The sequence below is a fragment of the Lissotriton helveticus genome, chromosome 10 (genome assembly GCF_964261635.1).
Source record: "Lissotriton helveticus chromosome 10, aLisHel1.1, whole genome shotgun sequence".
Classification (NCBI taxonomy): domain Eukaryota; kingdom Metazoa; phylum Chordata; class Amphibia; order Caudata; family Salamandridae; genus Lissotriton; species Lissotriton helveticus.
In genome coordinates this window covers 545125922-545374847 of record NC_136071.1, presented here as the reverse complement: position 1 = coordinate 545374847, position 248926 = coordinate 545125922, and the positions used below count along the sequence as shown (strand labels likewise).

Below are 248926 nucleotides of genomic sequence, written 5' to 3'. Positions count from 1 at the left end.
ATATAAGGTAGATATAGATATACTACATCAAAGTAAGGGGTGATTACACCACCTTAGCCAGGCTGTATGAGCAGACCTGTGGTGTCAGTTTGGAGTCCAAACTGACGCGCTCTAGTAGCGCTCTAGTAGCGCTACAAAAGGGGAACTTTGTCCTCCACTCAGGGATAACCATACTGCTACAACCTTTTCCCTCTTGAGGCGGAAGCCGGGAGGTCTCCCTTCTATTCTTTACACTTTTAGCTGTGTATTTTAACCTGCGTGGTATTTTATTTTACTTTGTGTAAATTTGACTTGTGCTCTGCTTGTGCTTCGCGCTTGATCCAATAAGCGTTCTGTTGCCAGCAAAAGACTTCCTAGCGCTCTTAAGCGCCTCGTTTGCCCCCCTCACCTTGCCTTGGGTATTCAGACCGCCCTCGGCCGAGTATTGACGCCGAGGGCTGGGATCTGATTTTGGACGCCATCTTGGGGGTAGGACTCTCCGCCCTCGCGCTCTAGTAGCGCTACAAAAGGGGAACTTTGTCCTCCACTCAGGGATAACCATACTGCTACAACCTTTTCCCTCTTGAGGCGGAAGCCGGGAGGTCTCCCTTCTATTCTTTACACTTTTAGCTGTGTATTTTAACCTGCGTGGTATTTTATTTTACTTTGTGTAAATTTGACTTGTGCTCTGCTTGTGCTTCGCGCTTGATCCAATAAGCGTTCTGTTGCCAGCAAAAGACTTCCTAGCGCTCTTAAGCGCCTCGTTTGCCCCCCTCACCTTGCCTTGGGTATTCAGACCGCCCTCGGCCGAGTATTGACGCCGAGGGCTGGGATTTGATTTTGGACGCCATCTTGGGGGTAGGACTCTCCGCCCTCGCGCTCTAGTAGCGCTACAAAAGGGGAACTTTGTCCTCCACTCAGGGATAACCATACTGCTACAACCTTTTCCCTCTTGAGGCGGAAGCCGGGAGGTCTCCCTTCTATTCTTTACACTTTTAGCTGTGTATTTTAACCTGCGTGGTATTTTATTTTACTTTGTGTAAATTTGACTTGTGCTCTGCTTGTGCTTCGCGCTTGATCCAATAAGCGTTCTGTTGCCAGCAAAAGACTTCCTAGCGCTCTTAAGCGCCTCGTTTGCCCCCCTCACCTTGCCTTGGGTATTCAGACCGCCCTCGGCCGAGTATTGACGCCGAGGGCTGGGATCTGATTTTGGACGCCATCTTGGGGGTAGGACTCTCCGCCCTCGCGCTCTAGTAGCGCTACAAAAGGGGAACTTTGTCCTCCACTCAGGGATAACCATACTGCTACAACCTTTTCCCTCTTGAGGCGGAAGCCGGGAGGTCTCCCTTCTATTCTTTACACTTTTAGCTGTGTATTTTAACCTGCGTGGTATTTTATTTTACTTTGTGTAAATTTGACTTGTGCTCTGCTTGTGCTTCGCGCTTGATCCAATAAGCGTTCTGTTGCCAGCAAAAGACTTCCTAGCGCTCTTAAGCGCCTCGTTTGCCCCCCTCACCTTGCCTTGGGTATTCAGACCGCCCTCGGCCGAGTATTGACGCCGAGGGCTGGGATCTGATTTTGGACGCCATCTTGGGGGTAGGACTCTCCGCCCTCGCGCTCTAGTAGCGCTACAAAAGGGGAACTTTGTCCTCCACTCAGGGATAACCATACTGCTACAACCTTTTCCCTCTTGAGGCGGAAGCCGGGAGGTCTCCCTTCTATTCTTTACACTTTTAGCTGTGTATTTTAACCTGCGTGGTATTTTATTTTACTTTGTGTAAATTTGACTTGTGCTCTGCTTGTGCTTCGCGCTTGATCCAATAAGCGTTCTGTTGCCAGCAAAAGACTTCCTAGCGCTCTTAAGCGCCTCGTTTGCCCCCCTCACCTTGCCTTGGGTATTCAGACCGCCCTCGGCCGAGTATTGACGCCGAGGGCTGGGATCTGATTTTGGACGCCATCTTGGGGGTAGGACTCTCCGCCCTCGCGCTCTAGTAGCGCTACAAAAGGGGAACTTTGTCCTCCACTCAGGGATAACCATACTGCTACAACCTTTTCCCTCTTGAGGCGGAAGCCGGGAGGTCTCCCTTCTATTCTTTACACTTTTAGCTGTGTATTTTAACCTGCGTGGTATTTTATTTTACTTTGTGTAAATTTGACTTGTGCTCTGCTTGTGCTTCGCGCTTGATCCAATAAGCGTTCTGTTGCCAGCAAAAGACTTCCTAGCGCTCTTAAGCGCCTCGTTTGCCCCCCTCACCTTGCCTTGGGTATTCAGACCGCCCTCGGCCGAGTATTGACGCCGAGGGCTGGGATCTGATTTTGGACGCCATCTTGGGGGTAGGACTCTCCGCCCTCGCGCTCTAGTAGCGCTACAAAAAGCTCCCCCTTTCCTCCGCGCAGCGGACGCGTACTGCGGACGCGCCGGACCTGCGCCGGAGTCGCGCCAGAGTCCTGCCCGTCTGCGCCCGTCAGCGTCCCGGCGGCGTTTGGCGTGGTAGGGACTTCTGCCTATTATGCTTTCTTACTCCGCGCAGGAGCTCCACTCCCTGCGAGCCGTGAATGCTGCCTGTCATTCAGTATTCCCAGGCCGGTATAGGGGTAAATATAAGTGCCCTGTTTGTAATTGGCATCCTACCAGCAACCTCCCTTCTACCTGTCTTATTAAGGATTGTAGCATTAAACATCTGTGTCTACTCCTTAATACGAGGTCGCTGCATAGACACACTCAGGAGATCTTTGATCTCCTTTCTACGACCAGTCCAACTTGTCTGATGCTCACTGAGACTTGGCTCAACGAGTCCTCCCATCCGGACATAATGGCAGCCATTCCCTCTGACTATATTATCCATCGACAAGATAGAGTCAGGGGAAGAGGGGGAGGTGTCGCCCTAGTTGTGAAAAAATCTTTTTCGTGCACGGTCACGCACACAAACACAATCACAGGGGCTGACTCTCTCGCCTTTACCCTGTCCCTATCACCCCAGCAAGCGGTGAAGGGTCTTGTCGTCTACAGACCTCCGGGCCCTGTGGGATCGTTTTTTGATGATCTCCAGCAGGCTCTGTCTGTTCTTGCTCTAAGATCTGAGCAGTGTCTATTGGCTGGAGATTTTAATTTCCATATGGATGATCCTCAAGACCAAGATGCTATTAAGCTATTGGATATTACATCTACTCTGGGCCTGTCCCCCTATATCTTTGGCCCGACCCATGACAAAGGTCATACACTTGACCAGGTCTTCTCCACTTCACCTATTATGGCGGTCACACTTCTGCCGGTACTATGGTCTGACCATTGCCTCGTCAATTTCGAAATATCTGCCACTGTGAAACCAACGGCCATTGTTACGAGGCTACAGGGCAGCAGCTATAGGGCGTTCCATCGGGTGACACCAGATCTGCTAGCTCAGGCTCTGGTGGATCATCCTCTGTCCTTCATGGGTGATCTGGATAATGACCTTGAGAGTTTGCAAACCTGGCTTCTAGCTAGATTAAATGAACTTGCCCCTGTACAGCCACCTAGATCTGCCACCCAACGGATTTCGGCCCCTTGGTTTACGGAGGAACTGGCCCAATCCCGTAGACAATGTAAAGTCGCCGAACGGGCATGGAGAGCCCATTATGATACTGAGGCTAAACAGATCTATAAATCAACGATGAAATCCTATCATGACTTAATTCTCCAGGGCAAGAAATGCTACTTGGCCAAAAGAATTGAGGAAGCAGCAAACTCCTGCAAGGAGATTTTCTCAATTGTTCGAGAATTTACCACCCCGCGCTTACCCTCAGCCCAGGACGCCCCGGCGGAGACCTGGGCCAACACCATTGCTAATTTTTTTACCACCAAAATTAGGCAAATACAGGACTCCTTTACTCCTAGACTAACGGCTGATCCTCAGATTCTGCCGGTCGAGACAGTTCCTCTGCCGACTTCGGGCCCAGTCTTGCTAGACTTCCCGCCCCTTACGGTGTCCGCATCTTTAGCTTTGATGAGGAACCTTAAATCGGGCTCACCGCGCGACCCGTGTCCAGCAAAATTTCTAGCGAGAATGGCAGAGGTTGTTAACCCCTTAGCCAATCCCATCCTTAACCTCTCCCTGAGTCAGGGAGCTTTGCCTCTTCCTTGGAAACAGGCTATGGTTATTCCTCTCATTAAGAAGCCTAACCTGGACCCAGAAGTGCCATCCAATTACAGGCCGATCTCACTCCTTCCAGCACTTACCAAGATCTTGGAGAAACACGTCCACAGCGTGCTCTCCAATTTCTTGGAGTCGAACGAGCTGCTCCATGAGTCCCAATCGGGCTTTCGATCGAACCTAAGCACCGAGACGGCGCTCCTGGAAGTCTCTGAGACTGTGAAGGAGGTGCTGGATACCGGAGGCAGGGTGATGTTAGTTATGTTAGACCTGTCGGCGGCGTTTGACACCGTCCCCCATGAGGATCTCCTCACTAGGCTACATGACATCGGTCTAGGGGGGACGGTGCTCAATTGGTTTCGCTCCTTTCTAGCCAACCGCCGACAGACGATCTGGGTCCCATCTGGATCTGCCGAAATGCCGCCATTGGGAGTTGGAGTTCCTCAGGGCTCTGTATTGAGCCCTACTCTATTTAACATCCTCATGACCCCTCTGGCGGCACTGGCGGAGTCCTATGGGGCCCGGATCGTCTCTTATGCTGACGACACCCAGCTTCTGTTTACCTGCCACAAGAGTGAAGATTTCGATGGGGAAAGTATCCGTGAGTGCCTTGGGGCTGTTTTTAATTGGTTCAAACGTAACAGCCTCAAGTGTAACTCGGATAAATCCGAGATACTATTCTTCGGATGCCCATCGGAACCGGATTGGCATGGTTGGTGGCCCGCTGACATGTTCCCCCCAGCTCAGTCATCTAAATGGGCGAAGAACTTGGGAGTTAAAATCGACAATGAGCTTTCGCTCAAATCCCAGGTGGCTACTCTTACAGGAACGTGTTTCGGGATCCTCAGGATGCTCCGAAAGTTTTTTCCCCTACTTTCTGAGGAACATCGGAGGATAACTGTGCAGGCACTGATAGGATCCAGATTGGATTATGCAAATGTCCTGTATCTGGGTCTGCCAGAATATCTCTTACAGCGTATGCAGGTGACCCAGAACGCTGCTGCACGAGCGATTTTTGGCCTGCATCGCCGTACTAGTGCCTCAAATTTACTTCTATCCTTCCATTGGCTTCCTATACGGAAGAGGATAATGTTTAAGGCTATGACCCTAGCCCACAAAGCCCTGCATGCCAATGGTGCAAAATACCTCCAGAAGAGGCTGGATTTTTACCGGCCTGCACGATCCTTAAGATCGGAATCATTGGCTCTGACGGTGGTGCCACGTATAAAGAGGGCCCGACTGGGCGGTCGGTCCTTTAGATTCCTTGCCCCTCAACTTTGGAACTCCCTGCCACTGTCTCTGCGGGCTACATCTAACTTACTTGCCTTTAGGAAGGGTCTAAAGACTTGGCTGTTCTCTGGTTAGTGTGCTTTCCCCTCTTAGGTTTCTGTTTCACTGTTATGTTTTCCAGTCTCTTTCAAGGTCTGGAGCACAAAGCGCCGGGACACTCCTTTGGAGTAGCCGTTGCGCTATAAAAGTCCCATATAACATAACATAACATAACCAGGGGCGGTACAATACATGCTGCAGCCACTGGTAGGCCTTGTATGCCCCTATGCCCTGGGTACCTATTATACACTATACAGGGACTCACAAGGGTGACCCAATAACCAATCTGCTATCAACCTAAAGTACATGGTATCAATTTAGAGAGGGAACAGCTGGGCTGTGGGCCTGATTATCAGGACCACACCCACACTAAAGTCGAATAACCAGAAAATCACAGCAAAAAGTGGGGGTGACCATAGGAAGCAGACCCTACTCTCCTACAAATTATATTCCCATGCATATGCAGATGTGGCATGAAAACAGACAATGAAGTTGTTGGCCATCACAAGAGCAACCATCTTCCGATCACACTACACTGGGAATGGGTAGGATACAGAACATGGAGTGCTTAGACCCAATTTAGTTATCTTGCCCCACTGTTTTGACCAATAACAAGCGGAATGATGGTTGGGAGGTCGTCTCTAAATCTCATATTTGAGCTTTATAGCAATGTCTCTAGTGAATTGAAAGGTTTTGAGCATCAGACCTTGAATCCCTTACAGATTATGATTGTTCATAAAAGCCTTTTTAACAATCTAGGGGGATCTATTTATGAAAGACTGTAAACACAGCAGGGACTCGTGTAAAATTGCTAAGAATGATTTGTTAATTGCTGAGGAGTAACTAAAGAACAGAGATTGTAGCATGGAGATTGAATATGGTAAAAACCTCAAAACCAGTAAAGTCTAGTGGGAAGCCAGCAACTGGGATGAATTGTTGGTTGCTGTTATATAAAGGCATAACAAGCGCTTTTGGCACCTGGTTGCACATAATGGGTGCAGAGTTTTCACTCACACCTACTGTCATATTGTTCCGGAGGAGAGGGTTATACCCTTTACAGCCTTTTATGCAGACAGACGTTTAGTTGAAGATATAACAGACATTCCTTATGTTGTTCCTAATGATACATTTGATGATGAGAAAATGCCTTTTACAAAAGACGAAAGTAATGCTGAAAACCAAGCACAGAAACCAGGAAAGGCACCCGGCGTGGAGAAAGTTCCAGCTGATTTTCTTTGCTCTGAGCCCAAGATTTGGGGACCGTATGGGCACTCCCTGTCAAATGCTGTATTAGCAGGGGCCCCTGTCCTGAGCTCTTGGAAAGGAGTTTTAATCATCCCCATATTCAAAAAGGAAGATGTGCTGTTCCCGGGAAATTACAGGCCTATAAGCCAAATTGCTAATATGCAAGAAGTGTATTGTAGACAGATTTTGATACGGCTATAGGAATGGATGTCCTCGATTCAAGTGTTGTCCCATCTTCAGGAAGGATTTTGGCAAAATATTAGTTCAATCGAACAGATAATGTGTTTTTATCCATTAAATGGAAGAATGTAGACATTAATCAGTAGTCATAATTTGTTGCATTTGTGTACCTCCTTGCTGCATTTGATTTTGTCATGAAGGGAAAGCTTTGGGAGGTCTGCAAAGCATAAGACTTCCCTTGGGTCTACTGTTTCTTACACAAGCCCTGTACACAGAGAATTTGCAAGACGTAGTTGAGGAGGACTGGCAATGGAATGCCAGTGGATATTCCCATTTGAAGAGGTGTCAGCCATGGGTGCATTTTGCCCCCTACCCTCTTTCTTCTATATAAAAATGGATCTTTTTGACTGCAAAAATGATTCACCCAAAATGGGGACACACAAAATATCGGGACTTCTTCTCAGTGATGTTACCTTGCTTCTTTCCAAAACTGCAAAAAGGGAATATCTATTCTCCAGGGAACGCGTAACCTGTTTGTGAGGACCAGGGTTTTAAGATTAATAGTAACAAAACCAAATATATGATGTTTAGAGGACTAACTTGGATTACTTTGACTCCATCCCTGGTGAACCTTCCTTTCTCCACAGAATCTGTTTTTCCTGGATCCCAGTAGAGCCTAACTGTGGAAGGCTCTGGAAGTGAATGCACAGGACACTTTCTACTTAGTAGAGGCCTCCTAAACGAACGCTACAGGCTCTGGCAATCCTGCCGGTGTTTTTAAACTGCTTATTTTGCACATCGCTTTTAAAGATTTGCATTGTTTTGTGTACCTGTGCTCCCGGTGTCCCAGATCCGTCGCGGCTTTTGCTGTTTGAGCGGAGGGGTTAACACCATCCCTACGAGCGCCTCACTTCCTGGATTTAGCAGGGTCAGCGATATAGGGCCATTCTACCACTGTTGCGGTCCCGCCCACTTTCCCTTTATTGCAAAGTGCGCCGAGCGGACGCGCGCAGTAGAGACCTCCTAAACGAACGCTACAGGCTCTGGCAATCTTGCCGGTGTTTTTAAACTGATTATTTTGCACATCGCTTTTAAAAATTTGCATTGTTTTGTGTACCTGTGCTCCCGGTGTCCCTGATCCGTCGCGGCTTGTGCCGTTTGAGCGGAGGGGTTAACACCATCCCTACGAGCGCCTCACTTCCTGGATTTAGCAGGGTCAGCGCTCTAGGGCCATTCTACCACTGTTGCGGTCCCGCCCACTTTCCCTTTATTTCAAAGTACGCCGAGCGGACGCGCGCAGTAGAGACCTCCTAAACAAACGCTACAGGCTCTGGCAATCCTGCCGGTGTTTTTAAACTGCTTATTTTGCACATCGCTTTTAAAAATTTGCATTGTTTTGTGTACCTGTGCTCCCGGTGTCCCTGATCTGTCGCGGCTTGTGCCGTTTGAGCAGAGGGGTTAACACCATCCCTACGAGCTCCTCACTTCCTGGATTTAGCAGGGTCAGCGCTCTAGGCCCATTCTACCACTGTTGCGGTCCCGCCCACTTTCCCTTTATTACGAAGTGCGCCGAACGGACGTGCGCAGCGGCGCGCCGGTGGCGCACCAAAGGCAAGTCCGTCTGCGCCCGTCCGCTCCCGGCCGACTCCAGACGCCAGGTACCCTGCCTTTTTTTTCTTTCTCCTTTTCTCTCCCCAGCCCTTTACCGCCCTGTCCTGCTTACCTGCAATGGGCATCATTCGCTATACTAACCAGTAGCCCCACTCCTTAAATAGAGCCAGGGAGACCACTATTGTACCCCACTATGCCTGTAATAACATTTGAGAAAGGAGAAAGAAGACATCAGTGGTAAAACGTTCCGCTCCCCAGCCTCAGTCTAATCTACTTTGCATGTACTGCAATGCTAGATCTGTGCCTAAGCACGCCATGGAAATATGGGCACTCCTGGACTCTGACAGTCCGGATATATTATTCATCACAGAAACCTGGTTACAGGAGTCCTCCTCACCCGATATCGCAGTTGCTTTGCCTCCCGCCTATAAAATACACAGGCTTGACCGCTCAAATAAAAAGGGAGGCGGAACGGCGCTAATTTATAAATCCAACATCAAGCTTCACACCAATGACTCCTATTTAGAATGCTGGGGCGAAATGTGCATTGCCACCATGACTATAGGAAATCAAGAGTCATGGAAAGTGGCTCTTATCTATAGACCCCCAGGAGCCAAAACTCACTTTGTGGAGAAGCTCGTGGAAGCAATAGCGCCCTACACTCTAGCAACAGAGAATTTCCTATTATTAGGAGACATTAATTATCATCTGGATCAAACCCTTGACCCCCATACTGCTGATTTTATCACGAGCTTTGACGCCCTACAGCTAAGCCTACTCCCGACAGGCCCAACACATACTGCGGGACATGCATTAAATCTTATATGCACAAACACCCCTAAAGTCAAAATTATGCAGATTGCCCCAGTTCTGTGGACTGACCACTATGTTATAAAATTTAACATCACAGGCTCTCAGATCGAATCCCGGAAAACCACTCAAGTAAAACTGAGCAGACCATGGAATAAGATTACCTCAGAATCCTTTGCTGCGCACTTTTCCCCTCCCACCATCCCCGATGAAACTGACCCTAACACAGCTGCCAGGGAGCTGGAATCCGCAATCATTTTGGCGTTAGATTGCAGTGCCCCAGCACGAGTGTCAAGACCTCCCAAGAAAAACTCACCTTGGTTTACGCCAGATCTGGAACAAATCAAACACGCAGTCAGGGTAGTTGAAAGGAAATGGCACCAAACTAAAGATCTGAGGGATAGGGATCAGTAGAAAGCTGCACACAGGCAGTATATGAAAGGAATCGCCGAGGCAAAGAAGGCATACCTTGGTAATAGGATATCTCAGGCGGCCAACTCACAGAGAGAGCTCTACAGGATAGTGAAAGAATTCACCAATCCCCATGCCAGCCAACAGCCACTCAACGAACCTAAAGAATGGGTGGATTCCGTGGCAGCATTCTTCCACGAAAAAATCAACGAAATCCATAAACGTTTTCCTCAGTCACCTCCCATTTGTCAGACTACTGTCTCGCCCACTAACAGTTGCAGGGACCCCAAAAATGGCATTTCTACATTAAGGGAATTTTCATCATGCTCATAAGAAGAGGTTGAGACAACCTTACACCAAATGAAGTCTGGAGCCCGTAGAGACCCTGCTTCTCCTCAAATTCTGTCAAAAATTGCTCCTGTTCTGATCCCTGCCTTAACGAAAACTTTAAACCAGTCCCTATTACACTCCTCTGTTCCATTACATTGGAAGGAGGCCGTATTAAGACCTATTTTGAAAAAACCTTCAGCCGATCCTAAATCACTCCCTAACTATCGGTCCATCTCACTCCTTCCCCTGTTTGGGAATATTATGGAGTCCCTAATAAACAAACAACTTAAAATACATCTGGAGACTAACAAGCTCCTTGACCTCTCACAGTCGGGCTTCAGGGCATTCCATAGTACCGAAACTGCCCTGCTCGAAATTGTGGACAATATAAGAATGACACTGGATTCCAACCAGTCTGCCATACTGGTCTTGCTCGACCTATCCGCTGCCTTCGACACCATCTCGGATCTCATTCTTTTAGAACGTCTTGCTGAGATTGGTGTTGAGGACTCCGCATTATGCTGGATAAAAAGCTATCTGACAAACCGGTGGTCCAAGGTCCAAGTTGGTGCTCACTCCTCCAACTTTTATGACAATGATAAGGGTGTCCCTCAGGGGTCTATACTGAGCCCTACGCTCTTTAACCTGTATGTGTCCCCTCTCGCAAAGGTTATACGAGCACACGGTTTTGGGACCGTGTCCTACGCAGACGACACCCAAATATTGATTACAATTAATCAGAACCCAGACGTAACTAAACTCAGATTCAAAAATTGCATGGTAGACATTCATGACTGGATGACTAATGATGAATGCGGGAAAGACGGAGGTCCTGCTGTTTGGAAGGGCCGATAAAATCAGGTACATTGATTGGTAGCCAGCCTCCCTTGGTCTATGCCCCTCGCCCAAACCCTCAGTGAGGAATCTTGGGGTAACAATCGACAACAAGCTGTCCATGTCTGATCACATTAGCAAAGTAGTAGGCACCAGTTTTGACCTCATGCGTAGTCTGAGGAAAATCTTTAAGTGGATTCCCCTCTCAGCACGTATGCCACTAGTGCAGGGACTCATTGTCAGCAGGATTGATTATGGGAACGCACTTTTGTCCTCAACAAATACCACCCTGCTGGCACGCCTACAGGTTCTACAGAACACCGCTGCAAGGCTGGTGCTCGACCTTCCCTCTCGCACCCCTGCACTACCCTGCTTAAAAACCTTGCACTGGCTCCCAATACAAAAACGCGTTAAATTCAAACTATGTTGCCTCGTCCATAAATCCATCAATGGGCATGGCCCGGCATACCTAGAACAAAAGCTTAAGGTCTACCACCCGGTGAGAACACTTAGATCATCCAGCAAATCTCTCCTAAGTGTCTCCAGGGTACGTACGGCCAGAAACGGTGACAGAGCTTTCAGCAAAACAGCTCCTGAAGCCTGGAACTCCCTGCCCCTTCAGATTAGGATAGAACCCGACTACCTGAGATTCCGCAGACAGCTAAAAACATGGCTTTTCTAGACCTGCCTTTGCCCTGCCTGGGTCTCTGCTAGGAGGTTTTCTCTGCAAGCTCTCTGAGACCTTCGGGTGATTTATGCGCTATACAAATGTAAAAAATGGAAAATGGAAATTATAGACAAGAATTGATGTGCTGAACCCTAGGTCAGCCGCTGTTGGGAGTGTTTCTTTGGTTTCAGGATCTAGGGATTAAAAGTAACAAAACCAAATATATGGTGTTTAGTGCACTCAGAAAAACCAAGCAAAAGGTAGAGCTTGAGGGTGAAACATTGGGCAGGGTTAATGAATTTGACTATCTGGGTGCTAAAATAAGTGATTCTCATAGATGACAGCTTCAGATATAGAGAATCGTATACTGGTCTTAAAGCAAAGGAAAGGGTCCATGTTAATGTTTGCGAGAAGGGTACCCACTTTTGCTGTTTCACCTCCTATTGAGATATATGCGTCAAACCTGTGGAGCAGTCCTGTATGGGGTGGATCTGTAAGGCCACTGTAATCTTATTTTTCTTGAAAAAGATGTATATGCTTTTGAAAAGTCCCTATTGAGACTTCCCACCAGTGCCCCTATGCTCCCAATAAGATTTGATATGAATCTTCAGTCTATCTCAGATATAGTTGACTTGAGACCAATTTTATATTGGATCAGGCTGTGGACAAATGAGAAGCTGGGTCCAATAGGGATTGTGTCAGGGAATTAATCGAGGGCCAATCAGCAAGCAATATCCCTTCGCTACTATATATAAAAACATGGCTTATGAAGATGGATTTGAATGATTATTGTTCACATCCCACTGCATTGACTTGTGGTGCCCGCAAAAAGTGGAAATGAGTTATTGGAATATTGTGTCAGAAGCAAACTCATCCATTGTTAATTCGGGCAGTCTGGTAAATTCCTAAATGATGTTTAAATTTGTACCTGAATTTGAGTAATTTATGAATTTTATAACTAACCCTATTGTCCGAGCATTTTACATAAAATTCAGACTTGGGCTGCTACCCTTGGATTTGCTTTACTTGTTTTTGGAAGAAAACAGAAATTATATTCAACACATGTCCCATGAGTTGTACACCAATCGAGCATGATGAACACGTCTTATTTTTCTGTAAAGCCTTTGTAAGGCAATGTTCACAGCGGAATATTCCACTTTAGCGATTGTTGTCTTCTTTAATCGCCATACAGCTCTAAGAGTAGGTAAAACAAATACACATGACTGTATTGTTCATTCAATTTCAAACTATTTGTCCTCAATATAGTACATCAAGATGAAAGCACTGAAATAAGCGGGTTTTATAGAAGCATACTTGTATATGTGAGAAGCATTTTTAGATATTAGTATTCTTAATGATAGTTTGTATGGTTTCATGTGCAAGTATTGATTTGTTTACCTAGCCTTATTAGTATGCTATCTGACAACGGACTGAGCATTCATTAGCACAAAAACCTTTCATAGACTATGCCTTTCTGACAACTATGGATACAAAATATTTTATTTATGGAACAAATTGTATTTTACAGTACATATAATGTGACTTTTGAATGAGTTTATCTTGTTTTATATTATTGTTTTATTTGTACCTTTTATGATTCAATCAGGGGAAAAAATAAAGAAATCATTAATTTTAAATTATTGGGACATTATTTTTACTAAAATATAATTAGATTACTTTTAATTAATTCGATACATCACTGATTATTGATGCTGAATAAAAAAAATATTATTTTTTCATTGGGTGGGAATTTATTTTTTCTTTTACCTACATGATAGCCTTATGTCCCCAGTCAATCTTTGATGCCCCCAGTCACAACCTTTCCAGTAAATAGAGGGTATTACTGTTGGTAGTAAATTACTGTAGGTTTAACTCACCCGTTCTCGTGCAACTTCACTCCTTCAACTGGAACTTTTGAGATTTTTATTCGAAATTCTACAGGAAGCAAAACAAAGGTCCAGCCCCCACCAACTCAGATCTCTGAATTTAGAAAATATATTTTTCCTAGGATAACCTCCAATGGTCCCCATAACCTTGCAAGTCATTTTGGGAATTATACACTCTCTAATGATGATCCCAATATTTGTTCAGTGCAGAAATGTGCTGATTATTTGCCAGCGAACAGATAAATCCTCTGTCTCTCCAATTCAATCTTTATTTTCACCACAGCCTTAGCTGTGGTATTTCAAAGTTCCAACCTGAATGACAACCATTCTTACAGACAATTAACCAAATTCGATTTTTTATTAGGAGCAATGATTTCTGCTGCAAGCAAATCATATATGCAAGAATAATTTACTTTTTATAGATGGATAGACACAACATCATTGCCATTTCTTTAAATTATGCATGCTTTTAAAATGAACTTCATTGACAATTTATTCTGGTGCCTTGATCAGGGTATCACTTTATAATTTCAGATATTTCTCCACGTTTTGTTTCATTTGAGGGCTGAGGCTCTTCTCATCCATGGCCTTCAACAATACATCTTCATAGTACTTGAAAAGAAAAAGGCAAGAAAGGGTTCAACACCAATTACAAAACCATAGTCTAGTTAAATTAAAATGTTCTTTGCTTAATAATATTCCTTTGGATTTAAATCTGCGATTGAGCATTTTATCCTCACACAACCAATCTCTTCAGATTGTCTGAATTTGTTTATATAAAAATATGCAAATTAATATACAGGAGCTTCACAATCCACTGATTGCGCTGGTGCTTAGACTCACTGAAGTACATCAGCAGGTTTAAAATTCTGTAGTTGGATATCAAAAATAGGCTTCGCCTGCACTGCGCTTGTGATGTGCTTGTGAAATCTCTTATATTTAATATATCTTCAAAGAGGCTCTTATCTGTTCTCCAAAATCGAATTACTGTGTTCATTCGCTTTTGTGTGGAACTTTTTTTTTGTTAACTGCCTCTGTCTGCACACATTTACGATACTTCTACTAAATGTGTTCACACTGTTTAAGCCAAATTCATTGTCAAGATAAGATCCTTTCCCATGGAAAAGGTAGACAGCTTCTAACAGTACTCTGGAATGCTTGATTTGTATTACTTAGTTGTGTAAAGCAAATGCTTTAGGCTTAGAACGTTTGTGGCATTTCCTATTCATGCCTCAGTACCTTTCTTTGCACTTTGTAGCCATTATCAGATTGATTTTTTCAACCTAACAGATTTGGTCATTATGATCAAATCCTAAATGTCTTAATAAACATTGCAAGTTAAAAATAAAGTTAATATACAAGAGCTATGTTATGTTTTACTACTAAACAAGCAGCCACAAGTGCAGTTACCTTGCAGAGAACAGGGTCATGATTTGAATGGTGCAGCAGGTGCAGGTGCACCAGCAGCACTAAAAGTTGTCAGATCTCCTCTAAACACATAATACTGCTATATGTGACTACTAACAGGCAGTCACAATTGCAGTCATCTTGCAGTTAAAAGGGACTTGATTTGAATGGTGCAGCAGGTCAGAGGCACCTGGGCCAAAACCTCCAGGGACCCCATTAAACCCAGATTATTACTAACATTTCAAACTGAACAGGCAGTCACAAGTGCAGTTACCCTACAGACAACAAGGTCATAAATTCAATGATGCAGCAGGTGCAGTGACACCAGAACCAAAAGCTCTAGGCACCGCATTAAACATCTAAAATTGCGAAGTTATACTACTAAACAGACAGGCACAAGTCCAGTTACCTTGCAAACAACAGGGTCATGATTTGAATGGTTCAGCAGGAGCAGTAGCACCGGGCCCAAAAGTTGTCAGAACTCCTCTAAACACCTAATATTGCAACATGTTATTACTATATAGGCAGTCACAATTGCAGTTACATTGCAGTTAAAAGGGGCTTGATTTAAATGGTGCAGCAGGTGCACTGGCACCGGGCCAAAAGATGTCATAACCACACTAAACACCTAATATTTCAATATTTTATTACTAGATAGGCAGTAACAAGTGAATTTACCTTTTAGGCACTAGGGTCATGATTTGAATGGTGCAGCAGGTGCAGTGGCACCGGCCCAATAAGTTGTCAGAACTCCTCTAAACACCTAATATTGCTATATTTGACTAGTAAACAGGCAGTCAAAAATACAGTTACCTTGCAGTTAAAAGGGGCTTGCTTTACATGATGCAGCAGGTGCAGTGGGACCGGGACCAAAAGTTGTCATAACTCCACTAAACACCAAATCTTGCTATATTTTACTATTAAATAGGCAGTCAGAAGTGCATTTATCTTGCAGGCAACACAGTCATGATTTTAATGGTGCAGGAGGAGCGCTGGCACTGGGCCAAAAAGTTGTCAGAACTCGTCTAAACACCTAATATTGCAACATTGTCTATACTAATATAATAAAGAGAGAGCCCAAACCTTTGAGGCGGGTAATCTCAGGAACCACAGCACCAATCACAACACCCAATACAGCGTTGGAAAGGGCAGTTGCAGCAGAAGGACATAGGCTATGCAGACGCCCACCATATACATTTAAAAGGTAAAAGAACCGTGCCAGCAAAGTAGTCCCTTGTGGACGTGTCTGCGTTGTGCTGTGGGCGTGTCAAACTCTGGGGGCGTGTGGTACGTTCCGCCCTACATGCCATGTCTCATATCGTGTGCTGTGGGCGTGTGCTGGGGGCGTGGGCGCGTCCGGGGTGCGAGATTACGGGGGAAAAAAAGCAAGCGTTGTGCCCAATATTTCATTATTTTTTCTTCCCAGGTTCTGTACATTCCAGCTCCGGGTGTCCACCCTGCTCCCTTTAAAAACCCCTGCACCCCATAATCATAACCCACCCTTACTCCTTAAAATACCCCAACACCCTTAAACACTAACCCATCTTAACCCTATAAATATACCCTGTACCCCAAAACCCAAACCTATCCCTAAACCCTAAAAATACCCCTGTACCCCAAAACCCAAACCTAGCCTTGAACCCTATAAATACCCATGTACCCCAAAACCCGAACCTACCCCTGAACCCTAAAAATACCCCTGTACCCCAAAACCCAAACCTAGCCCTGAACCCTAAATATACCCCTGTACCCCAAAACCCAAACCTACCCCTGAAGCCTAAAATACCCCTGTACCCCAAAACCCACACCTAGCCCTGAACCCTTAAAATACCCCTGTACCCCAAGACCCAATCCTACCCCTGAACCTTAAAAATACCCCTGTACCCCAATACCCAAACCTAGCCCTGAACCATAAAAATAACCCTGTACCCCAAAATCCAAACCTACCCCTGAACCCTAAAATACCCCTGTACCCCAAAACCCAAACCTAGCCCTGAACCCTAAAAATACCCCAATACCCCAAAACCCAAACCTAGCCCTGAACCCTTAAAATACCCCTGTACCCCAAAACCAAAACCTACCCCTGAACCCTAAAAATACCCCTATACCCCAAAACCCAAACCTAGCCCTGAACCCTAAAAAAACCCTGTACCCCAAAACCCATACCTATCCCTAAACCCTAAAACTACCCCTGTACCCCATAACCCAAAACCATATCTGAACCCTAAAAATACCCAAACACCCCAAAACATATACCACAGTACCCCAAAACATATACCCCTATACCCATACTTACCTTATCCAAACATTAAAAAAACATGCTTTTACCATTCATGCATTTACAACGAATTTCGTTGTAAATGTATGCTTGGTAAAAGCATATAAAATGTAATGCCATGCGTTATAATGGCATTGCGGAGTCATGGTACTTTCGTAATGAAAGTATGCGGAGTGATGGTATGCGGAAAGAAAGTTGCGGAATAATGGGTGTTTACCCTCCCCGGTAAGTACATTGGTGGCACGGCGGCCCACATCTCCAGCAACATACTCATATTTTTTCACCACCGATTTGAAAAATGCACAGGTCTCTTTCATTGATGGCCAGCACCGACATACACTTTTAGACACACCTCCCGCCACAAGTTCTAGAATTGAGAACTTTAGAGCTGGGGAGCTACGTACGAATCTCGGGATCAGCTCAACATCCTGTGATTCCAGGCAAACGGTTTTGTCTTCCCGTGCCTACCACAAATATGTGTTCTTCTGTAACGTAAATTGTGCTCATGCCATGTTGTCGAGTTCGCGCTATATAATATTGCAAGGAAAAATAAGGTAGGGAAACTCGAGTTCACACACTACTGAACGCGCACTCTTAAGTGCATCAGCAGTGCACTGTGAATCGGAGTGTTTCACAGGCCTGTCACAGATAAGAAATGCTATCAAAACGAAATCCTACAAAGCAATATACTACTGGCCGGCAGCAATTCCTACCCGGACAACGTCGGGACGGGCTGCTAGTATTACTATATAGGCATTACATTGCAGTTAGAAGGGGCTTGATTTGAATGGGGCAGCAGGTGCAGTGGCAGCGAGCCAACATTTCTGATAATTCCACTAAACACCAACTATTGCTATATTTTACTACTCAATGGGCAGTCACAAGTGCAGTTATCTTGCAGGCAATAGGTGATTATTTGAATTGAGCAGCCGGTGCAGTGGCATCGGGCCCAAGAGCTCCAGGCAGCCCATTAAACACTGATTATTGCTATATTTTACAACTATACAGGCAGTTACAAGTGCATTTACCTTTAACGCACTAGGGTCATGATTTGAATGGTGCAGCAGGTGCAGTGGCACTGGGTCCAAGAGTTGTCAGACTCCTCTAAACACCTTATATTGCTATAATTGACTACTAAATAGGCAATCACAAATGCAGTTACCCTGCAGTTAAAAGGGGCTTGATTTAAATGATGCAGCAGGTGCAGTTGCACCGGGACCAACAGTTGCATTAACTCCACTAAACACCAAGTATTGCTATATTTTACTATTAAATAGGCAGTCAGAAGTGCAGTTATCTCGCAGGCACTAGGGTCATGAACAGTGCAGCAGGTGCAGTGGGACCGGGCCCAAAAGCTCCAGGCACCCCACTAAACACCAAATATTGCTATATTTTATTCCTAAACAGGCAATCACAAGTGCCGTTACATTGCAGACAACAGCGTCAAGATTTGTATGGTGTAGCAGGTGCAGTAGCATTGAGCCTAAAGTTGTCAGAACTCCTCTAAACACATATTATTGCTATAGTTGACTAGTAAACAGGCAGTCACAATTGCAGTTACCATGCAGTTAAAGGGGACTTGATTTTAATGGTGCAGCAGATGCAGTGGCACTGGTGTCAAAAACAATAGGGACTCCACTAAACCTGGATTATTTCTATTTCTAAATGTTCCTACTAAACAAGACATTCACAGTACATTTGTCCAGCATGCAATAGGGTCATGATTTGAATGCTGCAGCAGGTGCAGTAGCAACAGGACCAAAAGCTTTAGGCACAGCACAAAACACTTAATATTGCTATATTTTACTACTAAACAGGCAGTCACAAGTGCAGTTACATTGCAGACAATAGGGTCAGGGTTTATATTGTGCAGCAGGTGCAGTGGCACTGGGCCCAAAGGTTGTCAGACCTCCTCTAAACCTCTAAACACCTAATATTGCTATATTTTACTACTATACAGGCAGACAAAATTGCATTTATTTTGCAGGCACCAAGGGCATGATTTGATTGGTGCAGCAGGTGCAGTGATGCCGGGCCCAAAATAACTCCTCTAAACACATAGCATTGCTATTATGTCAATGAATTCTATTATTTCCCTTTTTCATTTCATTTTTTGAAATATTGCTATTACTTACCCACACTTTACCACTAGTAACAGCACAATATATTGCCTTTTTGCATATAAACAAGTCATGTGACTTTAGCAAACTTTTTGCAACTTATATTGAACAACTACTCAGCAAGCTACAACTTACAACAAAAAACAGCTTCTTAGTAATCACATGGGAGCAACCAACTTCATTTACCAATGCTTGTTTTAAAAATGCATTTCAAAACCTAATAGGGATGGCACACCACTCCCTGCCCCTGAAGGCGTATGAACAATAATGAATGTGCCATGAGAGAAGAGCCGTACCTGTGAAGATGGTGGCCAATCACATAACAATTCATTTTTTCTGGCTGTCTTACTAGGTTATAACTTAAGAGTTATTGTGACAGACTGAATACATCACACACCCACTATATTAAATAGTAGTATCAGGTAACTTCCTAAAACCTAGTGGGTTCACTCAATTTTAAACAAAAGTTTTAGGGACATGGCTGCCCAGATAGGAGAGGGAGTTTAAAATGTTTTGTTATCCTAGACATTATTTTCTAAATGTTTACAATATAGTGCATCTGCAATGATATATTGGATACTGAGCAGGGCCACATACAATTGTATGTCTTCTGCTTTGCAGTGGTATGGATTGTTGTAACTTTGTTCCCTTGTTCCCTTGGACAGACATCCATATTTCCAATTCAGGGTCATCACCCTCCCTCTAAAAACTTTAACCAGGAAATCGACCCCAAATGGTAACTGTAAGAACTTTAAAGAAACCATTGGCCATATGCTCTTTGCTTGCCCAGGATATAGTGCACCTGGCCAGAAATGGCTCCTACCCCTTTGTAGGCTTTTAGGGATCAGTAGCAGCTGGTCTGTACTGAGAATACTAAGGACAGACCCAAACTCAACCTACACCTGTGCAAATGGGACCTTACTGGGATGGATGTGAGTGATTAGAGCAAGATCTAAATGAATACATTTGTTTAGCTTTATTTTGCATCATATAACACTGGTTTTAAATTGTGATTAGCAATGAACTGTGTTTTGATTAAGGCCTCTTCTTGGTCGACCTTCCTCAAATTAAGTTGTCCTCCCATTCTTATTTTCCTTTTTTACCTGTTGAGCTCTTTCCCACTCCCACCTATTTCAGTTTTCTTTCCTTACGTGGATCATGATTTATTGTATCCTATTCTTTATGTCATCTTGTTGTGGTGCATAAAATACCATACAAGTTGTTCATTTGGCCATTAATATTTTACTGTGGCTATAAGTATTTGTATTGTGTTTACCTTTTATGTGCTGATATGACTAATTTGTCAAATAAAGCTTGCCAAACTGAAATTGTAACTTTGTATGCATTGCAAAGTGACATGATTGCAAAGCTTAAAAAAAAGATGAGGTAGGCTGAACAATTTCCTGCAGATAAATGTATTTTCCTTTCCAGTGACATCAATTCCTCAAACTTCCAGAGGTAGGGGAATAGATATTATATAGTCTTTCGCCTTTGACCTTAAAGACAATACAGGAAGTGACATCATATGAAGTTTGACCCAGATTATTTCCAAGAAAGTACGTCACATGACCTGAACTCTACAATTAGCATTGCTGAAGTTTCCTAATAACTGCATGTAACAACACACCACATACAAATGTCTAATTTAGCTAAGACCTATATTATGGTGCTGACTTGATCTTTTGAAGATCTAGGGCGTAATACTTGCCATGAACTTTAAAAGAAGATTGCAGCTAGTATCCATTTTTTTCAAATTGTGCTATGTGTGCCTCAATGTATTATTTATTAACCCATTATTGTGTTATAGGTGTCTGTCATGCTAAGACCTGTCTCAAGTATGCCAGCACCAGTTTTTAGCCCTCGGTGTCTCCATAAAATAATAATTACCTTCAGTAAGTACCTTCAATATGAGACCAAACCACTGTGAACCTATCCGGCTGCCTTGCGCATTCCAGCAAATGGATAACCTCAAGTTGCCTGAAATTACACAGTGACAAAACAGAGGTAATTGTGGTCAGTAATACCCCCATCCCTCTGGGGCTATTTAATTTGACGGTCATTCCCAGGAGACCGTCCATCTCCTTCACCAAAAATCATGAGCTTGTGAGTCCTTTTGGATAAAGATCTCCCCATGCCCTGCAAGGTGAAGAAAGTTGCAGGGACTTGTTTTGGCCATTTCAGAGCTTTGACGAAGATGCTTAAATGGTTACCTGGTGAAACCTGAAGAATAGTTATCCAAGGTCTCTTACTCTTACAGTTGTACTACAGTAATTTGCTTTACCGAGGCAGCACCGCCTGTGTCCTGAAGAGGTTGCAGACTATTCAAAATGCTGCAGTTTGTGTTTTGTTGTGCCTTCCAAAATGTCAGTCTGAACGCCTGACCTTGGCCAGCCTTCACTGGCTGCCAGCAAATAAAACAATTAACTTTAAAGCCCTCTGCATTGCACACAATATAAAGCATGCTCAGGGGCCTCATATCCTGTATCCTCTAATTGTTTATTATAGCAATGCACAAGATCTGAGATCAAATACCTATTTTCTTTTGATGGTCCCCAGGATACTCCTGGACACCAATACATATATTCTGTAAAGCTGCATTTGCGGGACACAGCTTTGCTGATCCTTTTTCCCATTGCAGAAGAGGGAACTTTAGTGCCCTATTCTCTTCGCCCACATGTACAATGATGATAGGTTGCTGGAAATCAGGGAGTTTTGTGCTTTTGTGGAAACTATAACCATATTTTTCCTGACGTATGTGGTCATTTTTGCCAAATTTCATAAAGTATGACCTGGTTTTCACGAATAACTATATCTTCATAGCATCAACATCACACCCTGTGCAGTTTGTGGAGGGAGAAATTCTTATGTCTGATTTGTATGGATCTTGCATCCCCTCAACCGACTTAGGGAAAACACTTGAAGATTTCCCGCCCTAGAGAACATAAGGTAATAAGGTATGTGCTAGATCCTTTATTGAAAATACACAATTTAAATTGATATACTATAACAGTCCATACAAGACTTATTTGCTGACCCTGCATGTGTAGGAAGTAAACCTGGTTACTAGTGAAAACTTCCATAATTCTGGTAATACTATGGCAGTCAAGCTGTGAGCATCTGAACAGAAATTACATATAAGCTGTCAGAACTGACATATTTTGCATTGACATCCACCTCAAATTCTATTTATTAGGGATAGTCCTGGTCAAGAAGCTTGGAAAAATGAGAACTACATTGATATTGCTGAATATTATACTTGTGCAGGGTGTATCGTTATGAATGGTAAGCTAGTACTGGGCCATCAAAATACCAGTATTATCTGGAACTGCGTAGGTGAGTACATCCAAAGTGTAACTTTAGATTACAAGGTCTTTGTTGAGAAATGGGAGGAGGACATTAAAGTGTCTGCGAAGAGCAACAAGGAGCTTACTGGATAGCTGATCTGACAACCACCTGCCATAAATAGTGGATGGAATACATCGTATTCCATTGCTGTATATTGTCAATCCTGGAAGCTATGGAGATAATACTTCTTCTGATTTTGAACGTATGTCTCTCGTTTGTTGCAATTCCAGTGTCTGTGTTACCTTCTGTGTGGAACATGTGCCATATTATTGTGAAAACTGAAATGTGAACTGCTTTTACATCAGATGTGTTACACTCCTTTGAGGAGCCTTAATACTGAACATAATGAAGTTGGAAAAGATGAACAGTAAATTGCACAACTACTTGGTACCTAATTTAGAGCAAAACAAAAAACAAAAAATGGTTTGTTTATGCCATGCACTGCCGGTTTGAGTCATTTTCAGGTTTGATGGTTTGTGCCCCTGTGAGAAACTGGGTTTTTGGTAGAGTTGAGTGAAACCCTACTCAAGCAACAACCACAGCCCTCCTCAGGATGAACCACAAAGAGTCACCAAATTAACATATGCTTACCCTCTGGCAGCATGGCACAAAAGCAGTCAGACTTAACTTAGAGGCAATGTGCAAAGCGTTTATGCAGCACTTAAACAAGGATAAAGTGCAAACACAAGACAAAAAAATCCCACACGAAGTTAGAAAAATAGAGTTACATTTTATATATTATCTGACACCAAAATGAAATCAATCACTAAAACCAGAGGTATGAAATTTTAAAGATTTCAGGTGTGTAAAGCACTTAAATGCACAAAGTGCCACTTATGCTTATCTTGTAGTGTGAGACTAGATAAAAAAACATGTTCAGGCCGACCGTGATGGAGCGCAGGTCAGATACAAGGACCAAGTATGGTCCGCTGGAAAAGTTACCTGGGAAAGTCCAGAGTGAAGATTTCCATTCATGGGGAAGAAGGCTACGAGGAGCAGGGAGAGAGTTCCAGATGGGTGTCACTGTAACACAAAGTACATATCTCGTGTTGCTGATCACTGCTGGTGGTCTCTGTAGCACAAAGAATGAGATTTACCGGAGCTTATCGTTGGTGGATATTGGTGGGAACGGGCCCGTTTGGGATCTTGAGGAGCCCTAAACGTCAATATTTCTCCTTTTCTTCACGGTGGAACTCAACTAAGGCCTCACCCTGGGTCCAGGACCAGTGAGACACCTCTTGGGGATCAGGAAATCACTCCATCACGTGCTTGCAGGGCTCAGGCAGGTCCAGTTGTATATCCAGGTGAGACCAGTTGCAGCAGGTCTGCTGGGCAGTCTGCATAGAGGCCTCTTGAGCTTTTGGTATCGCTGTAGCTCAGAACCGGGAGTCATTAAGCTGACCCTTAGAGTCAGTTCTGCCTGAGATGAAAAGTGCAGTCCCAGTTTTCCATCGCAGCAAACAGGGCAGCCTCAAGAAGCAGGGCAACAAAGCGTCAATCTGTAGTCCACAGATCCAAGAGTTTACTGAAGAGTGGGTCTGTGAGTCCCCTTGTTACAGCGGGTGCCCATTTTGAATTGGGAGAAGATTCTGGAGTTTCTCCCTACAGAGGTGTCTGGACTTTCCTGCCTCCCTGCCCTGGTCCCAGTCTGTCTGGGGGGGCACAATAGGCTAGTGTGAAGTCTGCTGATGTGACCTGAGCCAGTGCTTTTGATTTTCAATTGTGGTAGGTGAAAGATTAAATTCCTTCCCATCCTACCAGAGAGAGCCTATCCTACTAACACCATGACCCTCTATTGTGATGCTGTCTTGGAGGAATACACAAAGACCAACTGCCAGCTACACCTTGAGATGTGACCCAGAAACAGGCTTAGGACAAGAAAATGCCAACTTTCTGAGAGTAGCATACACAAAATGGGCAAACCAATGGACCCTTGGAAGCTTGGGTAATGTACAAGTTCAGGTAAAGATGCCCTCATGGGATTATTTTAGAAATTTTTATTTTTTTATAATTTCCCAAAAATAATTATCTAGAACCCTGAATAGTGGCTTCTTAACAACAAATGTCAAAGTAAATTGAAAATTATCCCGCAACATAGAACTAAAAAAAATTAAGAAAACTCAACTGAGATACAATTCAATATGGGTGCCACAAAGATCCATAACATAATTTTGTTAGTCAAAAGTTGGAAGAACAAATAAATCACCATAGATGAAGCTAGTGTTAGTAATGTCGGTAAGCATGAAAAAGTACATTTGCTTTGATAAGGTATATTTTGGAACCTTAAGTTTTTGACAATATAGCTTGAATTAGATATTGCTACAGAGGTGTACAATAGTCATCACATTTCAAGCGTTTTGTGGGATGTTCTTAATAAACAGACTATTCCTGTAACTGAAAAAATATCAATCAAACATCAGAAATATATGTATATATAATAACTCTTGCTCAAAGTTAATAGGGGTAGCAATATCTCTTCCGCGGTTCCCATTGATATGGGAGTATTGCTGGCCCTTATTTATGAGTCGTCTAAAATGCTAAGTGGACTAAAAATAACTGTACATAGTATCGAGGAAATACTTTTGATCAAATGAAGTTCCTCATTAAGATCTTTGCAAGAGATGGCTCCCATGGATAATATATAGATTAGAGTTAAATACATCCAAACCTGAGGTATTACATAATAGATGTCAATGTGTGCCACTCTACAGCTGTATTGAGACCTTTGTTTACATTTGCTGTACTGCAGATCCAATGATTTTCCTTGATTGTCAATACATGTTCAACATTAGGTTTTCTAATACAGGGTTTCGCTACTTCGATAACCCACCATAGCATTTCTTTTTCACCATGTTTGTACTTAATGTAATGTTCAACTAGGGGGGCCTTCTCCACTTTGCAACGTATTCTGAACTGATGTTACAGAATACGTTTTTTTACTTGTTGGGTAGTCTTTCCTATGGAGTGTGGACCACAAGGACACGTAATACAATAAATTACATTGTTTGTATTGCAGTTGGAAAATTGTTTCAGTATAACCTGCTGGCCATTAATCTGAGATGTCTTAACAGTTTTCATAGTGTTGCATGCTGCACATGTGTTGCATTTATAATGCCCCACTATGGGTAGTCCTGAAAACAAGTTGTTCACAATGGCTGGTAACAGCGCACCAAATGCATGCACTAAATGATCTCGAAGGTTTGAACCTCCTTTGAACGCAAATAATGGTTGTTGTTTAAATTCAGGTAATCTGTTGAGCAACGTCCAATGTTTTTTGAGTATTTTCTTGATTTTTTTGGAATGAGTTCCAAAAGTGGAAACACATACCAATTGTGGTACTTTAGTTCATTTCCTGATCTCAAGGAGGCCATTTTGATTGTTATACCATGCTCTTTCAAGGGATCATTTTAATAATCTTGCTGTATAGCCATGGACTTTGAGTTTATCTTTAAGTTTTTTTGCTTCCAAAAAATAGTCCTCCTTTTTGGTACAGTTCCTGTGTAACTGACAAGGTTGTGTCATGGATCTTTGTGGCAGCCTTAACTTGACTTTCCATCTCGTTTTGCTCGATTTATCTATCTTGATTCACAATCTGAAGCCATTTCACTTCTTCCTTTTCGACTAAGTTCAAATGGCCACCGTTGTCCTTATGTGTTAACCCATTAATTCTTAACCCTCCATATTTCGGTGAGTCCTTTTTCATTTTTTTTACTCAGTTAAGATGGCCGCCATCATCTCCATTTTCCAAAATAATGGCGTGCCTTTTATATACTGACGTTCTGCGGTCTGTTTTTAACTTTAATTTGTATTGACATCAAAAATATGCATGCGTAACTTCCAGATTCATTTTTAACTTTCTCACTATTCCTTCCGTTTGTATGATTTTGACCAGACCAATATGGCGGATAATGTTCAACAAAGACATCAGGCTCCTACACTTCCATTTTAGAATGGCCCAGAAGTATTTATACTTTTCCGCCAGGTGATCTTTACCTTTAATTTGATCCTACAAAGTGCAGACAATGAAGATGCCGGCAACCTATGACTAAGTATGTGCTAATGTGGGTGTTCAATTCATCAAAATAGCCGTAAGGGCGGTAGCGTTACTGTTCTTTTTTCTTTATATTTACTTTTCAGTGCAAGAGTTGCCCTCTGTGATGCAGATAGAAGAGGGTCAGGGCAAGACAAAATTGCACCTATCCTTAGTGATTTTTTTTATCTAAACAGGCATGGTGCTACATACCGGAGATCCAAAACCCCTAAATCTCCTAAGACACGGACTGTCTCAATTTACCATAAACAACACACAATGGTCCAGCACTCTAATTTTAGTTGAGATTCACAACAAGTAATTAGTTTTATATACACATTTGTAAATCACATTTCGTCAAAGGAATGGCAGTTCAGCTGAGTTGTTGTCATCAAATTCTTTATTCATAGCTTCTTTTTCAGCAAGATAAAAAGACCGTAGCCAATGCGTTTCGTCCCCTCGGACTTCTTGTCATGGCTAGGTGGAGATAGGTACATGGGGCACATACACAGGACACTGTATGAATGAATGGGTACAGAACTACAGCTCCCAAGCTCTCACTGAAAGGCTGGCTGTCGCACCTGACTGCTGGTACATAAGGCCCGCCTTTGTTTTGCTCGGGGCTTGTCACTCGAGTATTTCCAGTGTAGGAGAAATTGCGTGAAGCAGCAGAGTCAGACTAGCTGCTGAACTTTGGAGTTTGGTGTACCTGTGGCATCCTCCTTCTGGACGGCTGCCTTTTTTATTGATCGAGACATTTTCCCCAGAGAAGCATTGCCGTACTGCGCCTCAAGCGCCCTGGTGCTGTTAAACCCCCCGGAGCAGTGAAACACCTTACTAAGTGCTTGGTAGGCGTGTCTGTGACGCGCTCGATAGGATCAAGCACAACGGAAGGAACTGTAAACGATACCGGGCATCGTACGCTCGATAACCAAACACAGGAGAAACGCTGCAAGCTCTGAGCAGCCTTATTGTAGTGGGGCTCCCCTTCGCTTCCTGGAAGCCTCCTGAGTGAGGTTAATTCAGTGCTGGTGAAGCGTTTCTGTATTCCCTGCCTCAGCTATGCCAGGTTCGCACAGGAGAGAGAGAGAGAGCGGGGAATACTCCTCGCGTCATGGAAGCCTCCTGAGTGAGGCTAATGCAGCGCTGGTGAAGCGCTTTAGTTTTCCTTACCTTAGCCTTGCCAGGTCCGCTCAGGAGAGCAAGAGAGAGCGGGGAACAAGTCCACTTGAAGTTTCCAGAACTATTTCAAGGCTCTGAGCAGACGTATGGAAAGATTATTATTATTTTATGATTCTGAATGCAACCAGAAACATTCAGGAGCTGATGCCAACAGGAAGAGGATTCCTTGGAACGTCAGAGAACATTTTCCATTTCCAGAGGATTATCTGCAGTAAGATAAGTACCTCACACCTTGACTGTATAATTAAGGGTTGCTTCCTTGTTATAAATACACACCAGGCAACTCCCACGTGGAACAGAAATGTATATTTTTTATTCTTTATTTTTGCCTTTTGTGCCTTTTCTGTTGGGAGATGTGCAGCTGCAATATGAGTAAGTACATGACACATAGAGGAATATTGTGGTTAAACATATAGGGGGGAACTTCATATGTGTGTAGTGTGTCTCACTTACAGGGCAGACAGGGTGGATTGTAGGAGAGAGGTCTGCATATCCCGAAGACATCCCTATTCTGTGTTAAGCAGCTGCAACGTTATTGTTTCTTTTGTCTCTTTTTTCCCTTTACCCTATGTTGGAATTATCTGTGGAGTGTGACATATATATATTCACGGGTATCTCCATTTAGGGGTACAGATTAATTAGCCTCAACCATCATTCTTGCTGTATCCGGCTGTAAAGGTTTGTGTTTAACCTTCCTCTGTATGACAGTGATAAGCCCACGGTAATCTACGGCCCGAACGACCAACACTGTTCTTACATCAGTGTTGGAAACATTGACTGCCCTAAGGATGGAGGTAGACGCTTTCAGGGGTGAGAATTTAGAATTACGACATGAAATGGGCACCATGAGACGTGAAGTTGAGGTTTGTCTCGCTCTAGCCCTACGGGTACACCGGGGGCCCAGTACATTATGAATTGGACACTACCGCCGCCAGCGTCTCATGATGCGGATGCAGGGCTATCGACTCATAGCTTGGGAGGGGGCGCAGGTCCTTCCACCATACAGGTGATACAGCTTGCACAATTACCCTTAGCTCCTCCTGAAAGGTTATTTGGGGATCCAAAGAAGTTTGGTATTTTTCTGGGGCTGTGTAAACTACACTTTATGTGCAAGCCAGTAGTGTTTCCCACTGACCAGGCTAAAATGGCCTTTGTGATGTCTTATCTTGGGGGTAATGCAGCTCGTTGGTCTTTTCCCCTCATAGAGAGAGACGACCCTGTCTTGCGTTACTTCGACACCTTCTGTGAGGAAATGTGCAAACTGTTTGATAGGAAGACACACCAGCTCTCGTTAGACAGGGAATTGATTACGTTAAAACTAGGTACTCAAGACTTATTACCATACATCACCACTTTCAATAGGCTTATGGCTGAAACGGACTGGCCTATGGGGAAAAGGACATCTTTGTATTATCAAGGATTGAGAAGTGAACTAAAAGACGTCTTGGCTCAGGTGGTGCACATGCCAGCCACCCGTGAGGAACTCATTGACCTCACCGTTCAATTGGACCATAGACTCCAAGAAAGAAAAGGAGATAGACAGTGTACTGAATCTAGTGGGACAGAACCCATGCAGATAAGTGGCAAACAAGATCCACTAAGTCAAGATAAAAGAGAGCGAAGGCGGAGACAAGAGCTATGTATGTAATGTAGTAAACCTGGGCACTTTCTCAAAGACTGCAAGGCAAAAACCAAAGCAACCTACAAAGAGTTAAAAGGGAATCGGAACGTGCCAGTGGTGAAATACCTCCTTGAGAACTCGGAAAACTAAAGTGCCCAAACAAGTTACAGATCCCTTGTTTGAGGCCAGCAGATGAAGAGGCCTGTCCAGCTGTGGTCAACTCATTCCAAAACACAGTGGCCCATATGAACGTATGTGTTTCATTGGATATACCTGGGGCAGGACTTGTGCTAGTACATGCCCTGTTAGACTCAGGGGCTATGGGTAACTTCATCGACCAAAGTTATGCACAAGAAATCGGTATACCTTGCGTAAAGAAGAAGGTCCCAGAACTAGTAAAGGCTGTAGACGGTACAGAGCTGACATCCGGCCCTGTACGATACCACACCCAGCAGAATCAAATGCAGGTGTGCATGAACCATTATGAGTACATCCAATTTGATTTAATAGATGCCCCTCATTTCACTCTTATATTGGGCATGCCCTGGCTTACACTGCATGATCCCTTCATGCAATGGGCAGCTCGGACAGTCACGCTGAATTCCTCAAATTGTATGTATTCCTCATATTGTATTGTATTGCTGTTTTTAAAGAGTGCCAGAGCCCTAACTTCTCTGCAACTACGATGGTCATTGTTTTTTACGGACTTTGACTTTGTGATCAAATACAGACCAGGACCACAAAACGGGAAAGCTGGTGCGCTTTCTAGACCCTTGCCTAATCCAGCAGTCAGTGCCGATCCTGTGGAAGAACCGCCCATCATTCTACAGAAGGCTTCCTTTCCAACAGAGACAATAGCCTTAATCACCACTGATGACTTCTTGAAAGAGGTAATGAAACAAATTACTGGCCTCGATAAAGATGCATGGGTCATAGAAGAACCACAACATCATTCTGTCAGGGATGAGTTGTTATTTCATGATGAAAGACTGTACGTTCCTGAAGGACCACTCCAGCAACAGGCCTTACAATGGATCCACGAGATGACCTTGGGCGGACACATGGGAATGCAGAAAACACTACAAACCATGTCTCGTTACTTTTGGTGGGAGTCACTTCGGAGAGACACTGCAAGAAACATTTCCGAATGTTCTATTTGCACACAAGCCAAAGCACAGCATCAACGACCCAGCAGTTTACTTAGACCTATACCCACACACCAGCTCCTTGGCACACGGTGTCCATGGACTTCATTGTGGAGATGTCTCTTAGCTCTGGCCATGACACCATACTAGTGGTCATTGATCATCTGACCAAGATGGGCCATTTTGTTGCTCTAACCAAATTGCCTACCTCGGCAGAACTGTCTTCTTACAAAACATAGTTCAACTACACGGAATCCCTTCAGTCATCATCACAGACAGAGGGACCCAGTTCACCTCCAAAATCTGGATAGCGCTATGTAGGGTCATGAAGATCTATGCCTGTGTGTCTACGAGTTATCATCCACAAACAGACGGCAAAACAGAACGATTGAAACAGACATTAGAACAATACTTGAGGTGTTTCACATTGTTACAAGAAGATGACCGAAGCACACTCTTGTGGACAGCAGAGTTCACCTACAACAATGCAGATCATTCTTCTTTAGGATGTTCTCCCTTCTTCTGTCTCAATGGTTTTCATCCCAACATGTTACCCTTTGAACGTCCTGTGGCCTCTAATCTTCCTTCTATTCAAGAACACCATGCAGACCTTAAGCTAGTATTAGCCAAGGTCAAAACACACCTAGAAGGGGCATGAAGGCGGGATAAACAAAAAGCAGATAAAAAGAGAACACCAGAACCTTGCTATGAGGTAGGAGGTAGGGTGTGGCTTAACACCAAACACCTGAAACTTTAAGGGAACAACAGGTTGCAGCCAAAGGTTGTAGGCCCCTATCCTATCCACAGAATAGTAAACCCCGTCGCCATGAGACTAAAACTTCCCCCTGCTTGGGGAATTCACCCAGTGTTCCACGTTTCCCCTTCTTGAACCCTGTCTCCAGGGCACCCGCTTACCAGTGAGACCACAATGTGAGGAAATAGATGGGGAAGAGGAGTATGAGGTGCAGAGCATTTTGGATTCCAAATACATTCGGGGACACGTGCATTATCTCATTGTCTGGAAAGGTTATGGCCCTGAAGATCGCTCATGGGAACCAGCAGCTAATCTACAATGCCCTGCTCTTCTGAGGCGCTACCATTCACGATTTCCCACCAAAGCTGGTGGATCACCGAGACGTCCGTCAATGAGTGGGGGTACAGTCATGGCTAGGCGGGGATAGGTACATGGGGCACATCCACAGGACACTGTATAAATGATTGGGCACAGAACTTCAGCTCCCATAACTCTCAGGGAAGGCTAGCTGTCGCACCTGACTGCTGGTACATAAGCCCCGCCTTTGTTTTGCTTGGGGCGTGTCACTCGAGTATTTCCGGTGTAGGAGAAACTGCATGAAACAGCAGCATCAAACAAGCTGCTGAACTTTGGATTTTGGTGTACCTGTGGCATCCGCCTTCTGGACGGCTGCCTTTTTTATTGATTCAAGACATTTTCCCCAGAGAAGCATTGCTGTACTGCGCCTCAAGCGCCCTGGTGCTGGTAGACGTGTCCGTGACGTGCTCTAGAGGATCGAGCACAACGGAAGGAACTGCAAAGGATACCGGGCGTCTTATGCTCGGTAACCAAACACAGGAGAAACGCTGCAAACTCTGAGCAGCATTATTGTAGCATGGATCCCCTTTGCTTCCAGGCGAGAGGTCTACTTCTCCCAAAGACATCCCTATTCTGTGTTAAGCAGTGGCAACATTAATTTTTCTTTTGTCCCTTTCTTCCCTTTCCCCTATGGTGGTATTATCTGTGGAGTGTGACATATCTATACTCACAGGTATCTCCATACAGGGGAATGGATTAATTAGCCTCAATCATCGTTCCTGCTGTATCTGGCTGTAAAGGTTAGTGTTTAACCTTCCTCTGTATGACACTTCTTCAGGGCAAAAAACACATTTTCTTGCGGTGTGTGGTGAATTCATTCATCGGTGTGGTTTCTCCTTTTAAAATCTGATAAAATCTGATTGTATCCGAGATTTCAAATGCAGTATATGACATTTATTTTAAATTTGATTGCTGAATTCTCATGGTAGGGCATCAGTCAGTATCACCCGTCCTCCGTTTTATTTCCTGATTTTAGACGATCGGTCGGCCGGCACGGTAGCGTGGCTTAGTCCAACGTTTTCTCTACTGTGCAATTACTGGAGTGGGAATAGCAAATTTTACCCTTCTACAGTCCAAGACTTTCCTGACTGTTGCACCGACTGTAGTGGGAATAGTACATTTTACCCCTCCTGGGTGCAACGCTTTCCCTACTGTTGCAATGACTGGAGAGGGAATAGTAAATTATACTCCTCCTGAGTCCCATGCTTTCCCTACTGTTGCAATGATGCGAGTGGGAATAGTACACTTGACCCTCCTGAGTCCAACATTTTCTCTACTGTTGCATAGACTGGAGTGGGAATAGGAAATGCTACCCCTCCTGTGTCCAATGCTTTCCTAAATATTACACAGACTGGCATGGGAATGGCCATTTTTACCACTCCTGAGTCCACTTTCCCTAATATTGCACCGGCTGGAGTGGGAATGGTATATTTATTTTTCTAAAATGTAATAGTTTGGTTAGTATTGTTAAAATTTATATTATTATGTTTTCGTGTAATTAATTTCATATTTTTGGATTAGCAAATGTGCTATTTGTAAGATATTTTTAGTAAAACGTATTTTTTTTGGATTGTTTACTGTTTATATATAATTAAATTGGCAATGTTTTTAAATTTGTTCCAGGTTAATTGTTATGGTTTTTATTTTTATATATATGCAGGTGTGTGTGTGTGTATTACCTACTGGCGGTCGCCAGTAGGTAGTTATAGTTAGGACCTAGGGCCAGATGTAGGTAGGATTGATTTACCGATTCTTAATTACCGAATTTTACCGATTCGGTAATTAAGAATCGGTAAATCTGAGGGGTGGGTATGTAGGTATTCCAGATGTGCTGGAATACCGAATCGGAGAAAATCGGTATTTACCGACTCGGTAAATACCGATCGGTAATGCCCATTCATTCCTATGGGCTTTGAAGCCCATAGGAATGAATGGGCATTACTGATTACTGATTTCACAAGGGTGCAGGGGGTGTCACTTTGACACCCTCTGGCCCCCCCAAAACAGGCTCGGGTGCCATGTGGCAGGCATACATGCCCCAAGGGCAGGTCTGCCTGTCATATGGCAGAGGTGTGCATGCACACATGTGCATGCACACCGGAATCGGTATTTTACCATCAAATTGGATTTGATGGTAAAATACCGATTCTGTAAGGCTTGTGGGACTCAGAAGAGTCCCACCTACATCTCAAATTTACCAAATCGGTAAAAATACCGATTCGGTATTTTACAGAATCGGTAAATTTACCGATCGGTAAATTTACCAATTCTGTAAAATTAAGGGCCCTACATCTCAAAATCCAATTACCGGTCGGAACGGCCGAATTCGGCCGTTACCGACCGGTAATTGGCCACCTACATCTGGCCCCAAGTTTCCATAGGAAATCTACAACATTCTATTTGGAATAACTTTAGCACCGGTTGACGAATCTTCGCGAATTTCTCCAAAAATATGGCCTGCTCCGCTCCGCTGCTTCCCTGAAAGTTTGGGGGTGATTTGTGAAGCGGGGGCTGAGAAAAAAGGGGGGTCCAAAAACATGTTTTCCCCATGCAATTTTCCATAGGACCTTTAGCCAGGGCAACAGCCTGAATGGCCTAACAGAATTACGCCAAATTTGGCAGAGAGGTAGAGTTCGGCTCGCAGATCACCCTTTTTGTTAAATGGTGTAAATCCATTCAGTATTTCCTGAGAAAATCAAAAGTAAAATCATAGATATATATCCGAAGTTGTACCGTACGCGTACCGTGAGAGGACAGTACTCGTACCATTAAGCGCACGAGCTACATGGTCATTGGCTGTCAACTGTCTGTCAACACTCCAAACCAGGAAGTGTTGGCAGGCATCTTGTGCCTCGGTAGAACTGAGGCACAAGAGAGCTGTGAAACAAACGTGTAAAACACGCAAAGGGGGCATGGTAGAAACACCCTGACCCCCTAGGCCTGCTCAGGGGGTCCCACAAGGACCCCCAAGGCCCAAATTTTTCTTTAAAAATTTGCGGGGTACGCGTATGTTACGCGTACGTGATGTAAAAGAAAAAAACGCCAAAGTTGGCTTTATTCTTAATTAGCCCCCGGGGAGCCAAATCCCGGGGGCAATTTTTTTAATGTAATGGGGGGCCCTGAGCGGTCCCCCTGCCCTGGGGACTGCCACCCCGAGGCTTTTTTGAAAAGTATGCGGAGGGGCTCACGGCCCCCCTCGCAGTCCCGTGGACCGCCACCCCCCATGGCTTCGATTTGTTTAAAAAAAAACAAATGCTGTGTGGGTGGCTTAAGCCCTCCCACTTGCCCCGGGGACCGCCACCACCCTGGGGCTCTAATATTGAATATAGGGGACCACCAACCCCCGGGGTTTTCAATGTTGGGAGGATGGGCCGCGTGGCCCCCCTCCTTGAACCTTTGATGGCCCTGGGGACCGCCACCTCCCAGGGCCGCCTCCTGCAGTATCCAGGGATGCCTACCCCGGGACACTGCTGTTTGCTATGGTAGGGTGGGAGCCTCGCGGCTCCCACCCTACCATAGCAAACTGCTTTCCTATTTGAGATAGAGCAGGAAATCTTCTCTCTCTTTCAAATAGGAAAGCAGATTGCTTTTCATCAGAGAGAGCAGCATGTTAGCTGCTCTCTCTGACGAAAAGCAATGCCGGCTCCCGAAGGACGCTGGGAGCCGGCTGGGACCGTGGGGGCTTTTGGGCTCCCCCCACGGTCCCCAATGTTATATTTTAGCCCCGGGGGATGGGGTCCTCGGGGATTATAAAAAATTAGTAATAGAGGTTTTTTTTACGGGAGATTTACCGTACGCGTACCATGCACGTACATACGACGTACGGTGCAAAGTCTGTAAGTCGTCCCGTTAACGTACCTAAGCAAGAAAAATAAAAATATTTTTAGATATTTATGAAGTGTATGTGTTTACATGTTGGGTGGCTCTAAAAAGAGCCCTTGTGTTTATTGCGATATTTTAGTACCTACAAGTAAGTACCGATGCAGAGTCTAAAGTTCAAGAGGAAGACTCTGTTCCCTTCATTTGTAAAATGTACACCATCTCTCCTATAGATGCCATGGATATTGAATCGCAGATTATTATGGTAAATGGACCCCATTTTATAGTCTCGGAGAAATGCAGAAACAGATTTATTCACATGCTTCCTAGCTTTCTCAATTTGTGGACAAAATTGATTGGACCAGTTCCATTTTTGCCTTTGACATATATTAGAATAGACAAAGGTAGTTTGGGGGAAAAGTGACATCAGTTCTGTAAAGGTGTCCTTCATAAACATTTCCAGACCTACCGCAGTCAAAGTGCCTAGGTCATTGCCACCACAGTGCACAATTATGAGGTCAGGGTGTTGGAGATGCATAAAGGATTTCACCAATGGTATCAATTGGTGCCATTTTAACCCTCTCTGTCCAATCCATTTAATGTCTACATTTGGTAAACCTAGGTCTTTTTGAATTCCTTTCTGTTCTGTGTAGCTTTCACTCCAGAAAATATAGCTGTGTCCCACAATCCACACTCTAAGCATCTTGAAGAGAAGTTTGGATGCACTCAGATAGTTTCTGTAAATGAAAGGGCAGTTTGAAGATTTTTTTTTCTAAAATGGTGGATAAGTGGACTTTTGAAAAAAACAAAGAAGTGATTGGTTGTTTGAAAAGTTATTAGCTACAAAACTAGGGTGCAATTTTCAGTTTTTTAAAAGCCTGTTATTTATTGGTTACGAAAAAGTGCTAGAAAAGAACATTACTTAAGATAAGCTGGTATATTGACAAGTCAAGCACACTTGCTGTTTTGATTTGCAACAGTGTATGATGAACTTTTCACCTGTGTTCTCAGTTAGGTGTTCCCTGAAGTGTTTCTATGGTAACTGGCAGAATGTGGAATGGGGGAAGGGTTGAAAGTTTTGTCAGTTGGAAAGGGTTCAAGAGTTCAAGCAATAGTATGTTTCATTTTTATTTAATGTGGGAATAAATGTGATTTGTTATTTATTTGTATATGTGTGTAGATTGAGTGTGTAGATGGACAGGAAATGTTTGCTGTTTGCTATAGGAGTTCCTGACCCCCTTGGGTTGCTTAGGGTGTTTTACAATGATCCCTAAGGTCAAAATCTTTTTTTTTCTTGCTTAGGTACGCTTACAGGACGACTTACGAACATCGCACTGTACATCGTACATACACGCATGGTACGCGTACGGTAAATCTACCGTAAAAAAACAAAACATCTATCACTAATTTTTTATAATTCCCGGGGACCCCATTCCCCGAGGCTTTTTTAAAAAAAAAACGAATTTAAAAATACCTGTGTGGGGGGGCTTAATTCCCCCCCACACACCCCAGGGACCGCCACCTCCCTGGGGCTCTAATATAGAAAATAGGGGGGTCCGTGACGGACCCCCCAGCCCTGGGGGAGCACCAACCCCGGGGCTTTTGAATGTTGGGAGGGGGCCCCGCGGCCCCCCTCAATGAGCCTTTGATGGCCTTGGGGACTGCCACCCCCCAGGGCCGGCTCCTGCAGTGTCCCGGGGTGCCTACCCCTGGGACACTGCTGTTTGCTACGGTAGGGTGGGAGCTTCGCGCCTCCCGCCCTACCATAGCAAACTGCTTTCCTATTTGAAAGCGAGAGCAGGAAACCTGCACTCTCTTTCAAGTAGGAAAGCATATTGCTTTTTGTCAGAGACAGCAGCATGTTAGCTGCTCTCTCTGATGAAAAGCAATGCCGGCTCCCGAAGGACTCGAGGAGCCGGCTGGGACCGTGGGGGCTTTGGGGCTTCCCCCACGGTCCCCAACGTTATATTTTATCCCCGGGGATTATGAAAAATGTGTAATACCTGGTATATTTTTTTTTACAGTATATTTACCGTACGCATACCAAGCGCGGACGTACGACGTACGGTGCGAAGTCTGTAAGTCGTCCCGTAAGCGTACCCAAGCAAGAACAAAATCAATTCAAAAAATATATTTTACAGATATCTATCAAATTTATGTGTTTATGTGTTGGTTGGTTCTAATGAGACCTTTTATCTTTATTGTTACTTATAAGTTAGTACTTATGCATAGTTTAAACTTGTTGAGGAGCAGTGTTTTATAGAGTGGTGAACTTTTGACCTCTGTTGACAGTTCACTTTTGCATCATCTGTTGGGGGTAGGGTGGAAAGTTATATTAGTTGGAAAGGTTTGACATGTTGAACCAATAGAAATATGTGTTTTTGTTTTGAATTATTGTGTGAAGGAATTTGATTTGTTATTAATGTGTATATATGTGTAAATTGAGAGGGAAAATGTGCCATTTCATGGTTCTGCTGCAAGCACTGAAGCAGAGAGATTCTGTATAAGAGTATCTGCTGTGTGAGTGGCTTTCTTCTTAGTCTACCAATCAGTTTGAGAGGTGAGTTGATAATTTGTAAGGGACTGTATGTGGTGTATTTTATTTTTAGTAAGAGTAATGTGTTTCTCCTTATAAAGTTTGTAGAATCATATTCTGAGTTTTTCTGCATTTGGATATATATTGTGATACAATCATTTGGTAAGATAATGTGTTTAGTGAGTCACCTTTGTGCAATAATGTGCTGTACTAAAAAATGTAGAATGTGTGCAGACACTTTATTAGTTATAGAGTAGTTAATAGTGTTGTTTTTTTAGAATTAGGCTTGTGTTCTAAATGTACAATTTTGTAGTCAGTATACATAGACTGCTGCATACACTCTTAGGCAGATTTACAAGACCTTTGGGCCTCTTTTTTATTGTATTGTGTCACATTTTTGGATGTAATGTTGGCAAAAAAGAATGCAGCAAATTGGTAATGTATTTGCAAAATGAGTCAGGGCTGTCCACTGAAATGTAGTACTTATATATGTGGAGTGTGTTCAGTCACTTAATCATTTTGGTGTAGTATATGTGTTTTGGAAAAATGTATAGTTTTAAATATTTTGTCTAGAATCACATTGAGTGTCTGTGTACATTAAGGAATTATTGTTGCCCCTTTTTGAATAATCTCTAATGTCTGTCCCCACTGTCTACCTCTCTCTGTTTATAGTGTCTCCTCTCTTCTGATGTTTTCCCTATTTCTTTATTCTCACTTGTCTTTCCTCATAGTGCTGCTTGTTCTCATAGTCCCTCCAGTCCTCATAGTACCCCTCTCCTAATGCTCCCCTTTCTTTTTATTCTCCCACATCCGACCTCTTAATCCTCCCTCTCTCTTCATACCTCCCTTTTAACAATTCCACAGTCAGTGTACATAGACTGCTGCATACACTCTTGGGCAGATTTGCAAGCCCTTTGGGAATCTTTCTTGTTCTATTGTGTCACATTTTTGGATGCAATGTTGGCAAAAAATTATGTATCAAATTGGTAATGTATTTGCAAAATGAGTCAGGGCTGTCCACTGAAATGTAGTACTTATATATGTGGAATGTGTTCAGTCAGTTAAACGTTTTTTATTGTACTAAATGTGTTTTGGAAAAATGTGTGATTTTAAATATTTTGTCTAGAATCACACTGAGTGTCTGTGTACATTAAGGAATTATAGTTGCCCCTTTTTCAATAATCTCTCCTGTCTGTCCTCACAGTCTACCTCTCTCTGTTTGTAGTGTCCCCTCTCTTCTGATGTTTACCCTGTTTCCTTATTCTCGCTTGTCTTTCCTCATAGTGCTGCTTGTTCTCATAGTCCCTCCTGTCCTCTTAGTCTCCCTCTGTCCTCATTGTCTCCTCTGTCTCCTAATGCTCCCCCTTCTTTTTATGCTCCCTCCTCTGACTTCTTGATCCTCACTCTCTCCTCATACCTCCCTCTTAACAATTCCCCAGTCAGTATACATAGACTGCTGCATACACTCTCGGGCATATTTACAAGCCCTTTGGGCCTCTTTCTTATTGTATTGTGTCTGTGTACATTAAGGAATTATAGTTGCCCCTTTCTCTATAATTTCTTCTGTCTCTCCTCGCAGTCTACTTCTCTCTGCTTATAGTGTCCCCTCTCTTCTGATATTTCCACTCTTTCCTTATTCTCACTTGTCGGTTCTCATAGTCCCTCCTGTCCTCTTAGTCTCCCTCTGTCCTCATTGTCTGCTCTGTCTCCTAATTCTCCCCCTTCTTTTTATGCACCCTCCTCTGACTTCTTAATCCTCCCTCTCTCCTCATACCTCCTCTTCACAATTCCCCAGTCAGTATACATAGACTGCTGCATACACTCTTGGGCAGATTTACAAGCCCTTTGGGCCTCTTTCTTATTCTATTGTGTCACATTTTTGGATGTAATGTTGGCAAACAATAATGCAGCAAATTGGTAATATATTTGCAAAATGAGTCAGGGATGTCCACTGAAATGTAGTACCTATATATGTGGAATGTGTTCAGTCACTTAAAAGTTTCAGTGTAGTAAATGTGTTTTGGAAAAATGTATGGTTTTAAATATTTTGTCTAGAATCACACTGAGTGTCTGTGTACATTAAGGAATTATAGTTGCCACTTTTTCAATAATCTCTCCTGTCTGTCCTCACAGTCTACCTCTCTCTGTTTGTAGTGTCCCCTCTCTTCTGATGTTTACCCTGTTTCCTTATTCTCGATTGTCTTTCCTCATAGTGCTGCTTGTTCTCATAGTCCCTCCTGTCCTCTTAGTCTCCCTCTGTCCTCATTGTCTCCTCTGTCTCCTAATCCTCCCCCTTCTTTTTATGCTCCCTCCTCTGACTTCTTGATCCTCCCTCTCTCCTCATACCTCCCTCTTAACAATTCCCCAGTCAGTATATATAGACTGCTGCAAACACTCTTGGGCATATTTACAAGCCCTTTGGGCCTCTTTATTATTGTATTGTGTCACATCTTTGGATGTAATGTTGGCAAAAATAAATGCAGCATATTGGTGCCGCTCGTAGCAGTGGTTGGACCTTTGCTTCCTTTTTGCTTGCCACAGGGGAGATTACCGCGGGACTCCAAGGACCAGGAGCCCCGCAATTGACAACAGCTGTGCTCCGGCCGCCGCCTACATCCCTGCTCGCGGCCCCCACACTTTGCAGGCGCCGCTTGTAGCAGTGGTTGGACTTTTGCTTCCTTTTTGTTTGCCAAAGGGGAGATCACCACGGTACTCCAAGGACCAGGAGCCCCGCAATTGACAATAGCTCTGCTCCGGCCGCCGCCTACATCACCACGCACGCTCCCGGGTCCGCAGGACGCGCGCGGGCGTGCGCCGGGCTAAGCCTGGGCCAAGGGCGGGCCCGTTTGTGCCTGTTGGAGACCGGGGAGGCTGGGCTGGGCCCCCCCTCTGAGATCTGCCACTCTGCACGACTGGACATCTGAAGAAGTAAGTGGACTAGTCTCCGAGAACTATTTGTTTTCTGTTAAGATGCCTGCCCATGAGGGAAAGGGGAGGAAGGTCACAGGCACTGGGTATGTGGCCGGGACATTGGACCAATTCATATTAAGAGATTCATCTGCTCTGGAACATGAAATGGCAATCACAGAACGGCGACTCTCCATAGATCCAATTTTAAATAAACGATCATCCCTGGGGGGCCTATTGAGTGTGCGAACCCCAGATAAAAATCTACAATTAGCCCCTACTGTTTCAGTACCAATTACCAGTATTTGTGAACCACAGGCTTCGGATATTGGAGCATCTAATTTAGTTAATGTATTGGTACAGATAGCTCCCTTGCCGAGTGGCCTAAGTCTTGAGCGGAACAGTGGCCCTGCCACACGAGCCATGGATGCTGGTAAAAGACCATTGCTTCCCCCAGAACAGACGCAGAGCATAATTGCCAAGAGGAAGTGTGGGGGAGCCCAATTGTAGGGAAGAAACCCAAAGGCTTTCAAACCAAACAAATGCAGCTCTTCGGCAACAGTGGTTTCTCCTGCCTCGCAGACTGTACAGGACAGTCGTGTTCCTGCCGGCCCATCGAATGAGAAAGACAACAACAACCGTGCACCCCAGATAGATGATGCCTACTGGCAAAGAATTAGCGGACTCATTGCCTCCTCCTTGCAACCTATAATGGATAGACTCTCACTACTTGAAAGTACACTGTTAAGCATGGAAGAAATTATGGTTTCTAATGTTGATGACATTAAGAATGATATTAAGAATATTGTATTGTGTCACATTTTTGGATGTAATATTGGCAAAAAATAATGCAGCAAATTGGAAATGTATTTGCAAAATGAGTCAGGGCTGTCCACTGAAATATAGTACTTATATACGTGGAATGTGTTCAGTCACTTAAACGTTTTAGTGTAGTAAATGTGTTTTGGAAACATTTATGGTTTTAAATATTTTGTCTAGATTAACACTGAGTGTCTGTGTGCATTAAGGAATTATATTTGCCCCTTTCTCTATAATCTCTCCTGTCTCTCCTCACAGTCTACCTCTCTCTTTTTATAGTGTCCCATCTCTTCTGATATTTCCGCCTTTTTCCTTATTCACGCTTGTCTTTCCTCATAGTACTGCTTATTCTCGTAGTCCCTCCTGTCCTCTTAGTCTCCCTCTGTCCTCATTGTCTCCTCTGTCTCCTAATGCTCCCCCTTCTTTTTATGCTCCCTCCTCTGACTTCTTAATCCTCCCTCTCTCCTCATACCTCCCTCTTAATAATTCCCCAGTCAGTATACATAGACTGCTACATACACTCTTGGGCAGATTTACAAGCCCTTTGGGCCTCTTTCCTGTTCTATTGTGTCATATTTTTGGATGTAATGTTGGCAAAAAATAATGCAGCAAATTGGAAATATATTTGCAAAATGAGTCAGGGCTGTTCACTGAAATGTAGTAGTTATATATGTGTGTTCTGTTACTTAATCGTTTTAGTGTAGTAAATGTGTTTTGGAAAAATGTATGGTTTTAAATATTTTTTTGTAGAATCACACTGAGTGTCTGTGTACATTAAGGAATTATAGTTGCCCCTTTTTCTATAATCTCTCCTATCTCTCTTCACAGTCTACCTCTCTCTGCTTATAGTATCCACTCTCTTCTGATGTTTCCCCTCTTTCCTTATTCTAGCTTGTCTTTCCTCATAGTGCTGCTTATTCTCGTAGTCCCTCCTGTCCTCTTAGTACCCCTCTGTCCTCATTGTCTCCTCTGTCTCCTAATGCTCCCCCTTCTTTTTATGTTCCCCCCTCTGACTTCTTAATCCTCCCTCTCTCCTCATACCTCCCTCTTAATAATTCCCCAGTCAGTATACATAGACTGCTACATACACTCTTGGGCAGATTTACAAGCCCTTTGGGCCTCTTTCCTGTTCTATTGTGTCACATTTTTGGATGTAATGTTGGCAAAAAATAATGCAGCAAATTGGAAATATATTTGCAAAATGAGTCAGGGCTGTTCACTGAAATGTAGTAGTTATATATGTGTGTTCTGTTACTTAATCGTTTTAGTGTAGTAAATGTGTTTTGGAAAAATGTATGGTTTTAAATATTTTTTTGTAGAATCACACTGAGTGTCTGTGTACATTAAGGAATTATAGTTGCCCCTTTTTCTATAATCTCTCCTATCTCTCTTCACAGTCTATCTCTCTGCTTATAGTATCCACTCTCTTCTGATGTTTCCCCTCTTTCCTTATTCTAGCTTGTCTTTCCTCATAGTGCTGCTTGTTCTCATAGTCCCTCCTGTCCTCTTAGTACCCCTCTGTCCTCATTGTCTGCTCTGTCTCCTAATGCTCCCCCTTCTTTTTATGTTCCCCCCTCTGACTTCTTAATCCTCCCTCTCTCCTAATACCTCCCTCTTAACAATTCCCCAGTCAGTATATATAGACTGCTGCATACACACTTTCGCAGATATACAAGCCCTTTGGGCCTCTTTCTTGTTCTATTGTGTCACATTTTTGGATGTAATGTTGGCAAAAAATAATGCAGCAAATTGGAAATGCATTTGGGAAATGAGTCAGGGCTGTCCACTGAAATGTAATAGTTATATATGTGGAATGTGTTCAGTCACTTAAACGTTTTAGTGTAGTAAATGTGTTTGGGTAAAATGTATGGTTTTAAATATTTTGTCTTGAATCACACTGATTGTCTGTGTACATTAAGGAATTATACTTGCCCCTTTTTTCTATAACCTCTCCTGTCTTTCCTCACAGTCTACTTCTCTCTGCTTATATTGTCCCCTCTCTTCTGATATGTCCCCTCTTTCCTTATTCTCACTTGTCTTTCCTTATAGTGCTGCTTGTTCTCAAAGTCCCTCACATCCTCTTACTCCCTCTCTGTCCTCATTGTCTCCTCTGTCTCCTAATGGTCCCTTCTTTTTATACACCCTTCTCTGTCTTCTTAATACTTCTTAGGATATAGTAGTAAATAGTAATATGCATGGTGTCATATTTTTGTGTCTAATATCACACTGTCTCTCTGTGTACATTAAGGAATTATATTTGCCCTTTTTTATATTTTGTACACTCTCTTATTATACTTCCTCTTTTATCCTCTTACTCCTTCCTCTCGGATTATACTACCTCTTTTTTCTTATTTTTTTCTCTCTCCTTATACTTCTCTTTTCTCTTCTTATTTGCCTTTCTTTTTGCATAGTTCCCCTACTCTTCATATTCTCTCCTGTCTTCATTTTCATCTCTGTCATCATAGTTTTGACTGTCTCCTCATAGTAGTCTCTCTGTCCTTATACACTCAGTCTTCTCTTATATTTATTTTTTCTCCACATTTTTGTCTCTGTCTCTCTTTACATTCCTTCTTCTTTTTTCATATATACTCTTTTTTCATTATATATTCTCCCTTTCTTCTTATTCTCGCTCTTCTTTGCACATACTTTACAGTCCTTTCTCTTATTTTTGTTTTGTCAGTCAGTCAGTCAAGAAGCTTTTATTCGATATGCAAGATATCTTATAAGCGTACACAAAATACAGTAAGTACAAAGATAAAAAAGACATTATTTTTAAAAAAGTATTTAGATGTACCTTAAAAAGGATAAAAAGACATGTGATGTCGAGATAAATTAGCTAAAAATGAATTAAACCGCAATTGACAATCTCTTGCATCGGATCAGCCAAGACTGCTTTAAAAATTTAGCTACACCACAAACAATGGGAGGGGAGGTGTCCGTCATTAGGATGCGCAGGGCTACTAAATAGCTACTCGTGCCCATATTGCGACAAAGAGGTTTAAGCCAAAAACTCCTAGATTTAGCATAGTCGGGACACTCGAACAGGATATGTATAATGGATTCTATCCTGGTGGGACAGCATGCACAGAAAGGAGACATGTGCACACATGATTTCCACTTAGACACCAGTGCACCGACTGGGAGGGAGCCCACTCTAAATTTAAAATACAATGCTCGATCAAATGGAAGGGTAATAAGGTCCAGATAGGGCTTGTAAACCACAGTATCCTTTACTGTTAAAAAAGCAACTGTGGATTTACAATGTCCGGAGTTTGTAAGTAGCTGGTCCTTAACCCAATTCCAATACAGTCTTTTCAGGACCTCTTTTGGTGGAGCCGATCTAGATAACCAACAATTCCCCAGTCCCATTTCCTCCAAAAGTTTTTTGGTGTCTCTCAGCCACTTGATTTTTGCCCAACCACCCAAGCTCATTATCTCAGCCAACCCTTCAGCATACGATTTTAACTCTTCGCCCCTCCAGATGCGTGCCCATAAGAGGAGTGGGCGAAGGCGGGCTTGGTCTTTTATGTTCTTACAACCTGTGTCCAACAGTACAGGCACTGTTGGCGTACTTGGTGGGATGGCGATTAGGGATTTCAGGAGCTTACTCTCTGCTGCTGCCAAGGAATCCAGACAGCAATGCCCCCACAGTTCAGCCCCATACAAGGCTGATGTTACTACCTTAGCCTTGTAGATGTCGATTACTGGGGCAAGCGACCTCCTGGGTGATGCCCGGAATTCCCTCAGGAGGGCCCCTCCTACTCTCTTATGGTTCAATACCATCTTAGCAATGTGGGGCGTCCAGTTCATTCTGTCCGTGATCCGAATTCCAAGGTAGTCAAATTCGGATACTTTTTCCAAAGCGACAGAATTGAGAGTGGGGGGGCGGCCCAGTTTCCTTGGAGGATTTAGAACTAGGAACTTAGTTTTGTCCACGTTGATTACTAAGCCTTTTGCACCGCAGAAGTCCTGAAAACGAGTTAGCAGTTTCTGCAGGCCCTGCGGAGTCTTTGATATCAGAAGCGTGTCATCCGCAAAGAGCAAGGTGGGGATCCTCACTCCTCCGAGACAGGGGGCGTCGGCTGGTTCTTGCTGGAGATATTCCACCACCCCATTCACATATAGGGAGAAAAGGGTGGGGGCCAAAACGCATCCCTGTCTCACACCCCTAGACACTGGGATTTTCTCAGTTAGCTCTCCATTTCTTCCCCAGCGGACCTGAGCAAAGGTATGAGTATGAAGGTTTATAAGGAGGGACAGGATGTAAGGAGGCAATCCCAGTCCGTATAGCACCCTCCATAACTCCTCCCGGGGAACTAGGTCAAAGGCAGTCCTCAGGTCTATAAAGGCCAGGTATAGGCTGCCCTTGCCTAGTTCCACCACCTTCCACCCAAGGAGTGCCAACCTAAACGCCTGCTCAATCGTCCCCATTCCTGCCCGGAAGCCTTCCTGAAAGTCTGATAATATTTTATTTTCCTCCACCCAATGAAGGATCCTCCCAAGTATGGCTTTTCCTGCTATCTTTTGGGTGGAGTCTATAAGGCTTATGGGGCGGTAGTTTCCCGGGATTTCTCTGCATCCTTTTTTATAAATCGGGACCACCACCGCCCCCTTCCAGGAATCGGGCACTGGCCCTCCCATCATAATGTCATTGAGGAGTGCTGCAATGACCCTTCCCCATACCACTGGATTTGCCCGCATAAGATCCCCCGGTAGACCATCTGGGCCTGCTGCCTTGAGGGGGGCTACCGACCCTATTACCTTTTCAATCTCTAAAGGTGTAAAGAGGTTATAGGTATGGGGACCAGATACCACTGGGAAGGTTGCCCTGTCACTTAGTTCCCCATCCGCCGGGAGGTATAAAGCCCCAAAATGGTTTACCCAGCTTTGAGGGGGGATACTACATGGTCTCATAGTTTCCTCTGGCCTGTTCCGGGAGCCTACTAGGTTCCAGAATCCCCTAGAGTCTTTACTTTTGCTAGCAAGGAGTAGGTCCTCCCAAAATTTCTCTTCCCACTCCATCCTAGCACTTTTAAGGGAACTATTGTAAGCCTTCCTAGCTTCCAGTATAGCACTATGGGATTTATGCTTCACTGCCTCTACGAGCATTGTTTTGTGTACCCTGCATGTTTGCGTGTACCAACCATTACCCTGCTTTTTCCCTCGTTTGTTTCCTAATTTAACAGGGGGGATAGTAAACACATTGGTAAGGGCCTCTACTAAGGAGACAAAGACCCCACTAGCCATACCCACCCCTATCGGGAAAGACCCCAGGTTTGACTCAGCTTGATTTAAAAGGGTTAAGATTTCTCCAACTCTTTCCTCAGAGAGGACCAGTTTAGCCCATTTTAGGCGCCTACCACAGAGAGAGAGCACAGACTCATCAGGTGGAGCTACTACGGGATTAAGGGGACCCTTTTTAAGAGAACACCACCACTGGGCCAAGGTCAAGGAAAGTGGGTTGTGGTCACTATCAATCGTTGGGACCACCACCATATCCCTCGCTTGGCTCCAGAGACACACCTCTAGTAAGATATAATCTATTCTAGAGGTGTGTCCTGGTCTATTGTATGTATGAGCCCCCACCCTATCTGAAGATGTCCTTCCGTTCACTGCTCTTAGATTTGATTCAAGGGTCAGGGAATATAATTGTAGCGCCACTTCTGTCCATCTCCTGATGGGTAGAATCTCTAAAGCTGGGATCCCTAGTCTAGCATCCTCCTCATCCTGGTCTAGGGCGACATCCGAGCCTAGAGGCTCGAACGTGCAGTTCATGTCTCCTGCGACCAGGATACATGACTTGTGTGGGGTTATGTTCAATAGGGACTCCAGGAGAGATAATACAGAGGACTTCCTCCCGCCCTTAGTTCCTCTAGCGTACACATTGTAGACATTCAGTATAATTCGTCCCCTAGAGTCTCTTAAAGTAATATTTTGAATGTCCGGGGAACCTGTCTGTGTTTCCTCTATTTTACAGTCAAGGGAAGCTGCTACCCATATGAGCAGACCACCCGAAGGGCGTCCTCTCCCTGATTCAGAGGATAGGGCAGGCACACAATAGGAAGAGAATACCACCCTATGTACCGGGTCCAAACTCCAGGTCTCTTGAAAAATGCATAAGGAATGCTCATCCACCAAGGCATTCCAATCTGGAAGGGCCAACTTTCTTGCGATCCCTGCGATATTCCAGCTGAGAACCTTAAAGACCTGGTCCGTCACAGCTGGTGTATCGCCGGTCGCAAGAACACTACTGGCCGGAGACCTCACAGAAGGAACATGCAGAATACAATCAAGAGGAGTCGGCAGAGAGACTACCGACCCACTGTCGCTTACTAATGAGGGAAAAGCTGTTCGTGGTGGTGACCCTACCCTAGGGCCTATTCTGTTAACTGATACCATATCTGTATCTGCAATTTCCCTCGTGTCGCCCTCCTGCAGTCAACAGCTTCCTGGGCCCTGCGGGTTCAACCCGTTGGCACCAGGACCCTCAACCCTTTGAGGGTCCAAATTTTGGCAAGAGCCAAGAATACTAGGACCCTCCCGAGGCGGCGTGGCAATTTGCCTGGGGTAGAAAAAAGTTAAGTCCACTACTTTAACCCCTTGTGAATCCATGCTTTTTATAGGACCACAGATGGAGCTCACTACTCTGGGATCTTGGAAGTTTATTATTACACAGTCCCCCTCCTGTGTTTTTTTCCCTTGCCCTATCCACCCTACTCTGCGGACACTTAGAATAAGCCCATCCACACCGGTCGAAATAGGCTTGTTTAACTTTAGCCAGTGGATGCACTTATTTTTAAGTGACTGGTGGTTTTCCAACTGGCCTTCCTTCAGAGGGGGAACATTTACCAGTACTGCAACATAAGGTTGGCAATCTGGGGGGAGGTTTATGGGGGGGATCTGACGTCGTAAGTTAGAGCGGACCACTGTGGTAACAGCTGAGGTGGTAGTTAAGGGTGCAGTTTTGGGAACCATTCCTGACACTGATCCCTTAGTTTTGTCTTGTTTGCCAGGTATTTGACTATCTTTAGGTTTACCCTTACTTGCCAAGGGCTGCCTTTGTAGAGTTTGCTTAGGTGTAGATTTCGCAACCCCTATGGGCGTTGTCTTTCCCTTGGGGAGAGGCCCCACTACAGGTGGGGTAGGAATTTTAGGGACTTGGGCTCGCACTCTGCTAGGTTCGATCTCATTTGACCTGGTAGGGGAATTAGAGTCTACCTGTGGTGACGAGGAAGCTAGAAGAACTACCTGGGACGCACACCCCTCTAGGCCAATATCCTGGCTGTTACTTACTCTTTTTTGGTGTTTGAGAGTGGTTTTAAGTGAATAAAAACCATCTAGGGTTGATTGCTCCAGTTTGTCTATTCTAGCCCCCAAGCCCTTAACCTGAGTCAGCAAGGGCATCAAGAGACTATTTACCCTCTCCAGAATGGAATCAATAGTCAAGGGAAAAATAACTGCGGGGGCATTATCAGTACTATTACTAGGGGGCGTAGAGTTATTTGAACCCGTTTGAGAGGCTACAGCACCCCCATCCGCCTCCGCCTTATCCTCTGAGACCAGCCCCATTCCATTATTCCCGCCCTGGCCAGAAGGCTTTTTTGTTTGTTTATAGAACATGGCCTGTCTCACCTGCCTTTTCTTATTAGAATTGGCTGCCTTTTTAGTTTTGTCCCTTTTCTTTTGCTTACTTGGCTTGTGCATCGATGGCACCCCTTCTGAATTTACTGTGGTAGGGACTGGGGTTATTGATAGTGGTGACTGAGAAGCACCATTAATTGGGGGCATAGGTGTTACAGGTAAAGGTGGTACAATAGAGCCATCCTCCTCCTCAGTACCACTAGGAGGAAGCATGGCCGTATGCTCCAACCTATCTATGTTTCGCCCTAATTCGAGCAATGAAGGGGGGTCAATAGGGCAACCCTGGACAGCAACATGGAGGGCACATTGGTCTCGCTCACAAGCCGGTGTCAGTGCCTGTGCTATGGCCCCCAAGGATGAGCGTCTAGAAGGAAGATAGACCTCAGAGAGACGGCGTTCAGAGATAGCAATTTCCTTGTCTATGACTGCCGCCACTCTAGTTATAAAGCGGTCCATAGTTCCAATTACTGGGCTCCCACCGGCAGCTCCCCTTTCGCACTCACTCCTGAGTAATTTACCTGAGCGAGTAGACATGATAAGGGGCAGACAACCCTAGTGAGCCACACAAAACCGCCTGAACTCGGGGATGGATGACAGAGATGTGGCCCAGCCCTGCCTCCTCCTGCCCCGGACGGCCACAGACGGCCCGCCCTCTGCCCGGGCTCCGCCCGGCGCTGCCCGCGCGCGTCCCGCGACGCGGAGGGAGTGCCTGGACTTTGTAGCGCCTCCGGGCGCGAAGACAGCGGGAAACAGGAAGTGCGCGCTAAGCCCGCTGGGAGCTGTAGTCTCCTGCCGCACTGATGGAGTGATGGCGGCGAGACCAACAGCGTTCCCCACCCAGAGACTGGCGCTGCGTGCAGGCGTGCTGGCAGGTAAGATGCTCCTGGCTTGTCCCCCGCTCCACCGAGGGAGTGCCTGGACTTTGTAGCGCCTCCGGGCGCGAAGACAGCGGGAAACAGGAAGTGCGCGCTAAGCCCTCTGGGAGCTGTAGTCTCCTGCCGCGCTGATGGAGTGATGGCGGCGAGACCTACAGCGTTCCCCACCCAGGGACTGGCGCTGCGTGCAGGCGTGCTGGCAGGTAAGATGCTCCTGGCTTGTCCCCCGCTCCACCGAGGGAGTGCCTGGACTTTGTAGCGCCTCCGGGCGCGAAGACAGCGGGAAACAGGGAGTGCGCGCTAAGCCCGCTGGGAGCTGTAGTCTCCTGCCGCGCTGATGGAGTGATGGCGGCGAGACCTACAGCGTTCCCCACCCAGGGACTGGCGCTGCGTGCAGGCGTGCTGGCAGGTAAGATGCTCCTGGCTTGTCCCCCGCTCCACCGAGGGAGTGCCTGGACTTTGTAGCGCCTCCGGGCGCGAAGACAGCGGGAAACAGGAAGTGCGCGCTAAGCCTGCTGGGAGCTGTAGTCTCCTGCCGCGCTGACGGAGTGATGGCGGCGAGACCTACAGCGTTCCCCACCCAGGGACTGGCGCTGCGTGCAGGCGTGCTGGCAGGTAAGATGCTCCTGGCTTGTTTTTCTTTTTATACTCTCCTCTCTCTGCTCACACTTCTTGTCTCTTTTCTTATACTTCCGACTCTGTCCTGATATTCTTCTATTTTCCTATTGTCATATTTCTCTCATCTATATACTATCTGTTTATACTCCTTCTTTTGTCCTCATATTATTTCCTCTGTTTTTGTACACCCTTTTTCTTCTTATGTACAACTTTTTCTCACATTATCCCTGCTCTCTATTGGTACTCTTCTGTCTCTTGTTGTATTCACTCTTCTTTCTTTATATATATTTTTGTCCTCATACTAGTGCCAGTTTTCACATGTTTCTTGTTTCTGTATATACTCCTTGTCTGTCTTGTTATACTGCTCTCCTGTGTCCTCACAGTCTGTTTCTTTCTTCTTATACTGTCCGTTCTCTCATCATACTGCCACCTTTGTCCTCATACTCCTTCTTATCTCTTCATACTTTACAGTCTTTTCATAGTCTCTTTATGCCTTTATACTGCAGTGTCTGTTAATATTCTTTTTTCAATTTACGTTTCTCGTTGTCTCATAGTCCTCTTTCTCTTTTTGTAACTCTTTCTTTTTTCATACTCCCAAGTTTGTTGCGATCATTTCCCTTCTCTTCTTATAAGTAATATAAGTAATATAATAGTGTATTTAATATATTTATGTTTCTAAAGTGATATATATTTTTTATAATAGATTATTTTGATCAACACTGTAAAAAAGTCATCATGCCTACAGAAATTGAAAAGAGGAAGAACAAAAGAAAGCACTTTATTTAAAGAGAAGTCATCTACAAGATTTACCTGAACAAGAATGTGTTAATAAAAAGAAAAAAAGTCCTGGTAAGAAAACTAAGGGACCGACTCTAGAATACCGAATTTTACCGATTCGGTATTCTAGATTCAGTAAATGAGATGTAGGTAATAATGCGGTAATTTTTACAGAATCGGTATGATTTGGTAATTACCGAATCGGTATTTACCGATTCGGTAATTGCCATTGATTCCTATAAGCCTTGAGGCCCATAGGAATAATAAATAACGATTCGGTAAAATTACCGAATTGTCAAGGGGGACAGGGTGTCACTTTGACACCCTGTTGCACCCCTGATTTTGGCTTGTTTGCCATGTGACATACATCACATACATGCCCTTAGGGCATGTATGTGTGCCACATGGCACAGGTGTACATGCACAGATGTGCATGTACACTGGAATTCGTTATTTACCACGAAATATTATTTCGTGGTAAATAATGAATTCTTAAGGGCCTGAGGCACTGTTTTCAGTGCCACCTACATCTAGATTTACCGATTAGGTAAATTTACCGAATCGTTAAATTTACCGAAAAAATTTAAAATTTAAGGCCCCTACATCTCAATCTCCAAATACCGGTCGGTAACGGCTGAAATCGGCCGTTACCGACCAGTATTTGGCGACCTACATCTGGCCCTAAGACTTTTCTGCGAAAATTGTTAAACACTATGAGTAGTGTGCAGAAAGACAAACATAGTATTACTGTATCTGCATCTAAGAGGAAAGAGAAGAACCATGGATAATCATCTGTGTATAGCAAAAAGAGGAAAAACCAATATAAGGAAATAAGGAAGAAGATGTTTTATAATAGAGCATTGACTAATTTGACTAAAGTCGTAAGGAATTGTAAAAAAAAACCTGCATTTTATTGGAAAAAGAATTGTATTGAAAAAGTTGTTGAGAAATCTTTTGAGTTGAAAAAAAAACTTTTTGTTTTAGTCATCAATAGAATTTGATCAATAGATAAGCCAATCCCTTTAATGAAGGCCAAAAGTAAGTGGAGAAGAGTAATTAACAGAAGGGATTTTTCTGAGGTTTTTTGGGTGAATGGAAACATAGTTCAAGTTCTGAGCCTTTTTTTAATGAAGAGAGTTATTTTCAGAGTAATGATTTGTTCCATGCAGTTGATACTACTGGTCGTGCTTATGAGGCTAAAAATGGCTCTCGTATTGAGAAAGAGAAAATTGTTCCTAGAAATGTAGAAGAGGTGTTAGCTGAAGACATTTTAGGGAGACGTCCTAAAGGTCCAGTGTACACTTGGAATTGCAGTAGTATTTGCAGTGTACGGCAGGAATCTATTGATTTTTTACGCAATTTCCTACATAACTATACATAGAAAAGTGTGAAACAAAAGATTAAGATGTTGCAAGAACTAGACCCTTGCAAAGTGAGAGAAAATACTGGTTTTCAAGGTCATTCTCTTGCTTGTCTTTCTAAAAAAATATGTTGAAGTTGTTTTTTACCATTTCAGAATGTTAGCAGTACATCATACTGAAATGAGGAAATGAGTGCAAACGTTGTATTAATGAAAAAGTCCAGCGCCAAGAAACCGTCCGGTGAATGCCGCGCTTTATAAGTAATTTTTACATTACAATGTTAAAAAAGTTGAACAGTGCTCTTTTGCGTGGATCTGTATCAGATGTAACGAGCGTGTGTGATGAAATTCAGGTTAGTTACTTTGGTCCTGAGGAACACAGTGCAAAAATAGATACGTTAATACAAGGAAATGTGGAAGAGAATGTACAACATTGTAGTACAGAAAAATTTGAGCAAGAAATTTCAAAGTTCAAGGTGATTTCCGGTGAAACACCAAATTATTCTTGTATTTGTTGTCGACGTCCTCATTATAAAAATAAGACAAGGACTGTTGATTTGTATTTAAAATGTGAAAAGTAAAATAATAAGGAGTGGATAGAAATTGCAACTTATTTGTTGGTAGAGAATTGTTTTGATGTGGGTTCTGAACAGAGTATTTGTAAATATTGTTATAACAAGTTAGACAAGAATAAAATGCCTGCTAGAGCTGTGCATAATAATTTTGAGTTGGTGAATATTCCTTCAGAACTGATGGATTTAAATACTTATGAGTCTATTCTTATTCAATGTGTGCATCCTTTTCAGGCTATTGTTCGTATAGAGCCTAAGACAAGGAAATTGCCTCCTTCAGATTTGCAAAGAGGATTAAAGGGAAGAGTTGTATATTTGCCACTAGATTTAAAGAAAAATATTGAAACAAGCGGTGTAGAAAATGTAGAAGATGAACCTTTAGTTATTCTTGTTGATGGCGTTCCTACTAAAAGTAAGAAAATCTGGCAGGAATTAGTAGATGTTAGGAAAGTGAAAAAGGCAATATTGTATCTGGTAAAAAATAATCAGTACTATAAAAATGTGTATTTGGGAGAAGAAGAAATACGTTTAGAAGAAGATACTGACTCGTGTACTGGACAAATTGTAAAAGTGGATGTGTCCAGAACTGAAGAAATCTACGAACATTACAGTGTTCATCGACTGCATTCTAAAGAAGTGATGGAAGATACTATAGAGTTATTCCAAATGAAAGAAGAAAAGGGAGGTCCCATTAGTGTATGGGAAAAAAGTTTGGAAGCTCGTTGTTTCCCTCAGTTGTTTCCCACAGGAAAAGGAGGACAATATTATGATTGACCTGTGCAGATTCCTGCATCTGAATACCGGACATTAAGATTGCATGCAGAAGATCCAAGATTTCGACAATGTATTCCGTATTTGTTTCATCTTTTGTTTGAGAGTGATTTGATTGGACTTTCTTATGTAGTAAATCATATATTGAAAACAGGTGTACATCTGCAAAATGTTTCGGCAAAGGAATTTATGGATAAAGTATACCAGAATGATAATGTTTTGGAATCTCAGCTAATTAATCTCATGGCATGTCAGCATGGTACTAATGAGTACTGGTACCGTCGTCATGGAGAACTTAAATGTATGCTAAGGAACTTAGGAACTCCTACATGGTTCCTTACTCTAAGCTGTGCTGAATATGCTTGGATTTATTTACTTCAATTTCTTCGAGAAGCAATATACTAAATATTGAATACAAGACACCTGGAAAATTGTGCTCTTTGGATCCAGTTAATGTATGCAGGTATTTCAATCATAGATTTGAAGCTATGATGTCTTTTATCACCAATAAAAAAAATCCTCTTCTTAAAGAGGTTCTGGACTTCTTTTGGAGAAAGGAGTGTCAAGCAAGAGATGCTCCTCACATACATATGCTGATATGGATCAAAGATGCTCCGAAATTTGGAACAGACTTAGATGATACTGTGTTGTCTTTTATTGAAGAATATGCTGCATGTGATGTACCCAAAAGTACACTAGATAAGGACTTGAGACAACAAGTCTTACGATTCAAAGTCCATTGTTTTGGGAAATACTGTTGTCGAAAGTACAAATCTAAGGACAAATTCTACACCAAATGCCGTTTTGCATTTCCAGGACATGTAATATCGAAAGAAAGAGTGAACAGTTTTATGTCATCTTTGCGACATACTATCACAAGAAAGTCTCCAAAAAATACCTACAACTTAAGAAGAAATGAAGAATCAAAATATGTTAATGACTATAACTCAGTCATTTTATCCATGTGGAATGCTAATATGGATATTCCATATGTTGCGGACAATTCCATTGCTGTTGCTCGATATGTAACATAGCAGATAACGAAATCAGAAAAGACGGAATTGAAGGAAATGTGGGAAGAGATTTCTCACGAGAAGAGTTTAAGTAAGAAATTATATACTTACAGTTTGAAGATGTTATCTCATCGAGTAATCGGAGTGTATGAATGCTCAGATCGTTTATCATCTGCAAGTCTATACTCCAAATCTAGAAGAATCATTTGGTTGAGTCTGTCCAGCGCGACATTAAGGGAGTGCGCCCCTAGGACCCGGCCCTCCCGGTTCCCGCCCCTTCCCGCATCAGTCATTGGGCGGGCGGATCATCGTGAGGCCGCCGACCACCCAAGTCCTTCCGGGCTCGGGTGACGCACGTCCGGTGGGGGCAGAGAGGGGGCGGAGACTGGGGCCTATTTAGGGGCCCGGGTCAGTGACCTCGGTCTCTTTGTCCCCCTTCTCCCCACATCGGACTGCTGGGCTCGCCTGCGATCGGCGCCTCCACCCTCTATCCCTAGCTTAAGTTTTTAACTAGTTTAGCCCCGGATTCCTGATCCGGATTGTGTGAGGAGGCGCGGTTGGCGGTGGGGGCGAGCCGGCGGCGATCGCGGAGCACGGAGACAAAGGCGGCGGGTGTCCATCCATCGGTGACGCGGCAGGGCAGGTAAGGGGTGCGTGTGGCTGGGAGGGGCTCGTTCGTAGCTGCAGGGAGCGGGAGCAGCGGGGCGACATGAGCGCTTGAATTTAAGCGGCCCGGATCCCTTGTGGCTGCGGGCGGGGGCCTTCGAGTGCACGTTTTTTCTCCTGCCGGCTGTGTTGGGCACTGGGGGAAGGCCAGCAGGTGGGGCGCGAGCACAGCGCACTGTTTGGGCGGGAATTTTAGGTTACAGGCAGCACTGCGAGGGAATATACAGCCCCGGATGGCGAGTGTAGAGGAGAATGCCACCCAAAAGATCGCGCCATAAAAGGAAGGATAGCGAGCCGGAAATCGCCCAAATGTTAAAACTGATTTTGGCAAAATTGGGCAACAATGCCCACGAGAGTAGTTATGAGGACGAGACGGTGCCAGAGCAACCAGCACCAGGAGGGACAGGGCGCCCGCGTAGGGAAGGGGTAACACCCAGGGCCGCTGTCCCACCATTGATAAAAAAACCTAGGGTCCAGGGCAAAGCGAAGAAAGTGAGCAAACCCAAAAGAGACAGGGCTAGCGATATTGACCAGTAGGTCCCGCCCCCATGATCCCCTCAAGCTTAGCGCTTTCCCCGCCAGCGACGCCATGCGTGGACCCAGTGAGTAATGTGGCGGTTCCCCTAGTGGACCCAGTAGGATCAGCGCTGGCCGAAATTAGGGAAGCTTTAAAAGTATTGGCCCCAGTCCAGACTCCGGTGCAGCAACCAAAGATGGCATCACCGAATCAAGGCGCGGATCCCGACCCGACAGTGGAGATTTTGGCTACGGTGGCCTCCCTGGTTAATCAGCTAGCAGCGCCCACAACCCATCCCATAGTGGGTAGTGCAGCAGTGGCTCCTTGGGTCCCCCCGAGATCGGCAGAGCAGGACGATCTGGGTAATATTCAGAGACAGTTAACCCTCCTGGTTGAAGCGCGAGGCAAGGCCACAGTGGCGTCAGAACCTAATCTCCCAGCGGTCGCAGGCCCGCAGACACCCATAGGAGGTAAGACTGGGGGCGAGGCAGGCAAGCCTTTGGAGGGTACTAGCGGTGTGAGTATTGTTCAGGGCAATGTGTTGTCTCAGCCTGGGGCTTTAGCCACCCACGTACCTAGCGACATGAAGGAGAAAATTTGGAAGGGTGAATATGTGGATATTTTTGCGCTCATTCGACCGAAAAGACGGGATGTGGAGTACAAAGAGAGAGAGGGAAAGGAAGGGTCTTTCCGTGATAGGAAACCAAGGGTCGAAGAGTCCTTCACTAATTGGCTGAGCGGCTTTCATGTATATACAACAGTTATGTTGGAGAGGAGGCCAGAGCTGGCAATTTCCCTGGTATTTTAGACGGCCCACGCCTCACTGGGTGGGACATCGTGATTAAATTACGATAGGGACTTCAGGTGGGCGAAGGCGGCTAACCCGAGTATAGGGTGGGATCAAGTGGAAATGAATGTTTGGTTGGAGAGTGTCAACAACAGAGAGCATCACTCCAAGCAGCCTTTTCGGACATCTCAAGGAGGCCCGGGGGAGAAGAAGGGAACGTGCTGGGCGTTCAACAAAAAGATGTGCACCTGGCCCACGGGGCAGTGTAGATTTAGGCATGCCTGTTCCTTTTGTGGTCATCCCTCACATCCCGAGTTTAAGTGTGTCAAGAAATCAAGCCAACGGGGAGGGGGTGGAGGCAAAGATATCAAACCCCTGCAGCCTTAAGCTGCCCACACCCGGGGACATTGGGAGACTGGTTTTTTGGCTTAACCAATATCCGGACAGGACAGCAGCCAAAGTTCTCTTCCTGGGTTTTTCTGAAGGTTTTCGCATACCAGCGCAGGGCATAGCTCCAGTGGGGCATTGCAACAATTTGCTTTCAGCGCGAAGGCATCCCACAGTAGTGGCACAAAAAATAGAAAAGGAGCGCGCCTTGGGCCGGGTAGCAGGCCCCTTTTCTTCCCCCCCTCTGGAGGGGTTTGTGTGCTCCCCTCTGGGAGTAGTGCCTAAAAAGGAGCAGGGACAGTTCAGGATGATACACAATCTCTCAGCTCCTCGGGGAGCGTCAGTAAACGACGCCATCGACCCCTCCCTGTGTTCAGTGACGTACTCTTCGTTTTATTCAGCGTTACAGAAAGTGAGGGACCTGGGGCTATTTTGGCAAAAACAGATATTGAATCATCTTTCCGCCTACTACCCGTGCACCCTAGTGATTATCAGCTACTGGGGTTTCAAATGAATCACCAATTCTATTATGATAGGTGCATGCCAATGGGGTGTGCCATTTCCTGTAAATACTTTGAAACTTCCAGCTCCATGCTTCAGTGGCTATTCACATTTAGAACAGGTTATGAGGAGGTGGTCCACTACTTGGATGACTTCATGGTCATGGGCCCGGCTGCCTCTGAGGCTTGCGCCGGGGCCCTGCGGAAGCTAGTGGCCTTGTTCCAAGAGTTCGGGGTTCCCTTGGCACCGGGTAAGACAGTGGGCCCCGCCACATGTATGACCTTCCTGGGCATAAAGATTGACACTGTGGCGGGAGAGTGCAGGCTCCCCCACGACAAAGTACTGGCCTTCTCCCAGGCCATTGAGGCAGTGCTGGTAGGACCAAAAGTGACCTTACATCAGTTACAGGTGCTGGTAGGTCAGCTCAATTTTGCACTGAGAATCATTCCCATGGGGCGCCCTTTCTCTAGGTCTATCGCCAGGGCTATGGGCGGGCTGTCACACAAGCATCACCGTGTTCGCCTGAGGGCAGAAGTTAGAGAAGATCTCAGGGTGTGGCGAGAATTCTTGAAGGACTTCAATGGAAAGGTGGTGTGGCCCGCTCCTCAAGAATCTAGTGCAGAACTGGGCTTGTTTACGGACTCTGCAGGCAGCAGTGGATTTGGGGCCATACTGGGACCCTCATGGTGTGGGGCACAGTGGCCTTCAGAGTGGCATGAATTTGGTTTGACTACAAACATAGCCTTCCTGGAACTGTTTCCAATTGTGGTAGCGGTGGCAATATGGGCTGACCGATTTAGGAACAGGTCTGTGGTTTTTTGGTCAGACAACATGGCAGTGGTAGAAGCCATCAACAGACAGGGTGCCTCGTTCAAACACGTTTTGAGATTGTTAAAACATCTAGTGTTGGAATGTTTGAAGTTGAACTTGAATTTTAGGGCTACTCACATACCTGGGGTTGATAATCACGTGGCTGACGCTCTGTCTCGTTCCAAGTTGCAGGACTTCCGGAGATTCCACACGCAAGCGGAGGAGCGAATGACAGTGTTCCCTTCGTCACTGTGGTCGATTAGAGCCCCGCGTTAGCGGGGCTGGTAGGTGCTTCACTGAGCGACAGCACTAAGAGAGCATATCAGCACCATTTCAATTCATACAGGTTGTTTGTACTACGAGCGGGCATCACAGATTTGTTCTCGCAGGAGGCGGTATATGGCTTCCTGCAGCTCCTAAGGGATCAGGGCAGGGCGGTGTCCTATGCGAGGGCGCATGTTTCAGCGGTAGGTTTCTTCGCTAAACTGGCGGGGCGGAGTGACCCGAGTGCCTTCTTTGTGGTAAGGAAGGCTCTGACAGGATGGACCAGGTTGGAGGGGCCTTGGCGGGATTACCGGAGGCCCCTAGATGTACCAACCTTATCTAGCATCTTGGTAGCCCTGTCTAAAGTCTGTAGTTCCCAATTAGAATCTGCATTATTCAGGGCAGCCTTCTCTTTGGCCTTTTATGGGGCCTTTAGACTGAGCGAGCCGGTGGGGTCCTCTAGGTTTGACCAAGGGAGGGGCTTGCAGTTCCGTGACACCTCCTTGTCCCCGGGGGGCCTGGAAGTCATCCTGAGGAGGTCCATAACTGACCAGGGTGGTAAGGGGTCTATTGTCAAATTGAGCGCGGCCCCTGGAGTTTTAGCTTGTCCCGTAGCCCAATTGCGGGCATATTTAGCTTTGCGCCCTTCTAAAGGGGGGCCGGCCTTGTTCATACATGAACAAGGCCACTGTTTGTCCCAATTCCAATTTAGGGCAGTCCTGGGTCTGGCTTTAAGGGAGTTAGGTCTGGAGGAAGCAGGGTACTCCTCTCACTCCTTCAGGATTGGGGCAGCTACCTTGGCGGCAGGGGCAGGCTTACTAACGGGCACCGTGAAACAAGTGGGGCGCTGGGCATCCAATTGCTTCAGGATGTACACCAGACCAGACCTGTTGTGACTGACGGTGTATATGTTGTTGAAGCTGGTTGTTAACTTTTCTATTTCCATCCTATCCAGTAAAGATGCCCGCGAAGGTGGTGTGGGTACTGGGGCACTCGTTCGTGCGGCGCACCACGGTGCGGTTGCGGCAGAGGCGAGTTGTGAAGCCGGCGGACTTAAACGGGACGGAATTCCTGTGGAGGGGCGTTGGGGGCTTGCAAATTCTGCACCTAAGACGTCTGGTGGAGGAGCTCAGAGAGCAGGAAGGGCAGAAGATCCCGGATTTAGTAATCATCCACCTGGGAGGAAATGACATGGTTGACCGGGGGCGCCTGGTGGTCAAGGAGGCATTACTGACCGAGTTGGCATGGTTAGGGCGGATCTTTCCGTTGGCCAAAATTGCATGGTCTTGCATGATTCCACGCAGGACCTGGGGCCCTGGAGTGCGGGCTAGATCGCTGAACGTTTCAGTTAGGAGACTCAACGGGGAGTTGGCCAAGTTGTGCTCAGAGAAGGGCCGCTTGTGTCTGATTCCTCACAGGATGATCTCTGGAGAGGCAATGTACCACCAGGATGGAGTACATCTGTCGGACTTGGGCACTGATGCCTGGATCAATGGATTGTGGTCTTTTGTACTAAACGCAGGTGGGGAGGGTGACAGACCTAAGGCCCTTGGTCACCCTTGTGGCGGTAAAGAGACCTGTGAACACTGACATTTACTCACACGATGGATGGGAGTCCGCCCTGCGTACTCCCTAGGCCAGCACTGAGGGGGGGCGATGGTAAGCTCTCCGCTTGGAGAAAGGTGACCACCGGCTGGGGAGGCTAGGGTGACAGGTTTCGAGCCTCCTGGGTTATTGGGCAGCCTGGTGGTCGGGGGGGTGGGCACCGGAATGGCGGACAAGGATTAGAGGTGGGGCGCACCAGTATAGGGCGAAGGTGGGTTGCACCTGGTGCAGGATGCCCCCCGTTGTGCTGGTGGTTTGGTACAAATTTAAATGTCAATTTTAAATGTCAAATTTAAAAAGTGTTATTATGTTTTGCTAGTTATGCAATGTTACTTCCTTGTCATGTTTATGTGGTATGTTGATTAAACATGGCCTTTTTAAACCCACACAAATCTCTGTCTTCGATGTGCATGTGGGTTTAAGTGTTGAGGGGCAGGGGCGGGGACATGCTGGGGGGTCCGGGGCCTATAGGTCTTGCCGCAACTCGAAACGGAGTACTTAAATCTGTACAAGAAATTGAATATTTAGCTGAAAAAGAGCCCGAAAGTACAGATATTGTGAAAACAAATATGTTGGATACATATTATCCAAATAGAAGTCATCATCTTGAGAACGTTTTTCTCTATGAAGGTCTGCAAAACTATATTTTTAAACAAAATATTACAGAAAACATCAATAATGGTATGTATGCTGTGATTGGTTCTGATGGTTGTTTGGTGAAACAAAGAAAAGGACATTTGATTAATCACCGTAAACTGAGTTGCGAAACACCTGAAAAAAGGACATTTTACTATTTAGCTCTTTTGCAACTTTTCAAGCCATGGCATTCAGAATTGGAATTACTTGGAGATTTCGAGAGCTATGAAGATTCCTTCAACGCATGTAAAGATACTATAGAATGTCCTGTTTTTGCTAATTATGTGAAAATGTTAAACAACAAAATTGAACAAGAAGCTATAATTGCAGCTGAGATTGCTAGAGACAGTTCTCAAGACAGTCAAACTTCTCCTCTGTTGAGTCAGGATCCATTAGGAGAACCAATTGTTCAAAATGAAGCAGCAACAGCTATGGAAGAGGTGAAAACAGCAATGTATCAAGCTCAAGGATATGTAACAAACTTAGGAAACATGGAAGAACAACTAAATGTTGAGCAGAAACAAATATATGAGCAAGTGAGAGAACAGATTCACCATGGATTACTTCATGAGAAAAAAGAGTGCTCTTGCTCATCATTTGAACCTATCCAAATGTACGTGAGTGGACAAGCTGGAACAGGGAAAAGTTTTATAATGAAATGAATTTCAACTTTTCTACACAAAACAACTGAGTCACATTTGTCTTGTGTTGTCACTGCTCCAACTGGGTTGGCGGCACACAATATTAAAGGAATTACTTTACATTGTTTATTAATGCTACCAGTAGAGCATGGAAACAAATTGGAATACTACAAGCTATCTGGAGAAGCTTGTTGTGAAGGTTCAAGAGTGTTGAAGAAAATGAAACTTCTCATTATTGATGAGATAAGCATGGTATCAAACTTAATGCTTGCCTTTGTGCATTTAAGAATGCAGCAAATTCTTAAAACAGAGTATGATGTATTATTTGGAGGAAAACACATCATAGTTTTTGGAGATCTACTACAGCTTACTCCTGTAAAAGGACAACCAGTGTTTAAAACATTGGTGCATGAAGATACCAGTAAGTCTTTGGGAAGCATTGGAAATGTAAACATTTGGTTATATTTTGAGTATAAGGAACTTTTTAAAAATATGCGACAGGCAAATGATGCTGATTATGGAACTATTCTTCAAGATATAAGAATTGGAAAAGTGACAGAACATGGCAAAGAAGCTTTACAGAGACGATTACTTTCCAATTTGTTTCCAAATGAAAATATTGTTCCTGAGAAAATATATATGAGAATTGCAGAAAATGCTTAATGCCAACAGTGCATGAATGTTCCATATTCAATGAAGAAATTATAAAATTGGAAGCTATTGATAAAATAGGACATGAAGGAATCACTATTATTTTGAATGAAAAGTTGAGGAGGAAATTGGATTCTTTTGAGAAATCAATAAGTAAAACTGCTGGTTTAGAAAATAATTTGTATGCATGTGTAAACTGTAGGGTAATTTTACGTCGTAATTTGCATGTGGAAAAAGGTTTAGTAAATGGAGCAATGGGTAAAATTGTTGAATTTGTTAATTATGTAAATAGAGATGGGATTGAATTTTTGAAAATCAAATTTGATGAAATTGCTGAAGTACAAGAATTTAGTCATTGTTCAGTTGAGGTTTTTGCTTGTAAAAGATATGTATGTACGCAGGAAACAGTTTCCTATTTCTTTGGCATATGCGGTGACTATTCATAAATCTCGAGGTTTAAGTGTAGATAATGCTTTAGTGAATATTGGAAGTACTGTGTTTAAAGAGGCTATGGCATATGTTGCTTTGTCTCGAGTGAGAACTTTATCTGGATTGTACTTGATTGACTTTGATGAGACAAAGGTTACTGCAGATGCAAAATGTGTGAAAGAGTATAATAGGTTAAGAAAAAAATATGCACCCTATTTAGGTCAATATCCAGTATTTGAAAAGCGTATGGTAGGTAGAAAAAGAGGATTTGAGAATATCTGTAGTGAAACTTTAGAGAAGGGAAAAAAACAAGATGAAGTTGTGACTGCAAGGAAAAAGAAAAAGGACAGTGTTGAAGAGAATATTGGTTATCGGTTTGAAAATAGTTGTGGTTTCAACTGCTATGCTAATGTAGTTGTTAATGTTGGTTTTTTTCTTGAAAGTTTGCAACAGCAAATTATTGAATACCGGGAGGAGAGATTCTGTTCATTGTTGTATTCTGTTTATGAGAAATCTAGTAATGACAGTAGTAAAATACAAAGTGTTTCTGATATTCAAAATGTTTTGGACATATGTTCTGGTTCTACTCAATTTACGCAGAATATTCAGCAAGATTGTCAGGAGGTTTTAATGTTTATGCTTGGTGTATTAGAAGATGAAGGTATAGATATTGAAAACCTTTTTGGCCTTTCTTATAAATGGCAACATAACTGTGAAAATTGTTTGTTTACATGTACCACTAACATAGACACTGGAAGTATCATATATTTGACTTTACCAGACTGCGAATCAGTGTCTTTTAACAATCTAGTTAGAGGAGCAAGTCAAAACATGGAGTGTAGACAATGTAAATCAGAAATGTCATCAACATTATTAATAGAAAGATATGGACAGTATGTAATTGTAATGCTGCAACGTTGTAGAGCTGATGGAAGAAAAGTGAAAACTTTAATTAGAAATGTTGTAGCTACTCAAGTATCAATATCAGGAAGAACCTTTGTAGCTGTTGCAATTATTTTTCATGATGGACCTTCTACAACATCTGGACATTACACTGTTTATTTAAAATGTGTGAAAGGTTGAATACATTGTAATGATAGTCAATTAATTTTTAAGCAACGTTTGACTAAAGAGTTTACCAAATTCTTACCTAATATATTTAAAGCCAAAATTTTAAGAACAAAATGTGGCATTTCAGGATTACTGCTGTTAAGGTAGATTAATCTGGTGTTGTAGAGTATTTTGTAAGTGAGGGTGACACACTTGAAGGTGATCCTCTTGTTGATGTTGAGGCAGTGTAGGTGTATCAGGTCGTGGGTGATGTGGCTGCAGCAGGGGACATTTTAGATCAGTCAGGTGGAGGTGCTTTGGATTTGTTGTAGTCGTTGTAGGTGTTGGGTGGAATTCTTGTGTAGAGTGTGTTGCCACAGTGTAGTCTGCTGCTAATGAGGGCCTGTGTTACTGTTCTTCTTCTTTTGGTTAGTATCTACTTCTAAATGTTGCGGAGCATGTGGAAGGTGTTATAGCAGTATGAGGAAATGCTGTAGACTTGTTTACACATGTAGAGGGAGGAGTTGAGGATGAATCGTAGGTTGTGTACATGGTCAGCAGATGTTGGTACTGTTCACAGTGTAGTTGGCCAGCAGGAGTCATCTGAAGCTGAGGGGGTGGGTCTGAGGATGAGTACCTTCATGTTGTGTGAGATCAGGGTTAAAGAGCTGCTCCTTATCCAGTTGGTGACGTCCTTAATTGCGTCGTGGAGGTTGTTTTTTGTATGTGGCTCCTTGGTGAGGAAGAGGATGAGCTGGGTGTCGTCGGCGTAGGAGATGATGTTGAGGTTGTTATGGCAGGCCACTTATATGAGGGTGGCCACGGAGATGTTGAATAGCGTCGGGCTGAGCAATGAGCACTGGGGGACGGTGCAAATGATGTCAGTGGTTTTGGATCAGGAGGCTGGAAGGCAGATGCTCAGGGTTACTATTGAACAACTTTCAAACTAAGAATTTTACACATACTATTTGGACATGAGGGAAAGTATCTGAAACCATTAAGGACTTTTTGTTGTATATTTTGTCAGCATGTATTTGTAAGTAACATTCTTTATAATGGAAGAAAATTAATTATAGTGTTTTGTTATTTTAAGATTGTTTGACATACCTCATAGTTACGTAAGAAATTGGTCTTAGAAAAAAACATTTAACATATGTTTTATTTCTATTTTTTAGATTGTTTTTGAGATTGTTATTTTTTTTTTTTAAGATAATCTTCTTGATTGTCTTTTTTTTGCCCGCTGTTATGTGATGAGTACTATTGAACTCACTGTTTCTAGTGAAATTCAATATATTCAGTAGTCAAGTAGTCAAAAGGTCTTTATTTCGATATATATCATAAAAGACAATGTACAACAAGCATAAAATACATTTCATAAAAGGTTAAAACAAATAAATACAATTCACGTTAAAACCAAGATAAAACAGCATTAAATTAGCCAGGAAAAGGCCATGACTACGACATACAACAATACACAATTACAAAACAGATGGCGTAAACACTATGTCTCAGTGACTAAGGTTACGGGAACGTATATACCAGGCCCAGCTAATAAACTTTGCCACACCGATAACAATAAAGGCAGTAGTGTCCGTTTTCAAAATCCTACTGGCAGCAATAGCAGATCTAGTGCCCAACGAACAACATACTGGTTTTAACCAGACTCTTCTGGGTAGTGTATACTTTGGGCAGCAGAATAGTAAATGTTCAATAATTTCTACTTCCGTTACACAAAAAGGACATTTATCACTACTTTCTGGGTTCCAAGAGTGTGTTAGCCCACACACAGGTAGCGAGCCCACTCTCAGTTGGTGATACAGTTTCCGGTCATTTGGCTTGGTTATTATGTCCCAATAATCTTCGTATCTCGGGAAATCCTTAATAACTAGAAAAACCGAAGTCATCGTAGAACCCCCCACTAAAGATAGTCTCTTCTCCATGATCCTGCGCCAGTACATTTCTTTAAGGATTTTTTTTGATGGGAAGGTGGCACTAGCTGGGTCTACCCAAAGGCCCTCCAGTCCCAAATCCTTCAGTAGCGCTCTAAGAAATGAAAACCATGGAACCCTATAGGCCCCCTCTATGCCCCTTACTTCAAGAATAGCCTCGGCATAGATAGATAGTTCAGGTGTAGTCCACAAGCGCCGCCAAAACGCCAGTGGTCTATATCGAACTACATCCTCTATAGGATTAAATCCCAGGTCATACTGTAGGGGGAGGCAGGGCGTGGATTGAGGAAGGCCAGTAACCATTCTGAGGAACTTGTTCTGAGCTACCGTCAGTCTTGATAGATCACTGTAACCCCACAATTCTGCACCATATAGGATAGAGGGAATTAATTTTGCCATGGGTGCCAGGGGTTTAGTTAGAGAATTGGAGTGCTCCTTTAATATGGCACCCCCAAGCTGGGCGTGTTTAAGGGACAAAAGGTCCAACTGAGGCTTCCAACTTAGGTTCTCACTCAACGTGACGCCCAAGTATGTAAAGACCTCTGTTTGGTCCAAGATAACCCAACTCATTGTTACCTTTGCCTTAACAGCTCTAGAGCCCCGTAAAACCATGAATTTCGTCTTTCCAACATTCACCTCCAACTCATGCTCGCTGCAGAAAAGCTCAAAACGAGACTGTGCTGACTGTAGGCCCTGCCTCGTTTTGGAAATAATGAGCGTATCGTCAGCGAACATGAGGAGGGGAATTTTCCTCCCAGCAAGAGAGGGAGCGTCCGTCGGAAAGTTAGTGAAATAATTGGTCACCCCATTAATAAACAGTGAAAACAGGGTGGGGGCCAAGACGCACCCCTGTCTTACCCCCTTGGCAACCTCAAATCTATCAGTAACCTCGCCTGGCTTACCCCATCTGACTTTAGCGAATGTATTCGCGTGCATGTTAATAAGTAGAGTCACCTGCTCTTTTGGCATACCTAACCCCAATAGAACTTCCCACAGCTTGGTCCTTGGCACTAAATCAAAAGCAGACCTAAGATAAACAAAGGCTGCAAACAAAAGACCCCCCCTAAAAATACCACCTTCCAATATAATAACATAAATCTAAATACCTCTTCTAGGGTCCCCATGTGCAGACGAAAACCTGCCTGTAGGGGCGTTAATATATCATAGTCTGATATCCAGCACTGGATTCTACCTAGAAGGAGGCGGGCCACAATCTTTTGAACAGCGTCAATAAGACTGATGGGTCGATAATTAGCCGGAACAGAGCGATCACCCTTCTTATAAATAGGAAGGATCTCTGCCCCAACCACGATTCCGGTACACTTGCTCCTTTCGCCAGAGCATTAGCTAACAGAGTAATGTAGGGGACCCAGAGGTCCTGATCCTGTTTGAACATATCGGCCGGAATACTGTCGGGACCCGGTGCCTTGCCACCCGGGATAGCCTTCAAGACATTCCTTACTTCTGTTGGGGTAAAAACCAGGGCATCCTTGCAGATAATAGGTGGCAAAGTGACAGTGATGTTACAGTTCACTTTAAATTGATTGCCATAATACAAGACCCATTCCTTTGGCTCCACAAAATTGGAGGGGACAGCATCTTGAGGGCGATTGCCCCATTTAAGATGGTGCCAGAATTTAATCATGTTATTGCCCTGACATGCCTCCAGCAGTTCCCCCGCAATGTGCCTCATCCCAATTCCTCTTAGCCGAGATCTGGGCAGCTTTATATGTGGCCCTACATCTACGTATTGTTTCCTGCACTCTTGTTTTTATGGCTGTATGCAACGTTTTTTGGGTCTGTCTACATGCACTATCAAACCAAGAGTGGGTTCTCAGTTTTTTACTTCTAGTACTAGGTGTAATACTCTTAACAAATATTGATTTGAGATTTGTGAAGAGGTCACTATGTAGGGTGGGGATATTAGCTATAAGCTCAGACTGTTGCCCAAAACCATGGATTTTGGCCAATGTGGCCGTAAGCAAACTCTTAATTCGAGACATAGCCTCCTCATTTAAAACTATTTTAGGCCAACTAACCCTTCTTTCGTTATTGGCTAAGATAACCTGTGGCAGGGGGGTTTCAGCAATAATAGACTCAACAAAACTAGTGTCTTTAATAGAGAGGACTAAAGGGTTGTGATCACTTTCTCCTCTACTTACGACCACCATGTCTATCAAGCCAGACCACATTTCTAGGTTTACCAGAATATAGTCAATGCGAGAACCAGACCTACCATTGTCATAAGTTACTACCCCTAACCTATCAGACTGCAGTCTTCCATTAACTGCTCGCATACCCTGATCCAATGAGAGACCCTTCATGAACAGGGCTGCTTGGGTCCATTTCTCAATAGGCGGGATTTCCAGCCCCGGAATACCCCACACTGAATCCTCTCCCTCTGAAAGCCTCCCATCATCCAAACCCAGAGGCTCAAAACAAGTGTTAAAATCCCCCATCACCACCCTGTTAAAACTCCTAGGTAGGGAACTCAGGAAGGCCTCCAGTACACGTGCAACCGGCGAACATTTACCCCCTTGAATACCCCTCATATATATGTTCACAATAATTATATCCAGACCCTTTGTAGAGCTTACCCGGATAGCCATCATGTATAGACTATCCATCGGGATCTCAGCCATTGTCACCCCCTCGTGTTGCCGAACCCAGATTGCCAAGCCTCCCACAGGTCTACCTCTAGCGCCCTTCACCGCTGGTCTAGAAAAATTTAAGAAACCTGTACGAAATATCGGTAGTGTAGCCCAGGTTTCCTGGAATGACCAGATATCTGATTGGTCAATAAAGCTTCCCCAGTCTGGAAGAGCGAGTTTGGATTCAAGGCCAGCTATATTCCATGATGAAACCTTTGCCATATGCAAAACCTGTTTGAGGGGCTCCCTTGGGCATGCCACAGAAATAGGGGTGGTAGGGCGAATTGTACTAGGGATAGGGGTGGAACTAACGGAAACAAGTAAAGGGTCCTGATCCAGCTTCAGCAAAGTTAGATCCCCATCCAACCTCCTAATAACAGGGGTGTGACTGCCCAGTTGCAGGGATTTGTTAAGCACCTTCTTCAATGAGTAGGGCATAACGTCACTGCAAGACCCTTCTGTATCGATATATATATATATTCTGAAAACAGCAAAAAAGGCAAATGAAATGCTTTACAAATTATTTTGTGTTGTAAAAGATGAATTGCAACTATTTTTTTGTCTTCTACAGATGCTAATTTTATATAATTTAAAAAAAAAAAATATTTTGAAGGTAAGTATGAGTAACTGTTAAAAATGATCGATGGGATGTACTTCTACAGAGCTGAAGTAAGATAACATGGATGGAGAACATAAATATGTAAAGATGGTTTGTATCTTTTAAACACATTTGAAGCAATTAAAAAAATATATATTCTGAGTGTACCTATATTATTTGCATTTTATTACAACACATCTACTACTTTGGAACTGGTAAGGTGAATAGATATATTGTACTTTTTTAGTACTGCATTTTATTATAATAATATGTAAGAAAATGTTATAACTAAAAATTCATAAAAGGAATGTTATATATATAATCTTCTAAAATAGTTGAGAATGCTATTTGCATAATATTTTTTAAAGGTCAAAATAGTTGATAAAGCTAGTTTTGCATTATGTAGTAGGAAAAACTTTAAAATGAAGTGTTTATGTTTTTCTACAAGGAACAACAACATAAAAAAATTCATTATGGAAGAAGAACAGAACAATATAGAAGACAGTTTCGAAATTTCTAACACTCTCATAGAGGAGCTAAATAAACCTTTCATGGGTAGCGAGAATGAAGATGAAAATATTGATACAGATATCAGCTGCGATTTTTTAGATGAAACATTGGATGATGATTTTGTGCAAGCATTAGAGGACATCGAGTTTCATGATATGACTTTTGAAATTGATAATCAAGAAAGTGAAATATCAGATGAAATCATGTTAGAAGCTCTATTAAATTATGTAATGTTACAAGAATAAATTTATGATTACAAATTAAAAATGGTTTGAGAGACTCTTCTTGCAGAACTGTAATCATTCAGCTAGTATTCAAGTACTCATGGTGCAAAGTGGGCCTTAGGGCATGGACTGCTTCAAATCTCTATAGATTATGTATGCACTCTTCTATGCATCAGCAAACTTGTCTTTTATAGCTTTTATTTCCATGTCTATATCCTTTCACTTCCAGCAAAGTCTTTGTGATTGCTGATTCCATATTTTAATGAGCTATTGTGCAGAGTGTAGTTATCTATGCACTGTAGTAAAAATTAACCTATTTTAAATTCAGTCAGGCATTCTCCTTGCAGAACTGTAATTATCCAGTCAGTACCCAAATAATCATGGAGGAAAGTAGGCCTTAGGCCATGGACTGCTTTCAACCTGTATAGACTATGCATGCAGTCTTCTTTGTACTTTCAAACTAGTCCTTTATAGATTGAATTCCACAGTCTTTATCCTTACACTTCCAGCAAACACTATCACAGTACTGTTTCAGTATTGTACTGAGCCATATAGCAATATATGCTTGTCTATATACTGTAGAAAAAGTGAAGCAGTTATACATTCAGCTACACACTCTCCTTGCAGAATTGTAATCATTCAGGGCCTCATTTATGAGGCTCCTTGCACCATCGGAACGTCACTTTTTGTGATGTTCTGTGGCACAGCTGTCTGCGTGATATTTATCAGGCAGCACTAAGGCACTTTTTTTGGTGTACTGCTGCCTGATTAATACCAGCCCCTTTAACACAGTGTTCTGCGTTAAAGGGGCGTGCAATGGGTGTTGCTGGGGGCGTTTCCAGCAACACCCATGGCCTGTGGACACTGACCAACATTTCCAAGAAGACGTAAATCTGAGGCAGTGCCAAAAGCTTATGCCTACCCAGGGGAGGCGTAAGTAAGGCGCAATGGGGAAAAATAGTTTTATTTCTCCTCGTTTTTTCTTTTTCTATGTGTGCTGCATTCTGCAGCACACGTAGAAAAAGGAAAAGTCTCTTGTGATTATTTTTGTAGAGAAAGGTTTCCCTACCTGTACAAAAATAATCATCCTTGCAACGCAGGCACCCTTGCACCATTGTGTAAAGGTGTCTGTATTGGTACAGGCAGACCATTGTGCGCCAGCGCAAGGGATAAGGACAGGAATGTGCATATCTTATAGATATGGCGCATTCCTGACTTTTTCTTTTGCCATAGGGAAACGCAGCAGGAAGGCTTGCTGCACTTTCCCTAGGCAAAATCTCATAAATGAAGCCTATGTCAGTAGCCAAGTACTCATGGTACAAAGTGCGCCTTAGGGCATAGAGTGCTTCAAATCCCTATAGACTGTGCATACACTGTCCTATGCACCTGCAAATTTGCCTTTTATATGTTGCATTCCACAGTCTCTATCTTTACACTTCCACCAAGCACCCTGTTACTCTTGGTATAGTTTTCTAGTGACACATTGATCAGTGTGTAGTAAGGCATTCACTACATTAAAACAGTAATTAGTAGATGTACAATAAGTGGTACATCCCCAGAGATATGCCAGTTATTGGGCACTGTGACATCACTACCACAGATGCACCGTATTTACAATGTGGTGCACTATGAGGCAAAAATGGCACAGATATGTGATGTATCTGTGCTGTGAAGATGGCAAATTGCTTGACTTGCGTTGGAAGCGCAATGCAGCTCCAGCAATGCTTTTTGAACCCTATGCTCATAATGCTGTGTCAATCCTTATACCTGCTTCAAGCAGGTGCAGGGTTTGACACAGTAGAAGCCCAAAAGTGAAAGAATGAAATCTTATAGATTTCACTTAGTCACTTTTAGGAGGCGTTTCTGCCCAAGAACACCCCCCACCTCCGCAGGAAAGCCTCCTTCTGGCATAGGGCTTTACAATGTGATGCACCTTCCAAATGCATCACATTGTAAATACCACACACCATGGCACATCGTTTGCTCCACTGCTGCGCAATGGCTGTGTAAAAGAGGTATAAGGGGGTTGTAAAGCTGCCCCAACACATACAAATGTATCCAGGCAGTTTCACCAGTAGTGCAAATTGAAGCATAGACGTGTAACATATTTATATGCATATGTTACATTCAAGTTCTTCGGAGGTACTACAGTATACTATAGCTAAACACCTTATAGATATATGCTGTAGCACTTCTTTATAGTTCTGCACTTTCACAATCACCATACACTACTAATGTATTCATTCATTCATTTATGAACTACACATTCATTCTGACAAACTTTTACACATTAACATAGAAATATAGTTCTTTCTTTGACCAGTGAAGGTAGTTCTGAAAAGAACTGTTTTTTTGTCTTTTTAGTTTTGTCTTGTTTTCTATTTTTTCAACACGTTTTTTTATCTATTTTTTTTAAACCAGAAAAATTTAACTTTTTAAACCAAAAAACTGTGGCCCAGGAACTAAAAGGTAAAAAAAGAAAATAATTAGCGAGTACAGTTGTGGTTCCTCTTCTTGCGAAGAATCAGTTCTATGGATTGTTCTCCATAGGCTATAAGTTTGTTGCAAAAGTTACAACGAATTGTAAGGTCTCTAAATTCAGGTCGGATATTTGGAATCATAGTGCTTGGTGGTGCACTTGATGTACTTGGAACAGCAGAGCCCAGCTCCTCCTCCAATCTTCGGGTTACTGCTCTAGCCCAATTATTGGGATGTAAATTCTTTACATGGTGCACCATGCTCGCAGTGCCAAATTAATATTTCTTTCTGGGGTCGCTCATGGACAAAGTAGTTTCACATATCTTACATGTGACCTTAGGGGCTGCTCAGGAACAAATCCTTCCTCAGAAAAGTGCTCAGAAGATGATTCCAAGAATTGAGACATGGTGCAGGTTCTTTCTGACTGTAGCTCCACAGAAGATATCCTTCTCCTGAGAAAGTCAAAGAAGAATAATTAAAATGGAAGGGGTCTTTCAACAGTTGGAATAGGAAGTATTATGAACCAATCAAATGTCTTCTTTTAAAGTCACATGGCTTTGCGTACTCGTACGGTGCACTTACGGTGCGCTTACGGTGTGCTTACGGTGCTCTTACGGTGCGAGTACGTACGACGTACCGCCGCGATTTGAGTAAGTGTTTTTAAAAGTAATATACGCTTATTAAAAGTTTTAAAAAACTTGTTTCATGATTATCTCAGATAATGTCTTCCCTTAATATGTACATTAAATACATAAATATATGTTTTTGAATAATTAGAAACCTTGCGAGGTGCGCGTACGGGTCGAAATACATGACGTCACGCGGAAGCGTTGATGAGACGCGCAACATCATAGCGTATCCATAACGAGTGCGTGAGTATGCGCAGAGGACGATTTACCTTACAAAGTATGGTGCGATTACCGTACACGTACGGTGCGATTACCCCCCCCAAAAAAAACTATTTAGCATTTAATTTTAATATATTGAAAAAGAAATTAATTAATTAAAAAAAGAATTTAGTATTTTTATTATTTTACATTAAAAATAATATTAAAATAAAATAAATATAAATATTTATAATAACAATGTAAGAAATTAGAATAAAAAGAAAGAAATACAATAATTAATACATTTAAAAATTATCATTTAAAAAACCTTTGAAATTCACTGAAAAAACGATAGGTTTCACACACGTTATAGTTAGGAATTAGCATTTAAAAAACCTTGCAAAGTCATTGAAAAAACCATAGGTTTCACACAAGTTATAGTTAGCTGGACATTTCACTCATACAAAACCATTGAAATTCCCACGTTATAGTTAGTTCTATAACTCGCGCGCCTGCAATGCGTTGCTGATGACGTCACATATTACATCACTCATGACATGGTCAGTGACATCACTCATGACATCACTGATGACATCTCAAATGACATCACTGATGTCTTGAAGGTTTCGGGCTGATTCGACACACGGGGGCTGAGAAAAAATGGCAGTCCCAAAACGTGTTTTCCCCATGTAATTTTCAATAGGAAATTTTAGACACAGCTTCAGCCCAAACTGCTGAACGGAATTACACCAAATTTAGCAAAAAGGCAGGTCTTGTTTAAGAAAAAGCCCTTTTTGTTTAATAGTGTAAATCCATTTAGTAGTTCCTGATAAATTTAAAAAAGAAAAAGTTTTTATATCTAGGGATGCGGTAGAATCGCGACCCCTCCCGAGCACGAGCTTCACTGTGATTGGCTGCCAACACTCCATGCCAGGTAGTGTTGGCAGCCATCTTGTGACTCAGTAGAACCGAGTCACAAGAAAACAGTAAAACAAAGTTGAAAAACAAGAAAAGGGGGCAGGGTAGAAACACCCTGACCCCCTATGCCTGCTCAGGGGGTACCAAATAAGCATTTTTTTTTATTTCTGCGAAATTTGCGCTGGGGTTGCGAATCCCGCCGAAATTTAGAAAACAAAAATGAAGCGCGGACTCCTGCGATTCATTTAATTGAGGCCCCTGGGTGGGCTAGGTCCCGAGGTCATTGCAAAAAAATATTAGTGGGCCCTTTGGGGCCCCCGCAGCCCCGGGGACCGCCACCTCCCCGGTGCTATGTTTATAATATGCAGGAGTGCACGCAGCCCTCCCAGCCCCGGGGGCTTTTCGTAAATATTCATGGGCGCACACAGCCCCCCGCAGCTCCAAGAAGTGCCACTTCCTGGGGCTTCTTTTTTTAATAAAATATGCGGGAGGGCACACAGCCCTCCTGCAGCCCCAGAGACTGCCACCCCCTAGGGCTTGTTTAATTTGTGAGCGGCCTCCAAAGCCCCCTCAGGCCCTGGGGCCCGCCACCCCAGGGCTTTTCGCAAATATTCGTGGGGTGCGGGTAAAGCTGAAATATGTTTTATATATATTCCAAGGTGTATTGAAGAATGAGTGGGTGTAGAAGTGTCTGGATGGAGGATTTAGTAGGTGCGTGACTGACTGTATAAGTGAATGATTAAATGTGTCTTACTAAATGCATGGGTTTCTGTCTCAGTCTGTCTGTTGTAGTGCAAGATGCTTAATGGGTTGGTCAGTAGCTACATGAGTGTCTATATAGGTTATTGATTGGTTGTCTGAGTATTTTTTGGGGAGATTGAGTGTGTGCGTGGGTGGGTGGGAGGTGTGTGACTCTGTGCATAGATGTGTGAGTGGTTGATTCACTGGATGTATGGGTTTAAGAGTGCATGTGGAAACAGCTGTATGGGTGCGTGAGTGTGTGTATGGATGTGTTGGTGAGTGAATGGATGTCTCAGTGGTACATGTCCAAGTAACTACATATGTAAAAGGCAGTGTATGTGAGAGTTGAAGTATATAAATAACTCTACGTGACAGTCAGTGATTGTGAGACTGGCTGTATGGATGAGTGTGTACTTGTATCACTGATTATATAAGAGAGTAAGTATGCCTTAGTATCTGTATGAATAAGTGAAGTGTTGTGTGTATAATTGTATAGGTGAGTAAATGGAAGTGTGATTGATTATTAGCATGACTGACTAGGTGTGTGAGTAACTGAATAGAAGAGCGGCGGTGTGTGAGTGTCTGTATAGGTGTATGAGTGCATATGATAGTGTTGTATTGATGAGTGACTGCATGTATGAGTGATTGTATGGATGAATGAGTAGATGTGTGTGTAGACCTAGGAATCAGTGAGTGCATATGTAGTAACTGGTATTGGTGTGTCAATGATTTATAAAATGGTAGTCAGTATTTTTACAGTGGGTGTATCAAAGGTGTGAGGAGGTGCATCAGATTTTCACGTGGATGATGTCATCAGTGATGTCATCAGTGATGTCATTTGAGATGTCATCAGTGATGTCAATAGTGATGTCACTGACCATGCTATGAATGATGTAATATGTGACGTCATGAGCAGTGCATTGTGGGTACACGAGTTATAGTTAGCCTAACTAACTATAACTGTGGAATTTCTATAGTTTTGTAAGAGTGAAATGTCCAGCTAACTATAATGTCCCTGATATATATATATAATTAAATACTATTTAAATATATGTAATTACCATTATATTGATGTTAAAACTTAGAAAGTTTTACTATTTTTAACTATATATATATATTTACAATATAAGTGTGAAACAAGGTTTTTTTTCAATATTTTTGGCCTTACCATGTATATAAAAGCAATATCTTTACACAATATTTATATCACAATATTCAGGGCTTAGATATTATGTTAGTGAACCACTCTAAACAGCTCTACTCTACAGCACTACAGTTAATGTCACTACACTCTACTGTACGCTATTTCAGTGTATGCTACTAAAGTGGACGTTATTCCAATGTGTGATAATCCACTCAACGCCACTCCCTACACACATCTCCTCCTTACCATATTCCAGTGTATGCCAACCCAATTCACCCCATTCCACTCTACTCCACTCCACTCTACATCACTCCACTTTGTGCTATTTCTCTGTGTGCCACTGCACTCTATGCCACTGCAATAGCAGTGTATGCCACTCCAGTGTATACCACTGTACTCTATGCGATTATAACTAGGCATGGGCGAATTTTGTGGATCGGTGATCTGCAAATTCACATGAAATCGGCACCAAAATCTGCAAATTTGCGGATTCCGTGAATTTGCGGATTTTTGGGGCCGATATTCAAACATCTGCACACCTGTCCAGCCCACAATTGTTTTTTGGCTGATGAATGGGTTACTATACTGAATTTGAGCTTCAGCTAGGGCACCTCCTTTTTTTTTTATATCTGTAAGTGCTTCCTGTTGAGGTTTAAATTTGTGACAGGAGCATCGTGCCAGAATGAACCTTGCCCTTCATATTTAATTATTTATCCATGAAGACACCACCGTTTTGTGCGATACCTCTACTCAACTGCAGTACTTTACTGCACAGCAGATGAGGAGAAAGAAGCTCCTGGACACAGGAACTGCACAGGGATTGCGCTCGCGAAAGTGAAGGATGCACTTTGCTTCCTTCACTTTCACGAGCACAATCCCTGTGCATTTCCTGTGTCCAGGAGCTTCTTTCTCCTCATCTGCTGCTCTGATCGGTCTTTGACCTTTTTTACACACAAGAGGCATGTCAACTCGCATACTTGTATGCGAGTTCACATGCCTCTTGTGTGTAAAGGTCAGAGACCAATCAGAGCAGCAGATGAGGAGAAGGAAGCTCCTGGTCATAGGAACTGCATGGGGATTGCGCTTGTGAAAGTCAAGGATGCATTGCAAAGGCCTCCATCCAGCATCACAGCTCATTTTCGACGGTAGATGTGGGGAGAAAGCACATCTGTCCAGCCTCAACAAAGCTCACAATTGTTTTTGGGCCGATGAATGAGTTACTGAATTTGAGCTTCAACTCGGGCACCTGCTTAGTGCTTACTTGTAACTATTCTCTGACCCTGCCTGACCTGTTTAGGGTCAGGACAGGGTCAGAGAATAGTTGCAACTAGCAACTCGGGCACCTGCTTTATTTATATATGTAAGTGCTTCCTGTTGAGGTTTAAATTTTGTGACAGGAGCATCGTGCCAGAATGAACCTTGCCCTTCGTATTTATTCATACGCCACCGTTTTGTGCGATAGTACCTCTACTCAACTGGAGTACTTCTACTGGCTAATCAGTAAGGGCTACCTCGTTGGGTAAATGTATAGTGCTTTTCCTACACTACAGCTGCATAAAGTGCCAGAAGAGTTCTCTCCACTGATCGGTCTCTGACCTTTTTAACACACAAGAGGCATGTGAACTCGCATACTTGTATGCGAGTTCACAACATGAGGAGAAAGAAGCTGCTGGTCATAGGAACTGCATGGGGATTGCGTTCGTGAAAGTCAAGGATACAGAGGCCTCTATCCAGCATCAGAGCTAATTTTCGACGGTAGATGTGGGGAGAAAGCACACCTGTCCAGCCTCGACAGAGCTCACAATTGTTTTTGGGCTGATGAATGCGTTACTGAATTTGAGCTTCAACTCGGGCACCTGCTTTATTTATATCTGTAAGTGCTTCCTGTTGAGGTTTACATTTTGTGACAGGAGCATCATGCCAGAATGAACCTTGCTCTTCATATCCATGAAGACGCCACCATTTTTGCGATACCTCTACTCAACTGGAGTACTTTCTACTGGCTAATCAGTAAGTGCTACCTCGTTGGGTAAATGTATAGTGCTTTTCCTACAGTACAGCTGCATAAAGTGCCAGAAGAGTTCTCTCCAGTGACCATGTGTGTGGTGTGTGTTATTATGCCATCGGGCCGAAGGGCGCAGGGGTCCCTTGAGTGAGCTGGCCATAAGAAATCCAGTCCCCTCGCGAATTCGCGGATTTTCGGCAATTTCACGGCGATTCGCGAAATTGCCGAAAATCCGCTAATTCCACGAGCGGAGCAGATTTTTTGCTCATGCTTAATTATAACACACTTTACTCCATGCGATTTCACTCTATGAGACTCCACTCTATGCCACTCCACTGTATGCTACTCCAATCAATAGCACTCTACTCTACTCAAATTCACGCCTTACCCCTCTATGATGCTCTGATCAGCACAAAACTCCATTCAACATCAGTCAACGCACCTCCACTGTACCGTGCTATACTTCACCGCATGGCACTAATCTGTACAAGGGTTTATTTCCCTCAATGCATCTGTACAACACCCTACTTTACACTGTAGCACTTTATAACACTCTCTTCCACTTTATGACACTCTACCCAACTCCCTTTCCGTTGCTCCACCCCAGTTAATATACTTTTCTCTAGCAGACACTAATCTACTGCACTCTATAATACTCAACTGTATGCTACACTATGCCATTCAGTTGTATGACAATCTGTTCCATTCCACTCTACCATACTGAACCGCACTCTAATGTACTTTACCTCATTCCACTGTTTTATTTGCTCTATGACACACTACTCTACTCCACTCTATGATACATTCTGACACTACAACACAGAAGTCCAGACCCCACACACACCACTCTACAACACATTATTCTATTATACCCTATGCCACTCCACTCTACTCGATTCCACACCACTGTATTCTAGAACATGCCACTGCACTCAATGTTATGCCATTCCACTGAACTACATTACACTCTACTTCAATGCATGACACTTTACCCCACTCTACAGCACTGTACAACACTCCCCTCTACACCACCTCACTGTACCACACTGTACTTCACTCTATGCCATTCCACTCTGCAAGACTTGGCTATGTTCTGTGCCACCATACAACATTGTACTCCACTTTATGTCTTTACTCTACATTGTACAACCCTCTACTCCACTCTATACCCCTACACCCCAGTGTGCAACACTCTACTCAACTCTATGACACTTTACAACATTCTACCATACACATTACACTGTCCTATACCCCTACAATTTATAACAATTTACTCCAGTGTACGTTAGGCCTCTCCACTCTGTTCAACTCCACTGTATTTCACTCTATATTACTGCACTCTACTCTAAACCACTCTACCAAACACTACTGTAACTATACTCCACAGTACACTATCCCACTGTATGCCACTCCACTGTTCCACATTCCAATCTGCTCCACTCTACAATACTATAGTCTATGACAGAACACTTTACAACACAAGGAAAGTAAACACTACTATTTCAAACATGTTTTACAAAAAATTAAAAGCCATTGAAATTTATTGAATAAACTAAGGTTAAACCTTTCTTATAGTTGTGAAAACATTATTTATTCTTACTGTTCAAACCAAACTTAAAAAACAAATACATTAGAAAATCTTAAGTTATAGTTATAACTGAAATGTATAAGTTAAGCACCACTTCTAAATGTAATATAGCTGTTTTCATTCTAAAGTTACAAACAAAAGAGAAAGTGCACAAAAAATTTCCATTTTTAAACGTATACGTTTGAATTATGCAACACTTCCCAATTATTATAATGTGTGCGCTTCCATACCCCACACGCTATGCCACTGGGTAGTTACAGTTAGGACTAAGTTTCTAAAGGAAAAACCTTTTTTGTTTTCCGAATAACTTTGGCAATGTTTGATGAATCTACACCAAACTTTCACCCAAAATGTTCTTCCACCTTTTGCTCCATCCTGAAAAGTGTTGGGGTGATCCAGAAAAAAAGTGAGATCTAAAACACTTTTTACCAAATCATTTTTTCATAGTGACTTTAGACACAGCTAAACCCCAAACCGCTGACCAGATTTACACCACATTTTGCAAAAAACTAGATGTTGGGCCAGAAAGAGTGCTTTTTTGTCATTTGGTGTGAATCCATTCAGAAGTTTTCTAGCAATTAATGCAAAAAAACTTCGAACATATCATGCTGCAGAGGACCTGTAAACTCCTAATAGGGCTTTGGGGTGTGGACTCACCATGTAGAGTTCTATACAGGACAAAGGCTGTTTATAGCAGGTGTTTCACCGACTAACACGGTTTGTGAGTCTCTAGGTAGTGGACTGTCCATGCAATGTTGTACAAAGGGTAATTTATGTGTGTAGTACGAATATGCCAATCTAATGTGGTGTGGGTATCTCCAGGGAGTGCCCAATCAATTAAGAGTTGTGCACAAGGTTGAAACTGTGCATAGTAGGTGCTTGTCCGCCTAATGCAACATCCATGTTTCAACTGAATTAGCTCTCCGTGAAAACAATGTACAGGGCTACAGGTGTGTATAGTAGGGGCTTATCCAGATAATAGCACTTGGACATCTAGGGGAGTAAGCTCTCCAAAAAGAGTTTGCACAGGGTGAAGGTTGTGTGTAGTGTAGGCTTGGTCACTTAAACTGCCAAGCCAGGTCCTCCCTGGACTGGAAACAAGCATCCTAGGACCGGTTTCGAGCTTTCAGCCCTCATCAGCCAGGATAGCTTGATTCCAGTGGCATGGAGAGAACAGGACTCACGTCTGAGTATACCTGTCCCACTCGGGGTGACAAATGCAAAAACAACAGTTGATGGACAGAATGCAGAACAATGTCATACTATCACCCCAGTACAGAGATATGGGCCTAAATCCAATCAGTCTAATGACTTTCTCAAGGGTTCACCACATCACACATGAACATATGAAAGGCAGGCTGATTGGCTTTGTCAAGAGGTGACCATATCAACATACAAGGCAAGCCTATTGGTTTTGACAAAGGTAGACAACATCAATATAGAAGGCAAGTATATTGGCAAGTATATTGGATTTGTCAAGGAGTCACCACATCAATCTATGTAGGCAAACCTATTAGCATTGTCAGGGGATATATACATCAATGTATAGGGACCATCTAATGGCTATGACACTTTGTCACTACATCATTATATGAAGATAAGCCAATGGGCTTTGTAAAATGGTGCCCACATTATTACATAGCACAAGTCTATCAGCTTTGCCAAAGAATCACCACATTAACATATGCAAAGCAAACTTACTAGATTTGTCAACCACATGAAACAAGTCCCAGAAAACTCCTCAGGTCAAATAATGGAATCATAATGCCATTACAGGGTTGGGAGGTCATTATCACCTGAACAGCAAAAGCTCGGTCAGGTAGTTTACACCCCAGGAAACATAGGATTACTCAAAACAATTATTTCTGTGGGACTGCAGCATTTGCCTTGGCCCCAACAACATTTTTAACATACTTGTGGTGACCCTGCCAAGACTAGGGCACCTCAAAGGAAGAACAAATATGTAAATTATCCCGTGAAAGGCATTATGGGGCACTCCTCGCGAGAAGCAGGGAATAATAAATGAGCATCTTGGCCACTCGTTTATTATTTAAATTTATTGACTTCTGTCTGCATTTTTTTTGTTTGGGTGTCTAGTCCCACCGGGACACCAACATCTGTTAATATTTTTAGGGGTGTGAGGAGAGCCCTGTGGCCCCTGCAGCCCGACCAGTTACCTGACCAGCACCCATCCTGGGTGCAGGAGAGCTGGCAAGCCGGCCATTTGTTTTGGTCAGTGCCCTGGCCCCTTCTGGGATGCCCATAACAATTCCATCCTATGGGGGCTGCAAGTGGAGGCCCATGACCCTGCAGCCCTGACAGACAACACCCATCAGGTGAGTGTTTCACATTGAACAGGTTCAATGAGACTGAGTTTCATGAGGTTGTCGAGCTCTTGTTCAACCTGTTTGATAAGTCTCTTTGACCACAGCACTCCCAATTCAATTGTTTTTTAGATTGTTCATTTTATAAGGGCGACAGATCAGATGACCTTTAATGACCTTGAAGATCCTAGGTGTGTAACATTCTCCTTTATCTGGTGATGAGTACAAGATGTGCATTTCAATCACTCTTTCACAGCTGCTCTGTCACCAGAGATTGGATTAACGCATTTTCCTTCTTACTTCAAGATAAGGATTGATAGCGAGGCTTCTTGACACAATTTTGTCACTTGTTCTGCAGTGCAGGATACATGCCTGAGTGTAGGGAGCAGAATTATTATCTGAAACAAGTGTGTTTGCCATCATCTTTCAAGGGAGCATGTATCTACAACCTCAGATTCACAGGCAGTAATGATGTGTGATCTTAGTGCCTCCTCATTGTTGTGATTATGGAAATTGCAGTGCAACACTCAATCTTTTATTCCTTTATTCGTATCATAAAAGCATCCATAGTCTTGCCTTCTTTTAGCACATGGAGTGGAAAAGATATCTTTCATTATCAAGGTTGTGTTTTGAAAGAAAGTTCCCCATCAGCAACTGGTTGAGACAATCATGTGAAAAATGTCCATAGGTATCAGATTGATATATACGTGTGAGGCCCCACACAGTGCACAAGGAAGCATATCATTCTCTTCTTGTTCTCAATGTCTGTAGCCCTGGTGAGCACATCACTGTCTCTGATTTATCAGCATCATCTTGGGCTTAAGTTGTTCATGTCACCCAAACTGAAGGGCATAGGAACGCTCAATGTCAATTGCTCAGATAATTACTCATTTTTCTGTGTTTTATTAGACTCATCTGTACACTATTAGCTAGCGTCTTTCACCCTATGTTACTGTCAATGAAAGCTATGTGCTTTCATTAAAATGAAATACATGTAAAAAATGAATTTGCACATTTACTATACCAGCACAGACAACCAATTAACATAATTAAGGAAATATATTTTCCTGCATGTGTATGTTTTACTGAATATTTTCACTCAGCTACTTCCATTTAGAAACTATACTATTTGATCCCTGTCAAGATATGAAAAAAACAACTGGTAATATTAGATTACAAACCTATCAATATGACAAACAGATCTGTCTTTTGATTGCAAAGCCATTTCATTTATAGATGTAAGCAAGAACCAGACAAAGAAGCTGGTGCACAGACAGAATATCGAGTCTGGAATATCGAAGTGCCAGAATATTGAGTTGGAAATATCGGAGTGCAGAATATTGACTTCAAGAATATCGGTGACCAAAATATTGACTTGAAGGTAAGAAATATTGTTTTCTGTAATATCGAAGTTAGTAATATCGTTTGTCAAAGTATCGTTGTTAATAATATTGATATTTATATTAGTGTTCTGTATTTTAGTATGTTTGTTAAAAGTATGTGATCTAATTTTTTTGTATGAGTATAGCTGTTTTTTTAATGTATGTGTGAAATTCTTTGGAAGTGATTAATTTAATGGTAATTACATTTTGCGTATTTTAGTTCTGTAGCTGGTTGTGGGTTAATAGAGGAATAGGGTGGGAAGTAATTCAATTATAATAAGGAAATTGGTCATTTTTATGTGTTAGTATTTATAGTAAAACAAGTATTAATTAATTATTAATTGGTGATTCTTTTTTATTATTAAATTAATTGATAATGATGTAAATGGTGTTTTTTTTTAGGAGTGGGTTGTGGGTTTACAGGGGAATAGGGTGGGAAGTAATTTAATTAAAATAAAGTAATTAATAATTTGAATTTGTTAGTATTTATAATTATTTTTTTATTAATTACTTATTCATTGGTTATCACATTTTATTAATTAATTAATTTATAGTTATGTAAATTGTGTTATTTGTTTTAGGAGTTGGTTGTGGGTTTATAGGGGAATAGGGTGGGAAGTAATTTATTTTGAATAAAGTAATTAATGTTTTTATTTATTAGTATTTATTTTATATTTTGATTTTATAGTGTGTGGTAATTTATTTATTATTAATTAATTACTAATTGTTTGTTAATTTTAATGAATGAATTGTTAAATATATTAATTGTGTCAATTATGTAGGAGTTGTTTGTACATTTATGGGGGAACATGGTGAGAAGTAATTTTCTTTGAAATCATTGATACTTTTTGGGGGGATTGTAATTAATTTATATTAAATATAGTTATTTGTTTGTAAAATGTTTTTTTAAACTACTATAAATTGAGGTTTGTAGTTCATTTTTTGTACTTTTTAACATTTAAATAGTTTTCTGTTTTTTAATTTATTATATTTGTATATGTTTTTTATTTTTGTGTTATTTACAATGTTTGTATAGTTGTTGGTGTTTTGTTTCTTTTTTATTTTTATTTACATTTTTGGGAAATATTAAATTTAACCCTCTGCTATCCTATACTTTCCCTACTATTGCACTCACTGGAGTGGAAATATTAATATTTACTCCTCCACTCCTCTGCTATCCAACACTTTCCCTACTGTTGCACTCACTGGAGCGGGATTAGTAAATGTTACCCTTTGCTATCCAACACTTTTCCTACTCTTGCACTCACTGGAATGGGAATAGAAATGTTTTCCCCTTCACTATCCAACACTTTCCCTACTGTTACACTCACTGGAGTGGGAATAGTAATGTTTACCACTCCGTTATTCAAAGCTTTCCCTACTGTTGCAGTGTATGGAGTCGGAATAGTAATTTTTACCCTTCCGCTATCCAATATTTTCCCTACTGTTGCACTCACTGGAGTGGGAATAGTAATGTTTAACTCCTTCGCTATCCAACACTTTCCCTACTGTTGCACTCACTGGAGTGGGAATAATAATTTTTACTCCTTTGCTATACAACACTTTCCCTACTGTTGCACTCTCTGGAGCGGGAATAGTACATTTTACCCTTTGCTATCCAACACTTTCCCTACTGTTGCACTCTCTGGAGGGGGAATAGTAATTTTTACACCTACGCTATCCAACACTTTCCCTACTGTTGCACTCTCTGGAGCGGGAATAGTACATTTTACCCTTTGCTATCCAACACTTTTCCTACTGTTGCAGTAATTGCAATGGGAATAGTAAATTCTTACCCCTACGCTATTCAACAATTTTCCTACTGTTGCACTCAGTGGAGTGGAAATAGTAATGTTTTTCCCTTCGCTATCCAACACTTTCCCTACGGTTGAACTCACTGGAGGAGGAATAATACATTCTTACACCTACGCTATTCAACACTTTTCCTACTGTGGCACTCACTGGAGTGGGAATAGTAATTTTTACCCCTACGCTATCCAACACTTTCCCTACTGTTGCAGTAATTGCAATGGGAATAGTAAATTCTTACCCCTACGCTATTCAACAATTTTCCTACTGTTGCACTCAGTGGAGTGCAAAATGTAAGTTTAAAAATGTATAAATATTTTTGTATTTTATGTTATAATATAATGTTTTATTATTATATTTTATGTTATAGGGGTATGTATATATATATATATATATATATATATATATATATATATATATATATATATATATATGTTTTAGTTAATTTTTATAAATGTATAATATTTTAAAATTAATTAATGGTATTAGATTATTTTTTTTAAATATACATTTTTATATTTAATTCTGTATATCCATGTTTAAATGTTGGTAAATAAAATGTGTTTATTATGTTTTTTTTAATGTTTATTAAATCTAAGTAAATATTTTTTTACTTTGTACTTAATTTTATAATATAAGTGTTTTAACATTATTATTTTTTATATATAAAAAACGATATTTTGGACTTCAATATTTTTGACACCTATATTTCTTTTTCGATATTTTTGTCATTTACATTTTCAATATAGGATGTCGATATTTTGACTATCAATATTTTTACATCTATATTTTTGTCAACGATATTATGTCAGTGACTCAAGAGGCTAGTGCATGGTCAAGATAAACATTTTAGGGTACCTTTAAGTTTGCAGCTTTTTTTTTAAACCTTTAGAAAATTCCCACCTTTTTCTGGAATTAATCTCTTTCTTCTCTGGATTTCTTTTCTTCAACAGATTCCCATATCTTTTTCAAAGGTTCAAAAGCAGCCCTCCTGGCAACTATAGTATCCTCATCGTCTGCCCGAACAGATCTCGTGTCCCACGGTGAGTTTGCCGCCCTTTTACTAAGGCAAAAAACAAAATATAAACAGGAGAAAGTTCTACTAATATCGGTGATGTATCAAACCTTTATATTAACATGATGAAGGATGTCTCCTGCAGCTAAACAATCATTTACCATAATACAAACTGGATAGCACAAGCCATCCACTCTAGAGCCAGTGATACAGCTGCTGCTTGCCAGGGCTCAGCCCTGGAAATGATTTCATGACACAGTGGAACTAAACTGAGTGGCTTGAATCTATCATTTAAATGATTTGGAAACCTGCAATGATTTTCAAACTCCTTTGATAGAGCATGTAATGGTGTCGCACTGCTAATGCTTAACAGTGGAATTACAAGCCTTTTATCTCCGCACCATTCAGTTTCTGTCATCAGCAGTTGTCCTCCCTTTTTTCACAAGAGTAGGTCAAACATTAGTGGAAAATATCCTAGTTTGCTAATGTTGCCACATAATTGTGGCTCTGCCATATTTACCACATAATACAACATCTGCTGTATAATCTGATGATTTTAACAAAAAAATTGTTTGTAGCTCAAAATGTTCAAAAGTTACAAAAAAAGTGACTTGTGTTTCTGCAAAGTGGAGAGCCCTTTGCAAAGGTTGACTGATCACCTTTCACGCTGCTGTATTTGTATGCCACACTAGTTCTGATTAAGAAAAGGGGTGGTGATGAACAGAGTGTCTGAATTAAGCAGACCACTCTTACCCAGTTCAAAGATTAGGGCTTGATCCATCACCGTTATTTAGCTCACTGCCCCATCCCAGCTCAGAACCCGGCTATATGCAAATTAGTCTGTCCCTGGCCCAGTGCATCATGGGAACAGGGCAGACCAAACTACCAAGCCAATTCTTCACCAGAAAGGAGACAAGCTTCCGGGGACCGGTTTCTGCCATTTCAGGCGTCGTCGGCCCGGCTTGCTTGAATCCTGATGGAGCAGTGAGCAAGGGACTCATGTCTGAGTATACCATAAGCGGGGAAGGGTATACTCAGATGTGAGTCCCTTGCTCATTGCACCATCAGGATTCAAGCAAGCCGGGCCGACGACGCCTGAAATGGCAGAAACCGGTCCCCGGAAGCTTGTTTCCTTCCCAGTATAAGAATTGGCTTGGTAGTTTGGTTTGCCCTGTTCCCATCATGCACTGGGACAGGAACAGACTAATTTGCATATAGCCAAGTTCTGAGCTGGGATGGTGCAGTGAGCTAAAAAACGGTGATGGATCAAGCCCTGATCTTTGGACTGGGTAAGAGTAGTCTGCTTAATTCAGGCACTCTGTTCATCACCACCCCCTTTTCTGAATCATTTTGTCCACCATAAGCGTGGAAGGGTATACTCAGATGTGAGTCCCTTGCTCATTGCACCATCAGGATTCAAGCAAGCCGGGCCGACGATGCCTGAAATGGCAGAAACCGGTCCCCGGAAGCTTGTTTCCTTCCCAGTATAAGAATTGGCTTGGTAGTTTGGTTTGCCCTGTTCCCATCATGCACTGGGACAGGAACAGACTAATTTGCATATAGCCAAGTTCTGAGCTGGGATGGTGCAGTGAGCTAAAAAACGGTGATGGATCAAGCCCTGATCTTTGGACTGGGTAAGAGTGGTCTGCTTAATTCAGGCACTCTGTTCATCACCACCCCCTTTTCTGAATCATTTTGCCCACCATAAGCGTGGAAGGGTATACTCAGATGTGAGTCCCTTGCTCATTGCACCATCAGGATTCAAGCAAGCCGGGCCGACGACGCCTGAAATGGCAGAAACCGGTCCCCGGAAGCTTGTTTCCTTCCCAGTATAAGAATTGGCTTGGTAGTTTGGTTTGTCCTGTTCCCATCATGCACTGGGACAGGAACAGACTAATTTGCATATAGCCAAGTTCTGAGCTGGGATGGTGCAGTGAGCTAAAAAACGGTGATGGATCAAGCCCTGATCTTTGGACTGGGTAAGAGTGGTCTGCTTAATTCAGGCACTCTGTTCATCACCACCCCCTTTTCTGAATCATTTTGTCCACCATAAGCGTGGAAGGGTATACTCAGATGTGAGTCCCTTGCTCATTGCGCCATCAGGATTCAAGCAAGCCGGGCGGACGACGCCTGAAATGGCAGAAACCGGTCCCCGGAAGCTTGTTTCCTTCCCAGTATAAGAATTGGCTTGGTAGTTTGTTTTGCCCTGTTCCCATCATGCACTGGGACAGGAACAGACTAATTTGCATATAGCCAAGTTCTGAGCTGGGATGGTGCAGTGAGCTAAAAAACGGTGATGGATTAAGCCCTGATCTTTGGACTGGGTAAGAGTGGTCTGCTTAATTCAGGCACTCTGTTCATCATCACCCCCTTTTCTGAAACACTAGTTCTGAGGCTAAATCTTTGCAGTGACTGTTAGTATCTGTAAAAATGTAAAAATAATAAAGTATCAGAAAATGTACTACATATGCTGCAGCTTTTTTTTTCCTGAATAATTTAGTCAGCACTTTGACAAAATGTTGTCCTCAATTGCTGCCTAATTCCAGTGGCCCTAAAGCAGTCAGCACATGTTAAAAGTGCTTGTGCATGAAGCCGAGAGACCGTGAAGTGTTGTGAACTTAGGGGTCGATTAGGATGGTGGTCGGAAAAGCATTCTGACCGCCTTGGTAGCGGAAATTAAGTGTCCGCATATACCGCAGGAATTCTAGCGGACAGATACTGCAGGAATTCTGGCGGACAGATTAGGATGAACCGCCTGAAAAATCTGACCGCAGAGGACGGATTTCATGAAACTCTGACAGGACCATCCGGAACAGCTGAAAATCTGTCCGCGGTGGTCGGATTTACTGTGGAAAAAACCAAAACCGCCATTCAATTAGTGGAATGACTGCACGTGAAATTACGATATGATGGTAGCGCCAGTGGAACGATTAGTTGTTTCTGACTCCTGAGATCGCAACAAATGATGAATGGGAGAGCAGGCAGAAAGACTGTTGCATTCCCACCACCGCGGTCAAAAGCAAACACACAACAAAGCTACCAGGTGTGGCTTTAAATCTCGCTCAGCCTCAATAAACACCTAACACACCCCAATGACACATCCCCATGGCAAGTAAAAAATAAAAATCCCAGGTCAACCCATCCAACACACCTGACATGGATACTCCATTTTGACCCACCCACATAGTTGAGTATGAAACCAAGCCGTTCCCTGGCCAGAATCCTTTGCACAACTCCACAATTGAAGGGCCCAACCCCACAGCACAAAGGAGAGGCAAATCAGCACACATCACAACCACACACACACACCACATACATCAACACCACCACCACCACCACCTTCACACTTGCACTTTTTACCCATTTGCTCATCACACACCATGTCACAGAAGAAGATGCCCAGATTCACTGACAGTAGGGACCACCCCACGCACCCTGAAGGACATCAGGAGAAGGTGGGATGACCTCAATACCAGGGTGAAAGAGCATGCTAACAAGAACCATGAGCTGGCTCAGATGACTGGCGGTGGCCCTCCCATTACACCACTAACATTCACCAAATGGGAGGAGAAGGTACTTGCCACACTGAATCCAGAGAGTATCACAGGAATACCTGGGGCAGGGGAGGCTGGTAAGCACCAACAAATGTCTTCAATTACACTGCTATGTACTGTCTTGTACAACTAGAAAACTACACTTCCTAGACAAAAATACTCTTGCGTACAACACACTCTTCCCAACACATGTTTTACATATCTAACATTTCTTTACTCTGAACCACCCCAAAGGTAGCTAGCAATATTTTCATGGGGGCATATGTACAGGCAGCCAGCACTACAACTCTTACCAGGCACCCTTGTCCCACAGCTGAGCTGGATGGAACACTCCCCACACCCACAATAATGTGTCAGCCATTGCACTGCTCTCCCCAAACTTACAGGGAGGTAGCAATCTTAACAGGGAGGGGTGTTTGTGGGTGGGAAGCCAGCATTACAACTCCCACCAGGCACCCTTGTCCCACAGCTGAGCAAGATGGAGCACTCCCCCACCCGCAACCATGTGGCAGCCATTCCATTCCTCACCTTTACCTAACCAGTAGGTAGCCATCTTAACAGGGAGGGGTGTTTGTGGGTGGGAAGCCAGCACTACAACTCCCACCAGGTACCTTTGTCCCACAGCTGAGCAAGAAAGCACACTACCCCACCCACAACCATGTGGAAGCCATTCCATTGCTCACCTTCACCTAACAGGTAGAAAACCATCTTAATAGGGAGGGGTGTTTGTGGGTGGGAAGCCATCATCAAACAACTCCCACCAGGCACCTTTTTCCCACAGCTGAGCAAGAAGGCGCACTCCCCCCACCAACAACCATGTGGCAGCCATTCCATTGCTCACCTTCACCTAACATGTAGGTAGCCATCTTAACAGGGAGGGGTGTTTGTGGGTGGGAAGCCAGCACTACAACTCCCACCAGGCACCCTTGTCCCACAGCTGAGCAGGATGGAGCACTCCCCCCACCCACAACCATGTGTCAGCCATTCCATGGCTCTCCCCAAACTAACATGTAGGTAGGTATCTTAACAAGGAAGGGTGTTTTGGGTGGGACGCCAGCACTACAACTCACACCAGTTGATCTGGTAAAGTGGTCAGGAGAGAGGGACTTGATCCCACTTAACCAAACAGGATTCAGAGAAGGGATCGGAACTATAACAAATATTTTATCCATCTCCATGATCGCGGAGAAATGTAAGCGCATCAAACAGGATCTGAACTTGTGCTTCATTGACCTCCAAGCAGCCTTCGATAGTGTGGACAGGAACCTATTATGGGCGAAATTAAGAGCCTGGATGATTCCTGAAAACTTACTAAGGGGTCTGCTGCTATTTTACTCCGACACCTGGACTCAAGTAAGGCTAGGGGATGGGTCACGACTATCAAAAAAAGTGCGTACAACATCTGGCTTAAAACAGGGATGCGTCCTGGCTCCGCATCTGTTTAATCTATTCATTTCGGACCTCTCAGCAAAGCTAAACGGATGTAACGCCCACTCGCCAAAATTAGGCGACCTACAATTGACACATCTAGCTTACGCCGACGATATCGTCCTCATGAGTCAGAAAAAGGTTGGCTTATCAAGACAGCTATTGGTTCTATCAGCTTTTCTGTCTGCACATAATTTGGCTCTTAAATTCTCGAAATATTAAACAATGCTAATTACCAATCGGCATATAACATCACACAATGTTTGGCTAGAAGGACAACAGCTGGAAAGGGTGACAAGTTACAAATATTTGGGATATTACATCGCCGACAAGCTCACTTTAAAGGCCCAGAAAACTTATTTAACATATAGATCAAGAGCTTTAACCTTTGCACTTAGTACTCTATCGAAAAAGCTGGAAGGTCCATCCTTAAAACCTTTACTTACGGTGATTGCCAACAAAGCTCTTCCAACCCTAGCTTACGCTAGTGTAGCAATGAATGGCAAGGACTCCGTTCTTCTAAACAGTTTAATTACCAAAATTTACAAACGGGTACTACAACTGCCGAACTCTGCTTCACCAGCACAAATTCGCTTAGAGTTTGGACTAAAGAATGAAAGCTTGGGACGGCTTTACTCATGCCTAAAGGAGTGGTATCGGATCAAAAAGAAAGCTGCAGCTAACAATTTGAACAGATATCTATGGCAGGAATTAGAAACTCAAAAAAAATCAGAAGCAAACAAATATCTGACTAGTGCATTGGAAATAACATGCACCGCTAATCTTTGGGACAAAAACTTGCCATTTTCATCTTTCAAAACGGCACTAAAAAAGGCCGCAAAACTTCACTCTCTGATTATGGACAAAGGCATTTTCTCACATCGCTCACACTCTTGGATCCTGATCAATAGTTACAGATCCTTAACCCCAGCGGCTTATCTGGACGCAACATACTCTGTCTTTATCAAAAGAAAGCTGATGGCATTGAGGTTCGGCAAATTCCCAAACATTGGCAAACGAGCCAGCCTGGAAACATACAGAATCCGTCTATTGCCGCCTCTGTGGGCATGTAAAAGAAGATCTTATTCATATAATATGTATCTGCAAACTATTGACAACGGAGCGAAGGTGCTTTCTAAGGAACATATTCCTGGCAAGGAAACTACGAACTTGTAGGACTGCAGTAATTGGCTGTCTGGACGCAACGTCACCACAAACTAATTGTAAGATCGTAAAGTTCTTGCAGATCTTTGAAAACTTGTGAACGCAATGTAAAAACTAAGATTTTGTTTTATTTTTTTTTACTAATTTTCAGTTATTCGTTTAATTACCAGTATTAGGTTTTAAAGAAATGACTAAACTCAATGATCAAAATTTTAATTTAAGCTGAGATGATAATGGAGATGTGTTGTATCTGACTTTATTCAATGATTTTAAATATGCTTAAGACCGATAATGGACATTTTTGTTAAGGTTTTAATTAACTGAACAATAAAATAAATAATAAAACTCCCACCAGGCACCCTTGTCCCACAGCTGAGCAGGATGGAACACTCCCCACACCCACAACCATGTGGCAGCTATTTTCTCCACTCTGTTACCGAACAGGCAGGTAGACAGTGCATACACCTTGCCACCCTTCTCAAGATGCATAGAGCCATATGACTACAACAGCCCTCACATGTCATCCAACTTGGGATAGATCCAAAAGCCACATCCAGTGTGCAGACAGCTAAGCAGTCATAACTTTCACAGAAATTAAATTTTGAACCACCAAGTGACATGTTGAACAAATTCAGGGCCCAGTCATGCACCTCATAGAATAGAATGTGTTAGTGCCACAGTGTCAGATCATGAAGGCCCATATGAACACAAAACATTCATGGTCAATCAGACAAATTAACTAAAGTACATGATATGAAAAAGGTATGTATGACGTCACAATGGCTAGTCCTTGCTTAGCTGAAAGTGATTCCCTGCAGAGCAAACCAAACAGGCACATCACATCACATCAAGTTGATGTGCCGCAAGTCGTTAGATGACAACATGTCCCTGTATTCACACAATCTGTACGTAGCACATGGTTTCTATTTACATGTCACACCATGGACAAGTAATGTAAGTACCTCAACATCATGTCATGATGTTCAGTATCTTGCAGCCATACCAAGTGATGACAGTGTGTGGTGTATAGCATGTAACATCCAAAAGTGGAACACCAAGCTTGTGGAGTGCACTTCAATGACCATTTCACCTCTGTGTAACAGGAGATCCACAAGCAACTGCTGCAGAAGACAACACCAACCTGCATAGCCAGTCTCCCCCCGACTATGAACTCTCGGATGCAGACTCCCTACATTTCTCAGTTGAGGAGCGACAATCTGGTGTAGTAGCGAGTAAGTGATATTTATTTATTTAATTATTTAGGGTTTAGAAGTCTATGCATGTCATTTCATTCTTCTGTATGTCATTACATTCGAATGGTTATCTGTTGTGACATTATTACTAAGAGACCTGATTCATGACTAGATGCATGCCGTTTTCATCCAATAAAGGATACTGAATTCAACATCAAGTTGGCGTATTTAATGAAGAATACTACACCAGCCCATCCGGACTGCCAGGGCGCACCACATCTCAAGCCCTCATTTTCCCCACCACCACCTCCACCTCAGCAACAACCACAGTGGTGACCCCTGCTGCAATGACCTGTGCAGCCTCAACCACCACCACCACCACTGCTGCCTGCAACACTCTTGTGCGGGCACGCTGAGTGCCAATGCCACAGGTCCGGGTCAGTAGGGCAGGTGGGAGGACACTGGGACCAAAGCCCTGGCCAACATCGAAAGAGTCCTTGGGGCATATTAGAGGACCTAGGGACACATGGGCCAGGTTGTAGAAGATGTGCATGAGCTCTCTCTGCTGATGAGGTCCATGGACACATGTATGGGACAACTTTTGGACCTCATGGGCCAGCTGGTGGGTGTTTTGAGTGACATACATGTGCCCAAATGACAGTTCAACCCCCCTCCAGTGGCCCGCATGCTGATACTCCCACCACCTCAGCTGCGGCCACAGAGTGGGGTGAGCTGTAACAAAATGACTCCCCAGACACCGCTGAGCCCGCAGCAGAGGACCCCCTGCCAAACGCACAAGGGACCATCCCAGAAACACCAGGGGGGGATCACGTGGCAATGCAGCATCCAAATGCTAGTTGCCGAGCCAGCCATGATGGCACCTATGTTCCCCTTGACATTGACTTTCTTGACTATCCTTACCCACATTGCCATTTAATGGCAGGAGTCTGTTGGACTGCGTGACTACATCAATGTGGTGACTACTCTATTTGTTTTGTTTACCATCACTGACAACTCATAAAATCACTTAGCACCATTTTGCAAATAATCACTTCTCTGTCACAAATACTTATTGCAAATAAACACTCTTTACACACCTATGTCTTTGCGTCAGCCCCATGTTTATCACAGTATGTACAATGTCAACTCAGAATCCAATGTACCACAAGCTCTGACTGTGACAAGGCATTCAGAGGATGAAGGGACCTAGAAAGACACACAAGAATGACATTTACTTGTCAGGGGAGACGATTACAGGTAGAACACATCACTACTCATACCACAAAAAGTACCTAGAGGTCAAAGCATATCTGTCACTCAACTGTTGGTCCAGACCCCAACACCCTAATAATGTAATACTATAGTGGGAACAGACAATGTGACTAGCTGAACAAAAGCTCAAGAGCAAAGGGAAAAATTCCCATCAGAGGCCACACTGTACCGCCCTCTTTTGCATCATTTGGGTACCCCTTTACTCAGGAGGCAAAATAGACGGTCTAGCAGTGTTACTATGACCGTATATAAATGTGCACAAAGTGTAGTAATAGAGGGAGGTTATCATAGAATAGGTGTTAATGTGCCTACTGAAAAGGCAGTGTAAGGATAAGTGAAAAGTGATGGAAGAAAACCTAAAATTGGATAGGCTGAGTAGATGTCGGTAGTTTATTGTTATCTCTCAGTCTCCCAAATATAAAAACAAAAAACAAAGTGAAAACACAGATTTGACATAATATCTGTGATTAGTAGTGGTCAACATGTTTCAGCATATCAATGAAATAGTTTCAATGCATTCTTCAGGACCCGTTGTTAATTAACTTCTGCTTTTATAAATGAAAAATTAAAAGATATCACCTGCGACGTTCAGGTTGTGTGTTCAACCACATACCATTAGTTGTGGTTGTTGCGCTTCACCCCACCTGGCTGCAGCTCAGGTTAAGAGGATCACCGCTCTGTCCGTCGGTGTCTCCCGGCAGTCATCCGAACAGTCTGGGGGGGCCCTCACACATCACAATGAGCAGCAACATCTACTTAGACATGAGGTACCTGGATAAAAATACGCTATGCCACACACATCAGCCATTAGCACAGAGCCAACAACAGCCAGCAATCAAAAAGGTCTTCTTTGCCTTGCCACTACCATAAAAGACAACAGACAATATCACTGTTGTACAATGTCACTCACACTCAAGAGAAGTAGTTGTAGATGAGCTGTTGACGTAGGGCAACCCCTTCCTCTTCTCCACTATCGTCGTCAATGGGCAGGGGGATCACTTTGCGCAAGGCCAGGTTGTGGTTCATGCAGCATGCAACTATAATCTGAAACTCCTTTTGGAGAGAGTAGATTAGTGCACCTCCGCTCTAGTACAGACACCGGAATCTAGACTTCGGAAGCCCAAAAGTATGCTCCACCACATGCCGTGTCCTCCCATGTGCATCATTGTAGCAGACTTCACCCGGGGTCCTTGGATTCCCAGTGGGCTCAGCAACCACCATACTAGCAGAAGACACAGTAGATACAGCACTGGCAAAATTCACTGGCTCAATTAAGCAAGCCATTGATACCCTGGCCCCTCTAAAACTATACAAAGAGTATCCCTCCTCTAAACAAGAAAGTTGGTATACTCAGGAGTTAAGGGAGGAAAAACAGAAATGTAGGCAAGCCGAGAAAAAATGGAGGAAATATAAGACCGAGGAGACTAGAGCGGTCTTCCGTCATGCTCAATCTAATTATTATAAAAACATCAGACAGGCCAGAAAAAATCGTCTTCTGCAACAGCTAGATGAAGCTGTTAATTGTCCCAAGGAGCTTTTTAAAATCCTTCAAAACTTTATCAAACCCGCCGCATGTGAGAGCTCTGAGGAGTTCTCACAGACCTTATGCGACGAGATATCATCTTTCTTTGAGAGTAAAATAAATATTATATATAAAAAATAGTGGCTGCCAATAACAGCACTAGCGACATCAATAAGATCACACCTCTAACCCCGCCTAAAGATAATGCACACCCAATATCATTCTTCCCCCTTATTGAAAGTACAGATCTCCCTCATCTCATTACTCACATTAAATCAGGATCTCCAAATGACCTCCTCCCTGCCAAGATGGTTCCTCCCCTGATCCCTCTCCTGGGCCCCTTTATACAAAATGTTATTAACATCTCTCTTACTAAAGGACAAGTCCCAGCAGATTGGAAAAGGGCGGTGGTAAACCCAATACGCAAGAAAGCTGCATCCCCATGGACCGACCTTTCCAACTTGCGTCCCATCTCACTCTTGCCATATATCAGCAAGATAGCTGAGAAGCATGTGAACACCTATCTGTCACAACATCTCGAAGCGACGGAGGGCCTGGACTATTCTCAATCTGGTTTCAGGCCTAACCACAGCACCGAATCAGCCCTCCAAACAGTGACCAATAACATCAGAATGGCACTGGATGGAGGCAGCTCTATGATTCTGGTGCTGTTGGATCTCTCCGCCGCTTTCGATACGGTGTCTCACAAAGTGCTTATTGAGCGACTAAAGGGCGTAGGACTGGAGGGTGTGGCACTGGCATGGATGGAAAGCTTTCTATCAGGCCGTTCTCAAGAGGTCAGGCTGGGCTCCCACAAATCCATCTACAGGGAGCTCAATAAGGGAGTGCCACAGGGTTCCTGCTTAAGCCCTACACTTTTCAACGTGTACGTGGCTCCCCTGGCCAATCTAGCAAGATCATTTGGGTTTACACCGGTGTCGTACGCTGACGACACCCAACTCCTCTTTCCCTTTAAAGACCTGACACCTGCAATAAAAAGATCTTTTGCAGAGGGAATGAGAGCAATATCTGCATGGATGTCATTAAATTGTCTCCAATGCAATATAGGAAAAACGGAGGTCATGCTGTTTGGACAAGCAGCAACACACTGGACACCGGATTGGTGGCCCCTGGAATTAGGCCCTGTTCCCAGCCCCAAAAGCATGGTGAGAAACCTTGGAGTGTTATTAGATCAGACACTCACTTACAAGGACCATGTAAATCAGGTGGCTAGTACCTGTTTCCGAGCCATCGGAATGCTAAGAAGAGTGTTTCCCTATCTGCCAGACTGCCATAGGAAAACACTCGTGCAGGCATTAGTCATCAGCAGAGTGGATTACTGCAACGGCCTTCTTTTAGGAGCAAATGAAGGGCAGTTCAAAAAGTTGCAAGTGATCCAAAATACGGCAGCAAGGGTAGTCCTTAATGCTCCCCCCAGGACTCCCTCCCTCCCTCTGCTGATCAGGCTCCACTGGTTACCAGTGAGGATGCGAGTGCATTTTAAGACCCTATGCACTATCCACAAAAGTGTGATAGGCAAAGGCCCAAAATATCTGGCCAACATCTTCCTGCCCTATGCCCCTGGACGAACCCTTCGCTCTGGCAACCAGCAGCTTTTGCAGGTGCCTAGAATAAAAAAGTCCAGACAAGGAGGGCGAGCTTTGGCCCATCTTGGACCAAAGCTTTGGAATTCCTTACCTCTCGAGATGAGAATACTTACCAACCATCTGACCTTCCGTAAGGTCTTAAAAACGCACCTATTCCCCAGTAACTGATCCCTCTCTGTCAATATGTACCATTCATCTACCCATAATCATCTGAGGATATTCTCACTGGCAAAGCGCGGAGATACCCCTCCGGGGGTCTATTCAGGCGCTATAGAAGAATATAAAATAAAATAAAACCAAGGCCGGTTGTGATACGCAGAGTCACCTAGGTGTGAAAATCAGAGAGCAATTTAGTAATATAAACAGTAGCTGAGGACAGCATGTCACACATACATCACACGGTATGCAGACATAATATCGAGTAAAAATATAGAATTGCACAAATATCGAAGTCAAAATATAGAACGGACAAAATATCGAATGGACAGAATATTGTGGTGAAAAATATCGTTTTGAAGGTAAGTAATGCAATATTGATTTTTAAAATATAGAAAGATAAAATATTGAAGTACATATATCGACTTTCTAATAATATTTAATTTTTTAAAGTGTCTTTTTTATGTTATGTTGTTCAATTTTTGTGTAATTTAATTCTGTAGAGGGTTGTGGGTTTATAGGGGAATAGGGTGGGAAGTAATTTAATTGTAATTAATTAAATATGTTAATTTATTTGTTGGTATTTATTTGGAATTAATTGTTAATTCATTTTTGATTGATAATTAATACATTTTTAATTGGTAATTAATTCTTAATAATTGATTAATTGATAATTATATTAATTTAATAATTTATTTTCCGTAGCCGGGTTGTGGGTTTTTAGGGGAATAGGGTGAGAAGTAATTTAATTGTAATTAAATAAATATGTTATTTTATTTATTGGTATTTATTTTGAATGAATTATTAATTAATTATTAATTTGTAATTAATTAATTTTTAATTGGTAAATAATTTTTACTTGGTGATTATTTTTTTTTTTAATTGATTAATTGATAATTATGTTATAGTTATCAATTTATTTTTGGTATCGGATTGTCTGTTTATTTGGGAATGGGGTGGGAGGTAATTTAATTGTAATTAAATACATTATTTGTATTTATTTATTGGTATTGATTTTTGATTTATTGTTAATTATTTGTTAATTGGTAATTAATTTGTATTAATATGAGATTAATTATAATAACCAATATTTATTTGTATTTTTAATTCATTCATTATTACATAATTTTAAATTTGTAATTTATTTTAATAATTTTTTTTATTGGTATTGATATTTAATTTATTTCTTTTCATATATTAAATCTTTACTTTCCCTACTGTTGCACTCACTGGAGTGGGAATAGTAATTTTTACCCCTACGCTATCCAACGGTTTTCTCTACTGTTGCACTCACTGGAGTGGGAATAGTAATTTTTACCCCTACGCTATCCAACGCTTTCCCTACTGTTGGACCTTCTGGAGTGGGAATAGTAATTTTTACCCCTACGCTATCCAACGCTCTCCTTACTGTTGCACTCTCTGGAGTGGGAATAGTAATTTTTACCCCTACGCTATCCAACGCTTTCCCTACTGTTGCACTCTCTGGAGTGGGAATAGTAATTTTTACCCCTACGCTATCCAACGCTTTCCCTACTGTTGCACTCACTGGAGTGGGAATAGTAATTTTTACCCCTACGTTATCCAACAGGGAACATATTGTATATTATTCATTAATATTATGTTAATATATATATGTGTTAAAAAATGTACTTGTATTTTTGGTTTTTTTACTTAAATTAATTATTTAGTAATTATAGTATTTTCAAGTATGTTTTAGTTAATTATAGTTATTTTTTCAATAATTTTAAATTACTTTTAAGACATTTAAGAAAATTCGATATTTTGACTAACTATATATTTTTTAAACTATATTTTGGATTCAATATTTTTGTACTTACCTGTTTATAGATAGGAATTCGATATTTTTTAAATCGATATTTTAACTTCGATATTTGTGTAAGTCTATATTAGTGTAATTGATATTATGTCAGTGATCCACATCACACTACTTGACTCTGCGTACTCACCAACAAGCCATGCATGCTCCGGATGCAGATTTGCCATCAATTGTGGGAGGATGCTGTTACGCAGTATGTAGGCGTCAATCAATCAATCAATCAATCAATCAATCAGTCATTTGTAAAGCGCACTACATACCCGTGAGGGTTTCAAGGCGCTGGGGGGGGGTGCTATTGATCGAACAGCCAGGTTTTGAGCATCCTCCTGAAGGTCAGCAGGTCTTGGGTCTGTCGTAGGCTCAGTAGGAGGATGTTCCATGTCTTGGTGGCGAGGTGGGAGAAGGATTTCCTGCCAATGTTTGTTCTTGGGATGCACGGGACAATGGCGAATGAGAGGTCGGCGGAGCGTAGCTGGCGGTTGGGGATGTAGATGGAAAGCCGTCTGTTGAGGTAGGCTGGGCCGGTCTTGTGGAGTGCCTTGTGTGTGTGGATGAGGAGCTTTAGGGATATCTTTTTGCTGATGGGGAGCCAGTAAACGTCCCTCAGGTGAAGGGTGATGTGGCCATGGCGCGGTACATCGAGGATCAGTCGCCCGAGGCGTTTTGGATGCGTTGTAGTCGTCTGATGAGCTTGGTCGGGGGTCCCGCGTAGAGGGCGTTTCCGTAGTCGAGTCTGCTGCTGATGAGGGCCTGGGTAACTGTCTTTCTTTTATCTGTCGGGATTCATCTGTAGATCTTGCTGAGCATGGGGAGGGTGTTGAAGCAAGAGGAGGAGACGGCGTTGACCTGCTTGGTCATTGAGAGCGTTGAGTCGAGGATGATTCCCAGGTTGCTTGCGGGGTAGGTGGGTGTTGGGGCTGCTCCCAGGGCCGTCGGCCACCAGGAGTTGTCCCAGGCTGAAGTTTTGGAGCCGAGGATGAGGACCTCCATCTTGTCCGAGTTCAGCTTCAGACGGCTGGTCTTCATCCAGTCGGCGATGGCCTTCATTCCTTCGTGGAAGTTGGCTTTGGCGGTGATGGGGTCCTTGGTGAGGAAGAGGATCAGTTGAGTGTCGTCGGTGTAGGACATTATGTTGAGGTTGTGCTGTCGGACGTACATGTAAATGTTGAACAGTGTTGGGCTGAGGGAGGATTCCTGGGGTACGCCGCAGATGATCTCGGAGGCTTCGGACCGGAATGGGGGAGCCTGACGCTCTGGGTTCTGCTGGAGAGGAAGGAGGTGGTCAATTCCAGAGCCTTGTCTCAGATCCCTGCGGTGTGGAGGTGTGCACGTAGAGTGTGGTGGCAGACAGTGTCGAAGGCGGCGGAGAGGTCTGGGAGGATGAGTGCTGCAGACTCACAGTTGTCCAGCAGGGTCCTGATGTCATCGGTGGCGGCAATGAGGGCAGTCTCGGTGCTGTGGTTGCTGTGGAACCCTGACTGGGAAGGGTCCAGGATTCTGTTTTCTTTGAGGTATCGGGTTAGTTGTCTGTTGATAATTTTCTTGATGACCTTGTCCGGGAAGGGGAGCAGAGAGATGGGCTAGAAGTTCTTGAGGTCTCTTGGGTCAGCCTTGGGTTCTTTCAGTAGGGCGTTGATCTCGGCGTGTTTCCAGCTCTCTGGGAAGGTCGCGGTCTCGAGGGAGAGATTGATGACATTGCGCAGGTGGGGTGCGATGGAGCTGCTTGCTTTGTTGAAGACTTGGTGCGGGAAGAGATCTGACGGAGATCAGGAGTGGACTGTTCTCATGGTCTTGATGGTGTCATCGATGCTCACGCTGGCCCAGGCTAGCAGGGGGTCGTGGATGATGGTGTGTGGAGGGTCTGTTGTGTTGCTGTCTGTTGGGTCTGTCTGGGTGTTGAAGCTGTCATGGATGTCTGCTATCTTGCGGTGGAAGAAGGTGGCAAGGGAGTCACACAAGGCTTGTGATGGCGGGATATCATTCGTGTTGGAGCTGGGGTTAGAGAGTTCCTTCACGATGTTGAAGAGCTCCTTGCTATTGTGTGCGTTGTTGTCGAGGCGGTCTTTGAACGAGGTTCTCTTGCCAGACCTGATGAGGTGGTGGTGGTTGCGGATGGCGTCCTTGCGTGCTGCGCGGTTGTCCGGAGTTTATTTGCTGTGCCATTTCTTCTCTAGTTTCTGGCAGGCTTGCTTTGAGGCTAGGAGTTCTGGGGTGAACCAGCTGGCCCTCTTGCTGGTGTCTTTGTGGGGGGTTTCTTCAGCGTGTGAGGGTGTTGGCGCAGTATTCTATCCAATATCTGAGGCTTTGGGCAGCGTCGTCGGTGTTGGAGGGTTTGGTGGGTGGCCTCAGAGCAAGGTTTGTATGTAGTTGGTCTTCTGTGATTTTGGTCCAGCAGTGGCGGGGATCTGTTGGGTGCGGTAGTGTGTGGTGGGTTTCTGGAAGGTGAAGTGGATGCAGCAGTGGTTGGTCTAGGAGAGTTCGGTGGTGTGGCTGACGGAGACGTGCGAGCTTGAGGAGAAGACGGGTTGAGCGTGTGGCCGGCGGAGTGGGTGGGCGTTGTGACGAGTTGCCTTAGTCCGAGGTTGGTGAGGTTATCGATCAGGGTTGTGGAGTTGTTGTCGTTGTTGTTCTCAAGGTGAAAGTTCAGGTCTCCGAGGAGGATGTATTTGGTAGAGGTCAGGGCGTGCGTGCTGATGAAGTTGGCGATTGAGTCGCAGAACTGGGGGCAGGGTCCGGGGGGTCGGTAGATGAGGGGGCCTCTGAGGGTGGAGCTGGGGTCTGTGTGGATCTGGAAGTGCATGTGTTCGGCAGTGCTGAGCGCGTTGTCGGTGCTAGTCGAGACCCTGATGCTGTTCTTGTGGACGATGGCGATTCCTCCTCCGACTCCGTTGGTACGGTCTCTGCAGGTGATCTTGTAGCCGTCTGGGTTGGTTATGGCAATGTCAGGTGCAGAGGAATCATTCAGCCAGGTCTCTGTCAGGAAGGCGACATCTGGGGATGTTGTGTCGAGCAGGTCCCAGAGCTCGACGGCGTGTTTGTGTGCTGAGCGTGTGTTCAGTAGTATGCATCGCAGGTGGGTGCGGTCATTCTTGGCGGGTGGTTCATCTTTTCTGAGGCTGGTGTAGCTGCAGTTCCGGCTGAGGAAGTGACCGTGTGTGTGTTTCGGGGAGGCCTTGAAGCAGGTGTGGGTCCGTCTGGCGTTGAGGGTGTGGAGTGTGCTGGCATCAAAGCGGCGGCGGTCATTGTGGCAGGAGTGGGGGCCAGGGGTTCTGGTGCTGGGCGCAGTTCATGCGCGGATGGGCGCAGACGGGCTTGCCTTAGGCATGCCATCGGCGTGCTTGCTGCGTGGCTGTGCAGCAGTCGGCATATATGGGGAGGTAGGAGGGAGGAGCAGCTGGGAGGCGGGAGGTGGGGACAGCGAATGGGCAGTGGTCAGTCAGGGGGCGGGGCGCAGTGGACACTGAGGCGGGGGCGGTGAGGGACGACAGAGGGAACAGAAGAAAAAAGGGCACAGAATAGGGCAAAGGGGCACAAAAATCATTAAAAAACGAGTGGCAGAGAAGGCAAAAGGGGTGCAAAAATGGGGGGGAAATGAGTGGCACGGGAGGCAAAGAGCACGGAAACGAGGAGGAAGCGAGTGGCATAGGAGGCAAAGGGCACAGAAATCAATAAAAAAAGAGTGGCACAGAAGGCAAGCAGGACACAAAAACGAGGGGGAAGTGAGTGGCACAGAACGCAAAGGGCACAGAAGTCAGTGAAGAACGAGTGGCACAGAAGGCAAAAAGGACACAGAAATACGGGGCAGCTGGGAAACAGAATGCAAAAACGGGCAGAGAGGCACGGGGGCAGGGAGGGGAACAAAAGGGAAAAACCGGGCAGAGGGACATGGGGCAGCGAGGGGTACAGAAGGAAAACCAGGCAGAGACACCGGGCAGCGAGGGGTACAGAAGGAAAGAAAATGGGCAAGGACCACGTACAGGCAGTGGGGGAAGACAGACAACAGCAGTCACAGACACAACAAAGAAAATACAGGCAATACAGTAAAAACAATAAGGCGGAAGATGAACAAACTTATGGCCTACAGCTGGCCACCAGGGATGAGGTGCAGGTGGTAGCCTGCGGGTGGAGGAGGGCCTCAAACTTCCTCAGCAGCGGCATCTGGGGCAAGGACTCACAGGCGGAGCTGTGCAGAGGGGGAGCGACCTACCAGGTGGGTCAAGGGTCGCAGACCCTGGGAAATTTGGCACAGACATGGGAGATAATCATATCCACTTGGCATACCACTTGCATGTTTATGGAATGGAAATGTTTCCTGTTCCGGTAGATGTGCTCACATGTCTGTGGTGGAACTAGGCCAACATGTGTGTAGTCAATGACGCCAACAACATTAGGTATGTGTCCAATATCATAGAAGTCACCCTTCACACCTGCCAATTCATGTCTCCTTTGGATTTAGCGGTCCTTGTATATCATCATTGTGGACAGGACATCACGTAGCACCATGGTGGACATAGGTTGAGACATCTCACCAGTGATGGCCACTGTGTACTGAAACAAACCAGTTGCAAAGAAGTGTAGGGCTGCCATCACCTTAACTGTTGGCGTCAAAGCAGTTGGATAGGTTCTGTGAAGCCTCAGTTGGGGCTCCAATTGACCACATAGGTCTTGAAGGGTAGGGTGATCCAGACAGAATTTCCTTATGATGTCCTCATCCTTTATATCCGCCTGCACTGGGAACGGATGATGCACATTAGGTCGTCTCCTACATATTATGAAAAGGGACACATGTCAAATTAATTCTACTATGAGATGAGTCAAACAACTTACATCTTGACTGACGCAGCGCCAACAATGACTGGACTGTAACAACAGCTTAATGCTCAAGTCACATGCAGAGGCACCTTGATCTCATGTAGTTGTACATGTGGTCAGTATGTACATACTGACTACCTCCAAAACAGATTCTGACTATGTGAATGGTAAAGAGTACACTCATACATCTTGTGTCACCAGCTCTGGGTGTAGGTGACAGAGCACAGGTTGGAAACAGCAACACTGCAGACTTCTCCGTAGATGCTGTACCTGCAACACATTCTTGCGTAAGTCGCACAGAGCACAACTATTCTACTCAATGAGCACAGTGTGTGTAATCTAATCAACTATAAAGATGAACACAGCAATGTACTCAGTGAAATAGGCACATCATGTGGTCAGGCCATCATTACTGTGTGTAGATTAGCCAACACGCACATTGACATGTGCCCAAATATGAGACTACATTACACACCAAAATGGTGTACATGAACACAAATATAATCGGTGAAATGTGAGTAAGTACATGCCAAAGCATGTAATAATGTGCACTGACATGGCATGTGTAGGCATCAGTGAGTTGCATGTCACACTAGCATTCAATTTTGCAAACCGGTTCTGTGATACATTTTGAAGGTTTAGGGTTCAATGATGAAAATTGGCTATTGCTATTGCTAGAGCATAATGTGTCCATAGGTGCGGTAGGCGTGCTCCGCTACCGCGGGCCCGGTCATTGGTTAGAATTGAAAGATGCCAAATTGCGGTAGCGACCGTCTGACACCCACAGTGTGCCACAGCCAATGCCCATGCCATTGCAGCCAATGGGGACCGCGATGTGTAGTGAACTACACATTTGAAAACCTTGGAAGGCGTGCTCCACTACCGTGGGCCCGGTCATTGGTTAGATTTGAAAGATGCCAAATCGCGGTAGCGATCACCTGGCACTCGCGGTGTGCTAATGCCCATGCTATTGCAGGAAATGGGAACCACGAACGCGGTAGTGAATTACACATTTGAAAAGTGCAGTAGCGGAGCAAGCCTACCGTGCGGCTGGTCATTGGTTAGAATTGAAAGATGCCAATTCTCGCTGGGTCCCCGCGGTGTGCCACTGCCAAACCCCATGTTTTGAAGCCAATGGGAATCGTGATCATGGCAGTGCAATACAATTTTGAAACTCACGGTAGGCGTGCACCGCCACCGCAGTCTCGGTTATTTGTTACAATTGAAAAATGCTAAACAGGCATACCAATTGCAGCAGCTGAATACCATTGAAACAACCCCAGGGGCCTATATATTTCTGTGAGAGAGCCACACAGTTCAATTGCATTCTGATACTGCTGCCTGACATTCTTCACCACTCACTGCTGCTGTTCCTGTCTCCTAGACCCAGTGATGGCGAGAACTGAGAACATCAGGGCCTATCCCTTCACCACAGAGTAGCTGGAGGTCCTGGCTGACAAGGTCATTTCACAGTATGGGAGTCTATATGGTGCTAACACAAAAAGGGTGGGAGAGGGTCCAAGGGAGATAACGTATAGACCTGCGAGGAGAGTATCCCCTAATGCAATACAATTATACCACAAAGTCTCCTCCGGTCTCCATAAGTGTGCAATGTTGTATAACAAAAATAAAGAATTAGAGGATTATAGTCTCACTAAATCCCCAAACAGGGGAAAATCCCTTTCAGGACAAAAATCCTCGCCCACCATAGGTGGCATGCTTCATCATATGGGTTTCTCCTCCCAGTGGAAAACCTAATCCCACTGAGGGCTACAACTCCCTCACTGTGAGGTAGGAGCTCTGGGATGTTTTGTTTGAGTAATAGAAACCTCTTCCAAATGCTAAAATCCCATATGTGAATCTCAGGTATGATGACGGCGCAGCGCAACAGAAATAAATGGGCGAATGTGCAGTGGTGAGATTAAAACTACCTAGTGAGGGCAAAAAACTTTTTATTCGCTTGCTCACACTGGTAGTGTTAAAACGCAGTGCAATTAGCAGTATTGATTTCAAACTGCTATATATCATAAACGGTCGACATGTTTCAGCCTGAGTAATGTTAACTAAGTATCTAGGCTTTCTTCAGGACCAGACTAAGAATAAAGCTGCAGCTTATGATAAACATGACAGAAATAAAGAGAAGATACACAACCAGTAATCCTTTGTAATGTTGATTGGTATTACTGGAGCTATCTGTATGTGTGAGACAAAAACAGAGAACCGCAACAGTTTAAACTATAATCCATCACTATCAATGTAATACATATTGCCCTGGCCGGAATAGCAACATGTCCATCTGCGGCAAATGTTCATACATTTATGAAGAAATACACTTACCCAAGGTTATTGGATAAGTGGCCACACCTCTACCTGGCAACAGCTCAGGGAAAAGGGGCCCGCTCTGAAAGAAATAAGATTGTGTCACTCAAAGAAACTTTAAATGTGGGCACCGATCTATAAGCAAGTGTGTTGGTGTACATCATACAATTATAAACAACAGTGTGAAGGAACCCATAAAAAACACACACTTGTGAGAGTGCTGAGGTGCTACAAGCGATAGTTTGCTATTTATGACAATGATATATTATTTTTTTGCACACATCGGATGAACTTCTGTGTGAGAAAGCTGTCTCAGAGCTAACATGATCAAGGTCTTTATGCAAATACTAAATGTCGCTGTTAGTGTGCCACGATTGGCTGTGCGTATCTGTTCCTATTCGTAGCGGTGTGCTATATGCAAAGCTCTAGATGATATGGTAACGCCATGTATGGCAGTCAACTATAAGCCCAGAAGCGATCCTATTATGATATGGCTTAATTATGCTTATTCTAAATGTAGTGGAGACTACTGCAAATAGGCAAAATCACGTTGGTTCTAATGCAGAATGGTAATAAACCCTGAGTTCACCCATCCGAACCGGTGACTGCTTCAGGACGTGTGGTTTAAGTAGGCAGAAGTCATCTAACGATAAAACGCCTCTGCAGACATGTCTTCTAAAAATAGAAAAATAGATGGATAGGAATAACTCGTCTAACTAGCTAGAGTAAGCCGAAACCATCTAACGTTAAACCACTGCTGCGGACATGTCTTTAAAACTAGAATGACAGATGGCAAGAGTAATGCGTTTACCTAACGAAGAACAAACTCGCACACATCAGAGAGTTTCCCACTCACGCAGACCCAAACACTCACCTCTCTGTCAGTACCCCGTCTGGGTACTAGAGCTGCAACTGGAGGTACCAACAGGAGACTCAGGTCGCCGTATTTGTAGAGGTTTAGAAGGCGCGCATTCTCATCAACGCGTCTCAAGGACCCAAGATGCCCGTCTCGATTGCCTGAGCTTAGCGGTCTGGCAAACAAATAAAACCACACTCTGAGTAGGGGGCTGATGCGCATGCGTGCTGCTTCAAACACTATGGCTGAGTTGTAATGGCCTGAATTTTAAAAACTTTATTAACCTACTTGTGGCCGTGTCAAGGACAATGCTGTATGGTGCTAAGTAGAACACGATTGTTAGGACATAAGTGTTCATTGTCAGTTTGTGTAGGAAACACCTTCTCTTCAGACTAAGTGGAGCGCAACTCTAGATGATATTATCATATTAATAGAGGTGTGTTTATGTAATTGCCTCTATTCCTATATAAAGTGATGGCATATGTCCACACTACCTGCAGTTAGCAAATGTTAGTAACTGACTCAGAATGGGGTATATGAAGCTTAAAACAGTGTGATTCTTATTGATAATGTTACCCAACTGAGTGGTGGCAAAATAACACAGACGTGTGTAGTTAATCCCAAGTATTGTAATGGTGATAACAGTGAGCGACAATTGCAACGTATCACATTTATGTTGCATTTCTGGTTAATTAGAGTGCTGGCCATTTAAGAGTGTTAGCTGTTTACTAAAGAGCTAGCCACAGGATCTCATCATTTGGTCCGGGAGTGTCACTTTTGAGTTGGTATACCCAATGTTATTCACGTCTAAACAGAAATTTAGAGATATCCGTGATATGCTCCGGTATCCAGGGTTGCTTCAGGACTGTCCAATGAAGATCATCAGCAGAATGATTCATATCCCAAAAATGTTTGGTCATTTTGGTTGATCTTTTCCTACACCGAATGGTGCTTTTGTATTCAAGTATTCTCGTCTTGATCTTGCGCGTAGTCATCCCCACGTAGCGCAAGCCACTTGGGCAGCAAATTAGATAGATAAGCTTATCGCTGTTACAGTTTGTGTGTTTGGACAGGACCCATGGCCTATCCGTGCCAATATCTATTTCAGTTGTGCGTTTGGTTTGTGGACAAGCAGCGCACATTCCACACGGAAAATGCCCTTTAATAGGAGATAAGCCCCACAGAGCCTCCTGGTCTGAAGTGTTCTTTTGTGCAGGTCGAGTATGTACCACTAGATCTTTATTGTTCGTACTCCTCTTAAAGGTGAACAAGGGGCGGGGCAATGGTTCCTTCCCAATGCTCAGTATGTTCCAGTGTCTGAGGATACTTTTCTTGACCTGAATTGAATAACCACAGAAAGTGTTCACACATGTCAATCTGGAATTCTCTTCTTTTGGAGGTGCCACTTCAATAGGAGCCTCTCTGTTATTATTGTCATCTCTTTTCCTGGATTCCTGTATGATCTTCAGACGGTACTTCTTTTCTTTCATATGGTCAGTGAGTTTGCCTGCATGCTCTTTGTATTTTTTCACAGATGAGCAATTCCTCCTGATCCTGAGGAATTGCCCGAAGGGCAAATTCTCCCGGAGAGATTTTGGATGATATCTCTGGTATGACAATAACGAGTTCCGAGCCATAGGCATTTGTACAGCTCTGTGCCCAATCCATCCCGTTCTGGAAAAATCCGGATGTTAAGAAAGGGTAAGCTTGTCTTGAAGAACTCAAACGTAAATCTGAGAAATTCATTTCTGGTATAAAGCCACTGTTGGAAGGCCTGGATGGTTTCTGGCGATCCTCTCCATATTACAAAAACGTCATTGATATAACGTTTCCAAACACAAATGTGTTTTTCAAAGTGATTGTCCTCTTGTTCAAATTGATGCACATAGAGGTTAGCCAGGCTGGGGGCAAAAACACTGCCCATGGATGTACCGGACATTTGCAAATACAGATCACCCTCAAACTTAACAAAGTTTTCTTTCATGGCCATGCGTGCACCAGACATGATAAAGTGTGCAAGAGTGATGCTGTCAATAGGATTAGAACCGAGTAAGGACTCTATTGTTGTGAGTGTCTCGTCCTGAGGTAATCTTGTTCTACGTCAAACGTGGTCTCTACCAATAGACGTAACAGATCTTTTGTGTCCTCTATATGGGTAGGCATCTTCAGTACAAGAGGACGTAGAAAATAATCAACAAAAGTTGACAGCGGTTCAAGTAAAGACCCTATTCCAGATATGATAGGCATCCCTGGTGGCGCAAGCTGTTCTTTATGTATTTTAGGCACTACATAGAAGTAGGTTATGATAGCATTGAACGATGGAAGGGACATGCAGTGGTTTTGAAGCCATACTGTTACACTGCTGGTTTGGACGGTCGAAGTCTGAAAAAACATTGCCTGTGCTATGTGCTGTCATAGTCCATGAGGATTTCACATGCTCATTTGTGACATTACAAATGTATTTTGTCCATAGGGTACTGAAGAATGTGTGTACAGTTTTCATATTGCCCATTTGAATGTGTGTGTATTATGTACAAGAGTAAAATGCCTGAGTGTAACACTTGTGGTGGTAATTCACATATGGCACATCAGATAAATGAAATTTGGAGATGTCTTCCTTCCATTGTTTTCATTATATGTTTTGTCTCGCAGTTGTATGCACTGATTCCCCTCTCATATTGTACATGCATGTGAAATTTCTGATGACCACGTTTAACCTCAGTGTGAGTCCCACTGGCCTGCACAGAAACTGGCCAATTTTAAAAGGACCCATCAGTAAATGGACTGAGTGAAACATATGTGTTGTCCGCCACCCTATTTCTCAATGCGCTATATTAGGCCTGGGGATTGCTGAAGACAGGACTACATCTTGTGAGAAGAGTGTGAGAATGTAAGATCATGGCCCTCAATGTGACCTCCATGACACAAGTAGCCATTCACTGGCCAAGGACATTGAGGGGTGTGTGCTGTTGGACACAGTGAGTCTACCCGACACATCTTTTCAAATGTATTGAATGTATTGCTCACTCAGATACTGCATTACAGATGTGGGTCTTCTTCAAATTGGTTTCTGTGCTGGCACTCTGCATGTGTATGAGATGGCCAGGTACTGAGTCCATAATCATACATGTATACATTTCTATGAGATTATTTGATGCAAGTGTGCTACGTGTAATGCTGTATGGCCTCTGCGCAACATTTATGGATTGGTGTGCTATGTTTTTTCATGTTCCTGTACTGACACACATTGGTACATAACACAGTGTCACTGAAACTTCCTCTTCTTGTCTCCCTTGCCTGCAGTTTCAGGTCCACCAGCATAAGACAATATGGAGGGCCATTGCACGCAAGGTGCAGGTACTGGGTGTCTCCAGCCGACAGCACACACACGTTGTCACAAGAGGTGGGATGACATCTGCCGGTTGAGCAAAAACGTGGCAGAGGTGATGCTGGGGGTGCTCCCTCGGAGTGGCAGGTTGGCACGCAGGAGAATGACACCACCAATGACCTGCATCTTGGCAGTGACACAGCCAGAGCTGGATGGACGCTTGAGGGCCCATCAGCAGCAAGTTGGGGGTGAGTATTCAGCGAAGTGTGACTTTGGGTGTCAGTGACTGCATGAATCCCATCCGTGAGCCAGTGGGAAGCTCTGTGATGTTTCTAGTGTGATGCAATGGCTTCTAAGTGGTCTCAGTGTTGAGTGCAGCTGTTATGTATTTTTACAAAATGTGGGTTATCATGTGTTTAAAACAATGACCCTTGCCATTGACAGATGAGATGTGGCCTTGTGACATATGCTGCATTATGAGTGTCATAGACATCACCTGGCAGTGAATGGCAATGAGCATCATGTTACTTTGCATTTATAGATGTGTGCTGTGCACAACATAACATTTGTGACAACTACACAGAAGACACCAATGTGCAACTGTAGTTGTGCTTCAAAGCACAACATGGTGGATAGCAGGAGCGTGTGGCCATTGCAAAAGGACATTTGGGAGTCTGTATCTGTGGTGTTTTCACTTAAAGTGACTCCATATGTGACAGAGACAACATGTTTTGATGTATATCTATCTCACCTACAGGCACATAGGTATGCCTACAGAGAATAGTATGTTAGGTAACAGGGAGGCACAGGCCAACTATTTGGCTGTGTCTATGTCACATGGGGCATTACTATCAACTATTCAGGTTTCCATGCATCTTCTGATGATTGCATAAAGGTTGCACATGTTGATTGTACATGGAGGAGGGCAACATGGGAGTATCATTTTAAAGTTTTGTTCTTCGCTTGCATATGATATTTGTGAGTATGGCACTATACTGAACCTATGTCTCTGTCTCTTGCAGCATCTACCAAGGGCAGGGAAGGAAAGGGGACCAACACCAGTGGGGAAGCTTCTGGCACGACTGCTACACATGAGCTCACTGATGTGACCAGAGCCTCGGAAGGGGATAGGAGTGCCCTTAATTAACCATGCCCGAAACACCAACCTCCACATCATCAGACTCCAGCAGTGGCTCCTTGATGTTGGCAGACACAGGAAGTTCATAATCTGCCTCATCTTCCACCTCACATCATCCAGTGCACACTCTCTATGTTGCTACCACAAGTGTTCTCCGTGCCCACAGCCCTAGGCAAGGTAGAGTCTCCTTCCCGCCAGGCACCGCTGCCCCTGTCTCCCCTGCTGCCCTCGGTGTGGAGGCGGTGGAGCTTTTGCGCCAGCTGTGTGTGGGTCAGACTGCTCTCGTGAATGCCTTCCAGGATCATGACAAGAAATTGGCACAGGTAGTTCCCTTCATGGAGGGGATTCATTCTGATGTGGGTGACCTAAGCCGAACTGTCCAGTCTTTGTCCTCCACATTGACAGCAGCCATTCAGCAGCCACAGGCTCCCAGTCCAGCTCGTGTCCCTTAAGCAACTGCGCTGCCAGTGGTACCACCTGACGAGAGTGCCCACATGCCACAGCCCTAAGGCACCAAGTCCTCCACACGCAGCACACAACAGCAGCACTTCAAGTGGACCAGACCACAGACACCATCCCCACAACACAAAACATGCACACAGGTGTGCAAAACCAAAAGCTCATCACGTGACACTCATGGGCATCAGGCCATGAAGCAGGCATCAACATCACATTCATCAAAATAACCCCATCCAAGGGCACTCCCATCCCCACACCTGCTCCCAAAGACAAACAAACAATTTCCCTGTCTGCTGTGAACCTGGTGCCTGCAACGACTAAGCACAAACACTTCTCTAAGGCAGATTCACCTACAATGTCAACTCCCACCTACACCCCTGTGAAGCTGGGATAGGAGAGCAAAGTGGGGGGTTTACCTGGACAACAGGGGATGTAGGGGAAAAAGGCAAGGCCACCCCAAGTGTACCATCAGATCAAGCAAATACCCACAGGGAGAGCCACCTTCACCTGATACAACTTTGGTGGAGAGTGACGCTGTTGTGGCCACCCCACTTCTACCTCCGGCCAAGATATGTGTGGACTATCAAATCCCCAAGCAGTTAAGACCCAGCCCTCAACATTCAACCTCAGACACTGTGCCTCCACGCAGCATGTCTTCACCTCCCTGTGCTATCACACCACCCTGTCCAAGCAGCCCTCAGGCTCCTACAGCCACTGATGCCTCTACCTCAGCCAGTTCTCTTTCTCCCAGGTCCAGTCCTCCAACTGGCCCAACAAACAGCCTCCGCCCAGTTCAACTGACAGCCAAAGTTGAAGCAAAGTTCAGCTCTCCACACCATTTCTCCCACAGCGGTGCCTGGACTGCCCATTTGTAGCCGCTGAGATGAGGTGTTTCCCATGGCAGTGGACGGTTTACCCATTCCCTGTGCAGTTTCTCATGCACACATTTGGGGACCAGAACTATGGGCTGGCCAATGGCCTTGCTGTTTGTCAACTTTGATGTTTCATAAACAAAATAGAATCCACTAAGACGGTGGGGGTGGTGGTCCCTACTATGGTGGGGAGCACACAGTGTTTTTTTTGTATAATACACTTTAACATTTACATTCATGTGAGTAAGGTGGGGACCTTTGTGCAATTCCCGTCCTGAAGAAGGAGTTTTTCACTCCGAAACATGTCCATGTAGACGCACAAATGAGGTTGATGTACATAATTATACACTAGCAACCTCTCACTGCACCCCTTTTAATGATACCAGCTGGGGGCTTAGTAAAAGTCTATTTTTTCACCCCACGAGCCAGGTATCTTTTAACTATCACCTTCCACCACTCCACCACTCACTTTCATTACCCCACACACATTCACACATAGTCCACAGATAGTGCTCCCACGTAGTCGTCGGTCGCAGCACCCTGCATCCCGTAGACCCCGATGATGAAGCATGACACCAAGGGGCCTGTTGGTGTGTGAGGGGTATTTAAACAACACTGTGTGCTCCCCACCATAGTAGGGACCACCACCCCCACCGTCTTAGTGGATTCTATTTTGTTTATGAAATATACCTGAGGAGACTGAATCCACTTTTTCTCTCCCTCCCTCCTTTGTTATTAATATGTCAACTTTCATGCCCATTCCCTGTGCAGTTTCTCATGCACACATGTGCGGACCAGAACGGCGGACTGGCCAATGGCCTTGCTGTTTGTCACTTTTAATGCCCATTCCCTGTGCAGTTTCTAATGTACATATGTGCATACAATGAATTTGTACTGGCCAATGGCCTTGCTGTTTGTCACTTTTGATGCCCTTTCTTTGTGCAGTTTCTCATGCACTCATGCGTACTTTTAATTTGTACTGGTCAATTGCCTTTCTGTTTTGTACTTTTGATGCCTATCTGTGTATTATGTACTAGAGACTCTTACTCCTGTTGTCTGCTTTGTCAATGTCCTTGTGAAATAAAAAGATTTATGTATGGGTATCGGTTCATGTGACACATGCTTTGTAATCCACTTTAACATTGCCAATTGCTTATTTTACTTTTTCGGAGGTTTCCAGAGGTAACAGGCACTTTTGTACTTCAGCCTGAGGCTTGAGGGTGCAATGATGGTTGTTTGGGATGATCTACTCTCCTCCTAATCATTCTGTGCTCAGGTTTGCTATATTGTACACATGTCATGTTAGGATGCAATACCAGAACAGAGGTGAATGTTATCCACAGGATTACTTGCAGGTGGCAAGGGTCCGGCAATTCTATGGGCTCTTTCTTGATGTGTGCGCAGCAGTGTTGATGTGTAGCCATCTTGTGTGGGCCTGTCTTCATAGTCACATGTGTACATTTGAATGTGTGCACTTGAGTAGTCATACAGTGTCATTGTCAGTGGTGTTGATATGTATGTGCCCCTGCAAATGCCAACTACACATATGTTTGATCCAGGTAATGAGTGCGTGTTTGGTTATATTTTCAGACATGTGCTTCAGATAGTGGGCACATGAAGGAGTTGTAGTTTGAGCATTGTGCAGTGGGTCCTTGCACTCCTGGGGGACACCTACTTGTTGTAGCTGTCAGTTGTGAGTCTGCAGAGTGTGTCACTGCAAAGCCTGTGTTGTGTTTTGTTGATCAGCCATGTGTCTTGTTTAAGTTTGTGCTCACATTGCTGATCTGCTCAGCCACACCAACATTATTTGTGAGTTTTGTCATAAATTGCTGTCACTTGAAACATGTTTTGCTCCAGTATGGTATGTGGAATCAGGAGTGATACCATCCCCTATAGGTGCTTCTGATGCCTACACATTGTAAGTTACTCCTCCATGTGTTTGTGGACTGTATACTCCTCACCTGTCCCCTACTGATGTACACACAACTTCAATCTCATGTCTTCCACCCCATGCCTTGCCAGTGTGTGAGCCTCCCCACCACTTCATAGTGTGACACTATACTGTGGGAGGATGATCTGTGTACATGACCAATGTGCCACTCGGGACAGTTTCACAATTAGTTATGTGTCATTTTCTTCTAATAGTTAGCACTCATGTTTGCTCATGTGCAGTGCCTATGTTTGAGCTTCACAGTCCTCTAGTCATGTTGTTTGCATGTGGGTTTACCTGAGTTGCGCATCAGTGGCTGATGTCTAAGCTGTATGTGTTTGCTGAGGTACTGCTACCCTTCCCTAGTGTGATGTTATCTGTGTGCTGTGATGATTTGTGTTGTGGGTAATCATGGTGGGGCACTCAGATATGTGTGCTACTGGTTTGGTTGATGTGCACACACTGCTTGGTGTGCATGCAGTGCTGTCAGTGTATGTTGCCTTGTGCTTGCGTGGTGTGCATCCCCCTGATGTCCTGCTGAGTTTGCTATGTGATGGATTGGTATGTGCAGCTGTTGTGTTTTTGTTGTAGATGGATACAGTGTTTGGCCTGTGTTGGCTCCCTACTGACAGGTGCAATGTGTGTGTGATGCTCTATTTGCATTATATTGTGTGTGAGTAGCGTGTGCATTGTGATACATTCAGATGTGTGTTGCATGTGTAGTGTACATATCTTGTGTGTATGTCACATGCAGCAAGGTGAATTCTTGTTCATGAGCTTGTTTTGAGTGCACAATAGTAGTTTGTCCTCCTATTTTTGACCTGTCTCTTGTCAAGATTATCCATGTGCATGCTTGTGGTACACTATGACACCATGTTCACTTGATGACTGGTTTGGTGTCTATGTCTGTGTTAGCTGATTTGTCCCATTGATTCCAGTTGGTGTTCATGATTGGCATTTGATGATGCAATTCTTGTTTGTGTTGGTGTATGGTGTCTGTGCATTGGTCCAGAGTGACAATGTTGTGTATTCCTGTTCTGTCTAGGGTCACCTTGCCTTACCACTGTTTGACTGCACATGGCTGGGCTTGTTGGATTTCTGTGGATGTTGTTTGTGAGATTTGTGTTTGACTATTGTTTTTTGGTCAGCATTGACATCCCAGAGTGTGAGTCTGACATTTGTAGATGCACACCAGGGTGTGTGATTAGTTGGCAGTAAACTCACAGGACCTTATTTGCACCTTTATGTGTGTTTCTCACAGGTGTTAACTGTTGCAGGTATGAGATGGGTAGACGAGGGGTATGTGTGAAGGTCCTACCTGAGTTTGTCAGTCAGGGAGGTTGACAATGAGCCATGTGTGTTGTGCTGGCGGCATACATATGTCAAGTAAGTTGACACAGATGTGTGGCTGGTCACTGTATGGCTTCTGACACTTCCTATCATTCCAGTGCCTATGCATAGCTTGAATTGATGTATCCCAGAGATGTTCCACAGAGGTCACTTTGGTTTAACTGCAATCACAGTGCCACACATGTCTGATTTGAGGGCCTAAGGGTAGTGTGATATGTTCCTCCTCTTGCATGTGATGTACACATGCTATGTGGTTTGCTCCATGGTTTTCCAGCACTGTGCACTTCACTTTGGGCTAGCCCATTTCTTGTCCTACATTGCTGCTGACCTATGGTATGTGTATGTGGCAGAGTGTCAGTGTGGGATCTTTCTGAGGGACTTGACAAGCAGTGTGAACAGTTCAGTGGGTGTTCATATGTAGTGTGAGTCTTCATTCCTTAATTATACTCAGTTTTATTCACATAAGTGGAAGGCAGGTATGAGGAGGAGGGTTGTCCAGCCCCTGAACTTCTGTGCAGGGTGTTCATCTTCACCTTCCCAGTCAATATACCTTGCCCTTTGCTGTGTGAGGTGCCAGGTCTAGCCACTCCTGGCTGATGAATTGTGCATGGAGGGGGGCACAGGAGGGGCACACGGATGTGCAGAAATGGGTGTGGGATGCGTACTGTGGGTAGGGTGAAGGTGGAGTCCTGGGAAGCTGCCCAGAATGCCCATGCCTGCACCGGCCCTGGCTACTACTTTGTGCACAGGTTTTCCCATGTCTTCACCACTGCAGTGACTTACCCGCGGCATTGCAGTGATTTTGCAATTGATGGGTGACCCTGATGCGGAGGTGTGGATTTCTAGCAGACAGGACATGTGTGTGTACACTGGGGGATATGTTCCTGTCCCCACCAGACTGTCTGATGTGGACAGGATCCGTATTTCAGCACAGGAGTTGTGTGTTGTGGTTGTATGCGGAGTTGTGCTTTTATGTACCTGCGGTGTTGACCGTGGTGACATCTTATTTACTGGTAGTGGAGGAGGTACAGCAGCGGAAGGGCTTGAAGAGATGGATCCATAGCGGTCAGGAACATGCAGAAGTGATCAGCATTCGAGTTTTGCTCTCTGCAGTCTTGCTTCCACCATCTACGAGGGGCGCTGATTTCTCCGCTGCATTCTAATGGGCTGTTTGAGGCATTGTGATTTCTCCTGCGGTCGGGACATCATTCCGCACAGCGGTCTTTCTCTATTGGCTTCCTCCGCCACCATTGCAGAAGGAAATTTCTGGCCGATCCCAAAACTCCACAGCGGACGGAAAATGGACTATCTTTGTCCATTGTAATATGGCAGACGCTAGGACCTCCGATGGTGTGCAGAAAAGACATTTTAACCACAGCGGATGTGCCCATGACCTCCATCCTAATGAGCCCCTTAGTTTGGTGTGCATGAAAATCCTGCATTGCCGATTCCTGGGGAGTAGCACTACTATTGCTGAAACAAGGCAAATGAAAGTCTCAATGGGTGAGGCAGAATGGCCTCATGGGTCCTGTGACGTCAGTTACAGAGTTACCACCGCTCTAGGGTGTTCTGCTTCATCGGCCTGCCCGCAAGCCTGGAGGTGAACTTCAGTATGGATTGTGGTGGCCAGGACTTCATGGTTAACCCACACTTGCCACCACTAGGATCCACCTGCTGATGCTAAGACACCAGGGCTTCTAAGGTCTAGCGGGGCCTTTTTAGGTCTAGCAAAGAAATGTGCTCCCTCAAAACAGTGGTCTGGTGGACTGGTCATGAAGGCTGAACTTGGTTCCCCAGCTCCAAATTCGGCAGCTCAGGCCATAGTGCCACATCTTCTCCCTCACTGAAAACCATACTGCCACGCTGAGAGAAAATGGCACCGCCTTCAACTACAACACAATTGTTCCCCGCTATTAACACTTGGATGGGACTCAATTCAAATTATTCACTAAACTAGAGTAATATGCTGCCTGAAAAAAGAGTAACAGCATCCTGTAAAAAGTAAAAACTCATAAGGAATGCAAGATTAGGTAAAGCATGTGAAATGTAAGCCGGAACAACATGGTTACCGTAATGCTTTTATACTTATAATTCAGAAATCAATTGCTGTTTTTGCCTGAAAAGTTAAGGACATGACTACAGGGCCTGGAAGGGACCCATTGAAATTTCCATTGCTTATATCCTTACAAAACGTATCTCTAAACACAGAGCTGCGGTACACATTTTATAAACTGAAATAAGGAAAACAGCTGATAAGGATCACATATAACGTTTTCCACTTGAGGCATCAACCAGGTGTTTCAGTACCTCCAGGAATGGTGCACTTTTCCACCTGGGGAAAACAATGTTGTTCAAAGAAAGATGAGAAAATGAAAGTAGGGCTTCACTTGAAAACTCTGTAAAGTGGTGCTAATAGGTTTGTGAATAAAACTAATGTGGACATTTTGCAATCACTATTTCTTGCTTTAGTAATGTTTCATATTTTTAACCTTTTTTTCTCTTCTTTACGAGGATGCACGTTGGAATAGAAAATGCCAGAAAAAGGCGACATTTCCAGCAAAAGTGTTTCTTTATTTTTTGTATTAAATTCAAAGGGGAACAAATGAAGGAAACAGGAGGAAAGAGAGGGTGAGAGCTGTTTCTTGAGGTCACGTTTTTCAGCAAGTGAGGAGGAGCAAGGCATAGACAGAAAGAGAGGGAATAAGAGGAAGAAAGAGAGAGAGGGACAGAGGGCTGCTGACAGCAGCAGAGCAGGAGAAGTGGGCACTGTCCTTGTCTTCTCTGGGAGACGGGAGTCATTTCCTTCTCTGTCCACCCAGTCCCCGAACAACAAAGAGCAGCCGAGTGTTATCTATAGGTATTAGCTATTTCTGCCATACTGGAACATATTTTCAAAATAAAATAAGTAGGGTAAAAGATTCTATTACATTTAAAAAGTAGGGGCTCGTCGTACTCTGCTGATTCCATCCACTTCAACCACTGGGGGTCAGCAAGAATCTGCTTCACAGAACGACCCAAAGAACTGCCTCACCTGGTGACGCTGGGGTGCAGCGGCCTTGACTGTGCGGAGAGGGGCTGAGACTTGGAGGTCCAATCGTGCATGCTTCTCGGACTGGCCTGGGAGACATTTGAATTGCTTGATTTGGGTTGTTTGGGCCACAGCAATGCGCTGCTCCCTATCTGAAGGAAGCCAGTGTTCTGGATGCTATTTGGCCCAGGAGACTACTGCTGCAGAGCTCCAGCGTGGTGGGGTGCTCTGAGGGTGCCTCAAACACCAAGAGGCCTGTACCAGGGACAACTTTAAGAAAAGCGAGCACCCCTATATTACATAAGGAGGCCGGTAAGGAGTCTCAGGTGAGGGCAGTGGGAGGGGCTTAGTACCAGCTGTTCTGTGAGTGCAAAGGAGAGCGTGCCAACCAAAGAATCTCTCCTGGGCCTCAGATTGCTAAAAATATTTATGCTCCACTAAGTGGGTCAACCCCGTTCCTGTGCAGAAATCTGTTACAGTCTATGCCATTCCAAATACTTTGTGAGAGGAGGCCGATCATGGTGGTAAGGGCAGTTCCGGCTTGGACATTGGCCTGGACACTGAATGGTCAACTAATGACAACCCCATGGGCAGTCTGGCTGCCTTTGAACCATTAAGGGCTCGTCGCTCAAGCAATCAAACAGCTGAAGACAGGGCAAATAGTTGCAGGTGTAATGGCTTGGCAGCATTGGATACCAGAGCTCAAAGAAGTGGTATTGGAAAGCATGCTAAAGCCTCAGGGGTGCCACCATGCCAGGAGTAGATACCTACTGTGAGTACAATGAAAGCCAGGCATGATGAAGCAGAGGGAGCGAGCTAGAGTATTGGCAAGAAGCAGGCACCTGGGGGCTCCTCACAACAGCTTTATGAGAATCAAGAAGCTCTTGAGGCTTAGTTGCTCTTTCAGTGGCCTGTAGCCAATCAGAGGCAGAGGAGGAGAATATGGAGCAGATTGATGGTGTTCAAGGCTCACAGACCAAGGGACCACCTTTGTCATATAATACTACTATTCAACTTGAAATGGCACTCCAGAAAGATAGGCCTGGTCATGCTGCTGGTCCCAGTGCAACCAGGGCTGCTGCTACATTATCGACTGGACAGGTAGAGAAGTTGCAGTCGCAGGTTTTTGAAGGTGGCTCCTTAGACCCAGTCTGGTTTGGTGAAGAGGAAGAGCTACTATGGGACCTCAAAGGAGTTGAGCTTACCTTGACAAGAGAACAATACCTGCAGCCTGAGAAACACTGATAAAAACATCAAAAGCAGGGGTGAAGTGTGGGGCATGGCTGCAAAGGGAATCATGGCGGCTGCTTGAGCGAGTTGCTCCACAGCGGCCTAACATTAATCCTGACAAAACAGCCTGCTGCCAATACCAGGACGATATTACCACACGTCGCCGAGGGCCGGCGAAGCTGAAGAGCAAATGGATATATGGTAAAGCGGAGGAACACGGTGTGCTGCCAGATGCCGCGAGTGGCCTGAAAGCCGCGGGCCACAGTGTATACACGCCCAGACGAGCGCAGTTGGGGGTGCGCTGCTCCTCAGCATAAACTGGGCCCACACTGGGCTAAGAAGAAACAGAGACTCCGCCCTGGGGCACAATCTGGCTGGACCAAGTGAGTCGGGACACCCAGGGGGAGGGACTGAGAGGACAGATATCGGCGCCCGAAATGGGACAAGTGAGAGTCGGACCGAGGAGCGCCAGCGGCCCATGAGGTAGGCCCAGCACCGGGAGTTCTTTGAAGCATTGGACGGTACCCCTAGGAGCAGGGGACACTGGGAATGGCCTCCCCCCGTGGCTCACAGGATATCCAGCGGGCCATGCACCAGTGACATCCTCGGCCCTGTGAGGCAGGATTTTGGGAGGACGTACGGTGCAAGAGTGATCAAAATTGCACTGGGCCCCTGGGGGAATACCTACATTGTTCAGAGACTGAGGATTAAGAGGTCAGAGCAATCTGTGGCGACCCTGGAGAAATGCCCTGTGGCCAGAAGCGAGCATGGGAGATGACATTAACTGTTGCAGACCATGGGAGGCACGCTGGGTTTCTGGTACACCCCTCTCTTGCCCTTCCGGGTGAAGCGATCAATCAGGGCGGGTGCCACTGGGACCCAATGTGGATACTGGGGGGGCAGAAATCAGAGAAAGACATACCTAAGTATGGGGCAATTTGGTCCCATTATACAACCGAACACTCCTTGTTGACAGTCTCCCACAGGGCAAAAAAGAGGGGAAAGCACAAGCGGACCACTGCATGCTGGTTACGTTACATGAGTGGAGGCGGATTACTTCTAAGGGGGGAAGGGGTAGTGTACCGGCAAAACTGTGCCACAACATGGAGGAGAAGCTGAGGGCTCCCAGAGAAGAAGCTTGAGGGCTCATCAGGCCCCAGGGAGATACCCTCCTAGAACTTGAACACTCCCTCGCCACAGGCAAAGCGCAGCAAATGCAGGGTGCATGCCAGCAAAGGAAGGAGAAGTGCACCCCCACCTGTTGTCATGGGCACTGAGGACTTGGGACAATCATATCAAGCCCTCCACAACCACCTCAATAAAATATTAGCGACTATAGCAGACACAAAAGCAGCCCTGCAGCAAGATATAGGGGCTGTGTCCGTTGGTCTCAGATTACTACAAGTGGAACACCACAAACTGGTGGACAGGATGAAAATAGTCAAACAATCAATTGAAAGAATGCAACCAGATTGCACGAACCACATCTAACAAACTGGAGAGTCTGGCAGCAAGAGTTTCTACTCTGGAAAAACAGGTAGAAGATGCTGAGGGATGTAACAGACGCAATAATATACACATTGTAGGATTACCTGACAATAAAGAAAGCACAGATATGGTGACTTTTTTAGAAGCCTAGTTGAAGTCCACTGTGACCCCGAGTTGACTCACACCCTTCTTTGCTCTAGAGAGAGTGCACAGAGTCCCCTTGTGCTCACCGGCAGCAGGGAGGCTCTCCGGCTGGTGGTGGTACTCCTCTTACATAACAAAGACCGCAGCATTTTAATACGACAGGCCCATACTAATGGACCTTTTGCCATGGACAACAACATGGTGTCTATTTTTCAAGAATTTACAGCCAAAGTTCAGGCCCAGTACACCTCCTTTTTTGAGGCCAAGAAGGCATTGCAAGGAGAGGGAATCAGATACTTCTTAATGTTCCCAGCAAAATTACGAATCACTCTAGACGGAGCTACGCATTTCTGCCACTCACCGGAGGATGTGTGCACCTTGTTGGAGACTTTCAGAAAAGGTGGTCCAATGGCTCAGGAAAGATTGCACGGCTCTAAGCTGCCCAAACCACAGCAAAAAAGACGATCACGCTCATCCAGGAGAACCCCGCTACAGAAGCCCTCCACATCGCAGATGGTACAGGAGAGAAAAGCAGCCCTGCAAGCTGTGGCTGAGGTCCTAACACAACAAACGGAGAAGGGCAGCTCTGAGAAAACTTCGGAACACAGTGCGGGGTATTCTGAATCAGAGGCCTCAGCCAGAAGCGAGATGTCTATACCAGATGTAACTCCACAAACTGCTGATAATATCATCTGAACTGGTAACAGCGACCTGGTGAAGAAGCACACGAGTTCAAGATTAATAAGATGTATGGGTTCCCGTCGGCAGGGGGGAAACGTTTCCCTGCCAGGAGATATAGAGGCCTATGTCGATAAGACATTCAGTGACTAAAGCCTTTGCACCCCCAACAAGATAGTACTGGCTGGATGGGAAACAGGGACAATCTTGCACTAATCGTTTTCTGTTTTTACAGGTTTGGGAGGCCAGCAGTTGCAATGCTGCCCGGGGGAAAGGGAGTTACTTGTTGGGGTAATGTGGTGCTCTCGGAAGGGTTGTTGTTGTTGCATGCCAAGATGTCCACCAGAGGCCTGGGGGGAAGAAAGGGAGATATAATCCAAGACGATCCCTGTCATGTCGCTAGTACACAAAGATGTTAAGATGCTCTCCTGGAATGTAAGAGGTATGGGGACAATGGCTAAACAACACAAAATAAATAGCTACCTCACACACCGAGGCATACATGTGGAGATGCTACGGGAAACATACCTTTCTCTGGAAGAGAGTGCCCGACTCAGACCCAGATGGCGCAGTCAATTGTACGGTACGGTCACTTGTACGGTCATTTCTACGCCAGCTCATACTCTGCATTCTCAAGGGGCACTTTAATATGGATCAGAGCAGGCAGCCCCATTGAGGTGAGCAAAGTTCTCACAGACCCAGAGGGCAGATATGTCCTGATACAGGGAAAGATCCTAGGTAAGGAACTTATACTTGGAAGCATTTATGCACCAAACAATTATCAAATCTAGTTCCTATACCACTTGTCAAAACAGTTCTCTATACTCGACACTTCCCACATGTTGCTCGGGGGGATTTTAATTGCGTAGCTGACATAGAAATGGCTAGGTTGACTTCCCGTTGAATGACATCCCGGTAATTAAGGTGACTAAGGGGTTTTGAGAGTGTCTGGAGGGATGGGATATGGGGGATATTTGGAGACTACAGCATGGACATACAAGATATTATTCATAATACTCCCATTTGTATAAATTTCACACCAGGCTAGACAGGTATACCTGCTCCAATACTCTGGGACAGTCGATTAAGCATGAGCACAAAATCCGCTACGCTCGCGGATTTTGCGAATTTTTGGTAAATCCGCGATCCGCGAACTCTCGCCAATTTACCGAAAATTCGCAATCCGCGAGCGGCGGATTCCGAGGTCGAAAGTTCAAGCCTTGCTGGCCTGTTGTTGTAACTATTTTACGATGGCGCCGGCAAGCTGCCAGCGCCATCGTAAAATAGTTACTAAATTAGCTTCAACAGGAAGCACTAATAGATAAAATCAAACAGGCGCTCGTGCATCTGCTTTATTTTATCTATTCGAGCTTCCTGTTGAAGCTAATTTAGTAACTATTTTAGGATGGCGCTGGCAGCTTGCCGGCGCCATCGTAAAACAGTTAACAGGCCAGGCAGCTGTGCCCTCTTCCCAAAAATACCATCAAAAATCGGCTGTGATGCTGGACAGAGGCCTTTGCATCCTTGACTTTTACGAGCGCAATCCTCGTGCTGTTCCTGTGGCCAGTGTGAATACTTACATTGCCTTAGAAACATAAATATAGCCTTGCCCCACGATTAGGTTTTATGAACTGCAATTATTTGTGTGTCAGAAATATAATTGCACTCCACAGTGAAAGCTAACTCAGTGGGGGTATCGTTTTGCACAATTACAGAAAGTTTTAATAAACGATTGATACGTGAAGTTTTGAATTTTTAATGCATTTTGCAGGCACTTGAGTGCCTTTTGCCAGACCTGTCACTTATCATTAAAGCTGCGTGAAAGAAAATGGCTACCTTCTAAAATAAACTTGATTGGTAAAAGTATAGCCTGACAAATAAAAAAACAATGGCATACAGAGGAAGGAGCTGGGCAGCTGTGCCCTCTTCCCAAATGTACCATCGCTAATCAGCTGTGATGCTGGACAGAGGCCTTTGCATCCTTGACTTTCACAAGCGCAATCCTCGTGCTGTTCCTGTGGCCAGGAGCTTCTGTATCTTCTTCATCCGCTGCTCTGATCGGTCTCTGACCTTTTATACACACAAGAGGCATGTGCACTCGCATGGAAGCCCCGCCCCAAATCCGCTAATCCGCAAATACGCGGATTTTGTGGATCCACGATCCGTGAATACGCAAATCCGTGAATCGTGGATCCGCAAAATCCGCCCATGCTTACAGTCGATTACCCTCATGGAATACCTGGGGTGCACAATATCGGATCACAACCCTTTGTTGTTGTGTATTCACCCCTTATCAGAGCCCACGTTAACCTCTCACATAGACACTGGACCCTGCTCTCCTGGAAGTTGGCTTGTTTTGTATGTCATTACAAAAGGTCATCACGGAATACTTCCTGTTTAACCAGGACTCTGGCTCTTCCAGGGCGACAGAGTGGGAAGCCTTTAACGTGGTTGTACAAGGACAATGGTTGGGCCAGAAAGTAGGAATGAGGAGGGAAATCCTGGTGGAACTCACCAACCTGGAAACCCAACTACATGAGAGGGAAGCCCGCTTAGCCACAGATGGGGATGCTCAGGAAGAATCAAGTGACTTAAGACAAAAATACGATGAAATGTTAGAACGATTGAAATGCTTTGACACCCGAGAATTTCAGGGGCGGGTGCACATGGAGGAAGGTAGAGTGGACAAATTGCTTGCCTGCCTAATCTGCCCTGAACACAAGGGAGAACCCCTAGTCCCCAGATACAACTGACAGAGGTGGAGATTAGGGAAATAAATGATACATTCTGGTTCTATTATGTTAAATTGTACTGTGAACCTCAATCGCAACAGCGACCAAAGCAGACTACTTGGCACCCCTTCCCCTAATGGTTATACTACCTGACCAATGCAAGACTTTAGGGGGTTGGTAACCAAAATGGAAATTAGGGCAACATTGAAAGAGATGGCTAGAGGGATAACACTTGGCCCTGATGGTTTGCCAGTGGAGTTCTATACCACCTACACTCAAACCCTGGCACCGAAATTAGAGGAGCTGTATGCAGAGACCTAGGAAAAGGGCAAATTGCCCTTCTTGACGAGGGATGCGCTAGTCGTGCCTCTCCACAAGACTAAAAAGCCACACCCACAGGTATCAGACTTTCGCCCACTATCGATGTTCAACGCAGATTTAAAAATTCTGAGCAAATTCTTAGCCACACATCTTGTGCCATATATGACCAGTTTAATACATACCGATCAAAATGGGTTTGTGCCGACCAGATCCACCTCAGGGAACATGCGGTCATGTTTTCTGTGCTGCACCATCCAGACCATCCAGACCAAGACCAAGACCATTACCTGGACGCACTTATAATATCCATAGACTTAGACTTAGAGAAGGCATTTGATTCAGTGAGGTTGAACTTTCTTGAAAGCACAATGGAACGAATCGGACTAGGGGAAGAATGGATTAGATGGATGAATATACTATATATGCACCCATCTGCATGAGTTATGACAAACAGAGTGATCTTGGAACCCTGTAATATACATAGAGGCACTAGAAAGGGGTGTCCTCTGTCCCGGTTTTTGTTTGCTATTGCAACAGAGCCTTTAGAGACAATCTTTCTGCAACAGGAACACCTTATTGGTATTCAGCTGTGACATATGCCTCACATGATTTCTCTCTATGCAGATGATCTGTTGCTATATTTAAGAGAGGGAGTGGGAGCACAGTGGGCTTTGGACATGCTGGATGAGTATGCAAACCTAGCAGGGCTCAGAATGAATAAATCTAAGACCTGTGCTTTACCCTTAAGGGAAGACCAAGTGCAGCCAGGGACTCTCCCGACGGATCTGGTGTGGCCCCCCATTTGTTCAAATACCTGGGAGTCCAGATCTTCCATAGTTTAGAAGACTTGCAAGAGGGCAGCCTTAACCTAATTATTAGATCACTGAGGACATCCATACAGTTTTGGCCCTCCCTCAAGCTGTCACTGATGGCCCGAGTAGAACTATAAAAAAATATCATGTTACCCAGATTGTTGTACCACTTTGTGAATCTTCTGGTGGTAATACCCCTAAGCTGGTTCTCGAACCTGAATCAATATCTCCGGGAATTGATTTGGGATGGGGATGAAATAAGGTAGCCTTGGAAATAGTACAAATGGCATCTGAAAATGGAGGGCTAGGAGCCCCAGTCTGTACTGACAATCTATGGTTAGGATCATATTTACCGCCAACTAGTCTAACCAGTTTTAACTCTGTTTGGAGACCATACACTGACAACAGTGAATGCATAAAGTGAATGTATTTGGAGCACTTATTCTACATCCTATTTTGGCACCTACAGCACCTCTCTCCTGCTCTGAATGAGAGTAAATAAGTTGGATTAGATGCCATCTACCATCTCATCATTGAGAACTACACAATAACTATGTTTTCAGGTCTGTCTCTGTATCGTCTGTGTGTTTTCGATATTCTCTTAAATGAGCTGACGCCACCCTGTACATTACAGAAGTGGGACCACTCTTCCACTTCTAAAACAGGGGTTCTTTATGAAATACTTGTTTGTTTGAATTTCACATTTTAACACTAACCTATTTGGTGTGTGAATCGCCAAGGATCTTTATGACCATCGTAGGGCGCAAAACATGTCAACCTAATGGTTACTAGAATACATTTTTACGAAATCAGTAACACATAACCTACAGTTTTTTTTAACCTGAGAGGGGAACCAACATTTAAGGAAAACTTTATGGCATCCCCTAGCCAGTTTTGATCATTCACTCACTAACCTTCCTCTCACAACCCCTCTTAACTGAAAATCTCATACCCTCACTCATCATACGGCGTACTTAAAAGACCTCCGCCAAAGTAACCCTTCAGGGGACCCATAGGTATAAGGTATACATTTTTATTTGCATAGTTAATTACAACTTTTGCAAAAAGCCAACATATTCAAAAAGCAAAATAAATACATATATTACACATTCCTTCATGGATGTTATGTTAAAAAGTTTCAAATTATTATTTTTTTCTGGTTAAACAGCTTTACAGTTAAGAAGTCTGTTTTCTGTCTCCGTGCTGCAGGCAGCATCCCAGGCCATCAGCAGATTTCCCTCCCCCTGTTTGACCTTGGCAGTTAACCCCTAAGTTAAAGTACCATCGGCTCCATGTGGCATGTTCTCAACTGCTGTGAAGTCTGATCACCTTGTCCATCCGAAATGAAGTTCTTTTAAATGGGGAGAATGTCTTCGCTGCGCCTTAGGGTGCTGCTCATATATTTGCCACCTGGTTTCCGTAGATCAGCGTTTCCGGCAATTTACTTCCACACAGTCTCAGGTACTTCACTAAGCAGCAGTTGAGTTGTTGATCATCGGATGAGAAACATGCCAGTAGAGCTCGCCTCCTGGTACGAATCCCTCGCTGGTCAAAATGTCGCTTCAGCAGTTGTTTCCGTTCCTTGAGGAGTTTTTTACAGGAACACAGCAGATGCAGAAAATTTTCATGAGCTGATCTGCATAACCAGAACAAAGGACCCGCTTTCTTTCGCATTGTTTTGGCCTCTTTTGGGGCATAGCCCGTCCTCAGTTTCAGTGCTACCCTTTCCCACTTGCTCTGTAGGTCCTGCTTGCGTATGTTGGACCCTATCTGTTCCATTTTCCTTGTTTCCTTGCAGTTTTGTTTCTGGACGGATATGGTTAGGCTCCTGAAGTGACCCAATGTTGGTGTCATGTATTTGGAGGTTGGCTGACCTGTTGTTCAGAAGCTGCCTGTCTAGTGCCTTTGCATCTTCCCTATTGTTGAAGTGACTGTGAATGGGGTTGATTGAGTTCCCCAGAGTAGTTCCTCACTTCAGACATGGGTACAAGTGGAGGCCCCAGATTTCCATGGGGCCTGAGGTCCTGATTTGTCTCAATTGATTGGGTGCTCGTTGTTGTTTTTTCTTCATTTCTATTTTTGGGTCGGTTTACGGAAATAAATCCAATGGACTTTCCATTTAAATGTGACTGGGGAGAGGCATCACCCTCTGCCTCACAGCCAATCTCAGACCCAGTGCCTTCTTGCTTCCCAATTGGAGAATTGTGGATCGTGCTAGACATGTTGGCAATGCACTTTGTGTTTGTTGCTACTTATAGTGAGTTATTTTGACCTGATGTCTCTTTTGGCAATGCCGTTGGCCTGAAAAGTCGTTTAAAACTATTCATATTGAAGGTTTGTTTCTGATTCCTGCTCATTTGTTTTTGTGCCTTTCTTTGTTTTGTGTTCAATTTAATTTCCCCCTTATCTGCCTCAACAGGTTCCCACCTGTGAGTTTGGCTAAGTGTCATGGTTGATGGTTGCACGCTTTTCTTATTTTTGGCTTTGATTTGTGAATTCTGGTTCATTTGAGCAGAGTGATCCATTGGTGCAGGCGCACCCCAGTGGGTCACTATATCATCACCAGTCCCCTTCATTGTGTGCCCTCCTCTAGACTGTGTTTGGACTTGATTAGATGCTTTCTTCAGTTGTGAGCAGAGGTTGGTCAGCATCGAAGGCAGGGTTGCAAATTTGTCCACAATTGGGCAGCATCCGCAGGCGTGATGCTCAACTGATGGGTGCTCCTGGAGGTTTTGTAGTGTAGTGTTTAGCGTTCCCAATTTGCCATCGATAGCTACCACAAAAACTGCCAAGGTGTTTAGAAGTATTTGTTGCATTTCCATTTTGTCGGTTTGGTATTGCAAAGCCTCTACTAGAAGCTGCACGGTTTTCAGCAGGCTTGCCCAGGCATCTTCACGGTCTAATTATTACTTGTTGTCTTTGAGGTTGCCCAGGCGATTACTGTCGGCTGTTTTTTCTATATCAGTTTGATGGGTTCCAATTTTGTGTATTTAACATTTAGATGAGCATTTAAGATGTTCGTGCATGTGGCCCTTCAGCTGCCTGGAGGACCTAGATTCTTAAGTTTTCTGGGGATTTAAACCTGCATGACCCCTCCTGGTAGGTTGCAAAGAGTGCCTCCCACTCTTGCTTTTCTAAAGATGAGTACTGCTCTGACTCTTCCCGATCTTCCATCATGCAGGTTTGGGTCGTCAGTCCATTCATTTGACAAGGGACAGTCCGGACTTCATATTCTGAGCTCTAATTTTCCTTGATGTTTTCCGGTGCGCCCATGTGGTCTTCAGTTCCTCTGAGCTAGCCGTTATTGCCAGTGTGTTTCCTGTATGATTTCCAAACTCGTGTATACCTAATGGGTCAGTTGAAACGCAATTGCCCCCATCATATTTTTATTGGCTCGCAGGTTTAGGCTTTAAGGCCTTTGTGGCCATCGGGGCTGTCTTGCGCTGATCCCTTGGGGTTGCTGTGAAGATTTCCCATATTTCCAATAGTTCTTGCTTTAATTCCCAGTCTTGGTATGTCTCTTGAGTGGCCCCAAAGTGTCGTTCCTTGGGCTTTTTCTCCACGGTCTCCGGTGACTGTAGGACTCGGTTAGCAGGGGCACATTGGCCATGTGGAGCTAGGCTTGGGGCTGTCAAATCCAGCCTTTTCGTCCATGCCTCCAATGCCTTCATCTTCTGTCCCTTCAGTCGCCACAGTCGTTGCTGTCTTGCCACTGTCCTCTTGACATATAGGCAGGAGTTGGGTTGGAAGACCTGCGGCCGTGGTAGGGCACGAGAGCAGGGTGTCACCTGCATGCTTTAGAAAACAGAATTTTGAAAAAATGTTGGGCTGAAATAGGTGATGTTTGACCGTTAACCCCCTCTGCATTGTGTTTCTTGGTTCTGGTGTTAATGCAACTATAGTGTCCACTTCCTATGCCACAGGTCTACTTCTTGCCTGAGGGTCGCCCTCAAGCTCGGCAGGTGTTTTTGGCTTCCTTTCTCGCTTGATCACACTGCTTACGCTGTTTGTTCCTCTGGCAGTTATGGTTGCCCCGCGTACCCGCCCTGACCTCATAATTTATAGTACTAGTAGGTCCTGAATTGTCCTTGGAGGTCTTTATTAGAGGTCTTTTTTTGGGGCGCTTGGGAAAAATACTAGCGTTATGAAAGAGATTGAACTAGAATGAATTGCCAATCTTTGTGGCGGAAATGAAGTGAAGTCAAGTGAAGTGAAGGTATTGTTTGGCCCCCGCAGTGAACCCTATAGACCAATGGACTGGTTGTCCAAGTCGATTATCAAGGGCGATTTTCAGGCTTAAAACAGTTTGCCCTGGTTGATTGGTTAATTGATTAGACAGGCAGACAGGCAGACAGCTGAGCAATTTTAGGCAAGCAACGCTCTGATCGCACAGCTCCGGCTCTGGCCCTTGCGAAACCAGGAGCGGATCCTCAATGATGGTCGGCTGTGCAGACGCCCAAGCAGGAGAGACTATAGCCAGCACTGTTTACCTTCCTGGTGTTACATTAATTGAGTTGAGTTTATACACCACTTACTTTTCAAGGAGTTGAAGCGCTTTACGGCTCTGCAGGAGCACGCAGTTAGGTGGTAACTGCCTGACAGCCCGCAGACCCCGCAGACCCCGCAAGACCCCCACAGACCCCGCAGACCTGTGAGCCCGGCAGGCACAAGGGCTGTAGCTCGAAGCTTAAGGCTTAAGAGGAAATGGGAGCTGGAGCAGGAGCTGCAGGGGCTCTACTGCTTTGCCGTTCTACCACACCTCCTCTGTTCTGGTCTCTGCCTCCTCCTTTCACCAGCACAATGGAGCAGAGTGGCCTCACTCTGATGCTGTGCAACTACCAAAACTCGGATCGGCTTGGCTGGCACTCAGAAGTCAGAAGTCAAGAGGTCAGACAACCGCACTTGCGGACGGCGTTCCGGAAAGCCGCTCCTGCCGCGTTGTGAAATGACTCGCGGCTTCTGCCACGTTAGGCATATGTTGTTCGCCTCCTGCCACATTGGAAAGCAACTCGAGGTTTTCTGCCACGCTCTGCAAATGTTTTGCGGCTCCTGCCGCGTTGGAAAGCAACTCGCAGCTTCTGCCGCATTAGGCAAATGTTTTGCGGCTCATGCCGCATTGGAAAGCAACTCACGGCTTTCAGCTGCGTTCGGCAAACATTTTGCAGCTCCTGCCGCTTTGGAAGGGTATTATGGCTCCTGCCGCTCAATGGAGAAAAACTTGCAGGCTCTGCACACGAGTGATCCGCAGCATCTGTCGGAAAAGAAGAGAAAAACACTACTACCGGGTCCAACATTCTAAGGCCTTGTTTAACCCGGCGACAGTATTCAGTGGGCATTGCAGTGCCAGCCCGATGAGAAGCAACACCCAATGATGAAGTATGACATCCCTTGGAATGTGTGAGAGCAACAAGAGACAACATTTGTGATTGTCTCTATCTTTGAGAACAGAACCTAGACTCCTCTGTACCCCCTTTTCCTTTTCTGTGCGGACATTAATTGTGTCCCTATAGGAACAGTGACTCAGCAATTAACTATCCCTTACATGAGTCTTCAGAAAGAGGTTTGGGATACAGTTTAATGGAAATGGCGCACAAAACAGATCTCTGTTTTAAAAACAGTGAAGAGATGAGACAGATTCTCTCTTTTTTTAGATTAGAGATAGACAATCAAAGAATGTAATTCTTAGCATTCGGTATTTGTCAGGGCAGGTGCATTGTGGCTCCGCCACTATTCTATCTGTCTTTTGGGAGTTCTATGCAGTCCTTTATCCTGAAGAAAGCCCCCCTTCTTTATTAGCTATAACGGAGTATCTGGAAGGGATAAACTTACCATACTTACTGCTCATTCAAACCCAGATGTTAGAAACCTCCGTTATGCATATATAGATAAATATCCATTGGCTTTGAGGTGAATTTTAAACAATGTTTAACTGAGGTTATTCGATGGATGCAATCTAACCACCTGAAGAGTAATAACGACAAGATGGAGTTAATGCTTTTAGGCAAGGACAGCACATTTGATCCTATATTATGGTGGCCTAGTCCCCCCCCAACACCGTTGGCGTAGTAAATTACCTGGACGAGAAATGTTACTCCTCCATATGATTCCGTCCGCAAGCAGTGGCAGGAATGTGATTTAACGTAATAAAATCACAAAAAAATTCTTTGGCTACCTTCCCCTTTTCAGCAAGAAAAACAGTGGCATTTGAACTGATTACGTCCAGATTGGACTATTGTAATAGTATGTGTGCAGGTACCACTGAAGAGAAACGTCCATTACAATGCAGTCATTACAACACACTACCTTTAAAATGTGGCTGTTACAACGCAATTGCCTTTACATCGCATGCCATTACAACGCAGCCATTACAATGAATGTCACTAAAACGCATGCCATTACAACGCATCATAAGGTAAGTACTGGGGATTTTTTAAGTTTAAGGGTGTGTATGGGTTATGGTGTACATGATGATAGTTATTTTTACCCCTACACTATCCAACACTTTCCCTACTGTTGCACTCACTGGAGTGGGAATAGTAATTTTTACCCCTATACTATACATCACTTACGCTATTGTTGCACTCACTGGAGCGGGAATAGTAATTTTTACCCCTACACTATCCAACACTTATCCTACAGTTGCACTCACTGGTGTGGGAATAATAATTTTTACCCCTACACTATCCAACAGTTACACTACTGTTGCGTTCATTGGAGTGGGAATAGTAATTTTTAGACCTGCACTATCCAACACCTACCCTTTTGTTGCCCTAAAAGTATTATGTGTTGTAATGGTATGCGTTGTAATGGTATGCGTTGTAAATGTAGTTTCCAAAAATACATTGTGATGGCATGCATTGTAAAATCATGCGTTGTAATGATATGCAGGCACAGCTGCGACCGCGCAGCAGAAGTGCGTAGCGGGCGCGCAGCGGGCGCGCACGGGCGCGCCAAAGGCAAGTCCGTCTGCGCCCTTCCGCGCCGAACCGTCGCCAGTCGGCAGGACCCCTGCACATTTTGCAGCGGATTCTATCAGGTATTCGCGTGAGGAGCTCCTGACGTTGGAAACCAATTGTGCTTCTTTACCTTGGGCCCCACAGGATAGCTCCTTTAATTGTAAATGTTGTGCATTTAAATTGCCGCTAGAGGAGTCGGTCTTATGCCCATCAGACTATAGGGAGTACAAGTTCCTCCGTTTGAACTGTTGTTCACTTGTACAACATCATGCTGAGGTGTTTGATCTTTTAGCCGATGAGCCTCCGGATGCTCTATTCCTAACGGAGACTTGGCTTACTCAAGACTCGGTGGCAGAGCCCTGACTGGCTCTTCCTCAAGGCCATGTGCTGAAGACCGTAAACAAAGGGGGTGGTAGAGGGGGCGGTATTGCAGTGATTGTTAAGGATGTCTATACCTGTAGCTTGAGTAAGGAAAACATAGTGGACTGCGAAAGTGCACTATTTAAAATCATATTGAACCACAATTTTACTGTGTCCGGCCTCCTCATCTCCCTCGAGCATGTTCAGGGAAGATCTACTGAACAAAGTCGTACTACTCGCAAGTAGGGCTGCAAATTTTACTATCTTACGGGATCTCAATCTCCATCCTGAGAATTGTGGGAAGGCCGAGATCTCCAGCTTTTTGGCCGATTTAGAGGCCTATCAGTTGGCGCAGCGTGTTCTCGAGCGCAGGCATGTGGCAGGCCATCTATTGGACCCCCCTATTCACTAATCTTAGTCCTTTAAAAGTCTTCCCGCCGGTGCCGCAGGCTTGGACTGACTATTTCTTGGTCTCGTTCTCACTGCAGTTGCAGGAAAAAGCTGACTTGATGTGTCCCGCCCCAGTTTTCAAACGCCCTTGGCATAAGTTGGATTTGGGTCTTTTTTCTGCCTGGGGGGGAAGAGTCAAGGGCCATCCAATCCTTGGTTCAACAACTCGCTAACCTTAGCTAAGAAGGGCTGTGAGCAGCTCGAGCGTGCCTGGAGACGCTCGTATGATGCGGCAGCAAATATTGAATAACGGGCGGCCGTTAAGCAGTGCCATATGCTTATTCGGAGAGCACGAGCGGAGTACGTGGCCAATAAAATCTTGGCTAGTACTAACCCCGCTAAGACGATCTTCTCCATGCTTAAGGGTATGAAGAGTGCGGGTGCTACTGGGGTTTCCCCTATCTCCTCCAATCATTAGTGTGATGAGCTGGCGCAGTACTTTGTGAATAAAGTAGAGAAGAAATACCTGGGCCTGCCTTCGGTGGTCCTGCCTACTGAGGGGGAGGTACCGTGGGCCATTGGCCCTACGGTGGGACACAGTCTGTCATCTTTTCCTCCTCTGTCTCCCATGGAATTCGAATCCCTTTGTTCGAAAATCAAATTGGGCTCGCCGGCCGACCCTTTGGCACCTGTCCATTTTCGCCAGTTTCACTCCCTTATCTCCAACTTGAACATAGACCTGGTCAACCTGTCTTTGTCATCAGCATCTGTACCGGGGGTGTGGAAACACGCCAAAGTCATTCCACTGCTAAAAAAAACTTCCTTGGATCCTGCTGAGCCAGGCAATTATCGTCCTATTTCCCAGCTGCCGTTTCTGGAAAAGCTGGTGGAATCGCACGTGAATTCCTTTCTGTCCAAGTTCATCGAGCAGAATGCTATCCTGGACCCGTCACAGCACGGTTTTCGAGCACGTCATAGCACTGAGTCCACGCTGCTGGTAGTGACGGAAGCTATCCTGGGTAGCTTGGATGTCGGTGACTCAGCGGCCTTGGTCCTGTTGGACTTAAGCGCCGCATTTGATACAGTTTTCCCAGCGATTCTTTTAAAACGCCTTCAGGAAATTGGTATCAGGGACGCGGCCTTGGACTGGATTCGGTCTTTTTTGGAGGGGAGGTCTTTCCAAGTCTCTGTGCCCATTTTCATTCACAGGCGTTCGCTCTGCATCAGGGGGTGCAGCAGGGCTCAGTACTGAGCCCTTTATTGTTCAACATCTATGTTAGACCCCTGGCTGTGGTGGCAAAGGGGAGGGGGTTGTCGCTGGTGTCGTATGCCAGCGACACCCAATTGGTGATCACTTTCTCTAAGAAATGCGGTACCAACTTGGACAAATTTAAAGAAGACCGTCTAGCAGTCTCTGACTGGATGGCAGCAAACTGCTTACAGTTGAACGCTAGCAAGTCCGACATCCTATTGTTTGGGAAGGATCGGGAGCTATGGTCTGAGCAGTGTTGGCGGGTCGTCTTAAACCTGCTCCACGGCCCAAGGAGGTTGTGAAGAACCTGGGTGTGTGGGTCGACAATGGCCTGACTTTTGACACTCAATCGAAAGCTGTGGCAGGGGTCTGTTTTGGGCTTTTGCGTGGTTGGAAACCGCTGCTGGGTTTTTTTCCTCCTAAGGTGCGAAAAACGATTGTCCAGGCATCAATTTTGTCCAGACTGGACTATGGAAATTCCTTCTACCTGGGCGCCAATAAGGCCAGCATCAAGTGCTTGCAGAGGGTTCAGAATTCAGGGGCTCATATTCTGGTTGCTCTTCCGAGATCCTGCTCAGTTGCGCATGTGCTCCCTACACTTCATTGGTTGCCTGTCGAAAAGCGCATTCAGTTTGAGGCTCTGTGCATATCGCGTAAGACCATGACTCGCCAGGCACCTTTGGGGTTATCCAACTTGTTAGAGTTCTATGTGCCAGGGCGCCCTCTGAGATCCGCTGACCTAGCGTTGGTCCATATTCCTCAAGTCGTAAAAGCCAGAGCTGGCGGGTGGTCGTTTCGCAGTCTGGCGTCGAAACTTTGGAACTCGCTCCCTGCGCCCATTAGAGCAATCCAGAATCACTTGGCTTTTCGAAAAGCCATAAAGACTTGGCTCTTCCCTGTTCTTTCTGTTTAACAGCGATGTTCCACTCCTTGGGCTCACGTCTTCGGTCTTTGGTGGCGCTGGGACGCCCCGTCGCTGGAGCAGCCATGCGCAATACAAATTCGACATAAATAAATAAAAATAAAATAATGGATGCTGCGATGTAAAAACAGCGTAGTGAAAGCATACATTGTAAATGTTTGCTTTGTAATGTCATACATTCACCATTTTACAAACTCTTCACAAACTTCAGGTAGCACAACACGCAGCTGCAAGGTTAATGTTAAAATTGCCATGTCGTTCATCTGCCTCAGCAGCCCTTAAAACTATCCATTGGCTGCCAATCCACAAGAGTCCTCTTTAAAATCATTCCACTTACTGCAAAGCCTACAGAGCAGTAGGACCAAAGTACCTTACTGCCAGATTCACTCATTAAACTACCTCTCGGTTTTTTAGATCTTCATCTGCTAAGCGTAAACCTCCTACTTTTAGGCTCAAGACAATAGGAGGCAGATCTTTCGCGTTTTTAGGGTTAAGGCCTGGAATTGACTTTCCATGCAGTTGAGGCACCTTGATTCCGAATCCCTTTTAGGAAACTATTGAAGATGTGGCTTTTTATGGCCTCGGTCTCCATGTGTCATTCGTTAATTTGATGGATCCACTGTAGGTCTATCTCATTGATACTGAGCTCCAGTTGCTTTTCATTAACTGTTATGTACTTTTTGATTGTTCTTTACCGCCTATCGCCAGGATGTTCTCTTTGGAGTGACAGTTGCGCTCTATAAATGCTAGATTCATTCATTACAAAAGCCCTGGCTGAGTTAGCCTCTATTCCTCTTGAGTTTTACAAAACATTTGCTGACATTTTGGTCCCTAGATTTGAAGAGTTGGGCAATTCTCAAGCTATTGTGCAGTCAGTGCCTATGTCCCAAAGAAGCATATAGCTCGATTTAACCCCTTTGACGCTCATGACGAGCTGGGCTCGTCATGAGGTAGCCTCCTCGCACGCTCATGACGAGCCCAGCTCGTCATGAATAATGGGTTTTTGTAAATCCCAGCGCAGCAGCAGAATATCGACCGCACGCATGCGGTTAAAAAAAAAAAAGGTTAAAGATCTGCTTAATTGCAGGGCCGTACCATCCAATTTCTTTAATGAATACGGACAGTAAAATGTAAACTAATGTCCTGGCAAATCGCCTCTCTGCAGTTGTTACAAACCTAGGAGACAATCAGAAACATGATTCCATTCTGGGACAGGATGTTATGTTATGTTATGTTATGTTAAATTGGCTCTTCTATAGCGCGCGGCTACTCCACGGAGTGTCCCGGCGCTTTGGCGAAGAGAGAAACAAGGAAAAGTTTACAGCATAACAGTGCTCCACGAAGGGACGGGATTTACCGGGTGAAAAGCCAGGTCTTTAGCTCCTTTCTGAAGGCTAGCAAGTTGGTAGCCAATCTTAAAGATCGAGGGAGGTCGTTCCAGCAGCGCGGTGCAAGGTAACGAAAGGAGCGACCTCCGATTCGAGTGCGCCTGATGGAAGGAACCATGGCTTTGGCCTCATTGGCAGACCTGAGAGTTCTTCTAGGGACATAGAAGGCGATCCGTTTACAAAGATAGTTTGGGCCAATACGATGAAGTGCCTTGAAAGCCAGAGTCAGATTCTTGAAAATGACTCTCTTGGCGATCGGAAGCCAATGAAGTTGCTCTAGAAGCTCCGAAGCCCGCGCCCTTCGCGGGAGTCCAAAAATGGCTCTGGCCGCCGCATTTTGCACCACCTGCAAACGGGCCATCAGATATTTAGGGAGGCCCAGATAAATAGCGTTCACGTAGTCAAGACGTGACCCTATCAGGGCCTGCACAGTGATTTTTTTGTGCTGGAGGGATAGTAAAGGGAGGAACTTCCTTAGCATTTTAAGGCCGAAACATTTCCCTGTCAGCCCGATGATCTGGGGTCTAAGGGAGAGGTCGACATCACACAGGAAGCCCAGATTTTTCGCCTTTACTGATGCAGTGTTGGGTGGAGACATGTCACCAGGCCACCATGACTTCCAGCCCGGATCGGGCGGACAGCCAAAGAAAAGCAGCTCGGACTTGTCCGAGTTGCACTTCAAACTGTGTCCCTGAAACCACTTAAAAACGGCTTCGAGGCATTCCTGAATCCGCCCGCTGTCGAAATTTTCCCCCTTGCCACATGAAAAAAGAAGCTGGGTGTCATCCGCGTAGGATATGAGGATACCGCAGCCCTTGTTAATACAGCCATCTGTGTTTTGGATGTAGCTGAAACAAGAGGCAAGCCTGTGGGCCTGATCCTACTCGACCCTGAAAATGCCCTCCATAAGGTGGCTTAGGGCTTTTTCTATGAGGTTTTCCCAAAAATTGGGTTTGGACAAAAGATATAAGGTTGATTAAAACCCTCTCTACTTCTCGATCTACTAGTATTTTCAGTTTGGTGGAAATATTGAACAGCCTGTCACTTCGGTGGTGTACTTGGCAGGTCAGCCACCTGTCCCCACTATTGTTTGCGTTATACTTGGAGTCCTTTATCTGGAGACTTAAGCTTCTGGATACTATAATTCCATTGCACCTGCATCCGCTTATCATCATGTGGGTGACATTGCCATTTTTCGTCATCCCCTGCGCAGGCACTAGTCAGGATTGTAGCTGCAGCTACTGAATTTGGCACAGTCTCAGGTTATAAATTGAATATTGGCAAAACCAAATTATGACTAGATCAACTGTAGTCTCTAGTGAACACTGCAATGTTAATGAGGCACTTACCTAGGGGTCTTCAATTCTCCAAGCACAGAGCAGGTGATTTAGCGTAATTACTTGGGACTATACTATGAATCTGTGACACTCTTTCTTAAATGGTATAAACTTCGGTTAGGGATGATAGGCCACTGCAACCTCATCAAAATGGTTATTCTGCCTCGGTTCTAATACCTTTCTTCAGAACATACTGTTACTCATCCCAGGAAATCCTTCAAAACGATTGAGATTAGTTGACAGGGATTCATATGGGGTTATAAGAAAATGTGTTGCGCTATAAGATATCTGCAGTTTCCTCCAAATATGGGTAGCCTGGCTCTTCCCTCTTTGTGGCTGAATTTCCTTTCTTCATTTGGGCTTCGACTCAGGACAGTCATGAGGAGGACAGAATAGCAGCTATCCTATCTATTTCCAGAGTACCGGGTTTTAACTAAGCAGCACCATTAACATTGGGTTTGATTGGTACAGTCCATTTCAGACGCATAAGGTTAAAGACACTGGTATTTTATTATAGTGTTGTTCTGCAATTAAGATATACAACCCCAACTTACCTGTGCCCTTGCAAGAAGGTTATTCACAATTTTGCATCAGATCAACATTAAGCAACTTCGCCAACAGTTCAGAGGAAATACTACGTCTGTATGGGGCACATCAACAGGACTTTTTTAAATACCTACAACTTAGGGAGTTTGTATCCACTTCCCAGTTAAAGGTCTCTCTATGTGCCCTAATCTATTTCTGGAGCAGTTCTGCCGCCTCCCCAAATCTCAGTCCATTTGCACTTTGTATATGACTTTTCAGTTTCATACGTCTTTATTCGAATATTTCATCATAAAAGACAACCTTTAAAAACCATAAACACCATCATCATCCTGGAACACATCTTGCCATAATTATAAAGGGTAAGAGCCAATCTGGCATAACATTAAATACTTGAGCATAAAACTAGATCATTAGATTGCAATTCATATCATTCTAAAACCACAGAAAAAATACAACAAAATAAAATGTGCATAGTTTTAATGACATACAAGAGCATATATGACATCAGGATTAATAAAATTTAACCTTTGTCTATGAGCTTAGATCTAATAATTCATGACCATCCCAGAAACTTTGCTACTGCGATTACCACAGGTTCCGCTGTATCAACCCTCATAATCCGCAGAGCCTCTAACCCCACCCGTGTTCCCATATTTTTGCAAATTGGTTTAAGCCATTTATTCCGGGGAGCTAGGTACGCTGGGCATACAAAGAATAGATGACCAAATGACTCCTTCTGGTCCTTACACCAGGGGCAGAACTCATTCTCCTGAGCTTTCCATTGATGTGTAAACATTCTTACTGGAAGCGACCCGACCCTAAATTGGTGATAGCGCTTTCTATCCCCACTCTTTGTAATCAAATCCCAGTATTCTTCAAACGATGGTTCAAGTTTATGTTCCAGGAACCTGCCAGATAAAGATGAAGTATTTACCTGGGCAATATGTTGTTGCCTTATGCAGGACCAATATAGAGCTTTAAATACCTTTTTTGGGGGAAAGACATTGTTAGCCGGATCAGTCCACAGATGGCTTAGGCCCATATTCTCTAAAAGCATTCTCACTTTTTTGAACTATAGAATGTCCCCCGAGCCCAACACTGATCTGACATCCATAATTTCATTAGCAAAAAGTACCAGTTATGGGGTGGACCAGATTCTCCTCCACAGGGCCACTGGTTTAAAGCGTGCCACATCATCGATTGCTTGACAGCCTAAATCCAGTAACAGTGGCTTCAAAGAGCTGGAATGAGGAAGGCCTACTAGTTTTCTAAAAAGTTATTTTGAATCCTCACGATTTTCGATAGATCCGCAAATGCCCAGAGGTCCACACCGTACAAGATAGCTGAACTAATCATTGTATATTTTCAGCGCAGGACCTATCCTCTTTGAGAGTGAGTTTCTCTGTTCTTTAATTAGACATCCCGTTAGCTGTGCAAAATTCAGAGACAGAGTGTCGAGCTGGGGTTTCCAGCAGAGCTTATTTTCTAACAAAACCCCTAAGTATGTCATAACTTTTACCTGTTCCAGGTTAGAACCATTCATAGTGACATGACCAAGCAGAGGTCTATTTTTTATTGTTATGACTTTTCACTCAGCCCTGATCAGAAAATCTTTATTTGGCACAAACTGTCCGAGCCATAAAATCACAAGATGTTAGAATACATTATTACAGTGTTGTTAAAAACAGTGATCTCCTAAAACCAGAATTCACACAGTGTCAAAGCATATAAAATAAAACATAAATGTGAATAAAATGGAATTATATACAAACGTCATTTGTAAATACAGCAAATCAAATAGTAACCACAAGGTTACAATTAAGTTCTACTGACACTGTTTACATTTAATCATGAAGCCCTAATGCAATTACCAATAAAGCAAAGCACGTTCCTAAAATTAGCACATTAACCCGTATCAACTTTTCCTGTATCATCTAAGAGAGCCCTAATATGGATTACTCTGGGAAACAGGGTAACTCTATAGCATACTCTGGAGCCCCTAATTCATACAAAAATGTAAAAGCCGCCTGATGGTAAACAATCCTCGCTTGCAAAAATAATGGTGCTTGGTGGACTGTGCCGATCAATTATCACTGGAACATTTTCTGGTAATTGTGCCCTATCTCTCATTTTTGGGACTGCAGTCAAATAATGAAAAATTAGAAGGTGGAAGCAAGTTAAAAGATACCAGTGTAGTGTATTGGTAACTATAGTAAATTACAGTTTACACCCTGGCTGCTCATCCCACACTATGTACTGCCCCACTGTAATCTTAGGAAAGCCTACTTGTTCCCTCTTCTCACAACAGGCTTCCAGAACATGCTCTCTAAGTTCTTTTTTGGAATACCTTAAGATATCCTCTGGATGAGACCGCGAATGTCTCTACGCCTGTTGCAGGCCCAACAAGGCCTGTTTTATATGCCGTAACCACAGGATTTATTTTATTTATTTTTAGAGTTTTATATAGCGCCAGCCAGACCTGAAGGTATCGGAGCGCTTTACAGCAATGTATCAGAATGTCATCAGACACAAGAAGTGACAATAAGAACATATTGATTTGTGACGAGTACAGTTCAAAAGAGTGACAAATAAACACATTGAGTTTGTGACAAATCACGTTCGGGGAGGGGGGAAAAAAGGAATGAGGCAAGGGGTAGGTGCAGTATAGGTCCTCTTAATAAAGTGATTGTATGCTGCCCTGGGCGAGGTTCAATGTAGAGTGTCAGCTATCCATTCGGGAGAGATCGGTTGAGAAAAAGGTCTTTGAGCTGGCTTTTGAATTTAGGAAAGGAGGGGTTAGTCCTGATATGGACTGGGATGGTGTTCCAAAGTTTGGGCACATTTCCAGAGAAGGCACGTGATAGGGCTTTTTGGTTGCGAGTTTTTGACGGAATGAGAAGTAGAGAGTTAGTACTCCTGCTGTTCCTAGTCTGACCAGCTTTGTTATGTTTAGAGACCAGGTATGTGGGTGTACCGGTATGCAGGGCTTTGTGCGTGAGACAGGCTGTTCTGAAGCTGGCACGCATTTCTGTTGGTTCCATTTTAGCTCTCTGAGAGCAGGAGAGCTGAGATCCTATTTTTTTATTCCAGTGACCAACCTGGCTGCTGCATTTAGAGTTGTTCTGAGGGGAGCTAAGTGGGAATTAGCTGTGCGTGTGAGGGTTCCGTTCCCGTAGTCCAATCTGGACAGTACCAGGGATTGAGTAGCTTGTTTGAGGTCACTGGGAGGGATGAATGGTTTTATTTTGTTGAGCAGTTTTAGGTTAATAAAAGAGCTCTTAGCGGTGTTCTTGATGTGTTTGACCATGTCTAAGTTTGGGTCCAGAGTGATTCCCAGTGATTTTATGGAGTCTGCCGGGGTGAGACTGCAATTGAGAGCGTCAATGGTTTTTAACCATTCTGTGACTTAGGGGGTCTTATCTTTGTTGGCAATCATGAGGATATCCGTCTTGTCCTACTTGAGTTTCAGGTGGTTGAGGGATAACCAGTTTTGGATTTCTTTTAGGGTGATGTTTAGTCTCTGTATGTCATCAATGGAGGAAGTTTCTAGGTAGATCTAGGTATCGTCTGCATATAGGTGGAAAGGGATGTTAGCTTTTTAGAGTATCTTGGAGAGCGGCTCCATGTAGATGTTGAATAGTGATGGGCAGAGAAATGAACCTTGCGGAACACCCCTGTTTATGGGGCGTAGGTCTGACGTGCAGTTTTTAATTTTTATTCTTTGGGTGCGCTTCTGCAGAAAAGAGGAAAACCACTGTAGGACCACCTCATCTGCTCCGACCCTTACCCGCAATACATTGATGAGCAGTTTGTGGTCAACCGTGTTGAAGGCTGACGATAAATCCAAGTGAATGAGTAGACAGCATCGATCAGTGTCTAGTGATTCATGAACATCATCAATGACATTCTAGATAACTGTCTCAGTGCTGCAATCTTTTCTGAAGCCTGTTTGATGAGGGTCTAGGATGTTGTTGTTCTTGATGTGTTGAGTTAGTTGCAGGAGGACACATATTTCCAAGATTTTTGCTAAAAATGGGAGATTGGAGACAGGCCTGAAGTTGTTAAGATTGTTGGGGTCAGAACCCGTTTTTTTTAGTAGTGGCGTAACTTGATCAATTTTGAGACAGTCTGGCATGACTCCGGTTCTTAGGTACCTATTTATAATCTTGGTCCAGAGCGGGGCAAGGGTGAGTTTAAGCTGCTTAACCAGTCGTGCAGGGATAGGGTCCAAAAAGTGTGATGAGGGTTTTGAACTGGTAATAAATTTCATGATCGCTGCTTCTGAGATGGGAGCGAAAGATTTCCAGTTGATGGGGGGTGCCTGGGTGGGTTTTGGTCTTTTTTACTGGTGGGCAGGCTTATGTTGGGCATTCTGCGGTTGTCATCCAAGGAGAGCTCGATCTTGGTGATCTTCTCATTAAAGAAATTGGCAAAGTTGTTACATAGTTCTTTGGAGGCCTTCAATGAGGACGAGGGGGGCTTGGAAGTTTGTTGTCTAATGATATTAAAGAGTTCTTTGGGTTGATTTTTGGCATTGTTTAGTGAATAACAGAAGAACGAGGTTTTTTTCATTCTTGATGTGTTTTTTAAATTCCCTACGTTCGGATTTGAGTAGGTTGAGGTGGATAATGGTCTGGCTGTTTTTCCAGAGTCTTTCTGCAGCTCTTAGTCTTCTTCTTTCTGAGTTTAGGTCATTGTTGAACCAAGATCTCGAAGAGATGGTCCTGGATTTTTGTTGTTTCCAGGGGGCAATCTGGTTGAGAATGGAAGTCATTGTTGCATTGTAGTGCGAGGTGAGTTCAGTTGTCAAAAGGTCGCATGCGGTGGTGGGAAGGAGTCAGGTTACCCTTTCTTCCAAGTCGGCAAGGGGGATCTGTCTTAGATTTCTCACCCAATGGGGAGATTACTGTGTACAGGGTAGGTGGTGGCATGTCTGATTGATGTGGAATAGAATGATATGGTGGTCTGACCATTCAACAGGAAGGATATGGTCAATAGTGATTCTGTCTTTGTGAGCTATGATGGCATCTAGAAGTGCACCCATGTTGTGGGTTTGTTCGGTGCAGTGTTGGGTAAGATTGAGGTTGCGAAGAAGTTCGTTAAGGGATTGGATTAGAGAGATGTTTTCATCTTTCCAGTGTAGGAAGAGGTCACCCAGTATTATGTTGTTGGAGTCTAGGAGAGAGCAGTGGGTTATCAGGTCTGAAAGGTGTTCCCCAAATGGAGGGGTGTTGCCTGGAGGATGGTAGAGGAGATGGCAGTTTAGGGTTTTGTTGTCACTCGTCTTAATTGTGGCGGTTGGATATTCAAATGAGTTATATTTGAAGGAGTCTGATTCCATGACGGAGATGTTGCTTTTGTGGATGATCGCAATGCCCCCACCTCGGTTGTTCATTCTATCTTTATTGATGATTGAGAACCCCAGGGGGACAAGCATGTCCATGATTGAGGAGGAGGACTCATTTAGCCAAGTTTCTGTAATGAATGTGATGTCTATGTTGTTGGTGAGGATGGTTTCTGCCAGTTCATTGGCATGCTTCGTGGCCGATCTACAATTAATGAGCATGCATTTGGTCCACCCCTGGTTGTTGAGTTTTTTCGTTGGGGGGATCAAGGGGATATTAGAGAGGACATCTGGAGGCCTTGGAGTCTGGGTGGGGAGTGTTCTCTTCCAAATCCCGTGATCACCTGGATTTTGGAGCCGGAGTTGACCGCTGAGGAAGCGTCATAGGAGTTGGCAAGATCAATCGCCTTACTCATGGACCTTGCTGCAGTTGTTCTTTTGGGTCTTCGAGGGTTGTTCAGGAGCCCAGCTGTGCCTTGAGCCTTGGGGGGTGGGGTCTTGTGAGTTTAGTGTGGGTATCTGTGGGTGAGAGGTGAATGCATTAGGAAGGCTCCAGAGGTGATGAGAGGTACAATAGGATATTGTTGATGTCCTGTATTACAGTTTCTAGTTGGTTTTCTATTGCCGTCAGTCTCTGAGTCACGATCAAAGGTGAGGGGGTAGTGGAGTCTATTCATCATATCTAGGTACATACAGTCCTTAAGAATTAACTTAGTGAATAGAGTTTCTTGTTTGAACCAAACAGATTGCCACAATAATAGGGGTTTAGTTTCAAGGATAACTCGAAGGAAATCAACACCCAATGCGTAATAGATGCCAGGGTAGAGCAGGGTACTGAGAGCAATCTCCTTCAAAAGGTATTTCTGTTATCTGTAAGACACTCTTCTCCCCTATAACTCTCATCCCTGTGCCATAAAATTCAGTGGAAATTGTTTTAGCATTATATAGGGTAAGCATCTGGGCAATAAGTCTGTTGCCCAACCTAGAGGCAAACCTCTTCAGCCATTAATTAGTCCTGATCATGTTGGAGACACAAATCTCCCTTTTGCCCCGTCAGTCCAGTTCTATCAAACCCCTCTAATTATACCAAAAGGTTCCGTTAGTTAGCCCTGTCTTCCAAATGTAACTTTTGCCTCTAGATGTTTGTACAAATGGTCAAAAAATGAAATAATCTCCTTAGGGCCCCCTTTGTGACTAAACGTTCCCAGAGTTTCCTGTGATTAACTAAATCAAAGGCACTACTAAGATCAATGAAACAAATGTATAGTGATCCATCCATGGCTGGGTATACTTACCCATTAATAGGGTGATGTTGAGCGATTGCTCAACTGTCCCCAAACCTTTCCAAACCCCATACGGGGCACTGGAGAGAATTTGGTTCTCTGCAGCCCATAGTTCTAAACTGTCTATCAAGACACTCCCCAACAATTTGGTGGTGGAGTCTAGCAGTGAGATGGGCCGGTAACATTTAGGGTAATTTCTGGAACCCTTCTTAAAAATGGGTATAATGAGAAGATTGGCCAGGTAGGGTGTACAAACCTGGTTCGTGCTGCATGGAGAGCCTTGGTTAGAAAAGGGGCCCATTAATTGGGATCAGATCTTAACACTTCCATTGGGACCCCATCTGGTCCTACGCCCTTACCCTTCAGGCTGTTGTTAATAGCACTCACTACCTTCTTGAAAGTAAATGTTATACATATGGGTTGCTCAGCTTCCCAAATGCAGAGGTCACCCTCATCTGGGTCAGACCTAGAGATTATCAAACAAAAATGGTCCGCCTATCGGGCCGGAGTAATTGCAGATTCCATATTGGGGTCTATTTCCTTGATAAACAGGAAGGTGTTAACAGTTCTCAAGAACAGATTACTATCTTTAGTTTTGGCGGCCTGTACCAGGTTCACCCAAGCCTCCCCTGTCGAAATGTATTCCCGGTCTTTAAAGCATTGTTGTAATTTACTTTAGCTGCCCTGACTGCCTTGATGTCTCTGGGGTATTGGTTTAGGATTTTATTCATCCTGTTTCTAGCCTTTGTGCATTCTCCATCAAACCACCCATTCCTTTCTTTCCCAATGAGATTTAACCCTTGTTGTCAATGATTGATTAATGGAGTTAGATATTGTTATGTGGGCATCTCATGTCTCCCTATTATTGGTTTCAGGCTGCAGCCCAATAAGCAATTGGTCCATGCTTTTACCTTTTTGATACTTAAAAAAGCAATGATTTAGAAGAGGCCAGGTAGCTGTGCATTTTTCATAGATAAAGGGTTACCATTGAGCAAGATAAATGATTGAGTGACATATATTTTTTATTTCAGAAATACCACTGCTACCACGGCCTACAAAGAACGCAAGCAGGAAAAGACACTGGTTTATGTTGTTATGTTGCGTTGCATTGGCTTACCTAGGGCAGAGTGCACTAGTTCAAGGCAATATTTATATCACACCTTGCACTGAACATCTGCTCACCTACCAGTGAACCAGGCTACACAAGCCCACCACTTTAATGTTAGGGCTCCCCATGCTGGGCTGTTAGGCAATGCGAGCAATGCTCACTGCTATTCTGTGTCTATATTTTCAATTTGAACCCCAGGCAAAACAAATATGAACTTTCAGGTTGACCAATGATAGGCAAGTCATTTTAGTTTATTTTCCTTCATAATGTATAACAGAACAGAGACAAAAAAACTGCCATGTGTTATATACTCACATCATGTTAGAAACAATACAGGGGAATCATTTTTTGGATTATTGTGGAAAGCTGATTCTTTCAAATACATTTCAAAATTAAATGTATGAGATGGTATTTATATATTGTTGCACACATCTAAACTGATATCGATGCTGCACATGTCAATATGGCTGACATATGTACCATGCCAGAGAAAGAGACAATATAGTAAGGGATGCCTCTAGTGGTAGCAGAAGGCAAACATCTTTAAGAAAGCCTTTGGTCCCTAGCACTTACATTTGTTCTTGTTAATTAAGCAGTGGTTAAAGCTTCTCCCCTGTATGTTTTATCTGTCCTGAACTGCTCTTCTTCTGTGCCCAGTGTCATTGCTTTTGGTATTTCAAAGCGTAATGGAAATCACTTATTGTGAAGCCCTGGAGCGACATCAGTAACTATTGCATTGTTTTCTAACCTAAAGGACAATCTACCCCTTTGCAATGTGCACCTCCTTCCACTTTTCTCCAATCAGGAAGCAACAAAAGGGGTCGAAGCAGGTTGGTGTAGGTATCAAAGGGAACAATATTGTAGTTTTTTGTGGACTCACTGTATGGACAAGCAATAAAGACTAAACAACTTTCTGAAGCATGCTGATAAAGATTACAAATGCTTAGTCATATTCATGTCTATGTAGTACTCAGATCTTCTTAGTTCTACAGCTTGGTTCTGTTGTCTGAAACTAAAGCCATGCATTACACCGAGCATTATCACTGCTTGTCTTACCTTGGAGTAAGACAAGCACCAAACACAGTGGCTCACAGGGACTGCAACAAATGCCCCTAGAAAATATTGGCAGCAGGGGCTTAAAATAAAAACAATAGGGAATAATGAAAAATACATTAAAATGTTTTTACTTTCAAAGTATTTATATTCATTTTATTTAATGTTAAAATATTATACATTATCATTAAATGACTTTTATTATTTTGTAATTTAACAATAAACGTAATTAAAAATATAATTAAATTAAACTGTTTGTAGGATATGTGCTTCAGTATTTTGAATGACTTGAAGTATTGTTATGATGGACTTTGGGCTGCTAAAGTACAAGGAATTCCAAAAATCAAGTCTGGAAATGACCAAACCTTGTACTTCTATGCGACGCAATGCCTCTGGTAACCATCTGAGCAGTTTTCTTAAGGTTCCTAGGCCCAGATGTATCAAACGTTTTACCGTTTGCGAACGGTAAAAAGCCTTTTGGGATGTATCATCCCAAATGGCATTAGCAAAATATGGAATCGCAATTTTTGCTTTTACCTATTTTGCTAATGAATTTAGGGAATCGCAATTTGTGATTTCTTAAATGCAATGCAGGAATCAAGAAACAATTGTGACCTTGCTTTAAGGAATCGCAAATTACCACTGACTTCAAGTTGGTGGCAATTTGCAAATTCCTAGAAAAATTCAAATTTTTGCATTTTTCCCAAGTGCTATGTGGCGCACACACATGCCCTTAGGGCATGTAAGTGTGCCACATGTACACACTTCCCTTTTTTGGGGGGTGAATCATGGTGGCCTTTTGGCCCCCTATCATCCTTCAAATTGCATTTGCAAATTGTGATTACCAATTTGGTGATCGCAAATTGCAAATGTCTTCACATTCATTCCTATGGGCCTCTAGGCCCATAGGAATGAATGGGAAGGCATTCCTTAATAGCGAATCAAGGAAAATGTAGAAATCACAATTTTCTTTGCGAAACCTACATACATTGCATTTTGCGGGTCCATAATAGCGAATCAGCAACATTTCCTATTAAGGACTTGCAAAATACTATGTTGATACATCTGGCCCTTAATGTCCCGAAGCGGGTTGCTGTCAGTTTATTAGCTTGTGTTGCCATTGTAATTTTTTCCATCAAGCCAAAAACCAAGGCTTTTGACTTCTGGAATGGGATGCTTGCCAAGGGGTTCAGGTCAATTCAGTTCCATCCATCTCGGGGGGGGGGGGTGTTTCTTCCACCGACACCTGAGGAATCTCACAGCTAAAAGAATAGTTGTTTGACAAAGTAGTCTCCCACAGACTTGAAAAGATCTATTACGCAGGAACGAAGTTAGCCATATAAGTGTGGATCCAGACCCATCGTCAAAAGACTAAGAATTGCCAGATGCAATTATCTCCCTGAGTTTTTGCCAATTTTAATGGCTAAGTTTATTTTTTTCTGTCATAAGAGATTGCCGTGATGTAGCTTCAAACTTACCCATGACTTCTTATCTGGAAGGTCACCACTACACTTCCAGGGCCTCTCAGCTAGCTTCACATTTAAATGCAAAACAGAACAATCTTTGTCAAACCAGACCTCATGTACCAATGCCCTGTTGTTGCCCATTGGTAGTGTAGCAGCATAATTTTGGCTCCATCCTCAATATTATTAATTTGGCCACATATATGTTTATTTAGTGCCTTAGGCATTCATGTGGTATGATGTGACTAATGAAGCGAAGTGCACTTAAAGCATATAGAAAGTGCAATTACCATGTAACCTCAACATTTATATACGAATTGCCATTCTCATCACGTGTGTGTTTTAATAACATTGATTAATTTTCATGTGTTCATGTATTTCTTTAAAGTATACTGCATTTACTGTATAACGGAACATGTTCCTATTAGAATTGCATTTTACACTTAGAATGTGATCATTTATGTATCTATATTCAGGCAGTTACAACGTGCATTCAAATCTTAACTTTGCTAACTTGACCAAAGATCTTAAGTATTTGGGTTTTGCAATGTTTAACCTTCAATGTGAGTGTTTTATTTGGCTGCAGTATTTTTCTATCCACTGCAGGTGCCTGGTGCATGATATCATGAATGGGGAAAGGCACATTGTGTGAATAAGATAGGGAAGCATGAAGGGAGTTGAGGGTGATAACAATTAACAAACAGGGAGGACTACTGTCTGTGTAGAACAAGGAGAAGGTCGCTTCCAATATGTGGATCAAAGAAGAATAATTCGGAGTGTGTCTGTCAAAGAGTTTCATTTGAAGGTGGTCGTTAATTGGGCCTTTGATATTGCTGTTAAAAGGGTCTTGGGTCTTGGGTTATGGGTATTACTAGGGAATACTATTTAGCTTTGTTCAGTTTCCTTTCAGGCTAGGAAATTACAGACCTATTTGCGCTATTCTCTTTGTGTGGCTTAATGTTATGCGATAATTGTGCTTTAGAGAAATTCTACAGAAGTTCTTCTATGCTGACACTGTTCTATTTTAAATGATCTAATCAAGGTTTCCTTTAGCTCTCTTTAGTCTGGGTTAGTTGGAGATATTAGTATCTGTCATGCATTATAGGCAGGATGAGCAAAACATTCAATCTCACCACCAGATTGTTTTTCCTTGTAATGCTATACTATGTTTCTGAGAGTGCTTTATAATACTTTGTCTTTGAATTTGCTATAAATCCATACTTAATCCTACTTATTTACTCTGAGCTACACTTGTGCCACTAAATGGGTTGCACAGTAATTGCGATTTGAAATTGAGCATAACTCTCTTATTCCTCAAGTACTCTAAAAAGTTCCATCGCATAGGGTAAGAATAGGGGCCCAACTCCTCTATATTACCAGTAGCTATGTCAATAGCAATGTGTTCCGAAAAGTGATGCATGTAATCATACTCGAAATTAAGCTGGAATGCGATTCACATATTTCCTCGGTTGATTGATAAAGAAAAAATGTAGAACTTTTGATCTATAACAGATATATAGATTAATGAGAACCACTAGGAGTTAATTGCTAGTGCCTGTAGGGATCCTCTAGGGAACTGCCACCAAGAGTAATGCTCTATTGACAATCACATCTCTGTCAATGAAAACTACCCTCATGGGTTTTATTTTCAAAATTGGCAAAAAACTAGATGAATATAACTAGTAAGTCAATAGCAGCCAATGAGACACCACTGCGAAAAAATTATTTGAGCATGGGAGTCATTGTAGATGCGACCATTTAGACATACTAAACCTACACTAGACAACATGTAAGTTACGTTCACAGGGCTAACCCCCCCGCTCTCACTAGGCAAAATAGGCAAGATCGTAAAGAATAAGCTAACAATATCAGTCTGCACTATCTTCATAGTCAGAACAAAAATGTTGCCTGTTGTAATCATCAACTACCACCAAGAGCGCCTGAGGATAAGATGAAACAAGATTTACTCAATCAGATTCTAGGAAATTCAGGTGTAGCTAGCCAGAGCTTATTCCATTCAGATATATATGCCCTAGAGTAACTATAACTCAGGCCCTCGCCATGCATTACTTGTACCCTCACATTTACCTCACCCGTGACATCTAATTTAATGCATTGATAACATCCCTAATGATATCTGGAGGAAAATAATTGATAACAACACTGAATATGTCGAGAGAGTGAGTTGTAGTTACTTTAGTGCACAGGTTATGGTTATTTGAGATAACTATAACTGGTGGAATTCAGTGACTTAAGTCTTCATTCATTTAAAAAGGTATTTTCACTTAAGTATAACGTTGATTTAACCATTGTTTTTTAGTATATATATTCACTTAAAAAACCATAGGTTTCAGGCCTTATATAGTTAGGAATTAGCATTAAAAAAAACATTGAAATTGCTCCTATATAGTTAGTTGTACTAACTATATTTCGCGCACCCGCAATCCACTGCTGATGATGTCACGTATTACATCATTCATGACATGGTCAGTGACAGCACTGATGACATCACTGATGACATCTCAAATGACATCACTGATGACATCACTGATGACATCTCATTTGACATCACTGGTGAGCGCATATAGATATATAATTTGCTCAAATTCTATTTTCTCAACAACTACTGGAGGGACTTTCACCAAATATAGAAAAGGCACTACTGCATACCTGTCCCTACCATTTTGCCAAGTTTGGTGTAATTCCGTTCAGCCGTTCGGGCTGTAGCCGTGTCTAAAGGTCCCATAGAAAATGCCATTTGAAAAATTGAGTGCTTCGTCAAGCGGAGGCTGAGAAAAAGGGGGGGTCCCAAAACGCTTTTTCTCCATGTTAATTTCCGTAGGAAACTTTAGACATGGCTATAGCCCAAACTGCTGAACGGAATTACACCATATTTTGGCAAAAAGGTAGCTTTTGGTTCAGAAAGTACTCTTTTTGTTTAATGGTGTAAATCCAGTCAGTAGGTGCTGAGAAATTTAAAGAAATTCCAAATAGTATATCTAAGGATGCAAAGGATACGCAAACCCTCCTGATCTTGTTCCTGAAATCTGAATGGGGGCAACACTTGAAACTAGTAAGTGTTGACAGCCATCTTGTGACTCAGTTGAACAAAGTCTCAAGAAAAAAGGTAAAAAAACATTAAAAAACAAGAAAAGGAGGCACAGTAGAAACTACCAGATCCGCAAGCCCTGCTCGGGGTGTCCCACAGGGACCACCAGGGCCCAAAACATTTTTTAAAATTAATTTTCAGCAGGATGTGCGCTGGGTATGAGAATCCAGTTGAAAATTAATAAAATGTAAGCCCTTGGGTGGGCCAGGTCCCAGGGGCAATGATGTAAATGGGTGCGGGGGTCTGTGCAGGCCCCGCAACCCCAGGGACTGCCACCTCCTTGGGCTTTAATCATTAAGGGTGAGGGGGCCACGTGGACCCCCCCACAGCCCCAAGGACCACCACCTTCCCAGGGCTTTATTATTTAAAAAAATGTGTGGGGTGGCTCCTGCTCCCCCATGCAGCCCTGGGGACTACCATATCCATGGGGAATGTCTAAAAAATTTAGTGTGTGGGTGCTTGAGCCCCGAGGACCACCATCTACTGGGGCAGACTTTAATTAAATGCGAGGTACTTCATCACCCCACCAACAGTGTGCCAAGGGTGTGTTTGCTGAGTGGTGTAAAAAGGGGCAAGGCTCCTACCACCTCTCAGTAATCTCACAGTATAGGGCTTACTGGAGGTAACAAGTGGGCTAGTTGGCCCCTAAGGGCGCCCAGCCCCCCAACCAAGAGCACACCAGGAGGCACGTTTGCAGAGTGATGGACAAAGGGGGCATGGCCTGGTATCACAACTCAGCATTCCTATTGTGTGAGACTTACTGGAGGTAATAGGAGGGGTAGTTTGCTGACAAGGGCATCCGTGGGGGGCAACTACCTCTCCTGTTATCTCCAGTAAGTCCCACACCGTGGGATTGCTAAGAGCTTTTCGGAGGCCATCCCCCCTTTCTCCACTACTTTGCAAACATGCCTTGTGGCCCACTACTGGATAGGGGATGAAGTCCTGTTTACTCCTGGGGGACCTTGGTGGCCAAGAAGCCCTCCTGGTACCGCCTGTAAGTCATACGCCTTAGAATTCCTGAGCGCTGGTTCCAGTGACTTGTGAGTGTTTTTTAAAAACTTTATGAGTGTTAAATATATATACCAGGGTGTATTGGTGAATCAGTGGGTTTAGAAGTGACTGTATGGATGACTGAGTGTGCGCATGACTTACTGTATAAGTGAATGATTAGGTGTCAGTGAATGTATGGGTGAGGGACTGGTTGTATGAGTGTGTGTATCTGTCTGTCAGTTAATGTGTAAGTGGGTGTATGAGTGTGTTAGTGGGTACCTGCAATGGCTATATGGGTGATTGATTGGTTGTCTGACTACATCTATGGTTCTCTGGGTGTCTGTGTATGTGGGTGGGGAGGTGTGTGACTGCCTGTATGGATCAGTGAGGGGGTGAGTCAGTAGCTGTATGGGGTACTGTTGAGTGTTTGGAAAGTTGTATGAGTGAGTAAGTGTCTGTATGGCTGTGTCAGTGATTGAGTGCATGTGTCAGTATGGGTGCGTAACTGTGTAGATGAAAGGCAGTATACGTGAGTGATGGGGTAAATGAGTAACTGTATGTGTGACTGAGTGAATGTGAGAGTGGCTATATAGATGAGTGCATGCTTCTGCCAGCGACTGTGCAGCTGAGGGAGTATGTGTTCCTATTTCTATGAGTAAGTAAGTGGATGGGTGTGTAACTGTTTGGGTGAGTAATTGGCTATATCATTTACTGCATGGGGGAGTATCTAGGTGTGTGAGTAGTTTTATGGGTGACTCACTCAGTGTGTCAGTGCCTGTATGCCTCTTTGAGTGGATATGTAAATGGCTGTTTTAGTGAGTGAGTTGGTCTATGACTGGCAGTTTGGGTAAGCGAGTGAATATATATATAGATCAATGAATCAGTGAGTGGGTGTGTAAGGAATGGTATACCTTTGTGAATGGGTTTGTGAATGGTTTTGTGGGAGCGGCAGTGGGTGTATAAATGAGTTTACAGTGATGTGAGTGGGTGCGTCTTTGGAGACAGTGTGAGACTTACAACAGTGACATGGGAAGGGTTGTTGTTTTATATTTGGCTAGGCCCAACATTCTGAACAGCCAGTGAAGAGTGAAGCTGCAAGAAAAAGTGAGGTTTAATACATGTTGGCAGAGGGATTAGGGATTAGGCTACTTTGTATGAGTTTCTGAAAATACCCATGCACTTATGCATTGACCCAGGCACTACCTTTGTACCTCTCTTGCTTCTTTCTGCACCTCTTTAGCCTCTTTCTGCAACTCTCTTGCCTCTTTTTGTGCTTCTCTTGCTTCTTTCTGCATCTTTCTTCCTCGTTCTGCACCTCTTATTCTTCTTTCTGCAATGCTCTTGCTTCTTTCAGCACCACTCTTGCTTCTTTCATCACTTCTCTTGACTCTTTTTACACTTGTCTTACCTCTTTCTACACCGCTCTTGCTTTTCCTGTACCTCTCTTGCCTCTTTCTATACCACACTATCTTCTTTTGCACCTCTCCTGCTTCTGTCTGCACCTCTTTTGCTTTTTTCTGTAGCTCTCTTGCCTCTTCCTGAACTTCTCTTGCCTCTTTCTGCACTTGTCTTGCTTCCTTCTATACTTCTCTTGCTTCTTTCTGCACTTCTCTTGCTTCTTTTTGCACCCCTATGCCCTCTTTCTGCATCTCTCTTGCCTTATTCCACACCTCTCTTGCCTCTTTCTACACATCTCTTGACTTTTTCTGTGCTTCTCTTGCCTCTTTATGTCCCTCCCTTGCCTTTTTCTGCACATTTATTCCTCTTTCTGCACCTCCCTTGCTTCTTTCTGTACTTCTCTTACTTCTTTCTGAACCACTCTTGCCTCTTTCTGTAATTCTCTTGCCTCTTTCTACACCTATCTTACCTCTTTCTGCATATTTCTCCCCCTTTCTGCACCTCTCTTGCTTCTTTCTGTACTTCTCTTGCATCTTTATGGACCTCTCCTGCCTATTACTGCACCCCTCCTGCCTCTTTCTGTACCTTTCTTTCCTCTTTCTACACTTCTCTTGAATTTTTATGCACCTCTCTTGCTCATTTCTGCACCTCTCTTGCCAATTTCTATACTTTTCTTGCTTCTTTCTGCACCTCTCTAGCCTCTTTCTGCACCTCTCCTGCCTCTTTCTGCAACTCTCTTGCCTTGTTCTGCACTTCTCTTGCCACTTTCTGTATCTTTCTTCTTCTTTCTGCACCTCTCTTGCTTCTTTCTGCACCTCTCTTGCTTATTTCCGAATCTCACTTGCATATTTCTGCAACCCTCTTGCCTCTTCCTGTACCTCTCTTCCTTCTTTCTGCATATCTATTATCTCTTTCTACACCTCTCTTGCCTCTTTCTGCGCCTCTGTTGCTTCTTTCTACAGTTCTTTTCCTCTTTCTAAACATCTCTTGCCTTTTTCTGTCTTTCTCCTGCCTTTATGCACACCTCTCTTGCTTTTTTCTGCACCTCTTTTTCTTCCTTCTGCACCTCTATTGCCTCTTTCATCACTTCTTTTGCTTCTTTCTGCACTTTACTTGCTTCTTTATGCACCTCTCTTGCTTCTTTCTGTACCTCGCGTGCTTTTTTCTATACTTCTCTAGCCGATTTCTGCACCCCTCTTTCTGCACTTCTCTTGCTTCTTTCTGCACCTCTCTTGCCTCTTTCTGAGTTTCTCTAGCCACTTTCTGTACCTCTCTTGCTTCTTTCTGCACCCCTCTTCCTTCTTTCTATACTTCTCCTGCCTCTTGATATCCTTCACTTACCTCTTTTAGAACTTCTCTTGCTTCTTTATGTACATTTCTTCCTCTTTCTGCAACTCTCTTGCTTGTTTCATCAATTCTCGTGCCTCTTTTTGCACCTCTCTTGCCTCTTTCTACACCTCTTTTGCTTCTTTCTGAACCTCTCTTGCTTCTTTCTGTACCTCTCTTGCTTCTTTCATCAGTTCTCTTGCTTATTTTTGCATCTCACTTTCTTTGCTATGTTATGGTAGAAAGGACGGTGGCAGAGTCTCCCCGACCCGCTTTGAGTCCAGCAAGCAATTGTCTGAGCGCTATCTAATGATTAATGCTTCTTGGAATAATTTGAGTCCTGATAAAATTTTAATAATACGAAGTTTCTGATTTTAAAATCGCCGCATTTATTTTAACTGTGTGCAAAGCCTGTTTAAATCTTGGGCATCTAACAGTGGGGTGTTATTGTGGTAATTACGGGGTTCATACTCACCTGAGGAAGCCTGTGCTCGATCTCACAGTCGGCCCGCCCCGGTCCGGCACGGTAACCAGTACCGTTGAGCGGGACAGGAAGAACCAGGGACTTTTCACCACACGAGCGGTTAGCGCTCTAGCTCTCCGCCAGAAGGGCTATTTAGCCCTCTCGTCGTGACGAGCACGCAGCGATCGTGCACAGGGGAGCGCCTAAGGACACGCCTAAGACAAGCCAAAGAGAAGCCCGTCTGCGTCCATCCACGACCAGGACAGGGCCAGGGGCCATGGCTTTAACTTTCTCTATTAGAGGCTGTTTCTGTTCAGAAAGGGTGAGTTACTCCTCCTGAGCTCTTTTAGACATACGGGGAATGCATCCGGATGGATGTGTGAGAGAATGGGGATCTCCCCCAGAGGGGCCGTTTTCATGTCGGCATTGCCGGTTCCAGGCACAGTATGATGCTAATAATTATAATCTAGTTTTCCTTCAACAAATATTATCTAGGGCAACTTGAAAGGTGCAAATGGGTTGGAGAAATGTGTTGTGTAATATTCATTGCCCAAACATTATATTGAGGTTTGGGAACTCATCTCGACCTACCAACTTGACCTCTGTTTTCTTACAGAGACCAGGCTTAAACCTCACTCGGTTCCCACCATTACCCTTCGGATCCCTGAGGGTTACACAATAGTCAGACTAGATCGCCCCACTAAGGTGGGAGGTGGTATAGCTATAGTCCACAAAAGTAGCATAGCTATTTCCATTATCGATCAGTGTTGTACTACAGATCTAGAGTTGATGATCTTTAAAATTGGCATTTCAGCTAAGAATAGCTGGAAAGGGGCTATAGCGTATCGTCCCCCGGGCCCTTGTGCAAAATTCTCGAGTTCTCTGGTGGAAGCACTGGCCCCATATGTCAACATGGGTAGAGACTTTCTATTGTTAGGGGACTTTAACATCCACAGTGAGTTGAAGGACAATGCGGATACTCAGTCCTTACTGACAGATCTCTCATTATTAGGTCTAATACAGCATAACATCGGGCCCACCCATCTGTCGGGACATACCTTGGACCTAGTTCACTCCAACTCACCTGCAATTGCGTGTCACTCGCCGAAACAGGTCAATTGGACAGAACACTTTATCCTGGAATTTACCATGCCTAATCTGGGTAAATCCTTTAGTCAACCAGTACTGTTACCAGTGAAGCGGAGACAATGGCACAAAATATCTCAGGAGATCTTTAAGGAGACTTTTGTAACACCCAACCTTTCATCCACCGAAAATATTGAGGTCGCTCTATCCAAATATGAACGGGCCATCCACATAGCTGTGGAACAAATTGCCCCCATTAAATCATTTAAATCTCGGCCACCTAGAAAACAGGAAGTTTGGTTTTCAGAAGATCTGCGGTCTCTTAAACGAGGGGCTAGGAAACTTGAAAAGGCCTGGAGATTGTCGCATTTGGAGATGGATAGAACTCGCTACCAGACCGCATTGAGCTTCTATCATAAAGCTATTAGAGCAGCCCACAAAAATCATATCGCCGCACAACTTTCGGTTGCAGGCGATGCTCCTAAAGTATTATATCAGATCCTACAGACTTTTATAAAACCAGTTGCCTGTGAGAGCACGGACATATCGTCTCAACAATTATGCGACGATATCTCATGCTTTTTACTGAGAAAATTGACAAGATCTATGAAAAAATTATGACTTCCAATTTGCCTATAGGGGTGTCCATAGCACCTTCCCAGGCAATGGAAGGAGCAAATATTGGCAAGCTTTATAAATTCCCCGACATCTCTTTGAAGGAGGTGGAGGACCTGGTTAGCCAGATTAAAAGTGGATGTCCGTCGGACCAGATTCCAGCCAGAATCATGCCGGTGGTGGGCTAGGTGCTCGGTCCTGAGATCTAGGGCCTTGTCAACCTGCAAAAGGCTGTGTCCCACGTGAATGGAAAAAGGCTCTGGTGAGACCTATCCAGAAAAATACCTCCGTCCCGTGGACAGATATGTCCAATCTTAGACCTATTTCCCTGCTCCCCTTTTTGAGCAAACTCACTGAAAAACATGAGAATAAACATCTTTCAAATTTCATTGAACAATCTGGGAGCTTGGACCACTCTCAGTCCGGTTTTAGGCCGAATTATAGTACCGAATCGGCTCTGCTGTCGGTAACGGATGATCTCCCCATGTACCAGGACAAGGGTGTTTCTGTAGTCCTGGTGCTATTGGATTTATCGGCAGCGTTCGATACTATATCACATAACATCTTGATTGGACGCTTAGAAGAGATTGGGCTGAAGAAGATGGCACTGGCAAGGCTGAGGAGCTTTCTTTCTGAACGCACACAATGTGTAAACATGGGTGCGTATCGGTCAGCAGAGGTTAAGATCACCAAGGGGGTACCACAGGGCTCATGTTTGAGCCCTACTCTTTTCAACATCTATGTGGCCCCCTTGGCCAGGATCATGAGAGCTTTCGGTTTCAGCCCGGTGTCATTTGCAGACGATACTCAGCTTCTGTTTCCGTTCAAATCTCTTACTCCAGAGATTAAACAATCTTTCTCCGAAGGTATGAAGGCGGTCTCCCAGTGGATGTCCTCTAACTTTCTTCAATGTAATGTTGGTAAGATAGAGGTCATGCTTTTTGGTGAGGCAAAGATGTTATGGGCACTAGATTGATGGCCGTCAGATCTAGGCCCGGCCCCCGAACCAAAACAAGTGGTGAAGAATCTTGGGGTACGCCTAGATCAGGAATTATCTTTAAAACAGCATGGAAATGTTATAGTAGGATCTTGTTTCCATGTGATAGGGCTCCTCCGTAAAGTATTCCCATTACTCCCTGATTCCACCAGAAAAACATTGGTACAGGCCTTGGTGCTTAGTCGGCTTGACTATTGCAATGGACTATTGGCATCAGCCAATGAAGAAGTATTGGATAAACTTCAAGTGGTGCAGAACACCGCTGCTAGATTGGTCCTCAATGCACCGCCCAGATCCCCCTCCAAACCCCTTTCGGAAAAACTCCACTGGCTGTCTGTCCGCCAAAGAGTGAAGTTTAAGATCTGTTGTGTGGTCCATAAGGGTCTACATGGACTTGGACCCTCTTATCTGGCAGATAAATTTGTCCCGTATGTCCCTACCCGTACCCTCAGGTCAAGTAACCAGCTGCTCCTCCGTGTGCCCACGATCAGAAGGGTCAGGCAGGGGGGGTAAAGCCCTATCAGTGGTCGGCCCTGCACCATGGAATAAGCTCCCTCTTCCGCTGAGGCAGTGTTCAGATCATCTGACCTTTAGAAAAAGGTTGAAAACCTTTCTATTCCAGGCTTAGCCCTGCTCTGAATTTTTCTGATTAGGATTTCTTTATTGGATTGGCAGCTTCCCCCTATTGCTGCTGGTGTTTTACTGGGCGCAGAGATACTCTTCCGGGAGTGGATTCAAGCGTGTTATAAACCCGCAAATAAATAAATAAACAAATCTCTCTTGTTTATTCGTGCTCTTCTCTTGCTTCTTTCTGCAACTCTCTTGCTTCTTTCTGTACCCTCTTGCTTCTTTCTGCACCTTTCTTGCCTCTTTCTGTACCTCACTCTCTTCTTTCTGCACCTCTCTTGTTACCTTCTGCAGCTCTTTTCCTTCTTCTTCAACTTCTCTTGCTTCTATCTGCACCATTCTTCCTCTTTCTGCACATTTCTTTATCTTTCTGCACTTGTATTTCTCTTTCTGCAGTTCTCTTGCTTTTTTCTGCAATTCTCTTGCCTCTTTCTGTACCTCTCTTACTTATTTCTACACTTGTCTTGCCTCTTTCTGCACCTCTCTTGCCTTGTTCTGCACCTCTCTTGACTCTTTTTGCATATTTCTTCCTTTTTCTGCAACACTTGTGCTTCTTTCTGCACTTCTCTTTCTTTTCTTTGCACGTCTCTTGCTTCTTTCTGCACACCTCCTACCTCTTTCTTCAGCACTCTTCCCTCTTTATGCACCTGTCTTGCCTCTTTCTGCACCTCGCTTGCCTCTTTCTGCACTTGTCTTGCCCTTTCTGCACCTCTGTTGTTTCTTTCTGTACTTCTCTTGCCTTTTCTGCATCTCTCTTGCCTCTTTCATCCGCTCTCTTGCTTCTTTATGTACATTTCTCCCTCTTTCTGAAACTATCTTGCTTCTTTCATCACTTCTCTTGCCATTTTGCACCTCTCTTGCCTCTTTCTACACCTTTCTTGCTTGTTTCTGTACCCTCTAGCCTCTTTCTGCAACTCTCTTGCCTCTTTCTGCACTTGTCTTGCCCTTTCTGCACCTCTGTTGTTTCTTTCTGTACTTCTCTTGCCTTTTCTGCATCTCTCTTGCCTCTTTCATCCGCTCTCTTGCTTCTTTATGTACATTTCTCCCTCTTTCTGAAACTCTCTTGCTTCTTTCATCACTTCTCTTGCCATTTTGCACCTCTCTTGCCTCTTTCTACACCTCTCTTGCTTGTTTCTGTACCCTCTAGCCTCTTTCTGCAACTCTCTTGCCTCTTTCTGCACTTCACTCCCTTCTTTCTGCACCTATCTTGCTACCTTCTGCAGCTCTCTTGCTTCTTCCTCTACTTCTTTTGCTTCTATCTGCACCATTCTTCCCATTTCTGCACCTTTCATCTTCTTTATGCACTTGTATTGCTCTTTCTGCAGTTCTCTTGCTTCTTTCTTCAGGTCAGTTGCCTCTTTCAGTAACTCTCCTGCTTCTTTCTGTGCTTCTCTTGTCTCTTTTTACACCGCTCTTGCCTCTTTCTGCACTTCTCTTGCCTCTTTCTGTACATCGCGCTCTGCTCTGCTCGAGTGGCAGGATCGTTTTTAACTCACAAACCGGCAATTGGCAACTGTAATTATTTTTTTAAAAGTTATCTTACTTGATTTTATTGGCACCACTGTACCTTTTCTGGGACGCTAGCTGCGAACTAATCAATCTGCTGCTAGGCTTACCTTAGGGACACTTTTTCACACTCCCGGTCCACTGCGAGCCACGCTCGATTGTTGTGGAGGGAGTTTCTTTGCTTTCCCTTTCCGCCATTCCAGCGTTCCACACTTCCGGTTGGGGTGGAGGAAGCGGTCTAGTGCTCACACCGCTCTCCCCCATAAGACCCGCTGTGCTGGCTGCTGCGAGGCGGACGCGCTCTGCTCTGCTTGAGTGGTAGGATAGTTTTTAACTCACAAACCGGCAATTGGCAACCGTAATTCTTTCTTAAAAAGTTATCTTACTTGATTTTAGTGGCACCACTGTACCTTTTCTGGGACGCTAGCTGCACACTAATCAATCTGCTGCTACGCTTACCTTAGGGACACTTTTTCACACTCCCCGGTCCACCGCGAGCCAGGCTCGATTGTTGTGGAGGGAGTTTCTTCGCTTTCCCTTTCCGCCATTCCAGCGTTCCACACTTCCGGTTGGGGTGGAGGAAGCGGTCTAGTGCTCACACCACTCTCCACCATAAGACCCGCTGTGCTGGCTGCCGCGAGGCGGACGCTCTCTGCTCTGCTTGAGTTGTAGGATTGTTTTTCACTCACAAACCGGCAATTGGCAACTGTAATTCTTTTTTAAAAAGTTATCTTACTTGATTTTATTGGCATCACTGTACCTTTTCTGGGACTCTAGCTGCGCACTAATCAATCTGCTGCTACGCTTACCTTAGGGACACTTTTTCACACTCCCCGGTCTACCGCGAGCCAGGCTCGATTGTTATGGAGGGAGTTTCTTCGCTTTCCCTTTCCGCCATTCCAGCGTTCCACACTTCCGGTTGGGGTGGAGGAAGCGGTCTAGTGCTCACACCGCTCTCCCCCATAAGACCCGATGTGCTGGCCGACGCGCAGCGGGCGCGCCAAAGGCCAGCCCGTCTGCGAAAGACCGGGCCCAGGGGCCAGTCCTCATGCCCGGCCACTTGCATATTCAGCAGCTGAATTAGGATCTCTTCAGGGGACGTACGATCTAGACCGAACCTCCAAGGCTGTCCTAGTGTACAAGGGCATATTGGCCCACAATGCCAACTCAGCCCGCCCCGGCCACCCTCCACCTCAGAGCGCTGAATTAGCCCACATTAATCTAGATGCGGAAAAAGAGCCTATTGCCTGCACGAAGAAGCCCAGCGATTTGGAAATCTATTATCTAAACACATGGTCCCTTGGGAAACACCAGCTAGAGATATTTTCTCTGATAGATACACACAGTCCTGATATCCCACTTTTGACAGAAACGTGGCTGGCCCCTGATTCGATCCCTGACATCTTGGCAGCCATTCCTGATCCCTACTACATAATTCACGTAAATAGGGAAACCGGTAAAAAGGGCGGGGGTGTGGCAGCAATCATTAACCAGAAACATCAATTCACCTCACTCACTACCAGACAGATCCCTCACACGGAAAGTCTTACAATCAAATTAGAATCGGCCCAATCCTCTCTGGTATGCGTGGTCATTTATCGACCCCCCCAATCTATGCTCTCTTTTCCTCATGAATTCGGCGACATGATTGCGCAATTGGTGATTAATCACTCAAGAGTCCTAATAATAGGGGACTTTAACTACTGGCCCGAGGACAAACATGAATGCACATCCTTACGATAATTCACGGAAGTCCTCGTTAGCCTAAATTACTTGCAACATGTACAATCAGCCAAACACATCAACGGTCACTCCCTTGATCAAGTGTGGACAAAAAATGTTACCATCTCACAGTTGACAATCTCCCCTTGCACCTGGTCCGACCACTGTCTGATTACTTTTACGATCTCTGACATCCCTGCTCCCATCTCCTTAAAGCCAGGCAGTATGAAAGCAAGAAATTGGAGCAGAGCTTACCTCAAGATCTTCCATTCCATCCTGGCAGATACGGCTCCCCCTACCTACACCGGATCCCTTGTCACCCAAACCAGGAACCTTACTACTTGGTTAAAGCTGGCTAGTGATAAAGTAGCCCCCCTGAAAAATAATAAAACTAAAATAGCTCATGATGCCCGAAGATGGTTTTCCCCTAGCCTAAAAGAACTCAAACTAAAACTTAGACTAGCTGAGAGCAAATGGAGAAGGAACTATAGACCGGAACTCAAATTATCTTACATGTCCCTCCTCAAAGAGTATAAGCTCTCCATTCTCTTTTGTAAAACCGAGTACTTTTCGTTAAAGATACAAAATTCTGCCAATAAAACAAAAGAGATTTTCTCTATCATGGACGAATTGACTGGCCCGAGAGAGTCTCTGCACAACCAGTACATTCACAACTTCTTTGTGACTCACTAAACTACTACTTTTTTGATAAAATAACCACAATAAAGACCAGCATCCCTGTGAACAACACCTCCACGGGGCCATCTGTTGTATGGCAAGGCCGGGCTGTACTAAACCATTTCCCCCCTATCACCATGGAAAACTTTCTTAATCTGATCAACAAAGTTAAATCGGGGTCTCCCCTTGATAGTGGTCCACCTCACAATTTGCGTGAAGCTTTCCGCATCTACCCTGACCCTCCTATCTCTCTACTTAACACCTCCATTAGTAGTGGCACGGTCCCCGAATCTTACAAAAACACAGAAATATTTGCCATTCTAAAGAAACCTGGTGCTAACCCTCAAGTGATGAGCAACTATCGCCCGATCTCTCTATTGCCTTACTTGAGTAAGATCTTGGAGGCCCACGTGGCTGGCTGTATGAGCTCGTTCATAGAGGAGTCACACCATCTTTATCCCCACCAGGCAGGTTTCCGACCAGCTCATTCGACAGAGGCAGTCATTCTGACAGTCTTGGATGAATTAAGAGTGGGCGCAGATCACAACTCTCCCCAGGCACTGATACTTCTTGATCTGTCAGCTGCATTTGACACGGTCGATCACAACATCTTGATCGACCGTGTCCGCAGTACAGGAATCGGCAGCCAGGTACTGAAATGGATCCAGTCCTTTCTGACAGACAGATATCAATCAGTTCGCCTGGGCAATTTCTGCTCAAAAAAAGGAAAACTTCAATGTGGAGTCCCACAGGGCTCCACTCTATCCCCGCTTCTATTTAATCTGTTTTTGCAGCCCTTGATCCCTGCATTGAAGGAAATGGAGGTTCTAGTCTTCAATTATGCAGACGACCTCCAACTAATCTTCAACATACAACCTACTAGCTCCTCTGAGTCCAACTTGAAGTTTGTCATGACATACATCAGCAACTGGATGTAGGCCAACCAGCTCAAGCTGAACCCTGATAAAACGGATCTCATACTGACAGGAGGCACCCTCAATTCTTGGAACACCAATTTTTGGCCAACTTCTTTGAGCTACTAGCCTGTCCCGGCACTTAAAGAAAAAAGTCTGGGGATAATGATAAGCAACGACTTATCAATGACTCCTCAGATCAGCTCCGTAGTGTTGTCTAGTTTTTTCCTTCTACGGAAAATAAAGAAAATAATAAGATTCCTCTCAAGGGAAGCACTAACTTTTGTTGTTATGGCGCTTATCATTTCCCGACTGGTCTATGCATACTCTCTTTATGCTGGAATCTCAGCCTATAAAGTCCAGCGCTTGCAGCTGATTCAGAATCATGTGGCCAGACTTATTCTCCAACTTCTTGCGCGCCAGCATGTGAAACCAATGCTGAGACAACTCCATTGGCTCCCAGTGAGTCAACGCAGTGCTTTTAAGCTGGCCTGCAATGTTCACAAGGCGCTACATGGAAGAGGCCCCAAGTTTATTTCCAATAAGATCAGGGAATACACTCTGACCCGCACTCTTCGATCTTCTAGTCAACATCTATTGACCATCCCTAAGTTTAAGCGCGCCAAAAACGGGGGACTGTGGTTTTCCACCCTTGCACCTCAAAAGTGGAACAAAATACCTCTGCCAATACGGACAATAAATAATCACCGTCAGTTTAGAAAACAGTTGAAAACCTGGCTTTTTTCACAAGCATACCCCAACTAACCTCCTCTCACAGACAGAGCCCCGCCCTTTTGAAGCGCCAAGAAACCCACCCGGTGTAAGCAGCGCTATATGAGCACTTTTTACATTACATTACATTACATCTCTTGTCTCTTTCGGCACATCTCTTGCCTTTTTCTACACCTCTCTTGACTCTTTCTGCATATTTCTTCCTCTTTCTGCAACTCTTTTGCTTCTTTCTGCACTTCTCTTGCTTTTTTCTGCACCTCTCTTGCTTCTTTCTGCACACCTCTTACCTCTATCTGCAGCACTCTTCCCTCTTTCTGTACATCTCTTGCTTTTTTTGCACCTCGCTTGCTTCTTTCAGCACTTCTCTCGCCTTTTTCTGCACATCTCTTGCCTCTTTCATCACTTCTCTTGCTTCTTTCTGCCTCTCACTTTCTTCCTTATACATCTCTCTTGCTTCTTTCTGCTCTTCTCTTGCTTCTTTCTGTACCTCTCTTGCGTCTTACTGTACCCTCTTACCTCTTTCTGTATTTCCCTTGCCTCTTTCTGCACCGCACTTCTTTCTTTCTGTACCTTTCTTTCTTCCTTCTGCACCTCTCCTGCTTCTTTCTGCTCCTCTCTTGCTTCTATCTGCACCTTTCTTCTTTTTCTACATCTTTCTTCCTCTTTCTGTACTTTTCTTCCTCTTTCTGCAGTTCTCTTGCTCCTTTCTGTACTTCTCTTGCCTCTTTCTGCACTTCTCTTGCCTCTTTCCGCACCTCTATTGCCACTTTCATCACTTCTCTTGCTTCTTTCTGCACCTCACTTTCTTCCTTCTGCATTTCTCCTGCTTCCTTCTGCTCCTCTCTTGCTTCTTTCTGCACCTTTCTTCCTCTTTCTGTACTTTTATTTCTCTTTCTGCACTTCTCTTGATTATTTCTGTACTTTCCTCTTTCAGTACCTCTCTTGCTTATTCCTGCACTTCTCTTGCCTCTTTCTGCACATCTCTAACCTCTTTCTGCACTTCTCTTGCCTCTTTCTGCACCTCTCTTGCCTAACTCTGTATTTCTCTTGCCCAGTTCTACCCATTGTTCGCCCTCTTTCTATTGTCTCTTTGTTCAATTCTCTTGCTTCTTTCTGCACTTTTCTTATCTCTTTTTGTACCTCTCTTGCCTCTTTATGCACATTTATTCCCTTTTCTGCACCTTGCTTGCCTCTTTCCGCACCTATGTTGCTTCTTTCTGCACTTCTATTGTCTCTTTGTTCAATTCTCTTGCTTCTTTCTGCACTTTTCTTATCTCCTTTTGTACCTCTCTTGCCTCTTTATGCACATTTATTCCCTTTTCTGCACCTTGGTTGCCTCTTTCTGCACGTATGTTGCTTCTTTCTGTACATCTCTTGCCTCTTTCTGCATCACTCTAGCCTCTTTCATCACTTCTCTTGCTTCTTTCTGCGCCTCACTTTCTTCCTTCTGTATCTCTCTTGCTTCTTTCTGTTTATTTTTTTCTTCTTTCTGTACCTCTCTTGCTTCTTTCTGTATCTTCTTCATTCTATCTGCACCTCTCTTGCCTCTTTCTACACCTCTCTTGCCTCTTTCTGCACATCTCTTGCTTCTATATGTATCTTTCTTCCTCTTTCTGCACCTTTCTTCCTCTTTCTGCACTTGTATTCCTCTTTCTGCAGTTCTCTTGCTTCTTTCTGCACTTCTCTTTCCTCTTTCTGTACCTTTCTTGCTTCTTTCTTCACTTCTCATGCCTCTTTACGCTCCTATCTTGCCTTTTTCTTAATTTCTCTTGCCTCTTTCTGAACCTCTCTTGCCTCTTTCTGCACGTCTCTTGTCTTGTTCTGCACCCCTTTTGCCCTCTCTCTGCACCCCTCTTGCTTCTTTCTGCAAGACTCTTGCTTCTTTCTGTATTTCTCTTGCTTCTTTCTGTACCTCTTTTTTCTCTTTCTGTACCTCTCTTGCCTCTTTCTGCACCTCGCTTGCCTCCTTCTGTACTTCGTTTGCCTCATTCTATACCTCATGCTTTTTCTGAACCTCACTTGCTTCCTTCTACATCTTTCTTGCTTTTTTCAGCACCCCTCTTCCCTCTTTCTGTATCTCCCATGCCTCTTTCTGCCCCTCACTCTCTTCTTTCTGCACCTCTTTTGCTTCCTCCTATCCCTCTCGTGCTTATTTGTGCACTTCTCTTGCTTCTATCTGCACCTTTCTTCCTCTTTCTACACCTTTCTCCCTCTTTCAGTACTTTTATATCTCTTTCTGTAGTTCTCTTGATTTTTTCTGCACTTCTCTTTCAGTACCTCTCTTGCTTCTTTCTGGGTTTCTCTTCCATCTTTCTGTACCCCTCTTGCCTCTTTCTGCACTTCTCTTGCATCTTTCTGCACCTCTCTTGCCTCTCTCTGTACTTCTCTTGCCCGTTCTATACTTCGTTCGCCCCCTTTCTGTACCCCCTTGCTTCTTTCTGCACTTCTCTTGCTTCTTTCTGTACCTCTCTTGCTTCTTTCTGTACCCGTCTTGCCTCTTTCTGTGCCACTCTTGCTTCTTTCTGCCCCTCTCTTGCCTCTATCTGCACTTCCCTTGCCTCTTTCTGCACCTATGTTGCTTATATCTGCACTTCTCTTGCCTCTTTTTGGACGTCTCTTACAACTTTCCTCACTTCTCTTGCCTCTTTCTACACTGCTCTTCCTTTTTCTGTATACTTGTGCTTCTTTCAGCACCTCTTGTGCTGCTTTCTGTATCTCTCTTTTTTCTTTCTGAACTTCTATTGTCTCTTCAATTCTCTGCTTCTTTCTGCACTTCTCTTACCTCTTTTGTACCTCTCCTGCCTCTTTCTGCCCATTTCTTCCTCTTTCTGTGCCTCCCTTGCCTGTTTCTGCACTTGTTTTGCCTCTTTCTGCACCTCTGTTGCTTCTTTCTGTACTTCTCTTGTCTCTTACTGCACCACTCTTGCCTCTTTCATGACTTCTCTTGCTTCTTTCTGCACCTCACTTTCTTCCTTCTGTATCTCTCTTGCTTCTTTCTGCTCCTTTCTTGTTTCTTTCTGTTCCTCTCTTGCTTCTTTCTGTACCCTCTTGTTTCTTTCTGCACCTCTCTTGCTGTTTTCTGTATGTCTCTTGCTTCCTTCTGCAACTGTCGTGCTTCCTTCTGTACTTTTCTTGCTACCATCTGTACCTTTCTTCCTCTTTCTGTACCTTTCTTCTTCTTTCTGCACATGTATTCCTCTTCCTGCACTTTTCTTTCCTCTTTCTGTACCTCTTTTGCTTCTTTCTGCACTTCTCTTGCCTCTTTCTGCACCTATTTAGCCTCTTTCTAAGCTTCTCATCCCTCTTTCTGCACCTCTCTTGCCTCTTTCTGCATTTCTCTTGCCTTGTTCTGCACTCTTTCGCCCTCTCTCTGCACCCCTCTTGCCTCTTTCTGTACTTCTCTTGCCTCTTTCTACACTTCTCTTGCTTTGTTCAGCACTTTCCTTGCTTCTTTCTGTACCTCTCTTGCTTCTTTCTGCACTTCACTTGCCTCTTTCTGCAATGTCGCTTTCCTCTTTCTGTACCCTGTTTCCTATTTCTTCCTCTTTATGCAACTCTCCTGCTTCTTTCTTCATTTCTCTTGCTTATTTCTGCAACTCATGTGCTTCTTTCGGCAGCCATGTTGCCTCTTTCTGTACATCTTCTGCCTCTTTCTGCAACTCTCTTGCCTCTTTCTGTGCTTCTCTTTCCACTTTCTGTACCTATCTTCCTCTTTCTGGACCTCTCTTGCTTCTTTCTGCACTTCTCTGTTTCTTTATGCACCCCCTTGCCTATTTCTGTACCTCTCTTGCCTCTTTCTGCATTTCTTCCTCTTTTTCTCCTATGTTACCTTTTCTTTACTTCTCTTGCTTTTTTCTACACTTCTCTGGCTTCTTTCTGCACTCCTCTTACCTATTTCTGTACTCCCCTTGCCTCTTTCTGCAAGGTTCTCACCTCTTTCTGTACCTCTCCTGCCTATTTCTGCACTTCTGTTACCTCTTTCTGTACCTTTGTTGCATCTTTCTGCACTTCTATTACCTCTTTCTGTCGCTCCCTTGCCCTTTCTGTAAATTTGTTCCTTTTTCTGAACCTCTCTTGTTTCTTTCTGTGGTTCTCTTGCCTCTTTATGTACATCACTCTCTTCTTTCTTCACCTCGCTTGTTTTTTTCTGGACCTCACTTACTACATTGTTTGCACCTTACTCTATTCTTTCTTCACCTCTCTATCTTCTTTCTGCAATTATCTTGTTTCTTTCTACAACTTTATTCCTCTTTCTGTACCATTCTTGCTTCTTTCTTCACCCCTGTGAACTCTTTCTACATCTCTCTTGCCTCTTTCTGCACCTCTCTTGTCTCTTTCTGCATATTTCTTCTTCTTTCTGTTCCTCGCTTTCCTCGTTCTGCACATCTCTTGCTTCTTTCTGCAAACCTCATGCTACTTTCTGCACTTTCCTTGCCTCTTTTATCACGTCTCTAGCTTAGTTCTGTACATTACTTGCTTCATTTAGCACCTCACTTGCTTCTTTATGCACCCCTCTTGCCTCTTTCTACACCTCTCTTGCCTCTTCCTGTAAATTCCGTCCACTTTCTGTACCTCTCTTGGCTCTGTCTGTATTTCACTTGCCTTTTTCTGTACCTCTGTTGCTCCTTTCTGCACTTCTATTTCCAATGTCCACACCTCTCTTGCTTCTTTCTGTACCTCTCTTGCTTCTTTCTGTACCCGTCTTGCCTCTTTCTGTGCCACTCTTGCTTCTTTCTGCCCCTCTCTTGCCTCTATCTGCACTTCCCTTGCCTCTTTCTGCACCTATGTTGCTTATATCTGCACTTCTCTTGCCTCTTTTTGGACGTCTCTTACAACTTTCCTCACTTCTCTTGCCTCTTTCTACACTGCTCTTCCTTTTTCTGTATACTTGTGCTTCTTTCAGCACCTCTTGTGCTGCTTTCTGTACCTCTCTTTTTTCTTTCTGAACTTCTATTGTCTCTTCAATTCTCTGCTTCTTTCTGCACTTCTCTTACCTCTTTTGTACCTCTCCTGCCTCTTTCTGCCCATTTCTTCCTCTTTCTGTGCCTCCCTTGCCTGTTTCTGCACTTGTTTTGCCTCTTTCTGCACCTCTGTTGCTTCTTTCTGTACTTCTCTTGTCTCTTACTGCACCACTCTTGCCTCTTTCATGACTTCTCTTGCTTCTTTCTGCACCTCACTTTCTTCCTTCTGTATCTCTCTTGCTTCTTTCTGCTCCTTTCTTGTTTCTTTCTGTTCCTCTCTTGCTTCTTTCTGTACCCTCTTGTTTCTTTCTGCACCTCTCTTGCTGTTTTCTGTATGTCTCTTGCTTCCTTCTGCAACTGTCGTGCTTCCTTCTGTACTTTTCTTGCTACCATCTGTACCTTTCTTCCTCTTTCTGTACCTTTCTTCTTCTTTCTGCACATGTATTCCTCTTCCTGCACTTTTCTTTCCTCTTTCTGTACCTCTTTTGCTTCTTTCTGCACTTCTCTTGCCTCTTTCTGCACCTATTTAGCCTCTTTCTAAGCTTCTCATCCCTCTTTCTGCACCTCTCTTGCCTCTTTCTGCATTTCTCTTGCCTTGTTCTGCACTCTTTCGCCCTCTCTCTGCACCCCTCTTGCCTCTTTCTGTACTTCTCTTGCCTCTTTCTACACTTCTCTTGCTTTGTTCAGCACTTTCCTTGCTTCTTTCTGTACCTCTCTTGCTTCTTTCTGCACTTCACTTGCCTCTTTCTGCAATGTCGCTTTCCTCTTTCTGTACCCTGTTTCCTATTTCTTCCTCTTTATGCAACTCTCCTGCTTCTTTCTTCATTTCTCTTGCTTATTTCTGCAACTCATGTGCTTCTTTCGGCAGCCATGTTGCCTCTTTCTGTACATCTTCTGCCTCTTTCTGCAACTCTCTTGCCTCTTTCTGTGCTTCTCTTTCCACTTTCTGTACCTATCTTCCTCTTTCTGGACCTCTCTTGCTTCTTTCTGCACTTCTCTGTTTCTTTATGCACCCCCTTGCCTATTTCTGTACCTCTCTTGCCTCTTTCTGCATTTCTTCCTCTTTTTCTCCTATGTTACCTTTTCTTTACTTCTCTTGCTTTTTTCTACACTTCTCTGGCTTCTTTCTGCACTCCTCTTACCTATTTCTGTACTCCCCTTGCCTCTTTCTGCAAGGTTCTCACCTCTTTCTGTACCTCTCCTGCCTATTTCTGCACTTCTGTTACCTCTTTCTGTACCTTTGTTGCATCTTTCTGCACTTCTATTACCTCTTTCTGTCGCTCCCTTGCCCTTTCTGTAAATTTGTTCCTTTTTCTGAACCTCTCTTGTTTCTTTCTGTGGTTCTCTTGCCTCTTTATGTACATCACTCTCTTCTTTCTTCACCTCGCTTGTTTTTTTCTGGACCTCACTTACTACATTGTTTGCACCTTACTCTATTCTTTCTTCACCTCTCTATCTTCTTTCTGCAATTATCTTGTTTCTTTCTACAACTTTATTCCTCTTTCTGTACCATTCTTGCTTCTTTCTTCACCCCTGTGAACTCTTTCTACATCTCTCTTGCCTCTTTCTGCACCTCTCTTGTCTCTTTCTGCATATTTCTTCTTCTTTCTGTTCCTCGCTTTCCTCGTTCTGCACATCTCTTGCTTCTTTCTGCAAACCTCATGCTACTTTCTGCACTTTCCTTGCCTCTTTTATCACTTCTCTAGCTTAGTTCTGTACATTACTTGCTTCATTTAGCACCTCACTTGCTTCTTTATGCACCCCTCTTGCCTCTTTCTACACCTCTCTTGCCTCTTCCTGTAAATTCCGTCCACTTTCTGTACCTCTCTTGGCTCTGTCTGTATTTCACTTGCCTTTTTCTGTACCTCTGTTGCTCCTTTCTGCACTTCTATTTCCAATGTCCACACCTCTCTTGCCTCTTTCTGTACTTCCCTTGCCTCTTTCTACACTTCTCTAGCTTCTTTCAGCACTTTCCTTGCTTCTTTCTGCACCTCTCTTGCTTCTTTCTGCACTTCTCCTGCCTCTTTCTGCAAGGTCTCCTTCCTCTTTCTGTACCCCTCTTTTGCCTTTTTCTGTATATTTCTTCCTCTTTCTGCAACTCTCTTGCTTCTATTTTCACTTCTCTTGCTTCTTTCTGCAACTCTTGTGCTTCTTTCTGCATCCATTTTGCCTCTTTCTGCACCTCTCTTGCCTCTTTCTCCACCTCTCTTGCCTCTTTCTGCGCTTCTCTTTCCATTTGCTGTACCTTTCTTCCTCTTTCTGCATCTCTCTTGCTTCTTTCTGCACCTTTCTTGCTTCTTTCTGCACCTCTCTTGCTTCTTGTTGTAACCCCTTGCCTATTTCTGCACCTCTCTTGCCTCTTTCAGTACCTCCCTTGCCTCTTTCTGTGCCACTCTTGCCTTTTTCTGTAAGGCAAGAGAGGCTGTACCTCCCTTGTACCTCCCTTGCCTATTTCTGCACATTTCTTCCTCTTTCTGCATCACTCTTGCTTGCTCCTGTACTTCTCTTGCTTCTTCCTGCACTTCTCTTGCTTCTTTCTGTACCTCTCTTGCATCTTTCTGTACCTTTCTTGCCTCTTTCTGTACTACTTTTGCCTCTTGCTGCACCTCTGTTGTTTCCTTTTGCACTTTCCTTGCATCTTTCTGTACCCCTCTTGCTGTACTCTACAATTCTCCTGCCTCTTTCTGTCCCTCCCTTGCCTTTCGGCACATTTGTTCCTCTTTCTACACATCTCTTGCTTGCGCCTGCACTTCTCTCCCTTGTTTCTGCACCTCTCTTGCTTTTTCCTGACCCCTCTTGCCCCTTTCCGCACCTCTCTTGCATCTTTCTGTACTAATCCTGCCTCTTTATGCACCTCTCTTGCCTCTATCTGCATTTCTCTTTCCTCTTTCTGTACCACTGTTGCTTGAATATGACACTTTACAAAGCATGTGATACATCGCATGTCATTACAACGTGGTCACTGAAACGACCGCGTTGTTACATCGCATAACATTACAATGCAAGTCTTTACAACAACTTGCTGTAGGTGGCGCTTGATATTGGAATAGTATAATTTACTATTTAAACTCCGGTCTGTGCAACAGTAGGGAAGGTATTGGATTTTAAATCCAATTCCTTCTGCCCCCTTTAGCAAGTCATTGTAACGACTTGCGTTGTAAAGGTTTATGATGTATCAACGCAGTAGTTGTAACGGCCGCGTTGTAATGGCATGCAATGTATTGCATGCAATGCAAACAATGTTTCCCTCTGATGCTTCTTTCTGCACCCCTCTTGCCTCTTTCTGTACCTCTCTTGCTTCTTTCTATATTTCTCCTACTTCTTTCTATACCTCGCTAGCTTCTTTCAGCACCCCCTCTTACCTCTTTCTGCAGCTCTCTTGTCTCTTTCTGCACCTCTCTTCCTCTTCCTGCAAACTCTTGCTTCTTTCTGCACCTCTCATGCCGCTTTCTACACCTCTCTTGCTTCTTTATGCAATTCTTTTGCCTCTTTCTGTACTTCTCTTACCTCATTTTACACCTCTCTTCCTATTTCTGCAAACTCTTGCTTCTTTCTGCACCTCTCTTGCTGCTTTCTTCACCTCTCTTGCTTCTTTCTGCAATTCTCTTTCTGTTCTTCTCTTACCTATTTCTATACCACTCTTGCCTCTTTCTGCACATTTCTTCCTCTTTATGCACCTCTCTTGCTTTTGTATTCATCCCTCTTGCCTCTTTCTGCTTATTTCTTGCATCTTTATGCACCACTCTTGCCTCTTTCTGTACCTCTCTTGCATCTTTCCGCATTTCCCTTGCCTCTTTCTGTACCTCTCTTGCTTCTTTCTGCACCCCTCTTGCCGCTTTCTGCACCACTATTGCTTTTTTCTGTACTTCTCTTGCTTTTTCTACACCTCTCTTTCTTCTCCACTCTTGATTCTTGCTTCACCCATCCTGCCTCTATCTGCACCTCTCTTGCCTCTTTCTGCACATCTCTTGACTTTTTCTGCATTTCTTTTATCTCTTTCCGTACATCTCTTGCCACTTTCTACATATTTATTCCTCTTTCTGTATCGCTCTTGCTTCTTTCTATACTTCTCTTCCTTCTTTCTGCACTTTGCTTGCCTCTTTCTGTGCTTCTCTTGCCTCTTTCTACATCTCTCTTGCCTCTATCTGCATATTTCTTCCTCTTTCTGCACCTCTGTTACCTCTTACTTCACTTCTTTTGCGTCTTTCTGAACCTCTCTTGCTTCTTTCTGCATCCCTCTTATCTATTTCTGTACCCCTCTTGCCTCTTTCTGCACCTCTTGCATCTTTCTGCACTAATCCTGCCTCTTTATGTACCTCTCTTGCCTCTATCTGCATTTCTCTTTCCTCTTTCTGTACCTCTGTTGCTTGAATATGACACTTTACAATGCATGTGATACATCGCATGTCATGGTCAAAGCAACGACTGCGTTGTTACATCGCATATCATTACAATGCAAGTCTTTACAACGACTTGCTGTAGGTGGCGATTGATATTGGAATAGTATAATTTACTATTTAAACTCCAGTCTGTGCAACAGTAGGGAAGGTATTGGATTTTAAATCCAATTCCTTCTGCCCCCTTCAGCAAGTCGTTGTAACGACTTGCGTTGTGTTGGTTTACGATGTATCAACGCAGTAGTTGTAATGGCTGCATTGTAATGGCATGTAATATATTGCATGCAATGTAAACAATGTTTCCCCTCTTGCTTATTTCTGCACCCATCTTGCCTCTTTCTGTACCTCTCTTGCTTCTTTCTATATTTCTCCTACTTTTTTCTACACCTCTCCAGCTTCTTTCAGCACCCCCTCTTGCCTTTTTCTGCACCTCTCATGCCTCTTTCTGCACCTCTATTCCTCTTTCTGCAAACTCTTGCTTCTTTCTGTACCACTCTTGCTGCTTTCTACACCTCTCTTTCTTCTTTATGTAATTCTCTTGCCTCTTTCTGTACTTCTCTTACCTCATTCTAAACCTCTCTTCCTCTTTCTGCAAACTCTTGCTTCTTTCTGCACCTCTCTTGCTGTTTTCTGCACCTCTCTTGCTTCTTTCTGCAATTCTCTTTCTATACTTCTCTTACCTATTTCTATATCACTCTTGCCTCTTTCTGCACATTTCTTCCTCTTTCTGTACCTCCCATGCTTTTTTATGCATCCCTCTTGCCTCTTTCTGCATATCTCTTGCACCTTCATGCCCCACTCTTGCCTCTTTCTGCACCTCTCTTGCATCTTTTTGCATTTCCCTTGCCTCTGTCTGTACATCTTTTGCTTCTTTCTGCACCTCTCTTGCCTCTATCTGTACCCCTCTTGCCTCTTTCTGCACATCTCTTGAATTTTTCTGCATTTCTTTTATCTCTTTTCGTACATTCCTTGCCTCTTTCTACATATTTATTCCTCTTTCTGTATCTCTCTTGCTTCTTTCTGCACTTCTCTTCCTTCTTTCTGCATTTCGCATGCCTCTTTCTGTACTTCTCTTGCCTCTTTCTACACCTCTCTTGCCTCTATCTGCATATTTCTTCTTCTTTCTGCACCTCTGTTATCTCTTTCTTCACTTTTCTTGCGTGTTTCTGAACCTCTCTTGCTTCTTTCTGCATCCCTCTTACCTATTTCTGTTCCCCTCTTGGCCTGTTCTGTTCCTTTCTCGCCTCTTTCTGCTCCTCTCTTGCATCTTTCTGTACTTCTTTTACCTCTTTCTGTACCTTTGTTGCATCTTTCTGTACTTCTCTTGCCTCTTTCTGCACCTCCTTTGCCTCTTTCTGTAAATGTCTTCATCGTTCTGCACCGCTCTCGTTTCTTTCTGTGCTTCTCTTACCTCTTTCTGCACATCACTCTCTTCTTTCTGCACCTCTCTTGCTTTTTTCTGGACCTCACTTGCTTCTTTTTTGCAACTTACTCTGTTCTTTCTGTAATTCCCTTGTTTCTTTCTATACCTTTCTTCTTCTTTCTGCACCTTTCTTGCTCCTTCTTCACTCCTATTGCCTCTTTCGGTATCTCTCTTGCCTCTTTCTGCATATTTCATCCTCTTTCTGTATCTCTCTTTCCTCGTTTTGCACATCTCTTGCGCCTCTTTCTATACCTCTCTTGCCTTTTTCTGTATATTTCTTCTACTTACTGTACCTCGCTTGCCTCTTTCTGTATTTCACTTGCCTTTTTCTACACCTCTGTTGCTTCTTTCTGCACTTCTATTTCCTATGTCTGTACCTCTCTTGCCTCTTTCTGTACTTCTCTTACCTCTTTCTATACTTCTCTTGCTTCTTTCAGCACTTTCCTTGCTTCTTTCTGCACCTCTCTTGCTTCTTTCTGCACTTCTCTAGCCTCATTATGCACTGTCTCTTTCTTCTTTCTGTACCCCTCTTGTGTCTTTCTATACCTTTCTTCTTCTTTCTGCAAATCTCTTGCATCTTTCTTCACTTCTCTTGCTTCTTTCTGCAATTCTCTTGCTTCTTTCTGTACCCTTTTGCCTCTTTCTGTACTTCTCCTGCCTCTTTCTGCAACTCTCTTGCTTCTTTCTGTGCTTCTCTTCCACTTTCTGTATCTTTCTTCCTCTTTTTGTACCTCTCTTGCTTCTTTCTGCACCTCTCTTGCTTCTTTCTAGACCCCTTGCCTATTTCTGTACCTCTCTTGCCTCTTTCTGTACCTCTCTTGCCTTTTTTTCTACTTCTCTTGCTTCTTTCTGTACCTCCCTTGCCTCTTTCTGCACATTTCTTCCTCTTTCTGCACCTCTCTTGCTTGCTCCTGTACTTCTCTTGCTTCTTTCCACACTTCTCTTGCTTCTCTCAGTACCTCTCTTGCCTCTTTCTGCACCTTTCTTGCCTCTTTCTGTGCTTCTTTAGCCTCTTGCTTCACCTCTATTGTTTCTTTTTGCACTTTTCTTGCCTCTTTCTGCACCTCTCTTGCCTTTTTCTACAATTCTCTTGCCTCTTTCTGTACCTCCTTTGCCTCTTTCTGCACAGCTCTTGCTTGCGCCTGCACTTTTCTTGCTTCTTTCTGCACTTCCCTTGCTTTTTTTCCGCACCCCTCTTGCTTATTTCTGCACCTCTCTTGCATCTTTCTGCAATAATCGAGCCTCGTTCTGCACATCTCTTGCTTCTTTCTGCAAACCTTTTTTTTCTGTCTGTTCTTCTCTTGCCTCTTTCATCACTTCTCTTGCTTCATTCTGTACATTACTTGCTTCTTTTAGCAACTTACTTGCTTCTTTATGCACACCTCTTGCTTCTTCTGCACTTCTCTAGCCTCATTATGCACTGTCTCTTTCTTCTTTCTGTACCCCTCTTGTGTCTTTCGATACCTTTCTTCTTCTTTCTTCAAATCTCTTGTATCTTTCTTCACTTCTCTTGCTTCTTTCTGAAATTCTCTTGTTCTTTCTGCACCCTTTTGCCTCTTTCTGCACCTCTCCTGCCTCTTTCTGCAACTCTCTTGCCTCTTTCTGTGCTTCTCTTCCACTTTCTGCATCTTTCTTCCTCTTTTTGCACCTCTCTTGCTTCTTTCTGTACCTCTCATGCTTCTTTCTACACCCCTTGCCTATTTCTGTACCTCTCTTGCCTCTTTCAGTACCGCTCTTGCCTCTTTCTGTACCTCTCTTGCCTTTTTTTTCTACTTCTCTTGCTTCTTTCTGTACCTCCCTTGCCTCTTTCTGCACATTTCTTCCTCTTTCTGCACCTCTCTTGCTTGCTCCTGTACTTCTCTTGCTTCTTTCTGCACTTCTCTTCCTTCTTTCTGTACCTCTCTTGCTTCTTTCTGTACCTTTCTTGCCTCTTTCTGTGCTTCTTTAGCCTCTTGCTTCACCTCTATTGTTTCTTTTTGCACTTTTCTTGCCTGTTTCTGTACCTCTCTTGCCTCTTTCTGTACCTCCTTTGCCTCTTTCTGCACATTTCTTCCTCTTTCTGCACAGCTCTTGCTTGCGTCTGCACTTCTTTTGCTTCTTTCTGCACTTCCCTTGCTTTTTTCCGCACCCCTCTTGCTTATTTCTGCACCTCTCTTGCATCTTTCTGCAATAATCGAGCCTCGTTCTGCACATCTCTTGCTTCTTTCTGCAAACCTTTTTTTCTGTCTGTACTTCTCTTGTCTCTTTCATCACTTCTCTTTCTTCATTCTGTACATTACTTGCTTCTTTTAGCAACTCACTTGCTTCTTTATGCACACCTCTTGCCTCTTTATCCACCTCTCTTGCCTCTTTCTGTACTTCTCTTGCCTCTTTCTCCACCTCTGTTGCTTCTATCTGCACTTCTTTTTCCTATGTCTGTACCTCTCTTGCCTCTTTCTGTACTTCTTTTTCCTATTTCTAAACTTCTCTTGCTTCTTTCAGCCCTTTCCTTGCTACTTTCTGCACCTCTCTTGCTTCTTTCTGCACTTCCCTTGCATCTTTCGGCACTGTCTCTTTCTTCTTTCTGTACTCCTCTTGTCTCTTTATATACCTTTGTTCCTCTTTCTGCAAATCTCTTGCTTCTTTCTGCAATTCTCTTACTTCTTTCTGCAATTCTCTTGCTTCTATCTGTGCCCTTTTTGCCTCTCTCTGTACCTCTCCTGCCTCTTTCTGCAACTCTCTTGCCTCTTTCTGCCCTTCTCTTTCCACTTTCTGTATCTTTCTTCCTCTTTCTGCACCTCTCTTGCTTCTTTCTGTACCTCTCTTGCTTCTTTCTACACCCCCTTGCCTATTTCTGTACCTCTCTTGCCTCTTTCAGTACCTCTCTAGCCTCTTTCTGTAACTCTCCTGCCTTTTTCTCTACTTCTCTTGCTTCTTTCTGTACCTCCCCTTCTGCACATTTCTTCCTCTTTCTGCACGTCTCTTGCTTGCTCCTGTACTTCTCTTGCTTCTTTATGCATTTCTCTTGCTTTTTTCCGACCTCTTTTGCCTCTTTCTGCACCTTTCTTGCCTCTTTCTGTACTTCTTTTGCCTCTTGCTGCACCTCTATTGCTTCTTTTTGCACTTTTCTTGCCCCTTTCTGCACCTCTCTTGCCTTTTTCTACAATTTTCTTGTCTCTTTCTGTACCTCCTTTGCCTCTTTCTGCATATTTCTTCCTCTTTCTGCACAGCTCTTGCTTGCGCCTGCACTTCTCTTGCTTCTTTCTGCACATCTCTTGCTTTTTTCTACACCCCTCTTGCCTCTTTCTGCACCTCTCTTGCATCTTTCTGCAATAATCTTGCCTCTTTCTTCACCTCTCTTGCCTCTTTCTGTGCTTCTCTTTTCTCTTTCTGTACCTTTCTTACTTGTATATGACACGTTACAATGCATGCAATACATTTGCATGCCATTACAACGTGGTCATTGCAATGACTGCATTGTTATATCGCATACAATTACAATGCAAGTCGTCACAACGACTTGCTGTAGGTGGCGCTGGATATTGGAATAGTATAATTTACTATTCCAACTCCAGTCTGTGCAACAGTAGGGAAGGTGTTGGATATTAAATTCAATTTCTTCTGCCAGTTTCAGCAAGCCGTTGTAACAACTTGCTTTGCAATGGTTTGCAATGTATCAACGCGGTCATAAGACGGCGCCAAAGTTATTGTCAATATAAAAACACTTTTCCTATGGAAACTTGGTCCTAACTATATCTACCTACAGGGGACCGCCAGTAGGTAATACATAATACATATACCACATTAGATTGGATTTTAGCCATGCTGATGTAACATTAGTTTTATCCTAGATTTTAATGAATATAGATGCTAAACAGATATGAATGCATTGAGGCATGGAAAGCAATACGTTATGGTTTCTATGTCTATTGCTGCTATGTCTGCATAGTCACTAAAAAGGGAAACCTCCACCCCCAGGCACTGTCATGTGATCAAGGCCGTTGATAGGACAAAATGCATCATGGCGGCATTGTGTTTACAGATTAAGGAATAAATCAGTACAAGAGTTGGGTTTGCTCTCGTCCTTTCAACAATCTAAACGTTAGATGAGTTTGCTGAATATTTTACCGGATTGACCTCCTCCGGATGTGTGGACCCCTTCCCCTCAAGTTGGCTCCGTGGTTGGCGGTCAAATCTTCTGGAGAAACCGGTTAGTCGGTGTTCGCTTATCCCGGCAGTGTCGGCTTCTGCGGTGATCCGGAAGTACAAGCGAATAGTTCCGAGTTAGGAATCCATGGTAGCCCCCTGTACATATGCGGAAGACGAGAAAGTAATTGAAGGTGAAAACAGCGAGAGCAGATCTCGGATGTGGACGGAAAACACAAAGGAGTACAGTCACGTTGAAGACCACCGCTGGAATCACCGAACGATTTAACAAGGTGTTGCATTTGCTTATTTGACTAAACAGCTGGGGAGGTGTGCGCTAAGTTTTTCTTCCCTTAAAGGTTGCAAAAAGGGTGCGAGACGATTAGCAACAATAAGACATTAAAGCAGTATTCACCATGTCCACCGCAGCGCTCACGGACGGCAGCAGAGGAAATGTTTTCAGACCTCCACAGGGACAGCAGCTAAACAAAGCCAGTACCATTGAAACAACAGCAGGCATCAAAAGCCTAAAAGAAAATTACCGTATCCTGGAAAAATATATGCGTCAGGAGACAGCCAAGTGGTGGGAGGCAAATCCTTCCAGAAGTGCCTGGACGTGTGCAGGATACCGAGGGGACTGTGCATCGTGTTATCCCCCAGCTATGACACACCCAATCCTCACATGATGGCAGAATGGGCAGAGTGCAACCTTGACTCCTCCTGCAGGCTTGTCCAAATTTTGGTAAAGTATGCAGAGGTAGATCGCATTGTGCTCGAGACCAAAATAGATGCCCTCAATGAGGAAATCAGAGTACAGGGTGCGCCACAACAGAGGAAGAAATTCCAAGATGAAATGATGATAAGACTCAATAAGGAAAAAGAAAAAAATAAAGCAACACAAGATATACAAATTCAAAAGAGACAAGGATGATTACACCAACGGACACATTTTCATGTTTGCCCGTAAATTCGACTGTTTCAGAAATGTTATGGAAAAAAATTCAAGCTTCACACAAGAACGTAATGAGGATCAAGGTGGTGCCACTTCAGCATCGGACCTTAGTTCGGCCATGGGGAGTGAATCGGAGATAGATATGGCAAGGGGTAGACTAGATTTTGGAGCTATAAAAACCGTAATTGGGACAGGAATTAGACTATCTAAGAAGAAGTCTTAGAAGGGAGACTCTCAAACCAAGAACAAACAAACCGGCAAAAAAACGAAGGACTGCGAGTAGGCGGCAACAAAGGCAGGCTGCCAGAAAAAGGAGGCAACAGTGGCAACCAAAAATCAGCAAGAGGACGGGGACAATGGAGACGCAGATAATAACGTCCCCCACCTCCCTCCTAACAACTACCACAGACAATACTATTATCAATTTAACTGAACTAAATTTGGACGCAGCAGAACAACAGTTGCTGACACTCAAGACTCAAAATTGGCCAGTGGAGACAAGCACAAACTAAAAGTATCTGATTTGGGTGTCCTAAAGGATCTGTTCAATCTGGGAGACGAAACTGCATTGGAAGACAACCCCAACACAACCCAAAATGAACAATCAGAAATAAGTACACAACATCTCTTGTCTCCAACATATGCAACGTGTGCCAAACAAAGGACCACATTTAAAGTGAAATCAAAATGTATACCCATTATGCCGCGAAAAGCCTGGGTCTTCTAAATTTACAAGAATATAAGTATCTGAAAAAGTAGAACGCCACAATTCCAGTAATCTATTTTGTCTCCAAGGATCAGAAATGCTTAAACAAACCACCAGGAAGGCCCATCATTTCAGCTTGCAATGGGCCATTTGAAAATATGTCCATCTATATCGATTCATTTTTACAAGAACACGTCGAGAACCTCAAATCATATGTGCAGGATGTGAGAAGTTAGCCTGGCATATTTTGTCCACTATTCTAGTGGGCACCTTGCACCAGTCTAAACAACCCTTAGGATGGTGGTTGTAAAGTCAACCTTATAGATCAGCTATCCTAGTGGTAGCATGGACCAGCAGTCTTAGGCTAAATCTTCAGAGAGCATGTGAAGCCAGTTGTTTTACCAATAATAATCCCTTGAGTACTAAATGAAAGGACACCACACAAGGTATATATAAAATATATATGTATTTATTACAAAAACAACCCCTCTGATCCCTTTATGAGGTCAGAGTTCGAGATACTTTACAAGTTACTCATTAAGCATACTATAAGTTGCACAAATACAATTCTGCCCTAGGGGCCTCACGAACCATATACTAAGTAAGTGGTATAAGAACCACTTCAGGAATAGTGAATAGGCCTAGGGCCTAGAGAATCGCTGGGGCTACACTAGACAACCAAGGGTTTGGAAGTAGGAGACCCAGGGGACACACGTGAAGTGTCTAAACACAGCTGCGGGTTACCATGGAGTTATAATGGGAATCAAAGAAGTTACAAAAGGACAAGCTAAGGACACTTCCGGATGGACTTGGATTGAACCCCTTTAAACTAGGACACTTAAAGAGTCAAGACCCATGGGAGCACCAGAGTACTCGAGGTACCTCACCCAGGGAAGCCGGGTGCATAGGTGTCTTTTCGTGTCAGGTTTCTCCGTCGTTTTCAAAGGAGATCTGCAAAGAAGTGCTGCAGGCGACCAGAGGAAAAGTGTCCAGGTGGATCCAAGGGTGGATTGAAGAGCTGAAGAACCTGAAAGCAGAGGGGACAGAGTCTGGGTCACTAGCCAGTGACCAGGAAGGAACCAGGAGGGAACCAGGAAGGAACCAGGTGATGTTGCGTTGAATCAGGTGAAGAAGGTGAAGATTGTCTCTTCAGCCACAAGGACCAGGAGGCGTCGACAATGACCAGGAGCTGGATTCACGCTGTCCAACAAAGGATCTAGTTGATTGCGGTGTCGGTATCCAGATTGGACCCAACAAGCCTTGGCAAACGCAACCCACACAGTAAGTGAAGATTGGCTTCGAGTCAGACCAGCAAGGTTTGGGGCACTTCTCTTTTGCAGGGAAGCAGGAGCAATCCTGGAGCAACCAGGCCAGTGGTATAAATTCAAAATGGAGTCTTCAGAGGGCTAACTAGCCAGCGGGCTAGCAACCGGGAAGATGCATCAAGCTGAAATGCAAAGGCAGGCCCCACGAGGCACTCGTGGAGTGTGGAGGGCTGAGCTTCAGTGCAAATGGCACTCTGGTTGGACGCTTCTCAAACCCTAATGCACAACTTCGAGGGTGCCTCGGTCGATGCACTGTTAGCAAAATGCAGGATGTCCAGGGTGTCCGGTCCCACATCTCTCGTGTCTGCCACGGGTCTCAGCTTTGCTGTGGATGTGGATCAGAGTCGAAGAAGTCTGGAAGTCCAGTTCCTGAGTAGCTGAGTCTTTGGGTTCCAGGAGGAGCGTCGACAAAGCAAACTGGCAAGTTACTGGTGGTGCCTGTTTGCACAGGGTGGTCACTCCTTGACCACAAGGTAGATGTCTTCAGTCTTCTAGTCAATATAGAATGTCGGAGGTCCAAGAGTTCCATTTCAGAGTTTCAGTCCAGGATAATCTAAAGTCTCTAGACACAGCTCCTATCTTTATACTAAACTAGGGGGCTGGATTACCTGCTAGGTCCCTCCTATGGGTGGGACCTGGGAAGGGGGTGGTTACACCCCTTTCCCTTTGTCCAGTTTAGCGCCAGAGCGGGGCTTGAGTGCCAGCCACTGGTTTGAACCGGGCTATGCATGGAGCACCTTGTGTACCCCAGGCAGTGTCTGGAAAAGCATCTGCTGATGCAGCCCTCCCTGCCCCAATACACAAAATCCTGTCTGGGGAGGTGCTGGCACCTCCCTGGACAGGAAACCTATTGTTCAGGCCTCTACTGCCAGAGTTTCTTCCAGTAGCAGGAGGTCAGACTTGTGTCTGTGGCAGCAGCATCAATTTTGTGATGCTGAGGCTCTGTTTAACTTTAACCATGAAAGCAGTACATACATGTCTTCTCCCTCTAGTAGAAGCGCTTTTTGGACCACACTACCCTTTGAGAAAGAGGTTACTCGAAACGCGTCAGGGTTCGAGTCCAATGTACTTTGTTGGGAAGCGTGACTGCTTTTACCTTTTAATAAAGCTGTTTGGGGAAGCTCTTCGTTGTCCGTGTGCTGTTCGCCTTTTGGACCACCCCCACTGAGCTGAATATGTAGCGGCTGTCCTGCCGCTGAACCTGCACCACCCAAGATGGTTGGGGCCACGGAGTTCGTTATCCATAGGGCTCTGGATGTGGGAATTGTCATCAAATTTGCTGTAATAAATTTGACTTTGACATTTGCACGGTAGTAATAAAAATGTGAGCACGCATTTATTGGTACAATTGTTCTGAATTACGTATTATAATTAGGCTATAAAAAAGGATAAGAATATGTAAACATTAGATTTAATGCTCGAAGCTGCGTGACTGACTCTCGTGGAAGGACTCTGCTGTTTTGGGCCTGGTGTCCCTGGGAGCCCTACTGATTCGACTGGACGGCGAGGGAGTGTGGGACTGCAAGTCCCAGGAAGCCTGCGGCTCTGCCATCGGCCGCACCTGTGTTGACTCTTCCCCCCGACCCCGCCTCCTACTCCCAGGAAACCAACAGAATCACTGGGAATAAAAACATGGAAGCTAACTCGTCACGCGGGACGCGCGCGGGCGGGTGCCGGGCTAAGCCCGGGCAAAGGGCGGGCCGTCTGTGGCCGTCCGGGGACAGAGGAGGACGGGACGGGCCACCCCTCTTTTGCCTTTACAAGCCCCCTAGGCTGTTGGGAAGGTAGGACATTTTCACTATGTCTACAAACTGTGATAAATTGGTGTCTGCGGGGGGCAGTAAAGGAACACTAGAGAGCTATTTTACGAGGGCTGCTACGGATCTGGATAAGGATTTTGTGATGGCAGAGCGCAGGACTGAGCGCCGCCGCTCCATTGAATCCCTAAAAAATAGACCTTTGTCGGATTTGATGCCTGTATCCGTTTTGCCGGACTCAGCCTCTGACTTTTTCAGCGAGGACCCACTGTCTTTGGTCAAATTCCCCTTACTCCCTAGAGACACTTCGCCGCTTCAAGTTGTTGTAAATACTGCTCCATCACCCAATGTGGCGACCCCAAGCATTCCTAGTAGAGGACTAGATGTAATTAATGTGCCTTCTCTTCCAGCTAGGGAGCTACCTAAAAAGAAGGGCAAGTTGCCCTACGTACCCAAAGCTCATGGTCCTCCACCATCCAAACGGAGAAGGGGGGGGGGTACCCCAGAGGTGTAAGCTCAGTCATTCTGAGTTTGGCAAATCACTAAAATCTAATGCATCAGCTGTATCTATGGTCAAGGCCTCAGAAATTTCTGCTGTAGTGCCACCGGCTCCTGTGGTGCTGGTGCCACCGGCTTCTGTGGTATTAGACACAACTGATATAATGCCTGTTACCGATCCATTATGTGAAATGAGGCCAGCCCTTCCCCCTCTAGAGAAAGTCTTATTGTCTGGCACCCCTTGTGATTCTATTGAGCACCTATTTAGGTCCTTTATGCACCCAATACTAGATATTCTGAAGAGGGTGGAACAACGGCTGGGAAACCTTGAGTTATTGTTTGCCGATAATGCCGGGGCAGGACCTTCCTTGATTACTGAAAAGCCAGTCCCTCCATAGATGGTTACAGCTCAGGCTCTAATTGCTCCTGTCCCGACCCCGGCTGCCCACAAGGGCCCCATTAAGGGCATTAACAAAGTTAATAAACCCCCTGTTAATACCCATTCGGGAGCACCAGCAACTCAGCAAGCTCACCAACAGGTCCCTCTGGTAACAGCAGTAAAATCAGCTGCACTGGCTGCTAGAGAATCTCAGAAGGGAGGGGATAATTCGTCCTCCCCGAACAAGCGAGTGGGACGGGGAAGGTTGAGTCGACCTACTAATGACAAATTGCAGGGCCCTAATGTCGAATTGCCTCCCGATGCTGTGCCTTTTGTGGTCGTGCTCACAGGAGTCCCTACCCTAGAGGTTGGTAAAAGGGAGGGGTACTCCCAGTTAAAAAACAAAACTTTGCACTGGCTAGGACTAAATAGACCACTCCCATATTATGTCAATGTAGAGATTGTTCACGTCAGGCGTCTCGCCTGGTTGGGCAGTAGGGAAAAAAATTTAAAGGGAGACCTTATTGTAATAAACTTTAGAGACCCAGAGGCAGTCAGACTTATACTGAATGGGTCCTCGGGGAACTTGAGCAATGCCATATTTCCATATGACTTAACATACTTTTATCCAAGATCCCTTGTGACCCCCCCCTTCTACCTGGGAGGACTAGCTGATACACAGCCTAACATGTATATGCCATCCAATAATAGTTACACGGGGCAAGTTCTTAGACCTTTGCCCATCAGGAACGATCTTGGGTGGAATACAGTACCCGTTAGAAGCTATAGTATGCCTCCAGGGAGGTTGGATCTCTTACATGGGAACAGGAGAATGGACCATTTGATTCCATTTACCCCGTTAGAAGTATCTAACAGATTTAACATTTTCTCCTGCTTCAATGGGTGTGATTGGCAGCCGGGGTACTTTGGTGGCAGTCCACTGGATACGGTGACTCTAACATCAAACTTCTTATTACATTCAGCATATGAGAGTCCTTTATCTGTACAAACCACTGAGCCTAAAACTGTACTCCCTTCTGTTGACTGTTGCTCATTTTTAGTGGGACCTGAACAGGGGATATCTGTTGGTTTAAATGTTGCTAAAGCCACCCATGGTGAAACATTATTTTCAGTCTTACCTGTAAGTTCCCTACCTTCTTGCATTGATGCTAGCCCAACTCTCTGTCCATCCTGCCCAGCCATATCTAGCTCGGCAGGAGTTGGGAAGGGGGCAACTGATCAGTGTTCACCGTTGTTATGGATATGCTCCTGGAATATTGCTGACCTTGAATCAAAGCTTGATCTGCCTGACTGGGGGACTTTAATAGACCATTCTGATATTTGGACATTCCAGGAAACCTGGGCTACCCGGCCTATTTTTCGCGCTGGTTTTCTGAACTATTCTAGACCAGCTGTGAAATGTGCAAGGGGCAGACCAGCGGGTGGTCTAGCTATTTGGGTACGCCAACATGTGGGAGTAACAGTGGAGGAGCTCCCGTTGGACAACCCCAATATGTTGGCCATACGGGTAAATTCGTCTTCGGGACTGAATATGGTGATTGTAAATATCTATATGAGGGGTATCCAAGGGGGAAAATGCTCTCCTGTTGCACTGGTGTTGGAGGGTCTCTTAAGTTCATTGCCGGTGAATACAAATAGGGTGGTATTGGGGGACTTCAATACCTGTTTTGAACCTATGGGGTTGGACGATGGTATGCTCACCGAAGATGAGGATTCTTTATGGGGCATTCCGGGTTTGGAATTACAACCTATTAAGAAATGGTCCCAATCAGCCATATTTTTGAAGGGTCTATGTTTGAATCAGGGAATGCGTGCAGTCAATGGGCGATTGAAGTCCGATAGGATGGGGGCAATGACCTACGATAATGGCAGATCTGGCTCCTGCATTGACTATATCCTGGTGAATGTGGAAATGTGGCCCAGTCTGCTGGATATGGTGGTAGTAAATAGAGCCGAGAGTGATCACAATCCCCTGGTTCTATCGATCAAAGAAGGTACCTTTGCAGAGCCCTCGGTGGCAGAGGCGTCTCTGCCGCAGGTCTTACTATCCAATAATGAAAGAAGGGTTAGCTGGCCTAAAATAGCCATTGATGAGGAGGTTCTGTCAAGGATTAGAACCATGCTGAGGGATACAATGATTCAAATCAGCGGGTTCAGCCAAGAGTCGGCCCTTCTGGACAATATCACTACATTACATAGGGATCTTTTTCTAAATCTTAAAACTCTTTTTACTAAATTCACTGGCCCTAGAAGAAATAAGCTGAAGCCCCTAACCTGGTATGACAGTACATGCAGGGAGTCGCAAAAGGCGCTGCATGCGGCTTTAAAGTCAAGAGATCAGAGCTTAATCCGCAGTTGCAGGGCCACCTACAAAGCTGCGCAGGCCACTGCCAAGAAGAACTGGGACGAGATCCGTTGGAAGGAACTGTTGGAGGCTTGAAGAGTAATAACATGATTAAATTCTGGCGGCAGCTTAAATGGGGCAATCGCCCACAGGATAGATCCCCCTCAAATTGTGTTGAGCCAAGGGAATGGGTCAAATACTATGGGAATCAATTCAAAGCGAATGTCACTAGTTCTGCAACTCTGTTGCCCATTACTTCCAACGAAGCCTTGGTTTTTATGCCAACTGAAGTGAGGGCAGTGTTAAGGGTTATCCCGGGGGGCAAAGCACCAGGACCTGACTGCATACCAGCTGATATGTTTAAGCAGGAACAGGACCTCTGGGTCCCATACATTGTTCTTTTAGCCAATGCTTTGGCAAGGGGTGCGAAAGTCCCTGACTCATGATTGGGGGCGGAGATCCTCCCTATTCATAAGAAGGGTGATCGCTCAGTAACGGCTAATTATCGACCTATTAGCCTCATTGATGCTGTACAAAAGATTGTGGCTCGCCTTCTTTAGGGTAGGATCCAGAGTTGGATCTCTGATTATGATGTTTTAAGTCCTCTCCAGGCGGGTTTTCGGCAACATATGGGGACCTTAGAGCAAGTTTTTAGATTTATGCTATTATATTGGAAGGTGGTCTATCTTGGGGGAGGTTTGCTGTTTGCGGCATTTGTGGACCTTAGGTCTGCTTTCGACCTAGTGCCCAGGACAAAGCTCTGGGAAGTCTTGTTGGATTTGGGCATGCCCAAAGAGATGGTGGCGCTGCTGATCAATCTGCACTCAAACACCTATGCCAAAGTAAGATGGGGTGGTCCAGGGGAGGTCACTGACAGTTTTAAAGTTGCCAAGGGGGTTAGACAAGGGTGTGTGTTGGCCTCCACCCTTTTTTCCTTGTTTATTAATGGGGTGACTAAGTATTTTTCTAACTATCCAACGGACGCCCACTCCCTTGCTGGAAGGAAAATTCCCCTCCTCATGTTCGCGGACGACACTCTTATTATTTCTAAAACGAGGCAGGGCATTCAGTCCGCACTGGCCCGTTTTGAGTGTTTCTGCAGCGAGCATGAGTTAGAGGTGAATGTCAACAAGACCAAATTTATGGTTCTGCGAGGCCCCAAGTCTGTGAAGGCCAAGGTGTCGATGAGCGGAGCCATTTTGGATCAAACGGAGGTTTTTACATACCTGGGTGTCACATTAAGTGAGAACTTGAGTTGGAAACCCCAATTGGATCTTATGACCCTGAAACATGCTCAACTTGGGGGAGCCTTATTGAAGGAGCATGCAAAATCTCTCACTAAACCCTTGGCACCGTTGGTAAAAATGTATGGCTCCAAGATAATCCCTGCAATTATCTATGGTGCAGAACTGTGGGGGTATAGTGATTTATCCACTCTGAGGGTGGCACAGAATAGGTTCCTCAGAATGGCAACTGGTCTCCCACAATCAACACCTTGCTTACCCCTGCAGCTTGTTTTAGGTGTTAAATCTATCGAGGACGTGGTACGGTATAGACCACTGGCGTTCTGGCGTCGTCTGTGGACTACACATGAATTAACCCTGTTTGCTGAGGCCATCGTTGAGGTGAGGGGGCTTGAAGGGTCCCATAGGGTTCCCTGGTTCTCTCATCTCAGGACGCTTTTGAAAAATCTGCGCCTGGAGGCGTTATGGGTTGATCCAGCACGTGCTACCTTTCCATCAAAAAAGGCACTTAAAGATATTTACTGGCATTGGATCGCTGAGAGGAGATCCACTATGGTTGTTGGTCCTACCATGTCACTGGAATTTTTGGTTGTAAAGGATGTCCCTAAATATGAAGCCTACTGGGACTTAATTACTAAGCCAAATGATCGTAAACTGTATCACCAATTACGAGAAGGCTCGTTACCCGTGAGGGGGCTTACGCACTCCTGGTCAACTGGTGGTAGCGATAAGTGTCCTTTCTGTGTAACAGCAGTAGAGAATATTGAACACTTTTTCTTCTGCTGCCCTAAGTATTTGTTACCCAGAAAAGTTTGGCTTTTACCAGTCTGCCGCTTATTAGGAACTAGATCTGCTGTTGCAGCGACTAGGATTCTTAAAACTGATACTTCCCCCCTATTGCCATTGGTGTAGCAAAATTCGTGAGCTGGGCTTGGTCAATCCGTATTCGCAACCTTGGTAAATGAAGTTCCCATTGTATATGTTTTTATGACTTTTAGTTCCAACGTAGCATTGTTTTTATGTAGTAAGGGGTCTTCTTGTATATCATTGTCTAAAATTTAATACTTTTCTCTTAACATGGTTTTAAAATGTAACGTATTTATTATCTTATATGTAAAAGCGTATGAACTGTTTTTTTTTATGTATTTGTCTTTTATGATGCAAATCAAATAAAGACCTCTTGATTGATGCTAATAATTATATTAACTTAGCTGCAAAGCAGTTTCTTAAATGATGCAATGAGTCTTAACATTAATGTAACAGTATCTACCTGCAATGTAATGACTCCCGATATACTGCCTGCGATATAATGAGGGATTATCCACTGGTGGACGTTATGGTATTACACAGCTAGATTGATCTTCAGTACAAAGCATTTGCTGATGAAAACCATGGTTCCTGTTTCTCTTCTCACATACAGTCAACTATTTTTAGATTTAAGTTATTTGTTATTTTAGGTAAACTGAAGATACACATATGTCGTCTTGCTCATTTTAGAATTTGGTCCCAGATGTAATACCCTTTATTACGCTCGCAAACGGGAGCTCAACCTGTTTACGACCGCAAAGCAGGGTAATGGCATGTACAAACACTATTTTGCAAGTCACTGACTCTCAAAATAGAGTTTGCGACTCTCACTATTAAGAAGAGGCGTCCCTTTCTAATAGCAAGGCTCACTGCCATGTACTATTGTTTTGCGACCGCATTTGCGGCCACAAACACTTGCAGTTTACTGCCTACTTCAAGGGACTCCTTCCCCTTTGTGGGTGTGTGACAACATATTTTTGAAGAGCTGGCAGTGATCCTAAGGCCCACTTCCTGCCCTTAAAAAATGAAACTGAAAAGTTTCATTTATCTTTTTTGAAATGCAAAATGGGCTGCATTGAAAAAAAACGTCTTTATTTAAAAAACAGTCCCAGACATGGTGGTCTGCTGACCCCAGCAGGCCACCAGCCCAGTGAGGTCGCAAATTGCGCTTGCATTATGTATATTAATGAGGCCGGCAATTTGCGACCCTATTGGGAATCACTAACAGTGTCTGTGATACTGTTGTACATTGCATTTTGAGAGTCGCAAAATGTAAGGGTCGTCCATCTGGCCCTAGGTCTTGTCTGTAGAAATGTATAGATTTCTTAGTCCCCCTTCACAACTGCGTCTTCCACAAACTGCAGTTAGATACAGAAAAAATAGAAACTATTGAGCACTGTTTAGAAAGTTGCTAAAGTCATGATGAAAAATTGTTTCCTTTTCTATTTCTGCCTGTCTCTGAAAGAAGATGAAAGAGTAATCTAACCACAGCAAACTTTTGTATTGAAATGAATTTAAAAATAAGCACACACATTTTTCCCCATAGACCATTTTTTAGAAAAATATGTTAAGGACTTGAGGGTAATCAAAAACAAGCATTTGCAAAGCAATAGGTCTCGTATTTACGCAAGTTTGAGCTATTGGTATAGTAAATGACAATGCCTTTCATTTATATTTTGGCTTTTAAAATATAAATAAAAGGCATTGCCATTTACCATACTTATAGCTTAAGCTCTCGGGAATGCGAGACACATTGCATTCCAAATTCTTTTTTTGTGAAAGAACCCCATGAAAGCAAGCATGGCGTGCTAAATGTTGCAGGAAAGCATGTAGTGCCTGCAATAGGAGAAACCATTAAAGAAAATAATGCTTGTAGAGTAAATAAGACATACCGTGTAACAACCGAAGTGAAAGGCCCAGCCATCATGGTAGGTTACAAATAAAGACAAGGTGGTACTAAGGAGGGACTAACAAGCCTATTAACGAATGAGAAGCCAGCATTTAGGAAGGACAATGACACAAGCCAATGATAAATATGGGCAGAGAGTTGGCGGGGCTTCAAGTTCATAGTCCAATACATCATGGCTTGCAGAGCAGCGCATGCTCGCTGACTCAGGCTCAACCTAAAAAAGCTCTATGTTCTATGATATAGACAAGTAACCTTCCAGATACAAGACGGCTAAAAAGCAAAAACTGAAAGATTTCTAGCTATCCTGCTTAGTAACCATCTAAAGCATCTTTAACGAGGTCTTCCTTCGCAGTTACCTTTCCTTGCCTCCATATAGTTCTTTTTTGCTTTCGGTATTACATTCTTGACCTACAACCATGTAAACATGGCATCTCGAAGTGAACAATATCTCTGCCACGAAAGTGCCACGAAGCAGTCGACCTGATACTGTGTTCTAATATTCGGCCATCTGTAGGAAATCAGTTAAGATGCTTAACTCCATCGCCGCGTGGCTAATTCCCCCGCGGCCGTGTGCTGATGACGACCTGAGCTCGTCATGGCCACGCCAGCTCAATGGTATGCACAGCAGGGGAATTATCCCCCCGAGGGCGTTCCGCGGAGGCCATGATGAGCTCAGCTCGTCACCAGCACACGGCCACCGTGCTGCCTGATGAGCTCAGCTCGTCATCAGCATGCAAGGAGTTAAAGCTTAGTGGTGTAGCTTCAAAACATTATAACTCCTGTTCTCGTGAGCAAAAAAAGAAGACAGTGGGACATGTAATTTTGTGCGTGGAAACCAGCAAAAGGCACAGCACACAAATATAAGAGGCTGGTACAGTGGAAGGACTGCATTGGGTGTATGTGCCTATGTCACGAAGGAGAGAGAGCCAAGAGAAACTGGAGGGAAAGAGAAAGAGAGAGGCTGAAGAAGGTGCAAGTAAAAGGGATGTGTGGGCAGTAGAGGGGTTAGAGGGGGAAACAGAGGAGGAGAAAGACATCGATAGAAGAGAAATAATAGGTGGGAAGACAGTGGAAAGACAGAGGGATACATATGCAACGTGGCAAATAGTTAGAGAGGGGAGAAATAAAGTAGGGAGGGAAACAAGGTATGGATGTAAAGAATGGAAGAATGCAGACACAGATGTGAACTGAGAGAGAGAGAGCAGAGAGAGTGAACGAATAAATTAAACTGAAATGGAGATGAAGAGAAAGAGAAAGAGAAGGACAGAGATGGAGCGGAGAGGGCTGACTATCAGAGACAAATAAAGGTGCAAAGCCAGGGAACTTAATATACACACAAACATAAGCGTCACAGAGATAAAGAATGACACAGCCAGATACACAGACAGAGGTAGGGACCGACACGAAGGGCAGAGAGACAGAGGAGAGTTGAAGAGACAGGGAGAGGGCAAGTGAGGCTTGAAGAATGAGATAGGATAGCGAGAGGGTGCCAGTGAGAGATTAAAAGAAACAGAAGATCAAATAAAGTAAAAAACATACAATGAAGTGGAAGGGTGCTAGGTAGATGAAGCATAGCAAGCGTTTCGCCACTCTGATCGGAAGGCGAGGCACATTCGAGATTACAAGATAGCCCAGTGTCTTTAGGGTCACTGGATCCATTCATGTGTCTTCCTTTCACAAATCATTGTTTTCCGGAGTTTTGGTCCAATTGGTTCTGCTGAATTGAAACAAGATACTAGCTCCCAGAATGCATTACATTGTCAAAGAAAAACGTAGAATATGACATCAAGAATGTCCCTTATGACACAATGTTACCATGTAACTTTATGAGGACTCCGAGCAGTTGTCTAAAGGCGCTGTCACGTTGTGTATTGTTTCACTTACAACACCCCAGACGGTGTGAATTGTTGTCTAAAAGAGCCCACAAAGCCACGAAGTAAGGGATTTTAAATTCACCGGTCAGAAAACAGGTAGGCCGCATTGTGTCACAGCGACATAGAGTGACAGGGTTCATGTGACGTCGTGTAACAGAGTTCATGTATTCTCACCAGCTGGCATGCATGTTTTGTTGTGTCAAAGCACATACTCCGGTGTCCTGTCTTAACAAGAAATGTTGGGATGTACCATTCTCACATAACTGACATTCTACACACAGTCCTCAATATTCCCCAGGTGCATCTAGGGAGGGCCTTCACCTTCAGCCATTCTTAAGGGGCTTCTCACAAAGTAAGTTAAACACTGTACTTCATGGAGTTTCTGAGGTAAAGATCATGCAAGGGTTTAAATGTAAATGTACTGATAGCAATGCAGTGGTTCATGCTAGTATTTAGCCCATGTCTACGGACACCTAATGTTGACAGGTATGGGGACCTAGGCAAAGGGAGAAAAGGTAATGTGCCCAGGATCACACAAATGTGAGACGTGGAAAAAGATCATATAAGAACTCTCATCGCCTGTATCAAATGCAGTCCAAGGGACCTGAGCTCACCTCACTTATGAGATCCAAAAAGGCCAAAACACCACCTGATTTTGCTCATGTCCCTGGGCAGAGAGGGCTAATGCCTTCGAAGTTAGGACCAGATTATTTTGGAGCAGCGCCATGACGGAATTAAATGCAGCTGGTCCTGTCCGTAATGGCACCAACTAGCTATAAAAAGATGGAATGGAATTCGATCATACCGCTATATGTATGAAGCCAAAAATCGATCGCAAACGCTGCGATTCGCAATAAATAGCGTTAGCGACTAAAAATTCGCTATTCGCTATGTATGAAGCAAAATACGCTTGCGAAATAAGGATTCGGTAAATAACGATTTCCAAACGTTGCGAAAGTGCAACATAGCGAATACAAAAGCGAATCCTTATTTAGCGTAGAAATCCGTTAGCGAGATTCGCTAAAGCGGAAATCGCAATTCTGAAATCGCTATGGAATGTATCAACCAATTTGCATTAGCGAATCAAGCAAAATCGCTAAATAGCGCCTCGCAATTACCATCAAGTGGGAGCAGGTGGTAACCAGGTGCAAACTATAAATTGAAACCCAGAATGCAACACACTCCCTACCACAATGTCCGGGTTGTACATGATAGTGAGGAGGCGAAGAGTGAGAGCTCTGGCGCAGAGGAGGAGACGGCAGGAGAGGATATTCCGGTTGCGCATTACCATCTTCCAACGCACTGATGAGGATATCCACACCCATTACAGACTGGAGGAAGAGAGCATAATTGAATTGATTGATGAACTCAGGCCCTACCTAGAACACCCCACCCGCAGGACCCAAGCCATACCCACACACATCCAGGTCCTGTGTTCACTACACCTGCTGTCCTCAGGTAGTTTCCAGGGGGTCATAGCCACTGCAGGAGGGGTGTCTCAAAGTGCCCTGTCGCGCTTTTTCCATGCATTCCTCGACGCCATGACACATAGGATGCAACATCACATCCACTTCCCCAGCACCCCACAGGAACTAGCACAGACTAAGCAGGATTTTTATAATATAGCCCATTTCCCCCACGTCATAGGATGTATAGACGGAACACATATTGCCATTTCACCCCCCACAAACATAGAGTATGTATTCCGGAACAGGAAATGCTACCATTCCCTGAACATACAGATGGTGTGTGATGCCAAAAACATTATCACCGATATAGTGGCAAAGTACCCTGGTAGCACACATGATGCATTTATATTCCGTCACTGTGGCCTATACCGTAGACTCTCAAGAGGGGAATTTGGAGAGGGATACCTACTAGGTAACAGCACACATTGTCAGCCCATATTACTCATGACCTGCATGTGCATCACATTGACTGACCTTTCAACTCTTCCACCCACAGGGGACAGTGCCTATGCAGTCAGGGACTTCATCCTGACACCCTACTTGAATCCTGCCACTGCTGGGGAGCACCGCTACAACCGGGCACACATTACCACAAGAAACACCATCGAGCGAACTTTCGGGATTCTGAAGAGCAGATTCAGATGCATCCACAAAAGTGGAGGTGCCCTTCAATACAGCCCTGAGACATGCTGCAAAATTGTTGTAGCTTGTGCCATGCTCCACAACATTGCGACCAGGAAAGGGACACCTATGGAGTCGAGTGACTCAGATACCTCGGACGTGGAGGGACCCGGACCCATACACATGGAAGCTGGCGTAGCTGCTGCTGCAGCTGGGCGCCAGAGGCGTGATGAGATCATGCGGAACTACTTCTAGGTGAGTAAAAATGATACAATGACAACTTATTGCTCTGCAAACGTGTTTAATTTCCAAAACCAACAATGTGACTTCCAAAAAAATGCAGGATGAACTCTCCTTAACAAAAGCACATGTTCAAATCACAGTGCAACTAAACAGTCATTGGTATAGCAAGTGCTACCCAGTTGCTGGCCCCATATACCCCCTGTGCGGAGTAGTCATTTTGATGCAGTCCCTATTGTTGTGGGGCAGGCCTGCTGCTCCGGCCACTACGGCGCCTCTCAACAGTGGGTGGTGGTGTATTAGTGCTCCGCACCGACTGTGAGTCCTCCTCACTGGGGGTGAGCACCCCGGGTCCAGCAGTACGCAGCGCACGCAGCTCATCCAGGGTGGCAGTTGACTGCACTACCACAGTGGCTATGTCCTGGATACCATGCGAGAACTCTCGCTGGGTCTCTATGGCACGCCTTGCCAGCATATTGTTGGAGGAGGCGAGGCGATTAACAGCACGCGTGTAGTGGTCCATGCGGGCAATTTCTTTGCGCCTGGCTGCGCGTTCAGCTCTCATCTCTGCAGTCAGCTCCTGCACAGCCCCCCTGATTTCCTCGCGTAGTCCTCTGTTCCCTGCCCTGATCTCTCTCTGAATGGCCTTCATGTGTTTCGCTTGCAGGCGGTGAACCTGGAGCATGTGCATTTCAAGACCGGCGAACACTGATTCTTCTTCTTGCACATTGGTGCTGATGGCCGTGCGGGGTCTACGCCTGCCTCTGGACTCTGTTCTGGACTCCTGCTGCTGGGGTACTGGTGCTTCAGACTGGACATTGTCATTTTCCTCTTCCTCATCATCCATTATTCTGAATGGCCTCACGTTCCTCCTACTGTGTCCCTGTGTTTGGATAATAGGACTGTCCTCCCCATCTGGATCATGGCCATGCCTGCCTTCTCCTGAGCCTCTGGCTCCTGTCTCTGTTGCACTGGCTGTAGCTTTCCCACTTGCAGGTGCTGTGGATAGAACAGCACACATTACTTATTTGATCATCACAGGTGATGTACTAATAAATTTTCACAGTGTTCCCTGACTTTACTTGTGTCATTCACCTCTCCTGACCTGCACATGTGTACAATTTGGCAATCTCATGCTACTTTCTACATTGCTGACTGTTGTGACTACATCTCCCATAATGCATTGCTGTGTACTTGGTCTAGCCTGACATGTGGTTGCCCTAATCCCTAGGTCGCCTCAGGGGGTTCTGGGGGTGGTTTAGGGTGGGGAGGCATGCTTCTTACCTGGTCTTGCTGATGGTTGTGCTGAGCTGTCGAGCACGGACACGCCCGCAACACTCTGATGAGGCAGTGTGCCCTCTACCAGCTCCTCCAGTGGTGTAGAGTCTTGGACGTTGGAGGTTCCCCCACCGGTGAGCTGGGACTGCTCCAGCCTGGCAGCCAACCTCTCCTTGGAGCGCTGGCGCAGGTCGTACCAGCGCTTGCGCAGCACATCAACTGTCCTGTGGGTGACTCCTAGGGCATTCACTTTGGCTTGGATGCCCTCCCAAATCCTTCTCTTGCTGGCTTCTGGCACCTTGTGGGAAGTGGCCCCAAATAATGAGTCATGGTGTTGCACCATTTCAGTGATTAGGGTCTCTAGTTCAGGCTCTGAAAACTTGAGCTTCCTCTTCCTGGCTGCTTCCCCTGCTTGCTGCTCCTGCTGGCTTGCTGGGACATCCTGGCTTCCACTTTCTGACATGGCTCAAGAGTTGCACACAACACTCTCACTCTCTCTGTCTCACTCCAGATGCCCCATGGGAAATCACTCTCTTCCTGGTTGTGATGTCATCATATAGCATCAGGATTGCAATTGGATGTTTCCAGTTTGTGCTAATTAGCGATTTTTCACGGGGGTACCTCTCAATTTAGCGCTTTGCTGGGCGCGGTCGCGCTAATTAGCGTATTTAGGGGTGCGGTCGCGCTATTTCACGGCGCGGTCGCGCTAATTAGCGTATTTAGGGGTGCGGTCGCGCTATTTCACGGCGCGGTCGCGCTAATTAGCGTATTTAGGGGCGCGGTCGCGCTATTTAGCGACGCGGTCGCGCAATTTAGCGACGCGGTCGCACAATTTAGCGACGCGGCGCGCTATTTTTGCGTATTTAGGGGCGGGGTCGCGCTATTTTGCGAGTTTGGCCGTTTAGGGAATCGCTGATTCATATTGTGCAAATATTTAGCGATTGTGGCCGAATCGCTAAATATATGCTAATGCGTTGATACATCCCGATTAGCGATACAGATTTAGCGATTCGGTAATTTTCGCAATTTCTGAATCGCTAATCGGTCCCTTCATACATATAGCGGTTAGTGATGATTAGAGGTGCAAACTGGACAAAGCAGTTCCACTCTTCATGTGTGCACCGTCTAGTGAGTCACCCCACTACAATCTATGTCCTTCTGCTATGCCTCATTTACAACTGTGCACACTGAAGCATCTCAGTGGCGTTTTAATACAAAAAAAAGTAGCGGTGTGCTATAACGTTTTGGTGAGTGCTTGGCATCTGAGGTACTCTATGCTCATTGTGAGATTCTTGACATGGGTTTGTTCACAGAATAAGTCAAGAGTATCCAATGTAGCCCCAGGAATGGGCGCATGCCAGATTGCCAGGATAATGTAAACCAGTTCCTGTGAAACTTACTGTATGTATAATGCTAATTTACGTGGATATCATGAAAGTCTGGCATGGCTATGGCCCCCTTGAAACTAACTTGAACTAAAGGAGCAGTTCTTGGCACAAAGGAATACAGAGAGTGAAATTGTAGACTAGAGAAACCCCACCTAATTTCCGGACTGTATTATATGGAGGCAGACTAAGGACAGGCCAGCCTGTCCTGGCACGTGTGTTCATGGCTTGAGCTGGGGTCAAGTGGAAAAGTCAGCACACGGCTAGTGTCAGAAAGGTGCCCTGTGATATGATGAGCCTCAGTTGCTTGTGTTCCAGTTCAGAGAGGACCCGGCCCTACAGTTCGGGCTTGGCTGTCCCCATGAAGCACAGGGTCAAGGCGGGTTTGCATTATGGCTGGGCCAAAACCAAGGTGGCATGGTGAGCAAAAGAACATTGGACCTGGATGCAGCCTGCGTAATTACTACTGACTGAGGTTAATTCAAGCATTCCACCCATCACTTTTTCATATACTTCAGTTATGCGACAGTTCAGCATTTGGAGATCATGTGTGTGTGTTCTAAATTGTAAACATTAAAGTGACCATATAAAGATTGTGGTGAATAAAACAGCAGGCGCATCTCTAACATTGTTGGATCTGTACAGATGTGCAATTGCAGGGGTGTTATCGGGGAGAGGGCAGCACGAATGGGACACTTTGTGTTACCTACCCGGGATGCTGTTGTAGAAGTATGTGAGCGGACTGTGCAGAGGTACAGCACACATTGAAATTACAATCGGTTCTAGACAATTACAATGTTGGGGGTGGGAGGAGAAATCAGTCCTGCAATCAAGCACAAGGCTTCACCTCATTACACAGAACCATACTACATGCCTCAAAGGATGGGCAGGCAAGAGGGCTAAAGTGAACTAGAAAGTATGAATTGAGCCTACGAAGCCCACAGAGCCTAAGTTGGAGGCCGCTTGCACCCCTCACAACCACGTCGTCATAAGCACAGCCTGCCCGTGGCTCATGACGGCGTGGTTCCGTCACGAGCATGGCGGCGCCACGTGACCCCTCCTCCCCCAAGGGAATTACCGCCGCGGCCAAGGGATAAGTTAATGCATTAAAAAAAACACTTTGATAGCTAAAGTAGTTTTGGTGTTTTTATTACACCTTTGACAAATACAAAACCAAAAAGGTGACAAAACGTGACAAAACGCAATTGACCAGTGCTTGACTTGTAAAAGAAACAATGGCGGTACAGACTATTTATGATTTACAAAATCTGCCACCTGCCATACCCAGCTAGACAGCACGACAATAACAACAGGCTAGTTGCCCTGTTTGTATCCTCTATTACTCAGTGAATTGATGGTTGTTACAGCTAGCTACTTGAATGCATTAACTTAAAATGCACGTCCAAACAATCTCCTGTTCATAGCACTATAATGCATAGCAGGTATTTCAGTGCACCTTGTTGAACTAGAATAAGCAACCTACCATAGGCAGGGCTAGACACACACGCCTGCTCAGTGCCACAATACCATCGCGGGTGATTTTGCCCTTTGCAGATACACATAACACTGCAGTTCATTCTAACGTGCCATGCATTGGGCTGTCTTCAATTTCACTTTATTTTTGAAGTGCACAGTATTGTAGCACAGCGTGCTGCACTGTGTTGTTGTGTGGTACAGCATCGTATATATGCGTGCATTGCATCACGCTGCAGAATCACCACTCTGCCGGAGAACCTCTTGATGGCCCACTTCACCTTGCCATAGGTGCCTTTGCCCAGCATCTCCTGCAGCTCGTACTGGTGCTTCAGGTTGTTCTTGTGATGGTGCCTCTTCACTCCGTGCTGCTTTTGTGCTATGGGGAGGCTGTTGCCCCCTCAGGGGAGGGAGAAGCCGAGGGGTCCCCTATCACCCCCTCTGTTCCCTTCACTTCGCTCCCCGGTAGCTCTTCCCCGGTAGCTCACCTCCACGAGGGAATTAAGGGCGTCACCGACTGGATGACGAGCAGCCGTCTGAAGCTGAACTCGGACAAGAGGGAGGTCCTCTTCCTCTGACCCACCCCCTTAGCCTGGGATGACTCCTGGTGGCCGACCGCACTGGGAACAACACCAACTCCCACTGACCATGCACGCTGTCAGGGACTGTCCGGGACTATGTGGGGAACATAGTCAGGGACTTGGACAAGGACTGGGAACTGGGTAGCAGATGTACACAGAAAGGAAGAGTACAGTGCTGCCCAGGATCATACAGGGAGTCCGAGGAGAAAAAGAGATCCAAAGGGGAAGCCGGTACAAGTGAACAAGAGGGGTAAGACTCAGAAAGGAAGGGCACTCACAAGGCAATTTAGCAATAAAGGGGGGTGTGGGGCAAAGCACTCAGGAGCTCCACATGGTAAGACTGAAGCTCAGTAAGTTTCTTACCCACAATTGCTGTTACAGATACTGACTGCAAATACCCACATGTAGGATATGCATGCAAAGGCAGGGTCTGTGGAGCTTATACCTATAGTGATGTTATAAATGTAACTCAAAGACAAAACTCACAGGGAACAAGAAACACCACCTAGGTAGTCAGCTGAGCCCACGGATCCTGGCGATCAAACAGGAACGCGCAAGGCAGTAACAGCAAAGGGGTAGAACTAAACACAAGCACAATAGACAAGGAGCTAGCAAGGAGGAGTGCTTAACATGAAAGGAAGGAAATGACAGGGCACACTTGGCAGAAAGCAGGTAACAAACATACAAGGTAACACAAGTAAGACAGCAGAATAGAAAGGCAGCAAACTAGAACTGGAACCAAGGAAATGGGAAGCAAGGCAGGGACTGGAAACGGATATACAGAAGGGGAGGCTACAAGGGTATACTAGAATAGTGCAGGTTAAGGAATCAACAAAACAAAGTAGCATAGAAGGCAGTGCTGGGGCAGGAACAAGAAGTGAGCTAAGGCTCAGGAGTCAATGCAGCACTGCAGCCAGTGCTGGTTCAGTAAAAGGGAACTACAAAAGCTTCAGGAGTCAAGGCAGCACTGCAGGCAATACTGGTTCAAGGAAACAGGACATAGCTTCTGCTCAGGAAACAAGCAGTGCAAATCAGGAACAAGAAATAGCTAAGCCCAGGAACAAAGAATAACTATAGGTCAGGAACTCAGGAAACAAGGTAGCACTGCAGGCAGTGCTAATTCAGGTACAGGGAATAGCTATAGCTTCGGAAACTCTGGAAACAAGGATTGGTATCACCGGTAAACAGCTACAATGACCAACCTTTGCCTGAAGGGAGATGGAGCTTAACCGATTCCGTGCGGCGCCGATTCCGCCCCTGTGCTGGACATCCCAGAACAGGGCGCGGTCATGACGGAACCGTTCCGTCATCAGCACAGCTCAGCCGTGACTGATGACGGAACGGTTCCGTCACAAGCATGGAAGGGGTTAAAAGAGCTCACAGTAATCACATGCAGCTGGTGTGAGCAGGCTAGCAGCAGCCATCCACAGGTGAGCTGAGCTGAGCTGAGACAAAGCAGTGAGCAGGGAATTCTGGGTAATGGAGTTTCAGGCATGAGTAGGCTGGCTTTAAGTCTAAGCAGGCTGGCTTTCACAAAACCCGGCATGGATTGGGAATGGATGGCAATTCCCAAATAGTGTCTAAATAGCTGGAAGTCAAGATATGCATGCAGGGGAGTGTCAGAAAGCATATTGGAACACTGGAGAGTCCCACAGTTCAGCCCCCTGGTGGTGGACACGAGAACACAGGGAGCGAATCGTGACACACGCAATCTAGGATTCATCCTCAACTCCTCCCTCTCCCTGTCTAAGCAGGACAACGCCGTCTCCTCCTCCTGCTACAACATCCTCCGCATGCTCTGCAGGATGTGCAAGTGGATCCCGACCGAAGCAAGAAGAACGGTTACACAGGCCCTCATCAGCACAAGACTGGACTTCGGCAACGCACTCTACGCAAGAATCCCAGCCAAACACCTACGACGACTACAACGCATCCAAAATGCCTCCGCCCGTCTGATTGTCAATGTCACCCGCCGCAGCCACATCACCTCCCACCTGAGAGACCTACACTGGCTCCCCGTTGACAAGAGGATCACCTTCAAGCTCCTCACCCATGCACACAAAGCACTCCACAATGCCAGGCCAGCCTACCTGAACAGCAGACTCAGCTTCTACACCCCCACCCACCAACTCCGCTCCGCCAGCCTCGCCCTCGCCACTGTCCCCCCATCCAACGAACAACCTCCGGCAGCAGATCCTTCTCCTACCTCGCCGCCAAGACCTGGAGCACCCTCCCTACCCACATACAGCAGACCTAAGACCTACTCGCCTTCAGAAGACTCCTCAAGACCTGGCTCTTCGAGCAGTAGCAGCAACCCCCTCCCCATAGCGCCTTGAGACCCTCATGGGTAAGTAGCGCGCTTTACAATTACTCTGATTGATTGATTGATCTGGTGCCTGGCCATCCCCAGCCTCTCCTGTGTCTGTATCCATGCCTGGGAGAGGAGGGCAGGGGGTGGAGGTGGGCCAGAAGCTGCCTGTCTAGTGCCTGAGCCCTACCTTCAGGCCGGGGACGGTGAGGCCCCCACGCTTCCCAGGCCCACAGACCAGCTACACATCTGGCACCTCAGGTTTATCGCGCGCTGACAGAACAGGGAGTGCAGGGAAATGAACCCACGCCACAGGTCAAGAATGAACACCGTCAACCTAAGAGTGAAGGATAACACCATGGACCATGAAGGCGTACACGCCTCGGCTTCAGCAGCTGCAAGAGGGATGCATGGAGATGCCTCGGCAGGAACCATCTGCCTTTAGTGGCTGAACGGGCACAGGCAGAGGGTTCAAACATTCACGGTCCCCAGTGCAATTTATACTGGGTGCCCCCTTGCCCAGGGGGGACCGCAGCTGCTGGAGAGCAGCCAGTGGCTTGTCAGCCACAGCAAGAGGAGCAGGTGGCCGGGTCACCCCTGAACATGACGAGGCTCTCTGCTTGAAAGCTATATTTAGTAGGCCTGGCACTGCCAAGAGCCGGTTGCAGCAGGTCTGGGTCCCTCCAAGGTACAGCACGGAGTGTCCCCACCGGGAGAGGAGAGACGTATCCCCTTCTGCGCTGCATGTTACTGCCCCTCTGTTCCAGCCATTTGAGGTGTGTGGTGTACTGTTACAAGAGCAGATTCCGCCTCCCAGTCCCATGGTCCTTTCATTTTCTTCCTACACTTTCTTTGGGAGGAGGGGAAAAGGGAGTGTTGGAAGTTTGTGGCTAGTGGATTGCATGGAGGGCTCCGCCTGTGGGAGGGACACAACACTGACCCTCCCCTTTTCACGATTGTGTGCGTTCCAGTGGACGGGCATACATCTGGCAGGACAGCCCTTAGACACTCCCATAGGTTTTGTCAGGAAAAGAGTTGGGTGGCAGCCACCCGCCCACACGAGACAAGCATGCACAAAAAAAGAAATGATTGCAGCCACATAACATGGCAAGTGGCACAAAGAGGCTTAGACCACAGGTCACTGGGGAGAAAACATTCCCAACATTAGCTCAAGGAAAGTAAAAAATTATTTGCAATGCGATAGGTCTAGCATTTAAATGCGAGACCTATGGCATTGCAAGCAAACATCCGCCATTATCCTGGCAGTTTCGAAAGTGAAAGCGGGCGTGGACCGCTGAAGGTAAGCACAGCATGTCGTCATGCCTAATGGAGAAACTCAATATATAAAATAGTACATGCACTGTGTAACGACCAAGTAAAGGGGCAAGTAGCCATGGGAGGTAACTAATGATGACATGGCCGTACTAAGGAGGGACTAACAAGCCTATTTAGGAATCAAAAGGCAGCATTTCCGAAGGACAAAGACACAAACCAATGACAAATATGGGTGGGGAGTGGGTGGGGCTTCTCTCCCATATTGAACTACAACAGATCTTCACCAGAGCAGCGCATGCGCACTGGCTCAGGCTTGACCTAAAAACTGTAGGCACCTTTGTGATCTCCAACATGTCGGGAAAAAGAAGGAAACAAATATGTCCTGGATGTCGTTTGTGGAAAAATGTTATGCTAGATTAAGCATGAACTGCCCCAAAAGTGAAAAACAGCTTACAATGGGGAGCTTCCTCAATGATGAAAACACACCAGGAAATGTCTAGAAGGTGTTTAGTTATTGCAATGTGCTTTGCCTTAAACTGATTGATTAATGGTTATTCATAATCATACTGAAAACACTTATCTTGAGAACTGAACCAATCTTGGTGGACGGAATAAAGTACAGATCGGGCATAGATTAAATTGTTGTGTCAATTATTCAAACAGTTTTAATGGTGGTAAATGGTGGCGATGAATGCATTCTTGATGTTTCACCACAACTTTTGTAAAATCAGGAGGAAAGGCTGCTTATGGCTTACAACATTTTGTGGTTAGGTAGCTTAAAATAGTTTTTTGTTTTTTATTTAAATTATTAGTTTAGTGAGTGACAATGAAATTGGTGTGCTTTTCAAGAACATTTTTGTACAATAAAGCAAAGAGTTAAGGGGCTGATTACGATGTCGGACGGAAAGCCTCCGCCCGACAGTCGTAATCTTCCCGACCGTGTCAGAGCCCTTCCAACCAACTCAGTCGGTTAACAGTCCGACCGCTTGCTTACAATACAAAAGGGGGGGTGGGAGAGCCGCGAACATGTCCTTGCCGGATTACCCCATTGCCTCATGGTCATTGTAGTTCAGTATTCTTCGTTTTAGTTCAAAGTTCTCAAAATTTTCAAAAAGTTCGTGGCCAGTGCCCGTATATTCTCAAATCATATCCCTAGACACGTGTTTCTGGTTAAATTCCTTCATCAGTAGGGAAAAATATTTTCAGAGGTTGCTTGACATGCCACCGTCATCTCCTCAGGACTATTACCACTCCCAGGGTGCACGGGCGTCTCCCAGAGCTCGTCAGCTCATGGCTCACGGGAGCCATTTTATATAATACAAAAGGGGGTGGAAGAGCCGCGAACATGTCCTTGCCGGATTACCCCATTGCCTAATGGTCATTGTAGTTCAGTATTCTTCGTTTTAGTTCAAAGTTCTCAAAATGTTCAAAATGTTCGTGGCCAGTGCCTGTATATTCTCAAATCATATCCCTAGACACGTGTTTCTGGTTAAATACCTTCATCAGTAGGGAAAAATATTTTCAGAGGTTGCTTGACATGCCACCGTCATCTCCTCAGGACTTTTACCACTCCCGGTGTGCACGGGCGTCTCCCAGAGCTCGTCAGCTCATGGCTCACGGGAGCCATTTTATATAATACAAAAGGGGTGGGAGAGCCGCGAACATGTCCTTGCCGGATTACCCCATTGCCTCATGGTCATTGTAGTTCAGTATTCTTCGTTTTAGTTCAAAGTTCTCAAAATGTTCAAAACGTTCGTGGCTAGTGCCCGTTTATTCTCAAATCATATCCCTAGACACGTGTTTCTGGTTAAATACCTTCATCAGTAAGGAAAAATATTTTCAGAGGTTGCTTTACATGCCACCGTCATCTCCTCAGGACTATTACCACTCCCGGTGTGCACGGGCGTCTCCCAGAGCTCGTCAGCTCATGGCTCACGGGAGCCATTTTATATAATACAAAAGGGGGTGGGAGAGCCGCGAACATGTCCTTGCCGGATTACCCCATTGCCTCATGGTCATTGTAGTTCAGTATTCTTTGTTTTAGTTCAAAGTTCTCAAAATGTTCAAAAAGTTCATGGCCAGTGCCCGTATATTCTCAAATCATATCCCTAGACACGTGTTTCTGGTTAAATACCCTCATCAGTAGGGAAAAATATTTGCAGAGGTTGCTTGACATGCCACCGTCATCTCATCAGGACTATTAACACTCCCGGGGTGCACAGGCGTCTCCCAGAGCTCGTCAGCTCATGGCTCACGGGAGCCATTTTATATAATACAAAAGGGGGTGGAAGAGCCGCGAACATGTCCTTGCCGGATTACCCCATTGCCTCATGGTCATTGTAGTTCAGTATTCTTCGTTTTAGTTCAAAGTTCTCAAAATGTTCAAAAAGTTTGTGGCCAGTGCCCGTATATTCTCAAATCATATCCCTAGACACGTGTTTCTGGTTAAATACCTTCATCAGTAGGGAAAAATATTTTCAGAGGTTGCTTGACATGCCACCGTCATCCCTCAGGACTATTACCACTCCCGGTGTGCACGGACGTCTCCCAGAGCTCGCTTGCTTACAATGTTCGCGGTCAGAACGTGAACTGAACAGTCATTCCGACTCGGATCCGACCGGCTCGTGGAGTATTCCTGTCAGTCAGAACCACACCGTAACCCCCTATTAACGGCTTTTCCGCTGTCAGGATTAAGATGTTGGTTTCCAATAGCCTTTCATCGCCGGCCTTTCCGACACAGAAGACCTGTCAAAAAGTGACTTTGGGGGCTTCTGGCAAGGCCCCAAGCCCTTGTGGACTACGGTTGGTGGCCAGGGGTTTACCTAATCAATCAATCAATCAATCACATAATTTGTATAGCGCACTGCTCACCCGGAGGGGTCTCAAGGTGCAGGGGGTGGAGGGGTCAGTCGCTGATCGAAAACCAGGTCTTGAGTTGCTTCCTGAATGAGAGATGGTCCTGGGTCAGCTGTAGGTGGATGGGGTGGGAGTTCCATGTCTTGGCCACCAAGTAGGAGAAGGATCTTCCTCCGGCGGTGGATCTGCGAATGCGTGGTACATCGGCGAGAACGAGTCTGCTCGATTGTAGCTGGCGGGTGGGCGTGTAGAAAGTCAGGCGGTTGTTGAGGTACTTGGAGCCCAGGTCGTGGAGAGCCTCGTGTGCGTGGGTGAGGAGTCTGAACGTGATTCTCTTGCTGACGGGGAGCCAGTGCAGGTCTCTCAGGTGGACGGAGATGTGGTTGTGTCGGGGGTTGTCCAGGATGAGTCGTGCGGAGGCGTTCTGTATGCGCTGGAGTCTTTTCTGTAGTTTGGCTGTGGTTCCCGCGTAGAGGGTGTTCCCATAGTTCAGTCGGCTGGTGCCGAGTACCTGGGTGACCATCTTCCTGGTTTCGGTGGGGATCCATCGGAAGATCTTGCGGAGAGTGCGCAGGGTGTTGAAGCACGATGATGGAGCGGCGTCGACTTGTCTGGTCATCGAGAGGGAGGAGTCCAGGATGAAGCCCAGGTTACGTGCGTGGTCTGTTGGCTTGGGAGTGGTGACCAGGGCAGGGTACCAACAGAGTCGTCCCAGGCGGAGGGCGATGATCCCAGGATGAGGACTTCCATCTTGTCTGAGTTCAGTTTCAGGCGGCTGTTCTTCATCCACTCTGCGACGTCTATCATCCCTTCATGTAGGCTGGGTCTGGCAGTGGCGGGGTCGTTGGTGAGGGAGAGGATCATCTGGGTGTCATCAGCATAGGAGATGATGTTGAGGTTGTGTTGGCGTGCGATGGCTGCGAGAGGCCTCATGTAGACGTTAAAGAGGATTGGGCTGAGTGATGATCCTTGTGGTACGCCTCAGATGACTTCGGTGGCCTCGGATCTGAACGGGGGAGGCGGACTCTCTGGGTTCTTCCAGCGAGGAATGATATGATCCACTCCAGTGCCTTCTCTTGGATTGGATGCTGAGGCGCTGTACTAGGGTGCGGTGGCAGACAGTGTCGAACGCTGCAGAGAGGTCCAGGAGGATGAGGGCCGCTGTTTCCCCGTTGTCGAGCAGGGATCTGATGTCATCAGTGGCTGCGATCAGGGCGGTCTCGGTGCTGTGGTTGGCTCGGAAACCGGACTGCGAGGGGTCGAGGTATCCGTTGGTCTCGAGGAAGGCGGCGAGCTGTCTGTTGACGGTCTTCTCAATGACTTTGGCAGGAAAAGGGAGGAGCGAGATGGGGCGGAAGTTCTTGAGATCGGTGGGGTCCACTGTCGGTTTCTTCAGGAGGGCGCTGAGCTCGGCATGCTTCCAGCTCTCCGGGAAGATGGCGGTGTTGAAGGAGATGTTGATGATGTCCCGGAGTTGGGGTGCGATGATGGAGTCGGCCTTGTTGAAGACGTGGTGGGGGCAGGAGTCGGTTGGGGATCCGGAGTGGATGGTGTTCATCGTGCGGGTGGTGTCTTTGGTGCTGACCGGGGTCCAGGTGCAGAGGGTGGTGGTGGGGGGAGCTGGTTCGGTAGTTGGGTGCGTGGTAGGTGAACCAAAGCTGTTGTGTATGTCGGCGATCTTGCGGTGGAAGAAGGAGGCGAGTGAGTTGCAGAGGTCTTGCGAGGGGGTGATGCCGTTGTTTCCGGCGCTGGGGTTGGAGAACTCTTTGACGATGCTGAAGAGTTCCTTGCTGTTGTGGGTGTTGTTGTCCAGTCGTTCTTTGAGTGTTGTTCTTTTGGTGGTGCGGATCAGCTGGTGGTGTTTGCGGGTGGCGTTCTTGAGGGCAGTCATGTTTTCTGTGGTCTGGTTGTGGCACCAGGCTTTCTCGAGGGTGCGGCAGTTCTTCTTGGAGTTTTTGAGTTTGTCGGTGAACCAAGAGGCTTTCTTGCTGCCGGGTCTGCTGGGAGGGTTCTTCAGTGGTGCAAGGTCATCTGCGCAGTTGGTGGGCCACAGTGTGAAGATGCGGGCTGCTTCGGTGGTGTCCGTTCTGCTGGTGGGAGGGTTCTGGCTGAGGGACGTGGTGAGCTGGTCGGTGGCGATCTTGCTCCAGCTCCTTCGGGGAGCCTGTTGCAGGTGGTGGTGAGTCGTGGTTCTTCTGAAGCTGAAGTGGACGCAGCTGTGATCAGTCCAGTGTAGTCCGGTGGAGTGGCTGAAGGAGATGTTCTTGCTTGAGGAGAAGACGGGGTCAAGCGTGTGGCTGGCGTAGTGGGTGGGGGTGTTCACCAGTTTCTTGAGTCCGAGGTTGGCGAGGTTGTCCAGAAGGGTTGTGGTGTTGCTGTCGTTGTTGTTCTCCAGGTGGAAGTTGAGGTCCCCTAGAAGGATGTAGTCAGCGGAGGGGAGGGCGTGCGGGCTGATGAAGTCTGCGATGTCTTCGCTGAATTGTGTGCGTGGTCCCGGGGGTCTGTAGATGAGAGTGCCTCTGAGGGTAATCTTGGGGTCGGTGTGTATTTACAGGTAACCCCTGTAAAACCCTGTACTTATGGCAGGCACCATGGGGTGCCTGCATTAGGGTGCAGGGTTTTACACTCACACACACACCCCATTGCCCCATTGGAGCCTGTGTTACAGCTGGTTCTCAGGCGTAACACAAGCTCCCATAGGAAACAATGGAAATCCCACTGAACAGTGTTTGGTCTCATCGTAATCTGGTGGTCAGAACCACCAACTGCAAGACAGTCGGTCCCGAATTGGACACTGTGTGGGGCGGAGACTTTCAGCCCGACATCGTAATAAACTCCAAAATCCTTTAAACTGAACATCGTAATTCTGAATCTTTGACCAGTGTGACAACCTTTTATTCATTGTAAATAAACTTTGTTAAACAAATGTACAGTTCTTTGCCGCACCCACTACTTTTGCCAGCACAGCAGAGTATTCAAGATTATCCTTCACCAGTTCATATATTATCAGATGTTCTTTTGGAAACTGCAAATTTGTTTATTGAAGGCAAGCAAGCCTATGCAATATGTATTCAGGGACCTTGTAATGAACTGTTGGTTACTTTTTGTACCTTTTAGGAGTACTTTATCAAGAAGCATATGCAACTCAGTTTAAAACTGATTTACATTTTGTAAAGTAATTATTTTCTTTGATCAATTAAAGACTGTTCGTAGAGTACTATCTGGCAGATGCATCAACGAAAATACCTCCCGGTAAAACACCGAATCGGTAAAACAGGCCGATACCGAACGCAAAACCAGAAAATGCTATGCATCAAACAATAAATCGGAAAAAAATAAAGAATCGCTAAAACCCCACACGGTAAATTACCGAATCACTAAACAGACAATCGGAATTACCGAACCCCAAAGCAGACCTCGGAAATACCGAATCGCTATTAACGAACCGCAATGGTATGCATGAAAAGTCGCTAATACCGAAAACCCCTAAAATCGCTATTTAGCATGAGCAAAATAAGGGGAATCACAATCAGGAGGTAAAGTTAACTGAAGGACAGAAAAAAAAATTCCAACCCCATCAGCAAGTGCTGACAATCAGTAACCCTTCATAAATGCCCTTGGAAACCCCACATGTCAACCAAAATGGCTGCCCTGTACGTGCTTGCTAGGAGGAGGAGGATCAACGCCTAGGCCCAGTGCAGTAGGATGATACAGGACAGGATCTTCAGGGTGCGCATAACTTTGCTGGGCAGACCGAGGAACAGGTGTACGACAAGTATAGACTCAACCGTGCCATGATAATGCGCCTAATAGCAGACCTGGAACCATTACTGCAGCACGAGACCCGTAGGACCAACGCCATACCAGCCCATGTGCAGGTCCTATGCTGCCTGCACCTGCTTGCGTCTGGAAGCTTCCAGGGGGTAATAGCTGAGACTGGAGGCGTGTCGCAAAGTGCTTTATCACGATTCTTCCACCGGTTCCTAGAGGCCATGCTGACATTAATAAATCGCCACATTACCTTCCCCACAACCCCCCAGCAGCTGACACGCACCAAACGGGAATTCTACCAGGTGGCAAAATTCCCCATGTCATCGGGTGTGTTGACTGCACGCATGTCGCCATCTGTCCTCCATCAGCCACCGAATACATATTCCGCAACCGGAAGTCATACCATTCTATCAATGTGCAGGTGGTGTGCAATGCCAAGTACATAATTACGGACCTTGTAGCCCAATTCCCCGGGAGCACACACGACGCCTACATATTCCGTCACTGTGGCCTCCACAGGCGCCTGATCAACGGTGATTTTGGAGAGGGAAACCTACTAGGTACATATAGATGCATCATCGTACTCTCCAACCACTCCATCCCCACATTTATATTTTCATTCATGCTGGTTACCATTCTATCTCCCTCCTGCAGGTGACAGCGCATATGCATTGCGTGAATATCTCCTCACTCCCTATCTCAACCCAGCTACACGGCAAGAGCAGCGCTACAACAGAGCACACATCAGCACCAGGAATGTGGTTGAGCGGACATTTGGCATCCTCAAGAGCCGCTTCCGAATACTGCACAAGACTGGAGGTGCCTTGCAGTACGACCCAGTGACCTGCTGCCAGATCATTGCTGTGTGTGCCATCCTGCACAACATCACCACACGCAGGGGGATACCCATAGAGGTGGACGGAGAGGATGAACTACGTGCACAGCAACCCCCCCCCAACACCGACAGGCGCATGTGCCCAACACAGCTGAAGGGCAAAGGAGGCGGACATACATCACACGGAATCATTTCTGAGACAGGTAAGAGAGTGACTTGACAACAGGATCAGTTTTGCAAGGGTTTAATGGGCATGGACACCTGACTGGTGCAGAAATACGTAACACAAACATGCTGCTGCTGCAGTTAAAGTCAAACTAAAATTGTCCCTTCTCAGAACGGGTGATGCGTGCGGCATCTCAGTCTGACCCTGGTTACGTCACCAAGGACAGTGTGACTTTGCCACATGTTCACTCCCGTTTGCCGCGTACCGCCAGTCTCTTGTCCTGTGACTCCTCGGCTTCTACGCAATGGGAGTCAGTGGCAGTTGCATTGTGGCCACTGCGCCTCCTCCCGCTAGACTCCGACAGGGAGACGCTGCTAACACTGGAGGCTGCCTCACTCCCCTCTTCCGCTCCCAGACTGCTGACACTTGCTGACCCAGGCTGCAGTTGCTCCACTGCAGTGGTCACCCTCTCAAGGGCCTTTGCCACATCCCCACAATAATGACCTAGGTCCACTTGCAGGGACACGGACCTGCGGGACAGCACAGCCGTGCTGTTGCACAGCTTAATAATGGCCTTGTTTGTTGTATTCACTGCCAGCATGATCTGCCTGTGGCGCAGGCGCTCACTCCGTTGGCCTGCGACCACGGCACGTGTCAGTTCTTGCAGGCACAGCTTGATTTCATTGTTGCCGGCAGCTACGGCAGTGGTGTGCTCACGCACAGCGTCAGTCATGTTGCCTAGTTTGTTGCAAAGTTTGGTCATGGAGAGTTTCATGGCACCCATGTGTCTCCCCTGCACGCGCTGGACACGCAGCATCCGGGTCTCCACAACTCCGTACCCTTCGGACAGATCGACTGGTCTTGCAGCAGCCCGACCCGGGGGCACAGCCCTCTGCCTGATGCGCTGTCGTGCTGCAGTTTGGCTGGTTGGAGTGACGACAGCCTGGCGTGGAACATTTGGGTGTGCTGAACTGTGATTCGACTCCATCACGGGCAGGGAGGGAACATCTGCTCTGCGGCTCTGCGGAGTGGCCCGCACTGGTGGTGGTGGTGGTGGTGGTGTCTTGGACCACGAGTGTGGTGGTGGTGTCTTGGACCACGAGGGTGGTGGTGGTGGTGGCTTGGACCGCAGGGATGGTGGAGGTGTTGTCCGCCGTGGTGGTGAAGGGGATGACATGGCTTCAGCTCCCTGTGAGCACTCCGCATCTGACAACACTGGCGTCTCTGAGATGACGAGGCGGGCACTGTCGTCAGGATCGATGGGGGATGCATCTGTGTGTGAAACAGTGCATAGTTATTATCATGGTATAGTATGTGACAATAGCTGTGGCATCTCACAATAAATTACTTTTTCTGACTGACATTTGGCCCTTTGCTGCTGTATTCATCTCTGGGCTCTGGCATGCACCCATTCATGTATTGACTACAACTCCCATGGTGCAACACAGTGGTGAGGGTAAGTGTTTAGGGCAACGCTACATGTGCACTGGGGCTGGCATGGGGGATTGGGCAGGGACTTAGTACGCGCTGCATTGTTACGCTGCCATGCTTCTTACCTTGTCCTCCTTTCCCAGCACCTGAGGTGTCCAGACGTGTGACCCCCACAACAGCTTCCGGTTCTATGGTGGACTCCACTAGATCTTCCTGGGCTGTGTTAGGCGTCACATTGGATGTGCCCCCTCCTGTGCCAGCAGCATCCCTGACCCTCTGCGCTATCCTCTCCTTGGCCCTCTTACGCAGGTCGTACCAGCGTTTTTTTAGGTCGTCGATGCTGCGGTAGGTGACTCCGCAGGCATTTACCTTGTCCTTGATGCGCAGCCACATCTTTTGTTTTTCTGCCTCTGGCACCTTCAGCGACAACTTCCCAAACAGTCGGTCATTGTTGCTGGTCACACACTCTATTAGGATTTCCAGCTCCTTATCAGAAAACTTGCGTTTTCGCTTTCGGGGTGTGTCCTTTCCCTGCTGGGGGGCCTCCTTCTCCATCTTGTCCTGCTTGCCTTGTCCTGGTTGCTACTGGTTCTGTCAGGGTCCTCAACTCCTGTGCTCTGCCTCCTCCTCTGTGCTACTCCAAACACTGAATGCAGCGTGGCTGTCCTACTTCCTGGTTGTGATGTCATCGGCCTGCTTCCGAGGCGTCGCATAAATTTACCGTTTTCGCTATTACCGAATTCGCTAATACCGGATTCACTAATACCGATTCGGTATTAGCTAACTCGGTATTTGCTACTCTCGCTGTCGTACTTTCGGTATTTAATAGCGATTTTTACCGATTCGGTAATTTTTAACGATTATTTTGATGCATCGCGGTTTGCATGTCCTTAATAGCGATTCGTTATTTTTCGCTATTACCGACATGTATTACCGATTGTTGATGCATATGCCTGTATGTGATTTTTTTAATGCTTTTTGAAACGACTTTCTTTTAATTAATGCATGATTTCGCTTTTTATATTAATCTTTTATTTTGAAAACCAATTGTCAAATGTTTTCGTAAATGCAATCAATATACATTTGTACAAAGACCGCACAGGTTCATGTGCATAGAAGTTAACAAAACATCTACAATTAAATCTGTTTCTGTAAAACTGTCATAAAAGATGATTACTCAAGCATCTCAAGCTTTGAGGCAGTACTGAAAGTGCCTTTAATGATGCATGTTTGTTCAGGGATAGTACTCATTCATTTTGGCATCCTTCCTACTAGACAAAATTAGCAGAACTTATATGTGAATTGAGCAATTCTTACCTGTTCTGCAACAGTAAGGGCATGACGTACAAAGGTGTTTTGTGGTCATAACACCTGTGAATATCAAATCCTCAGGGTTTGTGACCACAAAATATCTTTGGGCAATGTGAAAATATCATTTTATGAGCCAACAAAAATGTTTACAACTCAGAAAACGGCTTTTGTGACCGAATGCAGAATCACTCATAGGAGTGAGTGTAAAAGAGGTGCTGTTCTTGTATTTCTGTCACAGTGCTGTGCTCCAATGGCTTATGATCCCAATTACAGTTACAAACAATTGATCAATTACTGTCACTTGAGATCGGGGGGGGGGAACTGAGTTGCAAAGAGGAAGCCATTCCTGTTGGAATTGCGTTGCCAGTCTCAGGTGAAAAGATAGTGGTTTAGAGGACTACTGTATTCTCGCCTGAATTTCATTCAATGTACTTTTTTTTAAGAGCATCCCATGTCCCTCTCAGAGACTTGGCACCTCAAAAAAGTTTACATTGAAGGGATGGAAATCAGGAAGGGAAATCTGCATTCTCAGACATTAGTAGGGTGGTAGAAAATTACTGCTGGCTCATTAATATTAATGACGCAGAAGTTCTTGCAACCACCAGCAAAAGTATATTTTGATATATGTCTGAGTGGTATAGCAGATTGGTAGCATTTCAAAATGCTGAGCGAGTCAATGTGCAAAAACATTAACTGGTTTGCATCCATTCCGATCATACATCAGGGCCTTTGAATCTTAAAGCCCAATGTATGTTTTAGAAGAGAGGGTACTCCGTCGCAACCGAGACGCAATACCCTCTCTGCCAAACTGAAGGTCCATCAGCCTCAATTACAGTCAGGTGGACCTTCAGTATGTCTGCGGCAGAGACTAATCTGTTTCCACCACTGACACACCTCACCTCAGATAGCCTAACAAAGTAGTGGTCACTGACTGTTTTTCCAATTGTCTGCTTTCCCTATGTAGAGAGGATGGAGGAATGGCAAGTTTTCACTGTCTGTCACTACCAGGTAAAACCTGGCAACCAGGGGCAGTGGAGACTGCAAAATGACCGCAACACCATGGCAAAAAACTCCCATGGCATGGGGGCATTGTTTTTATGTATTTGGCATAATAAATTGCCTTTGGGATATTTATTTTGAAAATAAATTAAAAAAAATGAAAGTTTGATGCACGTGACTCCAGTTTCTGGAAAATGCAAGGGATAGCTGTTGGGCAGGCGGACACCTCTAAATTTGGCGGGCAGGAACACCTTTGACATGGTGGGAGTAATGTACCACGCCATGGTGACAAAATTCCTCTGTCAAACTCTACATCTGTGGGGCATATGTACAAGCCCCTATCGCCAAGGTACCATCACTTTTTGTGACGTTCACGTGGTGATAGGGGCCCTGCCTTATGTACAAGGCAGCGTTAAGCCACCTTTAGCTACGTTTAGCGTGAAAGTGGCATGCTGTGGATGTTGTGGTGGGCGTTCCACTGCAACACCCATTGCATTTGACGCTGCCCCCTATGTACAAGGGTGGTGTACATAGGAGGCAGCGCCAAAATGAAGACCTGGAAAACCCTGGTCTGAATGTGGCAAAGTGAGGAGAAATGCATTATTTCTCCTCGGTTTTGCTTTTTCCACCTGTGCTGCCTTGTGCAGCACACATGGAAAAAGCAAAATGCCATGGTTTGTTTATGTACAGTAAGGTGTCCCTTCCTGTACATAAACAAACCTTTTTAAAAATGCCATTTTGTAACTTTCACATGTGCTGTATGAAGCACCACACATGAAAGTTACAGAATTGCATTTTAGGATGGTTTATGTGCAGGAAGGGACACCTTCCTACACATAACCAATTCTCCCCTGCACACAGACACCCTTGCACTCAGTTTGTGAAATTTAGCGCCATCGCAGGGGGAAACACAAAGCTGCACTACATTCTTGTAAATATGGTGCTGCCTTGCGTTTCCGAAGTGGCGGAGCATGTCGTTAAGCCCAGGAGGCTAACATCATGCTCCGCCACTTTGTCGTATATATAGCCCTGAATCTATTAGGTTTCGGTACAGAAAGACATACATATTGCTCAAGTCACCACAAACCCCTGTTCACAGTGTATATTAAAAAAAGGAACAGCACGAATTTTGTAGCTGGAGAACTGTATACTTCAGGCTAGATACACAACTGTCTTTCAGAAAACAAACAAGTTTTCATTGCGAGTCAATTTGCAGTTGGGGCTTAAATGTGCCCTTAACTTATTTTTAATACAAAACACAGCTTCGCCAAGGTGTGAAGTCACAAGACAGAAGAACTGACATGATACTTTGTTGAGGCGAGTCAAAATTCATTTGTATGTCATAATTTCGAGTTTTTTTTAAATAATTGTTACCCAATTTATTTAATCAATATTCAATGTAACAATTGCTTGAAAAAATGAAAATACAATAAGCTTTTCTCTCCACATCAATGCACTTTGCTTACTTTTGTGGTAAGTCGAGGTCCTCTGGTCGCCGTTCCTTTAACCCGCTATTGACTGTTGTAGGCAGATAAAACAAAACAAAACAAAACACAAACTGCATCATTACGGCCATATCTTCTGCAAGAGGAGAACAAGATATTCTGCAAAAGGCGATAGAGGCTGGAGGCTGATCTTTCTTTCAGAGGTTTACATATCTGATGGTAGCCACGCCCACTCGCCTTCCTTCTCTCTATTGGCTTCAAGCACACGACAAGCATCGCCTTCCTTTCCAGCACAGCTACAGCTAAACATGAGCACAGCAAGAGTGAAATAACACAATTGACTGGCATGACTTTAGGCATCCTCGATCTTATTCCTTTCACGTAGGCAATGGCAGGCGCTTCAAATTTATATAACACAGATGAATTAAGGTTTGTGACAAGAATAAAGTAAGTGCAACCCACTCACATACACATTTCATTTTGAAGAATATTCTTTCTGTACCCACCCTTCTTTTTGCTTCAGTTGTGCATGGGAGAAAGGTCCGACTGGGTTAGAAAAAGACCCTGGCAGCAAATTAAAACAGACCCATAAACAGTCAAAAATACAGTCCACACACTGACCCTTGAGACCAGCTCCTTGGGCACTCCCTGATTGAACTATAGGCCAGTCCAACCCTGTGTGGGGGCGGTGAACAGTGCATAATCTGTAGAAGTGTGGAAGATTTTGTTTGTTTGAGGACCCCTGCTGGCACTGCTGAGTGCTGGGGCTGGTGAATCCTCAGGCTACCTAGTTTCTGACTTCGAATCTAACCTCTTTCTTGCAGTATCCTGCACTTCCGTCTCTTCTCAATCTTGCAAGGTATTTTCTATCCCTGTTCTTTCCCTTTGCCGCTGTGTTCCTGTCTTTCTTTTCTTCTGCTTTTCTCTCTTTTGCTCTGGGTCACTGGAGGCTCGCCCAAGGCAGCACAGGCAGCATATGTTGCCCCTATCCTGCCTTCTCCTTCTGTCTCTGAGAGACCCATCTAGACTTGTAGATCACTCAAGAATGATCGTTTCCAGATGCGACCATAGTCAGCTCTACAGCTGTTTGTGTCGGAGCTGTTTTCTGGTTAGTACCAAGATGCAAAGTCACAAGACAGAAGAACTAGAGCATTTCACAATATTATTTATTGTCATTGTCTTAATAAAATACTTTCAAATTAAATATGAGGAAAATATATTTGACGATACATGTAGAGTAATGAAGGCGAGCAGTTATGTTCGATACTCTTTAAGATATGCAGGAAAAGAGAGTCACTACATGTTTGCATACAGTGGTCTCATTGATGTGCTTAATGGATACAGGACACTCTAGGGTATATTCACAAGAACGTGTGATAACTACTGCAAGAGTAGCATAACGCAACTTTCAACATCGCAGCCCATCTCGGTAAAATAACCCAGTGTCAACGTGGAATTCACAACACAGAGGTAGCATGCAATAGTGTGCCAAAAGCGTGGAGAATGTCCGTGATACAACCACCTCGATGGAGGCAAAAACACAAACCACAACACCAAAAAACATGAGATGGGCCCAAGCGCAATGAGGAAACCAGAGATAAGAAGCCCCAGGCCTGCAACACACACCTGATAGGTGGGAAAAATCACCATAAAAGTAGAAAAAACACGCAAACACAAACCGACCAACACCTAAGCACCATGGAGGCAGCCGGAGCAGGCGCAGAGGACGAGCGCAACCCCACAAGCACCCCGGACAACCAGCCCGGGACCTCGGGACAGGAAAGGGAAAGGACAAGGAGAAGACGAAGTTCAGCCCGCAGGCGAACAGGATCATAGTCACGGAGGTGATGGAACACCATCACCAACTGTTCGTCACCTACAATGTGTCACTGGGCACCAATAACGGAATATGGTGGGACAATGTGGTGCTAGCTCGCTGGGTAAATGTATAGTGCTTTTCTACACTACAGCCGCGTAAAGTGCCAGAAGAGTTGTCTCCAGTGACCATGTGTGTGTTACTATGCCATCGCGCCGAAGGGCGCAAAGGTCCCTTAGGTGAGCTGGGCACTTAAAAAAAATAAATCCGCCGCTCGCGAATTCGCAAATTTTCTGCAATTTCGCGTGATTCGTGGATCGCGAAATTGCCGAAAATCTGCTAATTTCATGAGCGTAGCGGATTTTTGGCCCATGCTTAGTTTACACCTCTGTCTGAGACAACCGCCTTCGGAAAACCCACTCTTGAGAAAACTCCCAGGAGGGCTCTTGCCACAACAGGTGCAGTTGTGGTCCTTAGGGGAATAGCTTCTGGGTATCTGGTGGCATGATCCACTACCACCAGAATAAACCTGTCCCCAGAGGCTGTTTGGGGATCCATTGGTCCAACAATGTCTATCCCAACTCTCTCAAAGGGAACCCCCACCACAGGTTGTGGTATTAGGGGGGCCTTTGTGGTGCCTCCTGATTTGCCACTGGCTTGGCAGGTGACACAGGAGCGACAAAACTCCTTTGTGTCTTCTGACATGTGGGGCCAGTGAAAGTGAGGGACAAGCCTGTCCCAAGTCTTGTTCTGGCCAAGATGTCCTGCTAGGGGAATATCATGGGCTAAGGTGAGAAGGAAGCCCCTGACTACAGGAGCCCTTCATCCCAATACACTCTGTGGGTACCATTAGCATTCCCAGCAGCCTCAGCAGCCGCTTGCTGTCTGAGGGGTTCAAGAGAAGGCCAGTCCAAATGCTCCTGCCTCAGATCTGCCCTTGAAGGTCCCCCTGTCCCAAGAAACTCAAACTGATCAGGCTCAAGCTCTTCTAGGACAGTTCCTTCTTGGGTCTCACAATCAGCTTCCTGGGAAGGCGATCCTCATTCTGAGGCAAGGGGGAAGGCACTGCCTTAACCCTCCTGCTTCTCCTCCTGGTAGGCAACTGGTCCATAGTTTCAGGATCCAGAGCCTGTTCAGTGTTGCAATTTTTGACCTGTGACCCGGTCACAGCAAGGACATGTGCTGCTATACCTAACATCTATGCATGAGTCCTATACTCTACTTCAGACCAGACTGAAGTTTCTAGGTCATTGCCAAGCAAACATTCTACAAGGAGGTCTGAACTAACAACAACCCTTTTGAGGCCAGTTACCCATCCCCAGGAGAAATACACAATTGCCATACTATGGGTGGCAGTGACATTGCTTGCATTGGTAACTAGGTAATTGTCACCTAGTATTATTTGTCCACGTTCCACAAAGTTGGGTGTCACCATGGTGACACTTGCACATGTGTCCCTGTAGGCCGGAGCCACTTTGTTATTAATTAAAGGAGTCTGTCTGTACTTGCCCAGGTTACTGGGGCTCACAGTAGAGGACATAGCCATGTCCACATCACAGATCAGAACAGCTTGAGTTGGTATCCTGACTAGGCCAGAATCCACCTCAGTTCCCAGGGTTAACACTACTACACCCTTCTGTGGAGAACCACCACTATTAGCTCTACTAGGGGGAACGGTTGCCTTAGGGGCAGTGGTGGCTGGAGCTGCCTCCTTCTTGGTGCAATCACTGGTCCAGTGAGTGTTACTTTTACAAAAGTTGCACAAGGGTTTCTTTTGGCCTTCTTTCTTTTTGGATTTCTGGGAACCCCCCTCAGTAGAAGCTTTTTGGGGACCTGGCAAAGACTTCTGGTCTTTTGCTGTCTCCCCACCCTTTTGGTTTTGCTTCTTCTGATCACCACCTCGGTTCTGTACCTTCTGCTTCACCCTGGTTCTGACCCATTTGTCTGCCTTCTTTCCCAATTCGTGGGGAGAGGTCTAATCAGAGTCAACCAGGTGTTAATGCAACTAACTGGTTCTGACAATTATTAAGAATCTGTTCTCTCATAATAAGGTTATACAATCCTGTATAGTCACTTACTTTACTGCCCAGTAACCAGCCTTCCAGAGCCTTAGTAGCACAAACTACAAAGTCAGTCCAGTCCTGAGTCTGTGCCTTCTGGGTATCTCTGAACAGCAACCTGTACTGCTCAGTGGTTAGGCCAAACCCATCTATCAGAGCACTCTTCAGGACAGTGTAGTTGTCAACATCCTGTTCATTAGCTGTTAGGAGCTTATCTCTACCTTTGTCTGCAAAGGAGAGCCACAAAATTGCTGCCCACTGACTCTGGGGTACCTGCTGTACCTTGCAGGCCCTCTCCAAAGCAGCTATCCACTTGTGGATGTCATCCCCTATCTTAAAGGGAGGGACAATTTTGCTCAGGTTTTTATGGTTATAAGACCTTTCCCTATCTCTAGGAATTATGCTGCCACCAGTGGGCTCTAGCCCACACAATTTTCTCTCTCTCTCAAGAGCCAGGGTCTCTTTTGCAAGGGCAATTTCTTGCCTCTTGATCCTAAGCTTTGAATCGCTCATCCTTGCTTTATGCTCTCTTCTCTGAGGGGATGGCATCCTCAGAGCTGAGGCATTGGACCCTACTGAGTCATCAGAGTGGTTAGAGTCATTGGATAGTGACCTGGCCCCTCTGTGCTCAGTGTTAGGCCTACCTGGGGGTCTGGGGTGGATCATTCCACCCTCAGTCCCATGTAGTCCTAGGTTAACCTGGTTCAAGTCCCTGACTTCTACCTGGTTGGCATCCTCTTCATCCTCAGGCCGCCCTTGATTTTCATCATTGGGGTCTTCAGATGAGGGATGGCCCCCCTCTGTACTACCTGCTTGACCTGGGTTGGATGCTCTTTCTGCATCATACTCCATTAAAATATATACCAGGTGGTTAAAGTTGGACTCTGTCCTTGTCTTAGTCTTCTGACTGATGATAGACTCCTCAATTCCTGGAAAGTGAAGGAGTCATACTTAGAAGGTACCCTGGGAGGGTCTTCTACTTGCAGAGGTACACTAGACCCTGCATCCAAGGACATTTTCTAGTGAGGCGTGGTGTGTGCACCTACCTACACTAAATGTTATCTACTAGAACCTCTCTAGAGTTGTAGTCAGGGTGTGCTAAGCCCTTTCCTCTACAACAACTAAGTTCAGTAGAACTTAAAGTATTATAAGACTTGATTTATATGTACCTACTGGTACCTTAATGTGATCTTTCAAATGATATTACAAGATTATATGGTAAAACGAATTCAAGCTCTTATCCCATTCCGCTGCACACCAATGTGAGAAGTTAGCCTGGCATATGATGGCACTAGTTCTAGTGGCACCTTGCACCAGTCTAAATCGACCCTTATTGATGGTGGTTGTAAAGTGAACCTTATAGACAAGCTATCCTAGTGGTAGCATGGACCAGCAGTCTTAGGCTTAACTCCAAAGAGCATGTGAAGCTGGTTGTTTTACCAATTATAATCATTTGAATACCAAATAAAAGGACACCACTCAAGGTATATATCAAATATATATGTTTTTATTTCTAACACAACCCCTCTGAACTCTTTATGAGGTCAGAGGCAAAAGTCATTACAAGTTACTCAATTACCATAATATAAGTTGCACAAATACAGTTTTGCCCTGGGGGCCTCACAAACCATATACTAAAATAGTGGTATAAGAGCCACTACAGCAATAGTGAATAGGCATAGGGCCTAGGGAATCGCTGGGGCTACACTAAACAACCAGAGGTTAGGAAGTAGCAGGCCCACGGGAGACGCGTGCAGTGTCTAAACACAGCCGCGGGTTACCATTGACTTTGAATGGGAATCGAAGAAGTTACAAAAGTACAATTTAAGGACAGTTCTGGATGGACTTGGATGGAACCCTTTTAAACTAGGACACTTCGAGATTCAAGACCCATGGGAGCACCGGAGTACTCGAGTTACCTCACCCAGGGAAGCCGGCTGCATAGGTGTCTTTTCGTGTCGGTTTCGTCATCGTTTTTATTGTAGACCTGCAAAGAAGTGCTGCAGGCGATCAGAGGAAAAGTGTCCGGGTGGATCCAAGGGTGGATTGAAGATCTGAAGAACCTGAAAGCTGAAGGGACAGAGTCTGGGTCACTAGCCAGTGACCAGGAAGGAACCAGAAAGGAACCAGGCAATGTCGCGTTGAATCAGGTGAAGAAGGTGAAACTTGTCTCTTCAGCCACGAGGACCAGGAGGTGTCGACGATGACCAGGAGCTGGATTCGAGCTGTCCCACAAAGGATGAGTTGGCTGCAGTGTCGGTATCTGGATTGGACCCAACAAGCCTTGGCAAACGCAACCCATGCAAGAAGTGAAGATTGGCTTTGAGTCAGACCAGCAAGGTCTGGGGCACTTCTCCTTTGCAGGGAAGCAGGAGCAATCCTGGAGCAACCAGGCCAGTGGTGTAAATTCAAAATGGAGTCTTCAGGGGGCTCTCAAGCCAACAGACTAGGAACCAGGAAGACGCGTCAAGCTGAAATGCAAAAGCAGGCCCCACACGGCACTCGTGGAGTGTGGAGGGCTGTGCTTCAGTGCAGTTGGTTCTCGGGTCTGGGGCTCCTCGTACCCCTATGCACAACTTTGAGTTTCCTCCGGAGTCGATGCAGTTAGCAAAATGCACGATGTCCAGGGTGTCCGGTCCCACGTCTCTCGTGTCCGCCACGGTTCTCAGCTTTGCTGTGGATGTGGATCACTGTCAGAGAAGTCTGAAAGTCCAGTCCTGAGTTGCTGAGTCTTCGGGCTCCGGCAGAAGCATCGACAAAGCAAGCCAGCAAGTTACTGTTGGTGCCTGTTTGCACAGGGTGGTCACTCCTTGACCACAAGGGAGATGTCTTCAGTCTTCCAGTCGATATGGAACATCAAAGGTCCAAGAGTTTGTGTCAAAGTTTCTTCCAGGATAAATCTAAAGTTTCTAGACACAGCTCCTATCTTTATACTAAACTAAGGGGCTGGATTACCTGCTAGGACCCTCATACGGGCCCTTTATCTTTGTCAAGTTTTGCGCCAGAGTGGGGCTGGAGTGCCGCAGCAACTGGTTTGAACTGGGCTATGCATGGAGCACCTTGTGTGCCCCAGGCAGTGTCTCAAACAGTATCTGTTGCTGCAGCCCTCCCTGCCCCAATACACAAAACCCTGTCTGGAGAGGTGCTGGCACCTCCCTGGACAGGAAACCTATTGTCCAGGCCTCCCCTGCCGGAGTTTCACCCAGCAGCAGGAGGTCAGACTCGTGTCTGTGGCAGCAGCATCCATTTTGTGATGCTGAGGCTCTGTTTAACTTTAACCGGGTAAAGCAGTACATACATGTCTTCTCAATCTAGAAGGGTGGAATGCTACCCCACCACCGGAATTGGTGGACAGGGGTAGTATTCCAAAGTGTTTGACACCTTAACATGTTTTGATAAAGCCAAACCAAAGTTAGCATTAACCGCAAGGATTATAATGCACTTAAGAGTATATGGTATGGCTATATCATTGAACAGCTATAAGTAGATGGTTCTGAAAGCTGAAGAGGGGCTCAGCTCATGCTAGGGCACCCTCTCACATAAAACCAAGCACTCTGCCTCCAGGATTGTTAAGGCCTGCCATAGGAGTGACTTATAGGTGCATATGTGTCAATATAGAAAGTAGATATAGATATACTATATCTAAGTAAGGGGTGATTACACCACCTTACCCAAACTGAGTGATCAGCCTGTGGTGTCAGTTTAGATGGCCAGCCAGGGGTGGCATAATACATGCTGCAGCCCCTGGTAGGCCTTGGAGGCACCTATGCCCTGGGTACCTAGGGTACACTATACAGGGGCTCACAAAGATGATCCAGTAACCAATCTGGTATGTACCTAAAGTACATGGTATCAATTTAGAGAGCGAACAGCTGGGTTATGGGTCTGATTAGCAGGCCCACCGCCACACTAAAGTAAAAAAAAACTGAGTATTACAGCAAAAAAGTGGGAGTGACCATAGGAAGCAGGCCCTACTCTCCTACAGTATGCATGCCCGGGCATGCTCCGATGGACAGAGGGTGGGGCTGGGATGCCTCTGCCTGGGTGTGCATGGGCGTGAATGCTCTGATGAGCGGCGGAAGGGGCTGGGTGCCTCTGCCTAGGTGTTCATGGGCGGGCATGCTCTGATGGGCGGTGGGAGAGGCTGGGATACCGTGGCCTGGGTGTGCATGGGCGGACATGCGGGCGATGTTGTCTAGTGCACATGTGTGTACTGTGCCAGTCATGACTCTGGACTCTGTTTCAGTCGACAGGTCTGTCTCAGATGTGGGACCTGGTGTGCTGCTATACATACTGGCAAGTGGTTGGAGACACCCTGGTGGGAGAAGGTGAGCTGTGTGGCCAGGGTGCGAAGGGTCAGCTCTCTCTCTCTCTCTCTCTCTCTCTCTCTCTCTCTCTCTCCCTATCTTTCTCTCTCTCTCTCTCGCCCCCTCTCTTCTTCTTCTCTCTCTCTCTCTCTCCCCCTCTCATCTCCTCTCTCTCTCTCTCTCTCTCTCCCCCTCTCTTCTTCTCTCTCTCTCCTTCACTCTCTCTCTGTCCTTTGATGTGCGCAGGACACACCTTCTCATCATGTTTTTTTGTCTTACAGGCTGTGACCTAAGGATTGTGTGGAGGGGAGCCGCCATGTGTCTTCATTTGATTTCTGTGTTGTTTCAATAGAGTTTAATTGTTTGCTTCAATAGAGAATTTGTGATGGTCATTTCAGCGCCGACACGTGCATGTCACCAGTTGTGATTGTGCGACTTCATGCAGATTATTTAGTACTTGTTTAGGTGTAGCTGATGTGACATGTCTTTGCCTGGGGGGCCGGGGCGGGGGTCCTGGGGGTGGTGACGGTGGGTCTTGTGGCCCTGTTGGGTGTCAAGCCTGCATAATCAGTTGCTCCATGGCATCTGTTGCCCTTCCGGTGACGCCCTGGGCTGGACTCCCTATTGTGGTGCAGGCTGCTGTCCGACCTACACCAGGTCAGAGCAGGTGTAAAATTCCTTCTGCTAACGCGCCTTGTCGCGTGTTTTGTGTTCTTATAGCCGATCTGGCTGGTCATTGTGAATCTTGAGGTGTGGTGTTGTTGCGGGTTTTGTCACGGGAACCCCTACTCTGCATCTCATTAGCGATAGTTGTGGGGGTCCTCTGTGGAGATGTTTCTTGCGGCTGATATCGTGAGAAAACTGTTGTTGTGGGCTGTTAGCACCTGCTTGTGAATGGTTGGGTAAATTTAGCACAACTTTGGCTGCGAGAAAGTGCTGTTAATTCAGCAATAGCTCCTTGTGAATATGCCCCTCAGAGCCTTGAATGAAAAATGGAGTTAACTTGTAAAGGCATTCCAACAAATGCAGGTATTTACAGTATATTTTTAACCTCCAGAGCTATTTTAAGTGAGACTGGAATTTAGGCCTCCAGGTTACACAAGTATCTTTGTAATACCCGCTAAAAAATCTTACCATGTTATGAGCTTATGATCTGCAGGTTCAACAAAGAGATCTGCTGCACACATCATGTAACCATTTTAGGATGATTTCAACCATTAACTAGGTGGTTTCACAGAGATCTCTTTAGGAATTGCATTAATAGCTTTTATGATAAGTTTTTATCAAAATAAAGCCTTTTGACTTGACTTGACATTAACCACTATTAGAAAATTGTTTACCATGACAGTATCATTAGGTAGGGAGTTTATTGTAAATTAATAAAATACATACAATTATTTTCATGTTATGAGATATAAAACATAATTATTACATAATACCAGAAAACATAAAACAATAAATTCAAAAAACATAATGGTAAATGAAAGAAGCCCAAATACTGCAACTATTGGAAATTAAACAGACCCTTCTTCATTAAACATATTTTAATTTTTAGGATCAGGGGAGCACAAAATACATCAGAATAATCAATTGACAAGCAAATCACCAAAATCCTTTTCCAATAATACATTTGATTGTCTCTTGTTTAACCTAATCCTTGATCACTTTCCCATCATTTTATTGGACTCCACATCTCATTGAATGCATCACATACTTGTTTACCCTTTAATTCCATATCAGCAGCTATTAGCTTCTGAACGTGCCATGGTTGTTCTCATCCCTGTCTCGCTCCTGGGGGATTTGTTTCCTTACAATAATGTGCAATAGTCTGGCAATTACAATTGCATTATATACAAAATCTCTATAATGTACAGCAATATTGATATCCGTACCAAGCATAGCATATTTAATTGTCAGTTATATGCTACAAGCAAGCAACCTAGGGCCAGATGTAGGTAGGCTTTTACCGGTCGGTAACGGCCAAAAATACCTAATTTCGGCCGTTACCGACCGGTATTGAGCGATCGGTATGTAGGTGATAGAAAATAGGCCGAATCGGTAAACTTACCGATCGGTAAAATACCGATTTGGAAAAATTACCGATCGGTAAACTTACCGATCGGTAAACTTACCGATCGGTAAAATACCAAATCGGTAATTAAGAATAGTTAAAATTGAAGATTGAGATGTAGGGAGGCTCTGAAATACCGAATTTGCACCAAAACCGGTATTTAAGAGTCAGTATTTGCCATGGATTCAAATCAGGTGGTAACCAGGTGCAGCCTATAAAAATGGACCCAAAATGCAATTCTGTTTGCACAATGGCGGCATTTTATGTCATTGCAAGACGGCTACGGCTACAGGAGGAAGGAGAGAGGGAATGGCTGAGACAGGAGCAGGTTTACAGGCAGAGGGTGACCCTGTTCATGCTCACAGAGGAAGAGATACTGCAAAGGTACAGGTTGGCTCCAGACACCATCTTAGAGCTCATCAGGGACCTAAAACCACTGTTGGAGCACCCCACCCCAAGGGCACATGCAATCCCAACACATGTACAGGTGCTGTGCAGCATCCACCTGCTGGCGTCAGGGAGCTACCAGAGCGTGGTTGCTGCGGTGGGAGGGGTGAGCCAGAGCAGCCTCTCAAGGTTTTTTCACAATTTCCTTGACGCCATGTTGCATAGGATGGAGCATTACATTTCTTTTCCATCCACCCATGCTGAACTGGTTCAAACCAAATCTGACTTCTACCAGATGGCAATATTTCCCCATATCATCGGATGCATTGATGGCATGCACATCCCCATTTGTCCCCCTGCTGCCACAGAATACATTTACCGCAATAGGAAGTCAAGCCACACCATCAACGTGCATGTGATTTGCAATGCAAAGCACGTCATCACAGACCTTGTTGCAAAATTCCCGGGAAGTACCCACGACTCATATATATTTCAAAACAGTGGCATCTATGCACGCCTGACTGCAGGGGAATTTGGTGAAGGCTACCTCCTAGGTAAGAGACAGTGTGCAACACCTATTACACCTATTGCAATAAGCAGTACATGTATGCATGTGAGTAAATTATTCCCTTTTCACTTTAGGAGACAGTGCATATGCCCTCCGCTCATTCATACTCACCCCCTACCTCAACCCCTCAACACCCAGCCAAAGGAGATACAACCGGGCACACAAGAGCACACGCAATGTTGTTGAGAGAACATTTGGTATCTGGAAAAACAGGTTTAGATGCTTGCACAAGAGCTTAGGTGCAAGGCAGTATACCCCCATCACCTGCTGTAAGATCATTGCTGCCTGCGCTATGTTGCACAATCTGGCTGTTAAGAAGGGGACTGAGGTGGAGTTATCTGACTATGAGGATCATGACGACGACATTGCTGTGCCTGAAAGACAACCTGCTGGAGTGTCAACACCAAGTGATGGCAGATACAGACGTGATGACATAACACACAATTATTTCTGAGTAAGTGAAGACACTGAGCTATAGTGAAAGCACAAGCTTCTGTTTAATTAGATTTTTTAAAGATATGTTAAAGAACAAAAGTGCAACAGTAAGCATTTGACAGCAATGCTCACAGTGAGCAAACACACTCAGACAGGTGTTGAATCCACCCACCGTAGTTGTACATTGTCACTAGACAGGTTGAAATGGCACAAATGTGCAAATAAAACTTTATTAACTATGAATCAAATGTCCAATGGCAGTAGGCCATAGTTACAACTGTTCATTTTCGGCCACGCTTTGCACTGGCAGGTGTCTGTGGCTCAGCATGTTCACTGGGCGTTTGGCCTGTAGCCTCACCCTGTCGCCTGCTGCTCCTCCTTGGCTCTACGCCATGGGGGCTAGCTGTGCTGCTCCTACTGGTGCTAGCTTCAGTGTCCGGCACGTCAATAGCAGAACTTTTTGCACTTTGTGCATTGAGTAGGGCCTCCAGCACACCGGTCATTCCAGCTATGCCCCTTGTCAACTGGTTGCTATTATGAGTCAGGACTTCCTGACTATTGATGCTACGCCTGCATAGCAGGGATGTGGCTGTTGCCAGGCGGTGTATGGATTTCTCTGTTCTCTCTGCGCACTGCTTGTCCCTGCGCCTTGCAGAAATTTCAGAGTCAAGTTTAGTGCACAGTTGCTGTATGCCTGTTGCCATGCTCTTGTTCACTTCCACCAGCTCTTTTATGCCCTTGCCAATTTCATGCATGTTGATGTTCAGGTTTCGCATTTGTCTTTGACAGGCCATGATGCCCTTGCCCTGCATCCTCTGAATCCTGACCATGGATCCCTCCAGGCCTTGGAAGACACTGGACCCCTCCCCACGTGCACCTACACCCCTTCCTTGTACTGTGCGCCTTCTAGTGGTACTTGGTACAGGCTCTGTGCTGGGCTGCAGTGTGGCAGTGATGTCAGCTTGAGACAAGTTCTGTGAGTCTTCACCCACCATTTCATCAGCACCTGTCTCCATTTCCAGCAGTGGGGAAACAACATGCCTCCTGCTAGGGTGTGCAACAGGTGTTACTACTACAAGGGATGCAGGCATTTCTGGTGATGAGACCAATAGTGGTGACTGTGAAGGAATTGGGGAGCCCTGCATTTCTTCACTGATGTCAGTTTCTTGGGAGGGTGGCTGCCCACTCGGAACACCTGTGTCCTGGGATGCACTGGGCCCTGGCTCCTGACTGTCATCCCTCTGGGGTGCCGTGCCTTCTGCCTCCTCGGACTGCCTTCTGGATGTGTGACCTGTGGACATATGAGCACATATCAGCTAGGTGCAAATGTGTCACAGCCACTACAATTAAACATATAACATTGCACTTTGTACATGCTGCCTGCCCTTCATTTTGTCTGCATTCATTTAAATAACTTGTTGGTTACAGTGCTGTGTGACATGGTCTTTCAATAACTGACTACGTGTACCATGATGCATTGCTACAGTTTTGCACAGACACCATGGGACTGGGGTAACTTAGCTGCAAGGGGTAAGGGATGGATGGGGTGGGAGGCGGATTGCTGTGCATGCATCTTACTTTTTTTTGGGAAGATTGCGCCGAGCTGTCCACTTCTCCCAGTCCATGGACACTTACAGCCTCCAGGGTTGTGGCTACCAGCTCCTCCAGGTCGGTGAGGGGGGGAGCAGTGTTTTTTCCTCCACCTGTTTTTTGTGACTGTTTGTGGCGGTCAGCCAATTTTTTCTTTGTGAGGCTCCTTAGGTCATAGAACCTCTTCTTTAAATCTTCAGTGACTCTGGTGGTCACTCCCACTGCATTAACTTTATCTAAGATTTCCAGCCATATTTTCCTTTTTGTTGATTCTGGCACAGTGAGGGACAGCTTTCCAAAAAGTCTGTGGTGTACCTTTACCACCTCCTCAACAAGGACCTGTAGCTCCATACTACTGAATTTAAACTTTCTTTTCATTTCAGCCTGCTCAGTGTCCCTGCTGCTTTCCATGTTAAAGTTTTCAAAAATCACAAGCTCTGTCTGCTGCTGCTGCTGCTCCCAGTCTCTCTGCTCCAACTGCCTTTCCAGAACCTCTAATTAGTTGCAGATGCCTGTGTACCCACTTCCTGGTAGGAAGGGGGAGGGTGGTTGCACCTGATTGGCTGTTGTGTTAAGTTTCACTTTTGTTTGCTGTCCGATTCGGAAAATACCGATCGGTATTTACCGATTCGGTATTTATCGATCGGTATTTACCGATCGGTATTTCCAATGCATTCCTATGGGCCTTTTGGCCTATAGGAATGCATTGGACATACCGATCGGTAAATACCGATTCGGTAAATACCGAATCGGTATTTTCCGAAACTCAGATACCGATTTTTACCGATTCGGTAAAAAATAACGATTTTTCCTCTACATCTCAATTACCGATTTTTAAATACCGAATCGGTAAAATTCGGTATTTAAGAATCGGTAAAATCTGATTACCTACATCTAGCCCCTAGACAATTCTCTCTCGATTTCTGTCTATTGACCCGTCAGCTGCGAGCAGTCACAAAACATATGTATATCATCTGCAGATACCAAATCACAGCTAGGACATATAGAATGGTCTCCCATCTTACATTTATATAGCTAGGCCATATAGATTGGCCTCACATCTTACATTTATATAACTTATTATATCTGTAATACAGTCTATTAATTACTTTGTACTGTTGTAACCACAAATTCGAGCATTTTAATATCCTAAGTCCCATTTTTATAGAAATGCCATTTTCCTCCACAATTTTATTTAGTCACAGTTTATCACACCATTTACCGGATAGTCTATCTAATTTGTATTCAAATGTAAATACAAACCATTGACATATCTTACGTATAGTCGGCCTCTCCTCTGGCTCATCAAGTATTCCTTTTAACGGAATTCAATCTGTCCAGGACTTAAGCATTCCAATCTTGTTAAAGTAATCCCTAATTTGTAGATATTTGAGAAAATATATTTAAGAATAGAGAAATCTTTTTGTAAGTCTGAAAAAGATTGTAATGGTTCACTAATAATTACATGTCATATGAGCGTAATGCAATTATGAGACCAAATATTGCAGTAGGACTCTATAAAAATCTCAGGAAATTATGAGTTGCCCCACATAGGGGTATATGTATTAACACAGGGCTTCTGATATTTATTTTCGAGTGTCCCACAGTGCTTGAAAAGTTATGGCAACATTAAATGCACCCCTTTGAAAGTATCCTGAATCAAAATTCCTTAACAAAACTAAATAAAGTTTTGCACCATAGCTCATCTGATGCATTCAGGTATATCTGCATTCAGGATGATCTAGGATTAGACAAGGCATTTTATGCAACATGGCAGCCCAGTAATATGTTATGAAGTCAGGAGATGCCTATTTTCCCTCTTTCATATGGGAGTTTCCCAAACCTAATTGCTTTCCAAAGTTTCTGATAGTTCCATTTGAATTGGTTTATTGCTGCAGCATCTAATTTTTTGAAGAACAAATTTGGGAACCCAAGGGGAATGAAAAGAAATAGCTATGGGAATTTAGGTAGTATAGTAATTTTTATAATTTTACATGCCTCTACCGTTGATAGGGGGAGATTTTTCCTATTCTTAATCTGTCTTACAAAATACCTCGGCAAGTGTTCATTATTGATACTGAAAATGTGGTCAACTTGGCTATTTATTCTAATGCCCAAATGCAACGTTTTGTTTACAATATATTGATCTTTCACCTGTTCTTTTAATAATTAAAGATCATTTCAATTTTCTTCTTATTTAATTTATAGCTGATGCATATTTAAAATGTTCCTCTATATCTTGAATCTCTTTAAAGTCTCCAATATTGCAGATTAATAGTTTGTAATATTGTCTGAGTATGTGGAATAATAAATTGTACAGCATTCAATACTAAAGGTTGCAGTATGTGATTCCTATTTATCTGTCGTATTTACGGCACAAAGAAATGGCAACATTGGATATTGTTAAGTTAGTTCATGGTTGTTATTCTAGCTTTCGGTGTTTCATATAATGCTTGCATGTGTCCTATGATTTTTTTTTATGGAATTTTATTTGATTTAGCACTGCCCAAAGAAACTTCCAAGAAAACACATTTAAATGCTTTTGCCGAATTAAATGAAATCATGCCAGCTGGTATTTGTAGTGTATATGGCGCATCAAACGTGGCCGTTGCCATGTTAGTGTGTTCAGCACTATTGCAGCTTGGAATGAACCCATATAGTTCACTGCTTAGAAGTGAATTTATGACTTGAGAATGTCGCACGACCATTGCCTTAGAATATATTTTTTCCATTATCATTTATCAATGATTTTGGCCGGTGCAAAAAAACTATATTAGCTGGTTTATTTGTCTTTAGAAATGTAGCAATATGTAGCTAACTCCAAGAGAATAGTCTCTCTTCATCTACTTCAATATCATCTGCTATCTGTACTATCAGAGAGGAGTTTAATGGGCAAATCATCTTGCCCGGCAGCTTTCCCCAATAGCAATGACCTTATTGAAATTTGAATTTAATCTGAGGTCAGCTCGTTATTTAGCATTGTCTGTATTTCCCATTTGGCCTGAACAGGTAGCTTTCCTGAGCATATCCGTTATATATGTAAGGATTGACTATCTTCTGTATATAGTTTCTCATAGAATGCTCCAAATTTAGTGATTATTTTATCGTGTTCTGTAATCATTTTAATATGCATATAATGTATTTCTGCTATCAATTTCCGATTATGTTTTACCCTTATCTTGTACACCAACAGGTTCCATATTCCAATTCTTTACCTTTATGTTGAAACAATTGAGATTCTTTTGTTTTCTCATTGCCTACCTCCGCCCTTAACACTACAAGCTGCTGATATATCTTGTCCTCATTATCTGCATATGTTTTAATAGTTGTTGCATGAGATCTCTCCATACCCTTCCAGGGTTTTCTCCCTCTATCTGTTTAACCTGAGATATATATATTTTGGCTACAGACAGAAAAGTACATTCTCTGATATATGCTCTAAGAGAGTCCAAGACTAAATTTTGTTTAGCAGCTCCAATAATGTTGGAAACAACCTCAATTTTAGATTGCGTCACAAAGTCTAGGTAAGCTGAGCTTTCAAGAGAGATTTGAATCTTAAAAAGTTCTAAGTTGTGATCAGAATAGTCTTTGGATCCATCTGGGTATGAATATTGAATTATATTTTCCACTTGGTAAAGATCATATCTTTCCAAGAGTATAGCTAGTGGACACTTCAGTAATATGTATATCCTGGCTCTTTACGATGGACATCTCTCCAAACGTCCACAAGTCCAAATATTCAGCTGATTCTTTTAAAGACTTCTATAATTATTACCAACTCTTACTGTTAGACCTGGCATCTTTGGCGTGGTTTCCCCCTATCTTTTTTGCCTCTACCTCCTGTATTTTTGATGCTGTGCTGGATTTCGTTTTTGCTGGTTTAGATGCATTGGACACTCTGCCACTGCTGATCAGTGCCAGAGTGTAAGTGCTCCCTATGTAAATTGTTATTATGATTGGATATACATGATTGGTATATTTGTATCACCATGAAGTCCCTAGTAAGGTTCACTGGGTGTGCCAGGGCTGGTGATGACAAATGCTACTAGTGGGCCTGCAGCACTAATTGTGCCACCCACATGAGTAGCCCTAAAATGGTGTCTCAGGCCTGCCACCGCAGTGCCTGTGTGCAGTCTGTGAACTGTCATGTCCTCCTGGTCAGTGTCCCCACTGACCAGGCCTAACCCTTCTCTTTTTGAGCACATTGGTCACCCCTATGGAAGGCCCAATGTACCCCCCTGGGCAGGGTGCAGTGTATATGAAAGGTAGAGCATGTACTGGTGCAGGTGACATACTGTGGTAGTGAATTACAGCCATTTTCGTTTTTCACTATTGTAAGGCTATCTTGCTCCATAGATTAACATGGGGGATGCTGGCTACAGTGGCTACCAGCATTTCTTCTCATAGGAACAAGATAGGACATAAGAGTCTAGTATCCCTGGACTCAGAATTTAATAACACATCTTTTAGGAAAGGTTGTTTTTAAATCCTGTGTTTGAGAACAGCACGTTTAGAAAGTTGCTGTTCTCTTGTATGACCTTTCTGTGTGCCTTAGGTTGTTTGTGTATTAACTGTCTGGTTTGAGAGTGACAGGGGCTGGGGATTCCCCAGGAGGCTGGCTGAGTCAGCCCTAGACTGAATGACTGCATTTGCAACTTGAGTGGTGGGAGGAGATAGCACCTGGGCCTGAATAGGGCTGTGCCTGCCTTTCACAATGCTGGCTCCACCTCCTGCTGGGCGGCTGACGACCCTGCCCCTCACTCTGAAAGGAAAGGAGAAGCCAGGAAAACAAAGTGCTCAAGAAACACCCAGAACTGGTTCAGACCGGGCTCAGAGCCCTCCTGCACAAACGGAACAAAGACTTTTTGGGGTATAACTACAGGACCCCTGACAACAGGAAATCAGATCATCCTGGAATCAAGAAGGAACCTCTGCCAAGGAGAAAGCGGAAACTGAAGAAGGAAGATTGTCCAGCTGTTGCCCTGCTGGATTGCCCTGCTGTTGCTTTGCTGCCAAGGAGAGGGGAAGGACTTTGCTGTGTGCTGTGTCCCCTTGCTTGAAGGAATCTCCAAGAGTCTGAGAAGAGCTGGCTCCCTGGTCTGAAGTCCCAGGAACAAAAGGACTTCACCCCCAGCTTCCCCTGAGCTCTACTGAGAGAGTTCTGTCCTTCCTGGAGTGCTTGGCAAATTTGTGGTGCCTCTCGAAGTTGTACCTGTGTTGGGAAGCTGGAAACTAAGCTTGAGAGATTTTGCTAAAGAAAAGTTATTGCATCGCTCGCTGCGGAGTGCATCCCCGACAGTGCGAGAAGATTCCCGCCGCTACGAAGGTCGAGGTCATCGCAGCGCCTGTTGCCGCTGTCAGAGCCGTCGCATTCTTCGTTTGCGGGACGCACCCGATCGGTGCGGGAAGTCTGATCATCGCTGCGAGTGTCGCAGCAGAGCCTGTCGTCGCTGGGTGAGATCACCGCACCGCCTGCTTGTGGACTGCATCATGTCGCCGCGAGAGTCATCGCCGAAGCCAACGCATCGAGGAGCTGCAAGAGAGATCACCGCTGGTCCGTGCATCGTCGTCCCGGAGATCGCCGCACCACCAAAGATCGTCGCATCGTGCCTTTGCGAGAACAAACTTCCTACGGAACCTACGCACCAAAATCCATACAAGTAGCCTTCCTCACCCATACATACCGGATTCGTCGCAACACGCCCGCGGCTGCAGCGGGGCTGTCGCAAACGCCTCCCCAGGGTCTCAAGAGCAATGCATCGCTTGTTTTCCACCGCACCAGCTTCTGCTTTTGCAACTTTGTCGCAACTAAAGGTACTGTGAGCTAAACGTGACGCAACTGTGAACTTTTCACGTAACTGTGGATTATTTTATCGCAACCTACAGAATTTTATCGCAACCTGAATTATTTTTATCGCAACCTTAAGAACTCTATTGAAACCATATTCTTGAACTGTGCATGTTGGATTTTTGTCGTTTTGGTCTTGTGTAGTTTAGATTAAATACCTTTATTTTTCTAAATTGTTGTGGAGTCAGTTTGTGGTGTTTTCACTGTGTTACTGTGAGTGTTGGTACAAATACTTTACACATTGCCTCTGGTTAGCCTAGACTGCTCGTGCCAAGCTACCTGGAGGGTGAGCAGGGGTTATCTCAGAGGGTTTCCTCCTTGCCCTGACTAGAAGTAAGGGTCCCTATTTGGACAGTGGTACCTACCCCTGTCAACTAGAGACCCCCAGTTCTAACACTTACCTTATTATTTGCTGTGTTGATTTTAGAATCTATTATGCAGGTAAAATCACCATTACATTTTTTCCCTGTTCTACTTTCACAAATTAATCCTAGACCTGAGTAGAATCAGTATTTGGCCTGTACACCCGACACACTATAAAATTGTTTGTTCTATATGTATCCGTATAATTGCCCACCGCCAATATGCATCTTCCTTTGTCTTAATTTCCCTAATTTTACTACTTTTCTTATCTATAACGGCTACGCCCTTCGTTGAAGATTGTTGTGTTGTGTTCATGAAAGTCATATAACCCAATTGCCTTAACGATGTCATGTCTTTATACGTAATGTGTGTTTCTGTTATACATATGATAGCAATATATTCCTCAAAACTGTGTTGTATTGTCCTCCACTTTTGAGGGTTATTGGACCCACAAACATTCCATATAATCACATTCAGTCCTGCCATATTTGATTTGTTTGGCTTATGGAGTCTTGATAAGTGGTCATCCTTTGATTCTCTACGAAATCACACATATACACACCTTAGCGGATATATGTCTATACACCTTTTTAATTCTGGTCACCTTGTTATGTATACCACTCTTGATCTTTCTTTTTAAATTCATTACCCCAAAGTGCCCAGTCCCCCATCTGATTTTCTCTTCCTTTTGTCAAACATCAACTAGACGGGAAATGGCCTTAACAATGAATGTATAATATTACATCACATATATTCGCTACGCGTGGCTTTACAATGCGATCATTACAACGACCGCCATTACATTGCAAGTCGTTTCAACAACTTGCTGTACGGGGCGCACTGGACTTAGGAATAGTATTAATTACTATTCATATTCCAGTTTGCGCAACAGTAGGGACCACATTTCCTGGTGTTGCATGCCCCCTACAGCAAGTGAGGGATACCCGATCTAGACGCAAAACTTCATAATCTACTTATTTTTATTTTTTGGAACATTCGATGTGCATGTACCACCATCTTCAATGGTATATGTGTGCCTGCTGTAACTGGGAGTCACAGTACCAGTTTAATAGATCTGCAAAGGCTTTTCTGAAAAGATCTGCATCAAACGACGAGTCTCTTTCCCATTCAGCCCCTCTTCAACAGCAAAAATATGTAGGTCAAATTTCTAGCTCTTCTGTTTTATTTTTTATTGCCTCTAGCATTCTCTGATGCTCAGGCACTCTCTCTTGTATTCTGGTATTAACTTCCTCTAATTCTGCCATTGTTTTTCCAACATCTATGATTTGAGCTGGTATATCCTCAATCTTTTCATATATGCCTTGTACACATGCCTGGGCCTCCAACTCAGCTGATCCTGTTTTACTCATATGTATTGAGACACTGTCTCCTCACCGTATCTCTGTATCAATTGATACATTTGTGTAAAAGATGGTGTGCATTAATCCTCTTTAGTTGATGTATCTTTACTAATGCTAGTACCCAATGAAGATTGATTTTGTTCCTTGGCCTATAGCCTCTTTGATGATCAACCCGTCTTTTTGCTTTTGTAATGGTTGTACACTTTCAGCTTGTGTCAGTATATCCAGATTTATAGTCTTCCACTCCTATGCTGATATTACTATCCCATCTGATTTTGTATATTCTGCATTCTGACTTGCGGCAGTTTATTTTCCCTGGGGCGTAATATATATCGGTGCTGTTCTTTTTGACACTAAGTTTGGAATTAGACCCAGCCTTTTGTGTTTTCTCATTGTTACTAGTTTTATTGCGCCCATTGTTTGCACAATGTTCTGAATATTTAAAGCATCATTTTTCCAGACCATTAATTCTCTTTTCTATTGGCCTAGCATCAGTACCCTTTGAGGCTTTTTCTTATATTGTTTTACTTACTTCCAAAGTTTCTGGTGGGTTTGAGGTGTCTTGTACGCTATTATAAAAAAAAACATTTTGTGTACCCAACTCAAAAAAGAAGATCATCCGGGAGTCATTTTAAAGTCATCTGATTACTTCAGCTGAGCTATTCTTGTAATTATCTAGGGTAGTCATCCCAAGCCATTCTGTGGTATGTGTATAGGATGATGACATCTTTAAATGAGATGGCTCTAGAGTAATCACAGAAACTACTCCAGGATTAGTTCCTGATTACTTCAGTGGAAAACATTAGCTGATCATTTACCACTGCAGGATGATCCCATTATGATTTCAGGATTGGATTGGATTGCTGCAGGATGCATTCCTGATTACTTCAGTGTAAAATGTGTGATGATCTTTGTAGTGTCCTAAACAATTGTTTCTGGCAAAAGACATTTGCCAGACCCAAAGCTCGTAGCAACGTAGAACTTTGTGTGGGATTCTATGTCTGGAGGTCAGATGTCAGTTACTGAACAGGCGGAGGTGGTTTGTCGGTGTTGCGTGCAGCTCTGTATGAAATAAAACTTTATATTGGATACTCTGCAGCGGATGAATTTCTTGCAGAACACCACATTTCAGATGATGACGAGTGACAGAGCTGCCAAAGGACCCATGCGTCAGTCGCGCCCTCAACAAATGGAGAGCTAAACACAAGTACTTTTGGTTCTGAGGTTCTTTTCGATTTGCACATTGGGTTCTGTGCTGTCCTTTCCCTCAGCGAGGTTAACCTAGATATTCTTGTTTTTCCAGTGGAGAAAGGATCTGTTCAGTAGGCGGAGCATGCAGCACGTAGTAGAGTGGAACAGCAAGGTGGAGAGGCAGCGGAGTGCCAGAGGGCAGTGGTCTCAGCAGGACCGGCAACCCGGAAAAAAAAGGTGAGCGCATTGTGAAGCCATGGTATAGCCTGGAAGTCTGCCCCCGCCTCGGATCAGCTAAGGCAATGCAAGCAATGCCAGCAACAGCACGTGAAGAACACGGCAAGCATGGTGTGTGGGGAGTAGCGAGCACTGCCGCCATTAGGTGCGGCCGCTGAGTGCGTGCCCGGTGAGTCCACGAAGGTGGCCCAACTAGGTTAGGTGCAGCTTGCGGCTCACCAGTATGCCCTGCTCGCACTTGCCCTACTTGCCCCACTTGTTTTGCCTGCTTGTTTCACCTCCAGTCACCAGGGCTTAGGGGGCAGGAGGTGGAAGGGGTAAGGCTCATAGGCTCACAGGTGGGCAGTGGCATCACAGAGAAGTAAGTCTATCCACCCTCCCTGCCCCACCCAAACACCCATGCCTCTCAATCGTCCTGCCCCTTCACCACCCCTTCAACACTGCCTCCAATAGCAAATGAGGCCACCCACAACTTGCCACCAACTTGCTACATTTTCATCCTGCTCTTAGTCTGCACCTACTATGAAATGTAGCCCTAGAAGCTTGAGAAAGCACCAGAAGGTTGGACATAAGAGCACAAGAGTATCCTGCAGCAGCAGTTAACCTTTCAGACAGCTTGCCATCTGCACACCAAGACCTGCGAGAGGTGCAACCACTGAACTGAGCTCTCTCGCCAGCTGGTATGCCATCAAAATAATAGTTAAAACTCGCTGCAGGATCGGCAAAACGCTTCCTTCAATGTGAGCTCTTTCAATATCTCTGAAACCTGGCTCTCAACTCCCCCTCCGCTCTACCCCACTCTATCTTGCCTCGGTTGCAAAGTAATCTGACTGTATCTGAGGCTTTTGAAGCATCAGAGGCTTACTGGGACAAAGGGGCACCTGGGACCCTTCAGGCCCTGGGACGTCAAGGGCACCTGTCATCAGAGCGCGCTACCTGCAATCAAGGGACAGGGCAGGGAAGTACATAGAGAGTGAAGTCGTCAGAGCAGTTAGCAGTGCATAAGGAGGAACAAGGAGACAAGGGACAGCCGACAAGGGAACTTTGTCAAAGGGGAAATGAGATCCGGCAGGGTGAGAGGGTGTCCTCTGGGTGTCCTCTGCCCAAGAAAAAACAAATAAATGCATAAGAAGGCCTCTGTTGCCAAAGGGTTGGATGGTTGAGCCTCGCCCTAAAACCAGACTAGGCAACATCATTTCAGGGATGGGGAGAAACAACATGAGGTTAGAGCCCCCCAAGATCTGCCCTCCACTGTTACAGCCTAAGTTCTACACCAAATTCCAGTTTCTGAAAAATTCGGGTGAGGCTCTCCTATCAAGCACAAATGCAGTCCAGGGCCTACACATGCCGCTTATGCCACTCAAGCCGCTAGACCACGGAAGCAGCAGCAGCCTGGCCCTTGGGCCATGTGCAACAACCGGGCCAGAGATCCAACTTCGGCCAAACGTCTCACTACCCTTACTACCCATTGCGGGCGCTTCAACATCAGACCCGCAACACTATGCCATAGCTCCGCCACAAGACCCCTAGTGTCCTACTAAGCTTATTATGTTAGAAGCAAGAGCAACCAGTGAAAAAAGGATCAAAAACAGAGAGGGCAACACCTCCTGGGGGAGCCGGAAGAGGATATACGGAGTTGCTGAAGAATGAGGGCTGCAATGGGAAAACGAGGAACAACTGCATTACAGATAAGGTCAAGTCCACAATAGAGCTAGGCACCTCACCCAACTCCATCAACAAAGCAAAGCTCAAACCTGCTGCTAACATCAATGCCATCTAGGCTAGAATCAGTATCAGTATCAGGTCATGAGAACGGAGACTCTGAGCAGTACTCCAACATTAATGCAAAGGAATGGGAGGAACCCACAAACAACAACCACCAGCGCAGCTCAAGATGGATTCTCAAAATCCCTCTGATTTGAAGCACCTGGAGGCCAATGGGAATCAGGGGATGGAGGCAATTCTCAAGACAGGTAATCAAGCTGTGTGTGCGGCCCAATAGTCAGCAAACTAGCCTTCCTTCACTCAATGCTGAGCAACCTGTGTGCACAAATAAAAGACTCAGCTCGGAGCTCCATCAACCTCCACTCAAAGCAGCCTCCCTTTATCTAGGCACAAATCAGAACAAGTGCACATGGTGAAGAGAGCTTGGACCAAAAACCCCTCCCTCTCAAAATATCAACAAGAGGCAAAGCCAAAAATGATACACGTAATAAAGTACAGGCACCTGCAACCAGGCCTGCTCGGGGCCCGGGTCAGAGTTAGATGATCAAGGAGCAAAATCAAATGACAACATTAATGCAAAGCAACAACATGCCCAAAGGAGGAAGGGGTGGAACCAAAAGCCTATCTCTAATCAGGAAGACTTTGCCCGCCTTTTTAGACTTACACCGCCAGAGATGTCTGAACTCTCAAATCAACTAACTCCAGCAGCAACGGGTGTACAGAATACAATTCCCATGTCTGCTGAAAAGAGGGCAGCCTCCAAATCCAACGAACAGCCCACTATCCAAGGGTCACCACTGCAACAAACGCAGGCTGGAGACAAAGAAAAACAAATCTTCAACCATAACAATCTCGGAAAGGAGGCAGACGCACATCACCAAACATCACTCAGAACGAAGTCTGAAGTAATCACATCACATTGTCACTCTCCCACTCCAATGACACCATTGTCAGTCAATCAAGGGGCTAAGATTCCCCAGGCTGTATTGGCTGCTTCTACTAGCCAGCCCAAACTCCAACCGGAAATGGAACTTCAATACCCGTCCAATTCCGCCATATCTCCTTCAAAGGACGAGTGACCAGAAAACTTGATTGCACCAAATCAAGGCTGGTCAAGCCTTAAGGCCGTTTCTGCGGAAAAAAGTGAGCACCTGTACTGCACTGGATCAGTCGCAAATAAAACTCAGAGCGACTGGTGCTGGGCTGAATGACCGCTAATATCGGCCAAACCAGGAACCAATAATCATCGGTCTCCTATTAGCCAGTAATCAGCCAACCAAGCAGATAACTTCAACAAGGATGGGAACACCTTGAAGTTCACTCCAGAATATAGATCAAGAGGGCCACACAACATATTAAATCGAGGGAACATCTTCAGCCTTTTGTCGCATATACCAATATTGATAGATTTAACCACTACAAACTTGGACTCAGTAGAGTTCATTAACCGCAAAGACACCCATGGGGGTGAAGATACACTGACCACATGGATACAGTCAACTATTGTACAAATAATACTGCTGGAAAACTTGACATTCAAAAGCTGGGGATAGGGATCAACCCCATTAGTGTACCTGGCTATCCTGCTCTGCTGGCCCAGGGCATACAGATAAAACATCGAAAGCCCAGAAAAACTCCCCAAGAACTGTATTGAAAGGGGCAAGAGGGTGTTGTCCTCTCACAAGAGGCAGCCACAGGAACCATGGAGAATGTTCCCAGAACCTGCACATCAAGCAACCCGTCTCGCAGATCTAAGATGGCCCACAAGGACAATCATTCATTCAAAACTTTATTCGATCTTACAATTTGTTAGACCTGGCACCCTTAGCGTGGGTCTACCTTCCATTTTTGCTGTTGCCTCATGTGCTTTTGCTGGTGTTAGATGCTTTGGGCACTGTGCCACTGCTGTCCAGTGCCACAGTGCAAGTGCAGTAGTGTAGTTCCTATATTCCCAATAGGCTCTGCGCATTGGAATAACATAAACGATAGTTTAGACGTAGGACTGAGGTCGACTAGGTCTCTATTGAATATGTTAGACTTAATTATGAATGCCAGCTAGCTCAGAGGTCACTAGAAACTTTCTCGAGTGAACAGGAAGGAGTTAACTTTCCTGAATAGACAAAAACGGATTCGTTTCTGACAACCGCATAAACATGACAACTTTGCTCCCTCCAGAATAAGGAGTATATCTCCAGAGTCGCGGAAACAATAGATGGCTATTTTACTCAGTCAATCGTGCATGCTTAGTTTCACCAGGAGTGCAGAGAAATAGAGAGAAGGGCGTTTTCAATAAAAATTGTTATTTATTGAGCAGTCCTCTTTCTCATGCAAGAGAAGTGAATTGCCACAATTGCAATACTTGTCATAAAGTAAAGTGTGAACAGTAGAAAGAGTATTATGAAATAATACTGTAAAAGCATTTATAAGGTTTCTGAGCCATATGATACTTAAAACAGATAAAATACATACAATGATAAAAGTTGACTAAACATGCTCAACTGGTGTTTCTAAAATACGCCTAACCCGGTGTACCTAACCTAAGCCTAGTACGTGGGAAGGAGTAGATGAGTTAAGATAGTTTTGCCAAGAATCTGAATCAAGAATTCTCTAAGGATCTAATCAGCTCCGTACCTTGGTTTAGAATGAAGGAGGTCTTGTATCTCTCTCAGGACTCGATCTCCCAGCAACCCGCAAGGGTGACTGGAAACACTGGAGCTGGATTTCTCGGCAGGAGAAAAGACAGCGTCTCTCTCAGTGCGTCAATGGGAGGGTCGGCTTCCTTCAGCACTCGCATCAGCTGGGCGTCGGCCAAGTTGATAGCCGATCTGCTCCAAACCACCGTGTGTTTGCTTAAGGCAAATGCAGGTATATTTATACCTGGAAGGTGCAGAGTGTGATGTAAGGTTGGACATACCGAACTTACAGTTCTTTCTGGACTCCAAGAGTTCTTGGACAAATCAAAACACAAGCAGGGGGAATTACTGGGCTGCTGGAGGCTTGTTTTTTTTAAAGAACGCGTTGTACTTTCTAGGCGTCTAGGGGAGTAGCCTTGCCGTATTTGGACTGCATTGGCTATGACTAAATATGGATATGATTCTTATGCCTTTATAAGGATATGATTTGTTATAACCATATAAGGGCATGAATCGGGAATATTTAATTAGGGTCCTAGATACATTCACAACACCCACTCCACGTATAATGTCCATCATTACTAAATACTAAGCAATACTAAACATATAACGATGCATGTGTTTTCCAACCCACCCCAAAATACATAAAATGCATTTGAAATGGTATGTACACAAAAATTAGTATTATACTGTACGTTTTTCAAGCTGTGGTATCATTCAGATAACGCATATATAGGCTGAATGAATTGCGAAAATTACATTTATGAAATGGCTCTTAATACAGAAGAGAAGGTCGAGACCATTTCATCACATATTTATACAATACTGTACATGTGCTAGAGGATAAGTCAAAATATTGTCTCTAGAGTCTCTAAAAATAGAAGTTCTGTTCTCTAAGAATAGTTCTACTTTAAAAAGAGTACCATGTGCCAAAAAAGTAAATATTTTGGGAACGGAAAAATAATTTTGCTTTCAGGGGAAACAATAGTTCCAATGTTTTCAGTAGTGTTGTCTATCAAAAACTGAAGGCCGAATTGAGAGTTCAGGGAACGCTGTGTGCTCGTGTTTCAAAAGTTATTCTCGTTGTTAGGAGAGAACATCAAATCAGACTGGCTGGCGAAAAATTCGTCTACAACAGTAGGTGAAAGTGTAACCAAGTTTGAAAAGGCTGAAATAGTGCATATGTGGGAATCATTGCCATCATCGATGTCTAGGTCAGCAATGTTCACAGAAGGTTGTACATGTGTGGTGCTGCTTTCATCTCGTACTTCACCGCCACCTAACCGTAAGGGTGAAGTCTCAACGAATGCTGTCATCAAAATAGGTAGCCGCTGGGGACAACACGTTGCATGAGCCGTTACTGAACCAAGCAAAGTATCGACATCCATTGGTACTGCTGATAGTAGTGTAAGACAGACGTCCAACACGCATTCTTCTCCACATAGCAGACATCGAAGCACAGGTAATGAATGAAAGAAACCAGGTAGTACTCAGATCTCTTAGCCGGGCAAAGCCGAGGACTTTAGTGATCCGTTCTCGGTATCGTATAGCCAGGATCGTTTCTTCCATTGTTGCCTGGGTTTTTTATGTGACTTGACTTGCCATATCGGAGCATAAGGAACAAAAATAAAATTCCTGCTATGAGTCCCAAGATGAGAGGCAGGCGGCCGAATACAGAATGCACGAAATTCGGGAAGATGCCCCAAACTATTTCAAAGGGTGCTAACAGTCCGAAAAAATTGTCTTAAATACATGTGCGATGCCACTGGTATCTGACATGTTTAAGATTTGGCTTAACATTTCTGCGAAATGCACGGGGCAATTTGTCGATAATAGGGTATGTATCTCTGCCGCTGTCCTTGCAACTTGCAGATCATACGTCTCTTTGGACGAGGTTAAAGGCACAGTTGTCTGTAAAAGAATAGACTTCATTCTGCTTAAAGTATCAATTCGAATAGAAGAGATATTCAGGGAAGGCCATATTGCTGCCTCCTTGTCTGGTTTGCTGTGTGGATACAATACTTGCATACAGCAAATGACCCTGGAAGTAACGCTCACGAGATAGGCTTTTCCTGGCACCATGCCACAACAGCTGTGGTCACTTATTATAACGTAGCTGCCGTTGGAAAGCTGTCTGAAAAAAGGCTATATCTGTGCTGCAGGGGTGCCGTGCAGGTGACATGAAAGGTTATTTGATGAACCTTCGCAGGCTCCATGCAAGTTAATACCTTGACACAGAAGTGTACCGCTTAGTGAATTTTTACAGTTGTTACCACTAAGAAATACCTCTTTTTTCCCTTCACTCTAACATCTATGTGTATAAGGTAAATTCCAGGTTGACTTGATGTATCCTTTTCCCAACCTTTCATACAGGCCTACTGGTATATACTTTTGGCAATATTGAAACTGAAAAGTTGTTATCGGAATTGTAATTATACCATGTATTATCCATTCAATGACAGGTCTCTTTGACATTGTCAATGGTAATCTCTCAAGTTTTTCAATGCTCAGCACCGTATAGTCTGCTCCTTTTTTTGCCAACGAGATTTGTTTATCTGTAAGGTTAAAGATAGAAAATAATGACGTTGTGTTGATTAGACGCCATGGCATGTAGCCTGAACGGAGTTTTTGCAACATCCAGCCTAGCTGTACAATAGAACGCAATTGGGACTGACCATGTTGTAACATTAGCAAGTCCTGCTCTATTATATCAATAGCAGATGATACAATGCTGTCCAGTGAATAAATTCTGGAGGACAGAGTCGTTAACCCATTGTCCACTACAGACAGTGATTTTTCCAAATGAATACGATCAATTTCTCGTATTTTTTCAGCAGTTTCAATTTGCGTCACTTTCCAAGCTTCGTGGTAAGCAGTGTATATACCGGCGTATATGAAACGTTTTTG

The 248926-nt window shown here is 44.7% G+C and overlaps 1 long non-coding RNA gene across 1 annotated transcript; it reads right to left on the bottom strand.

Moving 5' to 3' along the window:
• Nucleotides 1-13756: 13756 nt before the first annotated feature.
• On the bottom strand, nt 13757-219592 carry LOC144785396 (uncharacterized). The gene is made up of 3 exons (XR_013601855.1): nt 219449-219592; nt 86355-86514; nt 13757-14024 (listed from the first exon to the last, which is right to left on the bottom strand). It is a non-coding gene; the product is annotated as an uncharacterized LOC144785396 (long non-coding RNA).
• Between the last annotated feature and the right edge of the window lie 29334 nt (nt 219593-248926).